Source organism: Perna viridis, chromosome 11, assembly GCF_037379345.1.
Source record: "Perna viridis isolate PV_CMFRI_1.1 ecotype Kerala chromosome 11, ASM3737934v1, whole genome shotgun sequence".
NCBI lineage: Eukaryota > Metazoa > Mollusca > Bivalvia > Mytilida > Mytilidae > Perna > Perna viridis.
In genome coordinates this window covers 22,987,184-23,233,403 of record NC_142455.1, presented here as the reverse complement: position 1 = coordinate 23,233,403, position 246,220 = coordinate 22,987,184, and the positions used below count along the sequence as shown (strand labels likewise).

At 32.5% G+C, this 246,220-nt stretch overlaps 10 protein-coding genes and 2 long non-coding RNA genes across 32 annotated transcripts; 5 read left to right on the top strand and 7 right to left on the bottom strand.

The window, feature by feature from the left end:
• Window positions 1-17,909: 17,909 nt before the first annotated feature.
• LOC148603418 (uncharacterized) lies at window positions 17,910-23,093 on the bottom strand. 2 transcript variants are annotated; one of them, XR_015916767.1, is made up of 4 exons: window positions 21,985-23,093; window positions 21,515-21,587; window positions 20,658-20,799; window positions 17,910-18,756 (listed from the first exon to the last, which is right to left on the bottom strand). It is a non-coding gene; the product is annotated as an uncharacterized LOC148603418 (long non-coding RNA). The 2 variants fall into 2 exon arrangements; XR_015916766.1 differs by having other exon boundaries at window positions 17,910-20,799; window positions 21,985-23,091.
• A 12,656-nt stretch (window positions 23,094-35,749) lies between these two features.
• Window positions 35,750-48,168, top strand: LOC148603417 (uncharacterized). Of its 5 annotated transcripts, XM_088552430.1 has the most exons (8): window positions 35,750-35,887; window positions 37,172-37,229; window positions 37,515-37,826; window positions 40,727-41,011; window positions 41,621-41,875; window positions 42,384-42,710; window positions 43,332-43,676; window positions 44,064-48,168. In XM_088552430.1, exons 2-8 carry the CDS (start codon window positions 37,178-37,180, stop codon window positions 44,993-44,995), a joined length of 2,508 nt encoding a protein of 835 aa, XP_088408556.1. In that variant the 5' UTR covers window positions 35,750-35,887; window positions 37,172-37,177; the 3' UTR covers window positions 44,996-48,168. The 5 variants fall into 5 exon arrangements, with proteins under 5 accessions (XP_088408556.1, XP_088408558.1, XP_088408559.1 ...); XM_088552432.1 differs by lacking the exon at window positions 37,515-37,826; XM_088552433.1 differs by lacking the exon at window positions 42,384-42,710.
• A 3,815-nt stretch (window positions 48,169-51,983) lies between these two features.
• On the bottom strand, window positions 51,984-55,041 carry LOC148603416 (uncharacterized). The gene is made up of 3 exons (XR_015916542.1): window positions 54,917-55,041; window positions 53,258-53,458; window positions 51,984-52,141 (listed from the first exon to the last, which is right to left on the bottom strand). It is a non-coding gene; the product is annotated as an uncharacterized LOC148603416 (long non-coding RNA).
• Window positions 55,042-59,963: 4,922 nt separating this feature from the next.
• LOC148603415 (uncharacterized) lies at window positions 59,964-66,863 on the bottom strand. The gene is made up of 2 exons (XM_088552992.1): window positions 63,152-66,863; window positions 59,964-62,619 (listed from the first exon to the last, which is right to left on the bottom strand). The coding sequence occupies exons 1-2, from the start codon at window positions 63,420-63,422 to the stop codon at window positions 62,402-62,404; spliced, it is 489 nt and encodes a 162-aa protein (XP_088409118.1). The 5' UTR covers window positions 63,423-66,863; the 3' UTR covers window positions 59,964-62,401.
• Window positions 66,864-68,679: 1,816 nt separating this feature from the next.
• LOC148603414 (uncharacterized) lies at window positions 68,680-82,608 on the bottom strand. 2 transcript variants are annotated; one of them, XM_088552981.1, is made up of 8 exons: window positions 82,516-82,556; window positions 80,660-80,865; window positions 79,197-79,894; window positions 77,848-77,968; window positions 77,084-77,173; window positions 76,123-76,419; window positions 74,912-75,097; window positions 68,680-71,823 (listed from the first exon to the last, which is right to left on the bottom strand). In XM_088552981.1, exons 2-8 carry the CDS (start codon window positions 80,826-80,828, stop codon window positions 71,771-71,773), a joined length of 1,614 nt encoding a protein of 537 aa, XP_088409107.1. In that variant the 5' UTR covers window positions 80,829-80,865; window positions 82,516-82,556; the 3' UTR covers window positions 68,680-71,770. The 2 variants fall into 2 exon arrangements, with proteins under 2 accessions (XP_088409107.1, XP_088409108.1); XM_088552982.1 differs by lacking the exon at window positions 80,660-80,865 and having other exon boundaries at window positions 82,516-82,608.
• Window positions 82,599-102,696, top strand: LOC148603413 (succinyl-CoA:glutarate CoA-transferase-like). 6 transcript variants are annotated; one of them, XM_088552986.1, is made up of 15 exons: window positions 82,599-82,717; window positions 84,733-84,793; window positions 85,863-85,917; window positions 86,249-86,322; window positions 88,423-88,508; window positions 89,453-89,503; window positions 90,624-90,744; window positions 91,408-91,499; window positions 92,246-92,389; window positions 94,112-94,207; window positions 96,231-96,302; window positions 96,949-97,046; window positions 98,569-98,671; window positions 99,020-99,083; window positions 101,269-102,696. In XM_088552986.1, the coding sequence occupies exons 4-15, from the start codon at window positions 86,274-86,276 to the stop codon at window positions 101,415-101,417; spliced, it is 1,125 nt and encodes a 374-aa protein (XP_088409112.1). In that variant the 5' UTR covers window positions 82,599-82,717; window positions 84,733-84,793; window positions 85,863-85,917; window positions 86,249-86,273; the 3' UTR covers window positions 101,418-102,696. The 6 variants fall into 6 exon arrangements, with proteins under 6 accessions (XP_088409112.1, XP_088409110.1, XP_088409109.1 ...); XM_088552985.1 differs by lacking the exon at window positions 82,599-82,717 and adding an exon at window positions 82,903-82,967; XM_088552984.1 differs by lacking the exon at window positions 85,863-85,917.
• A 2,514-nt stretch (window positions 102,697-105,210) lies between these two features.
• LOC148603412 (uncharacterized) lies at window positions 105,211-119,364 on the bottom strand. 6 transcript variants are annotated; one of them, XM_088552976.1, is made up of 8 exons: window positions 119,274-119,315; window positions 113,530-113,557; window positions 112,392-112,769; window positions 112,033-112,145; window positions 109,485-109,568; window positions 108,390-109,068; window positions 107,682-107,886; window positions 105,211-106,182 (listed from the first exon to the last, which is right to left on the bottom strand). In XM_088552976.1, exons 4-8 carry the CDS (start codon window positions 112,141-112,143, stop codon window positions 105,279-105,281), a joined length of 1,983 nt encoding a protein of 660 aa, XP_088409102.1. In that variant the 5' UTR covers window positions 112,144-112,145; window positions 112,392-112,769; window positions 113,530-113,557; window positions 119,274-119,315; the 3' UTR covers window positions 105,211-105,278. The 6 variants fall into 6 exon arrangements, with proteins under 6 accessions (XP_088409102.1, XP_088409103.1, XP_088409104.1 ...); XM_088552977.1 differs by lacking the exon at window positions 112,033-112,145; XM_088552978.1 differs by lacking the exons at window positions 112,033-112,145; window positions 112,392-112,769 and having other exon boundaries at window positions 119,274-119,355.
• Window positions 112,390-130,950, top strand: LOC148603411 (cytosolic Fe-S cluster assembly factor nubp1-like). Its single transcript, XM_088552991.1, has 9 exons — window positions 112,390-112,463; window positions 118,968-119,031; window positions 119,292-119,375; window positions 121,341-121,506; window positions 122,483-122,574; window positions 124,764-124,823; window positions 126,140-126,345; window positions 127,518-127,607; window positions 128,746-130,950. Exons 1-9 carry the CDS (start codon window positions 112,431-112,433, stop codon window positions 128,851-128,853), a joined length of 903 nt encoding a protein of 300 aa, XP_088409117.1. The 5' UTR covers window positions 112,390-112,430; the 3' UTR covers window positions 128,854-130,950.
• Window positions 130,951-131,309: 359 nt separating this feature from the next.
• Window positions 131,310-151,610, bottom strand: LOC148603410 (hydroxyacylglutathione hydrolase, mitochondrial-like). 4 transcript variants are annotated; one of them, XM_088553665.1, is made up of 10 exons: window positions 151,575-151,610; window positions 150,133-150,205; window positions 139,844-139,998; window positions 139,316-139,380; window positions 137,694-137,823; window positions 137,029-137,131; window positions 136,076-136,179; window positions 134,645-134,746; window positions 132,915-132,994; window positions 131,310-131,642 (listed from the first exon to the last, which is right to left on the bottom strand). In XM_088553665.1, exons 2-10 carry the CDS (start codon window positions 150,182-150,184, stop codon window positions 131,552-131,554), a joined length of 882 nt encoding a protein of 293 aa, XP_088409791.1. In that variant the 5' UTR covers window positions 150,185-150,205; window positions 151,575-151,610; the 3' UTR covers window positions 131,310-131,551. The 4 variants fall into 4 exon arrangements, with proteins under 4 accessions (XP_088409791.1, XP_088409789.1, XP_088409793.1 ...); XM_088553663.1 differs by lacking the exons at window positions 150,133-150,205; window positions 151,575-151,610 and adding an exon at window positions 140,864-140,980; XM_088553667.1 differs by lacking the exons at window positions 150,133-150,205; window positions 151,575-151,610 and adding an exon at window positions 140,847-140,923.
• On the top strand, window positions 140,974-154,627 carry LOC148603409 (leucine-rich repeat-containing protein 46-like). Its single transcript, XM_088553668.1, has 7 exons — window positions 140,974-141,061; window positions 144,582-144,669; window positions 146,735-146,846; window positions 147,793-147,955; window positions 150,563-150,632; window positions 151,547-151,710; window positions 152,601-154,627. The coding sequence occupies exons 1-7, from the start codon at window positions 141,010-141,012 to the stop codon at window positions 152,756-152,758; spliced, it is 807 nt and encodes a 268-aa protein (XP_088409794.1). The 5' UTR covers window positions 140,974-141,009; the 3' UTR covers window positions 152,759-154,627.
• Window positions 154,628-157,638: 3,011 nt separating this feature from the next.
• LOC148603408 (protein FAM117B-like) lies at window positions 157,639-178,584 on the bottom strand. Of its 2 annotated transcripts, none has more exons than XM_088553661.1 (8): window positions 178,203-178,584; window positions 172,440-172,585; window positions 170,210-170,326; window positions 168,658-168,870; window positions 168,249-168,329; window positions 164,310-164,589; window positions 164,054-164,180; window positions 157,639-162,740 (listed from the first exon to the last, which is right to left on the bottom strand). In XM_088553661.1, exons 1-8 carry the CDS (start codon window positions 178,408-178,410, stop codon window positions 162,563-162,565), a joined length of 1,350 nt encoding a protein of 449 aa, XP_088409787.1. In that variant the 5' UTR covers window positions 178,411-178,584; the 3' UTR covers window positions 157,639-162,562. The 2 variants fall into 2 exon arrangements, with proteins under 2 accessions (XP_088409787.1, XP_088409788.1); XM_088553662.1 differs by having other exon boundaries at window positions 168,282-168,329; window positions 178,203-178,583.
• A 20,585-nt stretch (window positions 178,585-199,169) lies between these two features.
• LOC148603407 (calcitonin gene-related peptide type 1 receptor-like) lies at window positions 199,170-219,117 on the top strand. The gene is made up of 14 exons (XM_088553276.1): window positions 199,170-199,618; window positions 200,724-200,870; window positions 201,844-201,963; window positions 208,949-209,055; window positions 210,612-210,703; window positions 211,791-211,917; window positions 213,249-213,402; window positions 213,655-213,721; window positions 214,189-214,252; window positions 214,712-214,797; window positions 215,237-215,375; window positions 216,294-216,335; window positions 217,792-217,974; window positions 218,675-219,117. The coding sequence occupies exons 2-14, from the start codon at window positions 200,747-200,749 to the stop codon at window positions 218,720-218,722; spliced, it is 1,353 nt and encodes a 450-aa protein (XP_088409402.1). The 5' UTR covers window positions 199,170-199,618; window positions 200,724-200,746; the 3' UTR covers window positions 218,723-219,117.
• The last annotated feature ends 27,103 nt before the right edge of the window (window positions 219,118-246,220 follow it).

The following is a 246,220-nucleotide window of genomic DNA, read 5'->3' as shown; positions in this document are numbered from 1 at the left end:
ATAATAACACGGAAACTTGACCAAAGATAAAGTTCACCATGCTAAACACTTTTACCATATGTTAGAATTTGGCTAAACACTTCTGACTAACTCCATATGTCATATTAATAATAACTGCTGCCACGGTTTTCGTGGGATCAAAAATCAAAACATCGGATTTGTGTAGGATATCCTAAAGAACAATTATACTAAGTTTCATTTAACTTTGTTCAGTAGTTTCAGAGGAGAAGATGTTTTAATAAAATGTTAACGACCACAACGGACGACGATGAAAACGACGGATGCCAAGTGATGGCAATAGTTCACATTGTCTATGGCCAGGTGGGCTAAAAGTTATTTGAATTCTAGAGAGCTACAATAAAACAAATGAACATAGTTGAATTATCTAAGGAACAAAATATTTCGACTCTTTACTTTCGTCCGTCATGTTTATTGTCTGTTCCTTCTCAATATAGTATATTAAACCGACAGATACAAACATTAATTGTTGTAAACAGTATAAAATACCACAAATATATATACTATAGTATATTGTATATTAAAACAATTTTATCAAAAGTTATTCAGTCCGTCTTGTCCATCCTGTCTACCCACTGTTCGTTTTAAAGATAACCTTCTCAGGCAATGGATAGTATCAACACAAGTATTAACATAAAAATCCGACACAATAATTATATTAACAGATTCTAAATTATTTTATATATATGTAAAAAAAACATTTCTATTTACTTTCACAAATGTAATGCATGTATCTTGTTTGGAGGAGTCTCCATATATTCTTATATTATGGTCTGGTTTTACTGTTACTTTATCATCTCTGTCAAGTTGAATGACAACTGATGCACTGCTGGTACGCCAATAGCCAACTTTACCAGATATATAGAGATCAACCAGATTCTGTTGTTTTTGTATATTTTAAAGTAACAACTCTCTGTCAATACCGTAATTGTCAGTGTAAGTAGGTGTAGCCCTGGATACTCACATCCAGGCGCGTGGCTGAGACCAAATTGAAGTGTAGGCAAACGTACGGCCGAGCCTGATAGGGGTCCAGGGGGCGAAGCCCCCCCCCCCCGAAGCTCCGCGGAGATAACGTTTTAGAGAATCATTTATGCCTCTCCTGGATGTATTAAAAAAATTGGCAAAATTAAGTGCAGGCAAAAGCTTTTTTGCCTAACGGCAGCTACGTGCCTGATATCTAAAGTATCCATTATCGGGTAGAGAGTGTCTGTTCTGTATTCTGTAAGATGTAATATCTGATTGGAACTTCATCGGTTAATTTCTCTTTATGGTTTCATGGTTAGAACAGGCAGTAAAAACAATTGAAATAAAATTGTACAGGTACATATACTTGAATATTAATAAAAAGTAATGTTTACATTCGTAGATCTGTTCTCGGATTTTCCAGTCGTTAATATTTCTTTTTGTATATTCAATTTCAATGTAGCCTATTAATTTATAACTTTTAAGAAGTTTTATTTCCAAAATGCATTCTAGGGTTTATCATATTCTAATAGATGTAAACTTGTAGGCATCAGGATGCTATGCCTTATTGGAACAACATCTGTTTTCATTTCTGAATGATGTCATGCTCAGCACAGGCTGTAATAGCAACTGAAATAGAAACATTTTGTCTCTGGTACATATTCATCTAAAAAAGGAGGTATACAAAAATAAATTAATCATGTTTGTGTTTACATGAATTGATTTGAAATAATACTTTATTTCGGCATAAATTAAACATCAACATTTTAGCTATGTTTGAATTAGTAATTATGTTTTTTTATTTACTTCCGATGTAGACAATGGAATAATATTTATGACGTTTTATTCCCCACAATGCATTTTAGGCTATTGTCATATTCTAAGAGATGTAAACTGGTAAACAAAACCAACTTTTCAAAACATTTGTTTGTTTTTTTTTCAAATTTAAGTTTTCGATGAGAACCGCTTTGTTTTCCAGTTTGTTTATTTTATTTTATTTTTTATTTTTTATTTTTTTTTATTTTTTGTTTTGTTTTGTTTAATTGATGCATGAGGATTGAGGCAGACAGACGAGGTGAGTATACATTTCTTAACAACAAATCTTGCAGTATATTCGCTATTTTACTTTTACATTAAATGAAACATTGTTTGTCTTACGTTCCTTCCTGTCTCATTTGCTATATGTTTCTTAACATTTTTTTATGATTGTACTCAATGTATTCTGTATATTCGCTACAGAATTTTTAAGACGGTCCTCTCATATCATCTCCGACATAGCTATTGCACGAAACGTATCATTTAAAATATTCTTCAGATTTCTAAAATTTTCGGTTTCGCCCATTTGACAGAATATTTTCGTTTAATCCTTCCTGCACTGTTCTAAGTGTCTCTTTTTTAATTTTAAGAATATTCGCATATTTTTCTATTTTCCATTTTTCCCCCTCTCTTAATCTATCGGTTTCTCTTCTGTGCAATTCAAACTCTTCCATTGTTCTGATCTTATAATCAATTTCCATACAGAATTATTCTTAGTCAATGTATGTATAAAACAATGCTAAACAACCGTTTTGGTGGTTTGCTAATGCATTCGAAATAAAATCACACCATCAACTGAATTACAAAACAAAACAAGAAGATCAAAATCAAATACAGATGGTACGAAAATTCCACATTTGCTTGAAGATCTTTTTTGCCAGATGTAAATTAAATTTATATAAATAGCTATCCTTTTCTCCTTTGGTGACGCCAAACATCAAATAATGATGAGAAATATCCTAAAATACCTTGATTCCTGGTAGTTGATATTAATATTAACTCACAAAAACAATTGCTTGCATAATTCAGTGACATTAATTTGAGTACTTTGAATTTTCTTTCAATATATTTTGATATAAGTACAAGTGTAAACACGTCAAATAACTAATAGCTTAATCTTTGTTTAACGCTGATGGACTTGTGTTTTAACAAACATGAGGCCTTTCGGTCGGCACAAAATGTGTTCCAATAATTTTCGATCATTTTCTCCACTCGTTACCAAATAAATTGCAAATTATCACACGCAGTTTCTTTAATTTTTGTTGCCATGTCATCGTCCTTTTGGTGACCACCTGATCTATCAAAGTAAACTTATCTTGAAACAAGGTTGCTACACGTAGCCTTATGTCCGCCCGCAGTAAAACCAAATAGAAAAACAAAAATGTATATAATTGAAATCACTGTGTAATGTGGAGGTATACTACATATACAGCATATATAAATGTATATATTTACAAAACAATACCAGGAATTTGTTCTATTGCCAAAAAGGATATATTACCACGAAGGGAACACAATTTTGAAAACAAATCTATCCAGTGGTTTCAAGAGTTGCGTTCACTTAGTTTCACCTTACTGTTCAATGCAGGAAATGATTCAAGTTCAGTAATTCGCTTTCAAGTTTTTCGAATAAAATTGAATGTATGGTATGGTCAACTGTGTAATGTGCCTATCAGTTCTACCAAATGTGTACAAAATCTTTCCAGGAGTTATGTCAACCAAGTGTCACTTTTCTCAAATCGAAATGGCGGTGCAGTTTGATTAACAAGGAATGGTGTCCATCACTCATATACAAAATCTGAAAAAAAAATCCATTCGGCAGTTTCACCCAAATGATAAGTATGACGGACGTACGGGCGAACACCATTACTATGCTTTCCGTCGCGTTGCGGTGGAGACACTAAAATGTATCTTTTCTTATCGTCATGTAGGGGTAGATAATAAGGAAAAGATTATATTTCGACAAACGTGACGACTTCATTGTCAACTATCTATCCTATTCAAAAATATTTCAGCGGCTGCAGCGTATGGGTTTTTTTACAACCCTGATCTTCTTATCTTAAGGACATCATGGGTACAACAGAAACTTCGACAAGCTTATGTTGACTAAAGTTAAAGTTGTGGATTCAAATATCTTAATGTCAACTTCTGTTGTGACAAACAACCGCTATTTGTCATTCGCACCATTCAAGAGGCAACATGCCATGCAAGCAAGGACTCCTGAACTATTCAGAGTACCTATTCGAGATAAACATATGTTTAGTGAAAGGTTTGTGCTGCAATGTTTGTGATAAAATATACATGCCCCTTTTAGTTCCTCGATGTTTTTTTTTTAATTTAAAAATATCAAGAGCCGGGGCTACTTCCAATGACACTAGATCTTTTGAACCACCAGAAGGCTATTTAGAGGCCCATATCACTCACATCACAAACAGTAAAACCTTACTTAAAGTCTTCTTTACTGCTAAGGATGTTTTCTGTTAGTGTTTTTTTTCAGTTTTTTTTTCGAAACAATTCACTTCAAAATTTAATTATACAAATACATAAAATTGTATTTTTTTCAGCATTTTTTTTTCAGGTAGAAGTGAACAAAATGAACATGTGTGATTATATTTTTCCAACATTTGTTGGTATGTTTGTCTGTTTTTGTTTGTTTTTTGTTTGTTCGTTTTTGTTTGTTTGTTTGTTTTTTTTTGTTGTTCTGTAAAAACAAATATTTTAATTATGCATTTTTTATGAGATGAATTTTCTTTTTTTCTCTCTCTCTCTCTCTCTCTCTCTCTCTCTCTTACAAAAATGGATTGAATTTAATCCTCAATATTTATTTGATATTTTACAGACATGCTGAACATTATGAAGCTGTCTTTGTATTCTATGGAAATCGTAGTGATAAAACAGTTTATGATGAAAAACATGGAGAAATACTGAATGTATTTATAAATGTGAATCTATGAGAAATATTCCACAAACTATTATGGTCAAGTGGTTATAATGTTTCAGTCGAAGCTTATTGATGTAAATCTGTGAGAAATATCTCTCAAACATTTGTGGTCAAATGACTGTAATGTCTAAGAATAGTTAATTCAAAAGAATTTAGTGTATGTGTAAATATGTGCGGGCCTTGCCTTTTATTTCCAAATCTTGAAGCAAGTCTGACGAAAAGATTAGTGTAATCTTTATGATATTGTATTATTTTACCAAACCTTATATATTTTTTGACATTTGGTTAATGATGTTTTGATGTAAAATTCACAGGAAATGATATTCAAGATGATTTTTTGTTGACAATTCACCAAATGCTGTTTTACAAATAATTCAGACTTAGGTGAAAATAATAAAAAAGAATATTTGTTAACTATAGTATTGATCTGTGATTTGAAATGTCAAGAGTATATAATTTAAAAAGGTTATGCTGAAGTCATTATTTATACCAATGCATGAAATGGGTCCTGATATAATCTTAGGGTTATCATTTGAAATGATAAAGATTATGAAAATCTTAATAAATGACAATTTATTGTTAGTTTAGTATTCTATTGATTTTGTGAAGAGAAAATCATACGAAATTAAGTACAGTTAAGCCTCTTTAGCTTAGTCACGGACAGACCATATAATATTGGTTATTGGGGGTTCAAGAAACCTTTCCAGAAGATTCCTAGATTGTTTTCTTTCCGGTCCGAGTTCGACTTTATGGTTAGAAATCGCTTTGTTCTTGGAAAGATTTATTACTGTTTGCAATTTCTTCCACATGAGTATAACGGCTTGCTGATTCGCTGTGTATCAACTCCTCTAGCTTATGTGTTCTGCTGTACATGTTGTGAAAAGTTCTTTTCAATACAAATCACAAAATTTATTTCGTTGAACAATACTTCATTGCAAAAAGAGATGTTAAATACTTGATATGTTTGTTTCATAAGATTGAGTTGATTTGTAGATAATAAAATTACTGTATTTGATTTTGATAACTTAAAGAGTTCCAGCTCATGGGTCAATAATTTGTTTTCATTGGCATATTCCTCATGTCGAATTCCGAACATTTGCAATAGTAAATACGGAGATTTCGTGAAAATTGTACATGACGAAAATTTAAAGCTAAAAAACTCGTATTAATGTTGACACTAATAATTAACGACGACAAAATAGACTACACCACCCTAACAGCTTGTACTGCAATGGTCCTGGCTTGGTACAGGCATTTCAAACGAAATGGTGGGTTTAATCAAGGTTGTACTGCGCGTTTAACATCCATCTTTCATTGCGGCGTGAATATACCTATATACCGGTGGTGCTAATCGGTATATCAGCGTCACATCGGCGCAAGAATAGTTTACAAAAAAGAAAAAAAATCGCTTGCTCTAGCCTAATGAATCAATTGTAAAATATGAAAACCACATGCAGGATGGAGGAGATGAAGATATATTGCTGCAGAATTAAGAAAAAAAAATTATAAGATTAAAATTAAATCGTCTCTTTTGTCATCGAACATAAATCTTAGTACTGATATGCCCACTGTTTTTCAAACTCGAGTTGTAGGTCCAAAAAAGGTGCAAAATAAGCTGTTTCTGCAGTCTACATTATCTCGAGCTCTGGTGGATATATTGATGGTAATTATTTACCAAAAGAATTACTTAATTAATACCTTAATTAGTGATAGGGCTTCACCTTTTATTATCCAAGCTAACAAATTGGCTGAAAAGTTCAAGGTAGGTCGATGGTTATTCTCTGGCAATTATTGGCCCAAGTTCGAGTATTTGAGAAACTGAAGTTCTAAAAACCCAAGGCTATTTACAATGATGTTGTAGGAGACATTTTGGTATTTTAAATTTTTTTGAGAAATCCCAGTTTTTCTAACCACTCGGGTTTGTGCGAGTTAAGTTCAACTGTTGTTAATATGAAGTTATTTTGTGTCAATGTAAAGAATGTATGGTCATGTTTTGTATGTCTGTCTGCCTGTTAAGGTTAAGGATTTGAATTGACTTTACTGGCACTAGTTGTACTTGTCTACTGCCTTCCACAACAGACAATCTGATGAACTGAAAACATGATACTTTTGTAAAAAAAAAAAGTGCATTATTTAATTTGATTTGTAGCAATATTTCGGATTGGTTGGTTCTCTTTGAGCAAACCAGATCATTGTTTATGTTCATTAACGTTGATTGGTCCGCATTCCCGGTTTTGCGGTTTAAAAGTGTGAACTGATGCAAGCTATGTTATTTCGTGTAACCTGTTCAAAATTAGAAACATTCCTTAAATAATTATTTGTACGAACTGAACGTTTAACCTGCGATCCTGCGAATACCGAACTGGCAGCCGCTTGACTCCTTCCGTCCACATGTCATGCTTAGGGATACATCCTTTGTGTAATATTTAATTCAAAAGTATATTACCAGTACTTTCTTTGGTTTGCTATATTTTGTTTGTAGATCGTCTTTGTTTCTTGTTGTGACGTTCATGGTGATATGTTTGGATTTTGATGTATTTGAATTGACCCATTGTTGAGTCTTCGGTATTCTTTTGCTGATATATGATTCAAACTTTACACATTGTTTATACTGTTTTGCAGAAGTGTACATCCTATTAAAGTCAAATTTGAAAAGTGTTTTCCTTACATGTTTAGCATGTTGAACTTTTTGTTGTTGAGGGTATCCATTTTTTTGTAATCAGTAGGTCAAAAAATGTTGAACCAATATTAATACGACTTTGCTATCTGTTTATATACAAATTGAAGATACGCACTTCATATTATCGACATATTTTATTGTTCTACTTTTTTACTGGTAAATTTCAGCTATTTTTTGCAGTATGTACTCTTCCATTAGTACATTATTTAAGGAAGTTTGTACTCAACACCATAGTTTTGTATTTGCTTACGGTTTATACAGATACTTATGTGTTGACAACTAAATAACGATGAGACAGGTCTAGATATGTTTGGGTCTTCTTCCTAAATTTAATGGACTTCAGCTACATTTTAAAAAAAAAAATTCTTAATGTATCGTACCTTTATTGGTTTACACACAGTTAATAATGTGTTCTGCTCTGTTAATTTCTACAGAATAATTCATGCTTTTAAACGTATGAATGCTATTGTGTGGCCTTAATTCTGGAAAAGATTGATTATTTTTTAATTTATTAAGATTTGATTAAACTTTGGTACATGTACACCCAAAACACGTTCAGTAACAAACATTTTTGCTTTGTCGGTCGCGGATCTACTTCACTACAACTATTGAAGGTTCTTGAGAGATGGTAGCAAATTCTTGAAAAAGGTGGAACAATACACCCGATGTATATTGACTTTATGAAGGCATTTGACAAAGTTCCTCACAAAAGCCTTCTACTAACCAAAAAACAGTATGGTGTTAGTGACAAACTACTTGTTGTTGGATACAGAATTTCCTGTGTGATAGAAAGCAACGTGTCCATATACTTGGAAATACTCGAAATAGCATGAAGTCACAAGCGACATTCCTCAATGATCTGTTCTTGGATCAATACTGTTTGTCATCTTTATTAACGATTTACCTGAATGCGTATTATCGGAAGTATTTTGTGCGCTGATGACACCACAATGATTAGAGACATCAAAACTGAAGATGACGTTGAACTTATGCAACATGATATAAACAAACTCTTCGACTGGAGCGTTGAATGGATGTTACGCTTCCACCTAGACAAGTGCAAATTGCAAAGAATGTGACGACTACACATATATAATGAAGAAATGTGATGGCAACAAAACAACTCTTGAAGTTGTTAATATGGAGAAGGACAATGGTTCGAACATCGATAGCAATTTATTATTCGACAACCATATTCAAATCAATATCAACAAGGCAAATCAAATAGTCAGTTTTATTTGTCGGACATTATGCTAGCTAGATTACAAATCATTTAGTTTAGTATTCAAGGCATTAGTAAGACCACAATTGCAGTATGCAAACAGTGTTTAGTACGCTTACAAAAGTAAAGATATTGACGCAATTGAAAAAGTACAACGAAGAGCAACCAAGATGCTGCCACACATGTCAAAGAAAAGTTATCATGAAAAATTGGAAATATTGAAGCTGCCAACACTAAAATTCAGACTCTTTTGAGGAGATATGATTGAGACTTTTAAAATACTAACCGGAATCTTTGATGAGAAAACGGCAGATGGAATCTTTAATTGAATAGGAACACCACCAGAGGCCACAGTATGAAAAGTTGAGAAACAGGAATATAAACTTGATTTCCGAAAATACTTCTTCGCCAACCGTGTAGTTGACACATGGAACAGCCTTATCATGTTGTATCAACCATCAAAGTTCAATCATTCGAAAATAGATTTGACAGTTACTGGAAAAACCATCCACTAAAATACAATTACACAGCAAATGATGACCATTAATAGGAAGTGACATAGTTGTTACACAAACAGAGACAACAGAGATGAAAATAGTGGAGCAACAGCTAATGTGTTCATAGTGGATGTAGGTAATGTATCATATCTTGATTAATTTATTATGTAGTTCTTCATGAAGTAGACATTTACTATGTGAGTGCAAGTAACAATCAGTCATAAAAAGCAGAACAAAAACCACACACGGCCTGGGTGAAAGTCTTCAAACCCTATAGTTTGCTCTTAAAAGGCTAATTATAGTTTGTGTCTTATTTAAAGTGTGTTTTAATCTTAAATTCATTCCAGTTCTAAAATGCTTTTTACAACAAATTCTGTAAATTTATAGTTATGTACACTGAATAGATCTTGTGGTGCTTTGGTTTCACTGAAGTTCAAAATCTTTTATTCAATGATGGGTTTATATCCCATGGAAACATTACCTTTTTGTTGGAAATCCAATTCATGCTCCATGATTGGACTTTTACCTCTTAAACACATCTCCATGGCCATTTGCTATTAATTTGATGTGAATTATGAATATAAAGAACAGCTTAACATTGCTTTTAAATGCAATGCTTTTTACTAGGCTATCAATAATGAACACTTTTAACACACAGTTAAAAATTAAAAAGGCATTTTGATGAGCATATATATCAGAACTATTTTCAATTGTAAAGTAAATACCTTGCTGTTTAAGTATGAAATTGCAATAACTACTTTTTAAAAGACTTGTTTCTATTCACATTTTTGTCCCATTCCAGCGCCTGTCATTTGAAAATACACATAACTAAATCTTAATCATAACAATATGTTTTCATTCTAATAAGACTTGAATCGACCTTGTGTAAAATGTCGTCATAAATGGTCAGCCCATTGTAAAACACTGATAAACTGATACATTTATTTCGATTCTAATAGGACAGTTACCGTACTTTTTTTACATTTTCGTGACCTATTACGGTAATCTTAGACCCGCCATATTTGCCCATATTTGGCTGTATACTTTACGCTATGTCAGATGAAATAGAGAAATTTTTAATTTGTATTACTCATAATAAATGGAGGGGCGAATAAAGTAAATCGTTGTTAGATATGGTAATAGTTGTTTGCATTATAAGGTTACAGTGATCACACATAGACAGGTAAAATGTTTCTTTTATTGACGGTGGTTATTGTTTGTTTTCATACTTAATTGCGCACGTGCGACCGTGGCGAGTGCTATCGTGTACATATGCAAGTGATTTTTACGGAATATATAGCTTTTCTAAAATATAACGTTTAATATTTTTATCAAATATCAATTTGATGTACATTCACACTACTGAAATGAATGAAAACAGCTGATACGCATCGGAATGTTACGCGTGTTTGTTTACATGATTAAGGTGGGCAGTAATTAACACACACGCAAGTCACATCCAATAAGTCTCGTGCTGCTTATATAGCAATCGAAATTTAACCATAATTGTGGTCTCATAGCCTTGAAAGGACGTCATATTATAATTTAAGATACAGGACAGAGGTCTTTACTGTCGACACTTCAATTGAAGAGCATACATCTATCATATTTCAAAGAAAGAGTAATCAGTGGAACCAAGGTTCTAGCGAAAATCAAAAGTATGTAATTCAGGGACATTGAAAAGAGACACACACAACAAAGAACATATAATAACCGTAATAACACAAACAAAGTAATAAAAGTAAATGAGCAACTCGGACTCCACTAGAAAAATTAAAAAGCGTCCTATACTTTTCTAGAAACACCCACCAAGTTCATAAAAGTCAGGTCCTGGATAGACGAAAGTGGAATGATGAACTATGACACGTTGAACAAATCAGTTCTCATGGTGCAGATGGATACACCGTAAAGATCCACGAGCTCATGATAACGACCATTAAACTTCTGTAATGATAACTTCAATCTTGAAGAAACAAAACCATGTTCCAAAAGCCTAATTGAATGATGTCTATCGCGGTACAGCAGGTCTGCGTTTTAATGCAATTCACTCAAAACTGTTAACGTGACTTCGACTTGAAATCTTTCATGCATACTGTTTTGAAGAAAAATTTTATTTGAAATTTTGAAGCTTTTGAATAAAAACGATTACAATTGAATTATCTATCAATTATATTGCTCTCCTTTCTCCTTTGCAAAGCAAAGCAAATCTTTATTTATGTTTATTATGTATATTGTCCGGTCCTTCTAAGTATTACCTGCTTAAGCAATGGATACGGTCAGTATAAATAGAAAAAAGTTGAATAACAAAATAAATTGATATATTAATATATTCCTGAACAACTATTATCGAAGATGGTTCATTTTACTTTCACAAATGTAATGTATGTTCCTTGAGTGAAGGATTCTCCATTATATCTATATTACGATCTGGTTAAACTGTTACTTAATCATCTCTGTCAAGTTGAATGACAACTGATGCACTGCTGGTACGCCAATAGCCGACTTTACCAGATATATAGAGATCAACCAGATACTGTTTTTTTTTGTTGTATATTTTAAAGTAACAACTATCCGTGAATGCCATTATTGCCAGTGTAAGTAGGTATAGCCCTGGACGCTCACATTTAAAGTATCCTTAATTTGTTAGGGAGTGTGTGCTCTGTATTCCGTAAGATGTAATAACTGATCGGAACTTTATCGGTGTACCTCCCGTTATAGTTCCATAGTTAGCACAGACAGTAATAGCAACTGAAATAGAAATATTTTTGTACAGGTACATATAATTGAACATAAACAAAAGGTGATGTTTACATTCGAGGATCTGTTTTCTGATTTTCCAGTTGTTAAAAGTTCTTTTTTGTATAATCAATTTAAATGTAGCCAATTCATTTATATACTTGTAAGACGTTTTATTTCCAAAATGCATTTTAGGGTTTATCATATTTCTCAAAGATATAAGTTTGTAAGCAGTATGATGTTATAACTGATTGGAACAACATCGGGTTTCTTTCCTCCATGATTTCATGCTTAGCACAGGCTGTAATAGCAACTGAAATAGAAATAATTTTCCCTGATACATATACATCTCCAGAAGGAGGTATACAAAAATTAAACAATCATGTTTGTATTAATATGAAATCGATTTTAAATTATATTTCATTTCGTCATATATTTAACATTAATATGCTATGTTGGAATTGGTAATTTCTTTTTTAGTTTCCATGAAGACGGTGGAATAATAAATATATTTTATTCCCCATAATGCATTTTAGGGTATTATCATACTCTAAGAGGTGTGAATTGGTAGCCACAACTAACTTTTCAAACAATTTCGTGTTAAAGTATTTTTTTTCAAATTTTAGTTTTTGATCGTCTGTTTGTTATTTTACTTATTATTTGTTTAATTGACGTATGAGTTATGAGACAAACAGACGAGAATGATATACATTTATTAGCCACAAATCTTGCAGTATATTCGCTTTTTTTACTTTTACATTAAATAAAATATTGTTCGTCTTACGTTCCTACCTGTCTTATTTCCTTCATGTTTCTTGACAACTTCTTTTATGGTTGTACTCAATATATTCTCTATATTTTCTACAGAATTATGAACACGGTCCTCTCGTATTATATCTGACATAGCTATTGCACGAAACGTCTCATTTAAAATAGTCTTCAGATTTCTAAAATTTTCGGTTTCATCTCTGAGTTGGTCCCTGAAATCATATATATTTGACAGAATGGTTTTGTTTAATCCTTCCTGCATTATTCTATGTGTCTCCGTCTTGATTTTTAGAATAATCTTATAGTTTTCTATTTTTCATTTTTCACTTGTGTTTCAACAGACCTTTCTACATGTATAGCACAAAATGTGTACCAATAATTTTCGATCATTTTCCTAATTTCCTAGTTACCTAATAAATTGCAAATTAGCACACCCAGTTTCTTTAATACTTGTTGTCAGGTTTTCATTGTTTTGGTGACCATCTTGACCTGATCTACCAAAATAAGCTTATCTTGAAACAATATTACTACACGCATCCCGCCCACAGTAAAACCAAATAGAAAAACAAAATGTATATAATTGAAATCTCTATGTAATTAGGAGGTATACCACATATAACACATATATAAATGTATATATCTATATAACAAAATCAGGAACTTGTTCTATTGTCAACACAAAAGCAGCACAAATTTGAACAAAATCCATCCAGTGGTTTCAGGAGTTGTGTTCACTAATTTCATTTTTACTGTTCAATGCAGAAAATGACTGAAGTCAAGATACCCTCCTCCTTTAATGTTTGTCGGACAAAAATGAAGGTATGGTATGATAAACTATGTAATGTGCCTATCAATATCTACATAATGAGTACAAAATCTGTCCAACGGAGTCAGAAAAGTTATGTCAACCAAGTATTACTTTATTGTTTAATTCAGGTAGCAGTTCAAGTCCCATTAGTTGCATCCAATTTGTAAAATTGAAATGGCGGTGCCGTTTTGTCAACAAGATATGGTGTCCAACACCCATATACGAAATTTGAATACAAAATCAGTACGGCGGTGGTGTGACGGACAGACGGGCGAACACCATTACTATGCTTTCTGTTGTGATGTGACGAGGGACACTAAAATATATCTTTTTTCTTAACCATCACATAGGTGTAAATTGTAAGGAAAGGATTAAAATTTTGACAAGCGTGACTTTCAATTTTCCCAACTTTTCCTGTTTTTATTTTTCAACTGCTTTTGGTATGTTTGTCTTGATTTTTGTTTTGTTGTTGTTGTTGTGTTCTCATTTCTCTGTCTTCGTAAGTATTTATTTTACAAACATGCAGAACATTATGAGTCTGTCTTTGTATCCCGTGGAAATCCTGGTGAAGAACCACATAAACAGTTTATGATAAGAAACGTGAAGCAATAATGAATGTAATGATAAATGTGAATCTGCGAGAAATAAAAAAAAAACTACTGTTGTGGTCAAGTGATTATGATGTAAATCTGTAAGAAATATCTCACAAACTTTTAGGGTCATATGACTGTAATGTCTAATAATAGTTAATTGATGTTTTGTCTGAAGGAATTTTGTGCATGTGTAAAAAATGTACCGGTCTTGCCTTTTATTATTATATCTTGAAACATTTCTGACAAAAAGATGAGTGTAAGCTTTAAAGTATTGTCTTAATTTGCCAAACCTTTTATGATTTTTTACGCAATCAATGATTATTTTGATGTAAAATTCACAGAAAGCGATATTCAAAATGATTTTGTTGGGATAATTAACCAGGTGTTTTTTTTTATTAGACTGAGGTGAATATAAGAAAAAGAATATGCATTAAATATAGTATTAATTTGTTATTTGAAATGTCAAGAAAATTTAATTTTAAAAAAAGTTATGCTTAAATTATTTAATTATACCTAAGCATGAAGTGGGCATATTTTAATAAAGAACATTTTGTTGTTAGTTTAGTATTCTACTGATTTTGTGAGGAGGAAATCACAGGTAATTGCAAGTACAGTTAAGCCTCTCTAGCTCAAGCACGGACAGACCATTCACTAAACAATAAGGTAATTGGAGTCCGAGAAACCTTCCCAGAAGATTTTCAAATTTCTTTCAGGTTCGAGTTCGACTATATGTTGAAATCGCTTTGTTCTGAGAAAGATTTGTTATTGTTTACAATCTCCTCCACATGAGTAGATCGACTTCCTGATTCACTGCAAGAAAATGGATAAAACGAGAACAAGATGACATTGTTTCTCTGTCAGAGTGGTTACAGGCGGTGAGGTCTTTAATTTTGAAACGAATAAAAGTTTTAAGTAGGTCAATGAGTGCCAAAGCTACATCAGTTTTCAAAGACCCCGATGCAGCAAAAGCATTGTCTACAATACATGACAAATATGTTGTCGTACCAGCAGACAAAGCCCAAAACAACATTGCTTTTGTCTGCAAAACGTTTTTTATCATTAGAAGTAGACGTAGAAAATAATAGCAGTGATAAGACATATACTGCTACCAAACTCTCCAAAGAAGAGATTGTGGAAAACCATAAATCTGTGCTATCCTCTTTTGGTCTCTCTACCAAGGACGATGATTGTGATCTACCGTATATGTACTGGATTCCTAAACTCCACAAGAATCCATACAAAGAACGTTTCATAGCTAGACCTGCAAAATGTGCAAACCTCTTTCAAAACTTTAAACTTCTATACTCACAACTGTCAAAGTGGGTCTGCAGTCCTTCAACAACACTTGTTACTCCCTTAGTGGTATTAATTCAATGTGGACCCTGAAAAATTCGAAAAATCTTTTGGAGACAATCAGTTCAAGACTATTATCTGAATATAATAGCATTAAAACCTATGATTTTTAACACTGTATAATTCTATTCCCCATACTCAGTTAAAATCCCGACTTAAAAACATTATACATCGTTGTTTTTTTTTCAAAAAAAAAGATGGTACACCTAGATACTAATATATAGTTCTTGGTAGAGATTCCTCATACTTTGTAAGAAAAAGTTCCAGATCATCTTCCAATATACAGAGGAAGATGTTTACAAAATGCTGGAATTTTTAATCGACAACATATTTGTCCAGTGTGGTGGACGTGTTGTTTCAACAAACGGTCGGCATTCCAATGGGAACAAATTGTGCTCCTTTACATGCTGACATATTCCTTCACTCTTATGAAGCTGATTTGATCCAAAAGAAAGAATATCCTTTGGCTAGATCCTTTAATCTCAGTTTCCGCTATATAGATGACGTATTATCTTTAATCAATCAAACCTCAAAGAACTTGAGATAAATGATACTACAGACACTGTAAGGTCAGCCTCATATCTTGACCTTCACTTAGAAATCGACGGTAAAGGAAAACTATTGACCAAACTTTACGATAAACGTGATGACTTTTCATTCAGAATTGTCAACTTTCCTTTCATCTGTGGCAACATCCCTTCAGCACCTGCGTATGGAGTGTTCATATCACAACTCATACGTTATGCCACAGCTTGCCCCGAAACTACGCAGACTTTTTGTATCGCGCTAGAAGTCTAACAAATAGGCTTCTTGAACAGGGTTATATTGCTACAAGATTAAAGTCATCACTATAGAAGTTCTATGGTCGTCATCATGAACTCGTGGATCGTTATAGTGTATCAATCTGCACCATGAAAACTGATTTATTCAACTGGTCATACTTTTCCTTTTCTCGTTTGTCTACCCCGGACTTGACTTTTTGTGAGCAACTCGGCGGGTGTTTCTAGAAATGCAGAGAACGCTTACTCTACCGGTGCACCTGGTCCATGCTCCCAGTTTTTAGTGGAGTTCGAGTTGCTCATTTGCGTTTTTTTAATGTATTTTTTAGTTACTTTATGTTCTTTGTTGTGTATTTCTGTTCTCCATGTCTGGTCTTTGTCCCTGGATTGCATTCTTTTGATTACCGCTATAACCTTGGTTCCCTTGATTACTCTTTCACTATGTATCAACTCCTCTAGCTTATAAGTTCTGCTGTACAGGTTGTAAAAATGTTTTTTCAATACAAATCGCCAAATATGTTTCGTTGAACAGTACTAAATTCCAAAAAAATGATACGTTAGATACTTCGTGTCGCAGATGTGTTGCCAATTGGTTTTAGGCGTATTCCACACATTAAAACTAAAGCATCTCAAGGTATTTAGATTCTTTATTGATATTGTTAATCCAGTTTTGAAAGTCCCTATTATTAGCATATAAATTTGTAACGATGTGTCAAGAAGGATAACTCTAGCATATTATAAGAACTCGTGTACTCAAAATGAAAATTACAATTAAAATATGAAAAGCACCAATGAGTTATCTGTTCTCATTATTCTAATGAAAAACTGTATATCAAAATGATTAAAATATATTACTCATGAGTTATATAAGCTGTTCAACTAGAAAAAATGTATGTCACAAGCTAATTCATGCAAATATAGCATCAACATGGTTCAAAGCAAAAACGTTAAGCATAAGCATAAGCAGTTAAAATATCAGCAAACTAAGCTAAGCAAAATAAGCGAACTAAAATATTAAAGCAAACAAAACAAACTCGAATCTTACCTCACTCTGAAGTGCAAAGAACACGAACAATCGTCTCAGGATTAGAACATCATACTAACATGAATATCATCAAATATGACATACATGATAACATGGTTACAGTTAAATACAAAATAAGGATTGTAACTTTTTGCGCCAAAACACACAATCACACAAAAATCACATGAACCTGTATTAAATTGTATTTTAGCAAGCTTGTAGTTTTCATTCATTACTTAATGGTTTTAAAATATTATCCCTGTTAAATTAATAATTTATTATTAGTTTTAATTCATTTTAATATTGAATAAGTTTTATCAGTCAGTGAATCAATCAATCAGTCACTAAATATACTGTAGATATGAAATAAAGAACAATACAGTAATAAAAAACAGATACCTTGCATTAGATGCATGGTGACACCAGGATTAATTACAGCAGAACAGAGTTGAATAGATTAATCAAATGAAATGTAAAATGTCTTCCATCTTCCTTTATAGCAATATCACAGTCCAATTCTATAGAACAACAGAAATGACCACCAGCTTTAAACAACCAGTGAAAATGAATGGAATAACCCAAACTGACCTTCACAGCTAAAGTTCATAACCTCAATTTTCATATCAAAATAAATGAAAGCACATGTTTCATTCAATGTATTAGTGAAATCAAATTCACTATAATTATGAAATAGTAATCAAATAACACAAATACGTTAAATAAGTATTTTATTAAGTAATCAATAATTCGGATTCAATAAGTTAGTTCATCAATACACATCACTGCAAATTAAAAACATATAATACAATACTTACAAAACATGTCAAATTCACTCTTCCACAGATGTGTGAAGCATTGAAATAGCGAAAAAATATACATCTGCGCAGGAGATTTAGTTCTTGCAAATTTTCCCTTTGATTCATAGGATTGAGTTGATTTGTGGACATTAAAATTACTGATTCTGATAACTTTAGGAGTTCAAGTTCATGGGTCAATAATTTGTTTTCCTTTAAAAGTTTCGATGGTTTATCACTCGTGTACATCAATTGTACATCTCGAAATGAATTTAAAGATAAAATAGCCTTGCATTAATGTTGATAACGCAGTAGTTACTAATGACGACGTATGAACATCCGGGGAGGATTGCAGGTCTTACAGTAATGTGGAATGGTGTATGTTTCGAACACTCGAACTTACACCGTTAGAGTAAATAGTGCTGCCATTGTTACCTTAACAAGGCTAACGACAAAGGTCCCGAAGACGAATCCGATCCATTATCAAGTCAAGTCCAAAACAAATCTAGCAATATAGATATTACACCACCGGAACAACTGGTACTGCAATGGTCCTGACTCGGTACAGGAATATAAGGACTGATATTTAAGTAATGATTTGACAATAAACCTTTTGAGACGTAATTCCTCATACTCCTTTCTTTAGAATCTGTTACGCATATGACGTTCAAGGAAATCAGAAAACTTGGTACTTGCTCTAGCATAACGAATCCATTGTGAAATATAAACACCATATGCAGGATGCAGAAGATGAAGGTACATTGCTGCAAAGGTAAGAAATATTTATAATATTTAAATTAAAGTCGTCTCATTTGTCATAAATCATAAATCTTAGTGCTGCGATTACCTCTGTCAAATTCGAGTCGAAGGTCCAAAAAAAGACACAAAACAACCTGTTTCTGTAGTCTATTTGATAAAGAGCTCTGGTGGATATACTGAGGTTAACAATTTACCAAAAGAGTTACGTAATTGACACCTTGATTAATGATACGACTTCACCTTTTATAACCAAAGCTGACTTCTCTTTCAGCAAACCGGATCATTGTTTATGTTCACAAACGTTGATTGGCCCGCATTCCACGATTTAAATAATACCAAACAAAATAATGTTTTTAATGCAAATCAATAATCACTTTGACTACTACCCCTTAGTAATTGAATTATAATAAATATAATTCCTGGGCCGGTTTACAATTTTTTTTTGCGGCTTAAAAGTGTAAACTGACGCAAACAAGGTTATTTCGTGTAATCTGTTCAAAAATTGAAACATTCCTTAAATAGTTATTGGATACGAACTGGGCGTTTTACCTGCGTCACCAGCGAATACTGGACTAGTAGCCGTTTGACTCCCTCCCTTAGTTCACCTGTCATGCTTAGGGATATATGCTCTGTGTAATGTTTAATTCATAAGTATACAACTATTACTTTCTTTGGGTCGCCACAATTTATTTATAGATCGTTTTTGTTTCCTGTTTTCACGTTCTAGTCATATGTTTGGATTTTGACGTATTTGAATTGTCCCATTTTTGACGCTGCGGTAAATTGTTTATATTTGTTTTGCAGATGTGCACTTCGTATTAAGACAAATTTGAAAAGTTGTTTTTCCTACATTTCATGTTGAACTTTATGTTGTTGACGGTGTTCACTTTTTGTAGTTAGTAAATCAGAAGTATCCAACCAATATTAATAAAAGTTTGCATTCTGTTTATATACAAATTGGAGATATTCACCTCCTATTATCGACATATTTTATTTTTTCTACTTTTTTAATGATAAATCTCAGCTGTTATGTAGCAATATATATTCAATTAGTGCATTATTTAAGGACATTTGTACCCAAAATTGTAGTTTTGTATTTGCTTACTGTTTATATAGATACTTATATGCTGACAACTAGATAACGATGAGGCAGATCCAGACATGTTCGGGTATTGTTCCGAAATTGAATGCATTTAGCTACTTTTTAAAACAATTCTTATGGTACCTTTATTGGTTTACAAACAATTAATAATGTGTTCTGCTCTGTCAATCTTTGAAGAATAATTCATGCTTCATTCAGTTTTTAGTGGAGTCCGAGTTGCTCATTTGCTTTTATTACTTTGTATGTATGATTTTAGTTACTTTATGTTCTTTGTTGTGAATGTCTGTTTTCCATGTCTGGTCTTTGTCCCTGGATTACATTCTTTGATTACCGCAGTAATCTTGGTTCCCTTGATTACTCTTTAAACGCATAAATGCTATGGATGGGCCCAAATTCTGAAAAAGATTAATTACTTTTTTTATTAATCAAGATTTGATTAAACTTAGATACATGTATCATATTTTAATTAATTTATTTAGTATGTTTATCATGAAATATAATTGTTCCATATTGACTATGTGAGTACAAGTACAAGTAAAAAGCAGAAAAAAAAAGAACAAAACAAACACGGTCTGGATTAAAGTCTTCAAACACTATACTTTGCTCATAAAAGGCTAATTATAGTTTGTATCTTATTTAAATGTTCTATTGTTAGATAAGTTTTAGTTCTAAAATGCTTTTTTCACATCAAATTTCTATTAATTTGTAGTTATGTACTCTGAATAGACCTTGTGGTGCTTCGGTTTCACTGGAGTTTGAAATCTTCTGCTCTATAATTGGGTTGATATGTCATGGAAACATTACCTTTTACCATGGACATCTGATATATGCTCCATTGTTGTGTTTATACCTCTTAAACACATCCACTGTCTCTATCGGTTTGTTGTGAAGTATGAATATAAAGAACAGCTGAACATTTCTTTCATATGTAATACTTTGTACTAGGCTATCAATAATGAAAACATTTAAAAAATTTAACATACAGTTAAAGATTAAATAATACATTGTGATGAGTTTATATATCAGAACTATTTTCGACTGTATTGTAAAAACCTTGCTGCTTAGGTATGAAATTGTAATATCCACTTTTTAAAAGATTTTTTCCATTCACGTTTTTCATTCCATTCCAATGCCTGTCATTTAAAACTACACACAACAACAAGATCAAAGTCATAATAATATGTATTCATTCCAAAAATACATGAACCCTTATTGTGTTGATTAAGTATGGTTCCACTTAAAATCCAGGTAGGTGGTGATTCATTTTATCTTATGATAATCATATAAACTGTATAATTACAGTTATAATAAATACAGTTTTTAGGGAGCCTACAGAAGGATTTGAAATGAAAAAAAAAATGGTTTTCTTAGGTATCATGAAATATTTTTACTGGTTATTGTGTAAATTGTCCGGTACTTTTCTTTAGTAGAACATAACCGAATTTTAAGTTTTGATATCTCTAGTGGACTACTTTTATTAGCACTTATATTTCTTAATATAGAAATATAGATATGTAGAATATAACCTTCCATGGCAATGGATATCACATGTATAAACACAAGTTACAGCATAACAAATGCGACACAAATAATATATTAACAGATTCTGAATTATTCCATCGAAGGTGGTTCATTTACTTTCACAAATGTAATGCATGTACCTTGGTAGGAGGAGACTCCATATATTCTTAATTCACGATCTGGTTGCACTGTAACTTTATCGTCCCTGTCAAGCTGAATGACAAATGATGCACTGCTAGTATGCCAATAGTCAGTTTTACCATTAGATATAAAGAGATCAACCAGATACTGGTCGTTTTTGTATATTTTAAAGTGACAACCATCCGTCAATGCCATAATGTGAATTTTTAGCCAGAATTAACTTGTCAAACCATTTTCTTTTAAAGTATTTTTTTCTAATTTCAGTTTTTGATGAGAATCACTTTGTTCGTCAGTTTGTTCATTTTATTTTTTTTCTTTTGTTTTTTGTTTTTTTAATTTTTTTGGTTGTTTAATTGACGGATTGAGACAGACAGACGAGGCGGGTATACATTTATTAACAACAAATCATGCAGTATTTGCTTCTTTTACGTTTACATTAAAAAAACTTTGTTTTGTCTTACTTTCCTACCTGTCTCATTTCCTTCATGTTTCTTAACAATGTCCTTTATGGTTGTAGTTAATGTATTCTCTATATTTTCTACAGAATTATTAAGACGGTCCTCTCGTATCATCTCTGACATAGCTATTGCACGAAACGTCTCATTAAAATATTCTTTAGATTTCTAAAATCTACGGTTTCATCTCTGATTTGGTTCCTAAAATCATTTGTATTCGACAGAATAGTTTCGTTTAGTCCTTCTTGCATTGTTCTATATGTCTCCGTTTTATTTTCAGAATATTTTTAAAGTTTTTTATCTTCCACTTAACCGCCCCTCTAAAATGTCGGTTTGTCTTCTGTGCAATTCAGTTTCACCACTGATTTTACTTTTACATTTCGTTATCAATGTCGCAACAGTTGTATCGAAATTTTTTTTTCCCCTGTTAAATTTGTCACTTATTGCCAGAAGGAATTCGTCTTTAAACTCTATCATTGTTCTGATCTGATTAACAGTTTCCATTTCCCATTTTTCCATTTTTTAAGAGTATAAATCCATTTCATGGTCCAACTTGATCAATTTTTCAACGACTTTTTCTTCAACATTCTTCAGAACATTGGAATATATACTCGCCATCGTATCCTACGGACTTTCCAGACGTAAATGTAAAGAATCAAAAATAACATAAACAGTGAATAACATAATGCGTGTTACCCGTACAGAATTATACTTACCGTTTTCGTGGTTTGCTAATGCATTCAAAATAAAATCACATTATCAACCGAATTGCAAAACAAAACAACGTGATCAAAATAAAACACGAAGACGCCACATTAGTGTTTTTGTCAGCTTAAAAGTGAATTTATAGAACTAGCTACGTTTTTTCCCCATATTTCTTCAAGATTAATTTCAGAACATAAGTGTTTGATGACGTCAAACATCAAATGATGAAAACATCTTAAAAACTTCCTTGATTCCTATCAATTGATATAAGTTTTAACTCACAAAAACAGTTGCTTGCATAATTCAGTGACATAACTTTGAGTACTGTGCATTTTCTTTCAGTATATTTTGATATTAGTACAAGTGCAAACAAAGTACTAATAAATAAATCTGTGTTCGAATTAAATCACTTAAACTAATCATACCTGATATCCATTTACATTGTGAACAAAAATTCTAAATCTAATAACTAATTTAAATGCACAAAAATGGTTTCTTTAGTATGTTTATCGCCATCGCTGATGGCAACAAATATGAGGTATTTCTATAGCACAAAATGTGTACCATTAATTTTCGATCATTTTCTCCACTCGTAACCTAATACATTGCAAATTATCATACACAGTTTCTTTAATTCTTGTTGCAATCTTATCATCGTTTTGGAGACCACCTGATCTATCAAATTATCTTGAAACAAGGTTGTTATACGTAGCCTTATGTCCCGCCTCGCAGAAAAATCAAATAGAAAAAAAAACCAAAATGTATATAATTGAAATCGCTATGTTATTAGGAGGTATACCACACATAACACATATATAAATGTATATATCTATATAACAAAATCAGGAACTTGTTCTATTGTCAACACAAAAGCAGTACAAATTTGAAAAAAAATCCATCCAGTGGTTTCAGGAGTTGCGTTCACGAGGTTTCACTTTACTGTTCAATGAAGAAAACGATTCAATTCAACTCCCCTTTAAAATTTGTCGAATCAAAATGAAGGTGTAGTATGATAAACTGTGAAATATGCCTACCAATTTTGCAAAATGAGTACAAAATCTGTCCAGCGGGGTCAGAAGAGTTATTCCAACCAAGTATCACTTTACTGTTCAATGCAGGAAACAGTCCAAGTCTCATTACTTGCATCAAACACGTAAAATCGAAATGGCGGTGCAGTTTGATCAACAAGGTATGGTACCATACATTCATACAAATTTGACCAAAATCCTTTCTGCAGTTTCACTCAAAGGATCAGTAGATCGGACGGACGGGCGAATACCATTTCTATGTCTTTCCGTCGTGTTGTGGCGGGGACGCTAAAATGAGTTTTTTCTTAACCATCATTTATAGTGTTTGTTGTTTGTTGGGGTTTAATGCCCGAGCAGCAATATTTCAGCTATATTCAGACAATGAACATGAAATGGATGATTAAATGAACATGAAATGAAAAAAAGGATGGGACACAAGGATAATAGGGTCGACAAATTTTGATTGCCACTGGAAAAAGGGAGGATGGGTAAGGTCGGGCAATTTAGCCTCCTGTGGCGGAGCGCAAAGGTTCCTACTCCTATCGAATACCACAGCAGGGTTCTCTAACGTGCGAGGAACGTGGCATCTTTCCCAACACGGTGCACCACTATGGTTTGCGGTCAGGTTTTCCGTATTATAGCCTGACAACCCCAGCATGTAACACGTCAGGGGTACCCCATTCCACCACCTGGGGCACACATCCCAGTTGCTCTGTGGGCAGAGCGCCTAGCCCCCGGCTAGGTTTCTGAGCACTATTTAGTCGCCTTTTACGACAGCTTAGCGCTGCTGCAGGTCTATTCTTTTAACACCTGGACCTGCACGGGGCACCAGGTGCATAGTTAGGGAAAGACTAATTTTTAACAAGCATGACGACTTTTAATTTCCCCTTTGTCAACTATTTTTCCTGTTCAGAAATACTCCAGCGGCTTCAGTGTATAGGTATTTTTAACAGCCTTTATTTTCGCACGGGAAATCATGGGTACCAGGATTTGAACAGTAATCAAATAAAAATTGTAGGGTAACGATTAGATGGGAACAATTAAAAAAGACAATAATAATATCTTGACTTCACATAAAGGAATAAAAGGATGAGACGAAGAAGCACCTATCCCGTTCGTTTCTTGCCGAATCATTTTATTTCATTTATGTAAAGTCAAGATATTATTATTGTGTTTATACTGCAATAAAAGAATACTTTCATGAACGAGACGAGGAATGTTATTCCCAATACGAGTTCTATTATGTGTCTCTGTGTGGCGCCTCCCGTATAGGCGGAATAATGAAGATGTCGTAGATACAGTACTGTGCCATAATTTACCGGCAAAAACAAAGCGTAACGTGATCAACAATAAATTATCTTACCCTGGGCTTCCCCGTCGTTCATTTTAGAAACCAATTGATGACAATGTGTTTAATTACTTCTATTTTTATAATTAAACCGGGGAATTAGTGTTTCGTCTGCTACAAAAAGTTGATGTTTCCAAAATGGCTGGACAAAAGGGTGCTCGTTCGGAAAATTCGGAGTGATCGTAAGACCCCATTAAAGGATGCTACCCTAAAATTCAATGAACATAGAGGTGTTCAAGTATCTAAAAAGACAGTTCAGCGTGCTTTGTACCAAGAAGGATATCATCGGAGAGTTGTTAAGAAGAAAGTCCGGATATGAAGGGTGAACAGAAAAAAACGCGTGAAATGGGCCCAAGAAAAGCTTCATTGGCGTGTTCGTGGTCAGTGGGACAAAGCGATGTTTTCGGACGAAAGTCAGGTGGTGGTTGGCACTAATTACCGTCTTTATATTTGGCGGAGGAAGGATGAGGCAGAGTCCAAAGATTGTGTATGTCCACCGGCCCAGAGGAAACTTTCTGTCATGAATCTGGGGCTGCATTACTTACCATGGTGTCGGAACTATTACAACAGTAAATGGTACTATAAATAGACATAAATACATCGAGATACTCGAGGACAACTTATGACCAGTGATTGCTCGGCATTTCCCGGAGCAGGACTGTGTGTTTCAAGACGACAATGCCCCCCCACACAATGATTAGTTTGATGTAGAATTCACAGGAAGTGATATTCAAAATGATTCTTTTGTATTTATTGACCGTGCTGTTTATATATATATATTTGTCAATTTGTGAAAAAAAATTCCCTCAAAATATATGACTTTAGGCGAAATAAGTGGTGTCGCCTACATTTTCAAGTGTGCAATTTGCGTTCTTTTAAATGTATTTTTATGCCTTTTCCTTTTGCATGTGGGTACCCCGTATGCCAATTTATGAAATGTCTTAATCTCAAACTGATTTTATGCCATTGTATCTGCTTACCTGTCTATAATGCCAATAGGTGAAAAATCGGCGTTAAGCAATTTTTACAAAATCATTAATTTCTTTCTTATTTTAGGTAAATATATTGTAATGACAGTTGTTAACCGATGTAAAATACACAATCACATTTTTTGTAAATGATTTCACCAACTTAACATAAAAACAATAAAACTTTATTAAACATATTAATTTTCAACATGTAACATATACTTTTTGGTACGTGCATCGGATTAGAACACAATTTGATGGGTTGGAAATATCTTACGGACAAGTGACGTTAAGTCCTTATTTGGACACAGAAAATAATAACAAAACTTACTTCAATGTACTAAGTTGACCTAGTTAAAGATAAACAAATTAATAATATATAGTCGTTTTTTACACATAATTTGGTTTTTGTCCTTGTTTTCTGACAACAGGATATTATGTCATAGATATGGTACATCTTCAAATAAATAAATAAATAAAGTTGAAATAATTAATAATGAACAGGAATGCGGTCATTGAACAATTAATAACAATGCCCTGTCATTTAATCGTAAAACCGCGTAGCGTGTAAAATCGATATGTGAAGAAGTATTTAAAGAAATATTGGCTACTTCTGTTAAATGTATCATATATTTTTTCTTATGAAAGTACTTATATGAATTAAATATTGCCACATCAGATAAAGATTTCTCAGAAAATTCATCTTATTCTCTATCAAGGCTGCCCGAGATAACAGGTGTATAACATAAGACGTCCGACGGTTCAAACATTTGCTACAATACGGGCTTTGAAGCGACCATTGTTGAAGAGAAAAATACTCATTATACTCAATAACCACGGAGAAAAAAATTGCGGTAGATGACTTGGTGTCGTTGCAAACAGATTTAATATGGTATTTCTGAATTACAGGGGTGTCATTTAATGTCGCATTCTCAGTACTTGTAACTTTAAAATGATGTAGCAAACAATTTAGAATACTTTGGTTGATAAACCTCTTGGGATGTATATGTCTCTTCTTTAGGTAACAACGTTTCGAACATCGATTCTTCATACTTTTGGTTAAAAGAATGTAACATCTTCTGCCGTTCTTAATACAAATGTATGAATAATCAAGGGAACCAAGTTTATAGCGGTAAATAGGCATTTGTATTTATTAAGTTTTTTTTTCGGTTACAGTAAAAATATGTTGCGTTATTGCATTCCAAACTTCTTTATTTCTTTTAGATTTGATAAATAATAAAATGCGATTCTGATAAGATAGGTGCGATCAATGAAACATTTGTTTTCAACAAACATATCAAGTATGAGATCATGTTGAACAATGACAAACACAATTTTATAAGAATCTTTTTCGATCTACGAATGATAAATTTTATAACCAAAGGCTAAACATACATTAGTCTTCTCAGTATTTGTAATAAAACTTTTCGTAAAGGGTAAAGTATTATTTTGGTTGTTTCATGTCCTTCGTTGTGTGTGTCTGTTTACCATGTCTGCTTTTGTCCCTGGTTTACATTCTTTTGATTTCCGCTAGAATCTTGGTTCCCTTGATTACTCTATCCTTATTATTATTTATTTTATAAATTATGAGTTTGATTAATAATCGTTAGGAATGTAATGTGCAATGAAGTAATTATCAAAAGGTAGGATAAATTCTAATTTTTTTTAATGCATCATACCCACAATTCGTACTGAACTAAGTATTTTCTTTTCAATCAAATTCATCAGACCTTTTTTGTTTATTATTCGAGTTATCATTTGACTCATACTTAATAAATCATTGATTATTGGTTTCGACAAAATGTTGCATTCAAACCTAAGCTTTTGGGGAGAATTTGAAATAAAAATAGCTATTATTGACTTGCACTTTAATAATTACTGAATCGCAATGTTGCCAAAGTTTGTTATATTTTACTTTGCACAATTATTTACCTATAAATCAAATTTGAAGACAATGATCGTTTATGACTCTATGTCATTCACAGCAATATTTTAAAAATAAACTGATATTATTAATTCAGTGAAAGACTTGATCATATTAGATATAGATTTCCCTTTAATAAAATACTGGAAAGCAACGGAATTATTTGCACATTCTTCTTTTTCAGGATTTAGGCGAACTATTCCCTCAGAATATGTTCTTTTGAGCAAAGCGTAGTTTGAAAAGTTTTGTAAGTGATTGTTTATGAAACCGTAAGTATCCGACTAAACTGTAACACCATCTAAAAACGGTTTCTGATGTTTACTGTTTAGAAGTACAGAAATCTGTCATTTCATGAATTTTTTAGGTGTTTCACAATGGCTTAACCCGATACTAATTTTACGTTCTTTCTTTCTTTTTTTGTTGGGGTTTAATGCCCGAGCAGCAATATTCCAGCTATATTCAGACAATGAACATGAAATGATGATGAAATGAAATATGGGATGGGACACAAGGATAATGGGATCGACAAATTTTGATTGCCACTGGAAATATGGAGAGGTGGGTAAGGTCGGGCAATTTAGCCTCCTGTGGCGGAGTCCTATGATTCCTACTCCGGGAGAATACCACAGTAGGGTTCTTTAACGTGCGAAGAACGTGGCATTGTTCCCAACACGTTGCAACACTATGGTTAGCGACAAGGTTTTCCGTATCATAGCCTTACAACCCCAGCATGTAACACGCCAGGGGTACCCCATTCCACCACCTGAGGCACACAACCCAGTTGCTCCGTGGACAGAGCGCCCTAGCCCCTGGCCAGGGTTCTGAGCACTATTTAGTCGCCTTTTACGACAAGCTTAGCGCTGCTGCAGGCCTATTCTTATAACACCCGGACCTATACGGGGGCTAATTTTACATGATTGATCAATAAATCGTTGTATTGTATAATAAAAAAATACGTCTAAGCTATTGGCTTGGTGATGACAAACATGATTGAATGAATCATTTTTTTTTATCAGCATTTTTTTATTTCTTTAAAGTGATTACATAAATGTACATTAGTTATTGCAGTATACTTCATAAAACAATAAACATAAACTTTAAAAAAGAGTTCGTACGAGAAGATTATATTGTCCATGAAGATGCAGATTGCCTGATATCTGAAACTGCTAGTATATGAAACCGTAAATATCCGATTATTATATACTCAGTAAACTCAACTGCCATACAATTCACAATTTCTAATGTTTATGAAATTATGAAAATATATTGTATTATTTTTGGAGTTTAGATGAATCCTTTCTTCAAAATTCGCTCTATCGGGCGAAACATATTTTACACTATATTTGAATAACCTTTAAATCTAAGCATAAGTATCATACATTCAAAACACATCCACTGCAATAATATTTTAGATAACTTCTAATACCGGAATTCACAGAAACATATGGTCTTCATGATATTTTGAGATGTTTAGTATGGTCGAATCTGAAAACGACAATATATTTTTGAAATGAATTTTCTTCTGTTGCCTTGGTTGTGTTGTTGTAGTTACTTTGTGTTCTTTGTTGTGTATGTCCTGTCCGTTTTCCCGTCTGGTCTTTGTCCCTGGACTGCATTCTTTTGATTACCGCTATAACCTTGGTTCCCTTGATTACTCTTAAAAGATCCTATACATGTACACTATTTTTGCAGTATTATTCTGTGACTCTCTCTTCTTTTTAGAAATGAATTATCACGAGTCGTAAAGACATCAAGATTTTCCTTTTGTTTACATTATCCGACATTTATGTGTGTATCGTGAAATTCAAACTTTCATCTGACTATGGTTAAGTTAATTACAGATTACTTGCTTCGAGGAAATGTTATGATATTTAAAATGAAAGTAACAAAAACGTACACACAGTGTATAAATTTAAAATATTGCCAAAGAAAGTATTTTGATTTAAATTGCATATTTACTTAAATCAAATGTTTGGGATAATGATTATGTGTTGCCATATGGTATTCTCTACTTGATTAAGATCAAATAAAATCTTCACTTTACAATGAACAGCTCTGTCAGTGTATACACTCAATTCTCTGGTAGTAAATATCGGAAAGCGAAGGATTATATAAATATCCTTTAGACTATTTTGGGCGAAACAAAGTTAAACATGGAATTTTTAACAGCCCTTGTATAAAAAATTAAGTACCTACTTTTACACCACAATAAAAATCAACTGCAAAAACCTTTGCAGTTGATTTACACTATATAAAACTGGTATTTTTTTTGTATTTAAGAACCATTGGGTCGATACCGCTGCTGATGGACCTGAGGTCCCCGAGGATATTCACCAACCTAGTAGTCAGACTTGTCTGAGCCTGAATTAAATCATATTTTATCTACCCTATTTATGAAATCTTGCAGTATTCCAAATTTAAAAATACGCAAAACACCGAGGCTTTGCTCCATCCACTCTATGATGGATTTTACTTCCGCTTTCCATAGTTTTGGTTTTTAGTACTTCTTGTATACCACTAATTGTTTGATTATTATCTTCCTACATTTGATTTTAATGCTGCTGATGAGAGGTCACTCTTTGTAACACGTGTACAGCATATAGAAATTTACAATATATAAAACTGGTATTTTTTTGTATCTGCATACAGACTCCCTCCTTATGCATAAGTGAATAGAAACATGGTGTTTTCATGAAAGTATAATATGTTTTGAATAGCCAAATCCGATAACGATAATAGATTTATTAATACAAGATCACATATATCTATGATAATCTTCGCACTGTATTTAATATTATTTTTGTACAATGGTTAAATCTCTAGGAGAAAAATGACTTATTTCTCATATCGACAAATATAAATTTTATGAATACTAACATCTCGGTAGGAAATATGATAGAGTGATTGCCAAGAGTTAGGGACAAACATTTGACTACTTATTTTCTTGGTCCCACGATTCATAATGAAAACTTTATTTGATAAAAGTTATACAGCATTTCTTATTTATAGTTCAAGACAGCATCTGACGGTTAGTAAATATTAATAAATTATTGCTTTTGAAAAGTTGTTGCATTTATACTAAACCTTTTTTTGGAGAAACTAATATAAAAAAAACATGAACGTGCTCTAAACGTGCAGAATCACGATGTTGTTGTTAACAGAAAAAGTATTTTTTCATAGCATAACTTTCATTCATTTTAAAGATAATTATTGTTTTTGTTTTAGTAATGTCGTTCTCATCTAGATATTGAACATAAACTCGTGTTATTAATGCAGTGCAAATCTTTATCAGAATGAATATGAATTTCTCTTCCAGTAAATACTGGAATACAACAGCATTATATTAATATCCTGTAATTTATTCTCAGGACTTGGGCGAAACAAATCCTCAAATTGTGCTTTGGGGGGGAGGGGGCAGATGTAGTTATACAAGGTTTTGTTACTGCAAGTATAAGTAACCATTGGTATCCAATAACTACACACTCAGTAAACTCAACTGCAATACAGTTGAGTGATAGTTTATAATGCTTAATTGCACACTGAAATTGCGTATTCATGAAATTATAAAGACATATTGAATCATTTTCAGGACTTAGGCGAACCCTTTCCTCAAAGTAATATCTTTCGGACGAAACATATTTTTACAAGATAATTTAACAGCCCTTACATGTATCCATAAAAGTATCATACATTTACACAATTCAGCACGAATTAACTGCAATACAATTTTTAGTCGACTTCTAACGTATAAATGCACGGAATCATGGCGTTTTTATAGAATTTTGAGATGTTCCGACATGGACAAATTGTTATAGATTATAAAATTATTGCTTTTGTCTTATAACAGTATTGCATCTAAGCTCATTCTTGGTTACTTTTAAAGTATACCTTGTACAAATAGCTACTAAATTGACTTTCATGTTAAGGAATATGAGATTAATAAATACGTTATCGTCAGGACATGTGATGGTGAATGTGTCAGAAGTTAAGGTCATTATATAACTATTTTTTTCTTTGTAGAATAGAATTATTATGAGTTATAGAGATATTTTTAGTTTCTTTGTCCGTCCTTTTGTGTGTAACGTGAAATTCAAACTTTCATCTTATTTGGTTAAGTACATCATAAATTATTAGCTTCGAGGAAATGTTATAATAACTAAAATGACAGTAAAAAGAACGTACTCCCTGTATATAGAATTTTAATATTGCAGTGAAAAGTGCTTTAATTTAATTGTTTATTTTCTTAAATCATATTTTATAATAATGATCGTTTGTTACCATACAATATTCTCTACTTGATTAAGATCAAAGAAAAAACTTCACTTTAAAATGAACAGCTCTGTCAATGTATACAAAAACTTCTCTGGTAAATAATATCGGAAAGCGAAACAATTAAACATGGAAATTTTAACAGCCCTAGTATGGAAAGGTAAGTTTCCGACTATAACACTACAGCACAAATCAAATGCTTTACTCTTTTTAATGCGTTTTCAGGAACGTTTGAGATGTTTTGAATTGCCAACATATATGTATAATGGTCTATGCACTGTATTTAATAATATTATTATATAATTGTTAAATTAATTCTAAAAATAATGAGTTCTTTTTTTCTATATTGACAAATATGAGATTTATGAATACTAACTTCTCGCTAGGACATGTGTTATGGTGATTGCCAAGAGTTAGGTTCAACTCTTTGTACAATATTTCTTTTTTACTAATAAAGCCTACGATTCGTAATGAAGACATTATTTTATAAAAGTTATCTGACTCTTCTTATTTCTAGTGCAAGATAGCATCTGACGGGCAGTAAATAAATCATTGATTAATTCTTATGAAAAAAATGTTGCATTCCCAACATACCTTTTGAGGAGAAACTGATTTGTTTTATATGCGCAGAATCACGACGTTGTTGTCAACAGAAAAAAGTAATTGTCATTGCATATGTATCTTTCCTTTCAATTATTTTAAGGATAATCATTTTTTAATAAATGTCACTCTAAGCTAGATATTATACATAAGCTCATGCAGTGCAAATCTTTATAAGAATGAATATGGATTTCCCTTTCAGTGAAAACTGGAAGACACAAGCAATATATAAATATCCTGTAACTTTTTCTCAGAACTTGGGCGATACAAACCCTCAAATGTACTTTAGGACAAAACGTAGTTTCACATGGTTTTGTAACTGAAAGTATATAAAACCGTAAGTATCTGACTAATACACACTCGGTAAACTCTACTGCAATACAATTGAAACAATTGCACACAAATATTGCGTATGAATTTATAAAAAATATATTGTATAACTTAGCCGAATTATTTCCTCAAAATAATATATTTTGGGCGAATCATATTTTTACAAGATAATTTAACAGCCCTTACATGTATCCATAAAAGTATCATACATTTACACAATTCAGCACAAATCAAATGCAATACAATTTAAGTCGACTTCTTATATTTAAATGCACAGAATCAGGGCGTTTTCATGAAATTTGGAGATGTTCTGAAGAACAAATCCGATATCGACAAAATGTTTACAGATCAACATCAAGGGATAAACTAAACCAAAAACCGATGAAACATTACTTACACACAGGAAACAATCTCATAATATGAATTATGAATGTCCCAAATGCTACATTAAGATCGTTGTATTGCATGTTACATTTACCTTTGAACATGTTAGTTTTATTAAGAAATTGGGCTTGTTGTTAAGGCCAAGCAAAAAATATGTAAGTTTCCTGTTTCAAGTCTGAAAAAAAAATAGGGTAGCTAGGTGGGCTTTCCTTTTTTTTTCTTTTTTTTAAATGAAAAAATAGCCTCAATATGTCTAAATACAAAAAAATACCAGTTTTATACATTGTAAATTTCGATTTGCTGACATGCGTTTAAATGAGTAACCACTCCTCAGCAGCATTTAAATCAAATATGTAGGAAGACCATAATCAAAATAATGATTGAATACAAGAAGTACTCAATATCATTAAATTTGGAAAAGTTCATAAATAGGGTAAATAAAATATGAGATAATTCGTGATGTATGTGATACATAGTGTAAACCAGCAGTTTTCATCTATAACCATGATTTCTTTTTTGTTATCCATGTTGTTACGTTTAAGGAATTTTAATGCCCATAGACTTGTAACTTGTACATTGGATGCGGCCTGCAACATGTACCCCGTCATGTTGGGCGATATTATAGGGGATGCTCTGGCCTCCAAAATTCTATCCCCAGAAAATGTGCCAGCTGCTAATTTTTAAAAAATTAAGAGCCAAATTGGATGCCAAAAAATTAGTGTATTTTTTAAGTTATGACAGTTAGTCCACTAATAAGTTATCTTTGTCAATTCAACAAAATAATTCCTTCAATTATGTCATACATGTACCCAAGATTCATTTTAAGCAGGTTTTTAGCTCTAGTCTTAGTCAGGATCTAAAGCCATCAGTCACTTTTTATATGCAAAATAATAGAATACTACTCCAGAAACACGTGGTTTATTTCTATCAAGGACTTTATATTACTATGCACATATAGACATGTTGACCCTTATCCTTTGTGGTCTAATTAAATTTATCTAAAATTATGATTTGATTTATAAATTTACAACAAACTGGATTCTTTTGCAAGTGATAAAATTGCTGGCAAACTACTATGGACCATTATTTATGTTCCTTTTAAATTATCCCTGGTATTCCTACTAGATTTTAGAATCATTATTACTTAATGCCGTCAGGAATCCCTATTCTATTTGCTTTTACGGATTTTTCTCGCCAAAAAGTGTAAACAAATGTCATCCATTTTCTTTTATCAATTCTTGCGTTTCGAAGTGTTTTAGACACTTCCTGATGGGAAAATCATTGTTAATTTAATTTGATTTATTCTGTTAGAAGGTAAATCTGATTCTGATTGTCTTATGGTTTAAAAGGGCTGTGAAGCCTGTATGTAGCCACGTTCACATGGTCATGATTGTGTTTACCTTTGACCAGATTATTAGTTTTGATTGGCTTAATAATATATTTACATCTGCTTGACATCTCCCATGATGATATTGTGAGTCACGATCACCTGGGCTAATTACATTTGATTGGTTTCAATCGTAAATTGGTTATGGTCATTTAACCACGTGTCAACACCATTGTTTAATTGGAGAGAATATCCGTTGCTGTCAAACTTTCTGTCGGTTTTATTTTTAATATACAAAACCTAGGCGCAGAGAAAATATCCAACATGATATTTTTGTCGCCAGATCTATTAAAAAATCGCAAATTGCGACATTAGCGTAACCCTTCTACGTATCCGTTTCAATGCCAACTCAGTAACCGTAGACCTATAATTACATCGGGCGATGTCTGAATGGTTTATAACTAATGATATTTACCTAATCAAAAGTCATTAATTGCACAATATCATATCCGCATTTGGCCTATTGAATCTTTCATATTACGTTTACATAATAATTTATCACATTTAGACTATATAGAATGAGCAACTAACAACGAAATGTGCTCACCTATTCATGCTATTGACACTCAGTTATACAATAAACAACATGCAATTCTAATATCATCATCACCACTCTCAACATCGCTATGAATAACAGAAGCTATTTAATATATATGTTTTGAACAATTAGGCATATCTACGCAATCGTGTTTATTGTAATTTGATAAAAAAAATAACATGTACAAATTCAACTTAATCATTGTTTGCGTTATCACGCATGGTCTTTGATCAATATTTGAGGGGAAAACAGTGATTAAAAAAGATATAAATGGAAAGCTGTATCCTGTGTATGAATTGTTTGAATGAAATTTCGAAATGACAATTAATTGACCAGGTCCAATCTTTTGACCTGAGTACAAAAGTCATTTTTTATTATTCATGAATATGAGGATATATCAGGTTCATGAACAGTTGAATAGAAATACTTTTCAGAGGTATGTTTATTTAAGCTATATATTAGATACACTAACATTCCACCCTATACCCTTAACTATTCAGTTAAAACTTTTAACACATTTGAGATTGTAAACGAAACCTAATGCAAAGCAAGATTAATAATTATTAATCCAAATTTGATAACTACATCAAAAGACGAAACTACAACAATCGTAGCTCCAGAAAACATTTGAAAACTAAGATATTTTAATCACTGCTTAATCTGCGTTTGAACAAAGCCTGATGAAACAGGCATACTAAAGATGTCAACTCAATTTCTCAAGTTATAAGCAAGCAAAAACGAAACATAGTCTTGATTACGGCAAAGCACACTCGTCTGATTACCATATTTAAAAAAATAGAGTGTCCAATCGTTAAAGTCCATGTAAAATTTGTAAATTTACTATAGTTGATTTTTAAATAATGTATGATGTGATATCCTTGTTGTAAATGTATATGTACATGTACTTATAATTCTCACTTTATGATTTCGTTTTCAAACTTCTTGTGTTTTTATTTTATATATTGTGGAACACTATTGGTACTGAATTTTATATAAGAAGCTTCTCAGGTTAAATATAGCCACCAAACATTCAAAATAAATATATGATATAAATAGTAAGTAAAGGGAATTAAGAAATACCTTCTGAATACCTTGTGTTTCCCTTTTGAATTCATTGCACTTTCATATCTTTGCATATGGATGTAAGGTCATTGTTGCATTATGAAATTGAGAATTCATTCAGTAAGTTTTTTTTATGTATTTATATTTGATCATAGAGTATCTACAAAGAAACTGACACATTATAGTTAAAGACAGTTTTCGGCATGACATGAGTTGTGTCCTTATTATATGAATTATTATGTATCGTAGTTCTCAAACTCGTATAATACGATGAGAACACAACTATTTGTAGGTTTGAACTGGTCAAGAGGTGGCATAACAGATAACTTCTAGTTGGTAGTATTTCGGTTGTGGGTTTGGAAATTTATAATTTTTTTGTCTGTTTAAACAAGGGACTCATACCTTTTAAACTGATTATATCTAGCCTGTATATGTCTTGTTTTGTATTTACTTTTAGTTTTTTTTATGTCGCTGGAGTATATAGGGGCATCTATTTTGTTCATCCCGGAGGAGTTGTTGTTTCTTTGACATATTCAGCTTATCCGTTCTCATTAGAATGAACATTTGTGTGAAAAAGGTTCTACTAAACCACAAATGAAACCATGTATATCTCAACGAAATAAAATTAATTTAGTTTATTTTGAGTTAATTATTTCAGATAAAAATGGAAGCTTTTCTTAGCACATTCATCCTGGTGATCACATGGTGCTTTCCCGGTATGTTTATATGTCAAAATCAATGTAAATTTTAATGTACTTGAAGATAAAGGTTTTTATGTACTTTCGTTGAAAATTAATTTGATTGATGTTGTTTGTGGTTAAATCAACTGAGTGATTGACGTTTTATTTGATAGGTACATATACGTTTATTTTTAGATCATCCTTTCTACAACTTTTATACACATTTTTTTTTTCATTATAGAGACCGATAATTTGGTTAACTTTTTATGAGTGTTTATAGATACTGAAAAAAGGCAATATATCTTCAATAAATAATTTCAGTCTCAAAGAGCTTTTGTATAGATACGTTAGTGAAAGCAAAGACTGGTACTAGTGTGCAGCTACACTTTGGTGTATCTTGTTTATTGCCGATACGTTTGTACCGAAGATCGTCAAATTCAAGGCATTTAAAACTAATAACACGTTTTGGTGATATCGATTTCACGGATGAAAAGAGGCATACTATATCCATGTTAGAATCTGGACAAAATAAGTCAATTGTAGTTAATATTCAAACTTTATCAGACGAGGATGGCGGGTTTTATATCCTTCAATGTTATCAACCACCCACACTTTCAATAATTCGACTGTCCAGTAAGTACTGTAACTGTTGTTTCTATCTGTATTTGACTGTACGGGTAACATACTGTAGCCCTCAGTATATTGTATATATGTAGCACATTTTTACCAATTTTTACATTCTTTCATAGCGCGTTAAACAATCAATAATAAATTAATTTGATTAAGTCTATTTTTTGGATTTATATGAACAAATTGTTATTATAAATCATTATTAACCAACTTACTACTATATGTATAGAAATGCCCATCCTGTATGAACCGAAAATTTCGACAACTGGTCATTACGAAACCAACCGGAAATTCCTTCAGCCGGTCATTACGAAATCATAGCCATGCATTACAATTTTCAAAACAGGGTCTCAATACAGGGCTATTATGAACTTAATCATAATGGCGTACACTTCTTAAAATAAGTGACAATTTAAATTAAAAGCGACCTAATAATTCAATTAATTAGATTAGGATATTTAAAGTTGCTGAAAAATGGTACTGGGACTAAATATATTGAATTATTATGTTTATTTAATCTTGAGCTTTAAATTTACGAATTTGGATGAGGGATTATTGGAAAAGGCAACAAAAATGAAATCTCGAAGCGGGAGCACATACTTTTCTATACAGACATGCCAAAGAATATAGGCGACTTTCGTGTTTTAGTGATTTTCAAAGACGAAATATGCAGTCAAATCTCATTGTTTTGCACGAATCCAAGTGTTGAAATTAATATCCAATGTACATTTCTTTTCCCTTTTTACTCACCTAGATCTACGTTGTGCGCTCTGTCAAAAGAGTACCCACGACATTTGAAAATAGCTTAATTCCAGAACAAAATGCACGGTTTTTACGTAAAAAAATGGCCAAATTATTTGTTTTGTTTTGTTTTGTTTTTTTTTTTAATTTTCTCGGGTCACATACTAGGACAGTATCAATAAAGCTAAGAACGATGACGGAAAAATCCAAATATTCCGTAAATTATGGATATCTGAAAAATCATGGTTTTTTAGATGTCGGGTATCGGGCGACAGGTCACGTGGTTAATTAGCTCATGAATATTAATTTTTGGTGATCGCAATTTCTCCATATGAATTATTAGGTTTGTTTAATCTTGTTCTTGTCTATAAATTTCCGATATTTAGGGGTATTATTGGAAAAGACAAAACCTTCACGATTTATTGTTATAAATATTTGATTCATTGAGATATGAACCTATTTTTAATTAATGTGAAATCATATGTGTTGATAATAGATTCTGACAATGTCCTGAAATTAAGTTGGTTAATAAAAGTATTGATGCATGGCCTTTTCCATATTAGCCATGTAACATGTCCTTGGTAGTAATAATGGCCTCGGCGTTGCCTCGGTCCATTACAGTCATCCTTGACCATTTTATTTATACTCCGGGCATGTTACAGAGCTATATGGAAAAGGCTATACATTAGTACTATATTAATGTCGTTGCACTGTACATTTTGACCATGCGTTCATGTATTATGAGAAAAGAAATATATAAAAATGCATAGAATACCGAAATTAAAACAAATCAATGAACTTCAAACTAATATATAATTTAAAACAATTTGAATTTGATTATGGTTAAAATTATGTGATTCATTTTAATTGATTATCCAAGTTTCCATGCTAAAGGACAGTATCGGAATGAAAACATTGGGTGAGGGTTGGTGACAGGAAATTGAGTAAGACATAGAAAACAAAAACAAAACAAAAACAAGACAATAGAAGAACGCATGAAATAGAAGAACAGTTACATTTCGCATCGATAGTTTTTCTAATTCCATATGATATGAACTTTATTCTATTGAGAATATCGTGATAAACGGTACCAAAATTCTTCCCGAAATAAAGTTTATTTTCCACCGCTAATTTCCTGTATCAAAGTACACTGATAATAATATCCTTAAATAGCACATAACTTTGTATTTGTACCAAAACGGGAAATATTATATAGTATATCACTTGTCAAAATCTGTATCAAATGCGATACTACTATATCAGCCCGATGGGTGATACAGGCCGAGGGTTGATACCGCATGTTATACAGATTTTGGCATGCCATGTTCATTATATCATATATTTTGACTATACTTCAAGAGTGTTCCATGTAAGAGTGTAATATGGAGTATGCAATATAGGGTAAATGATTTAGGGTTTAAACAATCGTTTGTAATACATATACAAAAAAGAGATATCTTAATCTAAATACATGGTATAATGTATTAAGCATACTACTAATTCCTTCCGCAGAAATATACTTGGAGAAATAAACGTTACATGATTAATTTATCGTTCGAACTTTTAGTAAAAAAAATATATAAGTTTATATCATAGGCAAGACTAGCATTGTTTGTTTCCTTATAAAACGATATTGCACATTGACAAACAGTTAAAACAGAACGATTACAAAAGTAAAAATAATTCACAAGTCAATTTGGAGCATTATTTATTTATATATTGCTGCATGATACCTTGCGTCTTATTTTATAAATAAAACGTTTAATGTTGTGCCGAATTTATTTTGCAGTTTCTGGTACGTCGTCTAAATATATGCCGATGATATTCGATGACCTCCTAATTTGAAATCATTTGTTATACCTTTCAGAAATCAGAATTGTATATAAACATTATTATTCGCAGAGCGACAACAATATGCGAATTAAAATCGGACGACAGGGATTGACCAAATTTTATTACAAATATTAACGTCTTCCAAATCAAGTAGGCATTCCTAATTGACAAATGCAACTGTCAGAGTCGGACATAACTATTTATTCCTTTCTAATGTCATTCAATATTGCTGGGGGTAACATTGTTTTCATTAGCTTCAATATTATACATTAAATTGTAATTTATTCCGTGTTAAACGATGATATCTGTTTTAAATTTTCATATTACAGTTGAAGAAGCCTTTAATAGCAGATTGGAAGTACCCCTCTACTTTGCTAGACGGAGTGAAAAATTGCAAATCCCTTTGTATGTGCCAGCCTTTGATCACGGATATTTTTTCAAAAGCATGAACTTGACTTCGAAGTTTGAATTCTCGAATGAATCATTGAACAAACCTGAGTGTCCATATAATTGCAAAACCGTTGATTACATGACAAATTTGGACGAAGGATGTTATGTCTTTTTTGGCGAAAATGTTATTCCACCATTTGTTATTTATGTCCTACAGTTATATAGTAAGAACTTAATACCATTTGATTAAGTGGCACATATCTCTCAGCAATTAGAAAATCTACAATTGATGTCAATATTCTTCATTGTTTACTATAACACAGGGTCTTACTGCGTCAAGAAATATTTGTATAGTTGCACAAATCCAGGCGCGTAGCTGCCGTTAGGCAAAAAAGCTTTTCCCTGCACTTAATTTTGCTAATTTCTTTCTTTCTTTTTTTGTTTTTGTTTTTGTTTTTGTTTTTGTTTTTTTGTTTTTGTTTGTTTTTTAGATAAGTTACATCCAGGAGAGGCATAAATGATGCTCTAAAACGCTATCTCCGTGGAGCTTTGCCCCCGGACCCCCTTAAGCGGCCCCAGACCCCCTGCCGTAATTTTGCCTAATTTTCAATTTGGCCTCAGCTACGCGCCTGAAATCTGCTTTCTATATATATTAATTTAAAAAAATAATTCAAGCAAGGGCAAAATGCACTTAGCAAAGTAACGTAGCTATATTTGATGGGTTGCAAATAAAACATGTTATATCCAAGATCACACATCGACCGAAAACAAACAAACAAAATATTAAAGGTTATCATAATAAACAACTCATGAAAATTAATATTTTTTTCCAGATTTTATTTTAACTATACAAAACAATTCAGTTTTTTGTGTGGATGAATATCATGCCAAAAACTATGTTATAGTACTAGAACATATTCAGGACGGTCGTATGATCAGGCAGCTTAAAGTTAGGGGATATGACATTATCAACTTTCGGATTCCTCAAGTCACCTCGAACAGTAACGAGTTTTTCCGTTGCACAAGTTATCTTGATACAAATAGAACAGCCGTGTCGACACGAAAAACGGTAGTTTACAAATACACAGGTAGGTACTGTAATGCATGTTTCTGGTATAAAAAAACACTTGGGGAATAAATCTACCAAAGCCGCACATACGTTGTATTTGGTCAAATATTGTATAAAGCATGTTTCACTTTACAATATGATTGAATCAACAAACCAATTATAATGTATCAAATTTTATTCGATAAAGAAAGAAAATTGCGCATATCGTCTTTAATAATAAATAAACATCATAATTGCATACACCTATACTCGCCGATTTTTTTTTCTGCAAAATGATAAAATTAATATTTTGGTGTTAGTTATTTGTATAATTTTCGTTTGATTCTTGATCTAGGCTGCCACATTTTCTGTCTCCAACTTTTTAGTAAGCAAATATTTTACTAACAAATCATATGATCAAGTGTCAACTTTGCATGATATTGTCCCCATACAGATGTCAGCGTTCAATACATTCATAATAGATTCTACGTCTTCAATAAGGATTTGTTTTCTTTTATATGAAAAGACATTCTCATTTTCAAATGTAGATACTCCAGTTTTTGCACCGAGCAATAAAAATGTGTTTAAAGGTGAACTGGCGGAAAATGTCACGATCAGTATATTAGTTTATAGTAAGACTATGATCAATATAGTTCGAGTTGAAGAAATTAAAAACGATTCACTACATGCAATTGATATGTATGACCTTAGTATAAGTACAGTCTCGTTAGAAGATTTTCCCAAAAATATGCAGCTACATGGTTACCGGATATCGTTTATTTTATCTGCTACACCAAGAATGGAACGAAAAATGAATCTCTGGGTAAACAATAGTGTAGAAGTAAATGTTCATACATTTTACGTGGAAACAAAAGGTAAGATAAAATTATCGATATCACAACACATTTTCATTCACCATGTATATTAATATTTTATTCAATCATCAGTTGTGTTTTCCCTTATATTTATGATTGTGATAAGTTATTATTACTATTGTTGGGGCGAAAAGAAACACTTTATAATATCAATATCTGAATTGTCATTTTATTCTCATTTTTAAATTTCGTACTTCTTTGTAAATAACAGAATTGTTTGCATATAACCACTTTAGGCCTACAATACTTTATTTATATCTACAATTTATTGCAAACACGAAGATAGTAAAGTGAACAGAAGGGTAGTTACCAAAAAAAGCATTTCTTCGAACGAACACCAAAATTATAGAAATCAAATACTAGTACATACAACATTTTACTTACTTACACATGTAAATGAAACATAATGTAACTACAATATATTTCATCATTCACCCATTAAAGTTGCAAATCATAAGCATTTTAAGCTGATTAGTATTTGATTAAGTTGGTATTGCATGTTTCTGTATTGTATTTGCATGTGATTCTGGAACATTTTTTCCCCAAACTTTATTTTCTCTTCGGTATGAATTCAAGATGTATATGTATTTAACAACCAGCCACTGTGAAATGATATTTCAGGCTGTCCACGTTTTGCATTGGAAAACAAAAATGTGTTCAGAGGAAAACTTGAGAATGTCATCGACGTTAGAATATGTGTTCACAGTATTACTGACATTGAAGCAGCATGGGTTGATAAACTGAAGAACGGATCAGCATACAAAGCGCAAGTATATGGTCTGGACACCAGAAAAGCTGCATGCGAATTCGCAGACAACATAATAACTTTTACTTATGAAATTTCCTTCAAAGTACCGGTAACGTCTCTAGAGGAGCAATTGCTGAACCTTTGGGTTAGAAACCGTTTTGGTAAAACTGTTTTCAGATTCTACACAGAAGTTGACGATGTTAAACTTAATGAAAAAGGTCAAGTATCTTTAATTGCAGTCGTTACATAAATATATGTACAATCAATCTATCACATCCCAAATTCTGGAATCGATGCGAGGTAGCACATTTTTTATCACCTTCAAATCAGTTATGCTCCGATGGAGCAGTGTAGAGAAGAGTTGATATGGAAAATCTTGTTTTTCCCTTGATTTTGATCGTGCAAATAGACAATTTTTACTATCAAAATGATGGTTTTTTCCCATAAAATGATTAACCTACTGCCTGGTTCTTTCAAGGACTGACACTTAAGTTAAAGTTAGCTTAATTTTTTTTAAAACGGAGTGTAATTAATGCTAAGCAATTAACCTTGTTAGAATCACAACGAATCTTAACATCACCCTTTTAAAATGATCATTTTTTCAGAAAAAATACAGAGTTGTTCGACAGACAGGCGATATTTTATCATAAGTGTGGTTATAAACGGCTTACTTGTTGTATGTGTTCTTTTTATGACAGTTCTTTACTGTCACCACTTAAAACAAAACCGGACTTTGTCGAGTGAAACAAATGAAAGAAGAGTCACTTATGCATACAATGAAATCGGTACACTAGACTATCGCTTCATCGATGTTCCTCCTCAAATTCCTGTACGACAGACACCATGGAGGAGGAATACTGATATGGTTCATGAATACCATGACATTGACGATTTTACCGCAACTCAGACCGAAATATCGTTACAAATGGACTCCCATAGTGCGACAGGTCAGACGCGTGACTATATTTCTTTAAGTGACAGCATACTATCTGTAAATAGGACTGGTTTTTCTACGGAAAGCGAAGGTTCAAATCTTCAACTTCAATCAACGAACAGTATTGTTAGTGTGGTTCATACAATAGACGATTATTGTAAAGAAGACACAAGAACCGAAAATGACATTACATTTTTACCAAATGAAGAACGTATAGACAAAATATGTAGTCGATTTGTTGGACCAAACGAGAATGCAGTCAGTTCTGGCTCTACTGAAGGACTTCAAGGTTTATCAGAGCGGAACAAGTTGAACGAAAAATTAGCCGAGAAGACCAACGACAATTCAGAAACTATAATAGACAATTTGGTTTCTGAAATTAACATCGACGCTAACAGTGAATTAGACTATGTAAGTAGTGATGAAAGTGTATTGAGCGACGGCATACCACTGACCTCTGACGGGTCAAACAATTTGTACAATGCTATTCCTCCAGATAGATCGTCAGATCATGTTTACGAGACCTGTGGAACTTCAAATAATAACGAAGCAAATGATGACAAAACATCATCAAATCAGTACTTAAACTTGCAGATATGGTAGAAGATGTCAAATCAATATATATTAATAGGTATTAAATACTTGAACGGATGACATACATGTGAGCTAACATATTACTGCTAAAAAAATGTCTCACATGTGTTTTTTGGGGTTTTTTTTTGTTTTTGTTTTTGTTTTTGTTTTTTTGTTTTTGTTTTTTGTTTTTTTTTTGTTTTTTGTTTTTTTTTAATTATTTTTAAAGTAATTAGTAATGTTCCTCAATTGTTCATGACATCTTTAAGATTGACAAATATTTTATACAGTTTTTCGTATGAAAAAAAGAATATTCGTTAACTATAGTATTGACCTGTGATTTGAAATGTCAAGATTACATAATTTTAACAAAAATATGCTCAGATCATATCATTATTTGTACATAAGCATGGAATGGTTTTTGATATAATCTTAGGATTATCATTTGAAATGATTAAGATTATGAATATCTTTATAAATGATAATTTGTTGTTAGTGTAGTAATCTACTGATTAAAGAGAAAGCCACATGTAATTGCAAGTACAGTAAAGCCTCCCTAACTCGAGCACGGACAGACCATTCAACTTTGGTCAAGTTATTGGGAGTTCGATAAACTTTTCTTGCAGATTTTCAGATTGTTTTCTTTCCGGTCTTAGTTCGACTTTATGGTTAGAAATCGCTTTTTTCTTAGATAGATACGTAATTGTTGGCAATCTCCTCCACAGGCATATAGCGGCTTCCAGATTCACTGTATAACAATCCTCTAGCTTATAAGTTAAATTGTTTAAAGAGGTATGTTAAATATTTGGTGTTGTAGATGTGTAAAGCATTGAAGGAGTTCTTGAATAATTTCATTTGTTATATAAAATTGAGTTAATTAGTAGACTTACTGACTTGTGCTTGTTTACTCACGCACAGATTATAGGCCACGGACAATCTGCCTCCACCTGACTGTGTTCTGGGAGTTGCTGTACCATGGAAGGCCAACTGTAGCTGTTCAGAAGTCATCTCATCTTCGACAGATCTTCTCCAACTTTTTTCTTTGTCGTCCTTGTTTTTTTTCCTTTGTGGATTCCAACGAAGTGCCTGTCTCGTTATGTTTTCTGGATCCTTTTGCAGTTGGTGTCCTATCCACGTCCAGTTTCTTTTCATGATCTGCATTGGAGGAGGTAGTTGATGTAGTGTTTCCCAGAGATCCTTGTTAGTAATGCGATTTGGCCAGTAGATGTTTAAACTCCTACGAAGGCATCTGAATGACTGGATGGTATTGTCTGACGCTACTGGTATTTCCTAGGTTTCTGATTCGTATAAGAGAATGGCTTTTACGTTGGCGTTCCATAATTTTTTTGTGACATATATATTTTGTGAAAGTAGGGCCAAAGTCAAGATCGTCGAGTTGTCCACTGGATTCCATTCCTTCTCTTGTTAGTACTTTCTTTCATGGTTCAATCAATTACTCACAAAAACAAGAAAGGTGAAAGACACATCGCTGATGAACTCCTGTCCGGACTGGAAACTTTTTTGGTTACAACCCTCCATGAAGTACCATGCAAGTAATGCCTTGATGTGTATTGCTGATGATTGCTACATATTGCTTGGGCATGCCGTAGAACCTCATGCTGTTCCATAGTACTGCTCTATTTACGCTATCGAAGGTCTTTTCAATGTCAATGAAATTAATGTAAAGTGGTGAGTTTCATTCCAGTGATTATTCTATGATGATTCTGAAAGTCGCTTTTTTGGTCTGTACTAGATCTATCCTTTCTAAAGCCTGCTTTGTGGTCTCTCAAAAGTTTGTCTACTGATGTTTTTATTCTTTCTGAAATGATTTTGTTGAAAACGTTTCCTGGTGTTGACAATAACATAATACCACAATAATTTTTGCATTGACTTTGGTCACCTTTTCCGATATGGTTTCTCCAAGCGATACTTTTTCAAAGAGTTGATGGGTTGTGTTTACAGTTGTTTTCAGGGCATATGTCATTGCCTCTGCTGGTATGCCATCTGGTCATGCTGATTTGCTGTTGTTCAAAGACTTTATGGCTTTTTTTAATTTTATTTTTACTTGGTGTGAATGTCATGCTCTGCTGGTGGAATATCTGCCATTGTTTCTGAACTTGGTCTATTCAAAAGTTGTTCGAAGTGTTTTTCCATCTCGACTTTTGTTCATGAGCTAATGTTAGGACATATCCGCTGGTATCTTTTATTGGTTTTTCAGGTGCTGATCGTTTTCCTGGCAGTGTTCTTGTGATACTGCACAGATCTCTCATATTTCTATTTTCTGCCGCTGTGTTTATGCTTGTGTGGCTAGGTCATCGATAAACTTTCTTTTTGACTTCATTGTGCTTCTGTTTGTACTCGCTTTGAAGTCTGTTTGTTTCAAATCTTGCTCCTGCATTGAAAAGCTTTGTGTTGATGCTTTTTTTTCTTTCATAGTGACCATGGTTGCTTGCTGTATCCATGATTTGTTGCTGGTCTTCTTTTTCCTAATATATGTATCTAATGATGTCATTTAAGATTCTTTAATCTTGTCCCATATATCAACCAGTGAGCTTTTATTGTCAAGAAAAAGGTGTTGCAGCTTTTCTGAGTTTCTTAAGTTTCAGTTGGATCTTTCCTACTACTCGTTGATGGTCTGATGCTACTCCTGCCCTTCGTTTTACTCCAACGTCAAGGAGTGTTCTTCTGAATTTCTTTTTTATGCAAATATTATCTATTTGGTTTCTGGTGTTATGATCAGGTGATACTCATATTGTTTTATTGGTTTCCTTTTTTGGGAAAATTACACCTCCAATGACTTGTTTGTTTTCTGCACAAAAGTCTGCCAGATGTTTTCCATTCTCATTGATCTTTTCTACCCCATTTTTTCGCATGATGTTTGCAATAAAGTCTCACATCATCTGAATGATCTCTCTTTCTGTTCTCTGTTAATGATGTTTAGAAGCTGGTCATAAAATTGTTCTTTCTCATCTTTCTCTGCAGCATTCGTTGGTGCATAAGAAATGATTACTGTAAGTGTTATTCGTTTGTGTGCGGTACTTGGCAAGTACGAGTCTTTCGTTAATTGGTTCCAATCCTACAAGCGATCTTGATACTTTTTGTGACATCATAATGGATACTATTCTTGTGTGGTTTGCGTTTTTGCCTTTATGCCCGGATTAAATGATGGTCTCACTAGTGGCTGGTCTAATTTGACTTGCTTTGTTCCAAAAGCCCCAGGATTTTTAGGTTTATAGATCCTTATCTCCTTTGTAATATTTGCACTTCTGCCTCCTTCTTACATGGTGCGCACGTTCCACGTATCTACGCTGATAGGTCCCCGTGTCGAAAAAATTTTCGGTCGTTTAGGCGTCATACTTCTATTATGGTTGGCTGTGTTTCTTTAATCCAATTTTTCCACTAAGCGGAGGATTAGCCTACACAGCTTCACCATATACCTTAGTTTTGACTCCACAGACTCCTTACCGTAGATACAGGGTTGCAATTTGGGTTTGGGGTCTGCAGAGTTCAGGTTAACTTTAGCGTCTCTTTCACCTAGTCTGGTTGTCTGCCATGGCTGATGAGTCTCGTCTACCCACGTGAATTTTGAGCACAACTAACGATTTTCATTACCGGTTTGGTAACAGAATTTTTCTTCTCCTAGATGGACTGCCTTTCGGGGATTACCAGCTCCATCTACCCCAAGCACTTGTTTTAAGGCGACGGAAGCCCGCCCTCGCCTCTTCGCCTGTTTATACAGTTCCAACAAGCGGGAAGTAGGAGTTGGACTTCGGTTGTCAGGGGCTATAAGTTCCGCCTGCGAAAAGGAGTGTATAATTGGTACAGGTCTCTTATATCCTATAACACTCCTAGGAAGAACAACTTTCTAGAACCAGTTATTTGTTGACATTGAAATTTCTGTGTTTATTTGGTAACTTTAAGAGTTCAAATTGATGGATGGATATTTCTTTTTTTTTCATTTAATATTCGTTGGCGCATTCCTCATTTCGATTTCAGAACATTTGCAATAGTAAATGTTGAGACTTCGTGAAAATTATACATGACAAAATGAATTCAAAACTTAAAAAAAACGTGTATTAATGTTGATAATGGCAGTTGTAATAAACAGTAATGTGGAATGATGTATGTTTCGAACACTTTAACTTAAACCGTAAGAGTAAATAGTTCTGCCATGGTTATCTTAAAAAGAGTAACAGCAAAGTTACCGAACACTAATCCGATCTATAATCAAGTCATTCCCAAAACAAATCTGGCAAAAAAGATATTACACCACCGGAGCAGCTGATACCTCAATTGTCCTTACTTGGTATAGGCATTTCAAAGGAAATGGTGGGTTAAATCTAGGTTGTACGGCGCGCTTAACCCCCCTCTTCCATTGCGGCTTGAATATACCGGTGGTGATTAAATAGCTTTTGCTTGTTATTACGTCATAATCGGTATATCAGCGGTCACATCAGCACAAAGAACAATCACTACTCATTATTGTGATAGAAACGGTGTATTTTTCAACCAAAAACTGATATCTAAAAATAATTTGGTCAGAAAAATTTTGAGACGCATTTACTTATAACCCTGATTCAGGAGTCTGGTACGCAGATATTTATGGTGTTCAAGGAATCAGTTAGTACGTGCTCAAGAGTAGCGAATCAGTTGTGAAATATAAACATCACATGCAGGATGCAGGAAATTAAGAAATACTTCTGCACAGATAAGAACAATTTATAATTTAAAAAATTAATGTTGTCTGTTTGATCATAAATCATAAATCTTAGTGCTGATATGACCTCTGTTTATCAAGTTGTACATAAAAAAAGATGCCGCACAAGCTGTTTACGTAGTCTCCTTTATCTCGAGCGCTGGTGGATATATTTAGGGTAACAATTTACCAAAGGAATTACTTTATTGACACCATGATTAATGATGGGGCTTAAACTTTAATTATCCAAGCTGACAAATGTGCTGACAAGTTCAGGGTTGGTCGATGGTTATTCTCTGGTACTTATTACCGTGGAGATCAACAATTATGTTCGAGTATTTGAGAAACAGAAGTTCTAGAATCCCCAGGCTTTCTACAATGATGAAGTAGGAGACATTTGGGTATATTAAAATGTTGTTGAGAAATCCTAGGTGTTCGAACCGTTCGAGTTTGTGCGATTAATGTTCGACTGCAGTTGATATGAAGTTATTTTGTGTCCATGGAAAGAATGTTTGGTCATGTTATATATGTCTGTCTGCCTGTTAATCTTTTAAGATTTAATTTTAAGGATTTACTGGCTTCTACTGCTGAAAGTCTGACGGACTAAAGACATGATACTTTTTGTATACAAGTGCATGATTTAATTTGATTTGTAACAATATTTCAGATCGGTTGGTTCTCTTTGAGCAAACCAGATATTTTTTATGTTCATTAATATCGACTGGTCCGCATTCCACGATTCAAGTAATCTTAAAGAAAATAATGTTTTCAATAGGATAAATTATCAATTGGACTACCATCCGTTAGAAATTGGTTCATAATGAATATAATTCATGGGCCATTTATAATTTGTTTTTGCGGCTTGAAAGTGTAAGTAGGTTATTTCGTGTACAAATATTAGTAAACATTCCTTGAATAACTATTGGTTTCATGTACGAAGTGGACGTTTTACTGTGTCAACAGCGAATACCGGACTAGAAGCCGCTTGACTCCTTTCTTCCACCTATCATGCTTACGGATACATACTTCGTGTAATGTTTAATTCAAAAATAAATAACCAATACTTCCTTTGGTTGGCTACATGATGTTTGTAGAACGTCTTTGTTTCTTGTTTTCAATTTCTGGCCATATCTTTTGGCTTTTGACGTATTCGAATTGTCCCATTGTTGACACTTCAGTTTGTTGTGAAGTTTGAAAATGAAGAATAGCTTAACATTGCTTCCATATGTCATGATTTGTATTCGGCTATCTGTAATAAACCCTTTTAACACACAGTTAAAGATTAAATAAGGCATTGTGATGAGCATATATATCATAACTATTTTTTATAGTATAGTAATCAAAGTGCTGAGGCACCGAGTCAATGAAGTAATCAAAATTATTCATGTAATCAAATTGTAAGCTAAATAAACCGATCAATACTTAGTCCTTTTAAAGAATAACCATTTGTTTTAACGCAGTGTATATTTATAAAGTCCGTTTTTCAATATATATTTTTGAATCTGCTTTTGTATTATTGCTTTTGGTATTCCTGGCTGTACACGTACGTTGATGTTCTCAAATTTCCTAATACTTAAATCAGCATTTCTTACAAAACCTGAATTCCACTGAGAATCACTTACTATCAATATTCGATGAATTTTCAAAGTAAGAATGGACCCACACCTTGAAATTTCGGTTTGGAGATGCATGAAGTAGAAATGAGTACTGCAGACTGGAGGAAGTTGAACAAAGGCCCAATCTCAAGAGAAAAATGAGCAAAACCTTTTCCTTGCTTGTGCTCACTTTGATGTTAATTTTATTGTAATAAATTAAAACTAAAATTTGTGCTTGTCATTGTTGTCTAGATTAGGCTATGGTATGTACAATAAATGATTACCTTTCCATAGGAATTTTTCAGTTCAAACAAGGATAAAAACTCTTTTTACTAACTTTGTAGCTCATGAATTTGAGCAATTTAATATTTCAAATAAGTTGGAAAGTCAATGGTATAACAATGTGGTAAATGCAGGGAATATGATGTCTTAATCACACCTGCTTTTTTAGTATAAATCCATCTTTTTTTTCTCCAAAACAAAAAAAGTTACTAGTGAACCCATACCCAATGAGCACCACTTTTTTTATGATGAATCACAATTTGCTGAGTGTTTTGTACCTGTCTGCCTTCAATAATGTATGCGCATTTCTTTCACTTTTTTGCATGATTGTTTCACAAATACGTACAAGATTACAATTCCAGTGACTCGTATGTTTTGCATTAGTAAGTGCTAAGAAAAATCAAGCTTCATGTTTTTATAAGTTTTTTTATTAAGAGATGCTCTTATATACATTTACAGCTGCTTCATACTACACATACATGTACCTGCACTTAAGAATCATGAACTTTGTATCATGCTTAAATTGTGTCCTAGCAAAGAAATGGTCTGTTTCACTTTTGCTTTCTTCTCACTTAATCTAGTGAAGCTTCTAAGTGATAACCACTGAAAAGAATTCAAGGAAAATTTTATAACAGTGTCCGATGTTACAATGTTACAATGTAAATTCATGAAAATATACATGTATTTTAAGCCTATGACGTGGAGAAATCTCCTATGTTGGGAAATATTGTTACATGTACATATAATTTCGTGCAAATCAGGCAAAAATAAAGGTTGGGTGGTTATAATGGTACCAGGTTTTTACTGGTTTTTAAACCACCAGGTCAATATTTCCACAGTGATCAATACTGGTCGATTGAAAATTTGCAAACAATATTTCTGTCATTCTTCATAGTTTTTGTCCTACATTAAAAAATGTTAATATAGTATAAATGTTCTTAGGTTTTATAATTTTAATATCTCTATCAGTTGTATTTAGTAAGAAAAAATAAACATTTCTTTTTCTAAAATAATTCAAATTTATCTGAAATAACATAACAAACTTTACAAATATGTACAGTGTATTTCATGAGCACATCTTTGTTTCAATAACTATTAATAACAGGTAACATTCATGTAAGTAAGAGTAGAACAGGTTACTTTCATTGTCATTGTTAAAACAATATCCCCTCATAACCAGGTAGATCATAAAAAGTGGTTTGAAGTGATGTGTTTAATAGTCATTTCATTTACCAGACAAGAACTTTCTAAATACAGAAAATGGAAAGCTTGCTAAGGATATTGCTTAATGGCTTCTTCTATGTATGATTTAGCTACCTGCTGACTTGTAATGATGTTTGGACCCTTATTTCAAAATCTCTAAATCAATCCCTGAATGTTGATTTATCTATAATCAATAAATGTCTCATTGTAAAGTAGATAAAAATTAGATACATGTATTACTATTATTACAAATATAATAATCTCATGTATAAAATCTTTAATTGATACTGTAGTGCATCTGCCAGTAACCATAGTTAGATTACATGCACATGTATTTTTGGTAGTTTTCAGTGTAAATGTCTTGTTCACAGACATACAAATGTAAACTGCAAGAAATATGACTACACTGTTCTACACCAGCAATAAAACAGTATACCTATCACCAGTTTTGAACATTTTAAATAACTGTGTACATACAAAGTATATGAATAAATAATGTATACCTTCAACACTTACATTGTACATGTAAGAATGGCCATAAAAATCAGCTCTTAGAAAAAGCCTACTTTTGGTAGCATTGATATCCAACACATTTTCAATGCACTTTCATGGCCACAGAATTTCTAACGTAACTGTGTCTTTCTTGTGTCGTGAAAATTTTGCTTCTTTCTTGATGATCTGCATTCTAAATTAATGTATCTGGTACATCTTAATGTACTACAAAAAACCATATTGATAATCAGTTATGATTTACATGGATATAATATACATGTACATGTACATTGTATCACTATTTCTTTAAATTCCATACTGAATAGTACATGCCAAAATCTGTATCACATGTAGTATCAACAGGAGACTCCTATATCAACTCAAGGGCCACTGGCCCGCGTGATATAGGTCGACGGTTGATAATATATATCAAACAGATATTTGCATTTCATGTTCATTCTTTCTTATATTTTATCTATACAAAATGTACTTCAATCGTGTTCTGTACAAGAGTAATCAAGGGAACCAAGATTGTAGCATTAATAAAACAAACACAACAAAGAACATGAAGTCACTAAAATCACACATACAAAGTAACAAAAGCAAATGAACAATTCGGACACTAAAAGCTGGGAGCATGGACCAGGTGCACCGGTAGGGTAAGCGTCCTCGGCTTTTCTAGAAACACCCGCCGAGTTGTTTAAAAGTTGATATATGATATACAATATATGTCAATGGGTATGATATAGGGTATGCCATATATGTCAATGGGTATGATATAGGGTATGCCATATAGGTCTATGGGTGTGATTTAGAGAATGCGATATTGGTCCATGGGTGTGATATACAATTTGCGATATAGGTCTAAGCATGTGATATAAGGTATGCAATATATGTCTGTGGGTGTGATATATAGGGTACTTGAAATGGGTTAAGGGGTATGATATACGGTATGCGATATAAGTATAGGGGTGTAATATACAGAAGGCAATAAAGGTATAGGAGTGTGATATAGAATGCAATATAGGTCAAGAGGTGTGATATAGAATGCAATATAAGTCTATGGGTGTGATACGTAGTATGAGATATGTCTAGGAGTGTGATATACGATATGTGATACAGGTCTAGGGGTGTGATTTAGGGTATTCGATATAAGTCTATAGGCGTGATATAGGGTATGCGATAAAAGTCTATGGTCGGTGTGGAAGTTCAAATTTTAGGAACATGCACATGTACAAGTGTATGTGTAATGTCATGGCTCATGTGTCCACTCGCGTCCCAAGGACATCATTTTATTTCACTGGATGCCCCTCCTTTTTGATAGTTCAAGATTATCTATTGAATGTGATGAATATGTCACATGACCTCCTTTCATCCTTACCGTTGAAACAGAGACATTGTTCATGTCTCTGCTTTGAAATCATAATAACTTAACAATTCTGTTTATTTTCTATATTTAATACTTCCTTGTTTGCTACATGTATGAACATGTGTGTTTACCATTTTATATTATTTATGTACGTGTACATGTAGTAATAAACATATATGTACACAGTGCTTGCTTGCATTTTATGTACAGAAGTTAAATTCCGCGGATCAAATTAATCACACATGAAATTTTCCAATAAAAAGGAGGAGTGCCAACCACATGCCCCTAGATCCGCCATTGTAATCTATACTTACTACACAAAAAAGTATACATTGCAGCTCCGTAAATCCGTCATTAGATGCTACCGACATCTTCATTAAAAGGGTTAGATCGAGAGAAATGAATTGGCAAATCTCGATTGAGCTTTCCTCCCTGCGAATGTTCGGGTCAATTTGACAAAATAGTCCAGCTCGCTGCGACAAAATATATAGTTAATATCATATAATCATTGAAACCTTGCAGTTCTACACATATTAAATTGCCTTAATATTGTTGCACGATAATGGCGTACGTAAAGTAAATATCACATATTTGACATGGAGTATGATCGGCGGCGGAGCGATATCTTAAAGCAAACTTTGCAAGGAAAATAACCCGCGGTGTGTTATTTTTGGTAGTTATATGTTCAAATGTCTACCCTGGTTACCTAATTTGGTTGCCGACGATCTCTAAGTTCAGTTCAGTCTATAAATAGACTTCCTTGACAAAAACTTTGGTGCTTAGGTATGAAATTTGTAATAACTACTTTTTAAGAGACTTTTTCAATTCACGTTTTATCCCATTCCAGCGCCTGTCATTCTAAACTACACCAAACATATCCAAATCATAATAATATGTATTCATTTTTACAATACATGAACCCTCGCTGAGTTAATTAAGAAATTAATCAAGGAAACTCCATTTTATTATTGTTTTAGGACGAGCTGACCATTTATGCCGCATTATTTTACCCCGAGCGAAGGCGAGGTGTAGGGTAAAATATCGACACAAATGGTCAGCCCGTTGTAAAACACTGATAACCTGGAGTTTCCGTGATTTATTTTTCTAGTAGTACAATTACGGTACTTTTAAAACTTTTCGTTTCCTATTACGGTAACCTAAGACACGCTATATTTGTCCATATTTGGACATATATATAATAAAACTTCTGTAGTGATGACTTCAATCTTGAAGAAACAAAACCTTGTTCCATATTCCGACTTCAAAACATTATACATCGTTGTTTTTCCAAAAAAGATGGTACACCTAGATACAAATATATAGTTCTTGGTAGAGATTCCTCATACTTTGTAAGAATTAATTCCAAATCTTCTTCCAAATATACAGAGGAAGATATTTGCAAAATGCTGGAATTGTTAATCGACAACATATTTGCCCAGTGTGGTGGACGCGCTATTCAACAAACGGTCGGCATTCCAATGGGAACAAATTGTGCTCCTTTACTTGCTGATCTATTCTTTCACTCTTATGAGGCTGACTTTATAGCTGATCTGATCAGAAAGAAAGAATATCGTTTGGCTCAGTTTCCGCTATATAGATGACGTATTATCTTTAAACAATCCTAATTTCGGGATTTGATACATCACATCTACCCAAAAGAACTTGAGATAAAGGATATTGCAGACTCTGTAAAGTCAGCCTAATATCTTGACCTACACTTAGAAATCGATGGTAAAGGAAAACTATTGACCAAACTTTACGACAAACGTGATGACTTTTCATTCAGAATTGTCAAATTTCCTTTCATCTGTGGCAACATCCCTTCGGCACCTGCGTATGGAGTGTTCATATCACAACTCATACATTATACCAGAGCTTGCCGAAACTACGCAGACTTTTTGTATCGCGCTAGAACTCTAACAATACGCTTCTGGGACATGGTTATGTTGCTACAAGATTGTAGTCATCACTATAGAAGTTTTATGGTCGTCATCATGAACGCGTGGATCGTTATGGTGTATCCATCTGCACCATGAAAACTGATTTATTCAACGGATCATAGTTTGCCTTTCCTCGTTTGTCTACCCCGGACTTGACTTTTTATGAGCAACTCGGCGGGTGTTTCTAGAAAAGCAGAGGACGCTTACCCTACCAGTGCACCTGGTCCATGCTCCCAGTTTTTAGTGGAGTCCGAGTTGCTCATTTGCTTTTGTTACTTTGTATGTATGATTTTAGTTACTTTATGTTCTTTGTTGTGTATGTCTGTTTTCCATGACTGGTCTTTGTCCCTGGATTACATTCTTTTGATTACCGCTATAACCTTGGTCCCCTTGATTACTCTTCCAAAAGCCTAACTGTAAGATGCCTATCGCGGTACAGTAAGTCTGCGTTTCAAGCTTCAAGTTTATGAAAGATACAGAATATACTTCGATTTATGATACATGCAATTTACTAAAAACTGTTAACATAACTTCGACTTGAAATATTTCATGCATACTTATTTGAAGTAAAAAAAAAACACAAAAACAAAATTTCATTTGAATTCTCGAAAACTTTTGAATGAAAACTACGATTACAATTAAATAATCTATCAATTATATTACTTTTCTCCATACTGCAAATCTTTACTTTTGTCTATTATGTATATTGTATGGTCCTTATAAATATAATCTTTCTAAGCGATGGATACATTCAGTATAAATAGAACAAGGTAAATAATAAAATAAATTGATATATTGACTGATTCTTGACCTATTTCATCGCAGGTAGTTCATTTTACTTTCACAAATGTAATGCATGTATCCTATTCGGATGAGTCTCCATATATTTTTATATCACAATCTGGTTTCACCGTTACTTGATCATCCATGTCAAGCTGAATTACAACTGAAGCGCTGCTGGTACGCCATTAGCCTGCTGTACCAGATATATAGGGATCAACCAGATACTGGTTGTTTTTTGTGTATTTAAAAGTAACAACTATCCGTGAATGCCATAATTGTCGGTCTAAGAAGGTACAGCCCTGGACGCTCAAATCTAAAGTATCCTTAATTGGTTAGGAGTGTGTATTCTGTATTCCGTCAGATGTAATAACTGATCGGAACTTCATCGGTTTACTTCCCTTAATGGATTCATAATTAGCACAGACAATAACAGCAACTGAAAAGGAAATATTTTTGCACAAGAACATATACTTTAACATTATCAAAATTTAAGTATACATTCGTAACATTCGTTCAAATTTGCGTTCACCTGAATTATATTTGAATTATCAGAACATGTTTTCGGATTTTTAGTTACTAATAGTTTCTTTGTTGCATTCGATTTCAATGTAGACAATTTATTTATGTACTTTTAGAACATCGTTGTTGGATATTTTAATTTCAGTTTCAGATATATTGATGACGTATTATTGTTAAACAATCCTAGTTTTGAGTGTTTAATACATCACATCTACCCCAAATAACGAACTTGAGATAATGGATAATACAGACACTGTGAAGTCAGCCTTATATCTTGACCTACACATAGAAATCGATGGTAAAGGAAAAGTAATGACTTTTCATTCAGAATTGTCAACTTTCCTTTCATCTCTTCAGCACCTGCGTATGGATTTTTAATTTTACAACTCATACGTTATGCCAGAGCTTGCCGACACTACGCAGGCTTTTTGTATCGCGCTAGACTTATTACAATTAGGCTTCTGGAACAGGGTTATGTTGCTACCATCTGCACCACGAAAACTTATTTGTTCAACGTGTCATGGTTTTTCTTTCCTCTTTTGCTTACCCCAGACTTGACTTTTTATGAGCGGGTGTTTCTAGAAAAGCAGAGCACGCTTACCCTACTTGTGCACCTGGTCTATGCTCACAGTTTTTAGTGGAGTCCAAGTTGCTCATTCACATTTGTTGCTTTGTATGTATTGTTTTTGTTGTTTTGTGTTCTTTGTTGTGATGATCTGTTTTCCATGTCTGGATAACATTCTTTTGATTTCCGCTAGAATCTTAGTTTCCTTGATTACTCTATTAAGACGTTTCATTCCCAAGATAATTTGTCGGGTTTTATCATATTTTAAAAGATGTCGAATCTAACATTTCGAAACATCTTCTGAAAAGATTTTTTTTTATTTGAATTGTGATCAGAACCAATGTGTTTGTTTGTCAGTTTGTGTTTATTTGATTGTTAGCTTCGATTTTGTTTTTGAAAATATGGAAAATAATGCTTGAGGAATAAGGTAGAAAAATTAAGGGATTCATAGTACACACAACAAATCTTCTAATTTTTTTTTTCGTTTCTTTCACTTTTGCACGAAATAATTAGCAATGTTTTGTCTAATATGCATATCTGTTTAATTTTATAAATGTTCCTTAACAATTTCTTGAATGTTCGTGTTCAATGCATTCTTCAGGTTCTTTACAGCTTTGTTGGGGTGGTCCTCTCGCATCATCTTTGACATACCCATTTCACGAACCTGATTTAAATTATTCTTAAGATTTCTAAATTCTTCGGTCTCATCACTGATTTAATTCATGAAATCATTTATGTTTGAATGAAAAGTGGCGTTAAATTTTTCCTCCATTGATCTGTATGTCTCCGTTTTAATTCTAATTATATTTTCAAAATTATCTATTTTCTTATGTATGACTTTAGTTACTTTATGCTCTTTGCTGTGTATGTCTGTTTTCCATGTCTGGTCTGGTCCCTGGATTACATTCTTTTGATTACAGCTATAACCTTGGTTCCCTTGATTACTCTTCCACTACACTTCCTCTTTAAATCTGTCTGATTGTGTTTTATGTGATTCTATTTCACCACTTGTTTTGTTTTGTAAATCCGTAATCAATGACGCAATGGTTGTATTTAAATTCCAATTTTTCTCTGTGATTTTTTTCACTCATTGATGGTATTCCTCTTTAATCTTTTCCATATAAATATAAGATTGGTTAAAATATTCATTTGCCGTGTTATGGTTATAAAAGTATCTAATTACATTTTACATAACTAAACCTAACCTCTGTTGTGATAAAACACGTTTGAAGGAAAAGACAGCTTCGGATAAAAAAAAATCTGAGACAGACAAATTATACAATAATCCAGTATTATCTAATGTATATCAATCTTCTTTCTCACAGTTCTCGATGGTTGCATAACAAATTGCGATTATAAATTTTCAGAAATCCTGTTGTGAAAGGTCAATTTGCTGATTATCAAATTCCCGGCATAAAAGACTTATTGTTTGTAACAATGTGTTGATAAATCGCGGCATTGTTTTGATTCAGCATGGTAGGTTTGTTTGTTTGTTGGGGTTTAACGTCCGAGCAGCAATATTTCAGCTATATTCAGACAAGTGCATGGTAGATGTTATTATGGCTATCATTTTTATTTGAACCTTTTAACGATACATGTATATAAAGAATAAAAACATGAATGCTTATAGACAGTATGAATAACTCTTAATCGACAATAAAAATATTGGTAGTATTTTGTGCACACTTGCCCTGCATGACTGGTACAAAAACATTTTTACATGTACAATTTGAACATTTTTGCAGTAAAAGATATTCAAATGAAAAAAAAAAATGATTTTAACAATTTTGACGCAGGCCATGCTGAGTACAAAATTCAAGGTTTTTTTTTACTTGTTGACTATATCAGTCAAAGGAAGATACAAACATTAAATGCTTTATGCCAAATAAGAACTTAAAAAAGTTGATAAAATAAGAATTGTAATGATAAATAGTGTAAGAAAATACGAAATTGGAAGTGACGTTGAATCCCGTCTACGCAAAATACATTATACAAATGGAAATGAACAATTATGCATTGAAGTAAGTAAAAATATCAAAGGTATCCTAGATTTGATTCCAGTTTTTAATAGCAAAAAAAAATCTACGTTCACACATCGAAAATTAATAGGTTTTTTTATGTCTGTCGACTCAAGTTTTCATCAATGTTTACTTTTCCGACTTTTTAATATGAAAGTGAGGAAACACTTGTTGAAGGGGTGGTAAACATTTGATTTCATATAATGTAGAGCGTCTACAACATTATCATTCCGAATAAGAAAATAGGTTGGTCGGAAAACTAATGTACTACGAATTCAACAGACGAACCTAAAGACAAATCGATGATGAAATAGGGAGCATTTTAAAGATCATGTATCGCAGCATCGACTCTGGTTTCATAAGACGGATCAAAGAGGAGGTGAAACGATATATGACCATGTAGACATACTTTTGATTTATGGAGTACTGTGTTTTCGTGGGATTTAAATGACACACTTCAAACTAATGTTGTTTCTGGAAGGAAATTTGAACAAATGGAAAAAGACTTGTATTAGTCCAAGCAATACAGACAGCAGTTGCTACAAAAACAGAACTAGAGATTACATATGGAGTCACAAGAACAACGATCGACACCTGCTGTTCATTGATACTTTAATCCAGATCGAATCCACCCTTAGAAAAGTTTGTATTGTTATCGATGTAACAAAATAAAAAGACTGCCTTTGTTTGAAGAACATCGTACTGGAACTACATTCTGGTAAAAATGTTGACACTTTGAATTACAAAATCATATTTCATCGGAATTATATGTACCAAGTCATAATCATTGCGGTACCAGATACTCCGTTAGTGTGATATCTAATTTGTACTTGACTTGATTATGGATCGGATGAGTATTCGGTTTTATGATTTTTATTTATTTATTTATTTTATTTTATTTTATTTTTTGTTGTTGTTACCATTATTGACTCGTGTAGATGTCAAAATAAAACAAAAGGCGATGTTCTTCGAGATCAACTTTCAATAAGCATACTAATTAAAATGTTAAAAGCGTATAGCTATTCAACACAAGTACCGGAAACAAATACTCGAATAATTTTAGAATGTAGGACGGAAGGTCACAGGACAAAAAGTCACGGACAAAAAGTCACGAACGAAAAGTCACAGGATAAAAAGTCACAGTGGAAATTGAGGACAAAAAGTCACAGGACAAAAAGTCACAAATCATAAAATGTTGATAATTTTTAAGGCAAATATGAAATAGAAATATTTTTTTTTAATTTTTGGGGGGATTAATTTTTAGTTTTGTATTTTTTTTTCAAATAGTTTTTTTTGCAATTATGGCAATATAATAAGAGTTTTGCTAACGTTTACAGGCAAATATTTAATTTTTATGAAAAAGGTATTAAGATTGTTTTGAAGTATTATTTTTTTTCTTTTTTGTTTTGTATAAAATGTCTATGGTGCTATATAAAGTATTGTGACTTTTTGTCCTGTGACTTTTTGTCCTATTCATGATTTGTGACTTTTTGTCCTGTGACTTTTTGTCCTACCGAAATTGTGACTTTTTGTCCTGTGACTTTCCGTCCGTTTACCTAATTTTATTGCCTCACCTGGAAGTCGTGAAAATGACAAATGAAACTATTCGCTCATTTATGGCGGTCGTCTATTGATCCCCCCTACAGGCACACGAAAAAAGTTTGTTTGGGTTCCGAAGGCATGCTCGTAATCTGAAAGAGGTTTCCAGTGAGGAGCAGATTTCATCCCGTGAAAAGGATTTACATTAAGTATTAACTGACATTTCACAGATCTTATGTTCCAAATCTTTGTCGTTTCTCACCCGAAATGGTTTGAAGTTTTGTCGATCTGATGAAAACCACTACATCACACACTAAGTAGGATTGCCTTAATATGTTGGTGTCGGTGGTTTGCAATTTTATACATGTATTAGCTTAATTTCAACATATAAGTACTCATCTTAAATCATCATTGATACAAATTTGGTCATGTTTATTATGTCACTATCATCTGACATATGTACGAATGTTTAAACGACCCTGATGATGTTTCCATCCTGTCATATTCATTCATACGTAAATACAATCCACTACCTGCAGTTCCTTCATAATTCCAGTTCAAATAGGTCAAAGGTCTTCCAATATCATCCAAATATGGATCCTGTTCTGTTTGCCTTTCTCCTTGTACATAACTGCTCTTTATGTCCATTTGATCTGAAGTGTTTAAAAAAATGATGAACATTTGAAGTCCGTTCGTTTTCGTTTTTTTTTTTTTTTCATTAGTTCTGACAAAATATTGATAGTATTTTGCGCACAGTTGCCATACATGACTGGTACAGAAACATTCTTATATGAACAATTTGAAGATTTTTGCAGTAAAAGATATTCAAATGAAAAAACTTTTATTTTATCAATTTTGACGAGTTTTTTTCCTCTTTAACATCAACCTTTTGTACAGGAAAAAAAATCGTAGTTTTCTTTTACATCTTTATGAGTATAACGTTACATTGTAACAAAAACAAATCGTGGGAAAATATCATCGCCAATATCATTTGATCTGCCTGGTTTCATCCCTTACAATAATAGTAAACAGCGAAAAACACACTCGAGAATCATGGGTATCGCTACATATCTAATTTACACATCAATCGAATTCAATAATGTTACTCATGTGTTTCTCACCTGTTTCTGTTAACATATGAATACGGTTGATTGGTATGTAACGGTTTTAATCAGCAATACATACCCATGATATCAACAACGAAGTTGTAAACGAGTTCATTTTCAATCAAGATAAGGTAAGATCCATCAGCCTTACAGGTTTCTTTTGCCATTTGTATTTTTTGTTCAGGTAGATGAACAACCTTATACCAAAATTGAAGATTACTATTAAAGGTATACCCAATTGTTGGATACCAGACATCTACAAGTGAAACATGAGTTATCAAATGCCCTTGTTGTTTTGTAATGTTTCTGAGAGATACATATAAGATGGTGTATACAATTTCGTAAATCATTTGTTATTATTTAGATGCAACACCTAAAAATGTTGAACGAAAACGTCCGTGTACTGAGGAATTTGCTTTTTGGCTTTACTAGAGGTTTTATTTCAGAAACTATAGAAAAAACTATACTCAAACTTCGCTTGGAATTGGATTATATACATTGCATGTATAAAAATCTTCATGACAAGTTTTTAAAAAAAATTATATATGACTACACTTAACGAAGCGAAGATTACCAGATAATTTTAGATTTAATCGGTGTGGAGAACTAGATAAAATTAACATTTCCCAGGCGTGTTAACTGACTTCAGTCTAAAGAAAGAATAAATGCGCACATATGTATAAACAGTCAAATCCATGTAATTATTCTGGTCGTAGAACTTTTCCAGGAGACACCAGGGAAAAATTCACTGTCTAATAGGTACAATCCGAAAGTCACTGAACGAACCACGAGGCAATTAGCAAAGAAATAATGAACACAATTAATAGAATGATAGGATAAAAAAAAACTGAACGAAACTAAATGATCAAGGCTCCAGGAAAATTTCCCTATGTTGCTCAAAAAACCCATCAAGTTGCTTAGGTCGCTATGCTTAGTATTAATTCGTAGAAGAAAACTATTACGAATATTTGGAATGAATTAGTCTTCATGATTGAAATGACACACAACATTGGTCTAAAAGATTAGGAGGACCTTCGAAATGATGACTATCACCCTTTACCTAATACACCTTGTTAAATTTAGACATTAATCACGACTTAAAGAACCAGTTTAACTTACAAAAGTTTTCGAATAACGAATTAGCTGAAATAATAAAATATAAAAACTCCACGCGCATGAATTGCTTTAGGTTTACCATATGAATAAACAATAGTCGACTGGTTTTTTGTCTCCTGGGCACCCTTTTCCCGGTCATAAATGAATAAAACATACATGCATCTTCTCTGATATAAACCTGTTCATGGTCAGATGTAGAGCTAACCAGGACTATAGGATAAAGAGCATTACTGGCGCTGCTGTAAAACCTCAGGACACAAGACGAGAAGTTGCTTTTAAAATAAAATACTTCACAGTCTCCTGTGTTTAAGCAAAGCGCAGCACAATGACTCTCGCTTCCAGCAAAGATAAATAGTTCTTTGTTGTTTGTATTCATTATATTTGTTGTCCCCAGCTTCCTCGATAGTACCACAGTATTGTAGAGCGCAAATGTCCAATTTGTAAATAAGACAAATATCGTTGTTATCCATGCAAACACCATGATATATAAGCTTTAAGAATTATATATTTCAATAAAGAATTTAGTGGAACTGGTTTGCTTTCGACTGACATCCTTTGTATACGTGTCATAAAATTTTAATGTAGTATAAAAAATATACATAGCATTAAGTATTAATGTCGGTCTGAATCATTCTTATTGACATTTCTAAGATTCGTGAAACTAGAAAATGTGTTATTTGATACAAATTGAGAAATCAAGCAATGAAAAGCAAGTCATTCAAAAAACAAATGTATATGGAAAGAGAAAGTGTAAATCATGTGGGTTTTTGATATGTTCCAATTTTTTTTTATTAGACTTTTAAATAGATTTACGCATTTTGAACAATGTAACTATTAGTCAGTCTTCAAAATAATCCTGATGTTTTTATCCTCCTTGGCAAAAAAAGTTTCATGAGAAATCAAAATTAAAAGGTAAGACAAGTCTTAAAGAATCAGAATTTGGTTTTTTTTGTCGAAATCTATGGAAATCATTATACACCCATGTCCTTTGGTTTTGCATGTATTTTACATCTTATTGATATGATAAGGTTAATATATATCTAATATTAATCTCCAGGCATTTTCATATCAACGATAGAAAAAAACGCAATATTTCTGCAATATTATTGTAATAGAAGTAGATATGACAATAAGATATTACTGATAACATACAGAATATAGCATATCACTTTTAACGAAGTTTCCTTTGAATATCTGGCCAATGAATAATTAAACAAGCAACATCAAGTATTGTCAGAACTTCAACTGCTATTCCACAAAAAAAATAATCAGGATGGCCAGAAAAGTTTCGTACAAGCCCATGTTTTCGTCCCTTATGCAGAATTTTGTTATTAGGTAGGGACTTCTTCAACGCCTATTGTTGGAATTTTTGTCCCCCGGAAGTTACGGTGTCACCAACTGCAAGTCATAAAATATCTCGTCAGACAATCTCTAGCATTGCCGACGTATTACGGAGTAGCCAGAGTTCAATACCAGTGTAATAGCCAGATCAACTTTAAGTTTAACGAATACAGAGTGTTCTAATTAGAGACAATGGAGCCAGCTTTAATTAAGCACATATATCCTCCGCCTCCAAAACTTTTTGCCTCGCTTCGCTTCGCATCCTCTTACCTGAAATCCTGCTTCCGCTCAACGAACTTGCATTAACAAGTTTGATCCATAAGCTGTCTTCGAAGTTACATTGTAAATAAGCTCACTTTCGGTGTTCATAGATGCGAATCATAAACATATGACCGTTTCGTTATTTAAACATGACCAGCATTCCTAGTAAAATTTTGATTGAGTGTCTATTAGTTTTTTTTGTTACAAAGTTATATAAAAGGAATGACGAATACTCTACCTGGAGTTACGTGCATTTCCTCACAATATTTGTACATTATATGCACGCAGAAAATATAAATATTTAGTAGTGTCCTTATTCGATGTTTATCTTAACTGAGAAAACATCTCACATGTCTCTGCATTGCGCGCTCTAGAAGAACCTGTCATACCATGCTCCTGTTGTTCTTTGATTTTTATCATTCTTTCCACGTCTGGTTTGTCCCAATTTTGAATTGCGGGTTCCAGAAGACCTTTTGAATTTTTCACGATCCACCTTGAATTAATACCACTACCAGAGTAGAAAGTGTGGTGGTACGACTGTAGACTCTTTTGACAGCTGTCAGTATAGATGTTAAAATTTTTGAAAGAGGTTTGGTTCATATTGCAGATCCAGCTATGTATCGTTGTTTGTATCGATTCTTTTGAGTTTATAAATCCAATACATAGACGGTATATCACAATCATCGTCTTTGGTAGAGAGACCAAAAGATGATACAACATATTTGTGGTTTTACACCATCTCTTCTTTGGAAAGTGATAGCAGTATAGGTCTAATTAATTATTACCGCTTTTACGTCTGATAATATATTTGTATGTAATGCATTTTTAGACAAAACCAAAGTTGTTTTGGGCTTTGTTAGCAGGTACGACAACATATTTGTCATGTATACACTGTATTTCATTACATACATGAAAGGATTATCAAGGAAATAATCTGCAATTTAAACTGACAAACCATGAATGTGTGGTTAGATTTAATGATATATTAATAAACATTTTTGCAAAGAGTCTTTGAAGCTCAAAAAATAGAGGTAATCAAAGAAAAACTAGTAATCTACACCTGTTAGTGTGATCATAATGATTTAATTTTGTAAGGGTATTTCTCAGCGATGACATAAATGGAGGTAAAAGAAATTAATGATTTCCTAGTACATCAATTTACATACATTAGTATATTTATATGATTATTGTTGGTTTTTCCTAAAGTTACATCATATTTACTGTTTTGAAAAAAAACATTATTTCCTAAAACACATAAAATAAATGTACAAAAATCCCTTTCTAATTACTTGTTCCTCAGTCCTAAATCAACACAAAGTACTGATAAAAATATTCCCATGTCATAATCTTCAACATTACAACTTTGCTTTTAAATCAAACTGGAACAAAGGTTTCCTTCTTCTGCATTAAAAAAAATCAAATTCAAAATATTAAAGAAGAGATTAAAATGATTGCATATTTTTTACGGCATATTTAAAGTTGCAAACATTTTTTCTGCATTTCAAATTAAACACAAAATACTTCACAGCACTCATATGGAAAGAACAACAGAGGCTAAACTCTGAATTTGATACAGCTCTGAATTTCGATTGTGATTAAATATTTGATAAATAATATGAATTTGATCAGAATCATAGTGGCTACTTTTGGCATTGCACCAGTGACACTCCCCAAAATCAATCTCAGCTTCAAAATTTCAGAACAATTGATTAACCACAACTAAAGTTATCGCACAGAGACAAAGTGTACTCAGATAACGACGACAACCACAACTGCTTCATAACAGTATACAACCCAAAAAAATCAATCGCAGTATTCCTTTTGTGGCAAGACATCTTGTAGTACAATACCAAAAATATCAATATCATAACAACTTAAGTACCATTCTTTGTAAGAATCAGGCAGTGTGTGAAACATAGTAAGAATGAAACCACCGTTTTGAAAGTTTAATTTGACTTTTTGCACCACCAGAATCAAGGAAAAATGGCAAGATTTCTGTGTCACTTAGGTAAATTTGGTTATGATTTCATTGAAACACACTGAAAGTGAACATTTCAATGGCAGATAACTCTGTAAATACCTAATTTTTCTAACATTCCTTTTAATGAAAATCTAGTGATGAAGAGATCCATTGATGATCTTTCCATATAGAGAAAACATCCTTGAGTGAATTATATTGTCAGATTGGTGGGTTTTTGACGTGCATGGTCCGATTTCTCCCATTTCGCCTGATTCTTATCAAAACTTACACTTAAATCTATTCAAGTCTTCCTGTTGTGGTTTGGCACCTTGTGGTACAATTTCAAGTGATCCATTCATTTACTGTATAGTTATTGTCTAGATATCAAGCAACTGCTTGTTTCTTCCCCCTTGTTTGACCCCCTAATTTTTAAACTGTTCAAAGCACAACCCCCAACCTTCTTTTTGTAAAATGTCACCATAATTCCATAAGGATAAATTCACTTAAAATTACTCAATTTATTGTCTTAGAACCAAATAGTCAATTGTTGCATGATGATTTTTACACCTCAACCACCAATTACAGCACAAAACCATAATAGGACTGCAAGCATCAGTGGTATAAATAAAAATTAATTAATATATTGTATGGAAACACCAATTTTTAATGAAAGTTCAGTTATTTAATATTTTTGTAAAAGCAATCCATAAATAATCACCAAGAATTACAATGAATATTTACTTTTTACAAAAAACATAAAAAACTAATATGTATGTTAAGTTCTTAAATAGGGCTCCCAGAAAACTCTTACATGTCTACTTAAATTACCAAAAACTTGTGGTCTTAAAAACAATGTGGTTTCTTTCTTTAGATCATACACACACACACACACAAAGCAAAAGGCTTAATATACAATGTAAAAAAAAAAACACAACACCACAAATTTTAATGCTTTTCTCATGAACAGTTCAGTTTTTTTACACATCTATATATGAACATATAAAAATACATACATATCAATTGTGAATTTTTCATCATAGAAAAATGTGACGAAAATGTATCTTCTTCTGAAATCATTATTATTGAAACTTTCTTTACAAGTTTGTAAATCTAGATTTTCTTTTTGCAACACCAATATTAAAATCACAGCAATTTCTCATCACAGTAACAACTTCGTTTTTATTGATTTTTAAAACAACCATCAAGAAACCAGTCCCTTGTCTAAATATGAAAACTAATGGTTAAAAAATGACTCAGTTCAAGAACCAATCCATATAATATATCTATGGTAGAGGTGATTCAAGGTGCTGAAAAACCAAACAAATTAAGCTTTTTGGACTACATATGCCATGTTTGACCTAACTATAGTACTTTCTGTACAATTAAATGATCTTATTTACTTCAGTAAACCATACATTTATCACAAATTTCAATCCACTAATTAAAAAATGACAATCATTGTCAGGCGCCAATGTCATACACATTCTATATAAGTGCAATAACTGAAGGAGCTGGTACAATATAATGTGGTCTGTAACTGTTTATGAATTAGAAATAGAAGTACACTTGGTGGTTTTGGCATGCGCTCATCGCCTCCTGTCTGATTTATATAAAGACAGCTACTTAATATTGCCATTATTTGTAAATGTAAAAGATACCAGTATCTTCATGCTCATATCTCTAATTCCATGTTTTTCACTATCAGTAACTCAGTGAGCTTTTATGTTTTTGACAGACACATGAGTATAATCCCATACTGTAAAATATTCAACAAGTGTTAAACCATGTCATGTTTGATTGGATCTAATATCATACTTCAATATCATTCATCTACATTGAATACTGTACATGATATGGGGCAGGTGTAATCTTAAGTTGAATATGTTGATATTTTTTCAAAATGACATTGCATTTTACAGTTTTACATCAACAAAGATTTATTTTTCTTCATTACCTGACACCCTTTAAGATGTGAGCTATAAATTAAATGTTGTTAAAGATTTGAAATTAAAAAGATCCTGACTTTGTATTATCCTTAGGATTACAGGTTAACTTCCTGACAGACTGAAGGATTACAGGTTAACTTCCTGACAGACTGAAGGATTACAGGTTAACTTCCTGACAGACTGAAGGATAACAGGTTAACTTCCTGACAGACTGAAATCAGGCTTTCAGTGCTTCTAAAGTCAAAGGTTTTATTTGCATTGACTACGTCCTCTATTAATGAAAAAAAGATAAATACATTTCAACCAGATAGTTTGGGTTGGAATTATAAGGATTAAACACTGTATTTTTCCCAAATTTATGGATGTGTATCATGGACTATTTACTCACAAACCTGACATAGAATTCCTTTGGGCTATTTTTTCATAAGTGAATGGTCCATTTTTACATCTTGATAATTTCAGAAAAATCCTATAATACCACATGGAAGACATTTGAAGTTCGACTGAGCCATTGGGATATCATTATTTCAATAAATGCAGAAAAAATCTGATAAAATGAATAAAATAAAAGTTCAAAATGTCATAGCATAAGACAAATAGTGCAGTCAAGATGAATTTTTACCTTTAAGAGGGTGTCCATACAAAAACCAGGCAGTGGGTGGCACATGAAAACTATGTTTTAGTAAAATTTTCACCTATTTCATATCACAAATGCATCCTTTCTCTAAGTTGAATGTTGGTTTTTCATTAACTACAAGTGTTAAAGAAAAATAATTTCCATAAAAGCATTGAAATTCATTAAAGATAGGGAGAGAACTCTTCAATTTGAGCAAAATTTGGTTGCTTTGTTAGAATACTTAAAAATCATCTACCAGTCCATCCATTATCGATTAAAAAATGTCTTTATACTATTTGACATACACATGATATATACATTAAACATAAAATTCAGTGGGATAAAATAATCATATGACCAATATCATAGGATGTGCCTTATTTTACATGGACAGTCTCTTAAATAAATTCAAATTTATAGCATGGTGCCCCATATATACATAAAAAAAAGTCTAGAAGAAATGTAAGATGTGGAAAACTTGTATTATTTTCATCAGTGTTTTGTTCATTTTCAGCTATTTATTCCTTATTAACTATCCACATATCATGCTGCCAAAGACATGTAACACATTAGAAATATAATTGGTATATTTAAACTTTTTGGTAATTTTCAAACAGAAAAGCATATTTACTGGCACTTATATCATTTTCAAAATTGAAAAAAAAAAAAAAATTATCTGCAAACTATTATCAAGTTTTAACTTCCTTAAAAAAAATCTTTTAATTACAAAAGTAGATTATTTACTTCATTATTTTCATCAAAATTGGAATTTTTGAATTTCATTATCTTGAAAATGGACACATGGTTTACTTTTCAGTTCTTAAATCTAGGTTGTTCTTTGATTAAAGATTTAAAAACTATTTTAAAGATGTAAACTATCCTCTCATTAATTCTAAAATGTCTATTGTCATTAAAGTTTATTAAAACACCAGATAATTATGATTTTGTATTAAATATAATTTATTTTTCAGCCCTTTTGTACAAAGTTATCTTTCCTTTCCAATGCTAATTTAAAATAATCATTTTGAGGTTTCCACAACATAAATTTTGTTAGACTTTTTCTGTGTTTATTTGGGTCACAAAAATACAGAATAAAACTTAAAAATATCCTGTTCTCAATTGTTTATTGTAAATTAATTTTCCTAGATTGACTGGACTAAAAGGTAATTAATTTCAAAAGGTTCAGAAAATAAAACCCTATGCAAATTAATATTAAATATAGAATTCTCTGATTATTGATTAATATTTAAAATTTTCAAGGACTTATAAGGAACATTCTCAGGATATTCATTCTCTGCAATATGTTGAAACCTGTAGATTTTCGGAAATAATTAGTATAATGACATGCACTGACATTTATGGGTTACAATAAGTAATTTATATCTATTTAAAAGTTCTGTTTTGAAGGATTTGTCATCACCATCACCTTGAAGTCAAATCCAAATAAATTGTACACTATTAATCTACATCATCAACATCATCCTTTTTGCTGTTCTCCATTTCAGCCAACTCTAAAAAAAAAAATTCAAAGAAATACATTCCTGAGTTATATTGCTTGGCTTTAGTTACTGCCAACATAAGGCTGTTTCACCAAGTGAAAATTTCTCCTAGTGCAAATTTTCAAACCATTTCAAAACATGTCTTTCATTATTTCTTAATGCGTTAAATTTACCAAAATTAGTAAAGTATCAATACTTACAGCAAAAAGATGTGATCAGCAAGTCCATGTTATTTCTAACATAATTCAAAGTTAATTTGACAATTCCCACTAAATGCCACATATTTTCCCCAAAATAACAGGCAGTGGCAGTTTTGAAATAAATGAACAAAATCACTGCACACAATTAAAGCCAAAAAAGTAGGCATTATTACACCATGGGCAATTTATCACTAAAAGGAGACCTAGTATGTTATGTGTTGTATAGGTAAAAAATGCATTGTTTAGTTTCAAACAGGAAAATTTAACAGATGCAACATTGAATACAAAATTCATGTTTGAAGTACAAATTGAAAGTATAGGTGGATCCATATGTCAGTCTCCTGGGGCAGCTCCTCAACATCTAAACTTTCAAACTTCTAGATCCACCACAGGTGAAACTAGGTAAAAATTAAAAGAGCTAAAAATGGCTTTACTGGAAATAATCCAGTAAAATAGTGGAGTTCAAGTCTGGCTTACTTAATTTCAATAAATTCACATCTTGATAGAAATGCATATTTTTCATAAAAGTTTACATCCAGTTCCATATGTGTATCATGCAGTTTCATGGTTATGTGACCCAATCAAAGCTATTACAATATATGTACCAATGAACACAGATAATTTTTTTTATAAATCAAAAGAAGATGCCAGGAACAGGGTCTGTTATATCTTATCAATGAACTGGTCTATTGTAAACTCCAAAAGTTACAGTCAGAATTTACCAGTTGACTTTACTAGTTTAGAGCTATACACTTGCAACCACATGATATAAAAGGGTTCAGTTCAATAATATTCAAATAGCAAAGTTTATGATACATGTATTACATCATGGTTTTTATTCTGTTATTACCCAATATATAAGTCTATGAAAAAATTATGATTAGATATTGAAGTATTCATTTTTAAATTTAAATACAGCTACCAAGGCAGATCTAGGGATACAGGTTAAGGGGTTGTGGATAAAATTAAAGGTCAAGCAAAGCACAGTTTGATAATGTTTGGGGTAATTTTGATGAAAATCAACATTTCACAACTTTTCATAAAAAATTCTTTTTTTCTCTCCATTTTTTTTTGGGAGGAGGGAATAATGGGCATAAATCCATATCTTAATCTGTACCTGGCTTTCTTTGAAAATTCTAAGGTTCAATATGCCAATAAACTATAAGATGTTTTCTACATAGTACTTCTCAGCCGAATGAAACAAATCACTAACTTTAAAAAAAGATAGCTGACACATTTTTTTTAGTTTCTGGTCCCTTTTAAGCCCCTAATTCTTTAACAGTTCAAGTCACAACCCCTAAATTCAATTGAACACTATGTTGCACAAAATTAAATTAAAAATTTTTAAAATTAGATCGAAAATATATTTTTTTTTTCAAGTGTGGCCCCTTTGACCCCTTTTAACTAGAAAATCATAAGAGATATCTGAATTTGATTGTAAAACAAACTTTTTGTGAGGAATCTGCTTAAACAATTTTTGAATCGGACCAAAAATAAAAAGTCAACATTTTTGGGGAATGTAGCCCCTTTAACCCTTATAATTCAAATACGGTAACAGATATCTGAAATCTGAATGAAAAACATGCGCTACAATTTTATGAGGAATTCAATAAAAAAGAATTTTCCAAAATCAGACCAAAATTTTTAAAAATTCCAAAAATATTTAGGGTGTTCCCCAATTTTAACCCCATATAACTTCAAAACAGTCCAAAACACATAAAGTTAGCGGATACATTTGCTTACCAGAACTAAATGATGAACACCATAAAAAGAATAATTGATTTAAAAAAACATACATCCTCCATGGGTTTTGATATAACACCTGTTTTTATCCTTTTTGGTCCCTTTTTAAAAAAAACAGTAGTGCCCACAAAGGCGAAATCCAATGGGAACCTTATTTCAGTGGTAAGTAAAATCATGTCAAAATTTCAAAACAACTGGTCAAACAAAAGGTCAGTTATTGCTTGGAAAGGAAGCGTCCCCAGGTGACGATGACATCAACTGCGCCATTACATTATACATATGCAATTATTTGGCAGTCATACTTAACCTATCTAATCAGTCCTTTGGCAGTATGGCACCTTGTTGTTCAATATCAGAGATCCATTCACTTGAGGTAATGTTATTGTCCAGATGATATCAGATAAATATGAATGTTTTTAGTCCCTTTTTGGCCCCTAATTCATGAACGGTTCAAGTCACAACCTCAAAAAACAATCCAAGACTTCCATATCATTATGAAATTACACCTTATAATATAATATCATAATGATCCACACAATTATTCTCAAGTTATTGAGTGGAAAAGAAAGTGTCTACAGATGACAAGGACAGCATAACAAGTATTTTAACCATTATAAAATATACAAGTCAAATTTTGGCTTTGGCACAGTGGAAAATAAAGGTACATGTAATAACAAAATTACTGGACTTAAAATCAAATATTGGGAAGAGGGATAGATAGTAAATGAACTAGAAAAGTCAAGAATAAAACAGCAAAATGAAATTAGCCACTACTTTCTGGCTTGGTACAGGCATTTCAAAATGAAATGGTGGGATAAACCAGGTTTTACAGCTAACCAAATTTCCCACTTGGTGACTGTAAGAGTTTCAGTCTAAGTCAAAATGGTTAAAACAGTAGTCAACTCAGCATTAGACTATAGAACTGTTGTAACGAAGAACATCTGTAAATATTTGTTCTATGGTTACAGAATAATTTAGATTTTCATTTTGTAAGATTTAGGAATAAGTGCATTTTTTTAATCCTTCATATATAAGTTGGGTGACAAGATTAGGATGGATTTCCTACATTTTGTTAGTGTAGGCTCTAGCATATCTAATCAACTGCAAGGCACAGTATACAGGAGAAGCTTATAAATTGCTGCACATAAAAAGCTTACGTCTTTCAAGTTCTGCTATGCGTGCATCCTTCTCTTCTAACTGTTTCTGCAACCTGTCAATTGTTTCTTGTTTTTCATTACATCCTGAACACTCCTGTGACCTTATTTGGAACTGTACTTCTCCTTCACCATTACTGATACCACCTACAGCTCCATCAGATACTGCACTTCCATTACTCAGTGTAGCTGTTAAATACAAATATACATTAACAATGGTGAATATCAGTACAAAGTATACGACATCCTAAGAATGCTGGCAAGAATGAAGTTGAACATATTGTTGTGGTATATCCCCACTTGTACAACAATCCCATGAAGCAGTAAGTTGACATGGGACAGCAACTAATATCCACTGATGATTACAACATATTCCATATTAATATAAAACCACATATCTAATTTGAAATCAATCCATCCAGTGGAAGACAGGATAATTGTGACAAAATTTTGATAGACCAGACCAACATTGAGGTAATTCCAATATACCACCCACTTGTTAAGTAAATCTATTTTAACTATCAAACAAAATTTAAGACAAGAACTAAACTGACAAAATACATTGAAGTTGTATGTCGACAATGTTGTACCACTTCAATCCATATAAATGTAATCATTAAGAATTTGTCAGTGTGACAAAACCCATACATCTGGTTGTCACATGATTAATCTCAACTCGCCCGGTACTGTAAAAGCATTAAGGAGGTAGACCTAGGGTAAGGGACATTACTCATGAAATCAGTGATATGTTTGTATCATATTCAATTTCACCAAAGCCTCTCAAGCTATCATTTGAAACAGAATGAAATCAGTCCAAGTTAATTAAATGTTTACATAAGAATGATGTAAAATGCTGAATACAAACATACCCTAGGACTATCTCCTTCATATTTGTGGTGTACTAAATTTACTCATTTTGTGATCCCCAGATAAGGGCGTAAAATAGAAGTACCCAATTACTTGGTTTCTGACACTAACAATTAGATTCTTATCTACAACTACAAAATTTGATATCTTTTAACATGTTAATTTAACACAATACTATAAATTAGCAACTTGAAGAAGTAATCTACATTCAGTATACAATAATATTGCAAAATCAAAAAAGAGTCACAAATTTTATTACTTTATAACTTCTGTATGTATTAAATAATCATTTTTCAATATATTGTGTTCCAATATCTATGGCTATTTTATTTCTTTACAATACCAACCTGTATCAGCAAATGGGCCGCCAGAAATGCTGATTTCAACCGGTATAGTAGCTGGTACGCTTGTATCAATCTCACAGACTTCAACTAGTTTTTCTAGGAATGATCTCACTGCATTTTGAAATGTCTCTCGATCTTTCATAATGTCAGGGTTGGCTGTTGTTTTAATTACCAAGGAACCTATTTTAGCCTCCATTATTTGAAACTGGTGAACTTTTTTCGTTTTATTCAAAATGGCCACTATTTTCTGGTTGTCCCATGTCTGAGGAGTTTCTAGTTTGAATCTACAGTATTGTAACCCTGCCAAAAAAATTAAATCCCAATATATAGGTAGCCATGGGAAAAAATTGTTCAGTTGAAAAAATTAACTAAATGTTTTCAATGGCTGTTAAGTTGCATGTTTCCACACATAATCCTATTATGACAAAATATTCAGGTGTCGGAAAGCTTTTTTTAGCATCTTTAGAGGGACTCTGTATATTAAAATGTAAGAAAGTTGGGTTTGGTTTTTTGTGTGGTAAAAAGAGTTCACATACAGTTTTCGATGTTACACATTTTCAAGGATATTAATTTAAGGATAAGTGAATGGATAGACAGAATGTTGATTGCTATTTAAACCTTTCAAAAATTTTGTTTTTTGCTTTTTTGTTGTTTTTGTTTGTTTGTTTGTTTGTTTGTTTGTTTGTTTTTTTTTTTTTTTTGGGGGGGGCACAAATACTTTGTTTGCAGGGGATACAACATACAATTAAGTATAGAAAAGTACTTTAATTTCCATTAATGTAAACCAGCAGGAAATTTCTCACAGTAAATTAATCACTGCAAACTGGTAAAAAATTCCTGCACTTTTTAATCACTGGCATAGAATAGAAAACAATATAATTATAATTATTGCAATTTCCATAACCAAATTAATTACCAGTACTAAAGATACTTATTCTTAAGCAAATCCCCTTGCTATACATACCTAAAGTTTTGATGAAACCATTCACCATCTTTGGTAGTGCAGTGTGGGTAATATCAAACCTGATCTTCCTCAAAAGTTCTGAGAAAAATTCTGTTACAAAAATGACAAAGCAGGAACTAATTAAGCAAAGAGTACCAGTTGTTCATACCTGATAAATTTTGGAATGATTCATTCATGTGAGAAATTCTCTCCCATTGAAATTGTCTCATGTGGGAGATTCCCTCCCATTGGCACTGTCTCACGTGGGAAATTGTCTCCCATTGACACGGTCTCATGTGGGAGATTCCCTCAAATTGGCACTGTCTCATGTGGGAAATTCTCTCCCATTGACACGGTCTAATGTGGGAGATTCCCTCCCATTGACACTGTCTCATGTGGGAAATTCTCTCCCATTGACACGGTCTAATGTGGGAGATTCCCTCCCATTCACACTGTCTCATGTGGGTGTGGCTGTCACTAGTTAACAAACTTATATATATCATATAGTGGAATCTTTTTTTTTAATAAAAAAAAACATGTCATACTTGGTGAAAAAGAGAAAAACATTTAAAAACTTTTATAACAATATCAAACTCTCAATTGATGTAAGATCAAAATCCTTCCGTTTAGGTAGTAATTCAACATTGATATAATAAATACATCCATACAAAAATAAAGAAAGTGAATATCAGGGAACAAACTGCGATTGCAAATGGGAAGAAATAAAACTTTAGGAACATTTTTAATGAAAACAATTCTTAAATTCCTAATTGATAAAATTTTACCGTTTTTAGTATCAAGATCAAGTTCAATGCCTTCATCTCTGCTATGACAGTTTATTATATTGGATTGTTGCATTCCATAGGATTCATCCTTTTTCACAGACTGCAAGTATTCAGCTACTTCCTGAAGAAAAAAACATCAGTTATCTTTTATATACTATGGCAGTTTTTTTAAGAAACACTTGTTCATTTAGTACAGGGAATGAAACAAAAGCCCTTTTTTTTGGTTTCTTCTTATCGGTCCTGAATTACTTTGACATTGGACTTCTCACAATAGCATAGACATTTATTTATTATTTTATACTTCAAAAGAATCTTTTTTTTGTCTGTTTGACATTGCTTACCCTTTATTTCCCCCAAGGAACTCAATCCCCGCCTCCAAAGTAATCCTGGTAACCCTTACACAATCTCCTAAAAATATAGGTACCTACATGAAGGTATAATCACTGACTTATATAACAGGATTCTTTAAATTCAGTATATATTTTAAGGATGTTAGCTTTCTAGATGCAAATATGCAAGATTCTGCAGAAATATTGAAGATCAAAGAGAAAAAAACAATAGACCAAAGAGAAAGAAACAATAGACCAAAGAGAAAAAAAAAAACAATAGATCAATGAGAAAAAAACAATAGATCAAAGAAAAATGCTGCAAAATCAGCTTCAAAATAAGTACAGTCTCACATGGAATGTGTTAGAGCTTGCACTATTGATACATTAGGACATACTGGACTGGAATAACTAAAAAAATCACTTATACATGTAGGGCATATTGTAATCATGTAAAAATGCATTCTATTTAACCTATTCAATAATTTCATTGGTGGATCCAGCAGTGGGTTAAGTGGTGGCATGTTTGACCTTCTTGCAGAATTTGCTAACATTTGTTTCACCCTCCTGACCAGCCTGACAAAATTGGATCAAGCCCTGATTCTCGAGGATCAATACAAGACCCATGACCTGACAAAATGAAGAGTTCTGTTACATTAATGCTGTAATAGACAGGACTATCCAAATATCTTTGGATCGGACAGAGCATTTCACTTTGTCGGATCTCAGACAGACAGAAAGAAATTTTTTGGCGATCTCTTTTTTGTTGGAAAATTTGTTGAGTCTGTTTATACTTGGGTAATATCTCAAACCTCCCTTTTTTATCTTAAATCCTTCCCTTAGCCAAAGTCTATGGATTTCAGACACACAAGATAGGGGTTTTATTATAACACTTAGCATAAAGGAATCAGATCAATTGATTTGGTACATTTGTGGTATCAGGTGATTTGTTCATAGATTTCACCTATTGTAAAATGTGTTTTAAATTACAACTTCATCATTACACATTAAAGACATTTATACCTTTCCATTATTCAACTTCTCCAAAAGTTCATCCAAATTGACTTTGTCCACTTCAGCAATCTTTATTAAATTTATCTGTTTCTCAACAATCCTTCCATATGATCTGGGAAAGTTTTCTACTGTCAACCCATTCACTGCAAGTTTGAGTTTATTCCATATTCTACTGAAGTCTGCAATTGGTACAGATTTGGTCTCGACTTTGGACATCATTTCCCATTGCAGATTTCGTATAGTTTTAATGAATTCACGATTTCTCTTATTCAGTTTAACACAATCGAAGATAATAATAGATAATGTGTTCAAGTCTAACTCTTCAAGTTTTAAATCAGTCCTAACAGAAAAACGACATAAGCAATGCTGTGTAATAAAGCCATTAATTCCTCTTTTCCGATGATCAGAATGCAAGGACCCATGGTTTTCATACAGTTTTACAAAAACAGCTTCATTGATTAATGAATCCTTTTCTGCTACCTTTGCTCCCATGGCAACTTCAGAACATTCACAACAATTAACTTTCTGCACCCATCCATGAAAGAGATCATGTTTGTGTGACTCCAACAAATCTACAAAATCATTGTTGTAATTTGATAATATGCTTGATTCCACAAATGCTTTAACAACATCTGAAGACAAATCTGTTGAAAACATCATCAACCTGATGTAATTTTCTTCCTCTTCGGTGATGCCCATTTCTGATACTGAAAATAAAAGTATAATATAGTGCTTAAAGTTCATTTTCCTGAAAATTAATACTGCTACATAAAATATATACACTTTCAAAGTTTGTGTAAAACAAAATTCAACAATTTTAGATTAATCAAAATATTATCAAATAAAATGCTTCAAAGGGTGCAGCTTGAAACAACAATAGAAGTCACATCCTGAGTTGTTGGGGCAAGTATGGACACACCATTAAAGCTCAGTGTACAGCTCTGCATTTTGACTGTGAGAATTTAGTTTTTGACACAGGAAAAGAATTTGATCAGAATTTCAGTGACCCCCTTTGTGGTTCCTTATTTCTCAATCAGCACAGCCCCAAAGATCAATTCCAGCCTTCCTTTGGGGGTTTGGCACCTTTGGTACAATTTCAAAGAAATCCATTCACTTCACTCAAGTCAAGTTATTATCTGTACATCTGTGCAATATGCTTGTTTTTGGTCCCTTTTTGATCCCTCATTCCTATATTTATCAGTTCAAGTCACAACTCCCAAAATCAATTCCAGTGATTCTTTTGTGGTATGGCACCTTTTACTAAAATTTCAAACAGATTCATTCACTTACAGTTTTTATTGTCCCTGTTTCTTAAACCTTATGAGTAATAACCCCACAAATCCTTGATGGTTTGGTACCCAACAGTACAGTTTCAATGAGATTCGTTCACTTACAGTAAAGTTATTTTACATCCATTTTTGCCTCTTAATTTATCAACAGTTTAAGTCACAATCCCCAAAATCAATCCTAACCTTCCTTTTGTGGTATGACACCCTGTGGTACAGTACAATCAATCACGTTATATTGTCCACACATCATGAAAATGTCTGTTCCAAAGTGGTTTGAGGCACAACCCCAAAAATCATTCCCAGCCTCACTTTGTGGTATGGCACCAAGTGGTACAATTTGAAAGAGATCCATTCACATCAGCAAGTTTCCTCTAGCAGCAAGTAACAAACTATCAAAATTTCATGACAATTATTTGACTACAACTTAAGTTATCACAAGAAAATTAACAAATTAATGACCATGATGCCAGACACAAAGACAACCATAACATTATATGACCATAATTTTTTGTGGTTGTTTAAAAAGTGACAGCTGGGTTGAAAACAAATTGTTAACTGATAGTTTGTACGTAGGTCAATTACATTGTAAGTAGGATGTTGGAGAGTTTTGTGTTCATTAATATAGGTGTTCCATGTAAACCTAAAAAACCTGCACTCAAGCCCACTGCTACAACGCCATGTTAATTCATGTGTGATATTTTAAAGGTAAACTGAATGTCATTCATGATCAGAATGGTGAATTTTAGAATTCACGACATGGCACATGTGTTAAGAAACATTTGAAGTCGATCCCAGTTCTCTTCTTATATCTTATCCCTATTTCTGCATTTTGACGATTATTTTACAATTGATATGACGTCAATTTCATTTATGACTCAATTTCACTGTATCTTTCATTTTAGGCAATAAAATCACTATTGTGCAAAGGGATTTAAGGTACTGGTACACTTTTAGAGATGTTTTTGGTCCCCTTACAGGTTTACCTTCTAAACATGGCAATAGAATATTACCAATCTGCATTTTTGTTAAGGACTTAACATAGGAAAACAGCATGAACCTATAATAGGTTTTTGTTAGTTCTGGTTGAGTAATGACAAGTTGAATGAAGTTGAAAAAAAAAACTAGCTTAATTCTAATACAAAATTGATCAAATTCATCAAATATGTGATGCCTTACCAATATAGACCAACCAAATCTTCTGATGATATAAACAAAAATGCTTCAGAATATCAAGATATTACACAAGTTTACATTTGTGCCACAACTTTATATTTGTTTAGACATTTGTATTTCACATGGATTGGAAATTTAACTTCCAGGTTTTGTCAAATAAAAAAAAAACAAGCTATTTTGACAAATGTTTATGAAAATGTGCAGTACAAATAAGTTGTAAGCAAGTAAGTTTATTGTGACTCAAATTTTAACTTCCACGAAAAAAGAGGGTTGGACATTTTATCTATAAATGTACATGGTGCCTTTGCTGTAGGTTTCATTTCAAAAACTTTTAAGAATTACAAGTAGATATTAATATTTCATATATAAGTTTATTTGTTAAGAAAAATATCTTTTTTCTATTCTATTTTTACTTTTATGATATAATTGTCAGACTTACATTAAATAAAACAGTCATACCATACAGAACTACACATATTATAGTAGCTAATTGTATCGTTATTGCAAAAACAAAATCATGACATGTTGCTGCAGGTCTTTCTCAAGAATTTGTGCAAGAAATTTCTGAGAACTTGTATTGATTGAACCCCAGCATTAGTTTAAAAGAACTGTTTGCTTTTATCTTAAAAGAAATAATATTCACATTTGTAAGGATTTGCCGGTTTAAATTTTGATAAAGGATTCGCCTCTCCAATCACCTTCTAAAATCAGATAAACTGATCAAGTTGACCCTGAAATAGGCTGAATCAATGTGAACAACATAATAATTTGCATCGTTTTACAATTTTGCCGAAAATGATTGATAACGGGAACAAAAAGATGCACATAGCCCTTCTTTAAAAACAGATTCAATTATCAAATCTTACATGTTTTGATCAAACCAGCTTTTCTCGTGTTTCGATTTGCAAATTGGGATTCCCCTTCTCTAAGAATAACCTAAACGGGGTAGAAATGTCTTAAAACCGAAGATCGAATACGTTCATTAATTGAAGGCATTTTTCCATGGTCATTTTCCATCTACAGATGAAATTAATACCTAGTGTGGTTTTTCAGTGCTTTTGATAAAGAGTAATACTATCTGTTAACAAAAAGATTAACGAAATGCTTTTTTTTCTAAAAAACAAAAAACAAAAACAAACAAACAAACAACAACATTATTTCACCTTCTGAAAGGGACGAAAAATTGTTAGGCCGAAAATAATTCCATCTGAAGACATGAATTGGTTTGTGAAAACATTGAAGTTCTTGAAATGTGAAATTACAACATTAAGCCAGATCTGTCGTCGCAGTTTCACCACCACTCAGTTTTTATGTGGTTGTAAGGTTCCACTGTATACATATAGATAAGTCACTGCATATAACTTTATATAAGACAATTAGGAGAAATAAAGCTATATTGAGACATTTATCCAACATTTTTTTCCTGTAAAAAGTATATATTTTTCAAAACCTTACATTATGGAGATCCATGGAAAAGAAACAAATATTATTTTCATTTTCTTTATGAAAATCTGTCGCCATGGTAGCATAATAAAAATGTATAACAGTTTTCATAACAAATTTTGGGCGCCTTCCCAAAATAAATTTTCAAAAAAACATGTTTTCTAACATATCTGGCACTTTAAAACTGCCAAAAAAAGTAAGCAGACATGGTAGAATGGAAAAAAAATCATATAAAAAGTGCACCTTTTTCTGCTCATTTGTTCATTATTTTAATTCTTAAAGTTCATGCAAAATTTTGCATTTTTGAAAAACAGCCTGTTGCTACAGGGAAGAGAATCCAGCCCGGTGAGGACCTGAATTTTTCCAGATAGCTTAAAGCATGCATTTTACACCTCTTTACCTTCATAAGTATTGCATCTATTTACAGTATGTACGGTTGCTCTACTATACACATCCAATTTTTCCAACAAGTTTCACCGTTTACTTTTAAGTTTTACAAAATTAGACCACAAAATTTCACACATCACAGTACTATGACAACAGAAATGTAGGTGTAATAACTCAGGTGAGCAAGAATGTATGTCAAAAGACTGTCGGCAAGTGGGTTTCATGGCATAATGACCTACATTTACATGTAGAAGGCACATTTTAATCTAGGCCTTTTTCTTCTGTCATATTTAAAATTACTCTGTATATCATAATCAGTGAATATGGTATAATCATCCAGTTGATCCAGTGTGTGACAATACTTTGTTTATGTCCTGTTAAACTTTGACTTTGGCTGCTTTCCTAAGGATATATGCCAAGTAACATGGCTAAAAATTGCTTGGAAGGGGTCTAAAAACTTAAATTTTTACCAATAAATAATGTTTGTGTTCTTCTTTTGTTTATTGTTTCATGCTTACAAAAAAACCAGTGGATTTGCCTTAGCATAAAAATGTTAGCTAAAAATGGCTTTAGAGCCTCAATTTTTACCTATCTTCTTTAATTTTGTTTGTTGTTTACTTGGCAGTTTTTACTGGAGCTTGAGTTGCTCATTTACTTTTGTTACTTTGTATGTATTATTTTAGTTACTTTATTTTTATTTGGTGTATTTGTCTGTTTTTCATGTCTGGTCTTTGTCCCTGGATTACATTCTTTTGATTACAGCTAGAATCTGTTTCCCATGATTACTCTTTCTTATATGCATTTCCTCACATATACAAATAGCAATTCTTCTGATACACTGAAATTAAGACTTGAATTCATGAATGAATGCTAGAATCTCAGATCAATTTGAAATTGAACGTATGTTTTTTTTTCTATTGTCTATTTCTATCATATTTTAATACCACTGTCACATGGTTATAAATGTATTAAATGTAAATATTTTACATATATAACTTTTCTGTTACATGTTTTTAATTGTATTGTTTGTATTTATGCCATTACTATTTATTGTACATGTGTTTGTGCAAATACATGTAGATATTCTCTGTTGTTTATCAAAGAATTTGCATAAGTGTAAGCATGTTAGCTAAAATTGGCATTAAAATTTATCATAAATTGCACTTTTTCCTGCAAAAAAATGTGTGATGTTAATTTTCCAAAGTAAATTGCACCATTTTCTATTTAACTTACTTCTTGATACTTTTCTTTAGGTCAGGATGGTTCAAAGGTGACTTCACCGTTGGCTGAACTTAGAGTGTTGGATCTGAGCAGGTGAATATTACATTGCTTAGCCTGTATGCACATTTGTTCACATATCTACATCTATTTATTGTTACTAGTATGATAATGACATTACCATATTATCTTCAGACCGGAAATATTCTGCTGCATTTAATAGTCTGTTATAATCAAATTTACCTGAGGTCTTTTAAAATTTTTTCATACATGCATTTTTTTTTAAAACAGATGGAAAAAAACTAACCTAAAATATACATGTATGAAAAGAAGAATTTATTAAAAATTTTTTATGTTTCTTTAGTGTTTAAAAGCATTGACAGTATCGTATCACATATTCAATGTTGCCTGCTACACTCCTTGAGACGTTTAGGTTTCCCGCACGCACTATACCCAAATGCACTCTAAAAGCTCACCAAATGCATGATAAACGAACGCTCCTATCGTGTGTCTAAATGCTTCTGTCGTGCATTTAAACAAATGCTCCTATCATGCATTTAAACAAACAGTCCTATTGTGCGTTTAAACAGATGCTCCTATCATACATTTAAACGCACGATAAATGAACGCTCCTAGCATGCGTTTAAATGCACAATAGCAGAACGCTCATATCATGTGTTTAAACACACGATAGACAAACAACAAAAAATAATAGTATTGACTTATAATGAAGACAGAAAAAAATCGAAAATAATATTAATGAAATTATATAACTTAATAATAGCAAAAAATATGAAAATAACAGTTAAATCAAGGAAATAATCAAAGTACAAAAATAAACGAACGCTTCTATCGTGCGTTGAAAATAACGCTCTTGGCATGCGTTTAAACGAACGCTCCTATCATATGTTTAAACAAATGCTCCCAGCATGGGTTTAACAAATGCTTCTATCGTGCATTTAAACAAACGCAAAACGATGCGTAAACGCATGATAAATGATGCACAATCACTAAAATGGGAATGTCTCCAGGAGTGTAGCACTTCATGTACAAAATATGTAACAGGTCAACGGTTTTACACACTAATGAAGCATCAATATTGAAATATTTATTTTTTATGATTACATTTCATATGTTTCCCTTAATGTTTTATTTCTATTTTTAGAAATACATAGAAAATAGGCAATACACAATGATCAATGAAAGTAGTCCACTGTGGGGTACTTAAAAATAATAATAGGATGTGTTTCATCAACTCATGAAACATCATTTGTAAAACTGATTATTCTTTTAGATTAAGGCATTTTTATGATATGCGTAGTAAATGTAATAATTGTAGCATAAAATAAAAACCAGCTAATGTCAGTTTTATTACTTTTCTGAAAAGTATGAAAAGAAGTCAGTATGATGATTCTCTAAACACACAATTTAAAAAATAAGCTGTGGCCTATAGTATACACTGCATTATGGAAAAAGTGTCTTCTTTTGGTGTTCCAAAATACAAAATATAACATTAATGGACAATTATATTTTTAAATGGAATGTTTTCAGGGTTTTAGCTGGACCTTATTGTACTATGATACTTGGTGATATGGGTGCTGAAATAATTAAAGTAGAAAAACCAGGTACTTTGCATATTTAAATATTAATTTATTTGCTTCATATAAATCACAAATATTGTTGTTAAAAAATAAAATTATTGTGTTTCTCATTATTAAGCATCCTTAGAAATAATTGGTTGCACTATTCATACATGTACATTTTATTTGCTGTTTACATGATTTGAACCTTGTTTCATCTGAAAAATATTAAACTAGGAAGTCGAATTAAAAAACATGAAAAACAACAACAACATAACAACAACCAGAACATGATAAGAACATGACAACAATAACAACAACAACAACATAACAACAACAACATGACAACGATAACAACATGACAACAACAACATAACAACAACATGACAATAATAACAACAACAACAACATGATAACAACATGACAACAACAACAGCAGTAACAACATAAAACATAAAATTTGATGTGCCATACAAGTTACTTAACCACTTGCCATATCTGTCTTGTATGATTTCCACATCGTGTTCTGAAAAGTATCAAAATTCAGAACACCATGTATTTCTTGTATGATTACTCACCATATATCTTATGTATGATCACTCACCATATATCTCATGTATGATTACTCACCATATCTTTCTTGTAGGATCACCCCACCTAATCTCACTTGTATTATTTCTCTAATTTATCTATCTTGCATAATTACTATACTTTGTATGTCCTTTAAAAATACCTCACCACTTCTCTGTTGTATGATATCCCCACCATCTCTCTCCTGTATGATTTCCCTGCCATATCTCTCTTGTATGGTTTCCCTACCTAATCTCTCTCCTATGATCATCCAACCATGTCTGTATTGTATGATTACCCCACCATATCTCTCTTGTATGGTTTCCCTACCTAATCTCTCTCCTATGATCATCCAACCATGTCTGTATTGTATGATTAACCCACCATATCTCTCTTGTATAAATTGTCTTGTATGGTACCCAGCCATGTCTCTCCTGTATGATTACTAATCTTATCTCTCTTGTATAATTATCCAATCTGATCTCTTGTATGATTTCCTGACCTTGTCTCTTTTGTAGGATTACTTATTATATTCATCTTCTATGGAGCAACGAATGTACCCCACCATATCTTTCTTGTATGGTTACACCGCCATATCTCTCTTGTATGACTTATCCACTTTATCTATCTTGTATGATTACCCATCATATCTCTCTTGTATGACTTCTCCACCATATCTCTCTTGTATGGCTACCCCGCCATATCACTTTTGTATGATTACCACTATATCTCTCTTGTATGATTACCCCGCCATATCTCTCTTGTATGATTACCCCACCATATCTCTCTTGTATGATTACCCTGCCATATCTCTTTTGTATGATTACCCCCTATGTCTCTTTTGTATGATTACCCACACTTATTTCTTGTGACCATATCTCTCTGGTATGATTACTCACCATGTCTCTCTTGTATGATTACTCACCATGTCTCTCTGGTATGATTATTCACTACGTCTCTCTTGTATGATTACTCACCATGTCTCTCTGGTATGATTACTCACTATGTCTCTCTTGTATGATTACTCACGATGTCTCTCTGGTATGATTACTCACGATGTCTCTCTAGTATGATTACTCACCATGTCTCTCTTGTATGATTACTCTCCATGTCTCTCTGGTATGACTACTCATCATGTTACTCATTGTGTCTTTCTTGTATGATAGTCCCACCATGTCTCTCTTTCATGATAAGCCCTTCTGTCCGTTTTTTTTTAATGATTGCCTCACCATATCCATTTTTTTATGATAACTCATTATGTTTGTCTTGTATGACCTTTTTTATGATTACTCCATAATGTTTATCTTATATGATTACTTTATCATATCCATCTTGTATGATAACCCCATTATAATTGATTGGATTAAGGTTGGTTTAGGATGGGCACTTCCTTAGGGAAAGAAACAATGCATGGTTAAGAATTTGATTTTGTATATTAAATTTAGACATATGTATATTTACCATATAAAACTCACACTATAATTTGAATTATTAACTACTTTTTAAGTTGTTATAGCCATAGTAGATTAAGCTACAAATAGACTTGGATACTGGAATGGTGTTTTCTTTTTGTAGGTACGGGAGATGATACAAGAACATGGGGTCCACCATTTTGTGGTAAAGAAAGTGTCTACTTTCTGACTGTAAACAGAAATAAAAAGGTACATGTATTTTTAACACAACAATTTAAAATGGAATGATCCATTGTACTGTCTTTCTTATGTATTTTTATTGATTTACAGATAATACTTCATTTTTATTTCTTTAACCCTTTTTTTTTCTTTTACCTTTTTTTCTGTTGAAGGAATGGTCTGAGCTTAACTATTTAGAAATGAAATGAGGCAATGCCAGTAAGATAGGAAAAGTATTACAATTTGAGTGTACAATCATTTTCACTGATTCTAAATAAATTTATATAATTATAACGAGAATGAATATGGTCAGTATGTCAAAGAGACAACAGATCCACTGGGATGAAAATGTCAGCTCAAGTCCCCCATGGGTCTTCAATGAATGACAAGGAAACCATCACACCACAGGGCAGACTGCAGCAGGCCCCTAAACAACATTATACATGGGTACAGTGAAATAGTTGCCAACTTACTATACTCCAGCAACATATAAAATGAAACAATAGATACATAAGCCAGAAATTTCTGACTTGGAACAGGCACAATAAAATGTTGTGGAGTTAAAGTACTTTGGCGTGATCATAAGTTTTTGTCATTTATTGTATTGATAAGTAAAGTATTAGAAAATGTTTTAGGCTTGAAAAACTATGTTTTTATCATAAAGCAAGCAACATCCTTGCAACTTCAAAACAGGGTATATTTGTTACATCTCAACAAAAGTTCTACAGAGTTGGTGGCAGAGAATTACCAGTACTTGTACTTATGCACTCAATTCATTTTGTCTGCTCAAAAGAGTAAATGGCAATTACAGAAAATTACATGTACTTACTCAGTCAATGCACTTTTTCTGCTCAAAAATAATAATTACAGTAAAAGTGGTGATAATACAATGAGAATAGGTATGGTGTATATGTCAAAGAGACAACAACCCCAACGGGATGAAAATGTCTGCCCAAAGTTTTTTTTTATTCCAGAGTATTGCTGTTGATATACAAACAAGGGAAGGACAAGAGCTCATTCATAAGGTACTATATAATGTGACATTGTTGTTGAATTTAACAGTTAGATATTTATTTAAGACCATTGTAAAAGTATTATTTTCCTGGTTGCAATTTTGTTTAGATTTTGTCACGGAAAAATATATTCAAGGGTATCAATCTTCATGGTTAAAGAAATGGTTAGTGTTATATAGTGTTAGATAAAAAACAATTTCGCTAGTATTATTATTCCAACTTTTCAGTCCACTGCAAAAATAGCGAAAATTAGTGCATCGTGAAAATTAATACGTTTACAATACATAATGAATTTTTATCCAAAACTTTATTGGATTGTAATAACAATGAATGCAGTATCAGTAAAACAAGAAGCAGGGAACTCCCTGAATAGAAAAGAAATTGGGCAATATGTTCCATGGATCAGGATTAAGGACCATTTAGAATATTTAATGGGTCTTTGTGACATGTCAATGAAGTCTGTATATGCATTTTGTCCTTTTTTTCAAAATCACAGGGACCTTAGAAAAGGAAAGAGACTGTGGTCTCTAATCCTCACCCGAAGTGATCTCTGATTATAAGATATTGAAGGCACCTTTTCGAAAAGAAAGTAAATGTATCTTGAGTGATATCAAAGAGTAGCTGTGTTAGTTAACACCCCCTTCACGTACATGAATCTTTCTTACGAATGTTATTGTGCCAGTTGGTGAAGAAGTTGAAAGAATTTAATATATAATATTGTCTTATTTCATTCGTGAAACATGTCAAATGTTCAATTGAAGGATGTATGAGACTGTATACAATTCATGCAGCCCCCTTATAAAATCATAATTGTTTGTACAACACTCATAACTTAAACGCAAATGTTTGTAAAATCTCAATAAATTATCATAAGCCATTTGTTACCCATCTGTAAAAGCATCACATTCATTCTTAGTAAGTTGTAAAGTGATTGCTCATACTGGTAATCAGTCAGGAAGCACTGGCAAAAAACTTGTAAAAGTTACTTATTGGTAATGATTCTTGTTAGTTTTACGAATATTTTAAGTTTTGGAGATCCATAACAATAGACAAGAGAGATTTGTGTATGTGAAGAGGGTATAAAGTTGGTAATGACCAATTTTAATTACTTTGATGTTTTCTGTGTTATCAGTTAGCCCAGAAATGTGATGTTATGGTGGAGAACTATATACCAGGGAAACTTGACAAGTATAACCTAGGGTATAGCTACATGTCAGAAATAGCTCCACAACTTATCTATTGTTCTATATCTGGTAAGTAAAATATATTTAAAATTAGACATATTAATTTTTCCATTCAATCACAGCATGAAGGATTTAACAACATTTTATTCTACTTACAGTGCTGATGACCTTTTCAAAATCCCTTTGAATAATCCTTTCACAATCATGACAGTTGATATCTGATTGCTTGGTGAAAAAGATCATCTTAATGAGAAAGTAGAAGAAAGTAGATCCTACATGCAGTGACTGAATGTAACATTGCATTGGTCTGGTTTTAGTTAGATTGTACACTATTCCTGCTTTTTTTTATTATTTTAATCTGACACTCCAAAGTATGATATATCGTAATCACTTTTCAGTTTGGTAGTTGGAACTTCCACCCACAACAATTATCATATTCAATTTCACCAAAGCCCATCAAGCTTTCATATGAAATAGAATGAAATCAGTTATTTTGATGCTTACATGAGATTGATGTAAAATGGTTAATACAAATGTTCCAATAATTTTTAAGAGTTGTGTCCCTTACCCTAGGTCGACCTCCTTAAGAATATTTTACCCTATGCAACTAAGTGGAGGATATAATGTTTTTGACAGGCCTGTTTATACATAGGTCAGTCCGTCAAAGATCAACGTCATGGTAAAAATACCTTGAGCAGTGATCTTACTAATTGTTTGATTTTTTCACTTCAGGTTATGGCCAGACAGGACCATATGCCCAGAGGGCAGGCTATGATGTGATAGTGTCTGGTGTTGGTGGACTGATGCATATAACAGGACCTGAGGTGAGGTATGGTCTTGATTATAGAAATAAATAATTGTTAGTTATGGCCCATCTGAAGCTCTATACTGATCACTCTGTCTGTCGGTCAGTTCTTTTATTCAAAACATCTTAGTGCCCAATTTATAATTTTGTAACAAGTCATAATTTGGCATAAAATTTGTAAGAATATTAACAAATATTAGATATTTTACCATTTGAATGTGTAGGTTATAACCAAGGTTAGGAACTGAGGCAACACTTGTCTATGTCCAATGATTGTAAATCATGTCCCTACTATATCTGTGAAACTACATACTTTTGTTACGTTAATGTCAGGAACTTAAGCTGGTCTTGATACCAGCTATTTGAAAGTGGTAACAACCATGTTTTTCTTTTTAACGGTTTAGCAAGTAAGTTGATTCTTCATAGCTGAACATATATTATATTTTTAAGCCTGTGTTTAATTAAAAAAAAGTACAGACAAAACTGGACTACACTTAAGCCTACAGAGATGGATTCATTCAAATGATATCTGGCTGTATTTGTGTAGCACTTCTTCATCATTTAGTCTTGTCTCTATCTCTAAGTTCATCTTTTGACAGATCACAATATTGCAAAATTGTTACTTAAAATGATACAATTCATCCAGAACTATTTGACATCTTTGGTGGAACTGCTGTATTTTGTTTTATGTGTACTTAATTAATATTTTGAGTCCTGGTTTTATATAAGAATTTAAGACAATATTTGCAATATTTTGTTCAGTAGGATGGTGACCCATGCAAGGTAGGTGTAGCAATGACAGATCTGTCTACTGGACTCTATGCTCATGGGGCTATTCTGGCTGCAGTTATGCAGAGACAAAGTACAGGAAGAGGACAACACATAGATTGTAACTTATTTTCTACCCAGGTATGCTTAAGTGTATAGCGTTTATAATTTGGTCAAAAGGGGGGGGGGTAAATTTTAATGGAAAAAGGAACAGATAGGATGAAACACAACAAATATACCAGAATATCCATAGCAGTAAATACTTTCAGAGGTCATAAGACAAGTTTGTAGTTTTCAACCAAAAAGTTGAGAATAAATAAGAGAATTTTTTTCAGACTTGCTACAATATTTTAAGATACCTATCAAGTTGGTATTTTGGTTTAAACAGAGCTATTTTCCCTTGATAAACTGAAAAAAGTGGAAAAATGTACCGTTTCTAGACATAATCTGAAATAATGATTCATAATTTATTTTTTAATTTGTACATAGCTTTGTGGTCAAGATTAATAAACAAATCCAGTTTTTGAATTTGTAAGCATTGAGTCAATGAATTTGGGCTTCTTACAGCCATATAAATGTCTGTCTACAATAGATGACTTTCACATTTGCCATTTATGTGGATTCTGGTGGATACTGTTTTACAGTTTTAAACTAGACAAAGAAAGAATATCAGACAATAACGGTAACAGTTATGTGGAAATATGTATCCTGACAGTAATCGAATCAAGGTTTCTGTTCCCTTCGCTCCCATTACAATGTCACCTGATCTTATGTCTGATGACCCCAGTTGACCTTGATATAATTGAAGAACTTTCCCGGAATGGAAGTGAATGTGAAAGTCATCTATACTTTAAGTTTTCTTGTAATAATTCAGAAACAAATATACCCTCTGTGTATGAGATTGGTTAGAAGTAGGATTTATTAACTATTGTCTCCCTGAATAATGGCTTTTGGTCTACCAAGAATGTGTAGTTTGTAGATAACAACTGAAGTATTTTTTTTTTTTTTTTCAAATATGAGTTTATGACTTATAAGATTTAGATCAAGTTCAAATTCATTTTTCTACATTAGTTATTTTTTTGTAGTGGGTATTTAGTTAGAAAGAAATTGACATAAATTCGTAAAAAAAATAATAAAATTTTTGAAAAAAATTGGGTTGGTAGGGGGTGAGAATCTAGGATATTTTTTATTTTGGCCTAATATTGGTTTTGGTTAAGACAGATATATTATTTACCAAACTCCAAAGTTAAAAAACCATTTAAACTGAGCTTTAAAGGGATTTAAAAAAGTGTCTGGTTTTAAGAGGTTTTTAGTTTGTTTTAGGGTTCCGTTAAGACAGGCTTGACTATTTTTGACTTAAGTACCAGTCTTTTTGAAAATTAAACAGGAGGTGATTCATGCATGTCAAAAACCCACCGAATTTAGGTTTATTTTTTGTTCAGAAACAGTTACAGATCACATAACAAGTCTTAGTTTTTCATTTGCATGATTTAGTTGTTGCACTTTTGAGATAAAAATTGGCACTTTGCAAGAGTTATTGTTCTTGATTTTTTTTTATTTGGTTGATTTTAGTGGGAGTTAAATGTATAATTTTCTCAAAAGTGCAGATCTGAATGCAGAAATAATTATTGCTATGTGGAAATATAGTATAGGTAGACTGAAAAGACATTGTTTGTTCGGTGGGTTTTTTCTTCACCAGGAATCACTTTAATATGGACATTGTCTGAATTTTTTGTGGACTGATACTTAATTAGACTTACAATTTTTCCTTTAACTATTACATGTATCTCAGTCTAAATCAGTAACAAATAATCATTTTCATTTTTTCATTTTCTGTTTTTAAGTTTGTTTTATTTTTTTCAGGTTGCATCCTTGATAAATATAGGATCAAACTACCTTAACGCTGGAATGGAGGCAAAAAGGCATGGTACAGCACATCAGAGTATTGTCCCTTATCAGGTATCACTAAAGTATTTTCTTAACTGTCAATATCTTGAGTATAAGTGTATAGCTCTATACTTGTATGGAAGATTTGAATTGATTTTGTGGGTTATGGCCCTAATTGTTTCAATATTAGATTGCTTATTTCTAATTTGGATTGATTTAAAAACTTGAATTATTAGGGTTCTGTGAAATATATACATGTAGAATATTAATGTGTATTTGGTACTTTTATTTTGACCCTGAGTTTTAATTTGGTTCATTTCAGGGTTCAATATGTCCAATATCTTTTTTATTCGCCCTTTCTTCACAGACGTGTGAAGGTATAAGGTCATCTTTCAGTTGATCCATCCTTTGTTCGCACTAAGGACAATTTATCAAAAATTTCTATGAAAATTTATTGAAATGTTGATGTAGGTTACCTTTATATTTTTATAATTCAGAGATTTTCCTACTGTTTTTGGTAAGGGTTCCATGGCCCATGCATTTAGGAAAAAGAGTGTGCAAGTTGCAACCACGGGGATTAATCTATATACATGAGCGTAAGGATTTTTATACAGTATTTTACAAATAATTTCTGATTAAAACCCTGAGACCATTACTGTTTTCATTCTATTGAATCCATGAGGAAAATCTCTGCTGTAAATTTTCATAATCATACCAAAACTCAAATCCATATCAGGCAATTTTCATGAAACTTTAGTCAATTGTATGTTTGTATGGATTCTAGCTCTCTTTTTAGCTCACCTTGCCAAAGGCCATGTGAGCTATTGCTATCACTTGGCGTCCGTCGTCATCATTGTCCGTTGTCGTCATTGTCGTCATTAACAATTTTTCAAAACTCTTCTTCTCTGACACTACTGGACCAATTGTAACCAAACTTGGTATGAATGTTCCTTGTGGTATCTTGCATAGACCTTTTGTGGAGATTTTTGATCCATCAAAAAACATGGCTGCCATTGCTAAAAATAGAACATTGGGGTCAGACAGTAGTTTTTTGCATATTTCTTCAAAACCGTTAGGTTTAGCCAAATTTTGACAAGAAGAAAAGTATTCAGCATGATGAGGTCTATCTGTGGTCAAATTTTCATTCTAATCTGTTAAGCTGTGTTGCAGTTATTGCCCTTTTTCAACATTTTTCTGCTATTTTGAATGTTATTTCTTTCAAAAATCTCCTCTGACACTACTTGACCAATTGGAATTAAACTTGGTATGAATGTTCCTTGGGGTACATTGCATAGATGTGTGTGGGAATTTTAATCTGTTGAAAAACATGGCCACTGTTACTAAAAATAGAACCTAGGGGTCATACAATAGTTTTTTTTACATATATCCAAAACCGTTAGGTTTAGCAGAATTATTTCAATTGCTGAAATGAGCCTTATTATAAGGCTTTCGACTCCTTGTAAAAGTTATTGCTCTTGAAAGATGAAAAATGATTTTTTTTTTTTTTTATTTATTTTATTTTTTTTTTTTAAGTTTTCAGCCAATATCTTGAAAAATAAAATAGATAGAAAGAAACTTTCAATCACTGAAATGATCCTTAAGATAGTCCTGCTAAAGTCTTTTTGAGTCAAAATTGTTGGACAATTCCTTGGTAAATTTATTGCTCTCGAAAGGCAAACTTTAACAAGGTGAGCGATTCAGGCTCCTGGGAGCCTGTTGTTATTTTCATAAATTCTTGAATTTACATTTCCATGTTATTTTTATATACTATAACTATTTTTCTTTCTATGTCAAAACCATTACTCTGTACAGGTCTAAATATCAGTTCCAAAACGTCTGAGTCCCTTGTTACAACAGAAAAAAGAACATGAAATACACAAATGTACAAACTAAGGACTAATAGCAGTTAACTGACATGCTAGCTTCAGGCCAGTTTAAACCTACAAAAAGTTATGCCGCCATCGTATGGAAAATCAATCCCAATTCTTCCCAAGAAGGACACAACCCATGTCATGCCAAAAACTGCTTTAAAATATAAGAATGAATCAGAAAACAAACTTTATTAATGTATGATTCAGAAATTATATTCTTGTAGGCTTTCAAAACACGGGATAGTTATATACTAGTTGGTGCTGGCAATGATAGACAATTCCAGATGTTGTGTAAGGTAGGATAAATAAACTACTGGTAGTTCATTGCATGCATCTCCTTAACTTTGATACCAAAGAATTTAATATCACATTCTCACTGTGCCAAAAAAAACTTTATTTGGTCATCTTAATTAAGGAACGTTCATTTTTTTAGGGGCTATGATCAAATGCAGGTTGATGATGTATGGTTTGAAATAATCCAGGATTGCCTAAAATAAATAAAAAGGCAGCATGAAAGAAGTAAAAAAATAATCAGGATCTGGTTTAAAAAAAAGCCAGGTCAGACTTATTTGAGAGTAAAAAATAAAAAAGTGAGGTCATCAATAATAATGAAAAAAAAAATGCAGGACACAAAATTTGATCCTGGCCCCCATAGAAATTGTGTGTGTATAATCTTAGTACCTTAAGAGCTAAATAAACAAAATTGAAATTACATGGATACCAGTAAAACATATTTGCATATCATCAATGCTTTGAACGTAGACTACAAATATTTGCAGCTTTGTAAAAATTTATATGCTGTACATTTTTTTCCCAAAATGAATTAGACTGACTTACAGGATTACTATTTCAGCTGGTTCTGTTATAAATTGTATACAGTTGAGAATTATTTTAAATGTTGATACAACAATGTATATGCCTTTTGTTTCTTTTATTTTACAGCTCCTTAAACAAAACAGTTTGTTAGAAGACAAAAGATACTCCACTAACAAACAACGTGTGGCCAACAGAAGTAGTCTTCTGACCACTTTAAACAATATGTAAGTAGTGAGTTACATACAAATTACAATTACTATAATATAGTATTATTGTGTAAGCTTTTCCACATTGGCTTAGTATTGGTCCAAGGCTAGCCGTATTGGACTGAGGCTGTAGCCAAAGCCGAGGACCATTAACTCAGCCAATATGGAAAACCTTATGCAATTATACCTTTGTTAACTAACTAGTCCAATAGGTCATATCGTCCTAGGCCAATATGGATTTTAACCAGACCAATACTGGACGGGTAAAAGCCTTATTGAATGGCTATATCTTGTATTGAATGGCTCAATCCTGTATTGGCACACTTTCGTATTTTTAATTGTATTTGCAGTTTTTATCATATTTAGGCCAGTAATTTGAAAGTTAGTTTATAAATTCAACTACAAATATTCAAGGTATTTTTTACATTTAAAAATGCTTTTCATTTTCAACATTTCCCAGTTTGACAAAAAAAAATGATACACATTTTCCCAATAAAAAGTAGTTGGGGTAGTTTTTAAAACGTTCAATAATAACACTGCCTTTTTTTCAGTTGAGGTGCTGTGCTTCTCTATAATAAACTAAATAGGGCACTGGCATATGTGAAATATGATAAACAATACATTAAATACAGTAACTTACCCGATTAGAATGAATAAATCCCAAAATTATTCCTTAAATTTTAAAAATGACTGTCATAGTTACCCAATTTTTTTTCAAATGATGTGTATCACAGCTGCACAACATACGTGACGTCACCTAGCAAGTCATTGAAATAATAGTCCTGAAAGGAAATTTTGCAGGGCTTATAAAACTTACATATTTAGGTCAGGACTGTTGAAAATAAAAGAAAACTGATACCTTACAATTCAGCAAAACAGCGATAAACAGATTATTAAATATTTTTTCAACTCGCAGGAGTTTCTCATGCTCATCTCGTCCTGCGGCAAAGCCACTCGATGAGATAAGCATGAGAAACTCCCTCTCGTTATAAAAAATATAAAATAATCTAATACTATTACATGACAAAGTCTGTATCACATACTGTAAACAAACCAAGAACCTTCTATAGGTTGAGGGTTGAAAATGCATTTAGTACTGATTTTGACATGTCATTTTTCAAGTGTGTTCTGAGTAGCAATGCAATATAGGCCTCAAGTGTGAAAAAGTATATGTGATATAGAGTTTAAGCAATCACTCCTGTACATTTGCACCAAAAATGTGTTATTATATCTAAATATATGACATATACTGATTATTACATGACAAAATCTGTATCGTATGCCATATCAACTCATGACTCCTATATTATCCCAAGGGCCATGCAGGCATGTATTTTAACTATATTTCAAGTTTGTCATGAGTTAGGGTGTGATATAAGTTATGGTATGCAATATAGGTCAATGTGTGTGAGATAGTGTATGTGATATAGGGTAAACAATATAGGCTGTAAACTTTCACTTATAATGAATATTAAAAAAGGTGTATTTTAATCTAAATAAATGATATAAGATGATCTTCAAGTTTTGCTACTCATTTCAGATTTTCCACAAAGAAAACAGCTGATTGGCTGGATGTTTTTAGAGACTCTGGGATACCCTATGGACCTCTAAACAATATGGAGAATGTCTTTAATGATCCTCAGGTAAAATACCTCACACATGTAAAGGTAAATTTATACTAGTACAATCCCAATCTACACAATGTTAAAGACTTGTTAAAGTACTTGAAATCTTCTAGAATTAAATTTAGGACATTATATCTATTGTATGTGGTCTCTTATTTTCAGTTCTTGGTGGCACCAGCATTTTGTTTTAATCATTTTTGATTGACAAGATTTGAAACAAGTTTTGACATCTTTTGCTTGCCACTTTCTATAATATTAAGGTGGTTTTCTTTTTAATTTACTAAATGATTTCAGATATAAACGATTTTTTTTGCTTTTTTTTGTAAATTGCATATTTCCCCATGTTTAATTGGTTCCATTTTTTAGACACTTCACAATGACATGATATTAGAGATGAGCCATCCCACTGCAGGCAGTGTAAAAGTACCAGGTAATCATATAGATTTGCATATCAATACCTATTATAAAATTGTATGCTATTTGTACATGAATTTTTGAGTGTATGTTCATGGAAATTTCCCCCATATCTGTACCTTGAATAATTGACAAGATTGAAGTCATTACTACAGAAGTTTTATGGTCGTCATCATGAACTCGTGGATCATTATGGTGTATCCATCTGCACCATGAAAACTGATTTATTCGACGGGTCATGGTTTTCCTTTCCTCGTTTGTCTACCCCAGACTTGACTTTTTATGAGCAACTTGGCGGGTGTTTCTCGAAAAGCAGAAGATGCTTACCCTACCGGTGCACCTGGTCCATGCACCCTGTTTTTAGTGGAGTCCGAGTTGCTCGTTTGCTTTTGTTACTTTGTATGTATGATTTTAGTTACTTTATGTTCTTTGTTGTGTATGTCTGTTTTCCATGTCTGGTCTTTGTCCCTAGATTACATTCTTTTGATTGCCGCAATAACCTTGGCTCCCTTGATTACTCTTTGCATACTGGTAGTGTTTCTAGTGCATTTATTGTGATTAGTTAGTTGTTGGTTTATAATCTTTGGTCTTTATGTGTTATTTCTTATGTAATTGTAAATTTAGGTACTGTAAATTGTGTAATCTTTTTATTACATGAATTACAAAAATGTGGCAGGATTAAATTTTGTAAATACTGCAAACCCTTAAAGTATAATTATGTACTTGTTTGTAAAGCATGCAGTATCAAAGTTTTCTATGGATAGGCTTAATGCAGATTTTGAGATACATGTACTATTAAACAATGTATTCTGCTTCAATAATGTTTAGAATACAATTCTGCAATTAAGCTATTTACTGCTATTGTAATGATTATTTTTCGAAGAATAACAATATGGCAATAATTTCTGAAATATAACCTTGTATTTATTTCTAATCATTGCCAAAAATTATGTTATTGTGTAAAAATCTTTGTATTACAAAATGGATAGACACAATAGTTATTATATCGTAACTTATTAGATTGGCACTAATTGCAGCCACCCTGTCCGTACACTTTTCTCAGCCTCTGTTGGAGGAAATGCTTAAATATTTGGTATAATTCTCCTGCATAATGACTTATACTGTTCCCCTTTTTTTCGTGATTTTTACTTATCTAGTTCCAGTTTAACATATGACGTATGTAGCTGTCTTTGTAAGAATCATGCAAAATCTAAAAAATGTGATACACCCCAAAAAAGGCTACATGTTTTTACTTTTGTAATTATGTTGTTTTATGGGTCTATATTATGAAATGTGTACTTATTCATTCATATCTGCCTGCTCTGAGGAGATAATCAACATTGAAATCCAATATACTATATTGTATTTGAGTGTCATTTACAGAGTTATCTCCCTTAATGTCGAGTGCATTCTATAAAATTTTTATTTCCTATGAGCACAGGTTATATGGAAAACCAAATGCTAATTTTTGCTTACTAAAGCATTTTAAACAAAACATCAAAAATATAAATATGTAGGCTTCCCAACCATGTATCACATTTGCATGTTTCCTAGCTGGAGTGCTACTTAATTTGACAGACATGGTTCAGTGGATGTGCTCTTAGTTCAGTAAAGTGTGCAGCATCTTGTTTGTTTGACTAACTGCATAGTTAATATCCTATTGAATTGATGATTTAGGGGGAGTGCAAGATACTTGCCAAATTAGTCACCATCTAACAAACTTAACTTGATATCTACAATAGGGAGTATCAGTATCTACAGGTAAACTATTCCCATAGATGAAATGATTGATTGATTGATTGATTGTTGGGGTTTAACACCCGAGCAGCAATATTTCAGCTATATTCAGGCGATGAACATGAAATGGATGATAAAATGAACATGAAATGGAAAATGGGGTGGGACACAAGGATAATGGGGTCGACAAATTTTGATTGCCACTGGAAATGGGGAGAAGTGGGTAGGGTCGGCACTTTAGCCTTATGTGGCGGAGCCCTATGATTCTTACTCCAGGAGAATACCACATAAGGGTTCTTTAACGTGTGAGGAACATAGCATCTTTCCCAACACGGTGCACCACTATGGTTTGTGGTCAGGTTTTCCTTATTATAGCCTGACAACCCCAGCATGTAACACGCCAGGGGTACTCCATAGATGAAATGACAAAGGACTTACTTGAATTATTTTTTTATTTTTTTTAGGAACAGCAGTGAAGTTTAATGGATTCCAAAAGGCTAATCCTTTGCCACCACCAACTCTGGGACAACACACAAGTGAAGTTTTGAAAAATGTATTAAACTATAATGAAACAGAAATACAAAGGCTTAGAAATTTGAATGTAATACAGTGATATTTATTGTTAGAATGTCATTGTGCCATTGTAACTGACAAAACTCAAGAGTAAAATAGTTTTTGTGTGATATTAACCAGATATGACAAGGGAAAATGTGACAAAGTAAGAATTTAGTTACATGATTTTCTTTTACATTTAAAGGAGACCTGGCCTGATCATACATCTTAAGATTTTTTTAACCAGAATTGATCAGATTTGATTTTGTTCCAATTAATCCTTTGCATATTTTTTTCTGGTATTTTTTAATGGTCTAGGGATGAATTTGAGTAAAATTGGTAGCTGGTTGTTTTTTTTTCATTGAGTGTGAAGCCAATGTTATACTTTAGAAATCTAGTCATGATTAAAAAGAAGCATATCTTGACTAATGAGGAACTTGTATCCTCTGAGTCACAGGGTCCTGTTTTATAAAAAAAAATTAAATTAGACTTTTTTTTTAAAATCCTTTAGTTTGTCCTTAAATCTTCAAGATTTTTGATTGATCGGAGTTGAGGAAGATTTTGAGGAAATCTGAATTCGAGATTTTTTATGAAACTGGGCCCTGATTATTGTGTATTCAGAAACTATCCTTAACGTATATATATAATATTACAAAGATTCTTTTAAATGGGCATTAGACTAATAAATCAAATCAGTTGAACTTAACACTTTTTAATAAGACAATATTTCAGAACATATGCCATTTCAAAAAGGTGGGGCTTAAGTGATTTCCAGGTTTTTCTGCATATAGAATCTACAGTGATGTGGAGTTCTCACTTCTAGAGAAATTTCATAATTGATGTGCTGAAGTTGTAGACTGTTTCTCTTAAATTTCAAAAAGAAAACTTAGGTGTCATTTGGCATCTGTCTCATTGCAGAAATTCTATCTGTCGTATATCTATGACGTCAACAGTTGTTATGGGAGAACGTTAGAAAGGCCACATTACTTTTGACCAATGAGATTTTAGTCAGGAGGTGTGAAAATCAATTAAAAATTACAGATATAATGATTCAAACTTTTCAAGCATTCCCCAGGCCAAATTTCTGGATACACAACTGATAGGTAATGATATTTTCTCCCTATATGCATGTAGTTTGGCATTATAGGCAAATTTACATTTTATTTACTGGGCTACTAAATGCGTCTTCCTAGTCAAGATTCTCTTATTGAAGTTGCTGTTTTAATTACATATCAATTGATACTTAAAACTTAATTTTACATGTTTAATGATTTTTTATAATTACATCTTGAATACAAGATGTTTTGTCATTTTGTATTTATATTAAAAAATAAAGTATATTTATTAAATATTATTTCCCCAATGCAGACATGCCCCTAGCCACAGTCAGGAGATGTTGGTCATTAATGTGTCTTTGTGTCATTATTTGACTTTTTAGTTTTCTTTTGATAAAGTATCATTTTCTGTTACCATAGATTTGAGTACTTTTGTTGTCTGGGCCTTTCAGAGCTTACTGAAAGGTATGTTTACACTTGAAGGATCATTTAGTTACTGTAATTAGTATTTTCTGTTGTATTCAGGTTATATGCTGGTGGATTTGTTGTGTAAAACTATATCGGTTCTTTTTCTCATTATATTAACCATAATTGGTACTGTTTGCATGAATAATTTCATTGACTGGTAGGAAAGCATAGTTTCTAAATAAGATATGATTACATTAGCATTAGAATGTTAAAAGGGTTATTTTAATGAAAGGAGCAGGGGCTTTCAGACCTATTCAAATCTTAACCCTTTTGTACTTCCATTATGATGTCACAGAAAATAGAAATAAAAAAGACATTAATCATAAACACTATCATTGATTGTGAAATAAAGTGAAAATTTAGACCATTTGGACATTTGTGAGACCATAATGCCCTACACCTTTCTCAATTTTGTACCTGGTAATCTTAACATACTCAGTGTTCTGGTACATGTATAAAAAGAATTTAGTTGTTAAAATTTCATTTAACATCAAACAGTGTTGCAGAATATCATACCACTTTCAAAAAAAAAAAAATGCTATTTGAGATGTATTTTAATTACATATAAAACGCTTACAGATCCTATATCTGATTATAGAATCCTAAAAATGAAGATGGTTTAGAAAATAAATTACATAAAAAATACATGTACATGTACCTGTAATCTTTAATAGAAATACACCAAATCACTTGACCTACATTTGTATTTTTTGATGTTATGGTACATGTATGTTGTTATCCATTAACATTTTGTTTTCTAGGCAATAACATGGATATCATACTATAAGGTTTTATACCACAAAAAGAAGGTTAGGATTAATTTGAAGCATTGTGGCCTTTAGGGTTATTTCAGTAATTTTTTTCCTGGAAGGGGTGGAACACCACTTAAATATTTAAATCTTGGTTGGGGGTATTTCTGATATTTTACACATATTATTGCATAATTGCGAAAATGAAATTAATTCTCTTTGTGGTACTCCTTATGAAGTGTCACATTCCACCCCCTTCAGGGAAATTTTATTGGAATAGCCCTTCCTGTTAGCCAATCTGTCAGATACAGTAATATTACACAATGTACAAGTAATTTTATATAACTTGGTATCAATCATTATTTCATGTTTCTTTCTGTATATTCACCAACATGACAAATTTCAATAGAGTTTAGTTTACAATTTTGTAGCTGGCAGATTAGTGAGGTTGATTCTTGTTTATTCAGACAGGATGATTAAACTGTCCATTTTTGTGAACTAAGGCCAATTTGTGGCCATTAATTGGAAAACAAAGTAAAAAAGATTTGTTAATTACTGAAGTAATTTCAAGACACAGATCTCAAATTTTGACTTACGTGAGGAATATATATCTGAAATAAACTTGATGGGCTTTCAATGGTCAATCATTAAATTCATGTTAATCAAACTTATGCTGTGGGCTACTCAAACAACTTTTTAGAAAAGGTTAAATTGTTTGTTCATTCTGATTAAAATCAAGTCCCAAACCCAAACAAATTAAGAATATGGAGAGTCCAATCCACCCTCAAAACATGAATTATTCTCTTATTAATTTTTCTCAATGTTTCTCTCCTGAAGTGACAAAAATATCTGGTAACTATTTCTAGAAAACATGGGATGCTACACTTTTGGGACATCTGGTCAAAGTTCCTGTTGATTGGTAGAGTCTGGTTCATTGGTTGTTTATTGGTTCAAGTAGTTAACATATGACATTTTCCATATTAAAGATAAAATTACTTTTTAAAGTTAAGATCCTCCAATGAAATTTGCCAACTCAAACTCTGTGAACTAAAGAAGAAATCTCAGCAAATCATAAAACTTCATATCCACATATACAAAGTATATCAATCTAACAGATCTATACTCACGACAAGAAATTTTCAGAACTTTCATGTGGGTAAACATTTTTATTACTATGAGGGATTTTAAAGTTATTGATACACCTGGAATTTCTTATCCTTATTGTGAAATAAATGTATCATTTAGTAACAAATGTCATGATTGGAGTAATCATATTACAGTGAATGCTATAGTTAACTTCAGCAAACAGATTTGGTCTTTCTTTGATAAAATGACAATAACCTGAAGAACCCCTTGAGGTAGTTAACTAGACAATATTGAAAAATAGATTGAAAACTTTCTATCAAACTGAGATTAAAATACTTGTGAAATGACAGAAAGTTTAAATCTCTATGTTAATCGAAGAGTGAACTATCAAAGACATTGCATCAGGTAATGTACATTCAATCAAGGGAAAACGAACTCATCTCCAGAAGTTCACTATATTACTTGCTGTAAACCCTTAAAACTGAGAACAAAATAGTTTCTATTGTACTAAATTTTATCTTCAAGAAAATGTACTACAAATAATGTATAAAAGTGGTTCTGATATCAGCTGTTCTCGTACAGCTCTTCAACTCTCTGGATATTAGCGATTAATGGTTCTGGATTATAAGGGAAAAGCCCTGACAGCCTTAGTTTTTCCACTTTGATTCTTAGTCTGATAATGCATGCCATCATGGAATCTAGCAGATTATCACACCTGGAAACTCTGATAAACTGTGATTTTTCAGAAGTTTCTCCTATCTCCATATGGTCTATAACGTAATGATTCTTCTTATTTTGATTAAGTGTGGTAAAAGAGGTAATTTCATAATGCCCAGACATATCAATTGTTTCAGCATGATTAAGAGTTATGTCCAATTGTTCAATATCATCAGGTTCATAACTCTCATAATGAGTTATGGATGTATTGCTTGTTTCAGTTATCTCCCTTGAACCACCATAATCTATTTCAGCATCTTCACTATTACTATCTGAGTCATATAGTCCTACAAGCATTAGACCACTAGAGACGACACTGCTCATAACAACTTCAGACCCACTATTGGTATTATTACTCAAATCTAGATCTCTTTCCTCATTTTTATACTGGTTTCCCAACTTTGGCTCAGTCTGCTGCTTTAATTTGCAATTCCTTGAATATTTTGATTTTTTCTTTAGGTTGCTGCTACAACCCTGTTTATGGCAATCATTTTCACCTCTTACTCTTTTAAGGTCAATTGTTTTAGTGCTGAGCATCCTTGTTTCAATTCTATTTGTAATACTTCTAAACACATACCACTGTGTATGTACACATTTCAAGTAGCGAGAAAAATACAACAAAAAACATGTTTCAGGGGAGGTAATCAGATCAATCAATAGGGATTCATCAAACTCCATAGCTTTTAAGAAGTAAATAAACTGTCTGTGTGGGTTGAGTATTGCATTCAGTTCTGCCAGGCGTTTAAAATCACTGAAAATATATTTAATTGTCAAAATAATACAATAAAATAGTAAAATAGAGAAAATTGCTTATTAGAACTGTATTGGTTAATTTCAATAAGTATTAAAACTGTATACTATAAAAAAAACTATTTTTTTATATTTGTCCTTGTGCTAATTTTGTGTGAAAATCTATACAAATTTTTGTGACCCAATCAGAGTACTATAAACATATTAATTTTTCGTGGTTGCCAATTTTCACAGATTCTGTCAAATGAACGTATTTATGGGTATAGATTTTTGCAGTATCAAAAATGGTTAGTGATATATAGTGTTAACAAATCCATTTCGCAGGTACTACTTTTTCGTGGTTTTCTATCCATCTCAAAAATAGCGAAAATTAGTACACTGTGAAAATTAATACATTAACAAATCTAAGTGCCAATTGTAAATTATATTACATCGGGACATTTCTGCTAAGAAAATTTTAATTCACTGGTATGTTACTAGAATATCTCTACAATGTAAGTGATCAGGTTCTGACAAAACTCTAAAAATGTAGTTTTCTTCCTTTTGCTATGTGTAATTTGTGGTCTATGCATCTATTTTCTTGAAAAATATTTGTCTCATTATGCTCTGCGGTCTGGTACATCATTATAACATTGATTGCCATTCTATCACTTGCCAAGGATTAAAACTCCTTTTTCCTCTTCACTTGAGATGACTAATAAGATGTACTGATGCATTTGCTACTTTCACCATACTGTTAAAGTACTATACATATGTAGTTCACGGGGTACCAATTTTCTTGGTTTTCGTGGGTAGGCAAAACCACAAAATTTAGTTCCCAACAAAAAGAAGATGTCCATTGATGTGTATACAGAAAACCTCATAACCACGAATAAAAGAATCCATGAACTTGTGTTTCTTCCCTAATCCACGAAAATTGGTATCCAGAAATTTAAGTAATTTTACAGTACCTATTCCTTTCTCTGTTTATTGTTCTCCTCAAATTTGAACCAAATTCAATGAACAGTTGTTTAATTTTAAAGTGTCAGTCTCTGTAAGAATCAGGCAGTGTGTGAAACATGGTATGACAAAACCCACCATTTTGAAAGTGTAATTTGACTATTTGGACCATCAGAATCATGGAAAATTGACAAAATTTTCCATTTCATGTTGGAAAATTGAGTAATAATATCATAGAAATGCACTGAAAATGAACATTCCAAGGGCAGATAAGTCTGTCAAATGCTTCATTTTTCTTACATTCTATTGAAAAGATATTGAGCAAATCCAGCAATGCAGAGATCAAATAATAGTTTTTTCCAAACAAAGAAAGCACCCTTGAGTGAAATTATATTGTCAGATTGGTGGGGTTTTGACATGCATGTTTCTGATTTCCCATTTTGTCAGATTCTTACAAATACTAACACTTAGTGCATTTGTTGTGGTAAAGAAATTGCACCCGAAGCCCCTAAAAATATTTATTTATGATTTACCTCTCTATACATGTAAAGCTGTACTTACCTTTTGTCATCAAGGTTTTTATAAATATCTAATAAAGTTAGCAGGGATTCTATCCACATATCATCCTGGTCACAAAATAGTGCAGGAATCCAATTATCTTCAAAACTTAAGCAGCCTAATACAGGTCTTTTAAAATTTATGGATTTCATAAACTGGTCCAAATCACACAGGCATTTGATACACTGGTCTACAGTTGATGGGGTCTCTAAAAGGTAAAGCTATGGAAATTAAAATGCATCATTTGATAAGTAATAAAAACCTAAGAAAAAAACCAAAAATGTATTTTACCTAGTCGAAAGCATACAGTAATCACCTCATGTGAGCACAAAAAAGAATAATTTGTAGATGCCATTGCCATCATTTGATCATTTGGGTGCAGTTTAAGTTTTTGAAAATTATCAATCAGAAGCTTTGATAGCCTAAGGTGGCCATCAATCAAGAGAAATCAATCATTTGTAAGTTTTTCACATAAATTGGTTAAAACAAAATCAGTTAAGTGATTTTCATGTGGTTAAGTAAATTGTTTCACACACATACAATTACATGTGATAAAGGCATAAGCAAGCTCGCATGGACCTCAAGCTGACTAAAACAGTTCATGGTATGACATTTACCAGTTTAAGTCTCGTGATCATATGACCATGTTTTTTGCAGGGAAAAATTTTTTATAATGTTTGCCGAACAAACAATTGTAACTGCTATCCTCACCCTTCAAGTTTGTTCTTTGTGTTTCTTGTAAATTCTTAGATACAATTGCTACAGATTTTAGAGTCAGTATCACAACCAGCCTCAGCTGAGTTCCATCCAAAAACCAGGTTGACTTATTAGGTCCAATAAAACCAGATTCTTCTCCTATAGGTAAAGCATAGAATCCATGTTTTTGCAAAAATGTCAAGATTAAATTGGCACAATCTATAAAACTTTGATGGATTTTAAGTAAGGGAGATAAATCACTGTATGGCAAAGCAGTGTTGACCAATTGTAATACATTCCTTGAAAAAAGAGGGTATTTTGATTTTACCATAATGTCTAAAATTGTACTAAAATTTACAGTTATCTCCCTTAAAAGGTCATATCTATCATCTTCTTTAGTGGCACAAATTTGTTTTACAATTTTCCTCCAAAGTCTTACAGTTTCAAACAGAAATACATCTTTTTCTGTTAAATTTTCCTGATTCATATAAATATGTGAATCAATAGAAGAAGAAATTATTCTGCTCCAATGTTTGGTTAAATAATAAAGAATTGTGTTCTTGTGTTCAATCTTCCTGTATGTTCTGTTGGAGAAAGTTTTATTTAAACAAGTCAGAACTCTATTCTTCATCCAAAAAGAATGTTCTGTTGTAAGCTTGTCTATCAACCATTTTAAAGACACTTCAAGGTCAGTCTGAAATAGATTAAAACATGAAGTTGCATATGTTGTCATGCTACATAGATATACCCACTTATTTTATATACTGAAAAATGTAAAAAGCCTCACAAAGCAAGAAACAGATATTGGATAGCTAATAAAATCACTTACAATGTATGTACCATATAAATAAAGCCACTCACATGTACAAACTTTGAAATCAATCCATCTATAGGGAGTCAAGAAAGTTTCATTGAAATTCTGACAGCTGGATAGAGGATCAATGACAGACTAACAAGGTAAATATACACATGTACCATACACTCGTTGAGTCAGTGAGGTTATAAATACATGTACTTACTTCCATTCACATGTATATGTTATTATACTTTACTGCATAACTGCACAATTTGCTTTGAGAAAGTAATTAACTAATTATATTGTACATGTACCTTTGAACTATATCTACATAAAATTGATTTCAGTTCTCCAGCAATGGCAAAATTCACATAAGAATCTTCACTAACAATATCAATCTGAAAGAAAGAAGACAGAGTAAATTATTGGCAGTTGTTTTTAAAAATGCATTAAAATGTTATCATTATACCTAGAAATTGACCCTTCCCAGCTAGTTTTCAGAGCAAGCTCAGTTGGTATTCCTGTGAGGTATTTTCCATATTTTCCCAAAAAATTTGATTGAAATCTTTGAGTTTTTAACAGGAAAAAAGAAATGGGGCGAATGAACCTGGATTCTAAATGGAGAATGAAACTTATTAGCCTCATTGAAGAAATTAAAAGTCAATGCATAAGTCTTAGTTAAGTTTACAGATTAAATCTGCTTTCCCATTTTGTCAGTTTTGAGGTGAAGGTCAAGATACATGTGCATGTAAATGCTGTAGGAAGCTGACATCAGTGAGTTCTTGATGACAAACAGACATTTACCAAATAAATACATGTACAAAAAATGAAGAACACTTTCTTCTTTATTGTCCTCACTATGACTTAGAACAATGAATATTATTTAATAAAATTAACAATATAACTTCAGGATTTAGTGTATATAGTGATAGAACATAACATTTCAAAACAGAAGCTGCAAATAATTGAATGCCTGTGTCAAATTTAATTCCTTTTGTCTTGTGGAGTACTAGTATATGGAAGCATAGACCTGTAATTAAAGTTTGTTTGTTTGTTTGTTGGGATTTAACGCCTGAGCAGCAATATTTCAACTATATTCAGGCGATGAACATAAGAGGGATGACAAAATGAACATGAAGTGATGATGGTGAAATGAAAAAAGGGATGGGACACAAGGATAATAGGGTTGACAAATTCCGATTGCCACAAGAAAAAGGGAGGGATGGGTAGGGTCAGGCAATTTAGCCTCCTGTGGCAGAGCGCAAAGGTTCCTACTCCTATTGAATACCACAGCAGGCTTCTTTACCGTGTAAGGAATGTGACATCTTTCCCACAACACAGTGCACCACCATGGTCTGCGGTCAGGTTTTCCGCACCATAGCCTGACAACCCCAGCATGTAACACACCAGGGGTACCCCATTCCACCATCTAAGGCACACATCCCAGTTGCTCTGTGGGCAGAGCGCCTAGCCCCTGGCTAGGTTTCTGAGCACTATTTAGTCGCCTTTTATGACAAGCTTAGCACTGCTGCAGGCCTATTCTTCTGACACCCGGACCTGCACAGGACTGTAATTAAAGTTTGTTTGTTTGTTTGTTTGTTGGGGTTTAACGTCCGAGCAGCAATATTTCAGCTATATTCAGACAATGAACATGAAATGGATGATAAAATGAACATGAAATGAAAAAAAGAAAGGATGGATCACAAGGATAATAGGGTCAACAAATTTGATTGCCACTGGAAAAAGGGGGGATGGGTAAGGTCGGGCAATTTAGCCTCCTGTGGCGGAGCGCAAAGGTTCCTACTCCTATCGAATACCACAGCAGGGTTCTTTAACGTGCGAGGAACGTGGCATCTTTCCCAACACGGTGCACCACTATGGTTTGCTGTCAGGTTTTCCGTATTATGGCCTGACAACCCCAGCATGAAACAAGCCAGGGGTACCCCATTCCACCACCTGGGGCACACATCCCAGTCGCTCTGTGGGCAGAGCGCCTAGCCCCCGGCTAGGTTTCTGAGCACTATTTAGTCGCCTTATAAGACAAGCTTAGCGCTGCTGCAGGCCTATTCTTTTAACACCCGGACCTGCACGGGGCCTGTAATTAAAGAGATTTGCAACTAACTTAAATATCACATTTTCACACAGCGGGGAACGAGATCTCGTACTCACTTAAACAACAGCTTGACTTTAAATGAACACACCTAAAATGTATTCTGAATATCGAAATAAAACCTTCAGTTTCCTTTTCTACAATATCCTAGCTTCATGTTCATACATGTACCACATTTTTCCTTCTACCAAAACAAAAACAAAACAGAAGTATTGAAAACAAGTTACCTACCCCCTAATTTTAACGAAAATGAAAATAATTAAAAATTATCATTTATTTATTTTTTTTGCAAATTAACCTACCACAATTTTTTGTATTTAAAGGTAATTGAACTAAATCCATTTTTGTGTCTATTGGGCATCTGCTACAATTCATTTAAATTCAGATCATTTCATCAAAAGGGGAAAAAGTAGTTTTAGAAATGAGTGGAAAGGTATGGGAATCTCATTTTCCATTGCATAATAATTTTAACAATAAACTGGTTAATTACCAAGTTTCTTATCTCTTTCATCATTGGTCTCTGATGTAAGTTATGAATGAAGTCTGCCTTATGAGACTTAAGTGCTGAGATAACCAATCTCGTCAAACTCAAGATGTAGGTCCAAAAGGATGCAGAACAAGTTGTTTCTGTAGAATCCTTTATATCGCGCTCTAGTGGATATATTGACGGTAAACATTTACCAAAGAAGGGTTGTTAATGAGCAATATATCAATATTTATAACTGTATGTAAAATAAAATATGTCATTTTACCAATTCTGATGCTTTTTCTTTGAGTGTCATACTTTCTTCCGTCTGTTGTATCAAACTATTAATGTATAGCAAGTCTTTCATATCAACGAGATCACCAAGTTCCTTGTCCATCACTGAAAACAACATGCACGTGTATTTGTTTACTTTTTAAACGGAAGTATTTTCTTGAAGAAAAAAAGAGTGATTTTTCTGTAACCATTTTTCTGGTCCGATAATAAATGAGAAATTATAGATTCCACGATTTTAGTTAAGCTCGCAGGGTCACACTTGAATGACTCAAATCATTCAGCCATTGATAAATGCAAATAGTTTAGTAAATGCAGGTAATAAAAAATCAAAAGTCTATCCTTTAGTCATACCTTGCTAATTTAAGATCAACTTTGCAGGGCTTTGATGAGATGTCCAAACTGGAGGAATGCCCCTCTGAATCGGTACTATTTGCCACAACATGTTGATGAATATGCATAACAGTTACACAGACATTTTCTTATATTCACACTGATACTGCATATGCACGACTTTTTAAATTTGTGGTGTTTGCAAATCTTCTGGTAGTGTCGAATACCAACAAAATGATAAACACAAGGAAGCGATGAAACGTACCACATTTTTAAGTATAATTCTAAGTGATAAGTTTCCCACTTTCGGCGAGAGTCTCCCGAGGTTTTATAACAAATTCGACAAAATCCCAATTATGTGCATGTGTCAAACATCAATTTCCCATTTGGAAATTTCTCCTGTCATACAAAAACAACACATTTACAATAAATAGTTATGACGCCATACACGCTTCTAAACATACAAAAATGACAGTTGTAATAATAACCTTATTGGAGGTGCCTTAATCTAATACTTTATTTAATTGACAAGGTTAAACATTTATTTATATAATCAATTAATTATGGCTTTTAGAATAATCCAACAGTTACTGTTTAATATTTTCTGTTATCGAAAAGAAACTTTTGTCTTTGTTTTTTATTTATTTATTTAAAAGATTTATTTAAATTTGTTTATACATATAACAATACAACATAAGCTCTGTAGAGCTTTTATCCGACATACATACATGTATATGACAAGCACAATACATAAACACATAAAACAGTAAGCACATCATGCAAAGAATAAATAATGTTTTCTAGCACAGCAATTTGTAAGCAAAATTAAAGCATATAAAGCAAACATAAAATGCAGATAGACTAACATTCAATCAATATCTTTTATATAACGCACTAGAAGTAAATCAAGCATTTAAAACACAAATAAAAAGTTATGCATCAAAATATAAAAGCCAGAGTATACAAGATAAATAAATAAATGATCTACAACTCACTGAGATCTGCAGGAGGAACACTGACACGAACTGCCCTCCCAATTACCAACCAAACTTTTAAACTGACCCAAAGGCATTTCTTCCCTCATCTTATTCGGCATTTCGTTCTAGAGTTTGGCTCCTGCATATCTGAAAGAGTGTAGCCCATGGGTAGTTGTCCTTACCCAGGGAACATCTGCTATGTTGTTATTTCTAAAAGAGTAATTACATTTTTTAATTTCAATTAGTTCGTGTAGATATAATGGACACTGTATATTAATAATGTATACTTCTATCCTCCATACTCAGTTAAAATCCCGACTTAAAAACAAATATATAGTTCTTGGTAGAGATTCTTCATGCTTTGTAAGAGATAATTCCAAATCATCTTCCAAATATACAGAGGAAGATGTTTACAAAATGCTGGAATTTTTAATCAACAACATATTTGTCCAGTGTGGTGGACATGTTTTTCAACAAACGGTAGGCATTCCAATGGGAACAAATTGTGCTCATTTACTTGCTGACCTATTCCTTCACTCTTATGAGGCTGACTTTATAGCTGATCTGATCAGAAAGAAAGAATTTCGTTTAGCTAGATCCTTCAATCTCAGTTTCTGCTATATAGATGACGTATTATCTTTAAACAATTCTAATTTCGGGATTTGATACATTGCATCTACCCAAAAGAATTTGAGATAAAAGATACTACAGACACTGTGAAGTCAGCCTCATATCTTGACCTACACTTAGAAATCGATGGTAAAGGAAAACTATTGACCAAACTTTATGACAAAAGTGATGACTTTTCATTCAGAATTGTCAACTTTCCTTTCATCTGTGGCAACATCCCTTCAGCACCTGCGTATGGAGTGTTCATATCACAACTCATACGTTATGCCAGAGCTTGCCGAAACTGCGCAGACTTTTTGTATCGCGCTAGAACTCTAACAAATAGGCTTCTGGAAGAGGGTTATGTTGCTACAAGATTGAAGTCATCACTACAGAAGTTTTGTGGTCGTCATCATGAACTCGCACCATGAAAGCTGATGTATTCAACGGGTCATATATTTCCTTTCCTCGTTTGTCTACCCCGGACTTGACTTTTTATGAGCAACTCGGGAGGGGGGGGGGTGGGGGGTGTTTCTAGAAAAGCAGAGGACGCTTACCCTACTGGTGCACCTGGTCCATGCTCCCAGTTTTTAGTGGAGTCTGAGTTGCTCATTTCTTTTGTTACTTTGTATGTATGATTTTAAGTTACTGTATGTTCTTTGTGTATGTCTGTTTTCCATGTCTGGTCTTTGTCCCTGGAATACATTCTTTTGATTACCGCTATAACCTTGGTTGCCTTGATTATTCTTTTATACACCTGTATTGCTATCATTCTAATTCTTCTGATTTTTAAACTTGGTAATTTTGATTTAATTAACAGTTGTTGATGAAAACTTGTCTGGTTACTTTATAGGCTGGACAGTGTATGAAAAAATGCATTTCATCTTCAATTTGTGAAGTATTGCATGAAGTGCAAATATGTGTACTTTTTGGGATATTTTGGTAGCACCCCTCTCAATTCCAAGAGAGTGAGTACTAATCCTAAATTTACAAATTGTGGATCTGTCAGATTTAAATTTGCAGACATTGATGTAAGCAGGTCTGCAATTTGATTTGTATAAACTTTTATAAAAGCAGAGTTTATTATTTTCTCTTCTGCAGCTATATTGATTTTGAATAACTTTAAGAAACCCTTTAATTTTAAGATACAATGCCACACATGTATTTGAATCATCAAAAAGATTATTTTCAACTCAAACTGACCTCGAACCTGTGTTGCAGTCCGTTGATTTGCTATCATTGTAATATAGGGAAACATTGTGTTTCATCTATTGGGGTGGGATGTCATGAGAAATTGGATGATTAAGTAAGGTCTGTTGCCAAATGTGTTACAAAAATAAAACATTGGCAAATCTCCAACATTGTGAACTGTGGCTTTAGAATGTTTGGGCGTTAAAAGCTATGGCTGGATTGATTTTCAGTATTGGCTAAGGTTCTCAACAATAGGCAAAATAATTATTCTGTCTTGGGAGGTTAATTTTTATTTTGTTTGGTCACCTCCCTTAGTGGGGTATAAATGTCAGATTAAAAAAAAATTCTGAGAGAACTTCATGATTATAAGGACTGCTAAAAGTTATATGAGATTAACATTTGAAAAGGAAACAAAATACATGTAGTAATTTGAAAAAAGCAATGTTAATAATTTTAATTGTAGAGTGTAAGATACCAAGCCATATAATCCAGATAATCATGATATTTGCTGAGATATTTTTTAAATCGTATGTTTATTATGCATCTCTAGGAGACTGAGAGCTAAGACACAATCAAGTAGGGATTGGATGTTTCACATATAGTGAAAATTAAACTTTAAGAAACCCTTTAGTTCTATACATGCATGTTACATGAAGGAATGAAGATTAATATTTCATGCATAAAAAATCTTGTATGGCCCTATGTTAAAAATTACATATTTGTATATCTAGATATCTAGTAGTAGCTAAGTACAAAATGTACATGTATATTAGGGCAAAAATAAGAAATACTGGATTCTCATCCCCTCCTGAACAAATTCTTCCACTCTCCCCAAAAAAAAGTATTTTGATTTTTTCCTAATTTAGGTCAATTTCTTTCAAATTTACATCATTTTTCACTTAAGGAGTTACCTAACATCTTCTCTAAAATTTATTTGGCTCATTTAAATTTTTTTTAAATTTTATTCAGTTTTTACTTTGAATAAAGAAGCAAAATATATAAATTTCAAGAAATTCTAACCACATCTTTCACAGGAATAATTCCAATGAACATATACATGTAGTACACGCAGCTTCATCAAATAAACTTTTGATCATTAAGGTGCTTTGAGTTTGATATCAGAATGTCACAATATATTAAACATTTTGCTGATTTTTACATTTAATTCCCTTAGGTGATGTGTGTACCCACTTAAATTGGTTTAAAAATATAAAAAATAAATTTGCCGTCCCACTCCTAATTTGAAAAATGTTGGATGAGAATCTAGGAAATTTTGTATGATGGCCTTAGTAAATCTATCACTTTATATTTCATTGGCATAATTGTATGAATTTGAAATTGATATTTCTTCATAAATAATCTACATATTAGTCTACAAATACTACTTAAGGTAGCAGACCTGGAGTACCCCCAAAATTTTCCCATAATTCAATTTTCTTTAAATTTGTGCATGATATCACACTAACTGTAGCGCATCATTTGTCAATTTTTTAAGAAAATTCACTGTGCAGATTTTGAACAATGAAGACTAAAATATTGCTATTTTTAGAAATATGAATCATTCACCAAACTGTCTGGTTTTTTTTTTGTTCGTTGGGGTTTAACGTCCGAGCAGCAATATTTCAGCTATATTCAGACGAATTTCACCAAACTGAACCACATCTGGTATTTTAGGGTCATTTTGACAATATATTTAAATAAATAACTGAATATGAAGTCACATTCACTTTTAAAGGATTAATATATCAGATTTAACATGAAATTTTATTCTATCTATTTTTTAGAAGAGATACTAGGCCTTTAGTTTACCAAAACGGTAAAACAAGGGTAACAAAAAAGGGGGTAATTTTGTGAAAACAAAACAAGACATACAGAGGCCAAAAATTCCTGGCTGGGGACAGGCGTAAAAAAATGTGGAGTAAAAGTACTTTTTAAAGTGATCACAACAGTCCCCCTTCAAAATCGGTCCACTGTGGAAAAATATTACACAATTAAACACACCTAAAAATCTGTTCAAAATGGTCTGACATGAAAAAAAAACATGATTTAACTTACATGGACCTTGATTTCCAACTATCAGGTAACTTTTAACAGTAAGCAAATTCTATATTTGTATAGCAAACACAACATTTTCAATTTTATGCATAAAATTGTTGATTTTGGGTAAAATTCAGTTCTGTAAAAACTGGAATGTTTGTTACTTGTCACTACATTTGCCTGAGTGTACAATTGATGAATAGAATATTACAATTTTTAAATACAAAATCAAGAACTTACTATTTATTTAAGTGAAACAATATAACATTTAAAAAGAGATGTTTATTTCAGTTTTTTAGGCCAAATAGCTACAAAACTGAAAGGAATAAGTATTTCATATATATATACATATTGTATATACATGTACATGTATACACATTTACCATTGGAAAGGGGGGAAAAGTCCAGTTAAAATCCCTACCTGATAGTGTTTTAGCTGCAAGCTAAGTATGAATTAGCTTCTCACAATGGTAATCAGACATAGTCACATTCTATTTAGACTATATACTATCCAGGTGAAATTTTATCCCATGGTGATATATTATCACAGATTATTTTCAAGGAGGATACTTGACAGTAAAAAACATTCCAGCTACATGTGTTAAATAGTTCCAGTGCTTTGCTTATTAGTATGACTTTCAGTGTTTATAAAACAGATACCGGTACATGTAGTCCTTATTGTGCTCAGGATTGTTGTATTCGACACTATTTATTTTTAAATGATGTCCAAAACTGGGTTTATATATGGTGAACAGTCTTCAGTCTTTAAATAACCATCATTAAAAAATTGCATTTTTAGCTCACAGGGTTTCAAATTAGCACCAAAGCAAGGTCCTGGACCTACAATACTGTACATTCACTTTAATTGTGAACCTTTCACTTTCTTCTTTTGGACCTTTCAATAACAATGCAAAATGAGTCCAGGATCTTTTACACTTTAAAGTAGAATTGAACGCCTGGCTCACCTGGCCCAATTGCCATCACTTGGTATCTGTTGTTGTTGTTGTCATTAATAATTTTTTCAAAACTCTTCTCCTCTATAACTACTAGACCAATTAGAACCAAATTTAGTATGAATGTTCCTTAGGGTATTTTACATAGAACTTATGTGGGGATTTTTGATCTGTCAAAAAACATGGCCACCATTACTTAAAATAGAACTTAGGGATCAGACAAGTATTTTGGCATATGTCTCCAGAACCATTAGGTTTAGAGAAATTCTTTTGGCTTAAAGTGTTCAGAATGATAACATCTATCAGTTGTTATATGTTAAGCCAAGTTGGCGTTATTGCCCTCTTACAATGTCTTTTTGCTATATTTAATGTCATTACTTTCAAAATTTTCTCCTCTGAAACTACAATGTACTGGACAGAATTTAATGAAAATTGATATGACAGTTTCTTAGGTATTGCGTTAGAAATTTTTATTCAAGAAAAACATGGCTATGTTTACAAAAAATTAGAACGTTGTTTATGACTCCAAATGGGGGATTCAGGCTTGTTAGAGCCTCCAGTTTTTTTAAACCTAGGATCTTGATATCAACCCTCATGGCATTAGCTGGAGCAGAATAGTTATGTTCATGATATTACTAATCTTACTACAAATGTATTTTATAGTCCCAGGTCTGAGGAATGATATTAGAGTTAAGGGGATATGTGTCCAATGGTTTGGGGATTTGTGACCTTTTTCATTTCAGGATTTAACAAACATTGCATGTCATTGATCTAAAACTAAGTTTCTGCATGTACAAATGTATTTTAGCAACAATATTTATTTGTCACAGGAATTAGCAGGACGAGCCAATGTGTGTGAAGGGTGTCCTGGACAAGCATTATGTCAATCTCTTGGTAAGTGTTAATCAACAAATAATAGAAAGAAATAATTTTCGTATGTAGTTTTAAAAGTAAAACATGATCTACTTGAGGAAAATGATGAAGTCATGTGGTGAAAGTATCACTTTATTTTTATATAGCTTATACATTGCTTAATACATGTACACTGTGCATGTATAAACATGCATAGAGGTGTATTCAGGCAATGTACTTTTTTTAAATTCTTTACAAAAACCCAACACTAATTTGCTTCCTACCTTTTAAAATCTTTTCAGGTGCTGTGGATCCAGACCAAGAACTCATTGATGTCAGGATGAATGTGATAAAGCATAAAATTCTAGTAGTTTCTGGAAAGGGAGGTAATGATAATTTTTTTTTTTATGAACAGGAAGTATTTTGTCTTTCTAATTAATTTTTACAGTGAATATATAAGAATATCAAGCTTCTATGCATATACAAAAATGTATTAATCCAAATAAAGTTGTAAGGACTTTTGCTTTCATTATTTACTTATTTTGAAACTTATATACAGATAGGTGATGTGTGTTAATGGCCTTTAGAAATGAATGCCTCATTATAATTTTTGGCAAAGATAATTCCCTTTGATGTTTGAAACTTTTTGAATTATAGGACTTTGAAACTAAAACAGGGAATGATTTATGATTAAATTTTGCACATGACTTGCATCGTAACTTGAGAACAACTTATCCAAATTTCTTTAAACTTATCATGGTTGTTTGTTATGATGGTCAAACAGTCTGTATTCTTTTTGGTGAAAATTAGATTAAAACTTTTTCAGTTAGGGACTTTGCAAGTTAAAAAGGAGGGGGGTTTCACATGTCATGCTGTATCTCAAAAACTGTTTTTGATTATTGCATAAAACTTTCCACACTTGTTAGATATATTAATTTGATGACTCCTTATTTTGTTTATGAGTAAATGAATTTTTCATTGAGATTTTTTGTTTAGAAGTTTTTTTCACATTTCGCACTGTGTGAGGGGAATTCAGGAGGTGCATTAATCTTAAAAAATATGTATGGGTAGTTGGGTCACAAAAAATTGCCTTCCAACCTTCCCGTACATTTATTGATGGAATAGCCCTAGGAAAGAACCAATTTGGGGAATTTTTTTTAAAAAAAACATTAAACCATGAATGCTGAAGCATTTCATAACAATTTTTGTTTCTGTCTTCTATCAACTTCCTGTTTTATTGAATTTTGAAATTTTCGATTGATGTATTTACAAGCAAAATTTTTTGCTCCCTTAATCAGAATTCTTGCTTCAATATAGTATCATATAAAACGTGTTGTTAGCAATTTTTGTGGTCTCTCACATGTATATAAACTTCTTATTGAGGAAGAATGAGGAATGAGTCAGGATATCATTGGCATAACTTCCTGTAGAGCCCTGTGTTTTTTCAAAACATTTATCATGTTTTGTTTACAAGATATATCATGTGCTCGTGGGGCAGCTGTTTATTTGTAATTGGTGATTTTGCTGGGACTTGTTCTGGTATGTTGCATTGACCTATTTGTCTTTGATACATGTACCTGAATGTTCAAGTCAAACAAAAAATGTTTATTAATGAATTTTAAATAGCTCATCTTGTACATATGTAGTTATAATTAGTTAAAACTTTTGTAAACTATATGTTATAATTCACAGATTTGATTTATGAATTTGTACAAATGGTCAATGTGTGGTAGAAATTAATGGGAAAAGTTTAGCATTTTATTTAAGGAATGTTTCCAATTTATGAACAGGTTATACCAAATAACTTGGTTTTCAGCAGTTTACTGCAAAGTGTTTTATAAAATTTGAAACTGGCCCAAACCAGGTCATTGAATATAACCTTTTTAAAAATATTAGAAATATTCCTTATAATTTAATTTCTGGGTTCTCACAATTTCTTTTTTTCTCATACTAGGTTATTGAAAATAACCTGGGTTCTCACAGTGTTTTCTTTTCATCTTAAATCATCATGGTATCTGTCAATTGAAATGTTTATACAACCTTTTGTCACATATAATGTTAATGTCTGATTTAAAAAAAAAATCATGTCTGAGTGTATGAGCCTTTTATATTCCTACTCGTAAGAGTGGAGGCTATATATTGCTGTCACCTTGTCTGTCTGTTCTTTACACTTTCCTGAAACAATTTTTCAGTTTCTATTGGATGGAATGCTTTATATTTGGCAAATAATCATATTGCTTTTTCTTTCTCTGCCTGCTTATCTACTTCTTGCTCACTGTACAATTAAATTTGATACAAATTGTAGAGGGGTCTTCGTGTGACATAACATGTAACATCTTGTTTACTTGCAGGAGTTGGGAAGTCAACAGTGGCAAGTATGTTGGCTCAGATGTTGGCTTCAAAGGCCAATAAAGTTGGTTTGGTAGACTTAGATATTTGTGGACCAAGTGCTCCAAAGCTGTTGTCAGTTGAAGGACAACCTATTGTCAATACAGAATATGGCTGGAAAACTTTACAGTATGCCACATCTATTCATTGATTCCTTGTGTACATTATCTTCACAAAGATGTCTCCAACTCTAATGATGCAATGTCGCTTTCTACATGTATTCATTGTCATTTCAATTAAAACCAGCTCTTTTCATTTGATCACTGCATTTGTAAATTAAATATGTTAAAGATCTAGTGAATCTTTATGGCTGATCATGCTGATGTGACCCCTGTATTCAGTATTGAATTCAGAAACTTGCATGTAGTGTTCTAATTACAAGAGACAGTTATAGGGCTTGTAAGTCTCATCAAGTGATCCTTGAATTCAGGAGAATGGATTTTTTAATAACTCCCACTTAAAAGCATAGGATGTGGTTTCTCTATTGAATGTAAACTGCAATCTTATCAAATAAAAAAGCTGCTAAAGTGTATAAATGATGATAATGATATGACACTTAACTATTTCTAAACTATAAAATGTGTGGTATTATTACAAAATCGAAAATTCTGATAACTATGCATCATATATATTGATGTTCGGAAGTCAAAAACTAAATACAAATTGGTCATCGGTTTTGAATATTAAAACAGAAAAATAAATTGAAAATGAGACTTAAAAGCCCTATTATTAGATTGATGTCTTTAATTTAGTTGATGAGTAAAGAAAGAAAGAAAATACGGTGTAGTACATCTGTTGGTATGTTGTTAGAAAATAGGTTGAAAAAAAAATTCAGTACATCATTTTTTTTTTGAAACTTCAAATTTCTGGTCTAAAAAAAATGCAATAATGTGATTTGGTACTACTTGTATACAACAACAAATACGAAAAAATCAATTTCGCAGGTACTATTTTTTGCGCTTTTCTGTCCACTGCTAAATTAGCAAAAATTATTACTTTTACAGTAATACTTCAAATTTCACAGGAATACCACGATAATAAGATGACTGAAAGACTCTTTTAAAGTCATATTGAATAATTAAATATAACTTTTCTGTTACTATAGGTCACCACATAACAATATTAAAGTGATGTCAGTTGGGTCATTACTTCAGTCAGATAGAGATTCAGTTGTGTTCAGAGGACCTAGAAAAACAGGTGTGTCTGCATGCCACTAAACGTATCCTGGTGAATGGTGAGTTTATACTGGAATTTATAATCAATATACATATATAATATTTTTATCTTGATAGGGATTTATTCAGCATGTTTGTTCTAGGATTCCACTTTCCTGTCACCAGGCAAATTTGGTGTTAAAAAGTTGTTTATGGTGCCCCACTTTCCCATTGGAAAGTAGAAAATTAAAATTTTTGAAAGGATTTGTAAAGATTGGAAAGCAGACTTTAATTGTGGGAAAGTTAACCTTCATTTTGCAGTTTTCCTGTGGAAACCTAAATTTTGGAAAAATCCTAAAACACAGTAATATGATTTCTGGATCCAATTTTGAATGATGTTATTTTAAATAGTTGCAAGATTTAATACCAATAAATTACACAAAACAAAATCTTACTCTTTCGTTTAATCCCTTAACAGTGGGAAGTACATGTTATTTTTAGCTGAGTTGCAATGTTGTTTAACTCAGCTATTGGTTTGATGATGGCGGCAAGGGACGTCAACATTGGTTTCCAGACTATGACTGGAAAAGATCATATCCAGTTTAAAGGAAACTTAATGATATTGTCACATACCACTTAAGTGAGATCCTTATGGATTTATGGGAAATTTTGTTTAATGTCAAGGTCACAGTGGTCAAAAAAATGAAATAAATATTCAGAAAAATTGAGGTTTCCGGATGACAACTGAAAAAGTTCACTTCTGATTCAAACCAGACTTCCAGATATTATTACATACGAGGTATGTGAGATCCCTACAGATTTTTGGAAAACTTGGTTGAAGGTCAAGGTCACAGCGGCTAAAAAAAATCAATTTTTTCTGTATAATTGAGGTTTTCGGGCAATAACTCAAAATTACATTTGAATGAAATGGAACTCTTGGATATAGTTACATACCAGATATATGAAAATACTATTGATTTTTGTTTGCAGTCAAGATCAAAGTTGTCAAAAAACTTCATTGTTTCTGTAAAAATTAAGTTTCTAGACAATTACTCAAAATGTTTGCACCCAATGCAAATGGAACTTTGGGATATTGTATATACCAGGTAAGTGAGAACTCTCTTTATTTAAAATATCTAAAATATCTCTTTCTCTAAAATGTTGTAACTCAGCTTTTCTGTGTGTTACTAAAATCATTCAAATCATGTTAATCATATGTACATTTTGATTAATGTTTAATTGGTCAGCTCATTTTTGGGCGTCATAATTGACAATAAAGCATTTGTTGTTGTTATTGTGCATCCTGGTGCATTTTGATCATATACTCAACCAATGATCCATCAAAAGATAAAGATTGAGGGGTGCAATCCTGTTAAAGAGAGCACTGATAAATTAAGATAAATGAGGCATACAAATGAGCCAGTTTTTTTTTTCAGTCCTGAAAACACTCCCAAAGTACTGTAAATGTTTTAAGTTTTTGAAGTCGCTAATTTTCGTGGATTCTGTCAAAAATGGATATATTCATGGGTATCAATTTTTGCAGTTTTAAAAAGATTACTAGTGCTATATGATGTTAAAATCCATTTTGCAGGTATCATTTTTCACATCTAAAAAAGTGAAAATTAGTACACTGCAAAAAAATAATATGTTTACAGTAACATATTTAACCACATGTGTAAAAAATTAATTTCAAGCATTTACTTTCAACATGTAAACAAATAAGTATTCATGCATAGTTATGGGATAATTAATTGGAAAGAGTGAGTAACCAAAATAAAATTACAATTTCAAAGAACATTAAGATTTTAAGATTGCGCAGAACTTGTTCCATGGGCAAGTTAAATCTCCCAGCATTCTCAGCAGGAATATTCTCAATAAACGATTGATTAGGTTTTTATTCATAGATTTTCTCAATAAATTACTTTCATTTTCAATAAATTTTAAATTTTGTGATTTGGGGATTGATATTCCAAACCATCATTAACATCAAATAAAGTTTATGTCATGAGAGAAAAGTTGAGGTTTTGATGGGGGAATGTCTGAAAGTAAAAATTACAGATTTTATTTTACATATGAATCATCAAATTTGTAACACTGAACATTCAATAATTCACAGCTATCTATATAATGATAAAAATTCTTGAACTGTCAAGAGTATAAACAACCACAAAGCATAATACCATCTCTGTTTTACTGTCTTACAGGCTTTTGATAGATGTTCTTTATTTCCAGGATTGATAAAAAGATTCTTTAAAGATACATTTTGGGGAAAGCTAGATTATATGATCTGTGGTATGTTACTTCAGTTTTAATTAGAATTGAATTAAATATTGTATTACAACCAGTTATATAGCTAGGCTTCAGGGAGTAGAGTTGGTCTTCCCTTGATTAGATGGCAATCCCTGATGATCTTCCATAGTTTGTTAACCGTAAAATTAAGAAGGCATGGGCATTTTAATCTTATATTTAGTTTGATAGAAACTTTAAATTTCTTCATCAATTGTCCAAGGAAGTCCATTAGGTGATTGTTATTTAATCAAGGTAAGACCATCTCTATTCCGTAAAGTTCACTATTTTACTGGCTGTAATAGATGACCAATTATTTTTCTTCTACCATAAAAGTCAACAGTGGAAAAAATAATTTTGTGAAGGTGAGCCTGGTATATTTTTTTGGTTTATGAAGAAGTAACCTTAATGTCTAAAGTGTTCACTGAAATTACATCTACAGCAGATTATTTCCAAGTGTGCATCGTTAGGTTACATTTTATAGGCAGAAATATTTCTTCCTCACAAATAGAATGTTGAACAAACAGTGCACAGTTTGAAAAAAAAAACCTGACTGAAGGCAATATTAAAATTATCAGTCCTGTTGACCTTTAAGACCCTGTTAAAAAGGCTTGACTTACTTTGACTTAATGTCTTTTCTCCCCAAGGATATGTAATAAAGGCATTTCCCTCAGGGCAATAACATTTTATGAGGGCAATATTTGCCCTCTCATGAGCTTTAAAGATTTCACTTCCACACAACTGTTAAAAATGTTATCCTGTTCTTTGGTGACATATGTGACACTCACAGTTAATATGATGTAATATTGTCAGTTGAAATTGCCGATCATGCACTTTATTTGCTAGTATTTTATGATCTTTCTTTCTTTAAAAGAAAAAATTGGTAAATTATTCATTACTGGTAAAAAAATATGTGATAAAAAGATTAATTCATGGTCTTTTTTAGATTGCCCTTATTATCAGCCCTTGGTTGATACTGTCCCTCATGGTTAAGCCCTCGGGGCTGACATCATGATCTCAGCCTGATAACAAGGGCAATGTTAAGAACGCCATGTATTAATCTATAAATATCATGATTAATTGACAGTCCATTTGACAGTGAAATTGCCTGAAACATTGATAATGATGCTTCCAGCTGCAGTGCAATATCAGAGGAAGTAGCCTTCTACATATGCTTTGAAGAATCTGACACAGTAATAACTGTGTGGTAATACCCTCACCAAATTTTTTCGTATATTATTAAACACCATGTGAATATGTTTTAAACAATAGGAACAACTCATTCTTCTGCAATGAACTAAAATATGTTATTTATTTTCAAGATACTCCACCTGGCACAAGTGATGAACATCTCACAGTAGTCAAAATCCTAAAAAATGTCAAGCCAGATGGTGCCATTATTGTGACAACACCACAAGCAGTTTCTATAGCAACAGTGAAAAGGGAGATAACATTCTGTAAAAAGATGGGTCTGAAGATTTTAGGTTTAGTCATCAATATGGGATCCTATGTGTGTCCCTGTTGTGATGTAAGTTTTTGTACTTATTTTATTTATTGTCTGGCCTGCCATGAAAGCTGCCCAAGGCAAGACTGAGGATTTGCTTTTCAGGAGTTAGTGTTCTGGTTAAAATATTAATGCTAAGTTTTCGGATAAGGTTAATTTAATATGAAAAGTCAACAATATTTTGTATGGAGTTGCTAAATCATCAACACATCATAGTTCAGTATCTGTTTCATGCTCCCACAGTCAAGTTCTATTGACTTAGAAATTTCCTCTGTTTTTTTAGATTTGAATGTTAAGTTTCAGATTCGGTTAACATGAATGAGGTCAATCAGTATTCAGTATGTTGTTGCATTAGCATCACTACATAACAGCAACCATGTGCAACAGGTGACATACCTCTGTGATAACAGTTTATAATTTATAAATTTCTGTCAGTGATATACATTTAAAAGCATAGCTTAAAGGGGAAGTAGATATTTAAGAATGTTTAATCCCTCAAGAAAAGAAAATCTTTTTGATGAAAATGCTTGGGATTATACAATCCCATCTTAGATATCCTTCAAAATTGCTAATGAGTTAATAAATGATGTTATTACATTTCTTATTTTATAGTATCCGTTTAAAGGATGTATTTCTGCCACACCCATATTGTGATATTGCACTCTTAACATTTTGATTACAAGTGATATTTCATGGCTGATGTCAGCTGTTTGCATTCACAATGAAAGTGTTTTATGTACTGGGTAACAAAATTATCATAGTGAATATCAATTAGTTAATGCCTGTATTTGCTCACTTATGAAAAGGCATCCAAAAACAATTACATACAATGATTCCTCCAAATTATATGTTATACCAAGATATTTAGAAATTCAGTGGGAAATTCTAAAACAGTTACGTCAGCTTAGTGTATACAATATCATATTTTATGGAACACTTAACAGTGATCTAGAACTTCATCATATGCCTTGGTCCATATCTTTTTAAGGGTTCCATAAAACATGATATGGCATGACCTGAGCTACCATAATTGTATTTTAAAAATACCCTGTGATTATCATTTTTTGTTGTTTGAGCATTCAGATATTGTAAATATTATTCTGCAATTACATTGAAAGTTATCCTTGAAAATTATTTTCTCATTTAGTTATAATAATATCATAATATGGTACAATCTTAAAGTTGTTGTTTTGTAGGAAGAAACCCAGATTTTTCCAGATTCAGAAGTAGAATTATTAGCAAATGAATCCAAAATACCTGTATTAGCAAGGCTTCCATTAGATTCTGTGAGTTAAATCATATTCTGGTCATTAATGAACACAAAGCAATTTTTTATTATCAGGTTTTAACCATTACATAGCAAGAGGGACTGGAATTTAAAAAAAATATATTCCAAATTTTAGCCCCAAAAATTTTGCTGCTTCTGAAAGAAAATTCCTTTTGCATTTGAGGCAACAATTTATTCTCACTCAACAAAGTATCCAATACTCCCATGCAGAAAGAAATGGTTTGTTCCTTAACACACCAATATATGTTCATACATATGTCATAACTAAGGAGTTTGTATAGTTTTTCTTTCAAAAATGTATGTCTTGACGGTTGGATGCTCCCTATATTTTTCTTTGAATTCCAATCTAGAGTTATGGAGATTGAAAGGCTTAATTTTGAAGTATACTATATCACGTGTATTATTTTTATGAATGGCTATTTGTAGAATATGAGTAATTATTGTTTAGCAACTAGTTTCACCCATCTCACTCAGCTGTTTTTTTACAGACACAACAACCCTTGGACTTAAGTAGCAGTCTTTCTAAAAATCAAGACAAGGTGATTCATGTATGTCAAAAACACCAAATTCAGTTTTATTTCTTGTTCAGACACAGTAACTGATCATGTAACCAGTTTTAGTTTTCCATTTGGTTGTTGTGCTTTTGAGATAAAAATTATATAGATTGTACATGAAATTTGCTCTTTGCAAGAGTTATCGTTCTTGATTTGGCTTCATTTGGTTGATTTTAGAGGGAGATAAATGTATTATTTTCTATAAAGTGCAGATCTGTATGCAGAAATGATTATCGTAATGTGATAGTATAGCATATGTAGACTAAAAAGCATCGTTTGTTTGGTGGGTTTTTCTTGACCATGAATCACTTCACCATTGGTAGTGTCTGAATTTTAGGCGGACTGCTACTTAAACAAATTTCCCAGAAATAACAAGAGCAGTTTAGAGCCATTTGAACATAATCATTTTTTTTCAAAAACTTGTTTTTGGGTCCAATATGTGGGATATATGAGATTGTGATCACAATGCTTTCTTATTTCTTTTCAAATGAATAATTTAGAGTAAAGTTGTATTCTTCTTGCTATCAGTGGATGATTTATACAAAAACCTTAAACAATGAGAAATTATGTTTTCATTTGTAGAAAATCACAGCATGTTGTGAAACTGGAAAAGATCCCATCGCTGAACACCCTGGTTCTCTGATTGTACAGAATATTGACAATCTAGTGAAATCACTTAACATCAAATAAAAAATAAACAGTAACTTAGGCAACAATTGAAAAAAAATCCTAGATTCTCATCCAATTTGCTCAAAATTTGGGGATTACACCCTTTTTTTTTTCATTTTCTTATCAATTTAGTCAAAAATGCTGTCAAATTTAAAGAAATTTACCTAATTGGAAAAAAATTCCCAAACAACTTTTGAAAAAAATTCAAATTTCAAGATGAACATGATGAATCTCTAGGAATTTTTTTTTTATTTTGCCCTTATTGCAGTAATTATGAAAAAGTGTTCATAGGTTGTGAAATATTCATTGTTTGGTGTATGTTGGTTGGATGTTCTAGCTCAAAAATTGTTAAAGAAACAAATTATAAAGATTTTAATGATTTTTACAATATAGTGTGTTTGTTATAATATCTGTTACTGGAAATCTTTTTTTGAAATCATGTGATATTAATTTAAAAAAAAATTAGGTGGAGGTAGAATTTGTTCATCTCACTTTTGCTCATATACATAAATAATCTCTGTGCACTTTTGAAACAATGATCTTCAGGCAACACACCTCTGATGTCACTTCTCCTAGGGTCCAATGTAAAAATTACTATGTTCAGTGTGTTATGGGGCTTCCTCCTTTAGTTTAACCTGAAGAGACTGTATATCACCTAAAAGCTGCATGTTTACACTAATAACTCTAAAAATAGAACATAGTTGCAGTGCAACACTGGCTCCTAGAAGACAAATAGATGAAATTAGAAAGAGAATTCCCCTACATTTCACAAATACAAATACAGAATTTATAAAAAAAATTTACATTTGGTATGTTACACTGAGCATTTTATGTACAAATAAAGATATGATTCTTTGCTAAGAACATGCTCATTTGTGCAGATTTTAATGTGCACTTTTTCCACAGCAACAACAGAAGTGCATTAAAGTTTGTGCAAAGCTATTTTTGTGTATATATTAAACACTTATTGGTTGAATTAATGGTGTGTAACCTTTACCTGTACTTCAGAAATTATACTTGTATGAATACATTTTTTGTATATATTCTAGTTTATTATATATAGTTATGTCATAGATTTTGGATATTTTCTGTTGGCTATTTGTTTAAGTAACAAAATGATGCAGCAGATGTCAGAAACAAAACAAAAATTTCTAGGACACATCTGTATGTAAATGACAAAATACATGTTTAAAAATTGAAGTAGTTAAGTTCTCTTTAGGATACTAAATAGGGTATTAGACACTTCCAGACTATTTTTATATGATAGTGTACACCACTATTGACTATTATCACAGGGTGTACATGATGTTTTGTATTTTGTACAGTGGATTCCTGTTAATCCCATAACCTATTTCATTGTCAGGAAAAAATATGCAATTAAAAGGAATATGCTATTAATAGAAATTATCAGTTCAAGGGAAAATACCTGATATTTTCAATGTTTAAGCAGGACATATTCTTTACCATGCCTAATTAGATTCCTGCCATAGTGTCTAGTCAAAAGAAAGAGAAAATGTTGTAAAAACAAAGTTCTTTAGAAAGCTGAGATATTTCAGTAATGATGTATTGTTGTTTTAGCCATTTAGGTACATTTTTGAGTAAATTTTGAAAAATGTTTATGCCATTAAGAGGAATTTTCTAATTTTTGGTCCAATGTTATGCAAGTATGAAGAATTAATATCCCCAGCTACATGGAAATGCTGTCCATCCATCCATCTGCGTTTTCCACACTTTTTTTTGTAATGATTTTACCAATTGATTTTATATTTTTTATGTAGTCTTACTATAAGAAGTTACAGATTAAATTTAACTTTGGTTAGGGTTGTTTATTTTTAATGGAAGTTATGGCCCTTGGACTTAGAAAATTTCAGTGAAATTAAAGTTTTCTGCACTTTTTTTTTGCAGGGGACATTGGAACACTGTTCTTTTATTTACATGAATAAGGTGGGAAATGTTTTTATTCTTTGAGTTTGTATGCAATTAACAGGTATGCTATTTAGTGGAATCCACTGTATATTTATTATTTGAGTTATATGAATATTGTATACATGTTATTATACCTAACTTTATTGATACCTTTTTTTTTTCATAATAAAGAAGCATTGTTGATCATTTCAAGTTTGTCATTTGATTTGTTCAAAACATTTTAATACATCAACTTATAGTAGAGAAGTAACTGTAATGCCTCCATCTTTGTGAGCAAATGTGTCGGACCCTACTCTTCAAGCTGAGTCCTCACTAGCTTAGAATTATGGTTTGAAAGTGAAAGGTTAAATATTTTAGGTGTAGGAACAAATATCTGTCTGTTTAAACCATTGTTTGAAATTTCATATGTACGATTGGCAACATCATTAGATGTGCTGAAAGAAATTAACAACAATATCAGATGCTTCAAGTGGGGTGTCCCCACATTTAGTGGATATTTTTTTCAATAATCAAAGTGATGATGTTACTCATAATAATCTATTAACACTACAGAAGCTCCAGTTATTTATTGAAATTTTATAGTATGAATCCAAGAATCTATCACTTCAGAATAAATAACAGCAGAATAGTATTCAACAAAATGTGAATATATAACTAGATTTCAAGAGCTTATGATATGGTTTTTTTGTATCTGACAGTATATCATTCCTGAAGAGTATTGCAGCAAAAACAACCACGACAGCTAGTGTCATTTCCAGTTATCATATGAATTCTATCAATCAACAACCTGTAATCATCCTTTGAAGTTATTTTTGGCCTCTCTAAGAGCTCCCATTGTCTGTACAGGGTCAGTTGTTTTCACATGTCTCTTTACGCTGCTTTCTCTATAAAGACAAATTACATTTATTAAACTGTTGACATCTCACTCAAGTCAAATTCCTTTTTTTAACGGGCACTACTACAACTTTTGGAAAGGATTTTATTGATACACAGTAAACTGAAAAAAAACATATATTCCAAATCTTCATGTAGTCTTGACCTGTTCTAAAATTTGTGCCAGACAGGCACAGATCCAAGGAAGGATGTACACACCCTCCCTATAGTCACACCAAAAATTGGGAAACAAAATGAAATTTTTCACAAATTCTATCCCCAAAATTTTCTTGCCTCACTTCACTCAGCATTTTATTTTATTTATGTCCCCCAACCTGAAATTATAGATCTGTCCCTGCAAGATACTGAAAGTATGAAATACAATATACATGTAAAAGAACAGTACCATAACTTCCTCAAAATGCTGTAAAATGTGCAAATATTCACAGCACAAATATATAAAACTTCAGATAGGTCAGGTTTTCACCATGTTTTCACTATAGAACAAAATCAAAAGTTTGCAATCCAGTATAAGGAAAAATTTGAAATCAAGACTTGAAGGAAATAACTCTCATGAACAGAAAACTTGGAATATATGTAATGCCAGGAAAACACGCAAAAACTATTAACAGTGCCAGTAGGTAAGAAAGATATGTGCTCATTTAATCACATGCTGCGAATGGGAGACAAATTGATTTTAAGGTGTTTAGACATGTTCACAGTTCAAGAGTGCAATATATTCTAAAGTGTGTGATGGTTTCAATGCATCTTCATGTGAAAATTAAGGCATCATGAGATGTGGAAGATAATTGTTAGATGCTTATAAGCTGAGGTTCTCCAACTTAAGGTTGTGTGTAGAGTAGAAGGTTCCTTAGTGTTAAGTAGCAGTCTTTATAAAAATCATGCATGTCAAAAACCTACCAAACTCAGTTTTAGTCTTAGTTTTCATTTGGGGGTTGCATTTTTGAAATAAAATTTAAATAGATTGTATATGAAATTAGCACTTTACAAGAGTTATCGTTCCTGATTTGGTTTGATTCAGTTGAGTTTAGTGTGAAGTAATAGTGTAGTCTTCTCAAAAGTACAGATCTAAATACAGAAATGACCATAGTCACATAGAAATGTAGCATATGTAGACCAAAATCAAATTGTCTGATCCATCGGTTTTTCTACACCATAAATCACTTTACCATGGGCAGTGTCTGAATTTTATATGGACTGGTACCTAACTAATTCACAGAATTTCTAATTAAAACAAGTGTCAAAGACAAAGTATAACTTACTTGACCCTCATAAAAGGATTGATTAGTTGTTCTTCTGCTATTGTAGACGGGATGGTTGTTAATCCTTTGGACTGTTGTCCCTACAAGGATAATACAAACTTCATAACACAATTTGGTGACTTGTAAATGCTTTTGTCCACAGTAAACGAACCAGTATATAATGGTGCCAGTCAACTTACAAATTCCCTTTTAAAAAGTTCCTACAAGCTGGCCTTAAATCAGTTTAGTTGGTGAAGGTTTATTAATATTGGATCATTGTGATGTAACAGTTATAATCTAGCCTCAGACTCACAATATTTATAGGTAGTTTACTATGAAATTTTTACCAGAACCAAGAAATAGAACGTATGTGTATATATATACATGTGTGTGTGTGTGTGTGTGTGTGTGTGTGTATATATATATATATATATATAGAAAACAAAACTTAATAGTTTTTCTAGTAAAGCAGAGAATGCTTACCCTACCGGTGCACCTGGTCCATGCTCTCAGTTTTTAGTGGAGTTGCTCATTTGCTTTTGTTACTTGGTATGTATTATTTTGGTTACTTAATGTTCTTTGTTGTGTGTGACTTTTTTTTCCCTGTTTGGTCTCTGTCCCTGGATTACTTTCTTTTGATTTCCGCTAGAACCTTGGTTCCCTTGATTACTCTTTAATATAAATTTAACCTGAGATTGGATAGATGTAGGGGTAAACTATATACACCAAGTACTGCTATGCTCCTTTGATTGGTGGTGGGTCTTAAATCAAATTTAATGCATCTTTTGATACCTAATTTGAAGCAGAAATACACATTTAAATGCTTAAAAAAGAAGTTATTATCGGACAGCAACCAGAATCGCTAACAATGGATGCTCCTCCTCTATATAAAGTCATGTACCAAACTTTAAAATTTCGAATAAATCTATCCTCTGGGAAATATGATGATTGCAACAAAATTTATAGGGACGGACAGACAAGGTGATCCAATAAACTACCCAATAAACTGGTTGAGTGGGGGTATAAATATGAACTACTGGCATACATGAACAATGCAAACTTTCACCTATGCGACCCTAATTATCAGTTACTTGCCCGGATCATTAGCATAGTATACACGTTACAACGAGTACAAACCTTTGCCCATGCCACACTAATCATCCTGTTACTTGCCTAGATCATAAGCATAGTATACACATTACAATGAGTACAAACCATCACCCATGCCACCCTAATCATCCAGTTACTTGCCTAGATCATTAGCATAGTATACACATTACAATGAGTACAAACCTTCACCCATGCCACCCTAATTATCAGTTACTTGCTTGGATCATTAAAATATTATACACATTACAACAAGTACAAACCTTTGCCCATGCCATCCTAAGCAGTTACTTGCCAGGATCATTAGCATACTATACACATTACAACGAGTACAAACCTTTGCCCATGCCATCCTAATTATCAGTTACTTGCCTGGATCATTAGAATAGCATGCACATTACAACGAGTACAAACCTTCACCCATGCCATCCTAATCATCCAGTTACTTGCCTAGATCATTAGCATAGTATACACATTACAATGAGTACAACCTTCATCCATGCCATCCTAATTATCAGTTATTTGCCAGGATCATTAGCATAGTATACACATTACAACGAGTACAACCTTTGCCCATGCCACCCTAATTATCAGTTACTTGCCTGGATCATTATCATAGTATACACATTACAACAAGTACAAACCTTTGCCCATGCCAATTTATCTCCAATAACAGAGTTGTCTGGTTCTACATGTGCTGCAAATTTCAAGTTATTTACTGTGTACTCATGTCCACAAAATACTCTCTGAAGAAAAAATAGTTTCTGGTAAATAATACCTAGCTTGGGCAACCTCTCTAATAAATCACTACCTGTCAATTACAACTGGTTTACTAATTCACAATTACATTTTGCTACATACTAATGCTGTCCTGAATGACCATCAGCAAAACACAAACAACAACCGATAAATCTTGTAAGAAACTGAGCTGTTTTTTTTACAACCGCAATAAAATCATTGCACTCATGTTTTGTTGTGTACTATAGTGAAAAGATAAAAATAAAGACTTAAGTTGTACAACAACAGGTCAAAGATGGAATTACTATGAAGACAAACAAGTATTTAAGTATAAGTCTTTCTAAAAACCAGACAGAAGATGATTCATGCATGTCAAAAACCCACCAAATTCTGTTTTATTTCTTGTTCATAAACAGTAACTGATTACATGACCAGTCTTAGTTTTTCATTTGGTTGTTGCGCTTTTGAGATAAAAATTATATAAATTGTACATGAAATTTGCACCTTGCAAGAGTTATCGTTCTTGATTTGGCTTCATTTAGTTGATTTTATCGGGAGATAAATGTATGATTTTCTCAAAAGTGCAAATCTGAATACAGAAAAGGTTATTGTTATGTGAAAGTAAAGCATATGTAGACTGAAAAAGCATAGTTTGTTTAGTGGGTTTTTCTTGACCATGAATCACTATACCATTGCTAGTGACTGAATTTTATGTGGACTAGTACTTAATATTTTTATAAGACTTATACAATGGTTCATTTGTTGTGTTTCACCATATCTGTTCCTTTTTCTATTATACCAAAATGGCATTAAAGTTCCAGGTATTGCAGATAGTTGGACTGGCAATGGTATACCTTAATACTTTTCTCTGTCAAAAGATGGGTGTATGAATAGTCTTCTACAAAGACCAATGATAAGTTGTTGCAGGAGTTATTTAAAAGAGAACAGGAGGTTGTAGATCACGGTTACCATGGCTACCATTTAATTTTTGCGGTTGCTTATTTGCAAATTCAGTACAGTGAACATTGGTATAAATTTTCACCTATTTAAAATACTAAAAATGACTTTCATGGGTACTTTTTTTGGCACTTATCTATTCATCACAACAAAAATGCAACCCAAAAAATAATGTGTTTACTTTATCATATTTTAGAGACAGCCAGGCTTCAATTCAACAAAATGTAGTAAGTGTAAAACTGATTGTCATTAATGATCTTGCAATAGAATATAGCATTGTGACATCATAAATTACAATCAATTATGCATTGACGACTTTTTGCAGTACTTACTGCAGAATTACATTATCACATAGAACTCCATTTACATGGGGAACTCACAGTATTGCCTGGAAGTGTTCCAAGTATATCTATTAAGGCTTTATACATCTGATCTGGACTTCCTTCAAAAAACTTTCCACATCCTGCCACAAACAATGTATCTCCTGAAAATATATTTACATGAGTACTTTTATTCTGCTTAGTACTCAGTATTTGTTTTATGCAGTGATTTCAATATTTTCAATGCATTATTTCCCCTCTAGCACAATCCACAAACGTCATTTAAAATAAAAACTAAATGTATATTGGAATGTGGATACCCATGCTGCATATTTTGATCACTGATATATAAAGACATCTGCAAAACTGTATTAGTTTCTGTTGATCATTAACTAGAAATCAGGTCATTGTGATTCCAGGCTTGGATTTCATAAAAAAAAACAAAAAACCTCTGATTGAAATTTTCCTGAAACCCTTGTTTTTTCTTAAAATCATCAATATTAACTTAAGATTGGTTGAAATTAGAGCTAAGGGAGGATCTAAGGAAATTCAACCTCAATTTGATTTGATTTTCAATGAAACTAGCACCTGAGCACTTAAATCTGTAAAAACAGCAGGCTAATCTTCACTACCTTTAACATAGTAATTACCTGTAAAGACTTACTGGCTGATCTCCACTGCCAGTAGCAGTGACAGGACATGAACACTTACCTTTAAAAAAAGCTGGCTGATCTCCACCACCAGTAGCAGTAATGGGACATGATTACCTGTAAATACAGCTGGCTGATCTCCACTGTCAGTAACACAGTAACAGGACCTGAGCACTTACCTGTAAAAACAGCTGGCTTATCTCAGCTGCAAGTAACACAGTAAAGTGACCTGAGCATTTGCCTGTAAATACAGCTGGCTGATCTCCACTGCCAGTAACACAGTAACAGAAACTTAGCACTTACCTGTGAAAATGGCTGACTGACCTCAACTGCCAGTGACAATAATGGGACCTGAGCATTTACCTGTAAATACAGCTGGCTGATCTCCACTGCCAGTAACATAGTAACAGATATGCCCTGCTGTGTGACAAGGTGTAAACAAACATTGTACATCTAAACTTCCAATCTAAAAACATACTGATATACAATGTTTAAATATATAAGTTTCCCATGTGATACACAAGGTATTTGTCAGATCGTGTAAGTATAATATATAGAGATGGTCATATTTACCTTTTTACATACATGTAATTGAATTTGTTAAGTGGCTATAAATTTCAGGTTAGAAGATAAAGATATAAACAAAAACAAAACAAAATGTAAGTAAGTAATTGACAAAGCAAAACTAGCCAATAACAACAGACTGAAAATCATATTTTTCAATGAGGTGACCTGTGAAAGATTTTTGTGCAAGTGCAACATTTATTATGTTACATTGTTCACGTCATTCACTGAAGTCCAATAAGTGGCCTTTGGCTGACATTTTCATCCCAGTGTGGTTGTTGTCGGTTTGACATATACACCATTCCTATTCTCGTTATATTGAATATAATGATCACACAAAATGTTTTCAAAACTTGGACTTCCTAATATTCGGTGACAATGGTACCAAAGAAAATTTATCTTCAGTAAACACCATTATTGTATCATTAAAACTGTTGTTTTGCATTTTGTCTCATTTTTCATACCTTAAATTTATCACCATGTGACACTTTCTTAGTCAGGGCACCAATCCTGTCATCTCCACCATATACTGTGACATTTGTACCACTTTTCTTTGCTAGCTCCACAAATTTTTCATTACCTCCAGCATGATCCCTGTACCACACAAATTATAAGGATCATAGTAAATCAAATTAAAGATTCATTGATATGGATCATGGGACTAATACTATGATTATAAATTATTATAAACTCAGTATTTGTGAATTCCGTATTTTTTGCAATTGTTTTTTTACAATTACCAAACATAGGTACCTTACTTAAATTTGCAATGATCAAAATTTGCTTTGTGAATTTTGTTTACATCATTGATGAAAATGTTAAAAAATTCTATATTGCAATTTATGATTATTGTAATTTTATGTCATGTTTGCAAAAAAACATTTTATGTAGTCTATTTTTATTTTTGCATTACTCAGATAAATCCATAACTTGAGTTAAGAAACAATGTATTGGTTTTTCAATATTAAGGTAGATCATATCCAATATTTTTGTATATAAGTTTCCCTATTACTGAAAAAGGTTTTTTTTTAAATCTCTTAAGATTTAGATTATCATTATAGTTTTAGTTAAAAATTCTCTTAAAAAAATTACAAGATACAATTGTTACATGATAACCAATATAATTTGCTCATTGAAAAAAGAAACAAATTTCACATGACTTTGGAAGATGACCAAAAGAGAAGCTTTGTGTAATAAGTATGATCTTCCAATTCCAAATTTGTCATAAACATCAACTGTTATTATATAATAGCATAATAAATTGGAAAGAGTGAACAACCAAAATATGATCATGAGTGCTGACAAATGCCTTTAAATCTGAGTGCCTCCTTGGAACAAGTAATTAAATTTTTGTTATTCATGATAATCAATTAATTATCCTATTTATCATATAGATTTCCATCATTATTGGTTGCTATTTTCAACATAAATTTTTAATTTTGTGAATGGCGGTTGAAGTCAGAGAGTGAAATTACCAAATTCATTTAACAGTGTGAATTATTGAAAATTTTACACAGGGAAAATTTGGCAAAGCACTGCTATCTATATAATAAAATGACATCTTATCAGACCTACTTTTAGAAAAAGAATAACATTTCCACAACTATAGAAAACATTTACATGATACTTTAAAAAAGTATATCTGACACACTATAGCAAAATTGTTAATTCAATGACATGATAAGAAAAATTAATATTTTAGGATTGGTAAAACATAAACTATTGACTAGTTATTACTTTACATGTACATTAAGTTAATGATTTATTATATGTATCAATTGTAAAGGTACGGTGTTCTTAATTTTTACATTGGGAAGACTATTTCTTATTCAGGATCAATGTTGACCTATACTTACTCACAACTAGTGGGATAATTCAATGTACGATGTGTTAAACTCAATAATGAAATTGTGGTATAATTCACCAATGACTGTATGGTATTACCCGCCAATGACAATGTGTTATAACTCACCAATGATGATGTGGTATAACTCACCAATGATGATGTATGTATAATTCACAAATGATGATGTGTATAACTCACCATGATCACGTGTGTCACTCACCAATGATTTGTACAACTCACCAATGATGATGTGTAGTAATTACACTGGTAAGCTTCACTCCTGAACTATTTACTGCTGCTAATACCTAAACATTACAGAAAGGCAGTTTAGTATGACCAAGGGCAGATCCAAGATTTGAATGTTTATTTGTAGAGTAATTCTTGAGAAATCCCAAATAAAGTTATTAAAGTAAAAGTGTTTAAACATGTTTTTATACTTAAACCAATTCGTTTTTTACCATTTTTACAACCATCTTTTTGTAAATATTAATAGGGTGTATTCCTAGTGAGCTCAAGCTTAATTCCAACCTGGATAAAATGAAAATATGATAGGACACCTATCATATGACTGAAGCATTTTTCTTATATTTGGCTGGAATACAGAGAAGCTCACCCTCTGTTTTTTTTTTACTGTATGGTTCACATTATATAACTTTTTTTTTTTTTTTTTTTTTTTTTGGGGGGGGGTGTTAGGGGTTCTAACATAGGATCTAAAGATCTGTGGTCCCAATGACAGACACAATTTTGTCTGACCTACTGATTAATTACTTTTTCTGGTTCAACAGGATCCACTGCAGCACACTCTTTTGTTTCTTCATCAATTAACAGGTACATGTAGTTATCCTGCAGGGCAGGTAATAATTCAATCTTCATTTCTGGAAGCTGTGTAGTCAGTGGCTTACAATGGCAATGTCTCAATGACTCTGTAACAAAACAATGAAAAGAATAAAGCTTAGCTTTTCTTACTTATTTTTTTTATTAATATTTTTTTGGCAGAATCTCTTTTGGTGTTGTGCATAAGTTTCTTTAACATTAATCTGTATATTCTACATTTTTTTCCATTCTTATGCACTGAAAATAGCTTTCAAGGCATCATTAGGCAATATTAAGAAAGTGCCCTTACAAGTTTTAATTCAAGTGTTGGATAAAGACCATTTCAGTACATTTAAGCATCATGATAGACCTGTCAATATTTTGAATTCTTCAATACAAAATACCTTGGTGTTCAAAACCAAAGGATACTGAAGCAACCATTTGACATTTTTTTTTTGTACATGTAAATGAGATGGAAACAATTATAATGTGCAAACAGATGACTCTCACAATAACTTCTGTTCTGAAAATGTTCTTCAATTATATCGAGATCAACTGGGGTCAACAGGCATAAGACCAGGAGGCATTACAAAGGGAACCAAACAGAATCAGAGGTCAATCACAATCTGATCTCATATGACCTACCATCTGCCTATGCACACATATGAGATTATATCAGACCAAAATAAAAACTGGAAATATTTTATTCAATAATGTACAACAAATCTGGAGAGAAAAGTGGACAGAACAAGCTGCAACAAATTCATCTTTACAATATATGGATCTCAAAATTGGAATATTAGAAGACCACACTTGTTGTCTGAACATCAATGCAAGTTGAGACAACTCTTGACTGATTGTGTCTTGTACTTATAGCCCATAAATCTAAATTTTTTGCTAGACTTTCATTTTCTTCAACAGAACTATATGTCATGATCAAATGTAAGTTACTTTTTACCAAAATAAGAATCAAACCTGTGCTGACAACTTGTAAAATCCTCTTTAAAACAGTGAGTCCGCGAGTGAACATCTAAAACCTAACGTCCTGAAATATGACCTGCGTTTGCCCGTTCCGATTTGGAAATTAGTTTCAAGAGGGAATAACTCCGTAATAAAAAAAAATGGAAATAAACGAAGAGGAATTTTCAGAAGATCTAGATAACTATAAGCTTGGTATATTTCTAATTAAGGACCCATTTTGATTATCTTGATTATAAGTATTTAATTTCTGTTGTTAATATTTATCTTTTTCCCCTAAAACTGAAATAAACAAGCATGCTAGTGGCAATGCTAGGCAACGTAATATACACATCTTATACTGCTCATTTTAATCCGAATTTCCTCTTACTTTGCAAGCCTTCTCTTTTTTATTTGAATATTGATATGTCAAGTAGGGTCTAGATCAATGCGCTGTACATAAAAAAATGTTCTGTTTTTTTCCTGTTATACATGTATTTTTTTAGTTACGATCACGGGAAATATGTGGATGGAGGGTTACATTATCATAACTAGTATTTTTTTTAACTGCAGAGTACCACGTTTAAAACGGTATGGTCTAAAATGTTTAACTCGTACTTGTATCAACTTTTCCCCGTACCCAAATACTACTTGGCCAATTTCTTCATTATTGCTTGATATTTCCAGCTTGAAGTTGATACTCATATACAAAATAACATGGTGATTAGGCTAAAATTAATGATTTTTTAAATATTTTTCGATAAAAAGATTTTGTTTTCAAAAGGTCTAAAATGTGTAACCCGAAATTCCTGTACCCAAAATCAAAGTCAGTTATTTTTTGTTATCTGTACTAATTTATGGCATATTTGACATTAAATAGTCATAATGTTATCAAAATTTTCATTGACAATAAATTAAAATCGCATTAGACACTGTTTATGAGATTTTGTTTTTCATTCTGGATAAGATCTTATCCATTATTTGCTGGTACGGGGATTGACGCTAGGTACAGAATTCAAACTCAATCACTTGTTTTTTAAAAGAGTAATCAAGGGAACCAAGGTTATAGCAGTAATCAAAAGAATGTAATCCAGGGACAAAGACCAGACATGGAAAACAGACATACACAGTAAAGAACATAAAGTAACTAAAATCATACATACAAAGTAACAAAAGTAAATGAGCAACTCGGACTCCACTAAAAACTGGGAGCATGGACCAGGTGCACTGGTAGGGTAAGCGTCCTCTGCTTTTCTAGAAACACCCGCTGAGTAACTCATAAAAAGTCAAGTCCGGGGTAGACAAACGAGGAAAGGAAAACTATGGCCCGTTGAATAAATCAGTTTTCATGGTGCTGATGGATACACCATAACGATCCACGAGTTCATGATGACGACCATAAAACTTCTGTAGTGATGACTTCAATCTTGGAGCAACATAACCCTGTTCCAGAAGCCTATTTGTTAGAGTTCTAGCATGATACAAAAAGTCTGCGTAGTTTTGGCAAGCTCTGGCATAGCGTATGAGTTGTGATATGAATACTCCATACGCAGGAGCTGAAGGGGTGTTGCCACAGATGAAAGGAAAGTTGACAATTCTGAATGAAAAGTCATCACGTTTGTCGTAAAGTTTGGTCAATAGTTTTCCTTTACCATCGATTTCTAAGTGTAGGTCAAGATATGAGGCTGACTTCACAGTGTCTGTAGTATCTTTTATCTCAAGTTCTTTTGGGTAGATGCGATGTATCAAATCCCCCAAATTAGGATTGTTTAAAGATAATAAGTCATCTATATAGCGGAAACTGAGATTGAAGAATCTAGCCAAATGATATTCTTTCTTTCTGATCAGATCAGCTATAAAGTCAGCCTTATAAGAGTGAAGGAATAGGTCAGCAAGTAATTGAGCACAATTTGTTCCCATTGGAATGCCGACCGTTTGTTGAAAAACATGTCCACCACACTGGACAAATATGTTGTCGATTAAAAATTCCAGCATTTTGTAAACATCTTCCTCTGTATATTTGGAAGATGATTTGCAATTATTTCTTACAAAGTATGAGGAATCTCTACCAAGAACTATATATCTGTATCTAGGTGTACCATCTTTTTTTGGAAAAACAACGATGTATAATGTTTTTAAGTTGGGATTTTAACTGAGTATGGGGAATAGAAATATACAGTGTTGAAAAATCATAGGTTTTAATGCTGTTATATTCAGATAATAGTCTTGAACTGATTGTCTCCAAAAGATCTTTCGAATTTTTCAGGATCCACATTAATTAAAACAACTACGGAAGTAACAAGTATTGTGGTAGGACTGCAGACCTTCTTTCACAGTTGTGAGTATAGAAGTTAAAAGTTTTGGAAGAGGTTTAGAACAAAACTATCTAAAGTCATAAGGTGAAGTTTTAACTTCGTAATAATTTTAGAAAAACGTGAAATTTGAACAGGAAAGTGAGATATAGTCAATAAATAATAAGGTATGGTAACTTCTGGTTATACATTTTAGATCCTCTGACTTCTGAAAACCAATGAAACAAGAAATATCAGAAAAATATACATCATTTTCTTGATTAGAAATGAATTGAAACAGACTTTTCCTCACCTCATGCAATTTTCAGTTCTTAACATACCATTAGAATGAATAGTTTAGCAAAACAATAATTGGGTACGGGGAAAAGTTGGTATGGGTACAGGTTAAACAATTAAGACCCTACCACTTAAAACATGTCTTACAACCATATAAAAGTACAAAGTTGAGTTCTGGGTTCATTTTCCTGTATGCTGATACAATATAAAATTATAATATTTATTGTTTTTAAGTTTTGGTTTTTTCGAATCATTTTATTTTGTTTTATACAGTTCTGTGACACATCATGCACATGCTCAAAAGACATTTTCACATTTAGTCTCATTCAGGAAAAGTTTTTCAATAATATCAAGGTCAACTGGGGCCAACAGATGTAAGATCAGGTGACATGGCAATAGGAGCCAAGGGAGCAGAAACTTGATTTGAATACTGCAGAAAAATTTTAAAATAACTCATATACATTGTACATTTTGTTATATAGAAGCATTTCAGATTTATTAATGTCTGGAGACGTATTTCCACATAACTGTTACGGCTCTTGTAGCCTTTGAATCTGATATCCTTTCTTTGTCTAGAAATTAAAACACTAAACCAGTTTCCACCAGATTTGCCATAAATGGCGAATGTGAATGTCTACTATAATTTAACAATGATTTCAATCAGACAGGCAAAAACAGTAATTTCCTTGTTTTTAAAACTTTGTTAAAACATGCACAAGCATTTTTTTTAAAACAGAAAACTTAAATAAAAAAAAAAATCTATACAAATACATGTAGATATAAAACATTTGCAGGAAAAAAAAGTTACTGCTAAAAGTTTGTGAAGAAATTCCAAACCTGAATGATTTATCTCTTAACTATCAGCCAGATGAATACTGTATTAATGTAAATGGGCAAATATACAAACTATGTACATTTTCAAAGTTACAGTATTACATTTTTGTAAAAAGTCATTTTTATTAACAAGCTCTTGTATCATATAGATATTTCTGTTAATGAAGTTCTGTTCCAATAGCCCAAAAACCAATTTTTAAACATTATTATCAATAATATAGTTTGTCATCAGGAAATATTACTTTAAAATTTTCTATTATTCCTGTTTGATATTAAACTTTACCATGTTAACAGCCATTCAAAATGTATTGTAGAAGAACCTAAACCAGTTAGGCTCACTTTTCATATTATTGCCAGCAGGAATTTGCTTCCAGGATCTGAAAACAAAGACCATGATGAAGTGTAAGTCTAACTGTATTACATTCATGATCCACTAAGTACTACATGGCCAGGGAAATCATGTTTTTTTGGGTTTTTTTTATAAAAAAATATATATGTTGTGAAGTGGCTAACTTAGTGTAAAAAAGAATAATAAATAAGTGAACAATACCACATTTAAAAAGTAAAGGGGAACTAAAAACAAATGAAATGCATAGAAATAAAGAAAGTGATGCCCTATTTTTTTACCATATGGCCTTTGTCAGGGATAAAAAGTTTTTATAAAGGTGAAGACTATTGACCCAGACTGTAGAGACAAGGAGTTTATTATTTATTATTAGCTCATTTGGTTGAAGGCCATATGATCTGTTGCCATCACTTAGCATCTGTTGTCATTGTCTGTCGTCATTAACAATTTTTCAAAACTCTTCTCCTTAGACACTACATGACCAATTGGAACCAAACTTGGTAAGAATGTTTCTTGGATTCCCTGGGGTATCCTGCATAGAATTGATGTTGAGATTTTTGATGCATTGAAAAACATGGCCACCATTACTAAAATAGAACATAGAGGCAGACAATAGTTTAAGCATTTATCTCCAAAACCTTTTGGTTAAGCTAAATTATTTCAGTTGCTGAAATTATCCTTAATATAAGGCCTACAAAAGTTTCCAGGGATCGAACTTGTCAGACAACTCCTTGTAAGAGTTATTGCCCTTGAAAGGTGAAAAATGACATTTATTCAGTTGCTGAAATGATCCTCATGATAATTCCTACCAAAGTCTTCTTGAGTCAAAATTGTTGGACAACTCCTCGTTAAATTTATTGCCCTTAAAAGGCAAGACTTAACCAGGTGAGTGATTCAGGCTCCTAGGAGTCTCTTATTTATACCATGTTTCAGCCACTGCATGATTCTTATCAAGACTGACACTTAAATGGCACAAAATAACTAATGACTGTAATTTTCAGAAATTATTATTTGTGAAATTAAAGAACCTTAGTGAGCGCACTCACATACCCCACGCGTCCCCATACTCAAGTAAATTTGTTCATAAGAGAAATACATGTAGAAGGACCCCAATAAAAAAAGGTAATAGTCTTTAGACCTTTATCTTCTAATTAAATTCTGTTATTCAGAATTTTAGTTTCAGACTCCAGACTGTGATTTCTTTGAGTTTTAGTTAATCCAAAGTAAATATCAGCATAGCGAAACAGTAACTTATCATGGTGAACTTATATACCAAAATCATGTCATAATCTGCACGCGTTTAGAAAAAAAAGGTCCAAAAAACGTTTATTTCAGTGAATTTAGCTAAATTCAAGGCCTGTAATTTTGGTAAAAATCATCGGAGCAGAACCAACTACAAACTTGTCCTGTAACTTATCATGGTGAATTTATACACTAAAAATCATGTCAGTATCTACAAACGTTTAGAAAAAAGTCCAGAAAACTGTAATTTCTGTGAATTTTGCTGAGTTCAAGGCCCGTAATTTCGGTAAAAAACATTGGAGCAGAACAAAAGTTTAACTTGACGTGTAACTTATCATGCTGAACTTATATACCAAAAATCATGTCGATATCTGCAAGCGTTAGAAAAAAGTCTGGAAAACTGAAGATGGACTGACGGATGGACTACACACTATACCTATAAAAATGTTCTGGTTTAAACTTTCACAATATTTGAAGAAATTCCACTTCTGCTATGTAAAAAATTCTAAAATGCAAGCTTGAGTTATTTTGATTACAACCCATGCAAGTACAAATGTACATTTTTCTCCCTTACAAAAACACCTTGATTTTTTGTTTTTAATTTCCAGTACCTTTATAGCAAAGAAACCCTCTTACAATGTGTATGAGGAAGAAACCTTATTACATGTATATGATGAAGACAGTAATCTATGATAAAATGATGTAGAAATCAATTTTAAAGTATATGATGAAGAAATGTATTAGAAATTAATGGAGGAACCAGCCTTATTTAAAGTATATGATAAATAAACAACTTTTAAAAAGTGGAAGTTTATGTAGGTTAATTTAAGCTCTTTAAATCCTACCACTGCATGTTTTAATGTTATCATTTTATTATAGTCTACAAGAACTGAATACCATCTCCCATATCAGATTGGATAGAGAAAACATTGGACAGATTGATAGCTTAGAGCTGCTTGGACCAAGAGTAACAAATCTTTATCTTCAAGTGGTAATTTATCATTTATTGTAAATGGTTTACATTCTCAGAACTCAATACTTTACCTGTGTCACCCGCAGTAAAAACGGGTCTAATAGCTGCTCAATTCTGTCCGTCACACTTAAACTAGGGGATGCCTACTTAGTGTGAACTGTAACTCAAAATGTGTTAAACCTGTATTATTTTACATGTATTACTTTGTAATTTGTTCATATACATATTGAAGATATACACCCACTATAATGCCGAAATTTGACAAATGTTTTACGACTTTTTACCATGTTGAATTTACTTAAAATAAGTAAACTTTGCACATCCGGATAGAAAAAAAAATTCTTACATGTATTTACATTATGGTACTTCAAATTAAGCAATTATTAATTGACTTCCATGCTAATTAAAAAGATTTGTTGTTTGTCTTGGTATATCATGTATAAAGTCACCAAATTTAATATGATTTTAGGCTATGCCTATGGTGGACAGAGTTCAATGTTGTATTAAAAGACAAAACAGCACCTCTGCACTTGTGCACTCCTTTACTTCCGTGTTGACAAGTTTTGTCACTTCCGTCAGAATATTTTTTAGCCATTTATAGTTCTGGTCTTACATTCGTTGCTGACAATACATCCATATTACCACATGAAAAATGTAGTACCTGTATTATTGAGACCATTTCATAGTAACTATTGTTTCTACCTAGGGACTTGATCCACACCTCTGTGTTGTTATAGATATCCCATTTATATCTTTTACATTGAAATCTAACTACATCAAACATTTCTTGAAGTCCATATTCATAATTTTCAATTTTTTACCTGTTTTCTCTGAACATCTTCCCAAACTTAATGAAGTGGTCCTTTTTAGACATAGTTTTCAATGTAATTAAATGTTTTGATTGAAATTTTGAATTTTACTCTTTTAAACAAACCAATGATAATAATTTTATTTATTTTTGCAGAATTTGATAGAAACAATAGAGAACTTAGAATGTTTGAAGAATTTGACCTTTCTGACCTTGGCAGGGAACAGAATAAGGAAAGTTGAAAATCTGATTTGCTTACCCAAACTACACTTTCTAGATCTGTCACATAACTGTATCTCACAACATGGTTTTGATATTGGTAGGTATCTTACTGTTCACTTAGGTCACTAAGTTATTAACTTGTTCTTAAACCAACTCATGCTGATGTGAAGGATTCATCATTGTTAAACAGTCAGATCACAATCAGTATATATAACATTCTTCATTTTCTTTAATAGACCAAGTTAAAAAAGTTAATTCTATTTTTGAAATCATTTATAACTTTTCCTAGCATGTACAAGTATTTGTATAGGCCTGTCAAAGAGAAGTTGATTATGGTATCCTACCACTTGAGAACCCTTTTTCCAATAAACTTCGACATTTACAAAATTATTGTTTGTTTTAATGTTTTAACAGTCTGTATACTTTTTGGAGAAAATATGATTTTTGTTTCAAAGTTATTGGACTTTTTATTCAACTGCCAAAAAAATTGAGGTTGTGTAATATTAGGGTGCTGTCATCTGTGTTGTGTGCAGTAGAGATTTCGTTTTAATGTGATAACTTGAATGTAAGTTGTTTGATCATGAAAGTATATAGCACAAACCAAAAAAGGAAGATTGATATTGATTTTTGGGTTATGGCGTCAACTGTTTTTTTTTAATTGGGAGTCAAAACAAGTTTTTCGGAGTTTTACTATTTACCTACCTACCAGAAACAAGCATTTTCCTAGAAGTCTGAACAATAAGTTGCCGATAAGTAAATGGATCTTTGGAAATGTGCTATATTTTGTCAAACGTAATTGCAATCAAAATTCAATGATTGATTGATTGACTGATTTTTGGGGTTTAACGCCCGAGCAGCAATATTTCAGCTATATTCAGGTGATGAACATGAAATAGATGATAAAGTGAACATGAAATGATGATGAAATGAAAAATGGGATGGGACACAAGGATAATAGGGTCGACAAATTTTGATTGCCTCTGGAAATAGGGAGAGGTGGGTAGGGTCAGGCAATTTAGCCTCCTGTGGCGGAGCCCTATGGTTCCTACTCTGGGAGAATACCACAGAAGGGTTCTTTAACATGCAAGGAACATGGCATCTTTCCCAACACGTTGCACCACTATGGTTTGCGGTCAGGTTTTTTGTATTATGGCCTGACAACTCCCGCATGTAATATGCCAGGGTTACCCCATTCCACCACCTGGGGCACGCGACCCAGTTGCTCTGTGGGCAGAGTGCCCTAGCCCCCGGCCAGGGTTCTGAGCACTATTTACTTGCCTTTTACGACAAGCTTAGCGCTGCTGGGGGTCTATTCTTTTGACACCCGGACCCGCACAGGTTGCAATCAAAATTCAAAACTGTATCAAACTTGAATGGTGTTTCCACACTTGCCCTAACTGTTCAGGGCTTGTTTTTTGTAGTTGTATCTAGCCTCACCCTTTGAAGCATTTTTTTTTCATATTTCATGTAATTTTGGTTGTATAATGATGTGGCACTGTCATTGTCGTTGTCCTTAGACATATGGTTTTCCTGTGATAAGGTGTATATTGGTTGGTTTATTTTGTTAAAATTTTATAACAAAAGGTGGGTTGGTATTGATTTTGGGGTTATGGCCCAACTGTTTTAGAATTTAAAAAAAGATGCCATATCACAAAAGGAAGACAGAGAATGATTTTAGGAGTTATGACTTGAACCAAGTAAGAATAAGAGGCCAGAAATATTTTTCTGATTTTTGGATAATAACTTCAATAAAAGACTAAAATGGAATGGATTGCTTTGATATTGTACCACAAGGTACCATACCCCAAAGTAAGGGATTGATTTTGGAGGTTTCGACTGGAAGCATTTCAAGAAAAGAGGCCAAAAAGTGACCACTTTGATTCTGGTCAATTTTTTATCCTGTGTCAAATATCTAATTGTCATCAAAATTCAAGCGCTCAACATCAGCAAGATGAAAATCCTGTCTGCTACACAGAGATGAAGACCATCATCTGTACAGAGTTTTGAAGGTCATACTATCACCTATGTGTCCCTGTGGAGAAGCAGAACAGAATACAGAACACTTTCTGCAGATTTGCAAGTTACACCAGGCACAGAGAGAAAAGATATGGGATAAACCAACCCCCATTACAGAGAAACTGTATGGACCTGTGGAAGACCTTCAGAAGATGGCCAGATTTGTTGAGGAGACTGGCATTCAAGTTTAATGGCAAATGACAGGAAGAAGAAGATCAAAATTCAAAGCTGTATCAAATTTGAATTATGTGTCCATACTTGCCCTAACTGTTCGGTTTGACCTCTCCTGCTGTATTAAGCCTCGTCCCATGAAGCATTTTTTCACGTCACGCTGTAATTTGAAAACAAAAGAACTGAAACATGTCATAAGAAGAAGATATACATTTGCACAAAAGTTCCTGTATTGTAAATTTTGGAATAGCATACAATGTATGATATATGTATGTGATGTAATAACTCCAGTTCCTTTCATCACTGTGACAGGCACATCATGCTCTCATGGCCCACCTATTTATCTAGGAAATATTATGTGAATAAATTATTAATTTTGAGTAGCTTTATGGTTCAAGGCTGATATCAGTTGACACTTTCAATATCTAACACTTACAACATTGCATGGCTCCTTAATTTGAAAAAAAAACTGTCTTCAGATGTACTGATGTATTTATTACTGGCAATATTTTTTCAGATGAATTTCCACAGAGTCTTATTATTCTGAATTTATTAGGCAACCCATGTTGTAATCACCCAGACCACAGGTATGCTAGTAGTGTTACTTTCCTTTTCCAATACAAACACATACACATTGTTGTGTGTGATTAAGAGGTCATTGACTCCTTTCTTTGGGCCTTAAAATAGTATAGACAACTAAATACATTGCTGTTAAGTAAACTATTATAAATGTATCAGAAGATGAATGAAAAGGAAATATAGCAAATTAATTTCCAAGTCTGAAATTCAGGGAAAATATTTTACAGTAGCAAAGAACAAAGAACAGAACGTACTGAATATTACATGTCAAAAATCTGTATCACATGCTGTATCAACCCAAGACTCTTATATCGTCAAAGGCCACTGCCCAGGGGGGCGGGGGGTGGATTTAGGTCGAGGGTTGATACAGCATGTGATATTGATTTTAACATGACATGTTCATTATATCATATATTTTAACCATACTCTAAGTCTGTTCTGTGAAGGGTTGAGATTAAGGGTATGCAATATAGGTCTAGGGGTGTGATATAGGGTATGCAATATAGGTCTAGGGGTGTGACTAGGGTATGCAATATAGGTCTAAATGTGTGATATAGGGTATGCGATATAGGTCTAGATGTGTGATATAGGGTATGCGATATAGGTCTAGGGGTGTGATATAGGGTATGCAATATAGGTCTAGATGTGTGATATAGGGTATGCGATATAGGTCTAGAGGTGTGATATAGGGTATGCAATAAAGGGTAGCTGATATAGAGTTGAAATAAACACTTATAATGCATATGCAAAAAAGTTATATTTTAATCTTAATATATGATATTATCGGATATTCAATCCCACATTAGTATACCAAAATTACTTGTATGGAATGTATTTCCATTTCCTTTATATACTCATATACTTAGTATATGTGTAAATAAAGGAAATTAACTTTCTTTTTCTAAGTTATTTATATTCATAGGGGAAGAATTATACAAGAACTTGTTAACCTAAGACAGCTTGATGAAAAGGAAATCTCTGCTCAGGAGAAAAGGGAAGTAGGATTAGAAGTCAGTAGTGATGAAGAAGATGAGAAAGAGGAAGAAGAATTAGGATCTGGAGATCATAAACAGGTTCATGAGGAAGGTTAGTAAATATATCACACTGTTTTTAGTCACTTAAAAGTCTTTATTTTTACTTGCAAATAAACATAAGACCGGAAGGTAGTATTTTAGGGTTTATGAAAAAAATTAAGCAACTAGATATTTACTTTCTTTTGTTATGCATTTTAGTTGTGTGAAAAACTGAATCTCCAAAATTTATTTTTATGGGAGAGTTCAGCAATCTCATTAGTGATGTCATATTCACTAATTTGCATATCATTAAGTGTCAAATTGGTTGGCAAATAAACAATTAAATAAACAATTGACAATTTCAAGATTAGAATTCCAATTTTCAAAACATAGTTACTTTGTTATTTATTTCCGATTTTGGTTCTGTGAGGTATTTCATTTAGATAAAATAATTCATATTTGTATGTGAATTTATAACTCTTTTACTTAAAAAATAAATTTGAAATGATATTTATATGTAAACCTCCATTTTCATATAAAATGTTTTAGAAATTTTATGCTCATATAGTCTAATTTCTGAATATTTATTTATAAATTCCATGGATTAACAGAGTTTTATTAGCAGTGTAGGGAACAAAAAGAATTTTTCAACTATCATATAAAAAGAAAAAGTTATGATGATTTAAAATTGATGCCCCACACCACTTAATGGATTTTTTTCCAACCAAAACTAAATCACAGGTAAGTGATGATACACGAAGAACTCTCCTACACAATGTATATTTATACCATTAAATCTTGTTTTTGTATACAAAAATTTTGCTCCACTTAATCCCAGAATTCTATCTGAGTAAACTTTTGATGCCAGAGGAACTATTGTGACATCATATATGATGATAAAGTAAGCATTTTACTTTAGTTTCCTATTTTTTTTTTCATATTTCTATAATGTTCTATTTACAGGATCTTTACAGTCATTTTCCACAGAAATATTAATGAGATCACAGAGAAGACTAGAACAGGGTTTAAAGGAACATAACTTACATAAAGATGAACTTGATAAGATCAGACAAAGGACTCATCTTCCACAATCTAGTCGTAAAGACCTAAAATCACATTAGTTGAGAGTGATTCATATCAAGGAACAAGGGAATAGTGGAGTCCTATAAAAGACCTACAATCATATTTGTTGAGAATGGTCAGACTGATTGTCAGGTGAAAAGAAACTCATCTTCCATTATTGATTCATCCAGGCTTGAGCGCTACAAAACTTTATTAAAAAATACTTATTTAAGCCTGAGAATGTCCTTAATTCCGTGATCTCTTCAATCAAAATCTTTATAATTGATGACATCACAGACAGTTAAGAATTTTCTCAGACTAAATAATTTTTTAAGTTTGGTGGTGCAGGTGAAATATTTAATTCATTTGTAGCATATACCATCAAGGCCAAGCTATATATCAATTGTTATTCCGTCCATATATACTGTTGAATGTTACTTTTTTTTTATAAGTTGTTGTCAGTTATTTATGTATGTTACATATAAGTTGAATTACCCAGAAGTAAATTAAGAGCACAGTTCTACTAATGAAAGCAGCTTCTGAATTATTCAATTTTTCTATTTATGCCATAATTAAAAAATTCCTAGAATTTCATCCCTTTCGGACCTGATATTTCATGCCTGATTCATTTTGATTTTCAAAATGCATTTGAGAAAATAATCCCAGACTCAAATTTCTGGAAATATTCTGTGTCTTGTCCAGATCCTGTTTATGATAGTTGTTGTTTAGTAACTTTTGGTTTGCAAGTCAAAGTTTTTTGCTGCTATTTTTTTTTAAAAAGGTTACAAATTGATGAAAACTGGTATGGTTGTAGCAGTGAGACACATTTACTTTGATAGAGCTGTTTCAGTATGTTTGTGCTAGTAAAATTGGTCACCAAGCACACATAGATAAAAAAATAAAAAATAAAATTTGCCCCCCTCTCAAATTTAACAGAAAAGTTGGATGAGAATCTAGGAATTTTTTTATGATGGCCTTATGCGTGTATTGTTCTTGTTCAGTTATGTACTTGTGCAAGTCATGTATCTTGTGAAATCTATTTAAGTAGCAAGCTTTATAAAAATGAGACAGTAGGTGATTCATGCATGTCAAAAACCCACCAAATTTGCTTTTATTTCTTCTTCAGAAACAGCTATAGACCACATAACCAGTCTTAGTTTTTCATTTGGGTGTTGCACCTTTGACATGAAATTTATATTGTTTGTACATGGAATTAGCACTTTGCAACAGTTATCGTTTTTGATTTGATTGATTTTAGTGGGAGATTGAAGTGTAGTTTTTCTCAAAAGTACAGATCTAAATGCAGAAAGGACTGTTGTCACATAAAAATATATCATATGTTGACCAAAAAGGCATCGTCTGTTTTGTGGGTTTTTCCACACCATGAATCACCTTACCATAGGCAGTGTGTGATTTTTATGTGTACTGGTACTTAATATTCAGCAAAATTTTGGGTTAATTTTTTATGTCTTTTTATGTACACCACATAATTTTATTTATTGCTACTGTATTCCAATTACATCTATAATCAAAAACTAGTTTTACATATTAATTACAAATTATACATGTATCACTTTCATACCATATTTGTTACACAATCCTGCATTATGTAGATGTGTTGATAATGTGCATCACCCACAATGTGTTTTGGGAACTTTACATGCATAAGGTGCACCATGCATATTTGTTTGCTGCTCCTTACATTCCAGGTTTTGTAGATAATTATTGGATACATATAATGTTTAGATTTTGCATTGTCTGATATTAAGTAATGCATTTTATTGTATTCTAGCCACCTATTTTTTTATGATTGTAAGGTAATACTCCCATTGCTTACTTTTATTGGATGAGTTACTTTATCAAGATATATACACTATTTATACACTTAATGATATCAAAATAAAAATACTATTCAACCCACCATAGAATTGTATTAGTTTCTGTTTCAAAGAAGGTTTTAGTAACTGACGAATTTTTTTGAAAAAATTGGCATTACAATAGCTACGATTGCTGTATATATCCCGCCACATTAATACAAGGTATTATGTGATACCCTCTGACAAGTTAGGTATCCGTCCCAGACTCTTTCCAGATGATAATGGATCAAAAAAATTTTTGGAAACTTTGTACAGTTGTTTAGTACCATAAAATACAGGTTAATTTACAGTCAATCGACTGATTTTTGACCTTGTTGAACTGGAATACCCCAAGGTAAATATCAGTTTTGCTAAGTAAACTCCTCTATCGAATTAGTAACAATGGAGCTTAATTTCTGTGGTAATTTAAGTAGACACCTCCATTCAAGCAGTTAAACAGCTGAAAGTAGATTTTTCCTATAAGGTAGGAGATTTTTACCTACATGAAAAGTCAGGGTGGTTGGCAGCTTCAGATGAAAAAGCTTGAGATCCTCAAAACTTTGGGATAAAAGTGGAATAACATTGACTTTCTGATGAATGATTAAAGCTGTATCATTTTTGTATTATTTTTTATCACTCTTGGACATATTCATAATAAAACTACACAAAGCTTTGGACTAACTTCTCATCAAATATACTGAAATACAAAAAAAAGACTTTGGAAATGTACATGAGCTTAAATGTGAAATAAAAACACTAAGCACTTTTTTTATTACACGAAAATAAACATTACAAAATTGTTACAGGATGGTCATATTAATTTATCCAGAGTTTGTAATGACTTATTTTCCTCAAAATGATTACATTTAACATATACTTTTAGAGAACTCCCCACACTTCACATGAGTGAAGTGCTGCAGGTAACACAATTCTCTTCCATAAACTATTGGGAAAACAGAATATTGTTATTTGAACGCTGAGAGGTGGTTTTTTATTCTATCACACTCCAATGGTCACCTACTGAAACTCCGAACAGGTAAATTCTTCCATGTGATGTAAAATTATACAACAGTTTAACTGCTTCAGTTAATGTATCTATTTGAAAGACTACAGAGTTTAAGCTCCATTGTTATTAATTAGATGAATTTATTTAACAAAACTGGTATTTACTTATTCCAGTTAAAAAAGTTTGAAGGTCACTGTAAATTCACTGTAAATTTTCATCAAAATCCAAAATGTGCAGTTTCCAAGTTGGTCATTTGGAATATTTTCTCATTCCCCTTTTTTCACCATTATGTGGCAAGGTATCACTTAATGTTCCATTATTGCCATATTTTTAACTCCCCCCCCCACACATTTTGCAAATTGGGGGATATATAGTTACAGGGATGTCCATCCATCCTTCCTTCCGTTACACAAAGCGGGGGCATTTCTTATCTATTACTCCCCCAATGCCGCTGAATGGAATTGAATGAAACTTTTACAGAATCTTTATTTTATATTTCCATTGTGCACCTCCTATTTCAGATTTGGATCCAAAATCAACATGAAGGTCAAAAGGTGCATGTTTTCAAATGGGGGAGTGGGGGTATCAAGTTAGTGAGCATTATCACAGTTTTCTTGTTTTAATTGTTATCGGTACTTCCTTTCTAACCAAGATGTTACCAAAAAACTCATGTATTTAGCTAATTGAATCTTCTAAGTTACAACTCAAAAATAAACTATTTGTGAATTTTAATCTCAATTTTGAAATATCTTGTATACGGAAGTGTATATGCCAGCTTTGTGTTCAAAGCATATGAAGTACCAGTACTTAGGCATATGCAGAAGCTATATTGACCTCAAATTTGAAGACTCAGCTGCTACAAACACTGAATGTCTTATATACTATCATTGACTGAATCCAACTCTTAAACAGCAGCGACGTTGTGATGCAAACTTTAAAATGTTGTATGTCACACTTAGCCAAATCATAGAAGTCGCTGCTGCTTCGGAGTCATTGACTGTATATCACCAATAAATATATGCAGTCAATGTGTTTTGGTTGCTCAAATAGAAAGATTACAGTATAAATGTATGAAATACACTATTGTACTCTTACAGCAATTTTTGGTAGCTGTATATCAACATCTATAGCCCTTCTTGCTTATACCTAACAGTATATATTTTTTGTACATGCAGTGGCATGCATAATCGTGATAATATAGTAGAGTTGAAACAATGACTAATGATATTACTATTCTTTTACCCTAAATTTAATCTCTTTAGTATTAAAATTTAAATGTATTTTTTTCTTTTTTTTTTTCGGAAATCTTATGGTCAGGCTGCTTGTATGCAGTATTAAATTTGTTGTCTTCCATTAAACAATAATGTTATCCTCTGGTGATACCTATATTTTCATGTCACAGGTCAGTAAATAGCGATATAAGCAAAACTAAAACTAAGCCAAGGTGAAGGACATTGATGATTTTACCATGTTGAATACTAAAATTTAGTCAGCCAGTCTATTTTTTTTTTATTCAAGTTATTGTCCTGATGTTGGGAAATTCTTGTTTCTAGCCAAATAACTTATTTAAATCACACTCTTAAATTGGTCCCAGTGTTCCTTTTGGTGGTATGGCATCTTGTGGCACAATTTCAAGGAACCATTCACCTTCTAAAGTTATAATCAGGACACTAATGTCTACTAACAATGACAATAACAAGCCTCCCTTTTGTGGCATGGCAACTTGTATTGTTTCATAGTTTCGTACAGATCTGTCCTTTCACTCAAGTCATTGTCCATACACCAAACAGGTGAGAACATTCAACCACAAAATTTTGCAGTTATAAATGAATTCTGTTTTTTTAATTTCTGGTTTTTTTTTTCATGTGTGACACATCTTCTAGTGCTGGTGGATAATCATGCCAAGTTCATCACTTAACTTAAAAAGATATTAATGTAGCATATGTATTTTCCCGTGATAATCAGGGTTTGACTTCTTTAGTCATATCAATCTGCTCCTTTATACAGCAGTTTGTTTAATAATTATCAGTTTTTCTTTATTTGATTTGCAATGCAGCTTAGAACACAACAAACTTCATAGAAAAGATAACAATTTATTTCTCATCAAACAAAATATACAACAGAACTATGTACACTTTAGTCTTAACAAATCTATAACAAAATAAATAGTTGACACATTTTGGTCTTTTTATTATCAACATGGTGCTTCCATCATTTCATTTTTTAAATAATACAGAGGAATACAACTATATATACCCATGTTTGAGAATTATTTAGTGTTCATTTTTTTTCAAAAATGCAGAATTGTAAATGTATATATTATTCATTAATTTCATATAAGAAGATTATAAAAAAATTCTGACCATATCAAACCTTTAAGGGTACCAAACATGTCTTCGGAATATATTGAATTCTGCAATTTTCAAATACATACCGGCTTAATGCAATTTTGTATATAAATATTTGTCAGAAGGACAAAATAATGTCCGATTTATATAAAATGTTTTTGCATTCAAATATTCTCTGATAAGCACCATGTTAATGATATAAAGAAGTGTGTGTAAAAATAGTCACTCTGTCTGACAAAAACATTTGTATTAGTTCAAAATCACAAGCTTTTGTTACACAAGTTTTTTTTAAATCTGACAAAGTATAAAAAAACCATGGAATTTGTACACAAATATAAAGGCAGCTATATATGCATAGCACTACCAAGCCATGAAATACCATGGGAAATATACATAGTATACATGTAATAACCAAAGCAGTAGTCCATTAAGGTCCAAATTCTTCAACGAATAAGTATCATATAGTCATGGTATATGATCTTTACTTTAATGTAAAATGCAATTGAAAATGTTGAAATAATAGACAAATTGTGACTTGTGTCTACTATGAACAATGCCCAATAATCTTTTTTCATGACTGATATAGACAAATTTCTATAGTCCTTAGTCTGAACTACCAAACAGTAATCAGGAAGTTCTTGACATAATTTAGAATAATTTTTAACAAAATGATCTGACATAACAAAAATTCCATTTTTCATCGAATTAATAAACATCAGAGCTCTTGAATTTCTGAAATGTCTTGCCCTTCCAAGAAAATTAGCATTCCAATAGTAGAAATCAACCTTTATACTCTTCCTTGGCCATTTCATTCGCCTGTGGTGAAATTCCAGAGCCTTGAACGTTAAAGTGTCAACAATACAAATAAGGCTTTTAGGTGGGATAAAATGAATTGTGTGACAACATTAGAGCATGCGGTGGTGAAATGATCCTTCCTTTCCTATTTCCCATAGTATCTTTGCAGTATCCTATTCATTTTAATTTTAGCACTTGTTTAACAGTGACAAAATAATACCATAAAATACTTTCTACAAATAGCCTATAAAATATATTAATATGCCCCCCAATGGAAATTAAATTACAACACTTAACTAATACCAATTCTGATAGCCATAGGTGTCATGTTAGTAGACAATTTTGAAACATTTTGTTCTCTTATTTGATCTCAAACTACATGATGCTAAAATCAGATTCTCTGTCCGATATTTATGAACTCACTCAACATATTGTACATAACCAAAGGAAAACCAGGAAAAATAAACCAATGGCCAAAGAATACAAAATTATACACTTTATATGTTACTGCATGGATATATTTAGTATTAACTAAAAAAAATAAGTTAATGTATATACATATACAAAAGAGTCTGGAAAAATGGATGGAAACTGAAAGAGACTAGTGAAATATACAATACTGAACACAAACTAAAGTGATAAAGAAAACAATGATGTGAAATGTTACACTTGATGACACAACACAACTAAGAAAAAAGTAGCAGAATTTAAGAATCACATAACATAAATTTCATGAATTTGGTCCTCGGTATAGAGTTTTACGTGTTTTTACTTCCTTAAACTACGGTCTCAAGTCCATTCAATATGTAATAAACAGCCAAATAAAATCTATAAGTACTTTCAGAGATTTCGTTTACAATAATTCAAAAGTCTTAACCATCATAATTCTAAACAGATCTCCCTCCCAAATTGTCTCAAAGCAGATGAATTAACAGACCTTATTTGAACTAAAATCTAATTTCATAATAACAATTTATCAGGACATCCCTTCCCCTGAAAGATATCACACAATGTTTCCCTATCATTACAATGATAGTAATGACCTTAATCACAGGTTTGAAATAAATTTGCTTTGACAAGAATTTAAGTTATTTACTATGATATATCGAAAATTCAAATAGATGGGTAAATTACGTCTCCCACTTTGACACTTGTAAGTGGGAGACTGTTGATTTTTTAAATGAAATATCAGGAGGTTCCCATCAGAAAGTTTTATTTCCTCCAAAAATGCAAATAGTTTTTTTAATGGAATCAGATATACAATTCACATCATTGTATCCTTATATCTGTGAGATTCTAGTGCCCTAGTTAGACTCATAAGTGAGCAAGCATGATCCCTGAATATGATTGTACTACTACTAAATGGCAGGAATTGTAATCTGAAGAGATTAAAAGAAAAAAAAACATAAATGTAACTGTATAATAGTTACACTTGTCAGACAAAAATCTAATGCATATACCTAGCTTAAATTATATTAAGGGGCTCATTCTAAGGTTATTGTTTTCATCATAACATTTCCCAGTAGAAATAAACCACCAGTCTTAGCAAATATATTTATAAGTTAATTTAAAAACCATACAGAAAAAAAACATAACATTAAATCATCAACACAAAATATATAGTTTACACTCTAATTCCAATAAAGAAGCTTAATATCATGACCTTTAGATAATGCTTGTACAGTTCCCATGTATCAAGTTCTGATATGTATTTTTTATCAGTTGTACGTATGAAACAAAAGAATTACCAAAACAACATCATATATCAATAGATTATTACATTTTCATGTACCAAACTCCTATTATAATTCAATTCTTTTTAGCAGACTAAACCTAACAGCATCATGAGTATGGAATTTAGGAAACCATCTTTTGATTGAAATATAACTTAAAAGAAACAAAACTGAAAAGTATGTCGAAGTCTCACAGAAACCAGTTTTTTTAACATGTATATATTTGTTAGTTTTTTTTAGGATTTACAGTATTTAAAGAACTAAATATGACAGTACACATAGTAAAAAAGGAATCTTCAAAATTCCAATGAATTTTTAATACAGTCAAACCTCGGTAGCTCGAACTCCAAGGGACCATTCAAATGTGTTCGAGTTATCGGGAGTTCGTATATTTCCAGATTTTTTTCGGTGCTGGTCCGAGTTCTACTTTACCGTTAGAAATTGCCTGCTTCCTACGTAGTTGTGTTAGTTCGTGGATCCTTTTCGTTCGCTTGCGGAAGATTATGTTGATTTGTGGACATTAAAAATGCTGTGTTCGCTTTTAAAAACGTTCAGAGTTCGAGTTCCTTGGTCAATAATTTGTTTTCATCCGATTTTCTTTCATGCTTTTATCATGCCGACTTCGGAACATTCTTGAACTTCAATTAATGTTATGTTAAAGATCAAAACTACCTAATTAGTGATGACTTAAATTTTACCTGTAATTAACTAAAATGACACTGATTAATGATAGGGTTTCAGTTTTTCACACCTTTTATTACCCAAGCTGACAAAATTGCTGACGAGTTCGAGTTAGTGAGGGATATTCTCTAAGATTTATTACCGAATGGACTGACTAGTCAGTTCAAGTGTTCGAGATATCGAAGTTCGAGAAATCCAAGGTTATTTATATTGATTATATAGGAGAAAATTTTGGTACTTTGAATTGTGTTCGAGAAATCCCGGGTGTTCGAGTCATCCAAGTTCGAGCGAGTGAAGTTCGACTGTATTGTACTTTTCACCTACTTCATTATGTCTTTTTTCACATATCCACAAATAAAAAGTACATGTAGTTTACATTAAGGACACATATTGGACGGTAACAGAGCGAAAAAGTTGGTGACAAAAAATAAATTAAAACCAACTTTCTGATTTCATGATTACTTGCTTTAGTATTGAAAGCTATAATACATTGAAATACATAAATACAGGCATGTAGTGAAATCATCTACTCGAAAATTGCATTTATATAAGTATCACTAAATAAAATCTACTCTAACAACATCAAAATGGGGACGAAATGTCAACAGAAAATAGACTAAATTATTGCAATATGAAAACAAACTCACATAAAAAAATTTGTGAAATGCTAATGTTACTTGCAATAATACATGTGTTATGAATACCCTAATTGTTCAATATAAATGACAGGGCCTGGAGCTGAAGTTTTCATATAATACAACTTTTACTTCTAGTGACTCACATCCCTCTAATCCATATTAAAGCAAGAAGGTCCAGCTATTATGAGGAGCAAACAATTATCAACATCAATTTAAACAAGATGGAATGATCAATTTAACCAGAAAATAGTACGTATGTAGCACTTTGTCATTTAACTCCAAAAAAAACCTGAAATGTGTGAACATGTTAAAACACATAAAACCATGTAACTATATCAGTCTTTTCTTCAAAACATGTTAATTTTGTGGTATAGTCACTCTTTAAAGTCCAAAAGTAATATAAATGGAATAAATAATTTAATTTAAATTACATCATTAAATAGAGCCCATTGAGTCAGAGCTATTCCTTAAAAGCATGCACTAGGAAGAGAATTGTAAACTTTAAAAATTTGTACACTCCAAATACGCTTCTCAAATTATGAATTGTACATAATGTTTACAAACGACTAAGAACATAAATGCATTCTGAATTTCAAGTTCTCACAAAATGACTGAAAAACTCCTCTACATCTCTGATTATCACTTGATAATGAGCCACACAACTTTTTAATAGTACAGAAATGAAAAAAAAGTATTTGTAATTCTGTTATAATATGCAAATATGTTCCTAGTATCAACTCTATTCCATTTTAAATAGTGCTTGCTATGAAGGTAAAGCTGTCTGTCCACCACGACTTGAGCACTTTTCACTGTGTAACGGAGGTAGAGGTTTGTGTGCTCTGCGTACCCTGAGACTTGATCACTTCTGGTGTATATAGTTTGCGTAACGGACAAAATGCTGAATCAACACTCGGCTTTAGAATAAACTGTGAAGGCTTAATGGGGCAATATAGCAATGGCTCCTTAATTGTTGGGTGTGTTTTTCTGTAAAAGAAATGAAATATTTGTATATAATATTACTAATGTCCTACACAAGGGTCCAAAAATTTTGAGAGCCCATGCCGGACATTTTATCAAACTTCAGCAGACGTTTTTGTCAGTATTTTGCATGCTCAGATCAAAAATAAACTTAAAAAAACGTTTGCATATAGTTATTTTCAGATAAATATTGGAAAGTGTGTTATTTCATCACATACTCTGACTTTTACAAAATATCAGAGCGAGTGAACGAGTTCGGTTTTGACTACACGTGGACGTTCTAATATGTAAACAAAACATTGTATCTCTCGGACTTTTTCATCACATAACAGCCGTAAACTTCCGAGTGATGAAAAAATGTTGATTATTTATGAAAGAAACTCACGAACACATTTTGTATATTGATTTAAATGATCTGTTGACTTCTGTGTTAAAACGATTCAATCGACGAATTAATAATTACAAACTACGACTGATTCGTAGTTTCAATTCTGTGTGCTTTCATTACCTCTGAAAGATCAGCGGGAAAATGGTGGATTTGTCAATCTTTTTTCTTCATTAATCAACTAATAAATGTATGAAGATTCTCTGAGTCACTTCAATTAATTCATATACACAATGGGGCTCCACGCGTACCATTAATTCAATTATGAGATCAACTAATCAGTTACAGGTAAATTACAGTCACAGGTGGCTGTACTTCAGCTTAAACTGACACACACCTGTCAATTAATTTCCAATAAACAATTCGGAGACTGGTGGACAAGATGTTTATACACTAATAAAACCACACAGACTGTAATTTATAAGAGTTGACAATTTTTTTATGTCTGATATTGGAAAATTGTCGATGGTTATTTACAAAATTTGTCCGTCAATGACCAGCATTTTTTACCGTTTCTGGATCCACGGTCCTAGAATGTATGGGACTCTGCAACTCTGACATTGTTTCTTTTTATGACATCAATTTCAAAACATCCGATGAAATATTTATGATTCTTCGACCCTCACAATTTTTAAAAAAAATTACAAGCCTGAAACAGCCATCTGATTCAGCTGTTAAATAGACTCAGCCCAGAGCAATTTTTTACACCAAGTTCTACTAACAAGGGCTGCAAGAGTTATATTTTTAAAGCTATTTTAACAACAGATGTTCATTGTTGTATTATATCATAATAAGCATCTGACGTATTTCACATCATCTATATTCACATGTTTGTACATGTTACTGATCTATCCATTTAACATGTACATTATTTTTTACATATTTCACTGTATTGTATAAAACATAATGTAAAATCCACTCTCCATCAACTTACGTGTCTTCATCAATGACCTTGACTTTCTCACAGCCATCTGGAGGCTCTCTTACAAACAGATAAGAGTTGTTTGGTCCCGGACTAGAGATCTTTTTCTGTAAACTGTCAGGAGATTCACATCCATCAACTGAAATCAGACACACAGTTCTTGCATATTTCAATGATTCTCAAAAAGTGGGTCATTCAACATATCCAAATAATACATAAACATGAAGTCATTAAATGAAAATAATATGATTCAAATCAATCAAATTACCCTTCTCCATTTCTCTGGGTGAGTAATCACTTGATGGACGTCTTGGAGAAGATTCAAGTGAGGGACGTCTTGGAGACGATTCACTGGATGGACGGGATGAATCCATGTGACCTGGAATTATGGGTATGGCTGGACTGACGGAATGAGATCGACTACCAGAGCTGTTGTCGCTGAGATTTCCTGGAGTTTGTGTATCAATGCTTCTTGTGCTACTTCCTCGGTTGACAACATCAGGACAAGGGGCTTTGTGTCCATCAGGGATGTCATATGTGAACTGAGACTAAAAGTAAATAATAGTAAAATTAACAATAATCTATCCACATAGAAAAAAATTACATGTCTTCTCATCTCCTTTGACCTCTAGCATCTTGAAACAGACCTATTTAAAAAAGGTTCAGCAAATTAATGATGAAATAAGTTTCACAACCTAAAAAATTATTGCAGGAAAGATAACATTCAAGTCTTCACACTGAACATTATTCTAGTTCACCAGCCGAAAATCCATTTATCCTTTTTTTACTTAGATGTATTATATTGCCTGTACATAGTGTACTAGTTACTACAACTGGTCTATTACAATCTTCAAAAGCTTAGCGCCTATGAGTATTGCTTTATTGTGAAAATTGATGATTCTCTTTAGTTATCCTTTTTCTATTAGAAGACTTTTTACATACATCAATCAAAATCAGTGTGTGTTACCGAGTGTCAGAAACTTGAGTGTTATCTACTCCCAGTAACAAAATATCCTTACGTGAATTGCTTTGCAAATTATGGAACTACTGCGAACATGTCCATACGTTGTTTTAACATACACTCCTTCAGATATTTATGTTTCCCATTTTAGCATTCATGCATCGTTTATCCTGTGTTTACACATCGTTTTGCGTTCGTTTAAATGCAGGATAGAAGCGTTCGTTTAATTTTGTACTTCGATTATTTCCTTGATTTAACTGATATTTTTATATTTTTTGCCATTATTATTTTACATAATTTCATTAATTTTATTTTTTATTTATTTCTGTCTTCATTATATGTCAATATTATTATTTTTTCATCAACGCATGATATGAGCGTTCGTTTAAACACACCATAGGAGTGTTTTTTTTAAACGCATGATCATGCATTTGGGTATCGTGCGTGCGGGAAACCTAAACGTCTCAAGGAGTGTAACTTCTTGTCACATTAAATATCATATGAAATCATTGTTGGTTCACAATACAACAAAATAATTTTCATTTAAGTTTGCTTCTTTACAGTTCAGAAATTTACAGACTAAATGACAAAAAAAAAATCTATTCAAGTACAAAGATTATTACAGTATCAAATTGGAAAAAAGACCTTTAGAACTTAAGAAATTCACTGAGAAAAGCTCTAAAAAGTTATTTTATTACAATTCAAAACAACCTTGGCTTCCACAAAGTAAAATATTCATTAAGTACCAGTCCATATAAAATTCAGACACTGTCCATACTAAATAAATTCATGATAAAGAAAAACCCACCAAACAAATAATGCTTTTTCAATCTACATTAGCTATGTTTTTAAATAATAGTTGTCCTTCCCATATTCAGATCTGAACTTTTGATAAAATCATACATTCATCTCCCACTAAAAGCAACCAAATCGAACAAAATCTGGAACAATAACCCTTGCAAAATGCTAATTTCTTGTACGATCTATATAAATAGGGCAACACCCAAATTAAAAACTTAGTAGCAGTCATTATAAAAATCAAACAGGAGGTGATTCATTCACAGCATAAACCAACCAAATCCACTTTTATTTCTTGTTCAGGAATAGTTAATAATCCATATTACCAGTCTTAGTTTGTCATTTGGTTGTTATGATTTCCAGATATAATTCATAGAGATTGTACATGAAATTAGCACTTTGCAGGAGTTATCGTTCTTGATTTGGTTTAATTTGGTTGATTTTAGTGGAAGGTTAGAGTGTAAATTTCTCAAAAGTACAGATCTAAATAAAGAACTATAGAAAACCTAAACAATGTCAAAGATAAACATCTGAACCTTATTCATCAATACTTTGTTAGAAATAAGAATGGATTAAAGAGCCTAAGCTCCTAATTTTCAGAAGGAACATTTGAAGATTTAAAAATCAATTACCTATTCTAGGTCCAGTCAAAATTAAGTTTAACTTCAAACAAAGAGCAATAAGAAACACTTCAAATATAATTTGCCAGAATATATCCACACAGTGCTTACAAAGTGTGACATACAATCAGGGCAAAACAATTTCACCCCACCAGAGTGTGTGTGGGGGGGAGACAATTATATATACAAAATAGGAAAAATGTTATTGTTTTTAAGCCTTGGTGAATTTTTTAATATTTTTTTATTATTCTGTAATTATTTTTCATAATAGCTTTCAATTATGTGTAAAAGAACATATTGCATGCTACATGTACCCCAACATAACCATTTATCATACAACGGTAGTAAATAAGTGAGGAAACTGAAAAGGAGAAACATAGAACAAATCATCATATAAAAGCAATTTACCAAAATGAACTAAGCATTCCCTCAAATAAAAGTTAAGAAATCTGTTACAGAAAAGGGTAATGGACTACTATACATGCATCATTCACAAAAGACCACTCAGTTAATAGATAACTACCTACACCAATTGGTATGTAAGACTGTATAAACGAAAATAACCAAAGTGTATATGTGGATGATATTAATAAAGTATGGTCTAAACTAAATTTGTATAACACAGCTAACTAAGGTAGATAACAGCTATTGTGGTTTAGTCTGCATAAACAACTAAAATGATTTGTAACCAGTATCTGTATGTAGATGCTCAACTGAAGATTGTACAAATTAATGGAAAACAGATGTGCTTAGTTGAAACAAACCTTCACCACATGTCTACTAAAGGATGATAACAACTATCATTTGTGTTCACAGATTACATGAGGACTCAATGAACATATTATTTTCTGTTTTCAGTGATTTGTTGAATTATATTAACTTACGATTTCATATAAATTTTAAACTAGAAATACTGTGCACATAATGCATTAACAGAATACTGTCAACTTAAATTCACTTAAGACTTGTGCACTTTTTTCAAACATATAGTAACCTGACCAATGCATATGACCTATCTCACCTTCAAATACTAGTCTGCACGTAAGTATCTTCATTATGTACAAAAACACTAAGCAATTTAAAAAATACAGTGTGAATTACTAATTTTCTAAAGTAATGTACTGATAATAGCATTAAGAAGAATGGTTTAGTTCAACATGCTAAAAATGTAGATAAAAATGAATCAAATTTCTCCATGATGGTAGATGCACACCTTCAATATGTACATAAACTATGTACAAAGTTTGAATAGTATTGGTTCAAATGATTTCCTTTTTGAGTTAAAGATTACACGAAGTACATACTGTCTATAACATAAAAAGATAAAAAATTGTCTAAATTATACAACAAGCTAAAAACATTGGAAAAAAATATTAATTTCCTTCAAAATGGTAGATGCACATCTTTAATATGTACATAAATACTGTGCAAAGTTAAAATAATACTTTTTGAATTACATATTATTAAAAAGTAGGGAACTCCGGGTGTGAAGGATGGAACAAACAGGCTAATTAATGGATTTGAGTGGCTACCAGACTTGCTTTCACCATTGGGTGATGCAGGTGAAAAAAAATAGTTTGAAGACAGGATAAAACTTTACTTGAAAACTTTCCATAACACTGACATTTGCTTAGAAAGAAATTGTTTTTGAATTTGAATCTGTCAATGAAAAGCATTTACCTAACCATAAGTTATCATTCAAAATTTTAGGAAGAAAAAAAGAATTTCCACTTAAATCATTTCTAAACATAATTCTTGGTTAATATTGTAATCTGTAAACACATGATAAAGTTGTTTAATGATGGACTCGTGATGATGATTTGCCTACCAGTATCGAAATCAATGTATCTGGAGAGCATACCCTATCCAGGTCTTCTTCTCTACTGTTAAGGACAAGTTTTTCTATCTCCTGGAAAAAGAAAATATTTTTTTGAGGTAACAAAATCTACTGTCAACATTACAAGCTTAAGTATCAGTCCATTTGAAACAGAATGTAATTAAATCCAAATTACTTTGATGCTTACATGAAATTGATATAAAGAGCCTCATATTCCAATGATTTGTCAGAGTTGTGTCCCTTATCTTAAGTCTACCTCCTTAATTAGTCTATAAAGTGGATTGTCCATACTAGGTAAGAATTTGACTAATACTTAATTTATATAATAAAATATGTACTTTAAACTCTTCATTCTAACTTGAACAACTTTGGAGTTTTCTATGCTAAATTCTGGACTTACTGTGTTTAGACCCTCAACACTGTTTCTCTGATATCGTGAGAGATTGCTGGATTTAGGAATGTGACTTGGAATGCCCTGTGGTTTAGATGCCCTCAAGCCCTGCAGAGCAGCAGGAGCTGTAGATGATAATGCTTGATGATTTCCTGGAACAGGACTATGTTTTCCATTCTGTCTACTGCCTTCTTTAGTTTTCTGAAGTCTGTGCTTGATATACTGCAAAAACAATGGTAAAAATCTTTTATCAAAATTAGGACATCATGTTTAACAATGATTGGTGAAAAGTCCTAATAAACACAAAAACATTCTACAGATTGTATATTAGCATAATTGCTACAGGGATTGTTACAATGTAATAGGTACATGTTTTAATAATACTGTAAATATATTCAGAAAAATAAAGCAATGAACAAAAATTCCAAGACAGGTAAAGAGATGAAATATAGTACATTTCAATATCAGCCAATTTGTAGACTTGGTGATTGAGAAAACAAAATAAGAACATCTTTTGAATTTGGTAATTAACACTTTTGGGTAATAAAACAGTCTTTTACTGTCTTTTGAAAGCCAAAGTGTTTTATATGATTGATTGTTGAGGTTTAACGCCCAAGCAGCAATATTTCAGTTATATTCAGGCGATGAACATGAAATGGATGATAAAATGAACATGAAACGATGATGATATGAAAAATGGGATGGGACACATGGATAATGGGGACGACAAATTTTGATTGCCACTGGAAATATGGAGAGGTGGGTAGGGTCAGGCAATTAAGCCTTCTGTCGCGGAGCCCTACCGTTCCTACTCCGGGAGAATACCACAAAAGGGTTCTTTAATGTGCAAGGAACATGGCATCTTTCCCAACACGGTACACCACTGTGGTTTGCAGTCAGGTTTCCTGTATTAAGGCCTGATGACCCCAGCCTGTAACATGCCAGGGTTACCCCATTCCACCACCTGGGACACGCAACCCAGTTGCTCTGTGGGCAGAGCGCCCTAGACCCCGGCTAGGGTACTGAGCACTGCTGCGGGAAGGTCGCATATTTGCGTATTTGACCCATAATTTTTTAAATCACTCATAAAATCTGCCTGTATGCGTAATTTTCATGCCAAATAATTCATCAGTAGTTCAGGTACACAAAGTTTTTGGGGCATATCATATTTTCAAGCGTTAGCAATAACTTCCGGTTTTGGGCTTTTCCATTTAAACATAACGAGCATGTGGTGCTCCTTCAGTGTGTCCTGTCTTAAAGCAGCTCTACAGGTAATTATGATAAAATCATCACCTTTAAATTCTGATAAGACACTGACAAATGCACAATTCACAAACATAAACCAATGTGACATGAACATGCACAAAAAACCATTAAATTCCTAGGCAAGTGCATGTAAATACGGGTATTAAGTGAACTATTGATGAGTTTTACTGACCTGAAAAAAATTCTCCCACCTTTTCAGAAATTCACCCATAAATTTAGATATATAAGTGAAATTCACCCCATTTTTCTTGGAAGAACACTGATTGACTGTACACAAAATATGTTTAATAATTACATGAATTGTTTTAGCACTGGCTGCATGGTCTCCCTGTCCAAAAGAAGCAGACCTGCCGTGGCTTTTCTTCTTCTTTCTTGATTTCTGCTGACTCTGCAGTTCCCAGTCATCTGGTGTCTACAAAAAAAAAGACAGCATTAAAGGTGTACAAGTAACATACATATTACCATCAGGAATGATTAAGACTATTGCCAGTAATAAGCTGTTTATACAGACAAGTTATTTTCTAAAGAACAAAACCTTATCAGTCTTGGCATCATACAATTCTTGTAAAGGTGACTGTAAGGATAACTATGCACTGGTATACCATAAAGCAGAGTGGAATGGTTCTCTAACACTTAAATCCCACCCGAGTGAAACCCAGTGTTACACCAACATAGTCAGTGTTTATTACCCAGATTCCATCTAACTTACAATGTTTGTATAATTGCAATATCATAATACTTAATAAGGCATAACAAGGAGTTCATTTTAAAGGGAAAGACCACCTTTGCATTTAGTTAAATAAGATTGACTTCACCATGCTGGGTGAATTTCACACCCAGGTCAGTGATTCACAACTAACAACCAGAATACAAATCTAGCAATCTAGCAACCTGTTTAAACCAATGAAAATATTTGTCAGCTGTTTTACATGTACTATAAACTAAAAGTCCTGCATATTTTTCACTTTTACACTATCACTACTGCAGTTATATAGATTAAAACCAAAATTTGACAAGAAATAGATCTCATCATGCTAAACACTTTTACCTGTGTCAAACTTTAGCTAAACCTAATGGTTTTGGAGATATATGCAAAAATCTGCTGTCTGACCCCTATGTTCTATTTTTAGTAAAGGTGGCCATGTTTTTCAACGAATCAAAAACCCCCACATCAATTCTATGCAGGATACGCCAAGGAACATTCATAACAAGTTTGGTTTAAATTGGTCAAGTAGTGTCAGAGGAGAAGATTTTTGTAAGAAATAACATTAAAAATAGCAAAAATCGTTGAAAAAGGGCAATTACTCCAACATGGCTTAACGGATTAAAACCAAAATTTGACCAGAGATAGATAACATCATGCTGAACACTTATACTCTGTGAGAATTTAGTTAAACCTAACCGTTTAAAAGATATATGCAAAAAACTACTGTCTGACCCCTATGTTCTATTTTTAGTAATGGCGGTCATGTTTTTTCACGAATCAAAAATCCCCATATCAGTTCTATGCAGGATATCCCAAGGAACATTCATACCAAGTTTGGTTCTAATTAGTCGAGCAGTTTCAGAGGAGAAGAGTATTGTATAATTGTTAACGACGACGACGGACGCCAAGTGATGGCAATAGCTCACTTGGCCTTTGGCCAGGCGAGCTAAAAAGAGAAAATAGAATAAAATAAAATGAAAAAATAAGAATGGCAAAAAAATACAAAAATGACAGTTAAATAATGGAAACAATGAATGTACACAAAAATAAACGAATGTGTCTTTCATGCGTTGTAACATACAATCATATCGTGCATTAAAATAACTGCAAATATGCAAACACATGATAAACGACGTATGAAATTAAAATGGTAAATGAGAATGTTTCACAGTGTGTCAATGGATCTTTTTGTGGTCAATATATAATTGGAAATGTTACTACTTTTCCATTGCTTTTATTGCATGATAAATTCCACAAAATATTGGCAATGTCCAATGACATTAGGCTGCCAAACAGAATAATAAAAGTTTTAAAATCTTGACAGAACATTACATCTCACTCTACCAAACACAGAGCTATTTTTGAACCAGTGTTCTAGGATTGAACTATACCAGAGGCAAGTATAATTTTGGTGTGGGATGATTGTATTTTTATGCTACATTTTCCTATTGCCCAGTGGAAAACTTGAATTTCTGAAAGAATTTGTTTAGTTCAGAATGCAGACTGTAATGTAAATCTTCACCTGGGAGTTTTCCCATGGAAATGTTCACTTTCTTTAAAATCCTATAACACTGATTTTCTATCTCAACTTTAAAAGTGTGGTTATTCAGTATGTAAATATTTAACTATATCCTAGAAACAACCTCTAGTAAGTACATTATACTTCTGTACGTCTTGTCTTTTTTTCTGGATATTTCTATTTAAACATTTTGGTACTTGTAGAAGGCAACCTAAAAATACAATGTGCAAAATTGCTTACTATTCATCTATGTAATGTACATTTTCTTGTAGCTTTAAAATTTCAAATAAATGCACAAACCTGTGTTGTCTTATCTACCATACAATGAGAGAAAACTTCATGACTCGGCCATTTTCCACTCAAATATGAGTTATAGATGGCTTCTAAAGATCCTGCCCTTCTTAAAGATGGACTTCCACTACTTCTAACTGCACGAGGTTTCTCAACTACAATATGTACAAAAAAATTGTAATGAATTTGATGATTTACACCAATTTTAAAAGATTTTTTTCCCCAGAATGAGGGACCTAGGTATACTAATTTATGATTAAAAAATTCCTGATAGAAAACTTTTGGTCCTTTCAGTCTGACATTTTAGCCTGACTGACCATTAAATTTTTTGTCTTAAAAAAACCTCTGAAGTAAGTCTGTTTTCCCTATTGAAAAATATTGGTATACAAAGTAAAGTAGACATCTTAAGTACACTTCATTACAGAAAATCCATTTGTAGCTAGCATTGAGACAAGTTTATCAATATGTAGTTTTTCAATTTCTGTGTTAACAAAAAATGAACATGTAATAAACTAATACCTCATTCATGAGCTTGAAAATAACAATGTTTTGGTAGGAACAAAAGCCTTTCTTAGAATTTTCAATGCAAAATTAGGTGATACATGCACATGTATATCATACATTTGTAGTTTTGATCAAATAACAAACAACAGAAAATCCTCTTGGTCAATTTGACAATGTAAACATTGTGATGCTGAATTTAAATCTCATTGGACTGGAACAATTACATTTTACAGAGAAGCTGTTTTGTGATATGAATGAGCAAGTAATTCAACAAATTTAAATCTCAGTAGTTTGCATTTCCTCTTAATATGGTGCATCAAGTGACTAATGTGCATAACTTTCAATCATTGATGGTGGAGTGTTGTCCGCTACTTCTGACTGTTAAAAAAGACATGAACATATCTTTTAACTAGAGTTTTATTAACTACAGGTGGGTGTTCTGATCGCCATGTTTTCAAAGGGATTTCAGGACTGCGGAATGAAACACTACTTGTCGTGATTTGTTGAAACAAAGAACAATAAACATCATAATTTTTAAAAAATTACATGTTGAAAGAATGAAAAATTTACATCATAATTTTAAAGAATTATACAAGTACATGTAAGTAGCTCATTAATATCAGAAAAGTGTAGAATGGTGGTCCCATTAGAAATAGAAAATGCAACCAAAGAAATTTTTAAGCTAAACCCAAAACAAAAGTTATCCATCTAAAAGCCTAAAGAATAAGAGGCTCCCAGGAGCCTGAATCGCTCACCTTGTTGAATTTTGCCTTTCAAATGCAAAATATTTAACAAGAAGTTCTCCAACAAATTTAACTCAAGAAGTCTTTGATAGGACTTATCACAAGATTGTTTCAACAATTGAAAGTTTCATTTAATCTATCATAGTTTTTAAGATATTGACTGAAAACTATTTAAAAAAAAAAGGTCATTTTTCGCCTTTCCAAGGCAATAACTCTTACAAGGAGTCTGAAGACTTTTGTAGTCCTAATAATATGGATCATTTCAGCTATTGAAAGAATTTGGATAATGAGAACGGTTCTGGAGATACATGTATATGTAAAAAAGTAATGTCTGGCCCCTATGTTCTACTTTTAGTAACGGCGGACATGTTTTTCGACGAATCAAAAATCCCCACATCAGTTCCATGCAGTATACCCAAAGTAATATTCATACCAAGTTTGGTTTCAATAAGTCAAGTAGTGCAAGAGGAGATGATTTTTGAAAGAAAAAACATTAAAAATAGTAAAAATTGTTGAAAAAGGGTAAAAACTCCAACATGGCTAATCGGATTAAAACCAAAATTTGACCAGAGATAGATCTCATCATGCTAAACATTTTAACCCCCATGTCAGAATTTAGCTAAACCTAATGGCTTAGGTGATATATGCGAAAAAGTACTGTCTGTCCCCTATGTTCTATTTTTAGTAACGGTGGCCATGTATTTCGACGAATCAAAAATCCCCACATCAGTTCTATGCAGGATACCCAAAGGAACATTCATACCAAGTTTGGTTCTAATTAGTCCAGTAGTTTCAGGGGAGAAGAGTTTTGTATAATTGTTAACGACAACAGATGCCAAGTGATGGCAATAGCTCACCTGGCTAAAAAACATGATGATGGCAACCAGAATCAAAGTGAAATTGTTGTAGAAACTGGAGAAACTGGCTTGGCAGCTGAACATGTATCTGAAAATGTTGGTGCAGACCCCCCCTCCATTGAAAATACTGACGATGGTGGAGCCAAGACATTTCTAAGATTAATGGTAAACATCTACATGTAATTGTAACTAGGAGACTGATTTATATCACGTTGTGAATAACTAATTAGGATCAAACTATTGGGATCTGTGGACTATGATAAAGCACTAAAATTTTAGTATAAAAGAATAGATAAAGAAAGTGATCAGATGTGCCAATTTGTTAAAAATGGATTGAATACAAGTATGATACAATATACAATACTGTAAAACAAACATTTCATCTCTTAATGAACAAATGATCTGCAGTGTGAATTAAAGTTCATTTATGCTACATTTGGTCTTCAATATACAGTGTGGGAAACCATTGCTTGCCAGTGAGTTCTCATTAGCTTACTCCTCAATTTGTTCCCTAAATCTTAAGAGTTTTATCTTGAATATGTCAAGTGAATTTTGGCATGATACATGTATGCACAATTTTATTGACTTGTAAAGCATCATTTACGATCTGCCATTTTAATTTCCAGATAACAGGATGTGTCAAAACCTACGTGACAGTCCCGATCTCATATTAGTATTCAAACGAAATTATCTTGGTAAGGCCAAAAAAAAGTCTGTTTAGGGTTATATTCCTCCCAAAAATAGGGTACGTAGGTAGGCATTTCTCGACTAAAGTTGAGCATATATTTGTAAAATAGCATCATGTTAGTTTAATTTTTAACATACACGCCTATTAATCATGTCTTTTATTACCACACAGTTATTTTTTTGTATTTTAAAATGTTACCTGCAAATATATTTTAAAAAGTCAAAAATGTCTCTGTTCATTGATGTATTTTTTGAAAGACAAAGTGAAAAATGCATATTTATATGAATAAAGTGTTATCAAAATGTTTCATTCATGTTTTATTAAACCTTGAGTATGAAGAATGTCTGACCTGTATGTTATAGGTTTACAAATGTATGTCTGGTACCGTAAAATAAGTGGCAACAAGCAGAAACGCTACCCTGTCTTGAGCAGCTGAGTTCACTCTAGAACTAATGCAAGTTCATGTTGCTGATTGTAATATGTGTTTCTTCATAGTGTCCTATGTGTCTTCTATGTCTGATAATTCGGTCTGGTTTTGTGTTTTGGACTTCAAAATTTAAACCTCCTTAAGGCTTTTAATGTTTAGTAGTTAAAAACTATCAATCTGGCACTGAACAAAGACGGGGGGATAAAAGGCTCTTGAATATGATCTGTTCAAGTTGTAATTGCAGCTGCACAAGAAAAATCTAATTATTCAATCAATCTATTCGGAAGCACCGACACAAGAGATTTGCTTTCTTGGTGACAGCATTAATTATATTTTAGTACCACAATACTCGTGGCTTCCATTGTGCTCATCATAAGTAATACGCTTACATTTACGTGATATAAATCAGTCTACTATTCAAACGCTATTGTGACCTGGTTTTAAACGTACTTTCGGTTTTACTGGAAATGATCCGTATTATACCGGAAATTACCAATTTTGTTAATTTTGGAGAAAAAATGTATTAGGGTCGGGAAAAAAAATTAGGGTCAGTCGGGAAACCTGAAACAGACAAATTTTTTTTGCCTAATTTAAGATTTGTTACCTTGCAAATTAGTTGTTTATTGTCAAAATAAAAATGAACAAGAAGCAAATAATAAACATTTCCTTGTTTCATGATGATGAATCTGTTGAAATATAATTTTATTTTAAAATACGAGTTCAGAAATGGAGTACTTATTTTGTTACTGTAAATTACATGAAAAACTTCAATGGGAGGGAATATTTGAATATAGAGAAATTTTTGATAAATTCAAAAACAAATGAATTTGGCTAGTTGAATTTCTATTTGGCTACAAGATCAATATTCCACTAGCCAGAATGGAAAGTTGGAAAAAAAACAAGAGGCTCCCAGGAGCCTGAATCGCTCACATGGTTACATTTTTGCTTTTAAGGGCAATAACTCTAACAAGGAGTTGTCAGACAATTTTGACTCCATTTGATTCATTGGACACATTTGTAAGCCTTATAATAAGGATCATTTCAGCAATTGAAAGCTATTGGCTAAACCTAACAGATTTGGAGATGTATGCAAAAATCTGCTGTCTGACCCCATTGTTCTATTTTTAGAAACGGCAGCCATGTTTTTTCAGCAATCAAAAATCTGTCATTTCGTTAAGGATACCTTATAAAAAACAAAAATGTCAACCTTCATTGAATTCTATAGAGCAGTTTCTGAGGAGAAGATGTTTTAAAGTAATAACATCATGAACAGAAAAAAAAACATCCAAAAAGGGCAATAACTCCAACATGAGTCAACAAATTTTCACCAAAATTTGACCACAGATAGATCTCTTCATGCTGAATAATTTTACACCAGTTAGATTTTGGTTAAATCTAACAGTTTTGGAGACATATGCAAAAATCTGCTGTCTGACCCCAATGTTCAATTTTTAGTAACTGCGGCCATGCTTTATAACAGATCAAAAATCCAAATGGTCATTTCGTTAAGAATGCCCTTTAAAACAAAAATACCAACTTTCTTCGAATTCTGTACAGTAGTTTCTGAGGAGAAGATTTTTTAAAATAATAACATTAAAAACAGCAAAAAACGTCCAAAAAGGGCAATAACTCCAACATGGGTCAACAGATTTTCACCAAATTTTGACCACCTTCGGCCAGGTGAGCTAAAAATGGTTTCCCACAGATACATCATCTACCTGACCATAGCTGCTATCCCAAATTTGGTCACGTTTTTTAAGAATGGTCCATTGAAACTGAAAATGTCCCACTGAAATGAAGGGCAAGGGGGGCATAGTCCAGTCCTGGACATCTAAATTTCAAAGAACAAGCTCCTACCCTTAATCTCAAAAGAATTTAATACAAGATACAATCCTTTGGAACCAAATTTTGCAAGCCCACCTATCATCACCAGCATTGTGCTTTTCTTAACATTTTTATTGTGTAGAACTAGATATTTATCATATTTGATCAGTATTTTTACATGAAAAAAAATCTGCTTTGAATATCGAACCCATTGATGTGTTAATTACTAATCTCCATGCATTTGAATGGTTCCACTAACAGAGATACTGACCAAGGAGAAGATCTCACCAGCAAGTAATTCTTGCCAACTGATTTATTGTCCTCTCCTGTGAAACAATTTAATGAAAGAAACATCCAACAGACTGCTGATATTTTTTTGTAAAAAATTAACCTATCATCCATGTGCAATGATTTTCATTGAGGTATAAAATAAATCAATGCTTCTGTCTTGAAAACAGCAAGATCTACTCTCTGACCATTATATAAACATGTACATGTATACAAGCCCTGAGCCTGAGATTGTGCACACTTACCACACTATACATTTATCCTAATTCTATGGAAAGGTCATTGTTATTTGCATTGATATAACAAAGGATAATGCGCATATATGAATAATTTAATACTGCTGAAGTTTTGGAATGGATGGTTAATGCGGTTAATTCTGTTTTGGCACAGTTCCAATTTTTCGGACGCTACTCTTACCACCGGCATGACCTCCATTCTTACCTTTAAAACTAGGCGAAATAGGAGACTTTCTTTCAGGCGAATTTCGATGACTTATTGCATTAGGTGTTGGTGAACAAACAGGACTCTTCCGTGTTGGACTTCCTTTCAGAGAAAACGGCTGCACAGCTTTCATCGGTCCGATCATGGACGACGGCATTGCAGAGGGTGATAGATTTAGCCTACCCCTTTGTGAACTTTGTGAAGACATTTTTGAATGAAATTTGCGTTCAATAGTTAACAAATCAATTGCCTTGATGTATTCTTAAATTTCACCATGCAAAAGTTACGAAAATGCTCAAATTTTACATTTTACCACTAGCGTTGAACAGTAACATCTCACTGTACTAAAGAATGTGTGTCGTGTGTCACGTGATTTAAATAACGGACAAGGATTGGATGAGAGGACATCTAATGCACTCAGTGAAAACGAAATAAACGTAAATTTTATTTTATTTCAACAATATTTTCCCACTTTAACTCGATTTAACTATACATATTTCCACCAAATCGTTTCTAAAATGTATTATATTTCAATAAAACCGCCGTTTTGTAAACAAAGAAAAATGTTTGTTGTCTTAAGTTGTCTGCCCTTTCATGACAACTGAACTGTAAACATCCGGTCCACGTGTTGAAGTGTCAAAATAAAGATTTCTTATAATCCAGAATTTATCACAATATTCATGAAGTACCAGCAACAACTCTTAAAAGTTATACATGACAACACACGAAACTGTGCCACCAAATTAAAAAAAAAATCATTTCGCCAGCGGGCACCTGTTAATAGTAATGACATGCACAACATGTATGTATTGTGCTTTTACATTGATTCGCATTAGGGTGTACCCTACCCTTTTCCCAATAGATCTTGATTAAAGAGAATTGTTTGAAATAGGAAAAACATAGGTTTTTAAATTAACAGATGAAAAATGGAATTTTAAAAACTCCTTTCCAATGCATCGTTCAATTTGTATAAATATAAATAAATTCAAACCTTAACTTGATTCCCATAAAAAAAAAAGAGACAAACATGTAGAATTTAATAAAGCAAAAAAGTAAATACGTTTTTTGCATACGCAAGTAATATTTTAGAGTCCCTTGCCCTCGGTGCCAATGACTTTTACCAATAAAGGAACCTAGCCTATTTATTTAGTTGTGCAGGCGTTGATAGATTTAGTATACCTCATCTTAGCCTGAATTAACATTATCTTAACTTGTACTATTTTAATTATTAAATTAAAAAAAGATACCACGTATATTTTTTTTCTAAATTTTGATGACTTTCTTAGATTTTTTTATGATTAACTATCAAGTTATATGTACGAGTATTGCATGATCTTTTTTAATGTCTCCCTTTTTCTATCATTACTTATGATTTAATTTGATTTGCAGCAAGCTTTCTGATTGGTTGGTTCTCTTTGAGCAAACCTTGTCATTTTGTATAACTTTGCTTGGTACTATGACGTCTTTAGTATTGATTGTTTTTTTAGGTGTAAACTTCCGCAAACCAGGTTCTTTCGTATTTATAACCTGTTAACGAATTAGAAACATTCCTTAAATGGTAACATTTCCCATCCATGCTTTTTGAGTTCTATAGCGGGTAGTTATAGATAATAGATATTGCTGTATTTATTTTTTATATGAAATTAATTTACTTGAGACATCAATAGATCGAATTATTATTTTATTTTATTATTTTTTTTAACACAACATTAATAACATGAAACACGTCGTGTGATTTATTGAAAATTTCCAGAGGTAATCTTTTTATTTCGAGATGCAATATTTGATGCACATCTTTTACACCTAAAACTTTTGCAAAAGGGTAAATGCGTCATTTTAATTTGACTTTTGGTTTACATTTCCACCAGATTCATTAGCTCTATTTCTGGCCCTATAGTATGAACCATATAACTTTCTGCCTAATATTGTGCTAATCCTGAAATGTATAGATCATGCTTGGTTTAATTAGTAATTCTAAAGAGACTCTTACATGCAATTCATTGATATCATTTGTATATAAATTAACGAAGACATTATAAAGAGCAAGAATAATAAAATGCCTTGTAAACCGAAATAATAAATACATAGTAAATTTATAACAAACCAATGTGAATTTTTTCCACCATAAAACCACTGTAAACCATAATTAAGAGGGTGTCCATGCAACCCACGTGCACTGGGTGGCACATGCCAAATACTGTCAGGGGAGGATCCAGGATTTTAGTTTAGGGGGGCGTTAATTGAATTAATTAAATGCCGTGCAAAGCAAGGCAAAAAGTATTATGGTGTGAAAATTGTGGTGACTATTTTTTTCTTACCGATTTAGGGGGAGCTACCCACGGTACGCCAGTCCTTGGATCCACGCCTGGCTGTTATTGAAAAAAAATATCATCCATTAAAATCACAAACATCACAAACTTGATCACGATTAAAAAAAGAAATGTTATTTTGTTATTTACTGAAATGGTAAGATACATGAAAAGCAGTAGGAACTCTGTTCACAATTTAGTTGGTTTGTTATGAATTTTTAGAGATATATAGAAAAACACGCGTTCTCTCTGGCATCATAATGAGTTTAAAATTACATTGGAACAAACTAGAAAAATCCGCAATACTAAAATAACCTTCGAAATTGACACTTGGTTCACTATCGAAAAACGTTCTTCCCAAGTATGTGCATTTTATTTTTATCCATCTTTTAGATGTACTTTATTCTGTGTAAATAATGGCACTAATTTAAATTCGGGTGTCAGTTGGAATGATATCTTGGTTTAAGACCACCTTTATCGGTCTGTCACAGGTCCAAGACCTTTAGTAATATTGGGCCATATGCAGAAATGGTAGCGGATATTTTGAAACTAGGAAAGAGTTGTGTGTGTTTGTGTGTTGCGTCGATCCTGCACCCCTTTGATGCGAGTACAATAAGCATGCATAAACCATAGAAAATGGACAAGAGCTAGGTTCAGCATGCACCTGCAAACTTCGGTTAACGAAACTTTCCACTATTAAAGGAAGTTAACTACATCCGCTAAGATGTAAATCACATTTTGTAGTTTCCCTAACTCATAATGTGTAATTCCCTTAGTTTTGCAGGTGCTTATATATTGTTATGTTTTAATGAGTTTTTATACGTATATACTGTATGCATGCCTCCTTGATGTTCTTGTTTAAAAGAACACCGATTATAATGCGTTGTTCCTGTATGAGTATATATGACATATCCTATATTTTTATCTTGTAGATTGGATCAGGAAGTATACACGAACTGTAAATGTGCATCTTTGGCAAGAAATATAAGTACATATTGATTGATTGATCTTGTTTTTAACGCCAATGGCAAATACTGAAATACGTCATTGATTCGAAACAAATATGTAATCAATAGAGTACCCATGCCTAGCGCCATGACACGGAGCTTAATGTCTAGCGCTCCATAACACGGAATTAACCGCTATATATTACGGTAGCAATAGACCATAGAGATAGGTATACTTACATTATAAACGGATACTTCGTCTATTCCGCGCAATTGCTTGGGGCAAAAGTGTGAGACTACCAATTTCGATATGATCCTTGGTGTATCACTCCCTTGGATAAAGTCTTACAGGATATAGATACAGTATATTTTATATTGTATACAAAATATAACTCAGATTATCAAATATATCGTTTTCTTTTACTATACAACACACAAGTAGAACACGACAAATAAGATATTTTACAAAATATGACCTGGTCACCCAATCCAAATGATAAATTGTCGGGGTTTACTTCCTTGGGAACTTGTACCAACATGAAAGTATATAAATTGAATGAAGTCTTAAGCGAGACACATGTCAATTGAACACAATCCCTTTGCAGAATGCAAGACAAGTTTGTTCATATGTTTCTTCTTTACTATTGCATAATTTATTGGTAAAGATTTAGTATTATATTCTATTTTGTTTACTGGTTATAATTATCACGTTGATGTGGGGGAAGACACCAAATGTACAGTTTTGGTTTTCCGGATAAATTATTTGACTTTGAGTTTAAAAATTATTCTTATCTTGAGAAAAAAAAAACGTAAATTTATTCACACAGTCTGTATTGTTTTAAAATCTCCTCATATCCTTCTTTGGTGGGGGTATAAAAACACGAGCCACAAAATATCATAAAGAACGTATCTGAAGGTTATAAAGTGGAATGTACCTAGGTAACAAGCTTAAACAGACCAAGAGGACTGAATCTTTATATGAGAAGGAAAACAACATCGTTAAACACCTATGACATTTTAGTTGCATACAATTCCTTACTTTTTTATTTTCTAAACGGCGCCGTGAAAACTAACACAACTTCCAAGGAACCTAAAACACTCTCAATGTTGAGTCAAACATCGAGAGTATTTCTTCATCGTCAACTACCGTATTCTTTTTTATATAAAAAATGAAAAAGTAATTGCATATCCTCGTATAGTTTGTCAAAAGATTTATTTAAAATTCAACCTTAATACAAAAAATGCGATCTGGGCCGCAGGCATCAACTTTTCGTTCAGCAAGGAGGGATTGAGGCTGTTTTTTTTAAATAGAACTATTTAAAATTTTATCATTTATTTTACTTACCATTGACAGAAATACATATGATTTAACGCCCCCATTACTTAACAATGTTTATCTTCATATATAAATTTGAACTCCAATAGTTGCACTTAAAAATTGACTATTTCGCGCTTTAAATTATAGATGATAATGCTAAAATATGGCCAGTTTGCAAAATTATTATCATTGACTGAATTATATACTAGTGTTTATCTGGAATATATCCAGAAAGTTGGTCAAAAGGTAAAATTATTCCAGTCTTTAAATACGGTGATAATCGTGATTTGAGCAATTCTAGGGGAATTACTGTAATTAGTTATAAGGGGAAACTCAGCTCCATTTTAAATAAAAGACTTGAGGAATTGCTGAAAGTTAACAATTTATTAGCCTATGAACAAATTGGATTTAAGGAGGGCAGTAAAACTCCTTACCATATCTTTGAACTAAAAACTATCATAGATAAATATTTAAACAAATCAAAAAAGCTCTTTACCTGTTTCACTGACCTGAAAAAGTATTTGACTATGTGATTCAGGGTGCACTTTTATTAAAACCTGTGGAAGCTGGACCAGGTATAGGTGGGAAATATTTATCTAATATTCTTCAACCAATATACAAGAACATTGGATTAAGGTTTAAGATTAATATAATGTATCTATGACTGAAGCCGCACATAGATGTTTTTCAGGGAGACAACTTTAGCCCTAACCTGTTTAATGTGTTTATCAATGATGTACTCAAGATATTTGATAACTCCTGTTCGGCAATTGCTATTGGTTCCAAAATTATTAATGTTTGTTGTATGCGGATGACTTATTGTTGATGTCTGAAACTAAAAAAGGACTTCATAATTGTATGAATAATGTTTTAAAAACTGTAATGAATGGGGACTTGACATCAATTATCAAAAATACAGGGTTTTGATATTTAATAGAGGAAGTAGAATTCCTGAAGCCAATGTCCACTTTGGTGGATCAGAAATAGAGTTATTAAAAAATACAAGTATCTTGGTGTTATATTTAGTGTTAATGGTAGTTTTAATAATGTATTAAAGGACCTACACCCGTGGCCAAATAGCTTTTTTTTACAAATTAACAAATACTAGTATATTCACCAATATGCCTTGTGATGTTGAAAAAAAATGATATGTATTTGATCACGCTGTCAAACCTGTAGTTCTATATGCATTAGAAATAGTGGGTATGTTTAAACTCTCATCCAATGATAATCTATTTGAAAAGGCCTATAAATATTTTCCAATAGAGAAACTTAATCTATGTCTGTGCAGATATATTCTACCTGTTAGTAAAAAGACAAACAAATTGGCCTTGTATGGTGAGTTAGATAATTATCCAATGTATATTGATGTTGTTTCATTTGTGTTAAATAATTAGACTTTAAATGATAAATAGATGATAACCTTTAATCCCATGCACTTGCAAAAATTCGACTTGCGGTTGAAAGTAGTCAAATCTGCTAGTTAAGCTAAACTCAAAATATTCTTAAGAAATCTAATATACTTAACTCTAATATTTAAGAATCAAATCAATTAATATATCTTTGAAAAAATATGACATTCAAAAGATAGTAAAATCTATGAAGAGTGAGCTTGAAATAAATTGGTTTCAGCAACTTCAAGGCAGTGAGAAGTTGAAAATTTAGGCTGCAAATTGAAATATGATACACGTATAAGATTTAAAATACCAAAAACACCAGTTAACAACAGAACATGCAAACATTTGCCCTCTGGTGAAATTGAGGATGAAGAACTCATTTTAATGACTTGTGAAAAATATTTAGCTGTAAGACAAATGTATATTGATACCTGCTGTAATAAGAATATTTAAATACTTAATAGTGATAGTAAATTTATTGGCTGATGAGTAATATAGAGGCCAGTGCATGTAGAAATATTTTCAGATTTTTTATGTCAGATTATATTTAACAAAAGTGATAGTAAGGAAACTAAAAATTGACATTCTTTGTTTTCTGTCATCCTCTCTTCTAGACGTGTATACATAGGAACTGGGTTGTCTCCCTTGATATTAGTTGTATGTAGTCTCTTTCTACTCTTTTGTGTCCGCTATATTCTTTCTCAGTATTTATGTATGTATGCATTGATATTATGCTCCATGTTAGTTTTCTTTAATTTACTAATCTGAATTTTAATTTTAAATTCAATCAAAACTGGTATCACTAGAGAAATGAATCCGTGATGCTGTACATAAAATTGTATGTTTCAAGTTTTGTAGGGACGGAGCAACAGATCGAGGTACTCGGTTGGTTCCACAGATTATAGGGTCTGATAAAGGTATTTATAAAAATAGGATGGAAGGAGGTTTGATCCAGAAATTGATAATAAAGAGCTGCACTTTAAGTGCATGATATGCCTCTTGCCCATTTAACTTGTCCTTATGCTTTTAATGAATTTATATGATCAACTAGAAATGCTGTGAGCCCTGTCAAATACCCACCGTCCCCACAAAAAAGTAAATGAAAAATGCACAAAAATTTGGCACTATCAAGGCTACCTAAGTTTAAGTAAGTTTGTTGTCTTGATTTTTCACCCATACATTTCTGTCTTGTTCAAAACACATTTTTCTGACAAGGTTATCAAGTACCTTTTATATTTATTGGTCAATCATCATAACCAATGGTCCGTTTTCAACGATTTTTTCAACGAATAAAATATCCTTGGTGTTAAATTTCACAACGCGGAAACGTTAAATTTGACATTTATTCAAATCGGGAGGGCGCTACAATAGACATGAACAATTCACGAAAGTCTCATAAAAGTTGATGAAAGTGTTTTTGAGTTATTGTGCGAAAACTTGAAAATCGCCCTTTTTAATTATAAAGCCATAACACGGAAACAATAAATCTGAAATTATAAAAATCGAAAGGGAGCTTACGTCAATAGATATAATCAATTCACCAAAGTTTCATAAAAGCTGGTGAAAGTGTTTTTGAGTTAATGTCCAAAGTGTGGACGGCGGACAACGGTATACCATAATACGTCCCGTCTTAGACGGGCGTATAAAAATGCATAGGGGTTTCCAACTCCTAGATCTGCCACTCAGTTTGGTGCAGTCAACGACTTTCACGAATACATTACTTTCAAATGAATAAACATCTTCAACGCATTCATAAGATAAATGTTTTCGAACCTTATCAGACGGAAGACTTAGGGTGTTTTCTGTTGGATTACGGGTATCTTGTACGATTAAAATAGAAGTTGTTTAGTTAAGTACCAGTTCACATAAAATTCAAATACTATCAATGGTAAAGTGATTACATACTAAACAAACGTTGCTTCTTAAGTCTACATGTGCGATACTTTTCCATAACGAGTATCATTTCTGCATTCAGATCTGCACTATTTAGAAAATCATACAGGACATTCATTTCCCACTAAAATCCATCAAATGAAACCGAATCAAGAACGACAATTCTTGCCAAGTTCCAATTTCATAAACAATCTATATTGTAAGCGCAACAACCAAACGAAATACTAAGACTTGTTATGTGATCAGGAACTGTTTCTGAACAAGAAATACAATTGAATTCGGTAGGTTTTGACATGCATGCATGAATAACCTTCTGTCTGATCTTTTTTAGAAAGACTTCTACTTACATGTAATAAGACCCTTTCTGACGATAACCTTGGTAGCTTTATGGAAATGTGGCCGAGCGCCAAACTCTTATTCCTAGTTGGTGATATTATATATGCCTTTATTAAATATATAGGTTCGTTTGTACGTTTTTTTTCTAAGGAAAATGTATGTGTTTGTTTTTTTTTTTAATTATTTTACATCTAGGAATTGAGTAGTTATGGAATAGAAGCAAGCACTAAAGCATTCAAACCTATTTAGTTTCATGCCACAGATTATGTTTAATTCAACATTACAACAGTTACTTTTTCTTCATTTTGTCTAAATATGTTAAGACTTTATCAAGTTACTTCAGATAAAATGTAACTTTATTTATTTTCATTTTTTTTGCTGATTTTAAGTCGCTAATATTGTTAGTGACTTCTTGCACTCGTAATTTCAGTGCTTTATAATCGCAGATGATTTGCATAAATATATGTCAATACTCCACGATATGCTGCAGACCTGTGTCGTGTTTATCGCCATAGCGTCATAATTTTTGCTTCACACGAGATAAAAATGTACCTCTTAAATATCATACACGTGTGATCTAAGTGTGTTTCTTGCTTGTATGAGAACGGGAAGTTTACATGAAATGATCCGTTAGCATTGAACATTACCCAGTTTCCGATTCAGAAACAGGGGCTAGTTACAAGCCTATATAGGTCATGTAATACATAAGTAGGACCCCGATATCTATAAATATTCATGGCCTGTTGTTTAATCTGGCTCCTAATCTCTGGTTCTCTGGTCAAGATCATTTATAAGCGACCCAAATATTGCTAGAATGTACCTCTTTTAAAATATCATACTCATGTCTATGTGTGTTTTTTGCTGATTAAATGATTGGTTAGCATTGAATTTATGTAATATTACCCAGTTTTCGATTCAAACACAGAGGCTTGTTACAAATGTATAGTTGACTATATAGGTCATATACATTATCAGGGCCCTGATATCTATACAATAGCCACTGCCAGTTGTTTAATATGATTCCTGGTAAACGGTTGTTTTGATTGAAATCATTATGGTCATCACGGTTACGAAAGAGTAATCATATCAAGGGAGCCAAGATTCTAGCCATTTTATCGCATTCGTGCCATTTCGGATGTTGAAATTAAACCAAAATCAGTGGCAGAGAATATTTGATGATTAGCGACTTTGAAGACTTCAGTCTTTGATTCTTATAGGGTAATTGTATGAATATTTGGGAATACTATCCCGAGTAGAAGTTTATATTGCACGATCGACTGTACGAGTGCAATATACATTCTACGAGAAGGATAATATTCACCACTATTCATGCAATAACCCTTTTCAGAGGAGGATCCAGATACTTTGAAATAGAATAGTGCGAGCCGAGGTTTCTCAGAAAAAGGCGGGTGCCAGGATATTATTTGCAATTTTTTTGTCAATTTTACACATGACAATGACAAATTTTATAATAAACCTCCTGAAACCCCCTATGGATTTGCCAATGTCTTTGTTGTATATGACAATATAATTTAGTCTTGTTTAAAAAATAACGTCACGAATGTTAACTACATTTGCACTAGTGTAATAAGGAAATTTATTGCACACTGACGTTGGATAGCTTTCTATGAGTAAATTATATTGCTATACAATAAAAATTTTAATGCATAATATATGTTTAAAATTTGCGGTAGATCGTAATGTTTTTTTTCCCCATTTGTTTAATACCGTAATAGTACTATGAAGCAGAATTTTTTGTATTTGTAACATATCGTAATATTTATGTATTGTCTATTTACTTTTTTTGATTGTAAGATTGCAATAAGCAGTGTGTATGTAAAATTTGCAAGAAAATAAGATAAGCATATATGATGTGTGATATACTAATATCCAAAAAAGGTAGAACCTAGAATGAATATGTACAGACAGCTGGAAAATCGTCGATGAAAGGAAAAATTTAAAAACAAGACAGATGGAACAAGATTAGAGAGGGTCAAAGATAACCTTCGGCACCAATATATCATTAAAGACAAAGATGTAAAAAAAAGAGCATGAAAAAGGACAAGAAACAGCGGTTTGAAGATCTTGTAAATGAGGCAGAAACAGCAGCCAGTAAAGGGAATATAAAAGCAGTGTATGACATTACCAAAACACTTTGCAAATATAAACCAAAACAAGTGGAATATATAATAGACAAAATGGCACACACCTGACAAAAGATAATGAAGTGAAGTCCAGATGGATAGAACATTTCAGTGACATTTTAAACAGACCAGAACCATCAGAACAGGCTGAGATAGATATGGAAGGATTCAAGAACCTACCAATCGGTGTAGAACCTCCAACACTAAATGAAGTGAGATCTGTAATTAAAGACCTAAAGAATGGAAAAGTACATGGGATTGACAACATCACCAACAAACTTATAAGAACTGACCCAGAAATATCCACAAAACAAATCACACACTTCTAACAAAATGTTGGAATGATGAAAGGATACCAACCGACTGAAAAAAGGGGTGATTGTCAAACTACCCAAGAAAGGCGACCTGACTAACTGTGGAAACTGGAGGGGCATAACTTTGATACCAACAACATAAAGCAATTGGGGGCAAAGTCATCATAAAAGAATAGCAGAAGAAGTTGATAAACATCTAAGAGAAGAACACGCAGGATTTAGAGATTTATGCGGTACATGCAACTGAACAGATAATTATCCTAAGAAACATCATTGAGCAAACAGTAGAATGGAATTCAAACATCTATATATGCATCATTGATTTTGAGAAAGCATTCGATAGTGTCCATCAAGAAACGCTTCGGAAATTAACTAAACACTATGGTATACCGAAAAAGCTAAAAACTGTGGTAGAATGTATGTACGGAGATTACGAATGCGCAGTGGTAACATCTAATGGAAATTCAGAATGGTTTAAAATCAAATTTGGAGTGAAACAGGGATGCAAGATGTCTGGCTTCCTATTTCTCTTAGTAATTGACTGGATTCTGAAAAAAAATAAACAGCAGAGAACGACACAGACATCCGATGGAATTTCACCACAAAACTAGAGGACCTAGATTATGCAGACGACATTGCGTTATTTTCCAACACAAAAGAACAACTACAAAGAAAACTTAATGATGTCAGCAGACATGCCCATTCCACTGGCCTAAAGATCAATGAAGCTTAATACAAAAGTAATTAGACTCAATGCAAACACCAACCAATCTACCACTAGCGCAGAATGAACAATAATTGAAGCTATAAAATCATTTACATATCTTGTAGCTATAATTACCACCTCAAGAGGAACCAGCAAAGACATCAGAAGACGCTTATGCCTCACCAGAATAACATACAACAAATTATCACCTGTTTGGAACAATAGTAAAATTTCAAAAAGAACAAAATTCCGTCTGTTTAAATCCAATGTTTTATTTGTCCTTCTCTACTGCAGCGAAACTTAGAAAAATGACCGAGAACGATGAACACCTTCTTCATAAGAGTATCAGGAGAATACTGAAGATCTACTGGCCGTAGAAAGTGACAAATGAGCAGGCCAGGAGAAGAGCTGGAATGGAATCGATTAGTACTCAAATTAAACAAAGAAGATGGAATTGGTTGGATCATTTGCTGAGAATGGAAAACACCAGGCATGTAAAACTAGCTATTTCATGAACACATAAAAGAAGAAGAAACAGAAGACGACCAAACTAGACATGGAGAAGAACAATAGAAAGGGAGAGGCTTCCAATCATGGACTGACGCAACCACTGTATCGAGAGATAGACAAAAATGGAAAGGACTTGTTAGCGGCCCGATTTTCCTGACGGGGAGACGGAATCAATTCAAAATAAGTCAAAATAACCATATTGTTTCAAATTTTTTTTTTTAATATACGATGTCGAATATGAATGGAATAAAGCAGTATGATACCGTGTCACGCCTTTTTAGAATCGGCTCTAAGCTATGGTAGCCATGTTTGTTTACGATGCGTACATGGAATCTACATTGTTATAATTACATTTAATGTACATTTCATGAATACGCTGATCTTATCAGAGAATCGGCTTTGCACGAGATGTTTAACGAGATGATGAAACACATATTCGAGCTGTTTATACAATGAACTGAAATACTTTTACTGATCACCTTGTACTCCCTATTTTCTATATATATGTAAACTCAAACAGAAACAAAATTAGAGAAACATATGAAATTGAAAGTTTCATTTTAAAGTGTTGGTCGGTGGCACAGTTTGGACATAGAGCGCTAGATTTTGTATGATCTTTTTGACTCGGAATTTCATTTGAATATAAGGAATAGTTGTTTAAAGGGTTAGATAATCCTAGGTCTTGATGGTTTTATATTCTGATAATAATCTAGCATTGAGGATTTCGAAAAGATCTTTGAATTTCTCATGATCCTCATTATATTGATACCACTTCGGTAGTAACAATTGGCATGGTGAGACTGAAGACCCTGTTTGACGGGTGTGAGTATAGAAGTTAATAGTTTCGATAGAGGCTTAACTTAATTTAGTAATTTTTGCAGATCCAGATATGAAGTGTTGTTTGTATGGATTCTTATGGAGTTTTGTAATCTAGTACATCGACGGTAAATCTCAATCATTATCTTTAGGATTTGTTGTTTTCCAATATTTCATCTTTGGTGAGTATGGTAGCAGTAAAGGTCTTATTGAATGTAATGCGTGGGCACACACACACACACACACATTTTGTTATGGGCTTTGCCTGGTGCAGACAACATATTTGTCATTTAAGTAGACAATGTTTTGGCCACATTGAGTTCTTTGAAATCTGATGCAGCACTGACACCCACAACATACTTGTAATTCTCCTACATTTCAAGACTAAAGATCTCAAATCTTTTACCCACACCGAGAGGGCAGCAGTGTTTTCTTTTTCTCTAATTTTATTCTAGTCTTCCCAGTATCCTAAGAATTGTAAAGTTATAATTCCAATTTATGGAGCGTGGTACACAGTATTTGGGACATTTAGCAATAACTTTATTTCGTTTTCTATAATGTATAAATCTTCAATAATGACGTAACTTGAATGGAGTGTTTTGAAAGAATAGTCAGGTGATATAGCGAAGTCCTCAACCCTGAGTTCTTTTGCAATACCCTTTTGAAGATGAAAATTTCGATGCAATAGGTGGAGTATAGGAATATAAAATACGGTGGAATTAAGTTCTTGACGTTTTTATGATGGGGGATGTTAGCCAAATTAATTGCATCTATACCTTTGTTAACAAATAGTATTTAAAGAAATGGTCATGCTCAACCTTTCTTGTCTTTTACCCATTATATCTAGACAGCATAAGTTGCATTCTAATCCGTAGATTAATCTCGTCGATTTGCGATTTAAGTCCCCATGACCTTTTGTGTGAAAGGTTTTGTTCGTAAAGGTACTAGTGAAGAAAGAGTAGGTTATTATAATGCAATTTTTATTTACACATTTTGATATTGTACGCTGTGGATCGTCACCGTTGTTGTTAAATATATCATTCAAATAATAGAACATGGTGTTTTAGTTTGTTAATGTTGGAGTAGGTGGTCAGCAGCCTGAATATAAGATTGATTACACTTTGGTATTGTCGGGGCACTATCCATATCAGATGCGAGCATGCTAAGATTTCCATATAGGGTAAGAACCTTTTTATAATAAAAAAAGAAGATTTTAGAAATAATAATACGATAATCAAAGTACAAAGAGTCAATAAAAGGCAATAACGGGTCCATAATGGGTCGACAAAAATTTCAGAAAATTTGCAGTGGATAAATCTTGTCTTGCTCAACACTTTTATCCTTTATAATTTGTCAAAAATCAATATTTTTAAGGTATTTGCAATAACGGCCGTTCGACCCTACAGTCTGGTCTGTCGACAAATAAAGAAACCTCACTTCAAGACCTAGGCAGGGAACCTTAGGAAATATTCGTAGCAAGTTTGGTTCTAATTGAATTAGCGGTTTCAGAGGAGAAGATATTTATTAATCGTAATATTAGAACTACAAAAGAATACTTCAGAACATTGCTTTTTCAGGGTCCATAATTCCATTAAGCGCCATTCAATTTTTCTTACATTTCAATTGATGGAAGGCCTTGTCCTCTTAGTGATAATTCAGTTAAACTTTTAAAGCAAACTGCTTTAGTTTTTATGTAAATAAACAACAACGGCAAAAATGGTTACAATTGCTAAAAAGGAATTAATTCTCAAATGGGTCGTTCGATTATCTCATCGAAATGAAGAGCTCAAGAAATCTTAGTGACCTTAAAAATCTTAGTGATTATATCTAATTTTGGTAATCATGATGGTATTGCCATTCTTTAATATGTTTTGAGCTAGCTTTCAGTAACTTCAAGCGTTCTTTAATAGAATATCTCATTTTGTCTATATGGTGTAAGTATAAGTATTCCATTTAGAGAATGGGATATACTACTGAGTGAATTTTATGGTATGTTTATTTGTTGGCCTTATGTTAAAGTAATATGGTACAGGCCTTACCGACAACAATCAGGAGTTGTTGGTAATTAATTTATTTTCGTGCCGTTCCTTGACTTTTTAGTTTATTTTGAAGAAGTGTCATCGTTCTGTTTACGTGGATTTTATTCTCTTGTTGTCAAGGCATTCCAGAGCTTAATTAAAGGTGTATTTACATTTATAGACCATTTGGTGATCTCTGTAAGTATTTACTATTTTTACCCCAGGAAACCTGCTTACTTTAGTTCTATTTGGCCCAGTAGTTTCAGAGGAGAAAAGTTTTGCAAGTTGTTAACGACGACGGAGACCAAGAGACGACATTGCTAACTTGGCCCATTGAACAAAATTTCCTCCATAACACAAGTTCAAAAAGAAAAACAAATATTACAGAGTCTATGTTCCTCCGGAGATTTGATTATAATATTTGCCCTAACGGAATAAACCTTACATAAAAAGGAATTTTCATTATAAGTTATCTATAAGAAATGTTAAAATTAAAATTTCTGTTATAAGGAGCAAATATACGTTGACAGGACCCGATGAACAAAAGAGAACAATGGTCTATGTCACCCGCGTCTCATTCACAAGCAAACAAAAATTACATGAAATTTGTGTGACTCAATCACACGATTCTGATGTAAAATGTATTTAGTTATCATGTAAATTTCACATGAAATTTATTAAGAATAGTTTCACGTGGATTTTATGTGATACGTGATTCACATGAAATTCTATTTAAGTCTGTCATAAAATTAATTTTCTCGATTTAGGAGAAAATTACTTGAAATTTGAATTAATTGTTGTGTGTGTTAACAATCACTATCAAATAAAGGTAGTATATTCACAATATAAATGGTTTCTCATTTAGAGAATTAAAAGTGTCATTATGAGATTGATGAAAGAGTAATCAAGGGAACCAAGGTTATAGCGGTAATCAAAGAGTAATCAAGGGAACCAAGGTTATAGCGGTAATCAAAGAGTAATCAAGGGAACCAAGATTACAGCGGTAATCAAAAGAATGTAATCCTGGGACAAAGACCAGACATGGAAAACAGACATACACAACAAAAAACATAAAGTAACTAAAATGATACATACAAAGTATGAAAACAGTTCTTTAAATAAAAAGGTTTAAGGACTCCGGAATTTATGTTTGACAATAACAAAATTTACCCTGTTGTATTAAGTAGAGCATATGTGACATAAACTTCAGCGAGGATAGTTTTGGGTACAATAGAATACTTTTCCTCGCGGAAGTGTGTAATGGGCATGCTCTAACTCCACGCATGCTTATTGACTATCCCACAGTTAATACGAAACGGGTAATTTACATGCATACTAAATAAGAACAATTAATTAAAAACAAGGTAAACTTATACAAATGTGCATACGATTTGGAAATTACACAAAATCCATCACAAAATTGTCGAACAATTATTTATTTTAAAATCTAATGAAAATAAAAAATTGCGACTAAAGGAAGGTATTCCATCTCGATGTCTGAAAACCCAATATAAGGTGCTATTATATAATAATACAGTTGAATTACAACCGTTAGTTTACACTCTTCTAATAACTTACACTTATTTCAAACAAAAAAATATATTTTGTAGACGTATGATGGCTCCAATACTATAAACTTTCACAAGTTATTTTCTGATTACAGTATTAAACAATGTACAACATGATGAACAAAATTCCCCCTACTGTCAATTATATTTGCATTTCAAATCCAAATAATTGTTTTGTTTTGTAGAGGAAATTGCTTTTTAGAATTATTTCTTTAATTATTGCGGAAAATAACACAGACAGAGTTCTTAAAAATAGTTTCAATCTTAAAGTAGTTGTATATTATATTCCAGTATCACGTATAAAGTGTAAAACTCTCGTTGCACATTAGATATTCATTGTTGTAAATGCGCAAAAGACATTATGAAAATGTGGTTATCATCTTAATATCAATCAATTACCGAAGCGTTATTTATTGACATATTAATTTTTAACGAGCTCTTAATTTTACGTTTTGGTTGAAATTTGATTTTTAAGAAGGTATTCATCTCAATACATCGACTGGTATATTTAACACGTTTTTAAAGATCAATACAAACGCATCATTTTTCCGTCGATTCGAACCAGCACTATACAGTTGAAGGGACAGCTCTTATGCCTAGATTCAAATAATGTTTTTGAACGTCTAAACGGTCTATATACTGCCATGTAACTACTTATGTCATAAACTTTTTTGTTTGTAGTGTATCATAACATTTATATTGTATTTTCATTTTATCAATATGTACATTTTCCTCTTTTGTTTGATCGTTGGTTTCATCAAAGTATATAAGAGAACACAATGAACACAAAGGACGAAGAAAACAGATAATAATTTCACAATTTTTTCTAAGTGAAAATTGAAGTCATCACTATAGAAGTTGTATGGCCGTCACCATGAACTAGTGGGTCGTTACCGTATATCTATTTGCACCATGAAAACATGTTTGTTCAAAATGTTAAGTAATGTAGTTGGCATTTTACAGATTCTGTAAGTGTCTGATTACCAGGCAGAATGAAATTAAAAGTAACACATAACCTATCTTTCTAAGTACTCATATAATTTCCTGTATGGAATGCAATGAAATGAATTGGTAAAAGTTTATTTAATCGTTTGACCTTTCTAGCAACTGGAAAAGTTGTTGTTGTTATGAAATGGAACCCTTTCTGTTGTGGAAACACCACTTATTCTAGTAAATATATCGTAACTGGGGCGTTGTACGCTGGATAGAATACAATCGTGTAGGTTTATCGTCTATCTAGATTCCACGGACCATACGACGTCGCAGTGGAAAATATACAAATATCCGGACGTTACTTTCCCGCTCCAATCACGACAAAATAATAAGACCTTCGGGTCAACTTGACTCTATTTTAATATATCTTTCATTCACAGGGGTATATATTTTTGTCGGATTATCTAGCCCATGGACCATGATGGATAATGTATTCAATTTTTAGGAACTGAGAAATCTCGATTTAACTTTAATGACAGATAATATCAGTCAAATCATAAAAATATATTTATATTCTGTAAGACTTAACATGATATTTTTTGTTATATTTATGCTGAACAAGAGTAACAAAATAAAAATAATGACAAAGTGGACAATTTTCAGCTATTTACCATTATTAAACCCTTCTATTTTGCAAAATACCCATATTTCAATTTTCGTACACAGAGGATACTATAGGTATCGTGTACAAGGGTTAATAAAGTTCACCGTGTAATTTTATAATGATGAACTCATATTGAGGCTAAAACCTTGTCCTTGTAAGTCTTCAATAAGGTTACTCAATTTCTTGTTATGATCGCTTATATTTATTATAGAGCATTGCTGAGCACATCATGAAGAAGCAAAGCTGCTTGAGGCTGACATTTTTATTCTAGAAGTTTAAACCCTTACTTTGAGCTATTTCACTTTTACAATTTGGATTACCTCCTTAGCCCAGGTCTACTCTTTCAATCTTTCATTTATAATGTATGCTTAACGTGATGTGCTTCGATTAAAAAAAATCAATGCAATGGTTTTCGGAGATTATTTTTCCACAAACAAAATTTGTGTATATCTGTACCCAAGATTTAAAGTTAAAGATAAAAGACTGCTTTTAAGAGAAGATAAAATATTGTTCGCTAAAAGTCGCCAAAAACATCAACTAATAGTTATTGCATCTATTTTAGGAATCTGCATAAATGAAAACATTATAAAGGTTTTGGCCATTAGAGAGCCTAAAATATAAAATAAATGTTCTTAACTGTTGATTAGTATATTTTCCAGACTCCAGATGAACTCGTGGATTGTTCCTTGGTCAAATTTTTGTTTCAATCGACGTAATGTCAAAATCGTCAAATTCGCGTCATTCTTATTCGACATAAAAATGAAAAGTTTGTAAGCAATCAGTATGCTTCACAACACTGAAATGTAAAACATCATTCAACCTCTCGATGATGGATTTTGCTTCCTTTTTTGATATTTTTTGTCTTTGATTTCTTCTTCTTTCCAATTTTGTTTTGTTTAGGCCTTCTTATATATTTAATTATAATGCTTAAAGGTTACTCCCTGAAACATGTGTACAGCAAATCTAAATTTGCAATATATATGATTGGTATTTTTGTATTTCAGTATTTCATTGCGACAAATGTAGTTCATTCACCCAATGGTAGTTGCATATATGATACATACGTTGGGAGTTCAAGGCTACCGTTTTTATTCCTCCGATTACAAAAAAAACAATTCAGTTTATTCAACTTCCTGTAAATGAAGAAGCAAGGAGCCATTACTTCTTCAATTTTAAACGGAAAGCAGTAAAATCCGAAAACCACTATACTACAAACGTTACTCTTAACTTTTTTTCTTGTTGTTTACAATTACAGTACATTCCTCGAGTAGGCTTTACTTTAATTAAGATTTAAACATTGGTTTACAATTTAAATGCCAATCCGTGTAAGAATCAGGCAGTGTGTGAAACATGGTATGACAAAACCCTCATTGTGATAGTGTAATTTGACTATTTGCACCATCAGAATCAAGAAAAAAAGACAAGATTTTCCATATCATGCGGGACCATGAGTTACAATGTCATTGAAATGCATTGAAATGGCATTTCAAGCCAGATAACTCTGTCGAAATCCTCATTTTTCTAAGATTCTATTGAAATATTTCTGAGCAAAGCCAGTGATGCAGAGATCAAATAATGCTCTTTTCAAATAGAGAAAGCATCCTTGAGTGATATTATATTGTCAGATTTGTGGGGTTTTGAAATGCATGTTTCTGATTTTCCCATGTTGCCTGTTTCTTACAAACACTTACACTTAAACATTGGTTTACAGTTTAATAAATTATTGAAGGGTGATATGGCTCCTGTGACCAAATAGCAATTGAACGATCATACTAGGATTGAAATTCTACGTCCTTTGATCTGTCTTAAAGTGTTACCCAGATTTTTATAGTCATTGGATTATCGATTTTAAAGTTCGACACTAATCAAATCGCCACAAATATTGATACTTATAAAGTAAATAATGAAACCACATTGTCAGGTTCTTCTTTTATGCAATATATATACTTTTCAATTCTTCTAAACATGAAATTAGACTGTCAGTAAATCAAAGATCAATGATTTAATTTATATTGATTACTGTTAGAAGCACCTACTCCTATTTTACTTCCATAGTTCTAGCTGTCACATAAAATCCCTCAGGTTTCTGACTTGTAACTAGAATAGTAGAAATTTTCTTGTGTAAATAAACGACTTGACAAACTTATCGGGTTTGCTGTGATATTTCCTGTCTCGACTTCAAAGATGACATATTCCTTTATTTACTAACATCATGTCATAATTAAATTGGAGCAATAACTGTCAGGAGCATTCAAGGAAAAAATAACGAGTTGTTTAAAAAACTGTCATTCCTTTATATCATCACCTCTATTCATTTAAATTTCTATATTTTCTTACAGTCGAAAAAAAATCAGTCTGTAAACGATTAAAGAGCTTATTTAATATGTTAGTGTAGTGCATTTCTTCATATTACATACACGTCTCCTAGTTTTTAGTGGAGCCCGAGTTGCTCATTTCCTTTTGTTACATTATATGTATCATTTTGGTTATTTTATTTTCTTGGTTGCGTTTGTCCTTTTTCCATGTCTGGTCATCGTCCTTGGATTACATTCTTTCGATTTTTGTTGCAATCTTGGTGCCCATTATTTCTCTCTAAACAGTAATGACTGGGTGCATGGATAGATAACATGTTTCTGGTACTTTTGGTGAATCCAGAAATCGTGGACACCCTGGAAATTCGTTGTAACAACGACATTTTATTGTTGTTTTCCCATCAAATGTCTTTTAAAACTTCATGTGTGTTTAATGAATAACTGAAAAAAATTTGCATATTAATTTGAAATTCAGTCTTCTTTACGTATCTGATTAAAGACAAGAATAATTTATCTTATGTAAATGAACAGTAAATCAGCACGAGGTTATAGGTACCTTACCTGACGGGGTGAACTATTTGTCACGAACTGAAGACATGTGACCATGTGATAGGATGATATTTTTAAATTGATAAAATTAAGAAAGAAAAAAAAACATATTTGCACTTCAAATTATGCCAGGTTTAAAATTTGCGTTTTAGATTTTGTTCACTGCATTTTAAATAGAGCTATGGGCTAGGGTCAAAATTTAGCACATTTATATACAGTACGTATAGATGCCATTGAAATGGTCATAGAACGCAGCATGATCCCAAGAATCGAATGGGTCAAAGAATAACTTTGCTTATGAACCTTAATGAGAAATACACAGCACTTCTCGATTTCTGAATGAACTTAAGACGGAAGTAACTTTTTTAATGGGTTTGCATAGAACACAACGGGAAATATTATTTTACTGCATTTATTCCTAGTCTTATCTCTATATTATACGTTTAAACATTCTACATAGATACAATAACGATATTGAACAGACAAAATCGTGTGATTGTTTTTATTTTTCTTTAGTTCTAGTGATTGGTTATTTCAAAGTTGCAGGCTAGGAAGTATTTGTTATCATCTTTTTATCGTTAGAATTTTGTTTTTAGTTGAATGACTGCTCAAAGAATACAAGTGTTAACATTGTGCCAATATATCCACGAGTCATAAAGCATCAACGACTTTATTGCAAAAGGTAAGTATAGTATTCCTCAAAGTCTTGTTCGAATTGCAGATTTTATGAAACTATCGACAGGAAAATTACAATTCTACATTAAGTACACAACGAAGCAGATTTTTAATAGATATTTCTTATTGCACAAAACAAGACATCTTACTCATTTTCACAATGAGATATGTATCTAAGTAGTATTATTAAGTAGCATTCCAAGAATCAAGAAATTTGTGATTAATGGTTGGAAAGTCTACATATTTTTTATTTTTGACATTTTGTTGGAAATGTTGTATTTTACAGAAATTAATTAACATGTATCTTTTCATAAACCTTTTTCTTGGGAGATAAAAATTATTTAGAATGTATCGTAGAATTCAAAATTAAGGGATGCAACTCTGTAAATGACACTAAAATATAAAAGAAATTATTGGAATTTTATATGTGAATTTTCTCCTCAGAATAGACAGATTGGAATAATATGTAGCCTTTTTTGGGGGTGTATCGCATATTACAGAATTTGCATGATTCTTACAAAGACTGACACTTAAGTTGTTATGATATTTTGTTTTACAATATTTCATTTGACAAAATTCAATCATCACTGTTTATTATTTTCATCATTTTTATTTACTTTCCTTTATCAATCGATTGACGAGCGTAATTTTATTGTTTTGGACAAATCGAACCATTCGAACACATTGCTGGAAATCATTAGAGGGAACCGAGATGACAGGGATTGAGCAAACTTACGCAGATGAAAATTTCTCAATTATCAATTTTCCCAAAAGATTGAATGAAAACTCTCGAGAAAGTCACATTATACGAAACTGATCAACATTACAACATCATTGATATTTATATATATGCACGTATCATTTGTGTTAAAAATTTTAATTTCCCGACAAAGAAGTCTGTTTGTAGGGTGTACGTACATTTGCTTACTTAAAGACTTACATACGAGATACGGAACAAACTGCATAAATTTTCTATCTAGTACACCGTGCGGCAGTGGTTTTGTTAAAAGCTTTATAACCAAATATTCGCTATTAAGAACTTTTATATTAGATTGGTATTGTCGTATTCGAAACCATGAACAACTAAAATAGTAAAGACTATATACTTGTAGGATTTAGTCATTGCGCATGAAGAATGGAAGTCAGTGAAATTATACAAAATTTATCAGTGACATTCGATGAGTTAATGAGTGCAGAGATTACCAAAAATTTTTATCGCTGTAACTCCACGATGCTTCACAAACCATATCCTAACGACGGTAAGCATGTATATTATATATTTGTTTTTAAGCCTTTTTAGGAGGTAGACCTAGGGTAAGGGGCACAACTCTTCAAATCATTGGAACGTTTGTATTCAGCATTTGACATCAATCTTATGTAAGCATCAAATTAACATGGATTCATTTTAGTCTGTTTCAAACGAAAGCTTGAGAGACTTTGGTGAAATTGAATATAATAAAAACGTATCACTGATTTCATGATATATATCCCTTATCCTAGGTATACCTTCTTAAATGCGTCTATTTTTTATATTTTCATATCCATGGTTAAAACATATAAGAACACCTTATGCTATTTCATCATTCCAAACAAATACACTCGTTTTTAATCAGCAGGTATGTCCATCCGTTGTCATCCTTTTTTGTTGTTCCCGATTTCTATTCGACGACTTACCACAACCATTTCATATTTTTACAGATGCTTTATATAGATATGCTATTTCGTAGGGTGTGATTTAAGACACCAGTGAATTCAACTTTTTTGGGGAGGGGGTAGCCTTATGGTGTCAGTCAGGAGAACGAGAGTATCTTAGTGAGCTTTGTTCAAAGCATACTAGTTTTAACATTATCTTTACACCTTGTATATTTTCCATAATGTACTTATTCCTTGCGGGAAGTTACCCTTCGCAATGATGTCTTAAATTTCGTTATTTCATTTATTAGCTTTTTTTTGTTAAATGAATACAAAAATACCAATCATATAAAATTGTTATTTTCGCAATAATGCTTCCCACGACAAGGGCTGCAGCATGTAAGAGGGAATGACATCTTTTTGCAAAACTCTTTTTTTTTCATTACATCATTGTTTTGCAATGTCGGCGATCGGCGATTTTTTTTTAAAGCAATAACGAAAATTATCTTGTTCATTTATTAAAAATAGTCAGACCAAGAAATGTATACCCTCGTGAAAAAGTTACCGACTTAACAGTATCCTATTTTCTTTAATAAATAGGTGGTCTATATTGTAATGCAACCTTTGATGGTTACGACTGCTGGGATTATACCATAGCTGGAAGTAGAACCTATGGGAAGTGTCCACAGTTCTTAGAATATCAGTTTGGTGAAAATCTAGGTAAGTATTTTCAACTTAAAATCTGGAATTTTGAATTTGTATTTCAGCCCAAATTAATACAATACCTAAAAATGGATCACATTATTTTCTGAGCTCAAATATCATAGATATGATAATTAGAGCCTGGCCACTCTGTCCGCCCCTTAAAAATCGTGCCCGGGCTGTAACTTTTTCGTCTTTTGATGTAGGTTTTTGATATTTTGTATGTTGGTAGATCACATAGAGATGACGTGTTACGCAACATGGATATTGGCCTATGGCCATAACGTTTGACCTCAAAGTTTTTCACCGACGAACCCCTGTCTGGGAAGTAACCTTTTTGTCTTTCAATGTGGGATATTGATATTCGGCATGTTGGTAGATCACCTTGAGTTGATGGGTCGCGTACCTTGGATATCGGCCTATGATCTTGAACTTGACCTCAAATTCCTATTTATCAACGACAAACTTGTGTCCGGGTTGTAACTAATTTGTCTTTTCAAGTGGGTTTTGGATATTTAGCATGTGGGTAGATTATGTAGAGATGATGTTTTGTGCACCATGGATAGTAGCTTTTGACCTTGAACTTTGATCTCAAGGTCAAATTCCTGTTGTTTTTTTTCAGTGACAAAGTCATGCCCCTGCTGTAACTTTTGTGTCGTTCGATGTGGGCTTTCGATATTTTGCATGTGGGTTGTTCACTTAAATCAAATTCCTACATATGGCTTAATTGCCACGGCAGGGCCCACAATGATGGATTCCATCTCAGTGATTTTCATTTTAATCTGGTTAGATCTATTGTATTTGACATAACGTTTAATGTTGAAGTCAGTTTGTGGTCGAAACTATGTCTGGTAGAAAAGGAAGCAGAAAGGACAATTATTTAATAATAATACAAACAGTAATTTCAGGATATAAGTACATGTTATTAGTCTTGACACAAACACATAAAGACAATTACATTTGCTCTACAGATTATTGAGGGGTTATTTTTGTTCAATACGTAGAAAACGTTTTGCTAAACTGTGCCAGACACAAGCTTTTCACTAGTTTCATGTAGTTATTGCATAACCATAATTTTGTCTTTTATTTATTTTGTTTCTCATTATGCAACATTTTATTGCCAGTGGCATTGACCAATTTGTCATTGAATACAAAAATTCAAATCATATATAATGTAATCGTATTAATTTTTGCGGATTCTGTCAAGTGAATGTATTTGCAGGTATAATTTTTTTGCGGTTTAAAAATGTTAAGGGTTTTATAGTTCTCAAAAATTGTATTTCGCTGGTATTATTTTCCCCACTTTTCTGCCCATCACAAGCATAGCGAAAAATAATACATCACGACAATTAATACGTTTACAGTATTGAAAATTTCGATATACTGTACACATGTTTTAATGAGAAACCTCTCATCAGAAGTATATAAATCAAATACATAGGACGATCTTAATCTACACATTAGTTCACAAAACCAAACAAAATGTAGTGTTATTAATTAACAGAAAATAACAAAAGACCAAGTGTCGAAGAATGCAAAGCTACTAGGTGTAGAAATTGTTCATTTATTTCTATGGATGAATCAATTACTGCACTCGGCATGAGTGTTTTGATGATTCAAAAATACCTGTTGAATACCTGTTGATTATCGTGTTCTAAAACAGATTGTTGCTGCAATGAATCTGATTTTATATAGACAGATTCTTGACAATTGACAGTAGCTGTTGGAAATAATGTGGCATTCTTTGCGCTTTATTGGTGGTATTGATCAATGTGTCATTTAGTCTATCCACAATATTTTATTGCAGTTTTAGTCTCTGAAAGTAGTTGTCTTAGCCTCATAAAATTTAGACAGAAGGTTTATACACATATGTCATATCTTTGGTATTGAGTTCAGAACTTCTCGTTTTACGACTTTTTTTTAGTTTGACCATAAGTTTATTGGGGAGCGAAGGTATACCTAGGTGAGCTGTGGTCACATATGGTCTCACTAACCACTTCCGGGTCAAATGGCCACCCCCTATGTAGAACCAAAAAAAAACCACTCAAACTAGATCTATGCATTGTAAGTGCATCATTTGTATGTATTCTAACTAAAAGTAACCAAAATAAAGCTGAGAATATGTACTTTAAAACCATACATGTAATTTACTACAAAAGTGTATGAATATTGTTGACATGTGTGAGTTATTTGCCTCCATGCTGTCAGTTAGCAGAAAAGGTAAAACTGTGGATTTTCAGTATTATTTATTCTAGTACATTTTGTGAAGATTTTCTACAATCATCGGACCATTAGCATAATGATTTTGAAAGCCTTATTTTCCAAGCTTCGCAATGGTATGCAATTTTAAGGTGTCATTTGTCCTGAGAATTCAGTGAAACTTTGAAAATTACTTTTTTAACATATAAAAAATGGAAATGTTAGAAGTGGTTAGTGATTCTTAGTCTGTTCAGTACTTTGAATATCCCAAGCAGATATAGAGAGATTATCAATATCACTACAATGATTTTTTTATGGAAAATGGAAATAATGACCAGGAAAGGCAATTTTCCTCAAATTATGCATTTCTCTGAAATATGCCATAATTTAGCTTAGAGAAATGCATAATTTGAGGAAAATTGCCTTTCCTGGTCATTATTTCTATTTTCCCATAATAAAATCATTGTAGTGATATTGGTAATCTCTCTATATTTTAAGAGGTGCATTGTACAAGGTATTTTAAAAAAAACCACGTAGCAGCAAGATTTTTACCTGTAAAACTGACTCAAAACTTGACGTCATCCCTGAAAAACCTAATGTCACTGCTTGGAATATTCAAAGTTCTGAAATTGTCGTACAGCACAGACTAAGAATCACACAGTGATAAAATAGGCATGATATTTATTGTTGAAATCTGTCCCTTTTTCATAATGATCAATGATATTAATTACTACAACTTCTTGAATTATCATCGATATCAAAATGATATGACAAGTTACCTAAAATTGTCAATCTAAGTAATTTAAGGAGAATATCACTGAGGGGCATGATATACAAATGGCCATTTCTTTGTAGTCCCATGTCTGATTTTGATAATTTTGGTCTTATTAGACTTGCAATACCATAAGTTTTCATAAAATGTAAAAAAAAGAAAAACATAAAAAATCATACAATATGTTTAAGGTCTCACTAACCACTTCCGGGTCAAATGGCCACCCCCTATGTAGTACCATAAACATACTGAACCTAGACCTTATGTATTGTAAGTGCATTATTTGTGTCTATTCTGATTAAAAGTAACCAAAATAAAGCTGAGAATGTGTACTTTATCACCATACATGTAATTTACTACAAAAGTGTATGAATATTGTTGACATGTCTGAGTTATTTGCCTCCATGCTGTCAGTTAGCAGAAAAGGTAAAGATGTGGATTTTCAGTATTATTTATTCAAGTAAATTTTGTGAAGAATTTTACAATCATCGGACCATTAGCATAATGATTTTGAAAGCCTTATTTTTGAGTTGTCATTTGTCCTGGGAATTCACAGTGAAACTTTGAAAATTACTTTTTTAATATGTAAAGTAATGGAAACGTTAGAATCGGTTAGTGGACCTATATTTTTTATGGCAGAGATTTAGAATGAAATGAAGAAAGAAAATCTTTATGGATATAAACAAATTACATTTGATAAATGGAGAGTGTTTTCTTCCGTCAAATTGACACTTTTTGTTTTTTATTGAAATACGAAAACACAAAAAGGCTTATTTCTAGAGTTTATATATTGTAAAATTTATGAGAGCTACAAATATTCCACATATTTTAGTTTGTCATTTGTGTGTAAATTTAGATTATCTAAGCACATTTAGTATCAAAACAGAAAATTGTGTAGCCATAAGAAAAAGTGTAGGCAAATACACTGTTGTTGACGTTTCTTGGGGTTGCACTTATTTTCACTAGATCCAAACTGCATTTTGATTCACTCTTAGCGATTTTACTTAAATACTTAAACATAAGCATATAAGGTCCAGACGGACTATAAAGGATCCCTCTTTTTATATATACTGAAAGATCAGATAGAATATTTTCACTTAGAGTGCATCAATAAAATTTGTATCTTCCTGGTTTATTTGAAGGGACTCACACTCTAATAAGAATAAAAAAAAAAAACTCATTAAAGAAATATACTAGTTATGTCTGCATTGGCCTCTTAAAATCACTTGAGACTTGCATGCTCATTTTTGACGATCAAAAATCAATTTTTCTCACATGTACATACAGATTACATAAAACATTATTTGGAAAAGTATTTTGACATAGAGATTGACTGAAGACGTCTGGAGAAGCTAAAATAGTAACCTCAACAAATTAAATGTAGATTTAATTATGATAACGTACAAATTCACACAAACAAATCAGAAAGGCGGCCATTTAACTAAATTTATTATGTTTTATTGTATTGTCAAAATTCAATGACGACATAAAGGTAACAACAAAATTACGTAATAATTCGATTCATAATCAAGGCAAGTCCAAAATAAATATGGCAAAATAGATATTACACCAGCTGAGCATCTTGTACCGCAATGGTCCTGACTTGGTACAGGAATTTCAAACGAAACGGTGGATTAATCTATGTTTACATCGCACGAAACCTCCCACTTCCATTGCCGCGTGACTATACCAGTGGTGATTAAATAGTATTTGCATGCTATTACATCACAATCGGTACATCAGCGGTCACATCAGCACAAAGAACAATTAACAAAAAAGAAAAAAAGAAACACAATTATGACTCATTATTTTTAGATACAGAAACATTATTTCTGAACCAAAGATTGATTTAATATCTAAACTAGAAGTAGATAAGAGACCTTTTGAGACTCATTTCCTCATACCCCTAATCCAGGAGTCTGTTACGCAGGTATTTATGGCGTTCACGAATATCAGAGTAGTTAGTTCTTGCTCAGGCGTAGTGAATCAATTGTGAAATATAAACATCATGCAGGAGATGAATTTATATTGCTGCACAGGTAAGGGAAATTTAATATATTAATATCAAAGGCGTCTTTTTAATCATAAATCTTAGTGCAGAGATGACCTCTGTTGTCAAATTAAGATGAATGTCCAAAAAGATGCAGAACAATCTGTTTCAGTAATCTTGCTCACATGAGATTACAAAGTGTAGTGAAATAATTGTTATCAGTTATGAAAGGAATAGAAATGGAGGGGAACATTTGCCAAGCATATAAGACAAATTTATATTTCATTCTAGATCCACACTATATAAGAGTATAAGAATCATATTTGATGTACATTTAATGCATTTTTGCAATAAAAAGTCACCTTAGCAAAGCTGTTACTGTTATTACCCAACGTCCTGCTTGTTTCTTAGAAGTATTTGTACTTAAATAAAGTCCATATAAATTTCAGACACTCTCTATGTAGAGGTGATTCATGTCGTACAAAAGCCCTACAAACAAATGATGCTTTTCAGTCTACATATGCTTTATGTTAACGTAACTATAGTCATTTCTGTAATTTAGATCTGTAATTTTTTTGTAGAAAACAATGCATTCAGATCACACTAACATAAACCAATTCAAACCAAATCAAGACGGATAACTCGTACAATCTACCAATGTCATACACAATCTATATATTTTTTATCTCATAAGTGCAACAACCGAAGGATAAACAAAGACTGGTTATGTGATCTGTAACTGTTTCTGAATAAGAAAACGAATTTGGTAAGTTTCGACCTTGATTTTCGAAGACTGCTCAATAAATAAATAGCAGTTTTCTGGCAATTTGATACAATAAATATACTTATTAAAGGAAAAACTATTTTAACCCTATTTTTTTGTAAATTAAAAATGTCATGTTACAACGAATGGGACAATATTATTAACAGGAAGAAAGAATTGACAGATTCAGGATCATGGTCCAGTATTTTGATGGATTCTGGATTCTATATATTTACTTTTGTGATCAGTTGTTTTACTTTTTCTTGGCAAAATGTTTACCACTTGGTCTTTTGACTTTATTAATTGTTTTATTGACCGGGAAAACTTAAATTTTATTTTATTGATCAACATCAGCAAATTGGTATGATAGGATAGTGACGAAGGACAAGAAAACACGAAAAGTCATTCAGATGGAAATTAAAATAAGAGGTGCACAATGGCATTATGTGATAAAGAATGTTCCATCAAAATCAATTTAGCAGTTTTAGAGGAGTTGTGGTATAGAACTGGTACGGACGAACAGACGGAAAACATTATCGCAATATTGATTACCGCTATTACCTCGGTTCCCTTGATTACTCTTTTGCCTTATAAAAAATATTCGAAATTTTTAACATCAGGTTATTGATCTAATTAGATATTTTACTATAGCAGCGATAAGTTTCCTTACGTTCTAGTATGGATACAGATCATTAAACACCTAATTCATTCAATATATTCAACTGGATCTTATATCAGTCAAAACTCAAATTTTTGAACAGGTGAAATATATATCTCTATTCCCTATTCTTTTTCCCACTCAACCATTAATTTCTAAAGATTTTTTTATTGACATCAAACTCATGTAAATGATACACGTTTTGACAGTTTCGGCAGCATAGAAGTGAATTAATACGATAATTTGCATATGGTAATCATATAATTCTCATGTGCTGCCCTTTTTTGATGTGTATACTGGTTGAATCTGTGCATGATACGATAACAAAAGTGGAGAAAATTCGATTGAAAATCGATTGCTGGAAATTGATCTTAATCTTTATTTTATAATCCTTAAATAAACACTGTCGTGTAAACTATTGGATAATCCATTTACTTGTGTGAAGCATGCTCAGTATACTCTTCCGCGAGGCAAATTCTGTTGTTCTATTAAAACGCTTCCATACGAAATTTTAACTACAAAGTCCTTTAGAAAATGATATTTCATAATACAGGTGTGTAGATATATAAAGCTTTGGTTTATGAGATGTAGGAATACAATTGAACTTTATTACTTATCAAGGTTTACCTTACAAAGACTGCAACAGCGATGGTACATGGTACAGACATCCTGAGACCGGACTATCTTGGACGAACTATCTTCCTTGTTCTGATACAGACAAAGTTAGAGTAAGATTTGTAAAAAGGAAATCTTGTATAGAATAATAATTTATATTCAGGAAAATGGGCATTGTTCACCAAACAAGCGGATAATTTTAACTCGAAAATAAATTACAAGTTGTTAATCAACCTTAGGAAAGAAAGATGAAGCTGTTCAAAATAAATCATTTTTATAAAAACAAATTTATGCTTCTGTACTAAAGTGAATAATATGACTTTATGCTATGCCTATGATGGGTGAGTCATATAGTTTAGCCATTCAGAGTTCTGGTCTTACATTCTACATATAAATGACGTCGCTGACGTTCTGTCAGTAGTAATAAGAAGTAAACACAACTGGGTTTAAATGTGTGTAATTATTTTTAAAAATACTAATATACATGTATTTAACGTCGTCCTTCTACGGGTTAAACGTGCCTCATATTAGGCCCAATTTTAGAAAAACGTACAATATGCGGATTTTTGTTACCGTACCTAAAATGAGATAAGCTACAGATCTTAGCATTTGATTCCATGGTAGAAATGTTGAACGTCATCTGGTTGCATTTTTGTATTTATAGAACAACTTATAAAACGGTTTATCTGTTGTTAATTCTATGACTGTTTAATTGGTAATCAAGGAACTGATCAATTATACTCGTAGATGTTATGAGAAATGAATAACTCGAAATCATTCCGTGCAAGCAGTTATGAAGTGATTGCCTGAAAGCAGTCGCATAGCGTATGTTATAAGAAGTCGTCCGTATTTCCATTAGTCGTTACGTCACCATTATATAAACAAAGCGGTTGTTATCAACAAAGTCCAGTTTTGATTGTGTAAAATAGCTCCGTCCCTCAAACATAAATTCAAACAACTTTTTATTTAAATTGGAAAAGAAAAATCCATGTCCCTACTCTGTAAAATGGTCTAATACAAATATACTTCGCGTCTCGATGGCATTTTTGAGGACTTATTTTATTCATTAGAGTTTATAAGTTCCAATTTACTTTCAGCTATCATTTTCATAGCTACTTGTATCTAAGTAAAAGTTTTCCGTGTATTTTCAATTCAAACGTTGATATAGCAACAACATTCCCTTTACAAAACGATGCATTCTAAAATGATGCAGAAAATATTGATAGAAGTCATTAATCATGGTAAACCAATCAACGTGCCAAAAGAACGCAATTTGTGTCTTGGCGATGACTTCACTTAAGGTGGTAGACTTACGGTAAGGGTCATAACTTTTGAAATCAGTGATATGTTTGAATCATATTCAATTTCACCAAAGCCAATCAATCCTTCATTTGAAACGGAATGAAATCAGTCCAATTTACTTTATGGTCGTACGAGATTGATGTAAATGCTGAATACAAACGTTCCAATAATGTGTAGTAGTTGAGTCCCTTACCGTGATCTACCTCTAGTGACAATTAAAAAATTTAAAAAAAAATAAAAGTGTTCTGTCTTTGATGCTACGGTTAAAAGTGGCACACAATTTTGAACGTGTAAAGTTTAAAGCAGATCCATTTCTGTACACCGAGTATAACTGAAACAATGAACTATATACTGTTCTTCTTTTCAGCGGGCGAAGTATGTGCTATATGTATATTTCAGTGGCTATGGTTTCTCCATTGTATCACTCATCCTATCCTTGGGAATATTCCTATACTTCAGGTATTTGTTAAATGATGTCAAGTATAAGGTTTATTAAATGCTTAGTCCGGTAAAAAGATTATGATATAATCTTTGATATAGATTCATCCTGTGAAAAGCAATAATTAATGGAAAAGTTTAAAACTTTAGTCTTCAAAATAATCTGATTGAAAGTTGTCAATTCATTGTAATTGGCAATCTATTCTAATTTGAAATATATGGAAATCAATCACAATATACACTTTGATGTATAGAAAACTGTAATGCATATACTTTAAGATGATAAACTATCTCGGTAGATCTGTATAAATTGCAGGTTTAAGTACTTTCTTATTAAGTATACAAGAAATATAATTTCTCAAACTCTTAGAGAAGATAAGGTTAACAGCAATATGTAAAGAAGAAAATGATGTTTCTGAAAAGCTTTCAGCTGTTTTAATTACAAGTAGTAATTACATTTAGTTTTCCTTCGTGTTTGTCTTATCATTCTGTATTCAATATGGTTATACATTCAAATAAAATCTACATCGGCTAGTTCTTATCATAATTGATTGAGAGTTTTTTTTAATCAATCTATTACAAGTGTTGTGATCTTTATTTGCTTTCAATGTCTGCTGCTAAATGAAGAGTAAACAGATAATGCTATCATTTGCTGATCAACATTAAAATGTTCTGATTGAAATTATCAAATATGTCATGCTGCTATATTGCATTGGCGTATCTCGTCATTTAGCGACAAAAGAACTGGAAGAGATGCAAGCGTATATGAAATTAACCAGTATATATATTTTTGTCCTGTAATCTTATGATGCAGAGCATTTTTTTTCTTTTTTGTTTTAACTGTTATAAAGTTGACTACAAACCATAATGGTTACAAAAAGCAAAAATGGGGATGAAATTTGATACAAACTATGACATCGTATCTGGAATAACAATTAAAACATTCATACACTATTACATGCAACCATATGCAAAAATTAAAGAATCGATGATATGTAGAACGTTAAATTACTAATCCCATCCTCGTCTATCATCTTTTTACCAAACTCGACCTTCAGATCGAACGAAGTAACCATTGCTTAAATCATTCGTTGCTTTTCTATTGCAGGCAGTTACGGTGCGCCAGGGTGACGATCCATAAACATCTCTTTTTGTCGTATATAATCACAGCAATACTATGGATAAGCTACCATGCAAGTAGTGCTTTTGACCCTCAAACAATTGTACAAAACCCGGTAAATAGATAATGGTAAATCCTCTTCTTCTGTAAGAGTTGATATGATTAAGTTTGTACTTACATTTTTTTCTTTATTAGAGTCAGTTTAAATAGTTGAATTTCAAACTGCATATTAACTTTTTAAAGGGACATCAAGAAAACCAGGATTCGATGTGTAAGAAAAAAGAATGTAAACCAGGGATAGCGGCGATATAAAAAGGGCACACTCAGCAAATAACATGAAATAACCAAATAAACAAGGGCAAAATGCCGGAAGTAAATGAACAACACAGCCTCAAAAAGTGTAAGTATGGACTACATGCCCCGGATGGGTAAGCGTCCGCTGCTTTTAAAGAAACACCAGTCGAGTTGCTTATGAAATGTCAAGTCCGGGGTTGTCGAAGGGGGAAAACTACATGGTGAAAAAATCAGTAATCATAGATTTAATACACCACAATGGCTCTATATGTAAAACGGGGTGGAATTTTTAGGCAGTGGCAGTATTTGCAATGCTCACAGTCATGATCACGAAGTATCATCGATTTGTTTAAGATGCTGACCGCAAAATTTAAGATATTTATATATTATTTTTTCATGTGATAGTGTTTCATTAATTATTATTTGGTTTTTTATAGTCAAGCTGTAGAAATACCAAGTAATCAATCCAACGAATGAAACATTGTTATGTTAATTGATACTGTATATCATCCACAAAAATTATATACCAATCAAACAATTAGCTATTTATAATTTGTTTCTACGGAAGTTAAAAAAAAATGTATTTATGTACTAATTTCATTGATCCACTTTCAAATAGTGGATACAATTTAAATTTTTAGTACGTAAGCGAAAAGCAAAACTAGGTAAATGCTACTTTTAATAAAAAATAAATAATGAAGTTTAAACCTTATTAGATCATACAAATGTAAACTGCTTTCATGGACACATTAAAACGAACTAATTTAATGATGACTGCACTGCCTATAGAATATCACAATAGAAATACCATTTCTGTTATTGTATTTATTGCTCAATGCCTTCCGTAGACCTATAACCGCTACGCGTTTTACTACGATTTACCCCGCTAGCTTATAGGTTCTGCTATTTACGATTAGATCGATATTTTGGTAAGCCATGAGCACTTTTCATTAAAAAAATCGTAACGTACGGTTATCAATTGCATAAAGACTTAAGGTTTAGATGATTGTGTAGAGGTGTAAGAGCTTGAATACAAAGTGGATAAACCCTCTGAACAGGACATTGCCAATTCCGATGCCAAATGTACTTGGTTTTGTATCTCTGCATGCTTTTTCCTTTACCTTCTCACGTGTTTTTTATTATGCTGTTTAGGTTTGGTGTAAAGTTCTACACGTACTTGCTCAGTATGTAACAATGTGTAATTATGCATGGATGTTATGTGAAGGATTTTATCTACATACCATACTTGTATGGACCTTCAGCAACAAAAATGTCCTTTTGACTTTTTGTTACATATTGGGTTGGTGTAAGTAGAAATACCTATTCTCAATTATTTTCGACAAAATATATGAGTGAGAACTTCATGAAAGCACAATAATTCAATATCATAAATATATATCAATTTTGAAAGCAAACACACTTTCTTCTATACAATGCTTCGTCTTATATATTATTTGTCAGCCCAATTTTAATTTTATACACACCGGAAAGCTACTGAACCATGTGTTTACTTTTTAGTCATCCGTAATTAATGTTTCAATTTCTTATTATTTCACAGTGGTGCCACTCATTCCAACTATTGTTTACAGTGTATTCAGAGGAAATGATACAGAAAAGGACAAAAAGTAAAGGTTCAATACAATATTTTGATCTAACGGCTAAATGATAAGCCATAGCTGATATTAGCTCATTATGACTGAAAAGCACAATTCAGTGATGAAAAGTGCAATCTATATACATCAAATGAATATCATTAAAAAGGCATAACATGAAAAGCTCCCAGAAAAAAGTTCACATCCCTAATTATTCTCGTAGCACATTTTCACGTATTCTGTGTTGCTGTCGTGATTTAGCGAGAATATTTACATTACATTTCTGCCGTCGTACAGAGTTTTTGAAGGCTGAGAAAAAAATAGACTCTCTATGAATCTTTGAATAAATGTTCTCCTTGCTTATTGAAATCATTGAAAAAATTATGACGTTAATCCTGTCATTCATCATAGATTATTCTGTCTTAGTCATCCTAATAACAATTAATACGTTAGCAATATTGTAATTATTAAGCAAATACATTTATTTCGTCAATATATAGTTGCTGGCATGAAGATACATACTACAAGTGGATATTCACCGGTCCTATTACAATCTCGTTAGTTGTAAGTATTTCAATTAGTGAAATCTCGAGGGTGAACACAATGTTTGTGACTTGCAAGGCAGCAATAAAATTTTATAACATTTACCATAAAAACGTTATTTGTACATCATCCCATCATTTTTTCTGGGAAAGAAACAATATACAAATTTTTTTTTAATGTTGCGATTTAAGAAGGTAGACCTACGGTAAGGGACACAACTCTTACAAAACATTGGAACGTTTGTATTCACCATTTTAAAACAATGTCAGGTAAGCATCAATGTAACTTGGACTGATTTCATTCCGTTTCAAAGGAAAGCTTGAAAGGCCTTTGTGAAATTGAATATATTACAAACATATCACCGATTTCAAGAGTTATGTCCGTTACCCTAGGTCTACCTCCTTGATATCTGTAATTTTATCTACCAAAATGCATTTATAATACCAAGTTTACCTTTTGATTATCCCTCTTTATTTTCAGATAAATTTTATCTTTTTGCTCAATGTTTTACGAATATTATGTTCAAAAGTGCTATCTCCAAACAGACAAGACTCACACCCAGTGAGGTATGTGTTACGATGTTACTATGGAAGACATCATTAACAAGTGTATAAATAAGAAGAGAAAAGTTAATCATTTATATATAGTAACATATATATATATATATATATATTACCTTACCATAAAAAAGACAAAACATTAAATGTGCTATGAATATAGAAAATACGGGACTATGCTATATTCCTTTTTACTACTTAGCTATCAGTTTTATAATCTACTGCTGTTAGACTTATCGAATTCATTTGAAAAGTAAGACACATTTTGATTTTTTATTTTGTTAATTAACTTTAACTTTACTGTATTAAAACTGCACATGATTATTTCTAATATCCGCTGCATGATTATTTCCACAAAACACGTTTATCGCGCTTTCCATACATAATAACGAACTGACAAACACGGTATCATTTATTCATGAAGCGCTAGATATATCTTGTTTTGAAGGCAGACATTAAGAGCCACACTTATTCTCATTCCATTGTTCGGTATCCAGTGTTTTCTTATCCCAAACAGACCGGATGAAAGTGCTGAACATAAGAAATTTGCATATGACATAGCATCAGCAGCTATAGTATCATTCCAGGTTAGTTTTTATTGAAACTTGTTTTGAAAATGGTATCAAATGTACTTGTTGTTTTCCATTTATATTAGACTGATTGCCAAGAACTGGATGATATTCAGGTGTTTTCCTTTTTGGTCTTTGTTCATTAACTATATTTATTTTGGTTTTTTTGCAATTCCTCTCGTTTTCTTCGGTAAGTAATTTTGTTTTACTATTAATGTAATAATTTTGACTATTTTCGCGGTGAAACATATCAATACAAAACTAAACCCACTATGAAACACTTAGCATTTTTTAAACCTGAAGAATATGATCGCAGCGAATATGTTCCCACAACAGAATCCGAAAAAAAATAGCACAAACAAAATGCGTTTTTTTGCAGAATATAAAACATACAATGTAATTGCGTCGTCGAAAATATAACTTACAGTGTGGAATGCTTAGGGTATGTATGATATGCATGACGCTGCAAAGCTTCATCGGCGTACCGAGCCAAGTACATAGTTACATGTTTTATTCATTGATAATATTCTAATATTGGTTTTATCCTACAAGTCGAGCGTTGAGAAACGTTTTTATAAGTATTAGTTGAAATCTGAATATAAAAATTTATAGAAATTATACTATTTGAGAACAACTCAAGATAAACTACTATTTTGTATACTTACACATTTATGCTCTATTACTGGTTTTATTAGGATGAATGTTCTTGGTACTTTAAAGGAATTAGTAACAAAGTTAACATTTCAATACTGAAATACATATAGGCATTTATCTTGTCGTCGTTTAAATCAATATTTTTGAAAATTCTTTCTTTCAACCAATTTTTTGCATTTAAAAAGATGCACTTCTTTTAAATTTCAAAATTGGTTGAAGTACAGTATTACTTAGTGTTGTCCTATACTGATTTTTTTAAAATCTTGTCATTGTATTTTTCAGGGTTTGTTAGTAGCACTTCTTTTCTGCTGCTTTAATGGCGATGTAAGAAAAGTATAATGTAATATGTATTTATGATACAATATATTGAAAATAATTTTACCTTGAGCTCCTTATTTCAAAGTAAAGTGTGTTTTTTAATGTTAGTAGGACACACCTGTGTTACGACAAGGCAGTCAAATAAATTTAAAATCCATTTAAGCAACAACCTTCTTTAGAATCTTGAATTTGTAACTCCTGTTGTATATAAGATAATGCTTCCATATTTTTAAACAAAGAAAACTTTCCTACCTTACTACATAGTCACGAAAGAAGTGAACAAGTGTTTGTTTGAAAGAACAGACATTCCCTTTCCTGGAAGGAAAAGTTTAATCTGCTGCCTGTTTAATAAAACCTGTGTGCTTTTGCATGTGTATTTATTTCGTGATCTTAGATATATTCTAAATCGTTGGTATCCTTGATTTATATTTTTCAAAAAAATGCCTGATATTTTAAACAACCTCCCATCTGTTTAGGCAATATATTTAGCTATGCTACCGACCATGTATAGACAGCTGAAAGGAAAGGCATGTGTTCTATTACATACATGTAACATCAAGACAATTGAGTTGGATTTTAAAGTTTCGGTCATCTTTAAACAGCCAATAGACAGTTTGTCGATATATTAACCGAAATTTGCAGGCGTCGATCTCACAAAAAAAAGTCTTAAGTGTAAAGTTGATCGTAAGCAAAGACGTCACAACCAAAACAGCATTATGACGTCATAATTTACGATCAATTGATCAAGTTGATACTTACGAATTTTGTGAAATTGACACCTGTATCACAAAATCCCAAACTTTAAACCACTGAACCTCCATTCCTTGATTTACACACGGTAACACTTTTCCGTGCAATAATTGGCTTCCGATTTCAATATTTGTAGTTTTGAGTACTTCTGGTGTACAATTAATTTTGGATTAAGATACTTTTTAATTCTTTGTTCAAATGTTGATTTTTATCAGTTACTTCTTGAAACTTGTGTACAGCTGAGGTAAATTTCCAATATTAATAGGAGTAGTATTTTCTAAGTAAACAAAGAGTGGGTTGAAGCCACTGTGCTGGACCAATGGGCCCTGTTGGTATTCACTTGCCCAGTAGTCACACTTTGCGGACTTCATTTATATCATGGATTATTTATTGAAATTGGCACTATTTCAGACTTTTTACAACATTGAGACAACTTTTCTTACATTGCATGTGTGGTAGATCTTTTTTGTTCTTGATATGGTTTCCAATGCTGAGATTTTTTGGTTTGGGTACTTCTTGTATACAAATGGTTTTTTTTTAAATTTAGATCTTCCGATTTTTTTGGATTGTACTGCTGCTGATGAAAGGTTACAAGTTAAAACATTGCACAGCATACCCAAGTTTGTATAATGATATGTTGGGTGGCATCTTCAAATTGTAAACTATGATTTGTTACTTTTTAAAAGTAACTACTTATGTTACTATATTACAGGTACTCTTTCTAGTAAAACATCAGTGCAAAAATATGAAACGGCGTATGAGTCGTATAGAGACAGGCAAAAGTTATGTCAATTCTACTGTTCAGCATGGAATCGGTAAAGGAAGGACATCCACACATGTGGCGAATCAAAAAGTACACTCCAAAGATGACGGTGTAGACTTTGATGGACAAGAGGTTTGTTGAAGTGTATTTGAAGATAACAACCCATTTCGGATTTATTATAAACGTATTCGAAAATGAAATAGAGAAGTTTATTTTGAACATGTTTTTTTTTAATTTGAATGAGGATATACGGATTTAAAGCTTAAGTCAGAGCTTAATACTGTTTTCTTTTTCATTGTGTTACGATAAATGACAATACAGAAATATGATAGAAATAAGTAGTATGAAGTTTCGAGATTTTTTTCATGATTCAAAACTTAGTTGTGCAAGGTATTAAGATACGTTAGTGAGTTCGCATCATCCTATTTGCTTCATATGTTATTTGACCTATGTATGCGCTTATGAAAGAAATCAATACATACAAAGCTTGATAACTGAACATTATCAAACCTATAGTTCGTTTCCTATCTTACTAACCGCTACACACAGGCCTTTCGAAATTCTCTGACATTATTCAAATCAAACTTCGTTTGACAATCAGATAACGTTGCGTAAAATCATTCTTATTTTTCCGGCTTTGCAAGATCCTTGCATCTTCTTAGAGGTCTGGCTGAAGTGTCTAGAGTGAATTTCGAATTCCCGACGCTGTTTCGGAATTTCAGGTTATTGCAGTATGAAGTTTTACTGTATATAAATCAGACAAACTTGTTTTTTTTCTCATATGTGTTTTTTCTAATATTTTTGTTTTGGTAAAAAAATTTTTTTTCTTCAGGTGAGCAGCGATTTCGGGAATTCAAAACAGAAGACCTCAAATGTGTAATATGACGGATGAGTTACAGTTCTTTAAAACTTAAGTTTGAAAAAACTGTTTGTGACATCATAGATTTCAAAGACTTTGTTTGTAATTACCATAGAATTTAGGAATATTTTCAGGCTTACATATTTTTTTAACGTTTCGTGTCGTTAAGGCATGACCATCTAAGAGAGTGGCTTTTCATTTCTCTGTATGCGTGTTATATACTCCATGACAAAATAAACTTTTATTTGTATGGATGGAACACAAAATTAAGATGCATATATCTTTTAAGATGATAATGGAATGAAATGACGAATTGACATTTTTGTAGTGGAATTTTGTAAACTGTTCAGTGTTTATTTAGTTAAACCTGATATTTTTCACTGAATAATAAAATAAAGCCATTACGTCAGAAATGATGCAACATGTGTTCTTTCAAAAGGAAAGAAAGAAAATATCTTTCTAAAGCGTTTGTCAATTTGACAAAACCACTAATTTTGAAAGTTACTATATATAGACATTATTTCCTACTTTTTCCAGATGTATGTCCTTTTGATACTCCTATATAAAGAATTATTACTTATCAAACAGATAAAGATTAAAAACACAGACCAAACATAATGATTAGGTGATTATTAAAAATTCTTGCATTGGGGTAGGCGTCTTATATGCATTTTTGATATCAAATCCGGGTAAAAATAATAGAATGAAATTACGAAATTGTCAAGAAGTTTGTTCACATATTGGAAATGTCCACACCAATCCAATAAACGAGTTCATGATGTTGATCTTAAAACCTTGGATGACATGACTTGTGGTAATATAACCTTTTACCCATAGTGTATTAAAATCATTAAGCACTGTACCTTATTCCGTGTAGCTGCGAAGACTCTGACATAAGATATGAGTTTGGATTTTGAAATAAAAAAAATCTGAACTCTGTGACTTAATACATTTTGCTACAGACAAAAAAATGGAGTCATTGCGATTGTAGGTTGGTGATTAGTCTTCTATCGTGGTCTATCCCTAAAATGATTCATGATATGGGATACATCGCTTAGTATTTTAAGTATCCTTTAACTTTCTTTGTTATTTAACAGATCTTCTACGATATCTGCTCCATAAGTAATCGATGAACCAGGATTCGAGCAGCAATTACAATAATATGATCCTAGGATACGGAAAACAGTCACACAAAAATAACATAAAATAACCAAAATTACACGTACAAGGAAACAACAATAAATTGGAAAATCGGAATTCACCAAATACTTGTAGCGTAGACTATTGCATCGGTAGGATAGGCGTCCTCTGTTTTTTTCTGTAATACACAAAACACCGACTTTTGTTCATAAAAGTTGCTCATAAAAAGTTAAGTCCAGGGTGGACGAAAGAGGGAGTAAAACAATGCAAGGATTAACAAATCCGTTCTCATAGTGCAGATTGATACACCGTAACTATCCACGAGTTCATGATGACGACCATAAAAGTTCGGTAGTGATGACTTCAATCTTATGGCAGTATAACTTACCTTGTCCGAAATCCCAATTGTAGAACTCGAGAACGTTTCGAAAAGTCTGCATAGTTATGTGAAGCTCTGGCATTACATTTGAACCCTATTAGCTTGTGCTAAAGAGATGTTGCTACAGATAAACAATAAGGACTGCAAAGTCATCGTGGTGTCGTATACGTCTGTCATAAGTTTTCCTTTACCACCGATCTATTAAGTGTAAGTCAAGATTTGAGACTGAATTCATAGTGTCTATAGTGTACTTAATCTCAAGTTTTTTTTTTCGGGTCGATGTAGTAAATAAAATCCCCGAAAATAGAATTGTTTAAAGATAATAAGTCATCTATACAGCGAGACCGAGATCAAGGGATCTAACTAAACAATGTTCCTTCTATTGAAACTGATCATCCATAAAGTCAGCCTCATAACCGTGAAGGAATAGGTCAGTGAGCGGCGGAGCAAAATTTGTTCCCATTGGAATGCCGACCGTTTGCTAAAACATCTTGTAGCATCTTCTTCAGTATATCTGGATGATGATTTTCTTCGTATCTATATCTAGGTGTGCTTAAATAAATGAAGGAATAGACAAACGACAGAAGAACACAAATAGTTGTTATTCAATGTTGACTATGTGTTCAAATAAATTCAAAACCACTGAACACAAATATATTGTCGATAATAAAAAAAATCGTGATTTGGCAATACGTTGATTACATTTATAATATTGTATTTAAAAAAACAAATCAGAAATAGCTTGAAATAGCAGTGTGTAGTGTTTTTTTAGACTAGATTACGACTACTGACGTTGAGTTGTAGTGTTTAGTAATGAGATATCGAAGATCATAATTCCGTTCTATTTTCACGATAACCCTGAATCGAGATTTTCATCGTGTTACGTCTGTAAGCCACACCGGGCAACTTTTCCTCAACGGGCTTTCAAAATACTATGCGGCAGTAATTCCCCGTGAAAGTAGGTCCGCTGTGTTATCTTCCGTGGGACAGTGTCACCATTCGTAGGATGAGTTAACATATTAATCTCATTCACTCCATTCGATATAAATCTTTGAGCTGCTTCGTAGATATTAGCCAGTGCAATAATATTGTAATATCAGTCCAAAATATAATTCGCTCAAGATCCAACGTCCATAACAAGTGTGAAGCTAAATTTGTTCAAATTATGGCTCCTATGAGTTCTAGTTATGGCAACGTAGCTGTAACGGGACAACTTCTTCAAAGAAAAATTATTGACCAAACAAAGCGACAAACGCGATGACTTTTCATTACGTATTGCCAACTTTCCTTTCATCTGTGGCAAAAACCTTTCAGCAGTTGCGTATGGAATTTTCATATGACAACTCCTACGTTATGCCAGAGCTTGCCGTTAATATGCAGACGTTTAGTATCGCGCTAAACTTCTTACAATTAGGCTTCTGGAACAGGGTAATGTTGCTACAAGATTGAAGTCATCAATACAGAAGTTTTATGCTCGTCATCATGAACTCGTGGTTCAGTGTAACAATCTGCGCCATGGAAACTGATTTGTTCAACGTGTCATAGTTTCCTTTTCCTCTTTCGTCTTCCCCGGACTTGACTTTTTATGGGCAATTCGATGGGTGTTTCTAGAAAAGTAGAAGACGCCTACCCTACCGGTGCAACTGGTCCGTGCTCCCAGTTTTTTAGTGAAGTCCGCGTTGCTTATTTTCTTTTGTTACTGTTTATGTATTATTTTGGTTATTTTATGTTCTTTGTTGTATATGTTTGTTTTTCATATCTGGTCTTTGTCTCGTATTACATTCTGAATAGTGTTAGATATGAGATGGAAGGTGAGCATTTTATACCAAAGAGCACGGATCGGAATATGTAAGTTTGTGATACATTCTTGATCTGATGAATCGCTCAACCAAAAGATGCGCGTTGCGGCTCTGTTGCATTGCTTCAGTCCTACGTATGAAAAAACACTTTCTCGTTTGTTAAAGAGATTGGCTTTGCTCTTTGGTGGAGTTTCGGCTGGTATGGTTGGGCGACATACAACAAATATAATAATATACGATTCTTATGGGGGTAGTGCTGCTATTCTTCTACTCTAGATGGTGCAAATATTCTTCTTCTGGACGGTCCTACGGCAGATTATGTTACTTTTTCTATGAATCATCTATGCTCTCGATCGGCTATAATGTCTCCATTATGTTTCAAATTGTTTGGTTCTTGGCTGAGCCTCAGGACAACGTTTTCAGTCCTTGTCTTGGCTACTGTAAATTTCGTCGGCAAGTCGTCATGATTTCTTTCCATGTTAGCGCAGCAAAATACTTGTTTCCTCAAGATTCTCCGGATTTGCTTCGGCAACGTTTCAAATATCATCTGTCGTTATTCTCCTCGTTTAATTCTGTGCTACTGATTCCCAAATATTCAAGTCGCCAGATTGACTCCAAATGTCGTATCATCAATTTTGTGTGAAATCATTATGTTGAACATTGTGATAGGTGAAGGCTGTGTCGCATTATTGTGCTTGGTTGTTTGTCCTGAAAGCTGATACCTTGTTCGTCACGACGGTTGCCCCATTTACTACAATATTTCCATTTACAATATCCCAATAGTGATTTGCGAAGATAAGCAGTGATATTTCGAAAGTGTTCTCTTGACGGATAGAGTATGCAGATTTTTTTTATTTTTACCGTCATTGGTAACAAATACTTATGGATGGACAACAAATGTCATCGAGGTAATAACACCGGTATGTAATGTTCAAATGAAATCAAATTGTACTTAATGTGAAATATGCTCATTACACTTAAATTTCACGTGACGTCTTTCACATATTTTATGTGCTTAACTCATGCAGAAATCGTGGAAGAGTAATCAAGGGAACGATGATTTTAGCGGTAATAAAATGAAATATCATCCAGGGACAAAGACCAGACATGGAAAACAGACACACACAACAAAGAACATGAAATAGCCAAAATAATACATACAAAGTATCAAAAGTAAGTGAGTAAAACTCGGATTTAACAAAAACCTGGGAGCATGGACAGGTGCACTGATAGAATAAGCATCCTCTGCTTTTCTAGAAACACCCACCGAGTTGCTCATAACAAGTCAAGTACAGGGTAGACGAAAAAAGAAAGGAAAACTATGACATGTTTTAACATGATACAGATTGATACACCGTGATGATCCATGATGAAGACCTAAAGACTTCTGTAGTGATGACTTCAATCTTGTAGGAACTTAACCATAATTCATGTGAAAATCATGAGAAATAACGTTGTTTGTGTAGGTCCCCTTAATATGTTGCATATTGACTAAACATAACGGTATACATTCAACTTAAATAGCTGTCTTTGTAAGAATCATGCAAAATCTGAAAAATGTGATACACCCCAAAAAGGTTACATATTTTGATTTTTGTAATTAAGTTGTTTTATGGGTCTCTACTATGAAATGTGTGATTATTTATTCAAATCTGCCTGCTCTTAGGAGATAATCGACATTGAAAATATAGAAGATTCTATTGTATTGGAGCGCCATTTACAGAGTTATCTCCCTTAATTTTGAAATCTAAAGTGCAATCTATATAATTTTTATCTCCTAAGAGCATGGGTTATATAAAAACCATATGTTTATTTCTGTTTACTATGACATTTCAAACAAAATATCAAAAATAAAAATATGTAGGCTTTCCAACCATGTATCACATTTTGCATGATCCTTAGCTGGAGTGCTACTTAAATATGTAAATCAATTCTTGTCTAAAAACTCATTTGTTAATAATAACTTATAAAGGGATATCATAGACAATGTCAACAAGTGATATGGAGATTTCAAATTTTTGTAATGTTGTTCTCCCGTAACAAGTGATGCCTTCATACATGGACGATCGCAAGAATTTCCTCAATGACAAATGTTGAAGGTCAAGCGACTAAATAATCATAGAGAAAAAGGTCTTGTGATCCGTAAAATTTGATTATTGCAAATATCAACTCGCTTTATTCACCATGAGGTTGAAATTAAATAACTTGAGAAAGTTTATAGTTTGCTATGTTCAACTTTCACTCATTATGAAACCTATAATTATCTGTATCATTTTACCTATCTTAAAACCTTTAATCATCTGTTCCCGTTTACTCTTATTGAAACCTTTGATAATTTGTCTCCTTTCACTCATTATGAAACTTCTAATTACTTGCCTCCTTTTTACTCGTTATGAAACCTATTTTTATTATCTGTCATTTTCCACGCCTTATAAAATATAAAATTATCTGTCTCTATTTACTCTTTATGAAACCTTTAATTATATGTTTCCTTTCACTCGTTATGAAACCTATTAACAATCTGCCGCCTTCTTCTAGTTATGGAAGAGTGAACAAGGGAACCAAGATTCTAGCGAAAATCCAGGGACAAAGACTAGACATGGAAAACAGACATACATAACAAAGGACATAAAGTAACTAAAATAATACATACAAAGTAACAAATGTAAATGAGCAACTCGGACGCCACTAAAGAATGGAAGTATGGACCTGGTGCACCGGTAGGATAAGCGTCATCTGCTTTTCGAGAAACACCCGCTCATAAAAAATTCAAACCGATAATTATATGTCTTCTTTTTCTCGTTAAGAAATCTATAATTATCTGCCTCATTTGACTCAATATGAAACCTAGAACCATCCGTTTCTTATTCTTTCTGTATTAGGAAGTAGAACACCGCAGGTACAATTTTTTGTGTAATTAATAAGTTTATTTTCTTTCTCTTCTTTATTCTTGTATTGGGTAAGATTCAAAACAAACAATCTTTGTTTTTCTCTCTCTGACATTTAAACAAAAGTGCAATTGTACATAAAATATTTTTAGTAAGCGATTGATGGTAATACAGCATCAATTGTTAAAACAGATTGGAAAATTTACTGGCCTAAAGAGGTAGGCCTAGGCTAAGGGGTATTACTCTTACAAATCTACTTCACATTGTGGAAAGCATATAACATCCATCTCATTTCATTCTGTTTCAAATAAATGCTTGATAGGCTTTAGTGAAATTGAATATAATACAAATTAACATATCAATGATTTCAAGAGTTATTTCCCTTAACCTAGTTCTACCTCCTTATGCAGCACTACAACCAACAATGTGATACTAGGTTGGAAAGCATACATAATTCTCTTTTTGATAGTTTGTTTAAAATGTTACAGTTAACTTATATTATCACGTGGCCTTTCAAATAACATCTGATCTAAGGTAATGTGAATTATAAAGAATGAATTTTGGAAATCCAAATTAAGGGTGACATATTTGTAAATAACACTGAAATACAGAAAAAAATAACTCTTAAAACAATTTTTATTTGTATAAGGTGCCGTCAGACCGGCAAATATTTTTGAATCGGATGTAGTTGGTCTTTGAAACTATGGTACTCTACTTAAGTGCTATGTCTTTGAACCGTACTATATAAAATATACACCTGGGAAAAGTAAAACCACTAATTATTTCCAAGTTTTTCCCGACTTTTCTTAACTGCAATCAATATTCATATCTAATGATAGAACAATCAGTACATCAAGATTACTTCTCAAATAAAATTGCGGAAGCTGGAACCGATGAAAAACAATTTCCTAGAATCACCAACGTTCTAATGGGAAACAAATTTACCATTTTGTCAAAACGAAAAACAGCTAGCAAATTCATCTGGTAATTTTTTTGCATGGGAATAATCGAGACAATCGTAGCAATTTGTGGTCATCAGGTGAGCGAGAAAATGTCGACATATTACGAGCTGGTGTAAAATTTGAAAGAGGACCACTCACAACTTTTCATTCGTCTTCGATTGATAAAATCCGTGAGATCATTCAGAAGACTAAACCGAAATCATGCGAGCTAGATCCAATGCCAACATATCTTCTAAAATAGTGTTTGGATAGCGTTGTCTATTTCATAACAGATATTGCCAATACATCTTTTACGGAAGAACATGTTACACAGACATTTAAGGAGGCCACTGTACGACCGCTCCTTAAAAAGTCCGGCTTGGATAAAGATGTGTTTAAAAATTACTGCCCTGTGTCAAACCTATCATCCCTGTAAAAGATCCTCGAAAAAGTAGTTGCGGCACGTGTTGAAAGTCACCTGCAGTCCGATTCACTCCTTGACAACTTGCAATTAGCTTACCGTACTGGACATTCTACGGAGACAGCTCTTTAACGAGTTCACCATGACATTGCATTTGCACTAAACAAAAACTCGTGTGCGGTTTTAGTTATGCTAGATCTGTCAGCTGCGTTTGACGTAATTGACCACAAAATACTATTCGAACGTTTAGAATATTCCTATGGAATATGTGGGTCTTCCTTAGCCCAATTAAATCATATCTAGCAAACCGAACTCAGAAAATCGCAATTGGATCACTTTATTCAGATGTGATGCATCTCAAATACGATGTGCCTCAGGGATCGGTGTTGGGACCGAGGCTTTATTGCCTATTTTCTTACCCGATTGGACAAATATGTCAAAACACGGCATGGGATGTTACTGTTATGCAGATGATACCAAGGTATATCTTGTCATTGAACCATTGGACAGCTGAGGTGACATTTCAAGTCGCATTGAAGCATGCCTAGCAGACATTAGCAACTGGATGCTATCAAATCTCCTTAAATTGAACCAAGACAAGACCGAATTAATCGTTTTCACACGAAAACACCGAATTAAAACTTTTCCGATTGTAATCTTTCGTTCGACGGATCAGTTGTCAGTAATGTCTCCTTTGTCCGAAATTTTTGTGTTATTTTCGATAAGACACTCAGTATGGAGAAACAGATCAGTGCAACGGCTAAATCATGTTTTTTTCCATATCCGAAACATCGGAGGAATACGACCTTACATTACAACCGATGCTTGTAAAACCGTAATAAACTTGCTAGTAATTTCTAGATTGGATTATGGAAATGCTATGCTATATGGACTGCCTACTAACATTACAAACAAATTGCAACAAGTCCAGAACACAGCAGCCTGTGTGATAAAAAAACTAAGTAACATAGTCAGTCATATCACTCCGACTCTCGTTTCTCTCTGTATAATCTGATTTGTTGTGACATGGATAGTTAATTTGATCTCTATCCTACATAATAGCACCTATATGAGCTGTCCCGTACTACCATGTATGGTGTACTAACAATGGTTGGGAAAGACCCCCAAATAGTATCAATGATCAATTTAAATCATGCGAAGTAAAGAAAGTAATAAAAGCTTTGATAAATTTCTTTTTAAAATAGTATTCAAAGAAAACACATTTCTGTTTTCTAATAATTTCTTTATTATAAGATCATGTACATAATGGCAAGCCAAAGCAAATTATTCATCAGAATAACACATAAGTAAACAATAGCTTCGTTTAAAGGATAAAATTGAACTAAACAAATAAAACGTAAAAATAAAGAAAATGAGGCAAATTTTCGGCCTAAGGGTCCTCGTCAGGGGCAAAATGTATTAAAAGAGAAGACTGAAAGAAAATACATAAAAACATTTTGAATAGAAAAATCATCCTTGAGTGAAATTCTAATATTATCAGATCGAGGGTTTTCACAAATATGTTTCTGATTTCCCCATTCTGCCTGATTCTTAGAAATACTTATACTAAATTGATTCAACCTTATTGTGTATTATGTATCGATACGATCGCACTTTATTTTAAGTATACAAAATGTAAAAAAAAAAATGAAAATTGTGATTTTGATTGTAGTAATAAGCCCCTGTTGTTACAGTAGTATAAACATGTTTCTTACCTGATAATGTCTTACGTTTGTATTTGTCTTTAGTATGAAGGGTTGAAAGGTATAAAACATCATAATTTGCTTTTATAATGGGATTTCACATCCTTGAAATACTAAAGGATCATTGACAAGTTAATTCTGCTTGTCGAAACATTTCTCCCAATTTAATAAATAGCGACCTAAACTTCCGCCCAAAGAAAATCAGGAAAAACGTACGAAGATCCAAAGAGGTAGATACTTTGATAAAACCGTAAATAATGAGTTTTTATTTGCACCCAACTTGTGAACTTTGACGATCGAAGCATATGAATATCAATTTGTACATGTATAGGGTTTATAAGTCTTGTTCTAATTTCATTTTCCTTACCGGAATTTCCTATCTAGAAAGTATTGAACTAAGAAGACCGATCTGCATTTTATTTCTTTACTTCCGGGATGTGGAAAGGGTAAATTGAATCCAAAATTTTCTATTTAATGCATTTTCCTAACACTTTTATTATGTAGAAATAGATATTTATCATTTTTATTGGTATTTTGTACACGAAAAGGGGTTGTACTTTTAATATTGAACACATCAACTTGTAAGTGACAAACCTCCATGCATTTGAATGGTAGACTAGTACCCATTCTCTTGAAACCACTGAGTCACATGACAATACTGCCATACCCTATCGGCATTATCTTTTCAACTGGATTTCCAGGTTTTAGTATGTGTTTGTTATATTTTAATTTTGGAACTTGACCAGTCAGACTTTTTTAGAACATGTGTTATCTTATAACCTTGACACCTTTATTTACAAAACAACATTCAGTTACTGATATAAAGGTGGTAAACCGCTTGCTACACAGACAGGACTACACGTATTGAAAGTACATTGAAGAAATACATTCGAGAATGCATTACATCGCTGCATATCCGGAGTTATTGCTTGAAAAACAGTCAGTTGGGCTTGAACCGTGTTAGTTGTAGTCTGGCAAGACGAAAGGTCATTCTGACAAGTTGTTAATTCTGTTTGAACCGATTGAAGCTGTCTTATACATTGTATTAGGCTCCCAAGCCTTTCATTTTCTTGTTGAAGACGTAAATTTCCTTGTCTACACTGGTTCAATGATAAAGAGCAAACAATCATTGCTGTACCTAAAACAAAGCAAGTGTACATTGAATATCAATACAGTTCAAAATTAGTATTTATCTAACATATTGATACATCTAACAATGTTAAATCTGTGGTTACCTACACTTAAGATTTAATACAATGTCAGATTCGAAATGAACAAATATCCGACAAATTTCTAAAATATCGGTGAATGTTACATTATGAAAACAACATTTGTTTTGGGAGCAACCATTTGTTTTTGTTTGTTTGGTTGGTTTTTGTTTGGCTTTGATCAAATTTTGTGTCCTTGATTTTTTTCAGTTTAATTTCCTACCTGACTTTTAAACGCTAGCCTGTTTTGAACTTACTCAATTGTTCATCCTGATTTTGTTTAATCATATATAATTTTCCTGCCTTTTTATTTCAAGTTTGATCGTACCCCATAAAAATAAAATGGTTGCTCCGTAAATTCTTTTAATATTTTCCATGAAGATAGATGATAAACAAGACTTCGAGACTTTATAACTCTGTAGAAAGTATGCGTGAAGTTTATTATAAATGAAGGTATGTATTTCTGTTCCAGACAAAATTGATTATAATGGATATTTGGTTTTGCAACTAAATTCTCATAATGCACCGTTTAACAATTAATTCAATTTATTTTAAATAACTTTAAGGCAATTTTGTCATAATAAGATAAATTAATGACGCGATAATTTCATATTTAGCCAAGTAATAGTAAGGGTCTTGCAGTATTGCCAGACAAAAGTTAATGGCATCTTTATTAATTAATTAAACAAAACAACGATGAAATAAAGGGTGCTATAATCGAGAATACATTTAGATTAAAAAAAATATTTACACAGCGGTGAATATGCACTTGGACATTACAGATGCTGACATATATTATTGATAACAAAGTGACAAAGAAATGAGTGTATCGGGTTAACATTTCCTCTTTCTAGCCCAACAGAAGAAGCATATATTGACGTTATTTTTAGAGGTGATATTCCATCAGTCTTTTGTTCATTCACGGATTCTTATTAACATTTTTACGACTTGCTTTAGTTTAAAATGAGCCTATAATAAACAGTATCTGTTGAACCATGAACATTTCCATGTTTGGCTTTTTGTAAAGAATAATGACCATATCCTTATAATTGTCACGTAAGATTGAGTGTATCCGATACATCAATTTTCTATTTATTTGTACACATCAAAATAATCCTTTCTATAAATGCCAGTAATTTTGTAATTTATAGTTTCCGCTTAAACGAATGTGCGTTTATTCTTCATATTAAAGACATCCTCGACCAAAACATTTCACATTTCTTCGCTTTCGGTTGTCTTTTTATTTTTACTCCAGTCACGATTTCCAGGGGATATGTAAAATTTTTTCAGGGTATAAGCATCATAAGGCGTATCGTTTGCTTCTACCAAATGGTTTCGATCGTCTCGAATAAATCTGAACCAAGCCAATATCGATATTGGACCAGTTATTCTGCTTAGGTCTGGGTTTGCAACCTGAATACGAATATTACAAAAAATAATTAATGAACGTATTTATAATGCACCAATTCAAGTAATTTTCAAATGAAAAGAGAACAAAGATGTGCAAGCTACACCCCTATATTTTGAGGTTAGGACATGCATAAAACAAAATATACCATAAATGTAATCACTGTCCAGTTAAGATGTTTTGACCTGGTCCCGAAAACGCCAGCTGTTCGTAGAAAGGTAAATGCTTCTTATATCTTTCACGTACAGCCTCACGCGTACTTGAAACTTATAAAATAGAAATGTATAGACAGCCATATCGTCTTTTTTTATTGACAGTATAATTTTGCTCACAAAAATACCTTAGAACCTCGATTGAAATTTTGTTTAATGTAAACAAACTAAATCGAGCGGAGGGTCCAGCCTTCTCCCCATCATTTCATCATAATCCCGTTCGTATTTTATTAATGAAACCATAAAAATTCCACGCAAAAATCTTATCCGAATGAATAATTAATAGTTAACTAAATATAGTTGTTTAATTGTATTTATAATTGTATTTACAATAGCCAAGACCTGGTTTAGATTAATTAGTCATGCAGTGACCTATCGCACTTTTTTTAACAGTTCCCAGTTAAGATGAAAAAAATGACCCGGTTCAGATTAAAGAAATACCCGGTTTATATCTTCTTTTAAATTCATAAATATTTTCTGTTTTATTTTTGTTTTCTTTTTTTTATTTAAGGTCATTGAAAAAAGTCAGGATGCCGACTATTAGGTTTTTTGTTGAACGGACAGTACGTGTGTCTTTTTTTTTTTGGATCGACAATCCACTCTTGCAAACGACAGTTCGATTTCCCCCTAAGCTTTTAAATTTAAGATGCTGATGCATAAGTGGGCAGATTAGCCTTGTGGCCCTGCGCAAGACTTGGTCGGATAGATTATCTTATACTGTAAACCAAGAAATTTTCGTGTGATATAAACTTTCGCGGTTTTCGCGAGGCTTTGAAAATCGCGAAGGTTTATAACCGCGAACAAGTCGGGGAAATTGGATTGATCAGATTGGGTGTCTTTTGTACATTTTTTCCACTGAATTTTCAATTTCCGGTTTATCAAATACAGTTATCTTTCTTTTTATCTTAAATTTCGTCTTACTACCTGAAAAACGTAAGATAGGTATGTTAATGTTTATTTTTATTTTAAAATAAAATAATGTTTCGTAGTATTTATTTTGTAGTATATTTATTTTTAATTCACAATAAAATAATATTTTGTAGCATTAAAATCATTCATTCATAAACATCGATAGCCAGTTGAAAAGACAAAGTCAACGTTAACTATACAATAAATGGCGGTTCCCGTCATATAAGAGGGATATGCATAGGAAGACATGACAAGACTAAGAAAGATAACTCATTTTTATTTGTATTTTATTTGACAAGATAGTCGTAGATGTTCGAATATTAATTTTCAGTGATGTCAATATCGCGAAAATTAGCATCCGCCGCGAATCAGTCCATAGACTAAAATTCGAGAAAGTTTACTAACGCGAATATAAGTTGGTTTACAGTATTTGTCTCAACAGTTCTAATGTTGGTATTGCATTAAAAGAATCGGGCGTCTGGAAACGCTCATTTATACTTCACAAACGTGTTTTTTCATTGCGCAAAAATGGCGCGACCATCGTTAAACAGTAATCAATAAAATAATTTGAATAAGTTTTTAGTTGTTGTTTTATAGAGAATAATCATTATGGTTTTCGCTGAAAATGTTTGAGAAAAGGACGAGACGAAAATCGCGGGGGGGGGGGAGGGGGTGATGGTCGCTGGTAAAGTATAAATATGCCCGGCCTAAGACGGCTTGTTTTTCTATCTGTCTTATATGGGTCGAGAGTTGATGCAATGTCTTACCTACTTGTGGTGTTAGTCAATTAAGAATAGAATTTAATGCTAATCTCTTTGGAATATGATATCATAACCATTGAAAATGTATACAGCCTTTTAGTTCATACGTACGAAGATAACTAGAATACAACCAAATGTACGGGTCATAATCTGTTACATTGTTGCAGTTGTTACAATATTCAAATTCATATTCTAAACGTCTTAACAAGGCAATGAGTAAGTGCCTTTTCGCTTTTTACAAAGACAAAGAACTCTTTTCATATTTAATCTACAATGCTTAATCAAATTTGTCTTTATTTTAATATATTTGTCAAAAAATAAGAACACTTTATCTAATTTTCCAATAATGTTTCATTCAGACACCGCAATTTACTCATTATCGCACTTAAAAACAACAAAAAATCAACCCAATATCGATCGTTGACTCACCAAGTCTCCGCTTGTATATGTTCTGACGCGGACCAAGCCTGATTAAATCATTCTTAAAACAACTCAACGCTAAGTTTTTATGAAATTCATTTTTTTTTAAATACATAAAAGCTATTGAGATAAGTACATTGTAAAAACAGTTAAATTTTCAATGATTTGAATCGACACATTAATCGAGTCCTCAGAACATGGATGGTCTTTCTTTTATCTGAATTGGGTCTTTCCTTTTTTTAATCTTAACCGAGATACTTCGAACGAAAAGTGCTCAAGGTCACTGAGTGATAGATTAATATAAACCAGGCGTTGGTTTCACAAAAAGTCGTAAGTGTGAAATTGATAGTAAATTATGACATCACAATGGTAATTTAGTATGGATAGTGCCCCAACTATTCCTACAAAAGTACCCAATCACATGTTCAGTCTGCAGACCATCTATTCCAGTACACAAATTCTGACTAGTTCAAAATAATTAAACCATGTTCCATCACTTTAAATAATATATCTGACTACAACGATGACGAACCACATTGTACTATATCAAAGTGTGGTATTAAAAATTGCAAAACATGCAACATTCTTATAAACGACTCTTACTTCTCTAGTTCCCTTACAAACAAAACCTTCCATACAAGAAGTCACAATGATTTAAGTTGCAAGTCAACAAACTTAATATGTCGGTGAAACACAAGAACGATTAAACAAACGAATGTACGATCATTGTTTGGGAATAAATACCACCAAATTCCCGACAGTTTATCATCATTTTAATCAACCAGATGATTCAATCCTCTCTATGAAAGTTGATATTTTATAAGAAAAAAATACCATCCTACGAACAGTCCCGTTCTAAGTAAAAGTATCTATCGTAAGGAAAGAGAGGAGTACGGTAATTTCTCTCATTACCGTTTGTCAATGAAGGTATAGATGCTATTAATTTGGCTAACATCCTCCATCACAAAAACGTTACCAAAAAAAAAAATAAAAAAAAATTCTCCAATATTTCAAAGACAAACCATACCAATTATTTCATATTCTTATACTTCACCTATTGCATCCAAATTTTTCAATTATAAGGCTATTTCAGAACCTCGACATTGAGGATTTCAAGGCTAAACCACCTGACCGTTCTTGCAAAAACTCTTCATTCAAATATGGTCCTTCCGATCACGTCGTTACGGGAGACTTGTCCATCATCGAAAACGAATCTCTGCGTAATACCCTTTCTAAAGGTCCAAAGTACCGTGAACCACGCTCCATAAATTGGAATTATAATTTTAAAGTTCTTATGGATGCCGTGGAGGACTACACAAGAAAATGGATAAAACGGGAACAAGAAAACATTGATTCTCTGTCAGAGTGGTTGAAGGCTGTGAGGTCTTTAATTTGAAACAAATGAAAGTTTTAAGTAGGTCAAGAGTGCCAATGCATCAGACCCTGGAAAGGATCTAGACAAACGATATTCTTTTTTTTCTGATCAAATCAGCTATAAAGTCAGCCTCATAAGAGTGAAGGAATAGGTCAGCAAGTAAAGGAGCACAATTTGTTCCAATTGGAATGCCGACCGTATGTTGAAAAACACGTCCTCCACACTGGACAAATATTGTGTCAATTAAAAATTCCTGCATTTTGTAAACATCTTCCTCTGTATATTTGGAAGATGATTTGGAAGAGTAATCAAGGGAACCAAGGTTATAGCGGTAATCAAAAGAATATAATCCAGGGACAAAGACCAGACATGGAAAACAAACACACACAACAAAGGACACAAAGTAACCAAAACCATACATGCAAAGCAACAAAAGTAATTGAGCAACTCGTACTCCACTACAAACTGGGAGCATGGACCAGGTGCACCGGTAGGGTAAGCGTCCTCTGCTTTTCTAGAAACACCCGCCGAGTTGCTCATATAAAGTCAAGTCCGGAACAGACAAACGAGGAAAGGCAAACCATGACCCGTCGAACAAATCAAAATTAAAGTTTCGATATTAAACACCATGTGTCTTCCACGTATAGAACGTCCTGAGATGGTATGAAGCTGAACAAGGCTATCAGTCCTTTTTTTATTTTATCTTCATTGTGGGAGATAAAAAATCTTTTAAAGTTTTAAGATGACAAATCATCAATATAACGGAAAATAGTCGCTTATCGTTTTTTTCTGTAATATCCCTGGTAAAAACTAGCTTCATACGAACATAGAAGAAATTTGATAACAGTGGCGTATATTTTCTTCCTATATGCATTCCAATTACCTGTTAGAACAACTATTCTCCATACTCGATACAAATATTGTTAACCAGAAATTCCAATATTTATATGAAATCTGATTCAGGATATAAGAATTGATATGGTTACTTTCATTTGTCTGTTCGTCCTTGATTTTGCCAGGTCACGTGCTATTTGTATTTCCCTTAGATTTATAATTATAAGTTTAATTTTATTACCCTTTTATTACTTTTTCTACCCAAATTCTAAATTAGCATATATTCTAGACTCTAGATTCCTATTTAGTATCAAAACTAATGTGAATATGATCACAGTGAACTGACTTTTGCCAGTCATATGGAAGTGTGGTACAAAACGTAGAAATTATAAACCATTAAGTGTCAGTCTCTTTAAGAATCAGACCAAGGGTGATACATGGTATGAAAAATCCTAACATTTTGAAAGTAATTTTACTGTTTGCTCCCTCAGAATTTTGGTATATTGAGTTACAATTTCATTGAAATAATCTGAAATGAACTTTTCAAGGGCAGATAATTCTGTTAAAAATCCCATTTTTCTAACTTTCTATTGAAAAATTGATAAACAAATCCAGTGATACAGAAATCAAATAGTAGTATTTTCAAATCGAAAAATCCACCTTGGTTGATTATATTGTCAGATTGGTGGGTTTTTTTACCTGCATATTTCTATTTTTTCTCAGTTTGACTGATTCTTACAAATACTTACATATAAACAAGAGGCTCTCAGGAGCTTGAATCGCTCACCTGATTAAATTTTGCCTTTCAAATGCAATGAATTTAACAAGGAGTTGTCCAACAATTTTGACTAAAGAAGACTTTGGTAGGACTTTTCATAAGGATTATTTCAGCAACTGAAAGTTTCTTTCTATCTATTATAGTTTTCAAGATATTGGCTGAAAGCTGTTAAAAAACTCTCATTTTTCATCTTTCAAGGGCAATAACTCTAACAAGGAGCAATAGCAATCTGATAACTCTGATCCCTGGAAACTTTTGTAGGCCTTATGGTTAGGATCATTTCAGCACTTTAAAGAATTTGCTAAACCTAACGGTTTTGGAGATATTATATTTGAAAAAATACTGTCTGACACCTATATACTATTTTCAGTAACGGCAGCCATGTTTTTGACAGATCAAAAATCCCCACATAAGTTCTATGCCGGATACCACAAGGAACATTCATACCAAGTTTGGCTTTAATTGGTCAAGTAGTGTCAGAGGAAAAGATTTTTGAATAATATAATATTAAAAATAGCCACAAAAAAAACGTTGAAAAGGGGCAGTGACTCCAACATGGCTAAAAAGTAGATAGATCCCTTCACGCTGAACATATTTACCCATGTCAGAATTTGGCTAAACCTAACGGTTTTGGAATTATATGGGAAAACTACCTGATGTCTGACCCCATGTTCTATTTTTAGTAACGGCGGCCAAGTTTTTCGACGAATAAAAAAATCTTTATATCAGTTCTATGCAAAATACCCCACGGAGCAATTATACCAAGTTTGGTTCCAATTAGTCAAGTAGTGTTAGAGGAGAAGAGTTTTGAAAAATTGTTAACGCCGACGACGACAACGGACGCCAAGTGATGTCAATAGCTCACAGGGCCTACGGTCAGGTGAGCTAAAAAGTAAGGCTGCCAGGAGAAACACCCATATGGGTCTTTGGTTTATAGGATTTGAAAATCTACATCTACTTCCCACCACTAGTATATACTAATGCTTAACCAAAGTAACTATGGAGACCACCTTTCATTAATGATAATGAAGTAGTAAAGACTTTTTAAAGGTGTAGTTGTGTACTTTACAGACCCAACAAAATACCTCTGAGTGTGATCTGACAAGAATCATAATCACTCTGACAAGTTCTTAATTCTGATTGAAGCGATAACTTCTGTCTGATACATTTCAGCTTTTCATTTTCTCCATGCAGTCTTTGGTTTTCTTGTTTACATTGGTTAAATGATAATGAGCAGACAACCATTGTTGTACCTAAAACAAAGCAGTGAGTAAAAGTTTTAGCAAGAATCAGACAAAGTTTGGAAATCTTAAAGATGCATCTCAAAAACCAACCGTTCTTCAATTTAATTTAAAGTAACCTTTCTCCATTTGAAATGACCGCTTTTACATTCTGCATTACTAGCATGCCTTAAAATATCTATTTTGATGCTAGAGAAATGAGTTTTTGACATACATTATATGAAATTTTCATTTGCAGTGCAATGTATTGTAACTATAACTCATTTTACTAATATGATAGGGAATATCCCGTCTTTACTCTTATATTCTTATGGTATTAACATTCAAGTAAGACTGTCAAAGTATTTTTAATTTGCGTGGGAAATGTTTAGCTGAAAACGAGTTTTCCTTGGATTTATGATAGAAAAATTTAAATATCTATCGAATGATACCAAGTTTTCCATGTTGAATATTTTTGCAACAAGGAGTGCAGAGAGACCCCAGTTGAATACTAATAACTTGTTTGTAAAGTGTTAAACCGAATAGAATAGAGATATTGTAAATTAAGAACATTTTAAGCATTGATCATATCTAAATATGTCCAATTATTATATTTATCCGGTCAAAAAATCATTAAAAAATGTTTTTGTTCCTGCTGATAAAGCTGCAAATAATATTGTTTTTATTTGACGTAAATTCTATATTGAAATTCTACAAAAAGAATTACAAATTCACTAACATTCCAACTGACTCAATTTTCGGAAAGTGAAATTGTAAACAAACACTCGTCGCTACCTCTTTACAAACAAAGCCTAGAAACATGAAATTTCCTACTAAGTGCTGGCATTCTAAACTTTACAAAACCCCTAATAAATAAATATATAATAATTTTCTCTTCAGGTCATTGCTCTACAACCACTACTTTTTTAGTTAATAGTGCGCACTATACCATACACGTTCTAATTGTAAATTTTGGAACAAAGCTATTAGAATTAAATATTTTTGGCGTGCTTGATAAATTACTTGCCCATGTGCGATCTTTCGTTCTAAGTTTTGATTTTTCTACCCTATACGACACACTTCCGCTTTATATCTTGAAAACAAGTTGGCATATCTTATCAAGTGGTTCTTTGATAAATCAGAGTGTGAATATATTTGTTCGAATTCTTTTAAATCATTTTTATCAGTAACGAAAAAACATAAAAACTTAGTAAATTGGACTTATGGTATGATTCCTGTTAGACGACAATTTCGTCCTCTTTGTCAATACCGTTCATTGTCAAGGTATTCCGATTCCCATGGGGATCAATTGTGCACCACTTACTGCTGACCTCTTTTTGTATTATTAGGAATCGCAATTTATGGCTAGAATGAATGGAGACGCCACCAAGCAACATTTGGTAGAGGATTTGATAATGGATGTTTGAATGATATTTTGGCTCTTAACAACGGCGAATTAAATATTTATTCTAAAGATAGATATGACCTGCACAATTTTCTTTAAACAAAGCAAGTACGTATGACAAAAATGTGCGTTTATTAATCTCAGAATTCATGTCAATAATGATAAATTTAATACTAAAATCTAAGAAAAAAGGGATGATTTATTATTCCTATAAATGTAATGAATTAATATGACAAAAATCCAAGACGGGAAAGGAGTCATGGCCATTGCCACTATACGTCACCTAAGTTACGTGATGTCTCCATAGATGGTCTCCTTCCTTTCAGGCGAAAACCTCTTGGACTTCATCACATTTGAACCATACTCTATTCTATACCTCTCACTTTACTACACTCCTTTTACAAAACAAGTCTTCACAATCCTGTTTCTGACCCCACCTCATCATTATACAGACTTGTTGCCATCATTTTGGATATTGGTTTCCACAGACTCTTTAAACCAGTTTGTGTGAAAAGAGAAGATGAAGAAAAACGATCATTTCTTCCACTACCGTTTGTCAACAAAGGTATAGATGGAATCCATTTGGCTAACATCCCCCATCACAAAAAGTTACCAACAAAATTCCCCCATATTTCAAAGACAAATCCATACCAATTATTTCATATTCTTATACTTCACCCATTGCATCCAAAATTTTCAATTATAAAAGGCTATTGCAGAACCTCGAGATTCAGGACTTCAAGGCTAAACCACCTGACCGTTCTTCCAAAAACTCTCCATTCAAATATGGTCCTTCCGGTCACGTCATTACGGGAGATTTGTCCATCATCGAAAACGAATCTCTGCGTTATATGCTTTCTAAATGTTCCAAATGCCATGAACCACCATAATTTGGAATTATAACTTTAAAGTTCTTTTGGATGCCGTGGAGGACTACGCAAGAAAATGAATAAAACGAGAACAAGAAGACATTGATTCTCTGACAGAGTGGTTAAAATCTGTGAGGTCTTTAATTTTGAAATGAATGAAAGTTTTAAGAAGTTCAATGAGTGCCAATGCTACGTCAGTTTTCAAAGACCCCGATGTAGCAAAAACATCGTCTACTATACATGACAAATATGTTGTAGTAAAAGCGGACAAAGCCCAAAGAATATTGTTTTTGTCTGCAAAACGATTTACATCCAATTTTTATTATCAGAGTTAGACGTAGAAAATAATAGTAGTGATATGACCTATATTGCTACCACATTCTCCTAAGTAGAGATTGTAGAAAACCATAAATCTGTGCTATCCTCTTTTGGTCTCTCTACCAAGGACGATGGTTGTGATTTACTTTCTATGTACTGGATTCCTGAACTCCACAAGAACCCATACAAACAACGCTACATAGCTGGATCTGCAAAATTTACCACCAAACTTCTTTCAAAACTTTAAACTTCTATACTAACAGCTGTCAAAGAGGGTCTGCACTCCTATCACAACACTTACTACTCCCGTAGTGGTATTAATTCAATGTGGATCCTGAAAAATTCGACAGGTCTTTTGGAGACAATCAGTTCAAGACTATTATCAGTATATAATAGCATTAAAACCTATGATTTTTCAACATTGTATATTTCTATTCCCCATACTCAGTTAAAAAAAGAAAAAAAAAAGAAAGTACACCTAGATGCAAATATACATTTCTTGGTAGAAATTCCTCATACTCTGTAAAAATAATTCCAAATCATCTTCCAAATATACAGAAGAAGATGTTCACAAAATGCTGGAATTTTTAATCGACAACATATTTGTTCATTATGGTGGACTCGTTTTTCAACAAACGGTTGGCATTCCAATGGGAACCAATTGTGTTACTCTATTTGCTGACCTATTTCTTCATTCTTATGAGGCTCACTTTATACCTGATCTTATCCGAAAGAAAGAATATCGTTTAGCTAGATCTTCTAATCTCAGTTTCCGCTATATAGATGACGTATTATCTATACACAATCTTAATTTTGGGGATTTGATACATCGCATCTACCCAAAAGAACTTGAGATAAAGGAAACTACAGACAATGTGAAGTCAGCCTCATATCTTGACCTACAATTAGAAATCGATGGTAAAGGAAAACAATTGACCAAACTTTACGATAAACGTGATGACTTTTCATTCAATTGTTAACTCTCCTTTCATCTGTGGCCACCTCCCTTCAGCACTTGCGTATGGAGTGTTTATATCACAATTCATACGTTATGCATGAGCTTCCCGGGACTATGCAGACTTTTTCTATCGCAATAGAATTCTAACAAATAGGCTTCCGGGATAGGGTTATGTTGCTACAAGATTGAAGTCATCACTACAAAAGTTTTATGGTCGTCATCATGAACTCGTGAATCGTTACTGTGTATCCATCTGCACTATGAATGCTGATTTGTTCAACATGTCATAGTTTTCCTTTCCTCTTTCGTCTACCCTGGATTGGACTTATTGTGAGCAACTCGGTGGGTGTTTCAAGAAAAGCAGAGGACGCTTAACCTACTGTTGCACTTGGTCAATGCTCGCAGTTTTTAGTGGAGTCCGAGTTGCACATTTACATTTGTTATTTTGTATGTATTATTTTAGTTACTTTGTGTTTTCCATGTCTGATCTTTGTCCGTGGATAACATTCTTTTGTTTCAGCTAGAATCTTGGTTCTCCCCGACATGTCACATAATATTTGGGTTAGCCGATGTGTATGCCCGGGCGTTTTGACGTAAATATAGCTACGCCGCTGCTTTCTTGTGAGCGTTAAAACAAAACATTTTAGCAGACGTCCGGTAATTATGTTTTCTATATTTATTCTTGTAATACATCAAATAAAACTTTTATGTGTATTAATTGAATATTATTGAATATTATTTGCAAACTAATGTTCACTACAGATTAAGAAATGGATTGTATGATTTCCGACTAATGCAGAAATTAAACAAAAACATATTTTAGGCTTTTAATCTGTTTCAAGCATATTGCATTATAAGAGATTTTTTTAAAAATAAATAATTGTTTTCAATAAACCATAATCTGATTTAGAATTTTCGAAGAAAATAAAACTGTTTCAACTTATCAACAATGTCAGATTATACTCCTACTTAAGATTAGAGGTTGACAATATTCCCTACTAAAACATTGTTTGCACATATTCATCAAAGAACATGAAGAAACCAAAATAACACGGACTAAGTTACCATGATAACGAACCGGAATGGACCAGGGCCCAGCACCCAATTGATCATAAAGAGTCAGGTCCGGGTAAGCGAAAGAGAAAAGGAAGAATATGACACGATGAGCAAATCAGTTTTCATGGTGCAGATGGAAACACCATAACGATCCACGAGTTCACCATGGCGACCATAAAACTTGTTTTAGTAGAGAATTTCTTGTCAGACAAAATTCAACACCACTGGTTCTTTTGATTTTCCTTTCACGTGAAAGTATGGGTCTAGATTGAAATTTATTTCTGTGAAAAACACTGACTATAATATAAAATACTCTGAATTTAATATTGTTTAAATATTGGAATTTCTGGTCGACAATTTTTTGATGATTTTTTTAATGACACTCACCAATGGATTAGTACGAACAATAATAAATCATCAGATTATTCAATAGTTAATTAACGAACCTGCTGCAAGAAATCCAATGATATTGTTGGCGAAAGGAAAACTAAATGGTGTGGCAACTTGTGTTCCAACTGTAATTATGACACGATCAGTAACTCGAGTTCCCGGACCAATAGCAAGTAGAACATTATCAGCCTCTCCCTGTCCGACCGGAAGTATCACGTGTCTATCCCCTTGACCAGTGGTTATCAGAACGTCATTGTTTCTTTGAAATATATCCGTTATTGACAAGACTTGGGTTATCGACAGGAAGACGAAAACAAGTCTGAAGTAAGAATACAATAAATGTCACATATGAGATCTTAATATCATTATTAATCTAACAATGTGTAATGCTTTAAAATTATTTTAAAATTTGTCCTTTGTAGGATAGGTGTGTCACGTGTCCGTTTCTACTATCACATCAAATAAGTTTCAAGTGCCAAAATAATTGCCTGAAAAAAAATAAATTTTATATTCTTTGGTCTGTTTTGGTCAAACTAAACTTTCAGCACCATGATATGAAAAACAATATTCAGTTTATGACTTCGGCGACCAGGTCCTCCATCTATAGAAATTTTCAACAAGTTATAAAGACCATGACGTATTGATGGAAAGGAACGTAGGTTGGTAAAGATTACTTTCACCACAACTCAACTGGAGAAACGAATTAATTGATAATTATGATGTCACTTGTAATGTCATGTGATGTAATTTTAATTCGAATCCAGTTCAAAAACTAGATCATGATGCGGATTTGAGGAATAATGTGTTTGTCTCTCAGTCTGGTTTAACAAAATCTATATGTGAAAATTTTTAAACCAATTGAAAACGTTGACTTGGGTCTAGGGGCGTGGTTATTTTAAACAATACTGTATAGAAACTGTTGAATGTAAACAAGTGATGCTAACAGTTATGCTTGATATTTCACTTATGTAATAGTATATATATATATGAGGATTAGCGTGAATATACTATGTATTATAGAAATATACCACTCATTAAAAAATAAAATGTATGACAATTGCTATCAATGGAAGAGTTAAATGTCTAGTTGTGCATATTTTATTATCTTTTTTTAATATAACCACGAGTTACAAATGCATGGGCAGGGTGCATGAAAAAGAAACACATGTCAACGTTTCCTAAATTATACAAAAACATAATATATTCAAATAAGAAGTTCAATGGAATACAGATAATAACCGTTTTATAACTTTTTATGGTGGTTTTATACATATAGAAACATATAAAAAACATATGTTTTTTTCAGGTGTTTTCAAAACTTACGAAAAACATATGTTGTATTTGTTCTGAGTACGCATCTTTTTATCTTATTCTTAAATCACATATGCTGTAGAAAAATCCAGCAAAGTTTGTCCTAATGAGAGATTTGATACACTATAACGTTCACGTAAGGTAACCGTCAATGTTTAAATTTTCAATTTTGTCCATAAAATATTGCCTAAAACCTACAATTTTCATAATTTATAAATGCAAATTACCTACAGAGAATCCTGCTAAAATTTCAAAATCTGTCGCGTCATGAAGATGTAATGAAATTTTTATTTATTTGTTTGCCTATTGTCTAAAAATACTAACATCCTTATTAATTATATTAAAGGAAATCTTCTTCTTATTTTTTCTAATTGTGTTTCTCATTAAAATTAAGCCTAGAGTATTAAGACTTCTTAATTAATTTAATTTATAAGACTTAAGTGAAAAAAAATTCAACCTAATATCAATAATTCAACATTTTGCAAACCTCATTTATTCCTCGTGACAGCTTACCCTGCTGGTCCATGCTTGCAGTTTTTAGTGGAGTCCGAGTTGCTCATTTATTTTTGTTTTTAATGTATTATAGTTATTTTATGTTCTTTGTTGTGTGTGTGTCTGTTTCCTCTGTCTAATCGTTGTCCCAGAACTGCGTTCTTTTGATTTTACCTAAATCTTGGATCCTTTGATTACTCTTACTGTATGGTTAGACCATTGATCATGGATCAAATTTCAGAATTCCGTCGAACAAATAAGGTTCAGATAGTTTGTTCCATGGTATCTAAATCTAAAAAAAAAATAATTCGTAATAACTTTTAAACGTTACTCTATTTCTTACCCAACTGTTCGGTAACCAACCGCCATTCCGTACACGTTACTTCCTTTTTGGCCACTACAACAAATTAATAAGTAATATATCAAACGTTTGACAAGTATAAATGTTGTAATCATGGAAAGCAATTCTGTTAATGTGTTTTAGAACCGAAAAATTACCAAGAATGCTCCTCTTAACTGTTGTCTTATGTAAGACCTGACTGATCATTTGTGAATCCTTTATGAATTGACAAAATAAATTCGTTTTGTATATCGCAATTGTAGATAGATAAAGTAAGATCTTTTTTACCAGAAAGGTACATATATGATTTTTTTAACTTTATTTTACCAACTTATTTATCTGTGATAACACATTTGTAAATCAAAATGTATATGATCAAGTAAGCAAGAAAATGACCAACCTTTTTTTAAGTAAACTTAAATCAACTGTTAATGAAAGAACTTTTTCACTTACAATTATTGGTGATATAACTAGTTAGTCTATTTAAAAAATTGAACTTAATCTAATTACAGCATCCAGTACGACGGTGAGACCGGCCAGTCTCCCCATTAACGATTTTGAAAACATCGTTATTGTTTTCGGAGACCGCAGAAATACAGAAATCTCAAATAACAACATTTAAATAAACATAAACACGTTATAGAATATATTAAAATCAATCCACACATTGAAGTATTTTATAAACGAGATGGACAGTCCGAGCAGCATCAAATGTCCAGGGAAATTTGCGAACTTTCATGGATAAAAAAAACCCTTCAAATTGATGATCCTCTAGGTCTAAATGTTAATATCATGGGCACAGGAAGCATGTCGAGCTCTTCAGGAATAATGTATGGAACTCGTTTCCTTACATGTTCGGAATAAACGATGTCATGGCAAAGGCATTAATCGTAACATATGAAAATTCCACCGTCAATCAGTTTCATGACCTTCTTACAATATTTAAAAAAAACCGACAACATAACCTTTTATGTAAGCTTTCTTCTGTTTTAGTTATAATTAGCTGTCTTTGTAAGAATCATGCAAAATCTGAAAAATGTGAAACACCCCAAAAAGGCTACATATTTTTATTTTTGTAAATAAGTTCGTTTTATGGGTCTATATTATGAAATGTGTAATTATTCATTCAAACCTACCTGCTCTTAAGAGATAATCAACATTAAAAATCTGTATTTGAGTGTCATTTACAGAGTTATCTCCCTTAATTTTGAATTTTATAGTGCGTTCTTATTGTTACTATAAACTGTTTCCTGAAATTGGCAAACCTGAAAATGTTTTGATTTATTAAATTTGGCTAGTATATTTAGGGAATCAAATGTCTATACTTAATCTAGAGCCTCCCATTCTTTCTTAGTCCTATCAGAAACTAATCTTTTAGTGTCAGTCCCTGTAAGAATCAGGCAGTCGGTGAAACATGTTATGAAAAAACATCATTTTTTACACCGAAGCACCGAGATAAGACCCAAGGCGTCATGCAGTAACATATACTATAAAGGCCAATCAATGTGTAAAATGAGCATTGACATTTTTGCATCTGAATCGCCCAGAGGTGGTATATATATATAGGGTAACATTGATGCTTTATCTCGAATAGGTCTTTTCTGTCCGGATCAATTTCATTATGGTATTCTTCTTCCTCTTTACTAGAATAAAACTGTCAAGACTTGTTGCTTCAATAAAACCATGTAATTTCGAATGGGTTTGTTATTCAATGTCTTCTCGGTATTTCTGAACCTAGTTCCTTTTATTGTTTGCGTAAACTAAGGATTCTTTCTGATGGTATCCCTAACTTTTGATAATATTGATTGTACCTTTAATACTGCCTATTTTCAATCTCCGAACAGCGTCTGGCTTTCGAAATTCACTTTAGACGCTTCAGCCTTCCAGAATCTTGCAAGTCGAGAAAAAGTGAATGATTTTACGCGATGCTGTCTGATTGTCAAACGACGAGTTATGCTAAAATCTGATGATCTGTTAGCTTTTC

Excerpts from the sequence above, each read along its gene's own strand:
- LOC148603417 (XM_088552430.1), top strand. The coding sequence starts at position 37,178 with ATGGAAGCTTTTCTTAGCACATTCATCCTGGTGATCACATGGTGCTTT. Across the intron at positions 42,711-43,331 it reads ATTTTACGTGGAAACAAAAG|GCTGTCCACGTTTTGCATTG; the intron begins GTAAGATAAAAT and ends ATGATATTTCAG. Across the intron at positions 43,677-44,063 it reads TGTTAAACTTAATGAAAAAG|AAAAAATACAGAGTTGTTCG; the intron begins GTCAAGTATCTT and ends TCATTTTTTCAG.
- LOC148603415 (XM_088552992.1), bottom strand. The coding sequence starts at position 63,422 with ATGATTTACGAAATTGTATACACCATCTTATATGTATCTCTCAGAAAC. Across the intron at positions 62,620-63,151 it reads CTTCGTTGTTGATATCATGG|ATCAAATGGACATAAAGAGC; the intron begins GTATGTATTGCT and ends TAAACACTTCAG.
- LOC148603414 (XM_088552981.1), bottom strand. The coding sequence starts at position 80,828 with ATGGATCTCTTTCAAATTGTACCACTTGGTGCCATACCACAAAGTGAG. Across the intron at positions 76,420-77,083 it reads TGGTTTCATCAAAACTTTAG|GGTTACAATACTGTAGATTC; the intron begins GTATGTATAGCA and ends TTTTTTTGGCAG. Across the intron at positions 75,098-76,122 it reads CGGCCCATTTGCTGATACAG|CTACACTGAGTAATGGAAGT; the intron begins GTTGGTATTGTA and ends TGTATTTAACAG.
- LOC148603413 (XM_088552983.1), top strand. The coding sequence starts at position 82,865 with ATGAATTGGTTTGTGAAAACATTGAAGTTCTTGAAATGTGAAATTACA. Across the intron at positions 82,968-84,732 it reads CACTCAGTTTTTATGTGGTT|GTCAGGATGGTTCAAAGGTG; the intron begins GTAAGGTTCCAC and ends ACTTTTCTTTAG. Across the intron at positions 99,084-101,268 it reads AGGCAGTGTAAAAGTACCAG|GAACAGCAGTGAAGTTTAAT; the intron begins GTAATCATATAG and ends TATTTTTTTTAG.
- LOC148603412 (XM_088552975.1), bottom strand. The coding sequence starts at position 112,158 with ATGTTGTTTTCAGTGATGGACAAGGAACTTGGTGATCTCGTTGATATG. Across the intron at positions 109,569-112,032 it reads AAGAAAAAGCATCAGAATTG|ATTGATATTGTTAGTGAAGA; the intron begins GTAAAATGACAT and ends TCTTTCTTTCAG. Across the intron at positions 107,887-108,389 it reads ACAAAGAACAAACTTGAAGG|AGACCCCATCAACTGTAGAC; the intron begins GTGAGGATAGCA and ends TTTACCTTTTAG.
- LOC148603411 (XM_088552991.1), top strand. The coding sequence starts at position 112,431 with ATGTCCAAACTGGAGGAATGCCCCTCTGAATCG. Across the intron at positions 119,376-121,340 it reads AGTAGTTTCTGGAAAGGGAG|GAGTTGGGAAGTCAACAGTG; the intron begins GTAATGATAATT and ends GTTTACTTGCAG. Across the intron at positions 127,608-128,745 it reads CAAGGCTTCCATTAGATTCT|AAAATCACAGCATGTTGTGA; the intron begins GTGAGTTAAATC and ends TTTCATTTGTAG.
- LOC148603410 (XM_088553663.1), bottom strand. The coding sequence starts at position 140,918 with ATGTTCACTCGCGGACTCACTGTTTTAAAGAGGATTTTACAAGTTGTC. Across the intron at positions 137,132-137,693 it reads CACATGGTGATAAATTTAAG|ATTGGAAGTTTAGATGTACA; the intron begins GTATGAAAAATG and ends GTATGTTTTTAG. Across the intron at positions 136,180-137,028 it reads TCAGCCAGCTGTATTTACAG|GAGATACATTGTTTGTGGCA; the intron begins GTAAATGCTCAG and ends ATATATTTTCAG.
- LOC148603409 (XM_088553668.1), top strand. The coding sequence starts at position 141,010 with ATGGAAATAAACGAAGAGGAATTTTCAGAAGATCTAGATAACTATAAG. Across the intron at positions 141,062-144,581 it reads TCTAGATAACTATAAGCTTG|AAGAACCTAAACCAGTTAGG; the intron begins GTATATTTCTAA and ends AATGTATTGTAG. Across the intron at positions 144,670-146,734 it reads AACAAAGACCATGATGAAGT|TCTACAAGAACTGAATACCA; the intron begins GTAAGTCTAACT and ends ATTTTATTATAG.
- LOC148603408 (XM_088553661.1), bottom strand. The coding sequence starts at position 178,410 with ATGTCTTCACAAAGTTCACAAAGGGGTAGGCTAAATCTATCACCCTCT. Across the intron at positions 168,871-170,209 it reads CCAGTGCTAAAACAATTCAT|TATATCAAGCACAGACTTCA; the intron begins GTAATTATTAAA and ends TTGTTTTTGCAG. Across the intron at positions 168,330-168,657 it reads GTGTTGAGGGTCTAAACACA|GAGATAGAAAAACTTGTCCT; the intron begins GTAAGTCCAGAA and ends TTCTTTTTCCAG.
- LOC148603407 (XM_088553276.1), top strand. The coding sequence starts at position 200,747 with ATGGAAGTCAGTGAAATTATACAAAATTTATCAGTGACATTCGATGAG. Across the intron at positions 210,704-211,790 it reads GGAATATTCCTATACTTCAG|GCAGTTACGGTGCGCCAGGG; the intron begins GTATTTGTTAAA and ends TTTCTATTGCAG. Across the intron at positions 213,722-214,188 it reads GATACAGAAAAGGACAAAAA|TTGCTGGCATGAAGATACAT; the intron begins GTAAAGGTTCAA and ends GTCAATATATAG.